The sequence below is a fragment of the Salmo salar genome, chromosome 11, assembly GCF_965601325.2.
Source record: "Salmo salar chromosome 11, fSalSal1, whole genome shotgun sequence".
NCBI classification, from domain to species: domain Eukaryota; kingdom Metazoa; phylum Chordata; class Actinopteri; order Salmoniformes; family Salmonidae; genus Salmo; species Salmo salar.
Genome location: NC_138301.1, coordinates 22,388,031 through 22,676,388, shown reverse-complemented (window position 1 = coordinate 22,676,388; position 288,358 = coordinate 22,388,031). Strand labels below are relative to the sequence as shown.

Here is a 288,358-nt window from a genome sequence, read left to right as displayed (position 1 = left end):
GGCCCTGATCGAGCTTGTCATGTCTTTTTATTTTCCATAGGGAGATGACACTGCATCGTGACTCAGAGGGCTAACATCCAAGCCGACCTTACAGAACGCTACAACAGAAATGGAGCCACAGCTCAAGGTGAAGAGTTCTGACTTTTGTGGTCCTGGACGCTATGGAAGACTAGTGATTTTGTTGTTGTAAATTCAGCACCCAGACAACAAGTCATAGTCTACCTCAGTGTCCAGAACTCATGCATCAATGACACCTCAAGCTTTTAGTAGAGACATAATCGTAGAACGCTTAGGAAGAGTGGACTCTTATTTTGAAATTGTGGGATGCACTGTAACCTATTGTAATTTCCGATGGCTTATGTGTGCTTTGACGTTTCATCATAAATTCACTTAATGTATGTCTATTACCATTAAAGAAAACTCATCTTGATTGAGAGGTGTCTTTTATTCTTCTTTTAACATAGAATGGCTTTTGTCAGTTCTGTGTTTAGGCTACATCTGATGTTAAAATGGACACGTTTCGGCCATAGAGGCTTCAATCATCAGATGCTGGGTCCATTGTGAGTGTTGATGAGTGTTGATATGGAATAAATACTCATACTTAATCCTCTTCATTCCTATGTGGAACACAAGTTTTCCATGAGAGAGCACCACTGCTGCTGATCTCCAGTCTTTTTGGGAATGTTATTCCATGACAGGCCACAGTCCTTCTCCTTCACCACGGTTCTTCTCCAGGTTTCTTGTCTAAATGAATAAATACTCAGTATGAATATATACTCAAAGATTAATACTAGTGAACCTGGTTAGAGTTGAGCACATCTTAATGAACATATATATATATATATACACACACACACATATACATATATATACATATATATATATATATATATATGAACTACCATCAATGATCAGTAATGGGATTGATATATTTTGAACAGAAAATGCAAAATGTGTTGAAATATGTTATAAAACAATGGATTATGTGTTGTGATTTCTTATTCGATCAAGTCTTATGAAATCTTAGCGTAGGTCCTTTAACTTTTTCTTTAGTGTTACCAATCAGAAGGTTATTAACACTGTAATAACACAATGCACACACTCTGCTTACAGATATCATTCCATAGACCTTGAGTGGCAAATAGTAAGTAGTAAGCCTTGGACAGGTAAGCCTTGTCCATGCCAGACAACCCATAGTGCCAAATGACTATGATGTATAATTTCCCAGCAGTATAGCCTTGACAATTCAGTGAAATTCTAGACCTCTATAGAATTTTAAATTCATTCGCCGCAAGGAAAGAATAATGTATTGGAAGAAATTAGTTGTATTTATTGCATTTACAGTAGTTACTAGATGAAAAGAGAGATGGACAGATGCAATGGAAGCCTAATGACAGCCATTTGTAATAGCTTTTTTTGAATATGCATCACAGAGAGTAACAATGAGAGTGGGCGTTACCTTCAACTCTGAGATCAGTGTAGGATGTTTCCATGGTTACTACCATGGCAACCTTCACTAAAAAACAGACATCGGCCTAGAACAAATCAGTATGGAATAGTCTGATTTCCATGGCCTCGAGGGTCATTGTTGGTGAAACTCAACAACCCTTTCAATGTGCTGTAGAAATACATCTCTATGGAAAAGGGGCATGCTGTAGAAAGCAGGATAATTGAATGGTGCCTCAACTGAAATGGACAGACAACCAAAAGATAAAGATATAACTGCTACAATAATATCAGGCTATACTGCAGGAAGAATAATCTCCAAGGTCTTTTTGCAAAATTGAGAATTCAAATGGCTGGAAGTACAGTGAAAAGATTGTTTTATACAGTGAATTTTGAAATTAATCCATAATAGATGATACCAAGCTGAACTCAATGTTGGAGAAATACCTTTGGGATCATTTTAGCAGTAGACCTCCTCTGTCTACATTTTTCTTAGGTCATTAATTGTGCCATAGGGTTACGTTGAGTGGGTTTGAGACGGGCTCATCAGCAATAGAATACCGAAATGGCCCTCCAAGCATTGATTCCAATAGTCTCAAAATCAATTTCTTAAAGATCTAATGCAGCCTCTTCTCTCTCAATATCAACTAATTTATGGTTAACAATTTAGTACCTTACCGTGATTGTTTTCATTTAAAATGGTCAAAAATAAAAAAATACTTCTAATATCAAAGAAATTTCTCAAGCAATAATTTTAGACAGAAAACTAGCTGTTCACGGGGCCTTTAACGAGCAAGGATATGATACTTCACCCAAAACATCACATTTACATAAATTGATAGTGTTATTATTGGTTTATTTGCATTCTTTTATTTGGGAAAGGTCATTTTTAATGTGACTCCAGCTGGCTTTCTGCAGAAACATGACAAAACATGATCCATACATACAGTGCATTTGGAAAGTATTCAGACCCCTTGACTTTTTCCACATTTTGTTATGTTACAGCCTTATTCTAAAAATGATTGATGAGGAAAAAAATATCTGCGCACAATACCCCATAATGACAAGGCAAAAACAGGTTTTTAGAAAAAAAAATTTTTTTTTAATGAAATATACATTTACAGAAATATTCAGACACTTTACTCAGTACTTTGTTGAAGCACCACTGGCAGCGATTACAGCCTCGAGTCGTCTTGGGTATGACGCTACAAGCTTGGCACACCTATATTTGGGGAGTTTCTCCCATTCTTCTCTACAGATCCTCTCAAGCACTGCCAGGTTGGATTGGGAGCGTAACTGCACAGCGTTTTTCAGGTCTCTCCAGAGATGTTCGATCAGGTTCAAGTCAGGGCTCTGGCTGGGCCATCAAGGACATTCAGAGTCATTGTCCTGTTGGAAGGTGAACCGTCGCCCCAGTCTGAGGCCCTGAGCACTCCGGAGTAGGTTTTCATCAAGGATCTCTCTGTACTTTTCTCCATTCAGCTTTCCCTCGATCCTGACTAGTCTCCCAGTCCCTGCTGCTGAAAAACATCCCTATAGCATGATGCTGCCACCACCATGCTTCACAGTAGGGATGGTGCCAGGTTTCCTCGAGACGTGACACTTGGCATTCAGGCCAAAGAGTTCAATCTTGGTTTCATCAGACCAGAGAATCTTGTTTCTCATGGCATGAGAGTCCTTTAGGTGCAATTTGGCAAAGTTCAAGCGGGCTTTCATGTGCCTTTTACTGAGGAATGGCTTCCATCTGGCCACTCTACCATAAAGGCCTGATTGGTGGAGTGCTGCAGAGATGGTTGTCCTTCTGGAAGGTTCTCCCATCTCCACAGAGGAACTCTGGAGCTTTGTCAGAGTGACCATCACCTCCCTGACCAAGGCCCTTCTTCCTCGATTGCTCAGTTTGGCCGGGCCGCAAGCTCAAGGAAGAGTCTTGGTGGTTCCAAACTTCTTTCATTTAAGAATGATGGAGGCCACTGTGTTCTTGGGGACCTTCAATGCTGCATAAAACAGCATGACATCACCAACAAAGTAAGAACAAGTGATAATTTGTCTCATAGAATCTTCAAAACGAAGTATGAATGAATTCAAAGACTGTGGCGTTTGCTGTGTAGTAGCAATCATTTATGAAACTCAACAGAAAAACTATAGTGCACTAATAGTGCCTTTCCAAATCATGTCCAATCAATTGACTTTACCACAGGTTGACTCCAATTAAGTTGTAGAAACATCTCAAGGATGATCAATGGAAACAGGATGCACCTGAGCAAAATGTTGAGTCTCATAGCAAAGGGTCTGAATACTTATGTAAAGAAGATATTTCAGTTTTTTATATACATTTGCAAACATTTCTAATCACCTGTTTTTGCTTTGTCATTATGGGGTATTGTGTGTAGATTAAGGAAAAAAATGTATTTAATCAATTTTAGAATAAGGCTGTAACGTAACAAAATGTGGAAAAAGGGAAGGGGTTTGAATACTTAACGAATGCACTGTATATTCAATCACATAGACAACATAATATAACCATATGTGGATATTGCAATATTAATAATGAGACTATGATTAACCATGTTTTAATATTGAAGAATAAACTGCCAAATAACCTACTGCATATTTGCTAGAGTACTCTTATTTCTCCTGTCTTATTCAAATGTAAAACAACAGGAGAAGATTCAGAATCATAGTTTATTTGATTACAGTCATTGGACCAGAGCGGTTTCAATTGAACACGCTCAGCACATTACTTTGGACGGGTTGTGAATAGATACAGTACAGCTACGACCGGAAGTGACTTTTCATAGTACGCTAGTAAAGGATTTTAGTCAACCATTTTCCTAACCTTAACCTAATTCTCCCAACCTGCTACGAAAAAGTAACTTACGGTCATGGATGTATACCCAAAGATTTGTTCTATTTGTGCTACCACATAGTCGAAACCCTTTGGACGGGCATCTGCTAGTGTCTACTGAATGACATCACTTCATCCAAACATTCCCACACGGTTCCTGCAGCTCTCAAGTCTCTCTGCTGGAGGTTTAATGGATTGGAAGCTGAAAAGTTTAAGTTTTCTGTAAGTGAATACATTGCAATATGTTATTTACGTATTCATTTTACACATTTGTTTGTGGATGCTTTATGAATGCATAAGAGGTACGGAATAACTAATTTGTGTGTAACACCAACAAAAAACGTTGTAGCTAACGTTAGCTAACCAACGTTAGCTAGATAACTTTTTGGGCCAAATTATGCTAGCTAACGTTGGCGTTCTGTTAAGATGCTCAACCAAACTAGCTATTTTGGCAACTAACGTTACGGTATACGTGTATGTATTTTGTTGTTCTCGTAAAACAATGTTAGCCAGCTAACTTTAGTTAGCAACAAAAAGTTATTTTCCTCGCTAGATAGCAATCTAGCTACCTAGGCTATCATTAGATCTGGTCCATCGCGCGATGACAACGAATTGGCTGGTCATTTATTTATTTAACCTTTATTTCACTAGGCAAGTCAGTTAAGAACAATTTCTTACCAAAAGGCAAAATGCCTCCTGCGGGGACGGAGGCCTGGGATTAAAAATAAAAACAATGTAAATATAGGACAAAACGCATCACAAGAGAGACAACACTACATAAAGAGAAATGAGACAACAACATAGCAAGGCAGCAACATATGACAACACAGCATGGTAGCAACACAAAACATGGTACAAACATTACTGGGCACAGACAACAGCACAAAGGGCAAGAAGGTAGAGACAACAATACATCACACAAAGCACCCACAACTGTCATATGCTAACAACATCTTCAGTCTGAGTGTTATTTTTGGCTGTAAATTACTTTTGTTTAGTGACTGGCATCAATATACCACTGCTGTAACTCACCAAAGTAAAGATGTTGCCAGAGTGATGGATAACGTTTTCTTATGCGCGCACAGGGTGGCATACCTTTAAGCACTTTGGTCCACGCTCATACGACGGATCGCCACTAGTGCAAGCGCACCCGACGCCAGTGGTCGAAAGTATTTTATTTAGGATAAATTGTACCCTGCACACGCAGAGAAGGGTCAGAGAGGAAGATGCGAAGCGTTAGTATGTATGGGCTATTTTTTTACATAAACGCCTTCCCACCTTTGGGACAATGACTCCCTTATTAGGGCGGAGACATTAACATCTCGTCATTGTATACAGATCTCTGGCAACATGTATACTTTTGGGTCTACTCTACAAATCATTGATTGGAATGGACACGCAATGGACCAGAGCTATGCAATCATGTGTATAGCTAAGCTAAAGCTAGCTAGCAGGCTGTGCGAGTTCCAAATCAAAGTTTTTGTTTACTTGGCGGTCAGACATCTTTTCCATGCTAATTAAAGTAATTAATGTATAAAAATCCCCAAAACAAATTCAGACTGGACGTGCTGTTTAGCAGATAACTAGCCAGTTACAGAAATCCACATATTGTTTTGCTAGATGCTTATTTTATTATGACCAGATAACAATGCCATCTAAAAAGTTCCCATCATAGCATGGACTCATTGGCATTGTCTATATAACTAGATAGAGCTAGGCCTATATTTAAGCAATAAGGCCCGAGGGGGTGTGGTATATGGCCAATATACCACAGCAAAGGGCTGTTCTTATGCACGACGCAACGCAGAGTGCCTGGATACAGCCCCTAACCGTGGTGTATTGGCCATATACCACAATCCCCAGAGGTGCCTTACTGCTATTATAAACTGGTTACCAATGTAATTAGAGCAGTAAAAAATAAACGTTTTGTCATACCCGTGGTATACGGTCTGATATACCACAGCTTTCAGCCAATCAGCCTTCAGGGCTCAAACCACCCAGTTTATAATATATTATTTACACAATATATTTGTTTAGCCTCTTTCTACTGGCATTTTCTTTCTTTGATACATTTTATTGCTTATTTCTATTGAATGTTACATTTTTCCGGTATGAGGATTATTAATGAGGTTTTTCTGTATGGGTGTATGAGTTGATTGTGGTTATTTTGGCCAGTGTAGGATGTCCTGTCTAAGATGATTGAACTCACAAACCAGAGACCCTGAAGGGAGTCCTGGACCCCTGACTACTAGCCCAGCCTGCCAGCGATGTCTCCCAAAGTGCCTGGCCATGGCAGGGCGGAGGACACGGCGGTACAGGTTGCTGTTCGAGTGCGCCCCCTGCTGCCCAAGGAGCTGCTGCACAGCCACGAGAGCTGCATGACGGCTGACCCTGAGCAGCGCAGGGTCACTCTGGGTCATGACCGACACTTCCACTGTGACTTCCTGTTTGAGGAGACCAGCTGCCAGGAGGAGGTGTACGCTGTGTGTGTCCAGCCCCTCATAGAGGCCTTCTTTCAGGGCTTCAACGCCACTGTCTTCGCCTATGGGCAGACAGGCTCTGGCAAGACATACACTATCGGAGAAGCCAACCTTTGTGAGTTTATGGTTTCTTCCCCGCTACCTGCAATGTTTGGTCATTTAATAATTTTTGTTCTATGCCTTTTGAGTTCCATCAGAGGAGATGTACTAGCCTGTAGTGTAGAGGAGCGGAGAAAGATGCACATCTTCTGGTGTGTGATATAGAAATGCTGATATGCAGAGAGTTCACACCCATCCTGGAAGCCAACTGCACTTCCTACAATTCAGCTGCTACAGCCTGCGGGAACAGTCCATACCAGACAGGCTTGCCATCTGAGCTACTGGTGTGTGAGATGGCAAATCTGTGTGGGTGGGTTATGGTTATAACACAGAGCGTGTGTGTTTGTGTGAGATGAAGTATGTGTTATATTAGATCAGTTCTGTGGTTCATGTGTGTGTCAGAGGTACGTGTTCCTTCAATGAAAACAGTGCAAAGCTGCAGGCAATGGTTTTATATACGTACATACTTAATTATCCTCAGAGAGGTTACTAGGCTATACCATACAGGGTATATGAACCCAGTGTCTGTGTGTAGCTTCCTTTAGGGATGAGGAGCAGGGCATCATCCCCAGGGCTGTGGCTGAGGTCTTCAAGCTGCTGGATGAGAATGACCTCAGTGACTTCTCTGTCCGAGTGTCTTACCTGGAGGTATACAAGGAGGACTTCAGGGACCTGCTGGAGGTGGAGACAGCCAGCAAGGACATCCACATCAGAGAGGATGACAAGGGCAACATTGGTATGGATGTTTCTTGGTTTGTTTTTCCAACAAATATTTATCGCAAACAAGCATATCTTTGTGTTGTCAGGGATCTTAAAGTTCAACATGAGGGTAGGGAGTAGCCAAAGTCATGTGTGTTAGTTATTCATGTCTCTGTCTGTGCTCGTGTGTGCGCTTCCCTGCAGTGCTGTGCGGGGTGAAGGAGTGTGAGGTGGAGGGGCTGGACGAGGTGCTGAGCCTGCTGGAGTCTGGCAACACGGCCAGACACACAGGCGCCACCCAGATGAACCCCCACTCTAGTCGCTCACACACCATCTTCAGCGTGCACATGGACCAGCGCCGCGGCGGCTCCCGGGCCCATGGTAACCCCACCACAGGCACCGGGCCTCACGTCCTCTCCTCTAAGTTTCACTTTGTGGACCTAGCGGGGTCGGAGAGAATCCTCCGCACAGGGAACACAGGGGAGAGGCTGAAGGAGAGCATCCAGATCAACAGTGGCCTGCTGGCCCTGGGGAATGTCATAGGAGCCCTGGGAGACCCCAAGAGGAGAGGCACCCATATACCATACAGGGACTCCAAAATCACCAGGTATGCAGTCATCTAACATTTGGGGACTCATAAAATGATGTGCAGGATATATTGTTTTCCTCCTTTTTTTTGTTGCAAGTAATTTAAGTCTGACATTTAAATTCTGTATTCAGGATCTTGAAAGATTCTCTGGGAGGAAACGCCAAGACGCTGATGATTGCATGCATCAGCCCCTCCTCTGCGGACTTTGACGAGAGCCTGAACACACTGAACTACGCCAAGCGAGCCCGCAACATCCAGAACCGGGCCACGGTGAACTGCCGAGGAGAGCCGGACCGTGTGGAGGGGCTGGAGCAGCAGATCCGGGCGCTTCGCAGGGCCCTTGAGAACCGTCAACGCTCAGAGACCCGTATCATTGCCCGCTCGGACCCAGACAGGCGGTTGCGCCCCGGAGAGGGAGAGATCATCAGACTGCAAACCCAGAGTGCCCACTACAGGACCTGCACTGACACTGCATACAGGTGAGGTGAAATGCACACAAACTGCTTTAATTTTCTTAATAATCACTGGCAATAAGTTCAGTAGTTGACTAGAAGTAATATTATCAGTTTCATAAAAGAGCACTTTATTGTGAGGATAGATGTGTGTGGGTATTGTTTGGCTAATGAGCTCAGGAGTAGTTGTCTGAATATGGAAGTCTGTGTACCCATCCCCAGGTTGCTGTGTGAGCTGCAGGGTGAGGGGGCGCTGACTGTGGAGCAAGGCCTGAGGGTGAAGGACTGGCTGTGTTCTGTGGAGGAAGAACGCAGCGGCCTGACCACTGCCTCAGGACCTGACAGCGGCATCGAGAGCAGCTCCACCGAGGACACCGCCGCTCTGAGGAAGGGAAGGGTTGCCGTCAAGAACCAGGTCATACACACATTAACAATCACTACATCGCTCACTACATATTCATAAAGCTCCTATTTATTCAAAGAAAAGGCTTAGCAAAATATTTTATCTTATCAACAAGAGGTTCATCCTAGGGCTGGGTAATATATTGTATTTTAAGGTATACCGGTATGGACCCACATACTGCTATGGGTTTTTACAATGCTGTTTATAGTGATATGTTGATACAGTGCTAAGTAAGTTAACAGTTCCAAAACGTAGACTAATTCACGGTCAGTTTTTTTCCTAGTTTGATTTGAGTTTAAAGCAGTCAGAATGGCGGACGCCCAATAAAACCACTTAAAATGAATTTGTTGTTGTAACTCACCAAACTAGAGTTGTTGCCAGAGTGATGGATAACGTTTTCATATGTATGCACATGGTGGCATACTTTTAAGCACTTTGGTCCATGCTCATTTGTCCGATCTCTAGTGCATGCGCACCCAACACTAGTGGTTGAAAGTATTTCCTTGTGGATAAATGATACCCGGCACACATAGATAAAGTTCCGAGAGGAAGAGGTGAAGAGAGAGGTTTCACTGCTCATAAAACATATTTAGAATGTTTATTTTTCAGAAACATAAAATACTGTCAAATACCGCCATACTGTAAAAAAAATGAAAAAGATGTGATATTTTGGCCATATCGCCCAGCCCTAGTTCATCCTATCCTAAAAGCATTCAAACAACCTGACGGAGTTATGATGGTAAGGCATCAATCATCTCACCGAACAATCCAGGTAGTGTTGTTGTGCTCTGTGACTCATAATGTATCTGTCATTGAACCCCACAGGAGGCAGAGAGTGGTAGGGAGGAGTTGGGCCGTGAGAGGGAGGAGAGTGTGGCTCAGCTCCAGGGCCAGGTCCAGCAGCTGGAGAGAGAGAACACAGACTTCCTGGCTGCTCTGGAGGACGCCATGGAGCAGTACAAACAGCAGGTCAGAACTACACAGCATTTTGACTTCTTACTGGCATTTTGGTGTTCAATATGACAGCACTGTAATCATCAAAGAATAAAAGCAAATACATTTTGTCTCATTTCTTAGTCTGTCCTCACTTGCCTCCTATATTTCAGTACTAGTCTCCGTAGATAATAATTTCCATCTTGAGAGATGATCAACATTGTTCATTGTTTCAATGTTTCAATTATTCTCTTCCCATCCCCTAGAGTGATAAGCTGCAGGAGCAGCAGGACGTGATAGTGGAGCTGCAGTGTCTGCTCTCGGGGCCAGGTGTACCGGGGCTGGGATTACACCTGACACCACGCCCCCACACCGCCCCCCAGGGCTCCACGCGCCACTCCCACAACGGACTCGCCAACAGACAGGTAACTGACTGATCAGCACCTCTTAGTAGTGGAATGAAAACTGGTATGAAGTTCCACAGTCTCAACGTTAATCAGTAGTGTGCTCCACAGTGTATGTCGCTATGAGTGTGACTGTGTTGGCTGTAGGTTAGTCCAGTGGACTGTGTGGAGAGCAGCTCATTTGTTGACCAGATCCAGTGTGGTTATGGTCAATCTTCTCATGACCACGAGGACCTGGGAGGGGGAGAGGTGAAGGACTCTGAGGAGGAGGACACTTACGTCAACATGAGCCACGACAGACGGAAGTATGGAGAGAATATCACATCTTTATTTAAAACTGAGTGAGATCAGGCAGATTATAAAATGCCCAAGCATCATTGACTGTCTGGGTTATTGATGGCTACTGTATGTATCTCTTAGACACGTGAATCTGACTTGGACTAAGAGAGATATTATGGGTGGATCAGCAGTTGGAGGGAGAGGTCTCCTGTCTCAGCTGCCTGGGCTGCCTGCCTCTGAACAATTCTCCACCAGGCGACCATGTGAGTCCCACAGCAGGACGGGGCCTAATGAAAATCTAAATGAACTAATTCAAAGTTAAGTTGACTGTGGAAGCACTAACATGTGTTTGCGTCCCCTTCTCTCTGTGCAGCCAACTCCAGTGTAGGGGAGAGCTCAGTGGGTCTGGGGTCAGAGTGGGGCCTGCTACAAGCCCAGCAGAAGATCAGAGAGCTGTCTGTCACCATCCGCATGAAGGAGGAGCTCATCAGAGAACTGGTCAAGACAGGTACATACCTAAGACCATTCCTTCCTGGATTTCTATATGATGGCAATCACATGCCTGTTTTCTCCCTATAAACAATACGTAATGTACCATGGAGTGGTGGGACAGATGTTATCGTGTATTACCGTAGGTAAGGATGCCCAGGCTCTGAACAGGCAGTACACCCGTAAGATCTCTGCCCTGGAGGGGGAAGCTGAGCAGGCCAGGCAGGAAGTCCAGGAGGCCCAGAGACAGCTTCAGGACCTGGAGAAACAGGAGAAGGAGACCAGCGATGTCACTGACAGGACCAGGGCCCAGGAGTGTCGCAGGAAGATAGCTGCAGCACAGAGCAAAGTACAGGTCTGTCTGTCTGAGTCGGACTCTTACACTAATGCATACTGTACACTCGTAACATCAGTTAGTGTGTCTGCTCATAGTGGATGTTTGTACTAGAGGTCGGCATGGCCGATTTAATTAGGGCCTATTTCAAGTTTTCATAGCGATCGGTAATCAGCCTTTTTGGACGCTGATTATGGCCGATTACATTGCAATCCACGAGGAGACTGTGTGGCAGGCTGACCACCTGTTACGCAGCAACGAAAGGACCTTGTGGTTGCAAGGAGCCAAGGTAAGTTGCTAGCTAGCATTAAACTTATCTTATAAAAAAACAATCAATCTTCACATCATCACTAGTTAACTACACATGGTTGATGATATTACCAGGTTAACTAGCTTGTTCTGCATATAATCAAAGCGGTGCCTGTTAATTTGTCATCGAATCACAGCCTACTTCAACTTCACCAAACGGGGGATGATTTAACAAAAGCACATTTGCTAAAAAAGCACAATTGTTGCACAAATGTACCTAACCATAAACATCAATGACTTCCTTAAAATCAATACACAGAAGTATATTTTTTTAAACCTGCATATTTAGTTAAAATAAATGCATGTTAGCAGGCAATATTAACTAGGGAAATTGTGTCACTTCTCTTGCGTTCAGTGTAAGCAGAGTCAGGGTATATGCAGCAGTTTGGGCCGCCTGGCTCGTTGTGAACTGTGTGAAGACCATTTCTTCCTAACAAAGACCATCATTAATTTGCCAGAATTTTACATAATTATGACATAACATTGAAGGTTGTGCAATGTAACAGCAATATTTAGACTTAGGGATGCCACCCGTTCGACAAAATACGGAACGGTTCCGTATTTCACTGACAGAATAAACTTTTTGTTTTCAAAATTATATTTTCCGGATTTTACGATATTAATGACCAAAGGCTCGTATTTCTGTGTGTTTATTATATTAAGTCTATGATTTGATAGAGCAGTCTGACTGAGCGGTGGTAGGCAGCAGCAGGCTCGTAAGCATTCATTCAAACAGCACTTTCCTGCGTTTGCCAGCAGCTCTTCGCTGTGCTTGATGCACAGCTTTGTTTACGACTTCAAGTCTTATCAATTCCTGAGATTAGGCTGGCAATACTATAGTGCGTATAAGAACATCCAATAGTCAAAGGTACACATTCCACTTTTACTTTCTTCTCCAACACTGTGTTTTTGCATTATTTAAACCAAATTGAACGTTTCATAATTTATTTGAGACTAAATTGATTTTATTTATGTATTATATTAAGTTAAAATAAGTGTTCATTGTTCATTCAGTTTTGTTGTAATTGTCTTTATTACAAATAATATATATATATTAATCGGTAGTGGCTTTTTTTGGTAGTCCAATAATCGGTATCGGCATTAAAAAATCACAATCGGTCGACTCCTAGTTTGTACTTGCCTGTGTCGGTTTATTCATATTTGTGTGTGTGTGGGCGTGTGTGCGCGTTAGGTCCTGAGCCAGCGTCAGAGGGACACGGCGCAGCTGGCCTCACTGTCTGCACAGAGCGAGCGGCGTGTTTCGGAGCTGGAGCGCAGCGTGCAGGGCATGAGGCAGCAGCAGGAGCAGCTGCAGAGACGTCTGCGACACGAGAGCCAACAGAAACGACGCCTGGAGACAGAGATGCAGCGACGCACGCACAGAGTCAAGGTGCAGCCCTGGAGAATGTAGAATACCTGCTAAGAAACAGAGTGGAGCAGGACAATGCTGTGGTTTTTACAGATTGGCATTTGTACATCAAACGTTTTCAGTGATCACATGACATCAACACATTACTAATTTGCATTCATAGCGTATTACAAACACTCCACTGTGGCCTAAATTCTGTGGACAGAATTCCAACATGTAACTAACACCTGAATTATGCATAGCAGCTATTTCTAAGCAGCTATTTCCCCACATCAGTTTTCTCAATTGAGAGAAGGACTAAGCAGTTGGATGGCAATTATATTGTTGCTATTAGAATATGATGCCTGCCTACCTTGGTATCCCTCTGTTTTTACTGAATACTCCTTCTTTCCCTTCATCCCTCTTTCCCTCCCTCTTTCCATCCCCCCCCCCCCCAGGAGCTGGAGATAAAGAATGAACAGCAGCAGAAGATCCTGAGGATAAAGACGGAGGAGATTGCTGCCTTCCAGAGACAGAGACGCAGCGGCAGCAACGGCTCTGTCATATCACTGGAGGAGCAGCTGGTGGGACATGGGGCTTCTACAATGCTTATGAAGCATTTATATAGCACATATAAACAGTTGATTAAGTATTTATACACCAGTTATAGAATCTCAAAAGCATTTATACAGATGTTACATACAAACCATGTTCATTCACCTCTATGCAGTAGTTCTACACCATTTTTATAAAGTAATTCTACGGCCTTTTAAAGTATTTTATGTGGTTTAACTCATAGTTTCCTCTATATATGAGCCAAGGACATAAAACAACAAAACACTAGCCTGGCCAGGAGATCAGCTGGCTACATATCTATCCAAAAGGCATGTTTCAACATCCAAAGGCTTTGTTTCCATTGTTAAAAGTGAAAGATGAAAAATGCCTCATATCCCCCAGCAACTAAATGCAGCTTAGTTTCCCCTGTGTGTTTCCTTATATCTCACACTCATAGTACACATTGAGTGGAGAGAGTCTCAAGTCATTAACTGATGTGCCTGGACAGGCCCAGAGCTCACACTCACACTGGACCAGCGTGATACACAGCCACCATACTGAACTCTGTGAGAAAGCCTGTTTTAGTTGGTCTCTTAGCATGATCTTTTTAACGAAGAGAGTAAGAGACCTGGCAGTCTGTGTGATGGAGATAGGTGTGATATAGATCAATACACTGAATGATGGGCAATCAACAACAAAAACTCTCAGCTGCCTGTCAGTTATAAATGTACAATGTTGTGAGGCACAAGTGTTTAATTATTTCTTGTCTGGGCTTCCAATGAGCAAAATGGCTCGTTTTGTTATTGAACGTTCTTCAGATGTGGGATGTGTCTACATTTGCTGTGTGCCCCTTTGTGTGCAATGTGAGTTACGTCTGAAATATTGAGTTCCTTTGTACGGTACTACCGTGTTTCATTGTGGATCCAAATGAAGTGTGTCTGCATGTGTTCCCGTGCGAGCAGAAGATTGAGGAGCAGAAGCGCTGGCTGGATGAGGAGATGGAAAGTGTTCTGGAGCAGAGGAAAGGACTGGAGGACCTGGAGGGAGAGCTGACCAAGAGGGAACAGATCCTAGCCAAGAAGGAGGCCCTGCTGCAGGAGCGCAGTGGCCTGGAGACCAAGAGACTCCGCTCCAGTCAGGTACACACACATTAAACAGGCCCCACACACTCAGTGCCCCTTCAGATATAGTGGTTTGCCAAGTTAATTTCACTGTCAATTTAAGGATTTACTGTACTCATTGATAAATCATTGATAAATCTAGTACGGCCGAGTAGTGTCTCCTTCAACTGTAGTATATCTCTTCTCTCCCCGTAGGCCCTCAGTGAGGACCTGGTGACGCTGTCTGGCCGTATCGAGTCTCTGGAGCGGGAGCTGAGTGACAGGAACGGCCTGCTCCGCAGCAGCAGTGCCCAGGACTCCCAGCAGATCCGCCAGGAGATCAACAACCTGCGCCAGGAGAAGGACACACTGCTCAAACAGAGAGTTGAGCTGGACGACAAATTACGGCAGGGTAGTCTGCTCTCACCAGAGGTCAGAGACCCTACAGGCTTACAGAAGCTTCTAACATCGCCCCAACACTTCTCTGTGGATTATTTCCATACGTAGTATTTGTATAGTTTCTGTAGTTTGCTGTGTTAGGCTCTGAGTGTCAATGCTGGCGGTGCCCCTGTAGTTTGCTATATTGTGTGTGTGCCTGTATTTCCTCCCATATTTAAACCCCTGTGGCTCTCTTTGTTCTGTCCCAAGGAGGAGCGGTCTGTGTTCCAGCTGGACGAGGCCATCGAGGCTCTGGACGCGGCTATAGAGTATAAGAACGAGGCCATCACCCAGAGACAGAGGCAGCTGAGGGCCTCTGCCAGCATGCTCTCCCAGTGGGAGATGAACCTCATGGCCAAACTCAGCTACCTGTCTGCCTCAGAGACCCGTGCGCTGCTCTGCAAGTACTTTGACAAGGTCTGTCTGTGTGGCCCTCTTCCCTGCTGTTGTGGTTTTCACTGTCGTCTCAAATACATGGCCGCATAGCCAATGTGTACACAGCAAGTCTCCATTCTGATTCAAAGCAGCATGGAAAGGGAGTGAGAGAGAAAGATAGGGGATGTAAGTTGTTTGTGTGTGTAGGTGGTGTCGCTGCGGGAGGAGGAGCGTAAGCTGCAGCTGGCCCTGGCAGATCTGGAGATGCGTGGTGAGGAGCAGCTGCAGCTGGTGCAGTGGCTGGAGAACGCTCTGGACCGCACGCAGCTCGACACGGACCGCAGGCTCACACAGCAGCAGAAGGAGCACGAGAGGAGTGTACAGCTACTGCTGCAGCAGTGCCGAGGTGGGCCTCATACAAATAAATACACACACCTGTAGGATTTAGGCAGAACATGTCAGAATATAACCAACATTTTTTGTTTTCAACAAAGATCTAGGCACATTTGCCTTTGTTGCTCCACCTCAAGACAACAAAATGAGACACGGGCACAACTACCCCTTTCTTTTTTAAAGATAAATATTGTTGATATTTTATCTCCATTCAGTTTGCCATGTCTATACCTCCCATTCAATCCTCCCACACCCAGTGTGATAACAGGACCTGGTCCATTATCTGCAGTGCAGTGTTCCTCAGGTATTGTTGTGGTCCCCCTGATGTTTACTTCCCTACAGAGCAAATGGACGAGGGCCTGGCGGGAAGGCAGAGGCAGTACGAAGGCTGGATCCATAACCTCAGTAAAGAGCTCAACCACTACAAGGCTGCCAACCTGGAACTGAGCAACAGGTTCAGGGAGCTGTGTGGCAACGCCAGCCAACCCATGGAGCAGGGAAAGGGTAATGTATGGCTCATTTTGGATAGGGACATACTATTGTCATTTTTTTACAAAGCGCCCTAGTCAGTAGGTAAAGTACATTCATGTAACATAATGTAGGTAAGATAAGATAACAGAAGGCATCGGCATAAAAAACATAATCCAATCTCTGGTCAAATACTCAGACATCTGCTCTCTCAGATAAAAAAAAGTACATATGTAAAATGCACATCTGTCAGGGAATAATAAGTATTCAACATTCAGTGTTTGTGAGTATTCTGTCCTAGTCTGTCCTGTTCAGTGCTGGGCTGTGAGGCATGTGAATATTCATTATTTTATATGTTGCATTGCAGTTCCGGTCTTTGAGGGCAGAACAGCAGGCAGTGGCAGTGTGGAGAGGCTGAGCCAAAGCCCAGACGACAGCCGTAGGAGAGGGCCAGGGGAGCCAGAGAGACCAACCAGGTCCCGGGAGGAAATAAGGGAGCTGGTCAACACCCCTCTCCCTGCCACATGGAGGCGCTCCTCCCTCCCCACCGAGGACCCCTGCGGCATGGAGGAGCTACAGCAGCGGGTGGCCGTGGAGACGCCTGTAAACCGGGTGGTTCAGACAGGCACTGGGCCTTGGAGTGGGACGACATCTCTGCCATTTGCCAAATCACGCAGAGAGTCCCGCCGATCCAGCCTCAACACCGGACCACTGATCTCAAACAATTCCATAATTGATGTGAGGAAAAATCCTGTTTAAAAGCACAAGGACCTCATGGTAGAATCAAGTTGAAATGCAAAAGGACCTTACGGCAGAATTCAGTTTAAATGCCAAAGGACTTAATGGCAGGATCCTGTTTAAAATGCAACAGAATCAAGTTCAATTCAACATGTCAAAATTGACTCTTTTTTTTCTCCTGTTTTTGTACTGTTAAAATGATGCATTTGTTTTATAACCTGTATGTATCATTTGTATTCATCCGTTCTCATTTTTCTATATTTGTGGTTTTATAAATAAATGTTGAATGCTCTTCATTTTCTATATTAAGCACTTTTCTTTTCCTCCATGTAATTCATCCGCTTGTACAATAATAGACGTTGTCATCATAAACAGGTAATACTGTTCACTGTTGCTATATTGTCATCACTACCCATTTCTGTATGTGAAGTGAAATAAAATATGTGAAATAAAATATGATTCGTGCTTCTGTAATCTCTGACTGACTAATATATTGTAAAGGTGTAATATAAAAAATATTGAAAGTCGTGGTTTGGTGACTAAATAATTATAAAAATTGCTATCTTAAATGCATAAAGCCATACATTTGGACATCAATCAAATGTATTTTATGAAGCCCTTTTAACATCAGCAGTAGTCACAAAGTGCTATACAGATACCCAGCCTAAAACCCCAAACAGCAAGCAATGCAGATGTAGAAGCACGGTGGCTAGGAAAAACTCCCTAGAAGGGCGGAACCAGGCTCAGAGGGGTGGCCAGTCAGAATTAGAATACTAGAATGGAAATGAAATGTAAGTATGATGGGATAAAGATCAACCATTTTGGTTAGGGAGTTGGTCAACCATGGTACGACAGTGCTGTGATAAAATATTGTGTAAAATATTGAATTTGAAGAATGTAACTGCACTGTATGATTGTTAGTGAGCTAGCCAGACAGTTTTAGAGGAATGATTCCATAAATGTTTACATTAACTGCCAATATGACATTACATTCAAACAATGCAGTCACTCCACAGCCATACACTGGCTGAAATCAGTTGATAACAAGTACTGATATCACTCACAGCTTTAAAATAAAATGAAAATGTAGACATTTATGGTCTGTTTACATATACATATTCAATCAATCAAATGTATTTATAATGCCCTTTTTACATCAGCCAATGACACAAAGTGCTGTACAGAAACCCAGCCTAAAACCCCAAACAGCAAGCAATGCAGATGAAGAAGCACATTACATGACCAAAAGTATATGGACACCTGCTCGCCGAACAACTCATTCTAAAACCATGGGCATTAGTACGGAGTTGCTCCCTCCTTTGCTGCTATAACAGCCTCCACCTCTTCTGGGAAGGCTTTCCACTAGGGGACTTGCTTACATTCAGGCACAAGAGCATTAATGAGGTTGAGCACTGATGTTGGACAATTAGGCCTGGCTTACAGTCAGCGCTACAATTCATCCCAAAGGTGTTCGATGGGGTTGAGGTCAGGGCTCTGTGCAGGCCAGTCAAGTTCTTCCACACCAATCTCGACAAACCATTTGTGTATGGACCTTGCTTTGTACACAGGGGCATTGTCATGCTGAAACAGGAAAGGGCCTTCCCCAAACTGTTGCCACAAAGTTGGATGCACAGAATCGTCTAGAATGTCATTATATGCTGTAGCGTTAAGATTTTCTTTCACTTGAACTAAGGGGCCGAGCCCGAAAAATGAAAAACAGCCCCAGACCATTATTTCTCCTCCACTAAACTTCTCAGCTGGCACTATGCATTGGGGCAGGTAGCGTTCTCCTGGCATCCGCCAAATCCAGATTCGTCTGTCGGATTGCCAGACGGTGAAGCATGATTCATCACTCCAGAGAACGAGTCCAATGGCGACGAGCTTTACACCACTCCAACTGATGCTTGGCATTGCGCACGGTGATCTTAGGCTTGTGTGCGTCTGCTCGGCCATGGAAACCCATGTCATGAAGCTCCGGACAAACAGTTCTTGTGCTGGCGTTGCTTCCAGAGGCAGTTTGGAACTCGGCAGTGAGTTGCAACAGAGGACAGATGATTTTTACACACAATGCGCTTCAGCACTCGGCAGTCCCGTTCTGAGCTTGTATGGCCTACCCCTTCGCGGCTGAGTTGTTGTTGCTCTTAGACGTTTCCACTTCACAATAACAGCACTTATAGTTGACCAAGGCAGCTCAAGCAGGGCAGAAATTTGACGAACTGACTTGTTGGAAAGGTGGCATCCTATGACGGTGCCACGTTGAAAGTCACTGAGCTCTTCAGTAAGGCCATTCTACTGCCAATGATTGTCTATGGAGATTGCATGACTGTGTGCTCGATTATATACACCTGTCAGCAACGAGTGAGGCTGAAATATCCGAATCCACAAATTTGAAGGGGTGTCCACATACTTTTGTAGATATAGTGTATTTTAGAGACTATTTATACAGAAGATTGGTATATAAACTGTATTTCTAATTATGACTATCTTAGGTTGACAATAATTATATTATTTCTGATGTATCACATGCTTTTTATTTTCCTGCATAAGTACAATCAGGATTATGCCTCTACTGCCATTCATTCCAATTAGACTGGTTTCACCGCATTCTGGAACTAGTAATTAAATCGTATCTCTATGTGGTCAGTTCTCTTATGGCTGTGACGGGTGTAGATTATAAGAAGAATACATGGCCATTAAGGCCAGCTCATTCCCATAGGGCGGCACACAATTGGCCCAGCGTCTTCCGGGTTAGGGGAGGGTTTGGCCGGGGTAGGCCGTCATTGTAAAATAAGAATTTGTTCTTAACTCACTTACCTAGTTAAATAAAGGTTAAATAAAATTCTTCCAAGACGTTCAAATGTTCATAGATGACCAGCAGGGTCAAATAATAACAACAGTGGATATAAAGGGTGCACCTTAGAAATAAATGTTAGTCAGCTTTTCATAGTAGAGGATTCAAAGGTAGAGAGAGAGAGGGTTGAATCAGCAGGTCCAGGACAGGGTAGCACATCTGGTGAAAATGGTCAGGGTTCCATAGTCGCAGGCAGGTCAGCAGAACTAGATTACCAGCAAGACCGGGAGGACTGTGGTATGGTTTTAGGGTGCAGGTCCTCTGGAAGAGGAGACAGAGAGATAAGAGGAGAATTTCAGGCAACATGCATATGAGCACACAGTACACCAGATAGGACAAGAGAATTTGACATCACAGTACACAAATAGGACAGACTGACCCTATGCCCCCGCACATAGTCTGTAAATTAGGTCTGCTGCTACAGATGGCAAATATTGCACACAATGATTTATAATACTGAAGGGGCAAAAAACTGTACGAGCATGCCAGGAGTCGAACCTAGAATCTTCTGATCCGTAGTCAGACGCGTTATCCATTGCGCCACAAGCCCAGAACTATTAAATGTTACCAAAATATCTATTTTGTAATTCTTCAATTCCTGGTAGATTTTGGTAGTGAAATTGTACAATGTTTCGAATATGCAAAATGTATGATATGTTACAAATTCTAGCTAGGTGGCTAACGTTAGCTAGCTGGCTAACGTTAGCTAGACTAGGGGCTAGAGTTAAGGTTATAGAGTTAAGTTCAGGAGTTAGGTTAAAGGGTTAGGTTATGGTCTGTGCTGATAACCGGACACCCCCATAACAATACACCCCCCTCCTAATGAAATATGGGCAATGTTCTGAACGTTTAATCTCACTCAGTACAGCAGCCTAGGCCCCGATTTTGGGTTGGCAACTGTGTTATGAATAGACCGCGTGATGATAACAAAGACTGTCGAATTATGCTAACGAAAGCTACTTAGCATTACATATGCCTCTCTTGGTGATAATGCATAGTTTCCGCAGAGCCTTTTTATTTGGATGAACTGAAAAGACATCACGTGAGAATCTCGTTTTGTGATTTGGATGGATGGAGCAAAAATAAAAATTAACGAGCTTGCCAGGAGTCGAACCTAGAATCTTCTGATCCGTAGTCAGACGCGTTATCCATTGCGCCACAAGCCCGCTGATGACAGGAATTGCAGTAACAGCAATTTTTTAATTGGTCAACATCAGGTAAAGTATTTGTAGTGAAATTGTATGCGATTGGTTAGCATAAAGCTAGCGGCATGGTCAAGCCAGCGTCTATAATAGCCATACAGTGTTTACTGAGATGCAGCCTCTGCAGAAATCAGGGAATTCACAAGACCCACTGGTTGATGCTTATTTATAAAACCCTCTTAGGCCTCACTCCCCCCTATCTGAGATACCTACTGCAGCCCTCATCCTCCACGTACAACACCCGTTCTGCCTGTCAAATTATATTAAAGGTCCCCAAAGCACACACATCCCTGGGTCGCTCGTCTTTTTTGTTCGCTGCAGCTAGCAACTGGAACGAGCTGCAACAAACACTCAAACTGGACAGTTTTATCTCAATCTCTTCATTCAAAGACTCAATCATTGACACTCTTACTGTTAGTTGTGGCTGCTTTGTGTGATGTATTGTTGTCTCTACCTTCTTGCCCTTTGTGCTTTTGTCTGTGCCCAATAATGTGTGTACCATATTTTGTGCTGCTCCCATGTTGTGTTGCTACCATGCTGTGTTGTCATGTGTTGCTGGCTTGCTATGTTGTTGCCTTAGGTCTCTCTTTATGTAGTTTTGTGTTGTCTCTCTTGTCGTGATGTGTGTTTTGTCCTATAATTTATATTTTATTTTTAATTCCAGCCCCCATCCCCGCAGGAGGCCTTTTGCCTTTTGGTAGGCCATCATTGTAAATAAGAATTTGTTGTTAACTGACTTGCCTAGTTAATTAAATAAAGGTTAAATAAAATAAAAAGAAGTCAGGGCATTCCTACTTCTTGTGCTTCATGGAGCAGAGCTGTTACGAAGAATTTGTCAAAGTGAGTTTGTATTTCAACAGGACCTCCCGTCTCCACCTACTGTCAACCAATCATGTAAATACAGAGCAATATGGAGCCCTCCATTTGGGGTCGGTATCTGTGTTATGTAGTTAAATGTTGTGAATATCCTGCGTAATGATAACAAAGAGCTAACGTTACTTAGCTTTACATATGCCTCTCTGGCGATAACAACGGATCTTTTCTGCAGATACTTTTTATTTGAATGCAATGAATAGACATAACATCATGTGAGAATCTCGTTTTGTGATTTGGATGGATGGTGCAAAAAGGGAGTAACCGAGCTTGCCAGGAGTCGAACCTAGAATCTTCTGATCCGTAGTCAGACGCGTTATCCATTGCGCCACAAGCCCGCTTCGGAAACATGATCCCGCCATTGCTTTTTTATCATTGGTTAATTCCTGGTAACGTCGTGCAATGAAATCGTCTGTGATTGGCTTGTGCGTAATTTCTTCGGAGGCGGACAACTATATGATTGGGTCTCACCCTGCTGTTAATATTCGAGGTCGTCATAGATTTTCCTAGCTGCATTTCTTTTGGTGTTTTTTCTTATTTAATCACACGTCGAGCATTTTGTCCAGTAGACCTATTGTTGACACTGTATGTATTCATTATAACATACATATAGTTATATTCTTGTGTATTGTATTTTATTACTCGTGTTACTATATTATTTTCAAACTCTGCATTGTTGAGGGCTCGTAAGCAAACATTTCACGGTAAAGTCTAAACCAGTTGTATTCGTCGAATGTGACAAATACAATTTGATTTGCATGTATTTTTTACCCGTAAAAATAATAGAAATATAACTAAATGCCTCATGAGCTTAACTGTCGATACTCCAATGTTGGTCAACACTGTAAATGTAAGTACATGTACACACTATAGCTTCAAAACAAGATTAAAACTATAATGTTGATATCATGGATGGTCAGTCCTCTGTCTATGAATTTGAGAGCGGTTACAGATGAAAGGAGTCAGGAGGGGGTAATAGTTTAATGGACAAGTCTAAAGGTGAAATGAACAGCCCAGAGATACAGGAGCATCCACTCTATCAGTGCAGTTGGAGACTGACATTAGAATCAGCCTAAACTGGTCAAAACCAGGTAACTGCCTGCAGCTGATTGGCTAGATAAGTCTGGCACTCAGAATTACAGTTGCCGTGCTACATGGCAACCAATCAGAGGTCAGGTGGCCAAGGTCAGGGAGGTGAGAGAGTTCAACAGCCAGATGCATCTGTCATCATAATCATGAGCAGTGTCAGAGGGAAAAGTCTATTGCTATGGGTTAGGGTTAGGGTTTAGGGTATGGACTTCACAAGGATCCCATATAGCACTAACCAAAAGGCTATACGGACACTGCTGACCTGCAAATTAGGTTTAAATTAGGTTATGGTTGGGGTTAAGGGTTTAGGATAGGAGGATAGGGTGAACTTTAATGTCTCAAGGGGAAAATTGTCTTAGACACTGTACATTACACACTCAACATAATACATACATTGAACATTAACCTTATCATCATACACTTCTCATATAGCCACATACATAATACTTTGAATATTCCCTTTTTCTATCAGCAGCGTACTAACACAGTTCAGCCATACTTATTGTTGTTTAGGTATTAGATGGATATGGGAATGAAGCAGTGCTTATACCTGTTCAGCTTACATGTGGGTACCCTACAGCAGGGGTACTGAAGTACTATTTCAGAAGCTCCGGTCACACAAATGTCCTAGGTGGCAAATGTCCGGATGGATAATGTAATTTATCGGCGTAGTAACAAACCCCTACCTCGCAACCCATGGTACCCCAAACTGTTCACACCCTTCTTGATGGCGGAGAGAACATGTTGCAGTTTTAAAGCTAATTTCCCGTAATTCTACACATTTTGCATGTGGCAGAGAATTTTTGTTGCTGTTTTAAAGATAATTTTCTGCAAATCTATGCACTATTCAATGTCTTATGTGTGTTTTTATGATACCAGGGGTCGAAGACCGACCAAGGAAGCCTGGTTTGTATTGTTTCCCTTGATCTGCAAGGGCTGTGACTTTCGTGGAGCGATAGGTAATGATGCTTCGAGGGTGAGTGTTGTCGAAGTGTGCAGAGGGTCCCTGGTTCAAGCCCAGGTAGGGGCGAGGAGAGGGACGGAAGCAACACTTACATATGGATGCCCTAGTGTCTGCATGAGGGGAACTACTGATACTCAGAGTAAAGTAGATGGCAGGGATCTGAAACACCTTTCAGTGCTAGTCTGATAAAGGTCTGTTTAAATATAATCTGCAGGGAGGGATGTTGCCTCACATCCATGACCATGGCAATTTGTATCAGGCAGGCAATTTGGGATTTCAGTTGGACTGATAAATTGCTGTGATGCCATATGTCAGGATACTCTCAATGACCACATTGTAGAACAACGTCGACTGAAGGTAGCGCCTCTCCTCATTCGGGCGGCACTCGGCGGTTGTCGCTGCCACCGATCCTCTTTTCATTTTCTTTTGGTGAGGTCTGGTTTATGTGTTATTTAGTCTCTCTGTTTAGATTTGGGGATTGTGCGGGATTGTTTTTGTCTGGTTTGGTTAGGTTAGGGTTTTAGGCATTCCCTCTGCATTTTGTGTATTAAGGCTACAACTTTTTCTGGGCTGCGCCCCTACTCGGTTTTCAGGCTCTTACTGTATTGGTATTTTTGCCCTGCCTTACATGTTGTTGGCAGTTTGGACTGTTGCCTATTAACGTGTGTTCGCGGACCATGGTCTCCTGCGCCTGACTTCACCCCTCCTGCTGCTTTGAGTTCCCTGACAACAGGAGCATTATTTTCCGGTCAACTCCAAAAACCCTGAGTCTACTTAGGAAATAGAGGTGTTGTTGGACTCTGCAGCAGACTCTCTACCTGGACCTCCCAACTCAGCACATTGCCCATGTGTACACCCAGGTACTTATACGAACTAACCTGTGCTATGTTGACATTGTGGACAACCACAGGCACGTGATCGTCGACAGATTTGGGGTCAAACACCATCTCCTCCGTTTTCTTTACATTAAAGATGAGATGGTGCTCATCACACTACTTGACAAACCTTTGAATCTCTGACCTGTACACAGTAGTATCAGCATCTTTATACATCAGACCAAGAATAGCGGTATCATTAGAAAACTTGACAACAGTTATCAGGATTACTGATAGTCCTTTCATTTGTGTACAGTGTGAATAAGATGAGTGAACTCACCTTTGGTTAAGGTAAGGGTCGGTTCTATATTTTGATTAGTCGTATTACAGGTCAAGAGTGTCCTTTAAGCCTCTTCTATGTCAGACTGGGCTGCAGAAACTTCTACGTTTTAGGGGAGCCACAGGGGGTTTTCCACAAGTGGCCTTGTCAGTGACCCAGGGTTTATACTTTTGTATAATATTGGGTAAACAAGTAGGCTTTTACTGGTGTAGTCATCTTTGAATGGCTGCAATTAATAGGCTCACCAGTCTTCCTGCTGCTCCAGAGCCTCCCGTACACAGCGCAGAGTTTGGACAAGCCTTTGGTTCTGCAGGAGCAGAACCTGGTGCTCTGTGTCTACACCTTGAGGTCCCGCTGTCTCTTCATCAACATCAGCTCACACCCCAGAGCCTGCAGTCTGAACCCAGAACCACCAATAGAGAAAAATACCCAGAGCAAGTGGATTTATTGAAGTCTTCATTAAAAATGTGTTTTCTGTCTCTCAGGACTTTATGCCTGATTGTACACAGAATGTACAAAACTTTAGGAACACATTCCTAATATTGAGTTGCACCCCCTTTTGCCATCAGAACAGCCTCAATTTGTCAGGGCATTGAAGGGTTCCATAGTGATGCTGGCCCATGTTGACTCCAATGCTTCCCACAATTATGTCAAGTTGGCTGGATGTCCTTTGGGTGGTGGACCATTCTTGATACACATGGGAAACTGTTGAGCGTGAAAAACCCAGCAGTGTTGCAGTTCTTCACACAAACCGGTGCGCCTGGCACCTACTACTGTACCATACCCTATTCAAAGACACTTCACCCTCTGAATGGCACACATACACAATCCATGTCTCAATTGTCTCAAGGCTTAAAAATCATTCTATAACCTGTCTCTTCCCCTTCATCTACACTGATTGAAGTGGACTTTACAAGTGACATCAATAAGGGATCATAGCTTTTCCTACTAGCACTGACTTAGCTGATAAATACTTTGTTGAGGGAAAATGTACTTGATACAATTGTGATGTGTTGTTGTCTCACCTACAGTAGCTATTTTAAGATGAATGCACTAATTGTAAGTCACTCTGGATAAGAGTGTCTGATAAGTTACTAAAATGTAAATGTAAAATGGATTCACCCGGTCAGTCTATTTCAAGGAAAGAACAATGTTTCCTAATGTTTTGTACACTCAGTGTAGATTAAACTAAGCTTCATAAACTAGGTTTTTACACATTTGTGCACCTGCAAAATTCATATTGTTGTCTTGTAGGCTTACCGACTGACATGCTATCTTTTAGCATTCTCCAGACAAGCCTGAAGAGCACCTCTTCCTGGTAGCTGAGCTGTAATTACAGGTTGACAGACGAGTCACCTCCATGGCCCTCTGCTACGTCCTGAGACAGGAGTGAACAGGTGGATTCTAAGCTTTTCAGTAGATCTGAGTTTTAATAATATCCATCACACTACTTTGAAATATCTGCAAGAAAATAATTTGATATAAAAACTGATCAGTGCAGACGGCCGTCGTGCAATCTGATGTAAGACAATGGTGCTCGCCCCACATTGTTGCATGTAGCCGAGCAGTTCTCTGAGAGTCGCAGTGTGGAAAGTGTTGCAATTCAGACAGCGACAAAAGGACATGGATTTGTTAACCATGTCTGCTATAGGAGCCATGTTGACCTACTTATATAGTTGTTGTGTTGTGCTGTCTATAGTTTGTCTGTCTTTGTATATTCCAATTCATTTCTAGGCTAGGCCTACAGTAGAGGGCACTATGTTGGGTCAAGGGTCATGGTCACATGTAGGCCTACATTGACACACAGGTGACCAGTAATTAGGGATGCATAGGTAAGGAGAGCATACTATTCTTTCTCACTGTTAACCCTTTGGAACTATGACATGGCAGATGGTAATTACATCTGCCAGTATCTAATTCGTGTTATTTTAATATTTGCTGCTAATAAATGGACAAAAGACCCAACTAAAAGGTTCAGGTCTGGAAAGCAGATATGTTTTGCAAGCATTTACGAACATTTGCAATCCAGCCTGTGCTGGCTAGGCTGCATCTGCCCTTTTCCTAATTTGATGATGGTCATCAAATGTTGTATGCATATTATGGAACATACGTTTGTAGAAACCATTTGTTGATAAATTGTTTTTTCCCCCCACTTGTTTAATCGAAGTGTGTTTGTTATTCATTGTTGACTGTTAGTGTCAAATAGCCTACCATTTTAAATGTTTGACTTTATGGATTCATACACTAGATGGCGGCAAATGACTGGAACATTTTTACTCATATCCTTCCAGGAGGAAGGAGCGACTTCACCTAAATTCCAAACGGAAAAGTTTGTAGCCTTTCTTTCCCTGCCCTTGATGACAAGTCCTAGCGGAACTAAAGGACTCGAGGACTCGAGGGGGGTAAGTAAATGGTGATCGTTTCGTTTAACTTTCTAATAGGATTTCCGTCGTATTTCCATCATAAACCCACCCACTGCAGTCATTTCAGATGTGTAATGAATGGTCCATCGCCTCCTCCCAACATTATTCCATACGGAGGGTCAACTAATAAAATATATGTTCTTTTTTGACACATAATAATGGTGTATGCATTTTGTACTCTACTTATGGAAATTAAGCTTGATCGGTCATATACTGTGTCATATAGGCCTAATCAATACTGATTTTAAAGAACAACTTTGCTCTATACACTTCAAATGGGGATCTGCCCGCAGGCGGCCAGTTGCCCATCCCTTGCTTAGGCTATGTGTTTGACACCCGTCCAAGACACCTTATTTCGGACATTTGGGGCGCGCGTCAACTTACTGAAAATTGCAACGAAATCAATTGTAAGATAATATTTTATTTTTGCTTTAAACTGATGAGCCATTTTTTTCCTAAAAAAATCTCTCTCACACACAACCACACAGACACGCACACACACACACACACACATATACATATACACACACACACGCACACACACACACACGCACATGTTGCCAGGTTACCTTGTTGTTGTTGGCCCAACTTACCTAACTGACTCACACACATGCATCGAAATGGCGTGTCTCAATGATATGTCAACATGTTATTGTTTATTATAAGGTGGAGTGTACTAATGCAAACAAATTAAAACACATGAAACATGTTATTATCATTTAATAATCATGTAAAAAAAATATCTATAATTATAGATCTCTGAAACTGTGCACTGCCATTTGTTAGAACACAACTTTAGTTCTAAAGTTACAGATTGAACACTTTCATTCATTTGTTAACCAACTGCAATAACAAAGCTAATTTAGGACTATACAACTCATTTTACAGTCTTGTCTGCACCAAACATGGAAAAGATTGCATTTGACTTCTTCAAACAAAACAAGGACTCTTTGTGCAGTGAATCTAATTCCTAGGTTTAGTGTGTATTATATTTGCGTATTAGAAAAAATATCTTATAGAATATTGATTGTAGTTTGTAAACTTTTTTAGAAGATGAGAATATGCATTGGGGGAGAAATATAAAATATAAACTATCTATCTGTAGGATGTTTGTGTCTCGACTATAACTTTGGTGATTTACTACCATCATTTCTGATATATTACAAAACATCAGACACAAACAATTAGCAATCCTATATTACAATTTTGAAACAAATTGAAATAGACCTAATATTTACGAAATTCTCCTTAATTGCCCAATTAAGATTATATATTGCATTTTCGATTACAAGCGTTACAGAGGTTATGACGAGAGAACATTCCATTGACTTTACAGTATGATAACACGAGGAATGAAAAAACGTTAATCGAGCGCTAGATGTCGGTATAACCCAAGTAAGTGGACCATTATTCAAGCCTATTCATGGATTTCTTATAGGCCCTATCCTCTCTTTTCAGATGACGGTCAAGCCACGGGTCAGTGACTTAAAATAAGTTTAAAAAGTCTATACGCACTTCAGCATTATTCGATGTATTCGATTTACGGATTGAAAAACCTACTATTTGGGATATATTTCAACAATTTGATCTGGAGATTCAGCAGGTTAATATGTGTGAATATAGGCTATGGAAAGAGATCATTTTTAGGCTGACCTGGGTAACATCACTGCATGCTTTTTATTTTGATAAACGATTTTACAATGCATTATCTGACAATGGCTCGCACAATTGGTTAACAAGATAGTAATCCGTCCGTCTATAGAGACACAAGCTCTTAATCTAACCTTAAATGACCCTCTCTACATGGAGAGACCGGACTCAGTGAAAGCACCACTTTGTTATAACAAAACCCGGGGTTTAGAGGTCAAGAACTGACCCGCTCTCTTCGTGACGTGTCCTGTCACTGCCTGAGCTATCAACCCCACAAAGTCCCTCGTGACATTAGTCCATGACATGAGTCTATGATCGATTAATGAATATGATACACACATGGGCTAATATCCATGCATTTTTATCCATTCGAAATTCCATATGTGTGTGAGATAAAGATTGTGTGTGTATTTCAAGTTTATTTTTCACATGTACAAGTACAGTGAAATGCTTCACTTGAAAACCCTACACAACAGTGCAGTATTCAATATAAAAAAAGTATAACTAATAAGAAAACTTAAAAATAATAAAAACACGAGAAATAAGAAATAATAGAGGAAGATATATAGTGTGTGTGCGTGCGTCTGTGCGTGCGTGCGTGCGTTCGTGTGTGTGATCTAATTGAGTAAATAGTCAAGTAAAGACAATCTGCTTCACACAAGTATAACCATATGATTTTACCAAAAATAAAAACTAGAATGCCTTCAGTAACATGTTTAGTTGTTGTTGTTGCATTAGACAAAATGCACAGTCGAGCCTGTCCAGTTATTATACCTACTCCAAAAAGCCTTTCAAAAATAACCTGCCGTTTTGCCGTTGTCTCGCAAATAAATGTATTTCTATTCAAAACATATTAAGATCAATTTTATTACAAGGTGCTCCATCACTGAGAGCTCGTATATTCATGCATTACCTTTGCTTGGTCCACCATCCAAAATGGTACCTAAATGGTACCTAAATGGTACATAAATGGTACATAACAAAAGTACACTTTTTACAGTATCTCTGCATATTATTTTCTCTACTTCCCTGTCCGACGGGCCAAACGGAGAAAAGAGATCAGAAAAAAGTTCAAGAATTTCGTCTTCCAAGCCTGGGGAAAATTGTATACCCACAAAACATAGTCCAAATAGCTTTTTGAGTTAATTTAAAATTGATTTGTTGGTTGTGATATTGGAAACTTAATTGAAACTTCAATCGGTTTGATAGTTTAGAGAAATTAGATCACGACATTTTATGAACTATACAAATCGTTTACCCTCCATAAAGTATTTGCACATTCTCTATTCTCATTGCCTATTGGATTAAAGTAGCCTACATACACTGCTGGACCGGAACGTTTTGGTGTAGAATATCTGCTTTCAAACATGAAACATGGAGAGTGCCAAGCATTGAAGGTTAAAAGGGGGATTAGCGAGAAGGAAATGCTCACGCTAAAAGTGTAGACAGCAGGCCTAAATAGCTCAGCTGTTATATGAAAATATAGCAAGCTGCATTGATTACGTCTCATCACATAGCACGCACTAACCCATAGCCCACCTGGACAGTTTGCCAAAACGGTTGGAGAAAAAAAATGTCATACTAAAAAACTAGGATAATATTGCCTAATAAATATGATAAAGACATAGAAATGACATTAACAGATGTATAGTTAATTTATTATGAATAGCTACACAGCATCTTTACTAAGCACATCTACCACAGAGCACATCTTAGACTGAGCACGTATAGTATCAAAGCACAGAACTACAAGGCAAAATCCAGTTTCAATAGATTCCCTCTCTCTTCTTCAATGATAGGCCTATTCTAGCACCCTATTTCATCCGAATTAGCTTCATTTAAATCTGCCACACCAAAACCCGAAGGTGGATTGTGCAATACTAGGCCTAGCTCAGTATGTCGTCATCCAACAACATTCATACAGAGTTAATGGGGGGGGGGGGGGGGGGAGTACATCTAATAAACACAAATACTACTGTAGTAATAACACTGTCATAATGCTTGCCTCTATAAGGTGCTTTTAAGGGCTACATTTTTAGGGTATTAAAGAGATGTTTAGCTATTTCTGTTACCTAATTTTGCATAAAGCACACACACACACACACACACACACAGGTATAAACCTGCGTAAAAGTCACCAAACGTGCGTAAAACCCGTGCAATCAAATTGTAAACAGGCGGTATTATTATCTCAAGTAGCCTATAGCCTAAAGATTAATAGAAAAAGCGCTCTCTCATAAAATGGCATACGCGCAAAGCATGATTAACTCACACGTGTATGCTCACTCTTGTACCCGACACACACACACACACACACACACACACACACACACACACACACACACACACACACACACACACACACACACACACACACACACACACACACACACACACACACACACACACACACACACACACACACACACACACACACACACACAGGTATAAACCTACGTGAAAGTCACCGAACGTGCGTAAAACCCGTGCAATCAAATTCTAGCCTACCCCTTGCCCTAAGAAGCCAAGTTTGGGGTAATCTTTCGATATTTTTCTTATATAGTGTAATAAACAGGCGGTAATATTATCTCAAGTAGCCTATAGCCTAAAAATGAATAGAAAAAGCGCTCTCTCATAAAATGGCATACGCGTAAAGCATGATTAACTCACACGTGTATGCTCACTCTTGTACCCGACACACACACACACACACACACACACACACACACACACACACACACACACACACACACACACACACACACACACACACACACACACACACACACACACACACACACACACACACACACACACACACACACACACACACACTTTCCCTCTATGTAGCCTGTCTGTGATTGGTCACTCGGCCGTTTGCTGCTGGAGTGACGTCACTGCAGGAGAGAACTGTCAGAGGAAGAAGCATTTAGAGAAAAAACTCTATGCTCTCAGGGTAGTGAGAGCAACGGAGGCACGGAGGAGAGCCACAATGGATAAACTAACGGGCTACGGTAGGACCGCGCTTTGATTTATAATCCGTAGAGAGATACCATCTCGTTTGCCATCCACGAGAGACAAGTGAAATAACGGTTAAGGGATCTCACAACCTCGGAAATAGACCACCAATTCGACATGGATCCGTTGAGCATCGACAGCGCCTTTTAGAAACCGGCTGCCTCCGCCTGCTTCAAAGGCGGATTTGGGATGAGAAGCGTTTATCGTTTTCTGTACTGTCCTCTCTTCATAGGTAAATAATCTGATTTCATTTCCTCGGTAAAAAGCTATTCTATAGGCTAGCCATATGCTTCTCATCCTATATCGGAACCCTTACTGCTGCCTTCCACGCGGGTGCGCAGCCCTCCATTGGATGGCAAAAGAACCAGGACAAATTTCCTCGCATTGAAAAGTAAGCACTCCTTATTCAATAGACGTCGATATGAGTTTATTTTAGGCTATATAGCCTACCGCTAGCTGCAGACACTCATCTTTGTTTACCATATCGCAGCCATCAATTCTGACCATCAATGATATATTTATATACAGTGTTAAAGAGTCTAAATTGATCTAGTCTACATAAAGTTGTCTAATTATGGGACAAATGAACCTGTGTCTGATCTGATCAACTGAAGCCTAGGTTTATATAGTCGAAAGAGCGGATAGATCTACATCGCCCTGTGTAGCCTCTATGACATGTATAGGCCTATTTGTGAAATAAACGCAGTCCTTTTGGTCATGTAGATACTGCTAAGGGTTTTATCTCTATGGGCTATTGGTTATATTATCTTCTACATTCATTTAGTAAGATAGTCGGTGTGATGAAATTGAGCAGTTTCAAATGTAGCCTATAGCCTGGTAACCTAACTGCTTTGTAGGAATATCCTCATCCATACATTAGGATGTGTAATGTCACCCTCATACAAAGACATGTACATAAAATATGCAATTATTTAGGCTATTCTGTAACATAGCAATAAAGTTGTGTCCATTTCTGCAAATATTTTAATTGTTGCATTATATTAATAACAAACAACATTGCGTTGTGTTAAATTATTGATGTGTTAAATCGAAATTATTTGGAAATTGCTTACAAGATCACTATTTTTCGTGACTTTTTCAATTAAAAGCTATGACGTAAGACGCACTGATAAAGGGAAACGTGGGTTCATCACAAGGTTAGTCTTTATTAAAACATGTGCAGGAGGCTCATTATAGATAGACTAGCCACAATACTAAACCCGGTAAAATAATGATGGTCTAAAGGACTTCACGCGTTCTACATGATGACATGATTTAGCTTGTTTTTTTTACACTCTCTTGTGAGAAATGAATGAATTAGTGAATGAATAGCCCAATTGTGTGTTAGTGTTGGTGTCCTCTATGATCTTTTGAAATAGATACATTTTTCCAGGAGTGGTAAGAAACTAAATGATATCCAGATATATAAATAGCCTATAGACTAAGGATTCCAATAATAATATGACAGTAATAATAATAATAATAATAATCATATAATTTCATTATAATGATCATAGGTGACGTATGCAGTCCTTACCATAATAGACACAGGCTATTTTTCTGGAAAAGTCACTAGGCCTATAATAACGTACCTACTGCGTGCAAATACGATGCCAGTCGATGCAATTAAATCGCCTGTGATATGTTTTTACATGAATTGACCATCATTATTGTCATAAGATATGTAGTGGGATTGGAATGTTAAGGGTTGAAGATGGTGATGGTGTATGGGAGCAGAGCTATAGGCCTATAAATAGAACATTTCAATGTTAGCCAAGTCCTCCACTGGTTGAGAGTCTATTGATCGATTTACTCTAAAGTGACTCAGGATTTAATATGGCGATGATTTAAGTTCTGCAGAATTTAAGGATCTTTCACAAAAGGCGGGAAGCTGGTTGCACGTCCAGGCCAGGCTTGTAGGCCTATAGGCTAACATGCTAGTGATGTCACCATGCACGGGTCTATATCGGTGAGAATAGTTAGAGATGGAGAGATTAAAACCTTTCCCAGGGTCTTATTCATCGACCCCATGGCCTGCACATCAACTAATAATCAGAGATATTTCTATTGATGTCTATTGATGTAGGCCTATTTATTATTATTATCTTTTTGGGGGGAAGGGGGCACATTTATGGATACCAATTGGTGGTAGCAATATCGTTATTAGGCTAATTATTGCATTAACAAAATGTTTATTTTCCATGTTAGGTGGAACCCATACGATACTCTGGCAGTATGTACGAGAAGGAGTCGGTTGCTATCTTTGGTTATCTAGCTGTATGAGTGTTACTCGGCCGTCATAAAGCTAGCTAACCGAAAGTAGGAATGTCCTCCAAACCTGCGACTCGGACAGGAATAAATGGTGTCTGGGAGTAAAGACACATAACATAATTGATATGCAATTACAGGCCAATACCTCAGTGCCTTTCCGGTAAGTTATAACAATTTCCCCTAATCACTTATTATAAACATCTGTTGAAACACTTCTGAATTCCTCAAAACCTGCTACAACCCGAAATTATTTTTAATACGTTTTCATATTTAATTTAGAGAAGATATTCTCAAAATATAAGTAGGATCATCTTTATAGCATGCCTTTAAATGAAAAGTCAAAATTTTCTACAATCATGCTGTGAATTGAAGTGTATATTTGTCCCAGTTTTGTTTAGTATGCTTGGAGCTTGAATGATCTTTATATATTTATTTATTCCATCACGCAAAGCATATGGAGTGTTTTTGCCTAAAACATCTTCTAAAACGAAAAATACTTCATAAAAAGGCTTTTTTTCCAGTCAGAGGAATACATAACTTTATCCAGTCACATGAGTGAACTGTAACAATTGGTATTCAGGCCTGAATATGAATAAAGCTTTGTTGCATCAAAGTATCCATAGTTGATGCTGTATTCCTTATAGTTCTCACTGCATAAATCAGGTTTACGTACACGCAAACACATATGGAATTATGGTTTAATGAAATGGATTAAGATTTGTAGCTCATATTGATTTCATTCTTAAAAATGTGGAAACGTTTTAATTTTCCAGAAAATGGCCGATATTAGCCTTTATGACGTATTTAGGCCTACTGTAGACCAACGCCTATGAAAAAGACGGTCCTGATTAAGATGAGCTATGTAGGCTTTACCTAGCCCTTGCACTGAAATTCTGAAAAAGCGTAGGCTAATGATATCTTTCAGTCGATATTAAGTCAAGCGATCCATGTCATTACATAAACACATCATTTCAAAAATAGAAAAATGTAGTTGTGTTCTCACATTGAGTCGTGTTACCTAGAAAGGAAGAACACTTAAGATATTCATGGTTTTTGTAGATTTGAAATGCGTTATACCTCCCATGTGAGTCACACAATACTTTGACGCATTGTGTGCACACCTAATCGGCCCAAATTATTCAAGTGTCTCAATTTGGACTTTCTGCCTGGCCCTTCACGGTGCTATAGCTGTCCCTCAAAAGGCAACTTCTATAGCTTCTCTTGGAGAACCAAATCCGGGGATGGATTTTCATTCAACCAACAACTCCTCTCAGAGCCTACAGTGGCGCTCAATGGCTGGAGCGCGCTCCTGGCTAATTGGTTTGATTCAGTAAAGGAGGCTATACGGTGGATTTGTGAAACGTCCAAGCGAGCTTTTCCCACGACCGGACGGATCTCTCCATTCTAGTGTGTCACCAGACAATTTAGAATTTCCACTGGTCAACACAGTGACGTAGGGCCTACAAGTCGCTACTCTGATAATCTCGTCCTTAACCAAAACCGCATCCTCTTGACGTCTATTGTGAGCTTTACATTACCCAAGTGTAGGCCTTTACATTACCCAAGTGTAGCCCGATATCTACATTCCTCCTCAGGTCTTTTAATACTGAAAGTAGGCTAGTTGTTGATGATGGAAATGAACAACTACTATTAACTCACTTGATTTGAACACTTCATATTCTAATCAATCTCAATATATGTTTAAAATATCCATCTATTATTATTTATTGTACCCTTCACCTTTCTTCACTAACTGCATTCTGATTGTACCTCTACTATACTCAAAACAAAAGCCTTGTGTCCACCACCTCCAGCCTGCCTATCTGAATCTCCTCATCATTAACTGTAATGCAGGCTCTGGTCCATACAAGTCCCAACAAAGAAGAATGGAGACATTATCTAATTCAACCACACCTATCTCACCACTCAATTCTTCTCTAGGCCTAATCCATATAAACGTGTCCTTTGAATGTTGTAGAAGAACCCTTGGCATGACTATTCTATAACCCGACAATGATCAAATTAATTGTCGCTGAATGTTAGTGATGAGAATTCAAGCGTATTGTTTTAATGGATGTGTTTTTGCTTTTTTTTCACTATTGCATTGTATTGTATTTGGAAATGTCTTTGTTATTGTCAAAGGTTGATCCAGTGCCCTTGTCACTGCAGTGGCTGCCTGAGATACACACAGAAACTCTGCAGTGTGAACAGCACACGCTGTCTACTATATGGTAAGAAAGGTATACAGTACATGTGCATATTATATGGTAGAGTAACACCCAATGGCAGATCTAGAGAGGCATGATGAGAGGAGAGAATATGAGAGAGAGGTTGAAAACAGAACATGAACATGAACCAATGGGGGTGTGAATGACAGGTGCTCGGATGCAGCTCTGTGCCTCTTGGCTTCATGTTTCTCTATGCCTCCATGGGAGCCTTGGTGGAGATGAAGATGGGTAAAAGCTCCAGTATGTTCCTGGTTTGTGCTGGTGGCAGTGTGACCCAGATCTGAGCCTGCTCCCTGTAGTCGTCAGGTTCTGACGCTGCTGCCTTCAGCTTTGTACTACAGAAAGAAGGAAAGAGCAGAGGAGTAAAGGAGGGAAAACGCTGAAACTTCAGCATCTGCTTCATCCACTTCTTTCCTCTGAATCCATTCTGTTTACAAAGAGGCTGTCTGCCTGTTTCATCTCATCTGGGTTTTGTTTTCCCGACCAGGCACCCACCCACCACCCACGTTCCTCACTGATCTTCAAAAATGCATTCTCCCTGAAGATGGAGGAACTACAGTCTCCATCTCCCACTCCCTCTCATTCTCTGCTTTTATAGGCTAATCATAGAATAACCTCCTTTATGGACGCTAAATTCATTTGACTTGCCACAGTACCAATCAGATTGCTCTTCTGAGTACATCTTACAGCCTGAAACTATATTTCCTCCTTTTATTCACGAAGGCATAGATTAGAACGCTAAAATAGAAATTAGTATTACGAGTGTCTTTTACATCAATTTACTCATGAATCTTTTTTTGTGAAATAAATAAGTACTGATGAACTAGTGCGCTCTTTGCATCAGACCATATGCTAAACGGGACAACGCACCACAACAAAGCATTTTTTGCTGGCAAGATCTAGGGTGGCTGGCGGGTAATGTTTTTTCTCCCCGGCATCTAACCACTCTCTGACGAGCTGGCAACCCCTTTAATTAATTAATGATGTTGAGAGCGGCTCGTTCTCTATTGTCTCTAATACACTGATCCTCTCCCACGGTCTGAAACGACAGCCGGCTCACATACACACTAAAGCAACATTGCAGCCACTATGGGTAGCACAAAGCCAGTGCAATATATGCCATACAGCCTACTGTACACCATTGCTTGAGTCAAATAACCAGACTGTACTCTATTAGGATTACTATCAAAAGCTTCACCCAGAGTCTAGTACCTTGTAGTGGTGTGACTGTGTCGGATACAAAGGAATTACAGTTTCTGTCCTTTTATTTCCCTAAAGACAGATTATGTGGTAGTTGCCATGGCAGTGATAAAAGGGGGTCTGTTTTGTGCTTTATTTCCTCCACAGTGACTGCCAGCCATTCACACCAGGTCTGGATTGAGCGAGGGGAAAGTGGCACAGTCGTCACAAAAAAAGGAAAAAGCAGGAGGGGAAGAAAAAGGCCAACCCCCTTGTCCCTCTTCCCTTAAATCTCCATCACCGGAAGCCTTTGGTGCCATCTGTGCCCCCGGAGAAAAGGACGGGCGAGATGCCTCCACCCTGTGCCAACGGGGACAAAGGAGCTGCCAGTTAGAGCGGCCCCCCTCGCAGGCAGCCAGAGGACTCTGTGTGACTGACTGGGGCTGAGCTACGGAAGCCATCTTGATGGAGAGTCTTGCTGCTGCTCCTAAAATGGCTGTGTTGGCATGAGGTAGGGCTGGCTGCACCATTGGTTCTATCAGGCTTTTATCCATCAGTCCCCTCATCAGTAGGCTAGCCTCTGTCAGCCCTCATCTTACCCTCTCCAGTCTGAACTGGCTAACGAGTGTGGCAGGGCTTAGGAGATATTAAATAAATGAACGCTTGTAGGCTAGAGAAAAAGCAGCCCCATCCATTACTGTTTAGATGTTAACGAGGCATTGCATTAACGAACTGACAATAGCCTTGTATGAATGTTTGATTGTCATGTGCGTTCAGCACACATGGCAACAAACAAGCAGTTATCTTTTTTTTTTACAATACACCACATTAAATAGACGTATTTCCATATGAATAAATATTTATCTCTTAAATAATCCTAATTTTGAACATATATCTTTCTCTCTCTCTCTCTCTCTCACACACACACACACACACACACACACACACACACACACACACACACACACACACACACACACACACACACACACACACACACACACACACACACACACAATCCTTGCACTCTCAGGTTACATAAATCTGGTCATGTGAGATGATGATGACGTCCTTGTGGCCTTCAGCCACAGAGCAGAGCTAGCTCACTCTTTCTTTAGTCATTACACCTTCAATCTGTCTCAAACCTACAATCAACCCTCACATCTCAAACCGCTGTTTGTCTCATACATACATCTTACATATGTGTCTCACATCTAAACCCACTGCTTTCTCATACTTAGCTTACAACTTCTGTCTCACTCGCGATACGTCTATGGTGTATGCATTCATACCTCATACTATAATGTGTCTAATACCTACGTACATCTTCTGTGTTTCACGACTATTGTACATCATTTGCACATTCATATGCACCCTACCAGATGTCTTCGAGCTACAATTGTTCCTGTATATACTGTAATCTCAAAGATCTGGATATTGCTTACGTTGCACATGGAATTACATAATACAAAGTGATAGGCCTTTTCATTTTCCATCATTGCACCTCATTGTTTACTTCCACTCTTGGTCACTTTGTCTACTTGATATTAAGCTAAAAACTATTCAAAAAAAGAACAAATGTGCACAGGGGGTGACTCATTTAGCCCAAATTAGTTTCAGTCATTTCAGATGTTGTCTTTATGTATAACAGAGATTAACTACAGTTTATATATCCTTATTATCAGCACTTTTTTATTTATTTACATCTGTCATAAAAAATGTGCATATTCACAAAATAAGACAACAGCAACTATGATTGTATCTGTGTGTTTATCATAGAGAGGGAAACACGATTGACAGTACTGTAGGCTAGGCCTACCAGTCATGTTGGATGGTGTACTGTACGACATGTTCTGTTTATATTATCATCTGGGTTATGGTGAAGACTATAATTGCAGTAGGATTTTTTCATAGCTTTAAATTATCAGTCAATATAACAGGGCAAATGTATTTCTATACAATATATTTTTATACACTATAGATGTTTCTATAGTAGTTTGAGAGGACATAGGTATTGAAGTTTACCGTATAGGCACCTCACCTTGAACTGAAAATATGTCTCTTGGTCACAGTACTGGATGAAATGATTCTAATGATCAGAGCAGGTCATTGCTTTCATTGCACAGACTGCTGTTGCTATGCAACTTAGAAATTACACGTTGAGACAATTAGCTGGACAATTATGTTAACAAGCTAGGAATATGAATATGGCATGATAAATGAAAAAAGGGTAGGCTACCTAATGTAGGTTATGTGGTTGATATAACGTTAAACTGCATTTCACAAAGTCTAATATTACACAGACTGCAATGCAATATTAAATGTATGTAATCTCACAATGTACTGAAAATATTTGATATCGAAAATAAATAATCATATTCTTCTGAACAAGGAATTATTCGCATACTCACTGAAGGTAGGACCTTGTCTGCCTATTTAGAAACCGATGTCCAACACAAACCCGATGCAAAGCACGACCTTGAGATAGGATCATTTGCAATAGAAAACCACAAATAAACGCTAATATTTATAAAAAATACTTTACATACGGCCTACTTCATCCATCACTATTAAAGACCACATATTTGTAAGGAAGAAAACACCAAAATATAGCCTGTTGCTGAATCATTGGCTTTACAGAGATAACAAATAAAGGAAACAATGATGCAACTGCAGCGGTTAATGAAGAGCACCAGACAAGCTCTGTATATTAACATAATTGCATAGAAACGAGGAGAGAGCCCTCTTTAAAGGCACAGCAGCACATTAGAGGCGCGGGCTGCAGCCTTGTATGCGCGTGGGGTTTAGCTGCACGAGACACGCGACAGCAAAGTGGAAGATGTGGGATACATTTTTGCCAAATGTAAAAATATCCAGTTTAACCGAATATCCCTTAAATCCTGAAGTCCCTTTACTGTAACTAATGAAATGTAAAAGCCAGTGTAGATCATCCCTTACAGTGGGGTATCTTTTTATGAAGCCTTTATGGCAGCCATACAAAACCACACCAGATACAAAGAGAGAGTGACTTATAATACATATAGACTAATGCCTCATATATGTTAAATATAATGTCAATTGTTAAACTATGATTTCATTTAATTACAAAAAAAATAGGTCTATAGACACGTACCACCTAATATGTTATATTATGTTTCTATGAGATTTTGATTTAGGGATAATACCCCACTAAATCATGTAGGGAAATAGCATTCATTTGGAGCAACATTAATTCATATCCCCAAAAATGTATGCTTAATTGTTTGTACACAAAAAATAAGATCACAATGCTTGTTGAGTGATTATACATCTTACATGCATTGGATGAAAGATCTACAGTAGCCTAGCCTACCCATACTCGCATGTATTCATCATGGGATGATAAATGATTAACCACTATGTATTTTACTACAATCAAAGATTACTGTAGCTTTAACATAACAAAGAAAAAAATGTGCCTTTATTATGATGAAGGAAATCCACTATGCCTTTAATACAACAAAGGACAACTGTGCCTTTAATGCCCAAGCAAGCTTTAATTAGACTAGCAGTCTCTCCACGGGGGGGAGGGGCCTCCTCATACCTGATTTGCATATTCTCAAGGCCTCCATCGCAGATGTGTCACTGTGTAGAATACAGGGATGGGCAGATATAAAGAAGCTTACTGGAAGAAGCAAAGGACTAGCTCTACACACAATGTGTAAATTAAACCTACGATCAGTTGTAGGGAATCTCATAATGAATAGCATTTGATGTAAATATGATGATAAGTGTGTGTGTGTGTGTGTGTGTGTGTGTGTGTGTGTGTGTGTGTGTGTGTGTGTGTGTGTGTGTGTGTGTGTGTGCCTATGACATTGAATATAATTTGTTAAGTCTATTCCTGTGTTTGAATACTATCACATCTGGCTTGTATCAATTAATTAATAATTTCCACTATGTGGATTAGGTGCCATAGCAACTATTCTCACAGAGCACGGATGTGAGTCATTTTGCATTCATGTGAGAGAAAGTTCTTACAGTGATAATTTTCCACCATATATCTGTCATAAAATTCTCATATACTGAATATTCTACTTTCAACACATGAATGCATATAAAAAGACTGTTCCGTTTCAGACTGACTGTGGGACTAAAATAGACGTATTTTGATCCTGATGCTTCATGTCCCATTTACTCAGAGACAGTGGACTTGTATATGGATGATTCTTACTACTAATTGGGGGGTGATATAGAGAATGCTCTGTCTATAATCCTCCTGGTTGACAGGTTTAAAGGTTATGAAATCTGTAAACATGACTGATCTCTTTGTTTTCATTGGGTGGATTGATTTCATATGGCCTAGTTCCCCGTTAATGAAGAAGACTATTGCTGTTACAGTAGTCTACATGCATATCTCCCCATTCTCTTTAACCCTGATTGTTAACGCTGGACACAGTGAATTATTTGGTGGTGATGTGGTGGGAGCCAGTGGTACAGTATGTAATCAGTGGTTTGTCAGTGAATGCAGTAGCATTGGAATCTAATTCAGGACCTAGGACAGCACCAGGTTAAGGCAGATGTTTTTACTGTAATGACTGCTGATGTTGCATTCTGCATGCACATGTGCCGAGTAGATGCACGTTTTCATTAGACATTGGCTGTGTGAACCAAAATACGTTGATTTGAACAACTAGCTCTCACAGTCTCACGTCAGAATTAGACGTTCATCCATGTTTCTCAAACCTCACATTTCCAAGTGTTTAAGGTTAAGTTTAGGCATTAGCTCCACATTTTTAAGGTTAGGGTTAAGTTTAGGCACTACTGTAACTCCAAAATCTTAAGGTTAGGCGTTAACTCCGAATTATTAAGTTAAGGTTTAAGGTTTGGGATAGGTTTAAAACAAAAATCTCAAAAACATCTTTCTATCGCTGAATTAGAACATGCAACGTTAAGCCCATCCTCCATCCTGTCCACAACACCCTAGCAAAACCCAAACCTATTTGACTGTAAAAGCACTCACTGTTGCCTCTGGTGGCCGGTTTCCACATCATCTCCCGATGTCCTCAGACATGGATGGAAGTCTAATATTAACTTGTATCACGAGTGACCTGGCTGGATTTAAATGTGTTCTATAAGAGCATGGGACAATGCTATCTTTCCGCAATGTGACTAATTCCACATTGTAGGGTGCCCATAGACATGGAAGTCTGAAATGCACACGTGAACAGAAAGACACACATGCATGCAGGCACACACATGCGCACACACACACACACACACACACACACACACACACACACACACACACACACACACACACACACACACACACACACACACACACACACACACGTACAAAACAACCATACAGATTCCTGTTAAATGTTTCTTTTAGCCCCTGGCACTGGGGAACAGAGCAGAGAGCAACAGAGAGCTGTGATCTTTGAGCCTGGGCTGCAGGGCTGCAGGGCTGCAGGTCGGTGTAGTGTACTGTGTACTGCAGCTGTCTGTCTGTAGCTAGTCTGCCTGTTGGTAAACAGTAGATGGAGTCCACATTATCATTCTGCTCCTGGCTCCCCTCCACAATGACTGCTTTGTGAGGAGAGCTCTTGACGGAGGTCCACCACCCCTCTTTCCCACCATTGTGTGGGTGGGTGCTGCAGGAGACACAGGGGGTAATGGGGTGGGAAAGACGCTCCAGACCAGACACTGCCAGATGCCTGCATTAGCGCCAAAACCATGAGAGTGCCCCCTAGAAAAGCAGCCCCTCTCCCCCCGTTTTTCTATGTATTTATGTCTGTGTGTGTTAGTAAATGTGTCTCAGTGTGTCTCAGTGTGTGTGTGTGTGTGTGTGTGTGTGTGTGTGTGTGTGTGTTTGCACAAATTATCAAATTAGTTTAAAGCCCTAAATTAGCTATTTTTTAAATGATGTTGCACTGTTAAAATAATAACTTAAAGGATAATCAGAGGCATGTGTTTAAAATATAATTCATAGTTACAATGTTGGAAAACCTAAACGTATCTTAACTCACTGAGTACGCTGGGGGTTACTGTCCCCCTGCTTCAACTACCTTGTGTCTATAACAGCCAGCATATTAATGGTTGTTTATGGGAGAACAATTCTCAATAATTCACAGATGTAAAATCTTTACAGAATCTTAGGATTTAAAAAAGCATAAATTTGTTAGTATGGATGAACAAATTGGCATTGAGAATGTTCTGTTACATTTGAGCTGGGTGGAAGACTGTGTTCCCGATTCCCCTTCTGCCACAGACAGGCTATTAATTAAACGACAATCACAATATATTACCCTGTAAAAGGAGGCAGCCAGAGGGAAAATGAGAGAGAAAGGAGGGAGAGAAGTTTTTTTTTACCAAGGGGCAGACAACAGTATTTCACAGCACGGCATTCAGACAATGATAATAGGTGATAATGTATGCAGGAACAATGGAATGAGAGGTAAACAAAAGTAATGACAGAGAATGTGAGAGGGATAGCACAGAAGAGCTCACTTAAATATCACGTTTGAAACAGTTGTAATGAGAGAGAAATGATGTTTGAGCGTTAACAGGCTTATCCATTCAGAATGTAACGTGGTGGGGAGGATGTGTGTGTGTGTGTGTGTGTGTGTGTGTGTGTGTGTGTGTGTGTGGTGTGTGTGTGTGTGTGTGTGTGTGTGTGTGTGTGTGTGTGTGTGTGTGTGTGTGTGTGTGTGTGTGTGTGTGTGCATAGTATCTGTGTGTTTTTATGCACTTATTAACACTTTTGTGTGTTTATATGTGTGTGTGGACAGTCAGTGTGTGTGTTGGGGGAGGGACTGTACTGTCTGCCTCTGTGTGTCTGTCTGTGTTTCCATGTGGCAGAGGCTGCAGCTGGCATATTAATAGACAGGGTGAACAGGGGTCTGAGAGCTGTCTGGAACCACCTTGTATTATCCCACTAAGGAGCTCAATCTGAATCAAATGCAAGATACCGATCATACTTGGGTTATGACTAGAAAATGAGTTCTTTCTTTTCAGAGTGTTACCGTAGCTCTATTCTACCATTTCTCATGAGGTCAAGTGGGCTGTTAGAGGATGGGTTAACAATAAGAATAGAATGATGGCTGTGAATGCTTCTGTAACACTTCCACTGAACACCTAAAGCTGTGGTTCCCAAATCCCACATTGTACTGTGACTGACTGTAGCTGAAGCCTTGTGGATTTTATCAAGACCCCCCCTGCTAAACACAACCAATGAATCTAGACCGTTTTTTTCATCATGATCCAGGCAGAATTAGCAACTGACTGGTGGGTTCAGACCCATGTAGACAAACACATTTAAGTAATCTTCCATCACATTCAATGTTATAACCTGTCCATAAAAGGGACTAAATCACACACCCTGCTCTGAGCTTTGTCTAAAGATTGTATGTTTTACACTCCCTCTCCTCTCCCCCTGTGAGGATACCTCAGCTGCGATCTCGTCTTAATCTGGGGATAAACGCGATTATCCCACCAAGGGTTGTTCTCAGCTTTGTAACGGCAACAGGGGACCTTTCACATCTCTTTTCTTCCCATGGCCCAGTGGCCATAAACAGCCTGGACCCCAGACATGGGCCTGCCTCAGCTTACAGGCATTAGTATGGAGACAGCGGCCATAACAGCCCTAGCTAAAGGCTATGGTGTATTCACCAAATGCGGGCAACCAATTGGTCAACCAAACAAGTTTTAATGACCACTTCATCATAAATGTTAGCAAGGCATTTTGTATCAATTTATTGTGGGATCATTTAGAAAAAGGTTAAGGAAATGTATCACTAGATAGTCTGCACCTCCATTGTACTGCTTGTATCTCTCTATCTGCCCATCACTCACACGGCCTGTGAACATTTCAGGCTGTCTGTCAAGTTCAAGTTCACAGCGGTGGGAATGTCTAGACTCTGATTCACATTCAGTACTTCTTCATCTACTTTTGTCAACACCCCCTCCCATCCTCTCCCCTGATGGTCGTGTCCAAGGCAGGCTGGAGGAGCCCAGTGTTCCGTGGTGTTTCCGTGGCGTTGCTATGACAGAGGGGCTGCAGCGTTGTTATGGTAGCAGGCCTGGCGGGCCCAGCTATGTGCTGGTGAAAGGGACAGCCTGTCAGAAAGTGTGTGAGTAGTCCCTTAGGTCCCCCTTACAGCTGGGCAAAGGCACCCTGTCCCCCCACTCTGGTCCCCTCTTGTCCCCCTCCCGTCCCCCTCCTGTCCCCTAGCACACAGCCCAGAGCCTGGGAACACAGCGACACAGAGAACATTTTATATTCATCAGTCTCCCCTCTCTCCCTCCCTCCATCACTCACTCCTTACCTCCCTGTCTCTTTCACTCTCCCTCCATCTTTCTCCCATCCCATCTTTCTCTCCTATGCATCCCTCCCTCCCTCTCTGGGACAGTAGAAGCAGGACCCTGTCATCTGTCTGCCTCTACCTACCCTACTAACTGGGAGCTCATCCAGTCAGGTTGGGGCTTTCGAATACAAATGGCCTGGAATGGCGCTAAAGACTTTGAGTGGGAACACTGGGGGCTATGTGTATTTGGACATTTTAAATGAACCTGAGTGTGTGTGTGTGTGTTTTGTTGAGGTCTCATTCAGGACTGAGGACGAGTATTGAGCATAAAAGGCTGATGATTTGCATAAGCTGCATGCTGTCTGAGGGTTTGGAGGGGGGGGGGGAGAGCCACAGAGAAAAAAATATATGAGAGAACATAAAAAAGAAAGAGGGAGAGATCCTGCATTGTGGAGGAAGAGAAAAAAGAGGGGGCTTGAATAAGGGAGAGGGTGAAAAATGGACAGAGAAAGGGTCTGGCCAAGTCCCCCAGTGGGATTAAATTGTCCAGAAACCTCTCTATATATAATTTGGTGAAATTGGTAATGGTGCGGGTAGACTGCCCCTGTGTATATTCAAAACTTGATGAGAGGCTGCTAGATTTGTCTTAGTTGTTAAGCTGATGACAGTTAAGGATGAAGCAATAAACACAGTTATCAGAAAACTTCAATATCCCACATGAATTCACAATGATTCTTTGTATTGGTAAAATCTGTCCTTTCCTGTTTCTGTCCACTCTGGAATTGCTTTGCACATACTGTAACACAATTATCCTTATTTCATAACATTTCTATTGGCGTACTCCAAGTACCGAAACTGGTGTTAATGTGTTTTGAATAATCTAATGTAGAAATAGATGGAAGACTGTACATCCACATTTATTTTTTAACCAATCAGTCACTGACTGACATATTCCCTGCTCCCAGACTAGATTCCATCAAGCATCAAGCATCAAGCATCAAGGCCAAGATCATTGTCATCCCTCCATCTTACTGTGACCTAAAACAATACTGGTCACTGTTTACAGTTAGCCAATGCGCTGTGTTCTGGGTTCCTGTGTTAAGCAATGTGACATGGGTGACTTACATGTTGTTTTTGATCTCTGTGCCTCCAGGTCCTGCTGGTGTTGACAACCTCCAGAGGAAGCCTCTTCCACCAGCCCTGAGCCCTTGGCCCTGAGTCCTGGGCCCTGAGTCCTGGGCCCTGAGTCCTGGGCCCTGGGCCCTGGCAGTCGGTCTAGAAGCACCAATGGGAATAGCATATCAGATCCCAGGATGTCATGCAAGGCCTTCCTCATTGGCATCCTCTCCAGTCAAACACTGAGAAATGAGGGCACTGAAGAATCCCCCCTAAAGTTAATGTTTGGATAGATTTACTGTAAGGACAATGTTTGGAGTTATTTGAAGACATTGCTTGCAGGAGTTGCACATGGATTATCTGCAGATATATTGCACTTGGGTAATCAATGTTCCCCAGCTGAGAGTGAGTGTATAGTTTCAACATCATTTTTAACATTACAGCAAAATGTAAAACAATGTGTGTATGATGTTAAATCAAAAGGGATGTGATCAACTTGTGTTCATTCCTTAATTTAAGGACGTGTGTGTGTGTGTGTGTGTGTGTGTGTGTGTGTGTGTGTGTGTGTGTGTGTGTGTGTGTGTGTGTGTGTGTGTGTGTGTGTGTGTGTGTGTGTGTGGTTTGGTCCCTATTGTACTCTGTAGAGTACTCTGGAGTGTACTGGGCTTCAGAGAAGCACTACAGTGCCCTAATGTGTGGGCTGTTTACAAGAGAAGCTCTCTGGATGTCTATCCTCTGTCATGTGCAATTAGTTACTTTATGAATAGAACTGACTACTCTATGCAAATAAATGTGAATGACTCACCCTCTGGCTGTATTGCAAATGTTGTTTAATGTTTGACTGTCACAGTGAAAAGAAAGACATTGTTTGGTGAAGATTCCATCCATTTACTGTATATCCATCAAATGCTGCATTTTTCCTATTACAAATATTATCTGCATGTGTTCATAGTGATCAGGGAATGTTCAACATGAAATGTGTTGGATACATTATTGAAGCAGTCAGATTAATAGCCGTCTCATTGCCTGATTATTACTATTATCCTTATTCAGAGAGATAGACAGTACATACCTGCAGTAAAGAAAGGGACACATACTTGTACACTAACATCATGCAAAGCATGTTTTTGTAATTGAGTTCTGACTTGTCATGACTTCTGTGCTGTTGAATTGAATGTGTATACAGAATAAATAATTCAACAGATGTCTAAAAGATTCAAGTGTTTTTTATTGGAAATACAGAAATGATTGATATTGAAGTTTATATGTCTGCATTTAGACAGGCAGCCCAATTCTGATTTTTTTTAACCAATCACATCGGATCATTTCACATCAGATCTTTTTCAGAGATTATCTGATTGGTTAAAAGACTAATATGTGAAAAACAGATCAGAATTGGGCTGCCTGTCTAAACGCAGCCTAGAGACACAGACTGAGAACTACAGTGTGTTGCTCTTAAAGACAGTATGTGTATCAGCACCTTGGAAAGCACACAACAATAGAAAGCTGATGGTGGATCTTCTATTTACCAGATGAGTGTGAATATTATGCAACTAATCACCTTATTTTGAAATGTGAATACAGGCCTACAACCGTTTAGACACAAACAGATCGTCCTCATTAAGTCTTCTGAAGTAGCCTAAAATAAATGAAAAGTAGCCTACCAAGTAGCCTTCTAAGCTCTCAGGTTTGTTGGTCTTTGATCGGTAACTGCTTCATATACATTTTTTGCATATGCATTATGAGTGACAGATGACACGTAATTGTTGAGAAACATTGAACATATCCTAAAATGATTCTGCAGAAACCTAATAAGGCACGCGCTGAGAGAAATGAAGTCATGCTAATGGATTGGACGAAATCTAAAGTGCAAAGGCATAATAACATGCAAAGAAAATAGACGTGAATCAAAAAAGAGAAACAGTGAGTTTAGAAGTTGAGAGAGCCGATTGAGACACAGCGATGCAGAAGTAGCGATACAGACATGCCCCTGCAGAAGTTTCTCTCCTTGAGCTAACTCCCTCTCCCTCAGAAGGCGTTGTTGTTTTGAACATTTAATTGCTCTTTAAATTCGATAGAGTATCGCCAATCACTCGCCATTTGACTTCAGACTGGATAGCACAGACTCGTCGACTCAAAACCAGCAACTCGTCTTTCCCCTCAAAGATGCTTCATCGTGGATTGACCGCAGAAAAAAGAATCCGAAAATCAAATACATTTTACCCGAATTAATAGGCTAGGCCTACATCTGAATTTTAGATTTTAAAAACATCACGAATTATTGCTTTCATAATGCCTGTGATTAAGGTAAGCAGATAATTATTACATTTTGTGTACTGCTTAACCAGTCTGTAAAGCAGATCATGTATCTGACAACTAATTTACTGCTATGTCTTCTCTGCATTATTAGTCGGGTCCACGTTGGGAATCATTTGCATAGGTCACTGACATTTGGAAATAGATTGACCAGAAACACACTCCAATCGAACGTTTAGTTGATGCCAAAATACCTCAAGGGATTTCTGATTCAAAATAGGTCCAATACGGTTATCAAAAGTTATATTTTCTTTCCGACCATTCCAACTGAAGTCGTTTTAGTTTGCCCATAGATAGGCTGGCAACTTAGCTTGATGTCATGGGCCACCTATCTCTGACACCTTTTTAATGAAACATTCAAATCTAGCCTATACAAATTAACGGTATAAGAATAGAATGTCGATACATCTTTATTAATCGTTAATTAGCTTAGATTTCTAGAGTGCCTACAGTAGAACATCTCAAAAGAATACGTACTTGTAACATTTTGCCTCCATGTATTAGTGCTTCAGATACCCTATACGTGAACACTATACTAGCTTTACATTCTAGTCAGTTGAGTTAACTTCTTTAATTGCAGATACAATAGCCTACAATAAAAAGCTTATGTATTGCTTTACATACGGTCAAACAAAGGTTATGGTTCAAATAGAATATTGTTTATTGCACGTTCTTTTGTCGGTAAATCTGTATTACTTTCTGCCAAAATGCAAACATTTTGCTATCCCAAATAGCCACAGCATTCAGGAGACACTTTGAATGTAATTTGGTGAAATGTAAACACAATGACAGAAATGATCATAAAAGTGCACTTTATTGTGTTTTAGTATCAGGAGGGGATCAAGCAGTAAGCTGAGTGTGAGTCTATATTGCTGACAATCCCATGTCCAAGTCGCCAGCCAGAGAGGGTTATGACCTGTCCTTTTAAAGGGACAGCTTGACCCGGAAAAGACCAATAACGTGACACGTGCTTATCAACATGTTAATTAATGTCCTGTTCACAACAAACCTGGGGTGTTTTAAGACATTGTAATTCCCTAAACTTGGAATAGATAATAGGCAAGTAAGAAAACAAAGAACTGTTTTAAAAGGTTTATAAATACTTTTATATTTATGAAGTGTTTACGTAGTTTAGACAATTAACAAAGTTTGCAGATAGTTTATCAAATTAACATTGTTATTCCTTGTACTTCTCTATTTCTTCCCATACAATTTATCCAGTGAATCTATAACTACCCATCTATTATAAATCAATTCAACCTTTCATAATATGTATTTTTATGTAAAGAGTTTTATCCTAAATTCTACATTTCCTTCTATGATACCGGACAGTTCATGGGGCACTAATGGGCAATGCTATGTTGAAATGCAGGTACTTAAAAAAATGGTTGCACTTCATATTCAGGAATGATGTCAAATGTAGCTTTCATCAATGCAATATAACAATACAGTGTATAGAAAATAGGAGTTTGATGATGGGATGATGGGATGATGGGGTTTCGATGCTTGGAATGTGATTCAGAGAGGGACCTGTTAGAATCCTAGATGTCAGTGCTATTAAGTGTCTCCCCAGGGCCCTCTAGAGCAGGCAGGGGTCAGAGGGCATGACCGCAGTTTAAGTGGCTTGTCCGTCTATTCCCCAATGGCCAATGGAATGAACTCCATTGACAGGAGCTGACATGAATTTCTTTCACAGTGACACTGAAAGTGTGATCGTTTGATTACAGACACTGAAATATGCTTATAACCATATCCCCTATTAGGTAATAAAGGATTACATATACGTTTTTTTATTACAGTATATTCAAAACCATACTCGGTAACCTTGACCTTGCAGTTTTTCAATGCACAATAGACTTAGAATTCCTATAATATACACCATTTTCCTTGCATTTTAAGGGTTTTTAACTATCAAAAGAAACCATTTATCCCTGACTAAAAGTACAATTCATTTCACAGGACTTTAGATATCCCATCTCTTACAGAATCCTCACTACTCTTGCTTGGGGTGAAACGTGTATGATAATGTAAATACATTCTGTATGTGTACAGTGTAAACTGAAGCCACTCCCATGATGCTCCCAGCCCAGCCTAAACTCGACTAGTTGTGTGAATGTGAAAAATGCTTGTGAAACAGCCCTGGCTCCCAGACGAGCCGACTAGACTCTGTCTCAGCCACAGGAACTTGACTGCAGGTGTTCTGTCACATGGCACTCCACGATCATTTGTATTCATTAATTTATTCTTCTCAGATTTTCTGCTTGTCATAAGGAGATAGATAGGGCCTATTGTAGCGGGAGGCATTGAGGGTCCTCATACTTACCATCACTGAGAAATGAATCTTCAGGCTTTCCGTAGGAGAACAAAACAACCTTTTATGTTCCGTGTAACGATATGTAAATAAACAAAATACTCTTCATCATAATTTCATCTATTTACATTGCTACACTCCAAGAGGCGTTCTTGGATGGAGGAACAACTAAACTGTCCTGGGGAGTAGGGAGGTGACTAAACTAGGCAAAAATGTATTATCCTTAAAACGCTTTATGGGACTGTAAAATAGACACATTTTCTGTGGCTATCATTATGAGATGTGGAGGGAAAAACATCTAGCCAACTTCAGAATGGACTGTAAGCAGTCATTGTCAACAGAACACAGCATCTCACTGTATGCAGCCATACACTCAATTCAACCAAGAGCCTCCTGTACAAGACTAGCACTCAGAAACGCCTGAGCCCCCGTGCACTGATATCAAAACACAATCGTGTACCTCTCTAACTGTAAGTGGGAAAAGAGGAGAGCAGAGAAAACGGCCAGTCTTTCAGAGACATCATTATGGCCGTCTCCTGAATGGAGAGCAGGCAGAGCGCAATTAGCTATAGACCAGCTCCCCCTGCAACGGAGGGCCGTGGATTATTGCCCAATCATTTATATCTTCCAAGCCAGTGAGCATTATGGCCTGTATTCTGTGTTAGCATAAGAATAGAAACAGGTCCTGTGAACTTCACCGACCTATTGACCCTGCTCCCCAGACATGAATAGCACCACTTTCAGGCTCCCCAGCCTCTCAAACAGGCTTGAACCATGCCTAAAGTCCTAATCATGGTAATTTAATATATCTTAAGCCCCTGGCTGCTTTAGTGGAGCTTCTCTATAGTTTGTTTTAGGCATTCACTCCTTCTCACCTCATCATTACCGCTCCTTATTTGGCAAATTTAAGGGGCTGCTATGACACTACAAGTCCCTTTTCATCACCTAAATAAGCTGTGCTTCCATATAATTAGAACGGTTTTCTGAACTATTCAGTCTTTTCAGATCAAGACAACAAAAAGAGGAAACCTCACTGAGGCAAGATACTGTACTCTGGCATGAAGAACCATGTCAGAGAATGACCTTGTCTTGGATATAAATCTACACTATTTACATATGTTGCAAATTATGGCCCACTGGCACACACACACACACTCATGCCTATCTCTCTCCGAAAGTACACACACATACACACACACACACCTCATTGAGTTGTGCACTGAGGATGCATAATAATACGATGTGAGAGGAAGAGGAAGAGGAGGAAGGGCAGGGTCATTTAATGCTGGAGATAGGCCTAATAGATAGTAGATGAAGAGGCATTTAAATGTCTTTCTCAATGATGATCCTCCTCGTTGTCAGTATTATTGGTTACTAAACCTGCTGAACAGTCCCAAACTGTACAAATGTAATTGAATAACTGAGAGATTGTATAACTAGACTTTTACACATACGATTGTTTTATATCAGTGTTCATGTTAATGCAAATGAAAAGATGACAAAATGCCTGAAAATCTCAAGCATAATGAACAACTGGGGAGTGACTGAGCAATACACGTCTCTCCCTCTCTCCCGCCCTCCCTCCTTCCTCCGTTCGTGTGTGTGTATGTGTGTGTGTGTGTGTGTGTGTGTGTGTGTGTGTGTGTGTGTGTGTGTGTGTGTGTGCGCGGGAGTGAGAGAGAAAGAGACATTTTTGACAATTTCATCTATATTTTTATTCACTCTTTGAAAACAGTATTACAATCCCATTCAGTAGGAACAATATCTCTGTCTCAACATGAAAGTACAAACAGCATCTTTATGACAGAAGTAACGACGCAAGCATCCTAAACCCACATGAGCATTTCAGTGGAGAGGAGCAAAAGCGACCTCCTCAGGAGAGAGGATGCATTTCTACAGTCTGCAGCTGTTTGTAGTCCAATTAAACACAGGGTTTTGTGGTAGTGGACCGAGAATCTGAACGAAGGCACGCATCTCGGCAATGACTTTTGATGCACGTAGCTCTGTGTAGTATAGAGCTGAAAGGAGAGCGCCTTGTTTGAAGTTGCTGAAGGACTGGCCCTATTTGAACTTTGGCAATGACCTTTGGCAAAGTAGCAAATGATGCACGTGTAGCCTATAAAATACTTTTAAAAGATAACCTTTTCATTTTCTATTAAATCATATTCTCGAGAAATATCTCAAAAAATCATTATTGATAGGGTGCTCGTGTGTATTATAGCCAATAGTGTCAGCCAGTCATATATCAGTCACGAACATGAAGTGCTCATGGGAAGCATAGCAAAAATGTGCCCCATATCAGAATGTCTTAAAACAATAAACTAAATCAGCCTAAATAGAGTTGGACATGTGTTCATACTTCATTGGGAATTGAGTTCAACTTTGGCCACATCCTGTAGGTTAATGTTATGACAGAGTACGTGTCGCTGAGATGGAATAGGCCTACATTAGATATGAAACATGATTTCATCCGGATATGACACTGCCCTGTTTCCGCCCAAAATCAATTCATCTTTAAATAGCTTTATTAAAATACAAGTTATTTTATGTAATTTCATTTTATAAATGCGCTCACTGCCGCTGCTACAGCGTTAACTACATAGTGTTAAACATAATTAAACATAATTACTCCTTCACCACTGCCAGCTATACTGTTAATGCACCCTGGGCAGGCGGGAAGGTGTGACGTTTGGCAAGTGTCCAGGTTTAAAAGCCTTCTCTTTGTCAAGAGGGATAGACACATGGCCATTATGCTCCCAACTAGCATTTTGATCAGTACAACAGCATAAAGTCATTTATAAAATAGCTGCCATTAACACCTCCACAAAGTATTTTATTCTGTTGTTTTATGACGCATGCTCGTCCATTTAGTATTCCCTTCTTATTACTAGTATAGGCCACTGTTTCTGTTCTCAAGATGCTGAGAAAAATACAACTGTATTTTTATCAGCAATAACATCTCACTTGTCTAACTAGATCATTTGCTACATATTGTACTTGCATGATATATGTGTGATAAGCTATATAAAATAACGTTCAGTATAATTTTGAACAGAGAGAGAGAAAGCGACCTGCTATGCAGAGCAAATCTAGTTGGGCGCTGTCCAGGGTACAAGGTGCTGAACAATGTGACTACACGCATGTATGAGCATGTCGTGGCATGTCGTGGCTAAGTAATTACCACTGTTTTCTAACAACCACCATTTCTCTAACTATAGACCTAGTTACAGCGAAAGCAGAAACATATTTAACTCCTTAAAGCACGATGTTGGCCCGATTAGACTCAAGACATGAAACACTTTTCAACAAAAACTGAAAAGTTTAAAGACCAAGGAGAGCGACCCATATATTGCACGCGAGAAACAACGACGAATTCGATCACTCCATAGATGATACATAGCTTGTAAGTGTTTTCTGAATGTGCCCTTCGTCGTGGTGGTAGTAACATGCAATCGGCCTCATACATGGTGCCAAGCAGTCCTACTCTGACAAACGAGCGCAGAGTGGCACTAATGTACGGTGTAGACCTAAAGTGGAAGAGCAGTACTAGTGCTCTCTAATTTCATGTTTGAATGATGTTTGAATTCTTCGTGGGCACAGCCCTGTTAACAATAGATGTTATCGTGTTGTAAAATAAGTGCTTCTCATCAATGTAGTTAAATAGATTTTTGAGTCCAGGTATGGGATGAATAACGTCCCATACCCTTAACTTATTCCCAGGTGCTCCAGTAGGCCTACTGAAGGCTACATTCGATAAGATATCTAATGTATTTGGAACTTTTTTGTTGGGCAATTAATAACCAGCACATTAATGCACACTGCTGTATTAGGTCTATAGCTTTATGCATGCATTAGAAAACCTTGGTATGCTCGATAATAAATAGCCTACAGATCAGGTGAAAATATATCCGCTTATAGAGGCCACATATTGTAGGCTTAATGAATAGTGTTTAGAAAACAGAGCAAATCGGTAGGCTAAGCAGGGCATGTTGAGCGGACTAACTCACAGAGCCCGTGGCGGACAGAGAAATACTCTAATCTCCAAATTAAATTAACTCAACTGTGTCAATATGATAAACTCAACTGTTTCCAATACAATGCTATGAAGACCAACGATATCTGATAAAGAGCTTTAAAGTTTGAGCTATTATAGAAAATCATGATTTAAACGTCTGAATAGATGGCGTCGAAATTGTGTCTCTATTCTTGGCTCGTTTTAATTAGGCTCCGGTCCAGAGAGGGTTGCTTATTGTTTCAGCATTGACACATTTCGATACGTTTCAGAGCTTCATAGTTTGTGTTTCTAGTTGTGGGATCAGAAATGTCATGGTATAAACTCTATCTTATTTATCATTTTATGCATGTGTTATTGTAGCAGTTGTAGTTGCAGAACTTCTTAAAACACTAAAATAAAGTTACTAAATTGAAATACCTTTTGAATACGTTTCCAATATAATGTGCTGACCATACTTCAGGGGTGTGGTTGCCAGCTACAGTAGTCTCTAGCCTACCTGATCTGGTCCATGGAAAAATTAAGCCATTATTTTAACTGTGTGATGCATTTGATATGCGACTACGATGCTTACAGCTTTTCAATGGTATAGTTTTAAGTCCTCTTGTACAAAGTCCTCGGCAAACGAACTGGCAATAAAATATTTTGATCAAGCACATTTCTTGCAAATTATGCTGCGGATAAAAGTGACTTCAACTGTTCATGTCAGCCCCTTTGAAACAAAAGGGATTGACATAGCATCATAGCAGGAAATATGGTTTTATAGGTCAATCATTATGTATTTCTCTGTTATATCTCAGTTACAGCTTTGATCTCATCAGAACGTAATTTATAATATTTTATAGGCCAATTTTCTATTTGAGATTTATAGGGATAGTTCTTCAAAAATATTTAAAATTATATTTTAGACGAGTGTAAATTATATTCAACTTTCCTCTTCAGAGTTGTATAATTATTTTTAATCGTCTAATTGTCATCCAGGCGTGCCTCTTAGGAGAGGCAGTGTTATAAACCACACTATCATAATATCATAATTACTGTAACAATTGTTTCTCTATTTTTCAAAATGTTCTATGAATGGATTTTTTTCTAGGCATATTTGCATGCCACTGTAGCCTAATAGGCTATATTACAACTTATATGGTGTTTGTAAGCATTTATAAATGTGTGCTGATTGCCTTCGTATTAATAGTAGCCTATACGTTTTAAAGGCTATATTGTACTTATGGTAAATAATATTTGACTTCTCCTCGTGATTTTTTATTGTAAGCATCCTTTCAGATGTTTTCAATAAATAGACTATTGAGATTATTTTCATAATGTGTTTGTATTAAATATACCTAGTTCAACTAAATCTCCACTATTATTTCGATCTATTAAGTGGCATATATCCATTTCTAGAAAACGTGTGGTCCTTATAAAAGCAACATTTTATGTATTTTATTTATATAATCTTTTTTTCCTCAAAGGGTATTTTTTAAGACACTGAAATACATCCAAATAAATGTAGCTTTTCTTCTATACCATTTTCTAAAACAACAGGGACTATGTTTTAGGCTATTTTATCATGACTGTCCTAAGTGGAATTACTGTATTACATCCCATAAGGGAAAAGGAGCTGCTAAGAGTGCGGCATCTAGTGGCATCCTGTAATCAATGCTCATTAGTAAGTAGGCCCGGAAGGGGATGGAAATTCCGTTTGAACCTCAGTTGAGGTTTTGTCCTGCGTTTTGACTTCTCCATGAAAGTGTATTTAGATGATCGACTTATGTGTATTATGTCATCTGAACGCGAGACTCTGCTCTAGAATGGACATTGAACACGTCACATTCATTAAGCCCAATAAATGATCAAAAATAACAGAGGCCTATATTTAATCATGGCCACTCATTGTAGGGTTAGTTAACAGTGGGGTCCATTCATGGTGGTGGAGCAGTGTGTATATTTGTAGGGGGGAGTTTGAATATATAGAAAGTAGGAAGTCACACAGTAGAGTTATTGTCCTAGCTGTCTCCTAGTATGAGAGAGAGAGAGTCTAAGCGCTCTCTTTCAGAGCCTGGTGCTCCGAGTGGCACAGTCTCAGAATGTTAATGGAGACAGAACAGACCATGGGGGAACTAGCCAAGACCAACACCACCATTACTGCCGGCCCTACTACAGACCTGGATCTGTGCACTGGTTCTGGTTCTATCCCCCTTTTGTTTATTGTGAAAAGCAGAAAAGAAAGAGGGAGAAATGTGCTAAGCTCTTCCGTTTGGGTCTCTCTGAGTGATTGATACAGTTCCTGTGCAGTGGGAAGGACTCAATAATGTTGCCCACTCACTGCCATCTTGGTGACTGGCCAGTTAAGCCTATGTGTGGGTTATGTCCAAGTGAAGTGATGCATTTTTTTTTTATTCATCACATCTCAGTCAAACATACATGATTCCACATGTCAACCACAACTCAAACAAGACATTGCCATTTCTCTTGAGAAAAAAAAATATTCTGTATGTTACCTGTTTATGTCATGTCTTTCACTCTATTGTAATGGCATTGTTATGTTGAAATCTCTCTGGAGCTCCAATGTGGTATCAATTTTCTGTAAACTCTTGCCCTTTTCAAATGATTGCAACAATATACAAACATATTCATTATAGCAGCTTGTAATGCCTCAGCATCAACTTGTGCAAAGTGCCATTCCAAATCCATTTCATGTCTGCTGCTCAAAACAACTTACAAATATTGTGATCATTTCCAAATGAACATGAATTCAATAATGTATGTACAATCTATATGTGCCTGTACACTGTTAACTATATGGGCCATTAAACACTAGAGCACATTACAAACCTGATTTTTCCAGGCCTACCCCCCACATACACACCCGTGCCTACAGAAAGTCAATGTAAGTGTAATGTACTTGTAATGTAAGTGTAATATAGATGACTATATAAGGTATTGTGTTTCACACAGAGAACAGAGGCTGCATGGTAAACCCAGTGGGTGAAGATCAGATGCCCCTATCGCCGCCAGGCTTCACTGTGCCAGTCTATGCCACGTTGGCACCATCTGCTGGTAATGCGGGCCTCTGTCTCAGCCTTGCACTGTGGAACTAAGCATGTCAACTGTACTGTAACTATACCTCTTGTATGGAGAACTATCACATATCCAGTCTATTCTAGGTATAAAAAAGGCTCCTTAACAACCCCACACACACCTCATTATTGTTATTTTTAAAATTTTATTTAGTAAATACTTTCTTAACTCTATTTTCTTAAAACTGCATTGTTGATTAAGGGCTTGTAAGTAAGCATTTCACGGTAAGTATTTGTATTTGGCGCATGTGACAAATAAAATTTGATTTGATTTGATATTAAATCTATTCATATATCTCAATTGGACTATGAGGTAACAACATGCTATGTTTCCCTTTGAACTGTACAACACCACCATGTCGTTATTGTAAATAGTAATTTTACTGTCAGTGACCTACAGTACCTTGCTAAATGAAGGATGAATAAATACCACACACTATCCATATTTTCCCAACAAATTCTGTTCCTCATTTGTTTTAACCAAATCAAATCTCTCACAGTGATATCACTAGTGTGCTAGAGAAAAGTTGCTTTGCTGACAAAACAAACAAAGTATATATAGTACCATTCAAAAATTTGGACACACCTACTCATTCAAGGTTTTTTCTTTATTTTTACTATTTTCTACATTGCAGAATAATAGTGAAGACACCAAAACTATGAAATTACACATATGGAATCATGTAGTAACCAAAAAAGTGTTAAACAAATAAAAATACATGTTTCTTCTTCTAAGTAGCCACCCTTTGCCTTGATGACAGCTTTTGCACTCTTGGCATTCTCTCAACCAGCTTCATGAGGTAGTCACCTGGAATGCATTTCAATTAACAGGTGTGCCTTGTTAAATTTCCTTTCCTTCTTAAAGCGTTTGAGCCAATCAGTTTTCACAAGGTAGGGGTGGTATACAGAAAATAGCCCTATTTGGTAAAAGACCAAGTCAATATTATGGCAAGAACAGCTCAAATAAGCAAAGAGAAATGACAGTCCATCATTACTTTAAGACATGAAGGTCTATCAATCTAGAACTGTGAAATTTTCTTTAAGTGCAGTCGCAAAAACCATCAAGCGCTATGATGAAACTGGCTCTCATGAGGATCGCCACAGGAAAGGAATAAGAGGATAAGGTCATTAGAGTTACCAGCCTCAGAAATTGCAACCCAAATAAATGCTTCACAGCTCAAGTAACAGACACATCTCAGCATCAACTGATCAGAGGAGTCTGTGTGATTCAGGCTTTCATGGTCGAATTGCTGCAAAGAAACCACTACTAAAGGATACCAATAAGAAGAAGAGACTTGCTTGGGCCAAGAAAGATGAGCAATAGACATTTGACCAGCGGAAATCTTTCCTTTGGTCTGATGAGTCCAAATTAGAAAGGTTTGGTGCCAACCGCTATGTCTTATTGAGACGCAGGATAGGTGAACGGATGATCTCTGCATGTGTAGTTCCCACTGTGAAGCATGGAGGAGGTGTGATGGTGTGGGGGTGCTTTGCTAGTGACACTGTCAGTGATTTATTTAGAATTCAAGCCACACTTAACCAGCATGGCTACCACAGCATTCTGCAACGATAAGCCATCCCATCTGGTTTGCGCTTAGTGGGACTACCATTTGTTTTTCAACAGGACAATGACCTAACACACCTCCAGGCTGTGTAAGGGTAGTTTGACCAAGGAGAGTGGTGGAGTGCTGCATCAGATGACCTGGCCTCCACAATCACCCAATCTCAACACAATTGAGATGGTTTGGGATGAGTTGGACCGCAGAGTGACGGAAAAGCAGCCAACACGTGCTCAGCATATGTGGGAACTCCTTCAAGTTGGAATAGCATTCCAGGTAAAGCTGGTTGAGAGAATGCCAAGAGTATGCAAATCTGTCATCATGGCAAATGGTGGCTACTTTGAAGATTCTAAAACATAAACTATATTTTGATTTGTTTAACACTTTTTTGGTTACTACAGTACATGACTCCATATGTGGTATTTCATAGTTTTGATGTCTTCCCTATTATTCTACAATGTAGAAAATAGTAAAAATAAAGAAAAACCCTGAAATAAGTAGGTGTGTCCAAACTTTTGACTGGTACAGTATATAACTGTAATCGCAAGACGTTTAACATTAGTTGAAACAGTGCCTTGAGATTTATTTTCACACTATGAAAAGTAAGATCTTGGTCCATATCTACAAAGCGTCTCAGAGTATAAGTGCTGATCTAGGATCTGTCCATATAATATTATTCATTTTGATCTAAAAAGCAAAACCGACTCCAGATCAGCACTCCTACTCTGAGATGCTTTGTGGATACTGGCCCTGGTGTAGGAAAGAGAATTCAACTCAGCATTCTGATCTCCATGAAATGTTCTGATTAATTGGCAAACCTCGATTTTGTAAGTGGTAAAATTTTCCACAAATTGGATGCTTTTCCATTGACTCAGTCCCATGCCAATACATTACGTATGTACTGTATCTTGAACTTAAAAGTGATATTAATGTTCGATTTTTTTGGTGTGTTGATTATTACACATACTTTAATGCAAGTCGGCATGCACATACACATGCTAATTTATGCTCCTTATCTTTGGTGCACGCACACACACACACACACACACACACACACACACACACACACACACACACACACACACACACACACACACACACACACACACACCACACACACACACACACACACACACCACAGTCTCCAGCACGTACACACAAGCAGACACGCACAAACACACACACACACACACACACACACACACACACACACACACACACACACACACACACAAAAGCATATAAAACCCAATTAAAATATCCGGATCCCATCCAAAGGATCCAAAGGTAGCATGCCTGGCTGCCATGATGAGTTTAACAACAAGGGGCCTGTGAAGATGTTTCCTGTGGCCCCAACACTAGCAATCAGAGGAAAGGGCCTTCATTTGTCCATCTCTTCCCCTCAATGCAGCTTATTGTTTCAGCTTATTGGGATGCCTTGATGAGCTTGGAGGATGAGGGGCAGATGAGCAGCATTCTCCCAGAAACAGAGATGGGCCTGGTCCTGGAAACAAGGAGCCACTCAGGGTCTAGGACCTCTGTCCACCTCAGCCCAGCAGAGCAGGGTAAACCCAGAGAAGAGAGCTTTGTGCTGGACAACAAAGCACAAACATTCCCCTCATTTCTCGCCTCATTCTGCCCCAATCAGAGCTCCTAATTAACACTGAAAGTCTTTAGAGAGAGTGGAGATCAAATGGTAGCAATTATCTGCGCGGACTTTGATGAGGTGGACTCCCATGCGTTCATGTGGCTGCAAATTTGATCAACAATAATCTGGTTCCCCTGCTCATGGCACAAAAAGGGAGGGCAGGCTGTTTAGTGTGGCCTCCTCGGCTAAACAACACAATGTGATTAAAAGAACTCGCAAAGGTTTGGGTTACGTGACGTCGCACACATTCTAGAACACTGCCGCATTTAAGCCACCAGAGATGTCCAATATAGGTTAGGTTTTTTCTGAAGGAAGGGAAACAGGACATATACTCCATCCATTTTCACAAAGCATTTCTCTCCTACTTTGTATACTGTATATATGGTAATGAGTAGAGATCATAGCACAGAGAAAGAGGCTAATGGCAAGGCAGCTGTATTATTACTGTATGTTCAGACCGTGTTCATACACCTGCCAATATTCACATTATGAAGAAACAAATGCGTACAAGCACACACACAAATACAGTGTCTCTGTCACACACACACACTCACACGCACAAACACACACACACGGCCGTTCATAAAAAAATAAGATCACTCCCTCTCTTTCGAGACATTGGAGGGAAAACTCTGAGTTACATCAGGAGTACACACAGTCTCCCACAGTCACGGGGCACAGTGTCTCTCAGTGGTCAGGCAGGGCAGTGTGTGGAGATCAGGTTTTGTGAGGCTCTGACATGATGTGACAGGCCAGCTCTCACTCACATAACTCTATATTTTGGTCCATTTTTCTGCCTTGCTTGTTAACAATGGTTCAGTGGAGATTTCTTTATTTGAGCAGACAATGGTCTATTTTTTCTCATCCCCCCCCCACACACACACACACACACACACACACACACACACACAGGCAGTCGCATGCACACTCGGTTGCTGTCACACTCATTTTGATGGTAATTAATGACATCACCTCAGAGTGCGAGGGTTGGACAGGGGGAAGATGGGGAGGGGGGTGGGATGCGTTTGTTTGCCGAGCGGACCGTGGGAACAGGGGGCTCTCCAGGGTGGCGAGTCAGGGGCTCCAACAATACACACGCTGTCGCCTTTCACCCAAACACACAGCCGTCCCCAGAGAATACACCCCTCCCTCCCTGTCCCATGCTCTCTCACTCCCTCCCTCCCTCTCTGTGAGTCTGTCCTTCCTTCCCTCTCCATCTCTTCCTCCACTGCACTTGTCCTGTGCTGTATGAGTCGGCTGCCCCCTGTCTGCCTCTCTGTGCATCAGCAGCAGCAGCCTCCTCTCACCACAGCCACACAGGACAGTGTGATGCATCATAACGCATCAAAGTAGTAAGGGTAAAGTGTGCCCAGTATTGCCTTCATGTTATAAAAGTAATGTGATGGACCTGACTCCCAATGGGCAAGATTTACTATAGGTTTTCTCCTGAAGTTTGTTTCTATTATTTTCTACTTTGAAAACATATACAGTACAAGTCAAAAGTTTGGACACACTAACTCATTCAAGGGTTTTTCTTTATTTTGTATTTTTTCTACATTGTAGAATAAAAGTGAAGACATCAAAACGATGAAATAACACATATGGAATCATGTAGTAACCAAAAAAGTGTTAAACAAATATTATATTTGAGATCTTTTTGCCTTGATGACAGCACACTCTTGGAATTCTCTCAGCCAGCTTCATGAGGTAGTCACCTGGAATGCATTTCAATTAACAGGTGTGCCTTCATAAAAGTTTATTTGTGGAATTTCTTTCCTTCTTAATGCGTTTCAGCCAATCGATTGTGTTGTGATAAGGTAGGGTTGGTATACAGAAGATAGCCCTATTTGGTAAAAGACCAAGTCCATATTATGGCAAGAACAGATCAAATAAACAAAGAGAAACGGTAGTCCATCATTACTTTAAGACATGAAGGTCAGTCAATACGGAACATTTCTCAAACTTTTAAAGTTTCTTCAAGTGCAGGCGCAAAAAACATCAAGCACTATAATGAAACTGGCTCTCATGAGGACCGCCACATGAAAGGAAGACCCAGAGTTACCTCTGCTGCAGAGGATCAGTTCATTAGAGTTACCAGCCTCAGAGATCAAGTAACAGACACATCTCAACATCAACTGTTTAGAGGAGACTGTGTGAATCAGGCCTTCATGGTCGAATTGTTGCAAGGAAACCACTACTAAAGGACACCAGTAAGATGAAGAGGCTTGATTGGGCCAAGAAACACGAGCAGTGGACTTTAAACTGATGTAAATCTTTCCTTTGGTCTGATGAGATTTTTGGTTCCAACCACCGTGTCTTTGTGAGACGCAGAGTAGGTGAATGGATGATCTCCGCATGTGTGGTTTCCACCGTGAAGGCTGGAGGAGGAGGTGTGATGTGTGGGGGATGGCTACCACAGCATTCTGCAGCAATACGCCATCCCATCTGCATTGCACTTAGTGGGACTATCATTTGTTTTTCAACAGGACAATGACCCAACACACCTCCAGGCTGTGTAAGGGTTATTTGACCAAGAAGGAGAGTGATGGAGTGCTGCATCAGATGACCTGGCCTCCACAATCAACCAACCTCAATCCAATTCAGATGGTTTGGGATGAGTTGGACAGCAGAGTGAAGGAAAAGCAGCCAACAAGTGCTCAGCATATGTTGGAACTCTTTCAAGACATGTTGAAAAAGCATTCCAGGTGTAGGTGGTTGAGAGAATGCCAAGAGTGTGCAAAGCTGTCATCAAGGCAAAGGGTGGCTACTTTGAAGAATCTCAAATATAAAATAGATTTTTATTTGTTTAACACTTTTTTGGTTACTATATGATTCCATATGTGTTATTTCATCGTTTTGATGTCTTCACTATTATTCTACAATGTAAAAAATAGTAAAAATAAGGAAAACCCCTGAATGAGTAGGTGTGTCCAAACCTTTGACTGGTACTGTAAGTACAACAGGAATGTAAAATATTAATAACATTTCAGTTGGTTTACAGCATTTCCATCGCCAGTCTGACAGTATGCATGGTGACACCTTCGAAGAAGCTCTGTCATTCACCTAAGATCAAAACAACACTGCAAGAGGCCATAGCGGAAGGGCTTAGTTAAGGACAATTCACACAGAAGGTCCTAAACCAATCAGAATTGGACAATAAAACAACAACTCAGGATTTCCCAAAACAAGAGGAAAAAAGCTCATGTGACATAACTTGGAGGTGTTGATTTGTACATTTCCCCATGTTTAACACCAAGACCAACAGCCAAACAGGAGCTATGTTTACGTTCCATTTGTGTCTTTTCTCATGTGATGCGATGTGATGTGCTGTGCTCTGTAGCTGGGGCTGGGGCTTAGGCTGGGGCAATGCCTGGGGTGGTCTCACCCAGACAGGGCTAGAGAGAGGGGTAGTCAGCCCCCCATCCTCAGTTGAAGCCCTGTGACAGCAAGGTCAGTCCCCTGCTTTCTCCCTTGTCTCTCTCACTGCAGAGCCAGACACAGACACATCTACAGCCTCCCACAGCCCTCAATCTGCATACATCTGCATGTGGGCATAAATATGCATGTGTGGCAAATGGGGCCACTTGGGGCCACTTCTGGGCTGCCAAACCCTACAGGGACACAATGGGCAGCCACTCGGCCTCTCTGTTTCATCTCCCCACCAGTCACCATGGGACAGTCTGACCACACATAGACATGTCACTCTCAGCTCCTTGATTTACTTGCATGGGAATGTCTGTGTGAGGGCATACCAGTGCTGTATTGGACAAAGTGTGTTCTGAGAACCAGGATAATAGTTTTGGAAATAGGATTGGAAATAGCACTGACTGCAATCAGTTTACTTAAATTTAGCTTTATCACACATCCTTCATAGAAAACCAAACACACTTGCAAAAAGATGACTCAAATTCAACTGCAGTAACGAAACGAGTCCAGAGCCTGAATGGATGACCATCGGGGCCAGCGACAATTACTGTGTCCCTCCCCTGGGTGTGGAGGAATGTGTGCAGTGCTTTCACTGCCGTGAGGAGTCAGACCTGCCTTCAATCAGACCGACTCATTCACAAGACTGTGTGAGTGTGTGTGTGATTATGTGTGTGTGTGTGCGCGCGTGTGCCACCCAGCAGGCACAGGGTCCATCAGAGGGACAAGGCCAACGTGAGGCAGGCAGGGACGTGTCAATCACGGCTTCCGTTGGACAGAGATGTCTCGCCAGGCAGAACAATACCGCCAGACTGGGCCGCGTGCACTCTCTAGCTCTCTGCCTTGCCTAGCAACCAGCCTCAAGTGAGAGAGAGGCGCCATCCCTAGCAACAGGAGCTGAGCAATGAAAAGGCTTTGCACCTTAGCAACGGGGCCCTGCAGTAGAGAGAGGGAATTCTCTGTGACCGACTGAAAACGCCTCTTTATTTATCCAGTGTGAAGTTCATCTGATGGTTCAGAGAGGAGACCCCTCCCTCTCTCTGTCACTTGCCACACAGAGAATGGAGAGAGGTAGAAACTTGGAAAGGAAGAAAAGAAAGGGGCAGATACTTGGAGGATAAGATCATGACTAATGGTTGTTCTTTGCGGTGGAGGTCTGACAGAGACTCTAAAACAACTGCAGTGAGCGGCAGGCCACTGGTACAGAAGGATGATGACGGGCTGGGGTGTTGGAGCACAGGCTCTCCTTTGCATATGAAGGAAAAGAGCGGGAATGTAGAACGAGGAAGGAACAGGAATATAGGAAAAGTTACTCGAGAGCCACTTGCTCGAATGCTAAAGGCACAGATTTGTCCTACCGGAGAGAGATTAATTTGAGAGCTCGCCGATGTGACTGGCGTTTAGGCAAATAAACCAAAAAGTCAATCCCTTCTCAAAGGTGTAGATGGTGGAACAGAAGGGCCGTGGAGAGGTGTAGATGGTGGAACAGAAGGGCCGTGGAGAGGTGTAGATGGAACAGAAGGGCCGTGGAGAGGTGTAGATGGAACAGAAGGGCCGTGGAGAGGTGTAGATGGTGGAACAGAAGGGCCGTGGAGAGGTGTAGATGGAACAGAAGGGCCGTGGAGAGGTGTAGATGGAACAGAAGGGCCGTGGAGAGGTGTAGATGGAACAGAATGGCCGTGGAGAGGTGTAGATGGAACAGAAGGGCCGTGGAGAGGTGTAGATGGTGGAACAGAAGGGCCGTGGAGAGGTGTAGATGGTGGAACAGAAGGGCCGTGGAGAGGTGTAGATGGTGGAACAGAAGGGCCGTGGAGAGGTGTAGATGGTGGAACAGAAGGCCGTGGAGAGGTGTAGATGGTGGAACAGAAGGCCGTGGAGAGGTGTAGATGGTGGAACAGAAGGCCGTGGAGAGGTGTAGATGGAACAGAAGGGCCGTGGAGAGGTGTAGATGGAACAGAAGGGCCGTGGAGAGGTGTAGATGGAACAGAATGGCCGTGGAGAGGTGTAGATGGAACAGAAGGGCCGTGGAGAGGTGTAGATGGTGGAACAGAAGGGCCGTGGAGAGGTGTAGATGGTGGAACAGAAGGGCCGTGGAGAGGTGTAGATGGTGGAACAGAAGGCCGTGGAGAGGTGTAGATGGTGGAACAGAAGGCCGTGGAGAGGTGTAGATGGTGGAACAGAAGGCCGTGGAGAGGTGTAGATGGTGGAACAGAAGGCCGTGGAGAGGTGTAGATGGTGGAACAGAAGGCCGTGGAGAGGTGTAGATGGTGGAACAGAAGGGCCGTGGAGAGGTGTAGATGGTGGAACAGAAGGGCTGTGGAGAGGTGTAGATGGAACAGAAGGGCTGTGGAGAGGTGTAGATGGTGGAACAGAAGGCCGTGGAGAGGTGTAGATGGTGGAACAGAAGGGCCGTGGAGAGGTGTAGATGGTGGAACAGAAGGGCTGTGGAGAGGTGTAGATGGTGGAACAGAAGGCCGTGGATTGATTTGATTTGATTTGGATCTCTTTTAGTCCCCATTTGGACGAATCTTCCAAGAGTCCTTAAATATTAAAATACAATTTATATACACGAACACAATTTCACATATAACACACTATTACAAACATACATAATATACTAACGTAATAAACCAATAAGTAATCAATCTAAAAAATATGAATTCTTCATCTACTGTAATCCCACAACATTTCTGTGTATTATATTTAAATTGTTTTAAAATAATGTTTAAATTTATATATTGAAAGGTTTCTGATTTGCTCAGTTAATTTATTCCATTTCTTTATTGCTCTAAATCGAAATGTTCTTTTGCCTATTTCTCTTTTCTGTCTGGGTAACGCATAGATGGTGGACAATCTATTCCTAGTATTTACGGAATGTCTGTCTCTTACCAACTGATTACCGTTGTGAATAGAACTTGGCCGTTTTAAATGATGTATATTATGAAATAAAATAAGCATGTTTTTTTCAATTATCTTGTCGATTGATGACCAACCAAGAACATTGCGTATGACTGCAACAGAAAAACCATATCTCCACCGTAAAACAATCCTTGCTGCTTTGTTCTGTGCAATCTGCAGCCTCCTAACTTCACTTGATGATGCATTTCCCCAGACCACAGAACAGTAGTTCACTTGACTCTCAATTAAAGCTTGTGTTATTTGCTTAAGAATTTTTCCTGGTAAATATTTAGCTATCCTTCTGATTATGCATGCTGTTTTAATATTTTTTTTACATAGATTAGTTATTTGAGATGACCATGATAAGCAGTTGTCTAGCTGCACTCCTAATAGTTTGGTTTCTGCCACTTCTTCAATTTGTACTCAACCCATACTTAATTGTATCCCATGCTGTTTTGGCCTTTTCCTAATGGAACAGACCAACATAACTTTGGTTTTCTTGGTGTTTAAAACAAGTTTATTCTGGCAAACCCACTCCCTAATATTCTCCAAATCTCCTTGTAAAGCTTGCTGTACCTGTTGGACCGATTGTCCTGCTGCATAAATTGTAGTATCATCTGCAAATATAGTAGCTTGAGTTTCAGCTAGGGCATAGGAAAGGTCGTTGGTATATATTAAATAAAGAAGTGGCCCAAGGCAGCTGCCCTGCGGTATTCCACAGTTTAAAGCATGAGGGGAAGAAAATGAACCATTGATATAAGTGGACTGTTTCCTGTCAGTTAGATATGACTGTACCCAATTCAATGCTACCTCCTTAAAACCATAATGCATTAATTTTGTCAAAATTATCTCATGATCCACTAAATCAAATGCTGCACTGAAATCTAAAAATAGTACCCCCACAAACTTGCCATTATCCATAGCATTGAGCCACTGGTCAGTCATGTCAACCAGTGCAGTGGTAGTGGAATGATTTTTGCGATAAGCATGCCGATTGGCTGTAATCAAATCATTATTTTCCATGTACTCCCATATTTGTCTACTCACAATACCCTCCAATATCTTACTGAGTGTAGGGAGTAGACTAATTGGTCGACTATTGGCAGGAGTAGCGGGTTGTTTGCAGTCTTTTGGAATAGGACAAAGTTTAGCATGCTTCCATACATTTGCAAACATCCCCTTTTCCAGTGACCAATTAAATATGTATCTCAGTGGAACTGCAATCTGGGGAGCAGCACAGCGAAGCAAAAAATTGTCCATAAGATCATAACCTGTAGATTTCCCATCAGGTAATGACTTCAATAGGTTTAACACCTCCTCCACTGACACCGTTTGCAGACTAAAAGAGCAGATCTTGTTGCTCATAATATGATCATCAATCCATTGGACAATAGCTTGTTTGGTAGAATGTATGTTTACATTGTTGCTCAGTAAATTAACTTTCTTTGTGAAAAAATCTGCAAAATGATTGGCAATATCAACTGGTTTTGTTATTATTCTCCCGTCAACCTCCACACTAGATGGGCATGTGTCACGTCCTGGCCAGTATATAAGGTTAATTGTTTTGTAGTTTGGTCAGGGCGTGGCAGGGGGTATTTGTTTTATGTGGTTCGGGGTGGTGTGTTTGTGTAAAGGGTGTTTGATTTAGTATTTTCGGGTTTTGGTTTATGTCTAGGTAGTTCTATGTGGAGTCTAGTGAGTGTATGTCTATGTTTGGTTAATTGGGGTTGGGACTCTCAGTTGAAGGCAGGTGTTGTCTATCTGCCTTTGATTGAGAGTCCCATATATTAGGGTGTGTTTGTGTGTGTGATTTGTGGGTGATTATTCTGTGTATAGCCTTGTGCCTTACCAGACTGTTTATTTGTCGAGTGTTCGTTTTTCGTGTTTTGTTATTTTGTATGTTCATTTTTGAGAGTAATTAAAAATCAAGATGAGCATTCACGTACCTGCTGCGTTTTGGTCCTCATTCACCGACAACAACCGTGACAGCATGATGAGATAGATGTACCAAGTAAACCCTTAACTGTATTCCATACCTTTTTAGAATCATTTTTACAATCAATAAAAGCATTGTTGAAAAATAACTTTTTTTTTTGGGAGAGGTGTAGATGGTGGAACAGAAGGGCTGTGGAGAGGTGTAGATGGTGGAACAGAAGGGCGTGGAGAGGTGTAGATGGTGGAACAGAAGGGCCGTGGAGAGGTGTAGATGGTGGAACAGAAGGCCGTGGATAGGTGTAGATGGTGGAACAGAAGGGCTGTGGAGAGGTGTAGATGGTGGAACAGAAGGCCGTGGAGAGGTGTAGATTGTGGAACAGAAGGCCGTGGAGAGGTGTAGATGGTGGAACAGAAGGGCCGTGGAGAGGTGTAGATGGAACAGAAGGGCCGTGGAGAGGTGTAGATGGAACAGAAGGGCCGTGGAGAGGTGTAGATGGAACAGAAGGGCCGTGGAGAGGTGTAGATGGTGGAACAGAAGGGCTGTGGAGAGGTGTAGATGGAACAGAAGGGCCGTGGAGAGGTGTAGATGGAACAAAAGGGCCGTGGAGAGGTGTAGATGGAACAGAAGGACTGTGGAGAGGTGTAGATGGTGGAACATGGAACAGAAGGGCTGTGGAGAGGTGTAGATGGTGGAACAGAAGGGCTGTGGAGAGGTGTAGATGGAACAGAAGGGCCGTGGAGAGGTGTAGATGGTGGAACAGAAGGGCTGTGGAGAGGTGTAGATGGAACAGAAGGGCCGTGGAGAGGTGTAGATGGAACAGAAGGGCCGTGGAGAGGTGTAGATGGAACAGAAGGGCCGTGGAGAGGTGTAGATGGTGGAACAGAAGGACTGTGGAGAGGTGTAGATGGTGGAACAGAAGGGCTGTGGAGAGGTGTAGATGGTGGAACAGAAGGGCTGTGGAGAGGTGTAGATGGTGGAACAGAAGGGCTGTGGAGAGGTGTAGATGGTGGAACAGAAGGGCTGTGGAGAGGTGTAGATGGTGGAACAGAAGGGCTGTGGAGAGGTGTAGATGGTGGAACAGAAGGGCTGTGGAGAGGTGTAGATGGTGGAACAGAAGGGCCGTGGAGAGGTGTAGATGGTGGAACAGAAGGGCCGTGGAGAGGTGTAGATGGTGGAACAGAAGGACTGTGGAGAGGTGTAGATGGAACAGAAGGGCCGTGGAGAGGTGTAGATGGTGGAACAGAAGGGCAGTGGAGAGGTGTAGATGGTGGAGCAGAAGGACTGTGGAGAGGTGTAGTTGTCCTATGTACTTCCTTTGTGCTTCCTTTTTTATGATGTTGGGTTAAATTTAGGTGCCTGTTGTATTTCCCTCTTTCTTTCTCTTTCTTTCTCTTTTCCTTCACTCTGTCAGGTAGCCATCCTTTTTTCGCGGGTCAGCGAAGGAGGATCCTGTTCTCCTGTCTGTTAACAGAGGGATTGATTAAAGGTCCAATGTAGCCGTTTTAATCTCAATATCAAATAATTTATGGGTAGCAATTAAGTACTTTACTGTGATTGTTTACAATTAAAATTGTCAAAAAGAAACAAAAATAGCTTCTTGGCAAAGAGCAATTTCTCAAGCAAGAATTTTGCTAGGACTGTCTGGGAGAGGTTTGAGTGAGGGGATTAATTGGATGAGCCTAATGGGAGGGATATTTAACCTGAAAACTTGCTGTTATTGGCAGAGAGGTTTGAAACTCTCTTTGTTTTTGGTCTATTAACTTATACCGCCTGGTGATATTGCCTGGCAGGCCAAAACTCCATCCCACCAAAACAGGTTGAAATTTCATGTGATCTTTTTAAACAGCTCTTACACTAAAAGGGCATTATAATAGTTTTGCAATTTCACAGTATAATTCCAACCTCATAGTGTGTAAATATATATAAAACACAGGAAAAATCACATATTTGACTGCACTGGGCCTTTATAGAAGGCTGTCAATCAGTTTATTCTGATCCATTAGACCCTATCAGGGCTGGGGCAGGTCAGTAGGCCTGTATTAAGGGCCTAAACCCTGTCATATCAGTAACTCTATTCTTCCAGCAGCACCCTGACGCAAGAAAGGACATGGGCCCCACTCAGAGACCGCTCTGGGCGTGGCGATGAGCACCCAGGCTGCTCTAACAACTGCTTTACGGAAGTTTTATTTTCATCTCTGTTTTAGAATACCATTTTGCAATCACTATCACATCTTAACTTATTCTCAGGACCAGAAATATAATAACTTTATTTAATAGTCAATGGTCTGCCATTAGTATACTGTCTAACAATATTTAAAAGAAAATTGTCTGCCTGTTTTACCCTTTGACTTAATGTCCTCCAGCTATTTCTCCACCTCCAATTCCAGAAAATGATTAGCAACTAAGAAAACTAAATAAACAAAGGAATGTCTGTAATGTTCTGCTTGCATTTTGAATGAACCTTTAAGTCCTGAATGGCCACATATCTAGTTTATGCTCCGAGGGCATTGGTGTGCAATAAAACAACTGAGTGACAGTAAGAAAATACAGCCTAGCGGGGTGAGTCATCCTACCGATGTGAGAACATACCAACTAACGAGTGAACCCAGCTACAAAACTTGGTTTACACTGTCTAGACCAGGGGTGTTCCTGGAGAGACAGGTACTGCAGGATTCTGTCCCAACTAGGCACCATACCAGACCAACAGAGCTAATTGATCAGTTCAGTGATTGACTAAATTCAACACACCTGGTCTTCCAGGTTGGTTAAATCAAAAACAGGACCAGGATTGCCTACCCCTGGTCGAGACTTACAGTCCTGACTTGTAGTTAATTATCCAGCAGCATCGCCAAGGGAGGGATTTCAGATACCAGAGATGCTGCCAGCAATAATCACAACATATTATATGCATTTCAACTTACTGTTGGGTTCATGATGAGCACAACAATGAGCATTGTAGCAGCTACACAGAACTTCCACTCACATTATACCCTTTCCATCTCCTATTCGCTCTCTGATTCGACCTGCCAATCAAACCAAGCTATTGATTTATAAAAGGCTAATGATCACCTCTTGATTAGACGGCACTATGAGACGTTTCCCCACCAGCCTACTCTCACTCTAATTGGTGGCCTGATGCAGGTGGAGCAACTAATTGGATCCTTTTAATCCAGCCCCGCTCGCCACCCCTTTCACACCATCACTGATCCTGCTGCTTTTGTGTCCTAATCAAAGCCCAGTCCATCTATGAATTGATGTTTCTCTGGTTCTCCCTCCTCAGTGACTCCTCTACAGAGTCATCCCCTCCCAAGAACACCCCCTTTGACCCCAACAGATGGACTAATGTCAGATGGCAAAACAAATGTTTTACAGTGTTCTATCTGTGAGGAGGTGACGATTGGTGATGGAAACGTGGAGGTATTGTAGGGCACTTCTCCATCGACATAAGCGTCCACCTCTGTCAAAAAAAAACATGGTCTCTAGAATCTACCTCTCTCACAGAGTAGGAAAGAACCAGTCTTCGACTACAACAGTCTCAGGTAGCAGTATCCTTTTCTCAGTGACCTGAAAGAACTTGATAGATAAAATCAACACACATCCAGTTATGTCACCTGACATAGAAAAGTGATATATGACTATATTACATGACACTCCCTCACCAGGTTCTCCTTCTCATCTTTCTCTGTCTCAGAGGTAATTACAGCCCTGAAAGCAATTGATGCCAAAAAATCCCCTGACCTTGATGATCTAGACCCCCACATACTACAATTAGCTGCAGACATAACTGCTCCTCTTTTAACATACATCTTTAGTCTCACCCTAGAATGTAATGAAATCCGCAAGTTGTGGAAATCAGCATTTGTCCCACCTCTTTAGAAAGGAGGTGATCCCACTCTATTGAATAAGTATCAGCCCATATCTAAATTGTCTGTTCTGGCAAATGTATTGGAATCCCTAGTCATTAAGCAGTTTAAGGCCTACCTCGGGGAAAACAATGTTTTCAGTGATATGCAATTAGGTTTCAGGTCTAGCCACAGCACTGTCACAGCAACTTTGAAGGTTCTGAATGATGTTCACTGTGCCCTGGATAAGAAGCTGCATTGTGTATCTGCATTCATAGACTTGTCAAAGGCATTTGACACTGTGGACCATACTGTCTTGGTTCAGAGCTTAATGTGTATTGGGATTTCTCAGGCTCTGGAGTAATTTGTGAACTACCTGTCAAATAGAACCCAGTGTGTTAAGGCAGATGGTTGTAAGTCGGACACCGTAGAGCTGTGCTCAAGTATGCCTAAAGGATCAATTTTAGGTCCGCTGTTGTTTATTATCTAGATCAACAACATTTGGAGACATATTGAGACAGCTGATGTACATTTTTATGCAGATGACACTGTTCTCTATTCAAATGGCAGCCGTTTGACTTTGGCTTTTGAAAAAGCTCAAACAGCTTTTAACATCATTCAAATCAAATCAAATCAAATAGTATTTGTCACATTCACATGGTTAGCAGATGTTAATGCGAGTGTAGTGAAATGCTTGCGCTTCTAGTTCCGACCATGCAGTATTATCTAACAAGTAATCTAACCTAACAATTTCACAACAACTACCTTATACACACAAGTGTAAAGGAATGAATAAGAATATGTACATAAAAATATATGAATGAGCGATGGCCGAACAGCATAGGCAAGATGCAGTAGATGGTATCTATACAGTATAGTACAGTATATACATATTGTCACGCCCTGACCGTAGAGATCCTTATTATTCTCTATGTTTGGTTAGGTCAGGGTGTGACTAGGGTGGGGATATCTATGTTTTCTGTTTCTTTGGGCCAAGTGTGGTTCCCAATCAGAGGCAGCTGTCTATCGTTGTCTCTGATTGGGAATCATACTTAGGCAGCCTGTTTTCCACCTGTGTTTGTGGGAGGTTGTTTTCTGTTTAGCATTCTGAGCCTAACAGAACTGTGCGCTTTTGTTTTTTCGCCGTTTGTAATTTTGTTTGAGTGTGTCTTGAAATAAATTATCATGAACACTTACCACGCTGCGCTTTGGTCCACTTCTCCTTCTTACGACGAGCGTTACACATATAGGATGAGTAATGTAGGGTATGTAAACATTATATAAAGTGGCATTATTTAAAGTGGCTAGTGATACATTTATTACATCAATTTTTTCATTATTAAAGTGGCTAGAGATGAGTCAGTATGTTGGCAGCAGCCACTCAATGTTAGTGATGGCTGTTTAACAGTCTGATGGCCTTGAGATAGAAGCTGTTTTTCAGTCTCTCGGTCCCCGCATTGATGCACCTATACTGACCTCGCCTTCTGGATGGTAGCGGGGTGAACAGGCAGTGGCTCGGGTGGTTGTTGTCCTTGATCTTTTTGGCCTCCTGTGACATCGGGTGGTGTAGGTGTCCTGGAGGGCAGGTAGTTTGCCCCCGGTGATGCGTTGTGCAGACCTCACTACCCTCTGGAGAGCCTTACGGTTGTGATACAGCCCGACAGGATGCTCTCGATTGTGCATCTGTAAAAGTTTGTGAGTGTTTTTGGTGACAAGCTGATATTTATTAAAGTCCAAGGGGCAGGCAAGAGAATGGTCATGGACAGGCAAAAGATCATAAACAAGGTCAGAGTCCAGGAGGTACAGAGTGGCAGGCAGGCTCGAGGTCAGGGCAGGCAGTATGGTCAGGCAGGTGGGTTCAGAGTCAAGGCAGGCAAGTGTCAAAACTGTGAGGACTAGCAATAGAGAGATAAGAAAAGGCAGGAGCACGGAGAAACAAGCTGGTTGACTTGACAAAACAAGACGAACTGGCAACAGACCAACAGAGAACACCGGAATAAGTACCCAGGGACTAATGGGGAAAACGGGTGACAGTTGGAGGTGGGTGGAGACAATCACAAAGACAGGTGAAACAGATCAGGGCGTGACAACTATGGTATGAATACTATGGTATTCACTGAGTGTTTTTGCAGACTTTATTGAAATATTTGCTGTAGTGTTGCAGACATGACTGTAGTATATTGTACTATTCACAGTTTACTATAGTATAAATACTGTAGCAAAAAAAACTGTAATATACTATAGTAATTACTGTAGTGTTTTGCGGACTGTAGTATTTACGATATATTTTTTTTATCTTTGTGATATAAGTGGGGGCTTTGTCCTTGAGTAAATCTGTGGGACAAAATTCTCAAAGAGCAAATTTTCCATGACCTGTAGTGTTGGTTGGTTGGTTGGTCAGAGGTCTGAGCAGATAATTCAGAGCTTCTGCTCTTTTCTTTAATCAAAACCTCTTAAGGATCCGCTCCTTTTTTTCAATTTTCGCCTAAAATGACATACCCAAATCTAACTGCCTGTAGCTCAGGACCTGAAGCAAGGATATGCATATTCTTGATACCATTTGAAAGGAAACACTTTGAAGCTTATGGAAATGTGATATTAATGTAGGAGAATATAACACATTAGATCTGGTAAAAGTTAATACAAAGATTCTTTTTTTGTGCCATCATCTTTGAAATGAAAGATAAAGGCCATAATGAATTATTTTAGCCCAGGCGCAATTTAAACTTTAGCCACTAGATGGCAGCAGAGTATGTGAAAACCTTTAGACTGATCCAACGAACTATTGCATATCTATTCAAAATGATGTATCAAGACTGCCTAATTGGTTTATTCATACATTTTTCATGTTCATAACTGTACACTCTCCTCAAACAATGGCATGGTATTCTTTCACTGTAATAGGTACTGTAAATTGGAAGTGCAGTTAGATGAACAAGAATTTAAGCTTTCTGCCCATGTCAGATAAATCTATGTCCTGGGATGTTTTTTTTGTTTCTTACAACCTCATGCTAATCACATTAGCCTACTTTAGCTCAACCGTCCTGAGGTCAGGACATCAATCCTGTAGAGGATAACCTCTAGGGAACACAATATATGGTCTATACTTGGCATGTAGTTTTCTCACTTATGGGTGGCACAAATTGGGATATGGGGAGGGGAATGGGCAGTGTATATGCAAATAATAAATACTGCAGTATATAAACTCAGCAAAAAAAGAAAAGTCCCTTTTTCAGGACCCTGTCTTTCAAAGATAATTCGTAAAAATCCCAATAACGTCACAGATCTTCATTGTAAAGGGTTTAAAAACTGTTTCCCATGCTTGTTCAATGAACGGGGCGGCAGGGTAGCCTAGTGGTTAGAGCGTTGAACTAGTTGCAAGTTCAAATCCCCGAGCTGACAAGGTACAAATCTGTCATTCTGCCCCTGAACAGGCAGTTAAGCCACTGTTCCTAGACTAGTCAATAAATATCTTGGTCACAATTTGTTTTGCGCAATATTAATGTTTATGCAAGGAGTTGTTTGATACTCTTAAGGTCATTCCTTTAGATAATTAATGAAAACTTAGTACAAATGAGATTGAATCCTCGAGCTGACAAGGTAAAAATCTGTCATTCTGCTGCTGAACATGGCAGTTAACCCACTGTTCCTAGGCCGTCATTGAAAATAAGAATTTGTTCTTAACTGACTTGCCTAGTTAAATAAAGGTAAAAAACCCCATAAACAATTCATGAACATGCACCTGTGGAATGGTCATTAAGACACTAACAGCTTACAGACAGTAGGCAATTAAGGTCACAGTTATGAAAACTTAGGACACTAAAGAGGCCTTTCTACTCACCCTGAAAAACACCAAAAGAAAGATGCACATAGTCCCTGCTCATCTGTGTGAGTGTGCCTTAGGTATGCTGCAAGGAGGCATGAGGACTGCAGATGTGGCCAGGACAATAAATTGCAATGTCCGTACTGTGAGATGCCTAAGACAGAGCTACAGGGAGACAAAACAGACAGCTGATCGTCCTCGCAGTGGCAGACCACGTGAAACAACACCTGCACAAGTTCGGTACATCCGAACATCACACCTGCGGGACAGATACAGGATGGCAACAACAACTGCCCGAGTTACACCACAATCCCTCCATCAGTGCTCAGACTGTCCGCAATAGGGAGAGAGAGGCTGGACTGAGGGCTTGTAGGCCTGTTTTAAGGCAGGTCCTCACCAGACATCACCGGCAACAACGTCGCCTATGGGCACAAACCCACCGTCACTGGACCAGACAGCACTGGCAAAAAGTGCTCTTCACTGACGAGTCACGGTTTTGTCTCACCAGGGGTGATGGTCGGATTCGCGTTTATCGTCAAAGGAATAAGCGTTACACCGAGGCCTGTACTCTGGAGCGGGATCGATTTGGAGGTGGAGGGTCCGTCATGGTCTCGGGTGGTGTGTCACAGCATCATCAGACTGAGCTTGTTGTCATTGCAGGCAATCTCAACGCTGTGTGTTACAGGGAAGACATCCTCCTCCCTCATGTGGTAGCCTTCCTGCAGGCTCATCCTGACATGACCCTCCAGCATGACAATGCCACCAGCCGTACTGCTCGTTTTGTGCGTGATTTCCTGCAAGACAGGAATGTCAGTGTTCTGCCATGGCCAGCGAAGAGCCCGGATCACGTCTGGGACCTGTTGGATCAGAGGGTGAGAGCTAGGGCCATTCCTCCCAGAAATGTCCGGGAACTTGCAGGTGCCTTGGTGGAAGAGTGGGGTAATATCTCACAGTAAGAACTGGCAAATCTGGTGCAGTCCATGAGGAGGAGATACGCTGCAGTACTTAATGCAGCTGGTGGCCACACCAGATACTGGGTGTTACTTTTGATTTTGACCCCCCCCCCCCCTTTGTTCAGGGACACATTATTCAATTTCTGTTAGTCACATGTCTGTGGAACTTATTCAGTTTATGTCTCAGTTGTTGAATCTTGTTATGTTCATACAAATATTTACACATGTTAAGTTTGCTGAAAGTAAACACATTTGACAGTGAGAGGACGTTTCTTTTTTTGCTGAGTTTACTATAGTAATTACTGTTGTGTTTTTGCAGACATTACTGTATAATTTAATGTAGTGTTTTTGTGGTCTGTTGTTTAATGCAGTATTTACTATTATACTATTTATTCTATAGTATACTCCAACATTCTATAGTAAGTATACACATGATGTTACGCTCGTCGTTGTAAGAATGGTCGGACCAAGGTGCAGCGTGGTAGGCGTACATCTTACTTTATTAAATGAACACCGAAAAAAAAAAATACAAACGAAACGTAACGTTTAGCAGGGCTAAACAGCACAGTACCAAAACAAGATCCCACAAACTACAGGTGGGAAAAAGCTGCCTAAGTATGATCCCCAATCAGAGACAACAATAGACAGCTGCCTCTGATTGGGAACCATACCTGGCCAACAAAGAAATAGAAAACATAGATTACCCACCCTAGTCACACCCTGACCTAACCAATTAGAGAATTAAAAGGATCTCTAAGGTCAGGGCGTGACAGTACCCCCCCGCAAAGGTACGGACTCCGGCCGCAAACCTGAACCTATAGGGGAGGGTCCGGGTGGGCATCTACCCTCGGTGGTGGCTCCGGTGCGGGACGCAGACTCCGCTCCGCTCGTGGCTCCGCCAACTTCAGTGGTGCGGGGATCGTCGCCGGAAGCTCCGGACCGTGAATCATCGCTGGAGGAATCGAACCGTGGATCATCGCCGGGGACTCCGGACCGTAGATCGCTGCAGAAGGCTCTCGACTGGGAACCGTCGCTGGAGGCTCCGGGCTGCCGACCGTTGCTGGATGCTCCGGACTGCCGACTGTCGCTGGATGCTCCGGACTGCCGACCGTTGGTGGAGGCTCCGGACAGTAGACTGTCACTGGAGGCTCCGGGCCACGGATCGTCACTGGAGGCTCCGGGCCACGGATCGTCACTGGAGGCTCCGGACCATGGATCGTCACTGGAGGCTCCGGGCCATGGATCGTCACAGGAGGCTCCGGGCCATGGATCGTCACAGGAGGCTCCGGGCCATGGATCGTCACAGGAGGCTCCGGGCCATGGATCGTCACAGGAGGCTCCGGGCCATGGATCATCACTGGAGGCTCCGGGCCATGGATCATCACTGGAGGCTCCGGGCCATGGCTCATCACTGGAGGCCTGGAGCGTAGAGCTGGCACAACGCGTCCTGGACAAAGGACCACCTTTGTCCAGGAGTGCGAGGTGCGAGGTGCTGGCACAGGACGCACTGGGCTGTGAAGGCGCACCGGAGATACAGCGCGTAGAGCTGGTGCAGGATGTACTGGACCGAGGAGGCGCACTGGAGACCAGGCGCGCTGAGCCGGCACCACCCGTCCTGGACAGATGCCCACTTTCGCACGGCAAGTGAGGGGAGCTGGAACAGAATGCACCGGGCTGTGGATGCGCACTGGAGACACCGTGCATATCACGGGAGTTGGCTCTGGTTCAAACCCTGGCTCTGCCAACCACCCCGTGTGCAAAAAATATTTTTGGGGTGGACTGCCTCTCGGGCTTCCCTCGTGGTTGCGAACCCCGGTGTCGTCGTTGTTCCTCCCTCACTGCGTCCGTCTGCTCCCATGGAAGGCGATCCTTTCCGGCATGGATCTCCTCCCACGTCCAGGATCCCTTACCGTCCAAGTTATCCTCCCATGTCCAGGATGTCTGCTCCTCCTGGCCACGCTGCTTGGTCTGTTTGTGGCGGGATCTTCTGTTACGCTCGTTGTTTGAGAATGGTCGGACCAAGGTGCAGCGTGGTAGGCGTACATCTTACTTTATTAAATGAACACCGGAAAAAAAATCTAACGAAACGTAACGTTTAGTAGGGCTAAACAGCACAGTACCAAAACAAGATCTGCCTAAGCTGCCTAAGTATGATCCCCAATCAGAGACAACAATAGACAGCTGCCTCTGATTGGGAACCATACCCAGCCAACAAAGAAATAGAAAACATAGATTGCCCACCCTTGTCACACCTTGACCTAACCAAATAGAGAATTAAAAGGATCTCTAAGTTCAGGGCGTGACACATGATTGAGGAATACTACATTGCGTAGTATAGTATTCTACAGATTACTACAGTTTACTACAGAATTCTATAGTAAGTACTGTAGTATTCTATAGTAAACTGTATTCTTTCATGTGGTGCCCTTCGTTTGTCACCAATGATGTGATCTCTATTGTGTTGTGGGGTGGACATCACTAGCAACACTCAGGTTCAAACACTGGTACATTCTTATTTAGAAGGCCATTTTAGGAAAAGTTCTATTTTATCTATCCTCTCTCCTAGCTTGAAATGAAAAGAAGCTCAAATTGTGTTGTTTTATGCTAACAGTCCTGAAAATTAGAACCGAGCATGGAAAAAGTCCTTTAAATTACTCCCCTGGTCTTGGAATTCCCTCCAAGCCAACCTAAAGCTCCAGGATCTGGTAGCAGTTGTTTCTAATTGTCACCTGATGTCATTAGTTTGCGTTTCATTATGTAAGGAAGCATGTTGTTTTACTTAACAAACACCACACACACATCCACTGTTTGTTTGCTGGTGTATTTGTGCTGTTGCCAGTGTCTTCTGTCTGTGTTGTCCATTTTGTCCTACTTCCTTTTTTTTATCCCCTGTCCCCACAGGAGGCCTTTGCCTCTTGCCAGGCCATCATTGTAAACAAGAATTTGTTCTTAATTGACTTACCTGGTTAAATAAAGGTTAAATAAAAAAAATATTACAATAGGCGTAGTTCTGTGTGTGAAAATGAGAATGAGATGAGAAGTTTCCTTTATGTAATATTCCATCCCTGATGCTTCTCACTTTCCCGAATGTTTCAAGAGGGTGTCCTTCCCAACCAGAAACCTCTTTCACATTCATTCCTTCCACATCACATCCATTCAAGCACCTAAGCACAAAAGACCATCCACAGCCTCAGTGTTCAAATGAAATGGTGCAACTAGTTGAAGTTCTTTCTTCATTAATGCTCCACCTGGGACCTGGAGGGAAGCAGAGAGGAGCCTATTGTCTGTCATTAGTGAGCTGGGGTGTTGTGTGATGGCTGACTGACAGGGACAGACCTCTCAGGAAGCCTGATGATGATGAGTCCTGTTAAGAGCAGAGGAGCCCCTGATAGTTCATTGAGTGGTGGGTTGGTGAGACCAGTGTGAGTCTGAGAATAGAGATCTATCAGCCCAGATGGACCCTGCAGCCTGCTCCAATCAGCTCACAAAAGTGATATAATTACCAGGGCGGGAGGGGAGAGGGCCGCCACCTTTTGAGTTCTCCCGGTCCCCCCTTTCCCACCCACCCATTCTACCACACTCCAAGTTTACTGATTGTGCCACTCCTCCCAGCCCAGCTGTTATCCCCCCTCCAACAACAGGCCAATTTGTCCCCGCGGCCCAGTACCCCACGCCCACCCGGTGCGTTATTTAGCCCCTCTCCTGCACTTCAATGGCAGGTATTGATTAGAGCGCGACCACCCCTCCTTCACGTTCCACGAAAATCTGGCCCCCCTCTTCCTAGCAACCTTTAATCTGATTACAGGCTTTCTGCAGCCTTTCACATGGGGCTGGCCCCAGGGGGGACAATGGTGGGTAGAGTGGTTTCACACACACTCCCAGGGTCATGTGATCCAGGAGAGGAGCTCCCTCCACTCTCCTCCAGCACCCCGGGTCCTTTCAGGGGGCACTATAGGAGGGTCTGCCCACCTGCTTGTCCGCCTGCACTCTTCAAACACAGGATTAACAGGGACATCTCTGTTACAGTCCCACTGCCTCCTCCTCCTCCTGCCTTCTGCATCCCGCCTCCATCCCCCTCTGTCGGCCCCTCAAACTCCCACAGCCTTGTTTGATTAGCCAGAAGAAGATATTTGAAGCCATTTCCCTCTCACTTTCTCCCCCCCATTCTCATTCTTTACCTCTTCTGTCTAGCGTTCTCTCTCACTCAGTTTGAAGCTCCAATCCCTCCTCCCTCCTTCCTCTTCCCTCCTCCGGCCTCCTCATGGGAAAGCTATGTGAATCAGGGAAATCGCTGCTCCACCCTCCCTGCTCTCCCCTGCTGTCCATCTAATTTATCCCATGTAATCCCTTAAACCTGGGCTGGAGTTGCTGCACACTGCCTTAGTGTCAGGGTTCCCCTGGTTGACTTTCCTCGCATCAGGATTAGAAGTGAGGAATTCCTCATAAAGCCACTTCAGGAATCAGGGGCCAAACCTAGGGACATGCGCTCACTGAACTTACTCCAGAGTAGATTCATTATGAGGAAACTGTCCAATTCTTTCCAAATGCAGATATATACAGTATATTTTGCCACTCATTCCTGTAGAAGACCATTTCTATTGTGAAGAAAGTGTCCCTTGTAAAATATTCAGAAAACTATTGTGTTCAAACTGATACTTCTCTTAACTAACCTCATAATTAAGCTTAAATAAATAAATCATAATTTATTGTGACCTCTTCACTCATGAAACCAGCTGGTTTGTCAGGCAGGCACAAAGCTAGGGTCCACACTGAGTGTTTAGAGTTCATTAAACGCCATGGTGATGGATCAGGAAATAACCCTATTGACTGGTCTGTCCAGTGACCGGGATCTCTGTTAGGCCTCATTACCATGAGAATACTGGGATTGGAAAGGTTGGCCCTGAGGGTGACCAGTCTGGTATGACCAAAATGGACAGGCAACAGACCTCTATCAGGCCAGCTCAGACCCTCTCCTTAACCCACCACGCCCTCACATATGCTCAGCGAGCAATAACATGGTTTGCTTTTTGTCTGTGTTTATGGTCATACTAATAACCCCCCTCTTTGACCTGATGCAGATACTCTTGAAGTAGAAATGCGTATGGGTATGGGAGAGTGAAAGTAAGAGTTATTCAGGGGTACTTGGTACAATGATGGTGATAATCAAGTCTGTCAGACCTGTAATGAACATACCATAGAGAGTCTCAGACAGAAGACACAGGACATATTCCACATCAGTGGCGTATTTAACCTTTATTTTGACAGGGAGTCAATGCTGAGACCAAGGTCTCTTTTCCAGATGTGCCCTGTTTAGCACAACAATACACATCAAAATACAATATACACATTAAACTACACATCCATATACACATTAAAATATACAACAATACATTAAAATAATACCTGTTCACAGAAAACACAGGGTGAGAGATGAGGGGAGGGACTTGACTGAGAGTAACAGATGGTGGGGCCAACACCAGGCCCCTGACAGTTAGTCAGAGGGGTGCTCTTCACGTCACAGAGTGTGACAGAGATTGATCTAACCTTTAACCTCTAACATGTTGCCCTATAAGGCTAAACAAGTGTCTCTGGGTATGTGGGCCCCTGGATTGATCTCTCTAAGCCCTCCAACTCCCAACTTTGACCGGAGGAAGTGGCCAGGCTAGGTCACAATGACATCGGGTTGTGCTTCGTGAGACAGGACAGAGAACCCTGCTACGTACCTCTGATTGGCTGTGGCTCAAGGCACAAGAGCAGGTTCTTTTTTTTTTACTAGCTCAGATTTGAACACATGGTGAGGTCAAAGGTGCTGGTCTAAGATCTCACTTACTGTAGACAGGACAGAGGACCCTACATACATTGCAAAAGCTTTATGATAACTATGGGAGCAATAGCATCACACAATAAAGGTCCAAAGCTGTTTCCTGGTAGGTATGCTCTGTCACACCAGCCTTCGCTTTGGCTTCCCCTCCTGTCCAGCTCAGGCGATCGGCGTCGCCAGTCTTCTAGCTGCTGCTGAACCCGCTGATGGCAAGCGCCCTTCACTCATCAACCTGTCTCGTCATCATCAACTTGTCTCATCATTACACACACCTGGGTCCAATCCCCACTCTATCACTGTATATATACTCCCTCTGTTATTTGTCTTTGTTGGTCATTGTAAATGTTGCTTGTTTTCCTGAGAGACATCTCTCCTACTATTTCCTGAGTACTTTATTATTATTTAGCATTTTGGGTTTCGTCCCGCTTTTATTTATATGTATGTGTGTATAAATAAACTCAGCAAAAAAAGAAACGTCCTCTCACTGTCAACTGCGTTTATGTGTAAATATTTGTATGAACATGACAAGATTCAACAACTGAGACATAAACTGAACAAGTTCCACAGACATGTGACTAACAGAAATTGAATAATGTGTCCCTGAAAAAAGGGGGGTCAAAATCAAAAGTAACAATCAGTATCTGGTGTGGCCACCAGCTGCATTAAGTACTGCAGTGCATCTCCTCCTCATTGACTACACCAGATTTGCCAGTTCTTGCTGTGAGATATTACCCCATTCCCCGCTCATTCTTTCGACGATAAACGCGAACCATCACTCCTGGTGAGACAAAACCGTGACTCGTCAGTGAAGAGCACTTTTTGCCAGTCCTGTCTGGTCCAGCGACGGTGGGTTTGTGCCCATAGGCAACATTGTTGCCAATGATGTCTTGTGAGGACCTGCCTTACAACAGGCATACAAGCCCTCAGTCCAGCTCCTCTCTGCCTATTGCGGACAGTCTGAGCACTGATGGAGGGATTTGCGTTCCTGGTGTAACTCGGGCAGTTGTTGTTCCTGTACCTGTCCCACAGGTGTGATGTTCGGATGTACCGATCCTGTGCAGGTGTTGTTACACGTGGTCTGCCACTGTGAGGACGATCAGCTGTCCATCCTGTCTCCCTGTAGCGCTGTCTTAGGCGTCTCACAGTACGGACATTATTGACCTGGCAACATAGGCAGTCCTCATGCCTCCTTGCAGCATGCCTAAGGCACGTTCACGCAGATGTCCAGGGACCCTGCATCTTTCTTTTGGTGTTTTTCAGAGTCAGTAGAAAGGCCTCTTTAGTGTCCTAAGTTTTCATAACTGTGACCTTAATTGCCTACCATCTGTAAGCTGTTAATGTCTTAACGACCGTTCCACAGGTGCATGTTCATAAATTTTTTTATGGTTCCCTGAATAAGCATGGGAAACAGCATTTAAACCCTTTACAATGAAGATCTGTGAAGTTATTTGGATTTTTACGAATTATCTTTGAAAGACAGGGTGCTGAAAAAGGGACTTTTCTTTTTTTGCTATACGCACTACCGTTCAAAAAATTTGGGGTCACTTAGAAATGTCCTTGTTTTTTAAAGAAAAGCAAAAAAAAATTGTCCATTAAAATAACATCAAACTGATCAGAAAGACAGTGTAGACATTGTTAATGTTGTAAACTACTATTGTAGCTGGAAAAGGCTGATTTTTAGTGGAATATCTACATAGGCGTACAAAGGCCCATTGTCAGCAACCATCACTCCTGTGTTCCAATGGCACGTTGTGTTAGCTAATCAAAGTTTATCATTTTAAAAGGCTAATTGATCATCAGAAAACCATTTTGCAATTATGTTAGCACAGCTGACAACTGTTAAAAAAGCAATAAAACTGGCCGAGTAGTGGAGCATCAGAATTTGTGGGTTCAATTACAGGCTCAAAATGGCCAGAAACAAAGACTTTCTTCTGAAACTCGTCAGTCTATTCTTGTTCTGAGAAATGAAGGCTATTCCATGCGAGAAATTGCCAAGAAAATGAAGATCTCGTACAACACTGTGTACTACTCCCTTCACAGAACAGCACAAACTGGCTCTAACCAGAATAGAAAGAGGAGTGGGAGGCCCCTGTGCACAACTGAGCAAGAGGACAAGTGCATTAGAGTGTCTAGTTTGAGAAACAGACACCTCACAAGTCCTAAACTGGCAACATCATTAAATAGTACCCACAAAACACCAGTCTCAACATCAACAGTGAGAGGTGACTCCGGATGCTGGCTTTCTAGGCAGAGTTGCAAAGAAAAAGCCATATCTCAGACTGGCCAATAAAAAGAAAAGATTAAGATGGACAAAAGAACACAGACATTGGACCGAGGAACTCTGCTTAGAAGGCCAGAATCCCGGAGTCGCCACTTCACTGTTGATGTCGAGACTGGTGTTTTGCGTGTGTTTTTTCTCTAAAAGCTGGGATATTTTAATGTAGACTGTACTATACTGACTCTGTTTTACAAATCTTTCATTGGAGAGTATTTTAACTTTTTGTATTGTTTGTTGGTTTGGCAATGCCACTGTCAGCCAGAGAAATATGCTGAGAAGGATTATCACCACAGCAAGCAAGGTACTTGGAGTCAAACAGACAGGCCTGGATGAGATCTTTCAGGTCAAGACCCTCCGCAAGGCTCACTAAATCATTTTAGACCCAAGCCACCCTGTCGTAGGGTAGAGACCAAGACGCAGCGGGAAAATGTACACTCATCTTCTTTTTTATTTGGTGAAGAAGGAAAACACAATAAACGTAAACAAAACGAACTTGACAGTCTTGTCATGCAAACAGCTAAACAAGAACAATCTCCCACAAAAACCCATGAAAAACAAACTCCTAATTATAGGACCCTCAATCAGAGGCAACAATAACCAGCTGCCTCCAATTGAAGGTCCAACCCCAACAAACTAAACATAGAAATACAAAAGACTAGATAGAACATAGAAATATACTAACATAGAACAATGACTAACAAACCCCGGACTAATAAATCAAATACCCCTCTACCTAAACACATACACAAAACACACCCTGAACCACATAAAACAAACACCCCCTGCCACATCCTGATCAAACTACAATAACAAATAACCCCTATACTGGTCAGGACGTAACACACCCCCTGTACCTCGGACTTTGAACTACTCTCCTCTGGGCGCAGGTATAGGGCACCCCTCAGCAGGAAAACCAGAACTAGACAATCATTTGTGCCAGGTGTGATATCCCTCTTAAATACTGTTAATGTTCCTATCGACTCAGTAAGGCCAGCAGGCTAATCTTTTTTTTAAAAATGTATTGGTATGTAACTGTTATGAAAGTTGTATTGTCAATTTTGTTTTGTATTTAAACGCCACTTTAAACGTGTACATGACACCGCAACAAAATGTCCACATGGGGACAATAAAGTCAGTGAGTAAGTAATAGATGCTGATAATTGGCCTCTGTACGCCTATGTAGATATCCCATGAAAAATCATCAGTTTCCAGCTACAATAGTAATTTACAACATAAAAAATGTCTACAGTCGTGGGCAAAAGTTTCGAGAATGACACAAATATTAATTTTCACAAAGTCTGCTGCCTCAGTTTGTATGATGGCAATTTGCATATACTCCAGAATGTTATGAAAAGTGATCAGATGAATTACAATTAATTGCAAACTCCCTCTTTGCCATGCAAATGAACTGAATCCCCAAAAAACATTTCCACTGCATTTCAGCCCAGCCACAAAAGGACCAGCTGACATCATGTCAGTGATTCTCTCGTTAACACAGGTGTGAGTGTTGACGAGGACAAGGCTGGAGATCAGTCTGTCATGCTGATTGAGTTCGAATAACAGACTGGAAGCTTCAAAAGGAGGGTGGTGCTTGGAATCATTGTTCTTCCTCTGTCAACCATGGTTACCTGCAAGGAAACACATGCCGTCATCATTGCTTTGCACAAAAAGGGCTTCACAGGCAAGGATATTGCTGCCAGTATGATTGCACCTAAATCAACCATTAATCGGATCATCAAGAACTTCAAGGAGAGTGGTTCAAATGTTGTGAAGAAGGCTTCAGAGCGCCCAAGAAAGTCCAACAAGAGCCAGGACGTCTCCTAAAGTTGGTTCCGCTGTGGGATCGGGGCACCACCAGTACAGAGCTTGCTCAGGAAAAGCAGCAGGCAGGTGTGAGTGCATCTGCACGCACAGTGAGGCAAAGACTTTTGGAGGATGGCCTGGGGTCAAGAAGGGCAGCAAAGAAGCCACTTCTCTCCAGGAAAAACATCAGGGACAGACTGATATTCTGCAAAAGGTACAGGGATTGGACTGCTGAGGACTGGGGTAAAGTCATTTTCTCTGATGAATCCCCTTTCCGACTGTTTGGGAAAAAAGCTTGTCCAGAGAAGACAAGGTGAGCGCTACCATCAGTCCTGTGCCATGCCAACAGTAAAGCATCCTGAGACCATTCATGTGTGGGGTTGCTTCTCAGCCAAGGGAGTGGGCTCACTCACAATTTTACCTAAGAACACAGCCATGAATAAAGAATGGTACCAACACATCCTCCGAGAGCAACTTCTCCCAACCATCCAGGAACAGTTTGGTGATGAACAATGCCTTTTCCAACATGATGGAGCACCTTGCCATAAGGCAAAAGTGATAACTAAGTGGCTCGGGGAACAAAACATTGATATTTTGGGTCCAGGGCCAGGAAACTCCCCAGACCTTAATCCCATTGAGAACTTGTGGTTAACCCTCAAGAGGCGGGTGGACAAACAGAAACCCACAAATTATGACAAACTCTAAACATTGATTATGCAAGAATGGGCTGCCATCAGTCAGGATGTGGCCCAGAAGTTAATTGACAGCAAGCCAGGGCGGATTGCAGAGGTCTTGAAAAAGAAGGGTCAACACTGCAAATATAGACTCTTCGCATCAACGTCATGTAATTGTCAATAAAAGCCATTGACACTTATGAAATGCTTGTAATTATACTTCAGTATTCCATAGTAACATCTGACAAAGATATATAAAGACAGTGAGGCAGCAGACTTTGTGGAAATTAATATTTGTGTCATTCTCAAAACTTTTGGACACGACTGTACACTGTATTTCTGATCAATTCAATGTTATTTTAATGGACAAAAATTTTTGCTTTTCTTTCAAAAACAAGGAATATATACTGCTCAAAAAAATAAAGGGAACACTTAAACAACACAATGTAACTCCAAGTCAATCACACTTCTGTGAAATCAAACTGTCCACTTAGGAAGCAACACTGATTGACAATAAATTTCACATGCTGTTGTGCAAATGGAATAGACAACAGGTGGAAATTATAGGCAATAAGCAAGACACCCCCAATAAAGGAGTGGTTCTGCAGGTGGAGACCACAGACCACTTCTCAGTTCCTATGCTTCCTGGCTGATGTTTTGGTCACTTTTGAATGCTGGCGGTGCTTTCACTCTAGTGGTAGCATGAGACGGAGTCTACAACCCACACAAGTGGCTCAGGTAGTGCAGCTCATCCAGGATGGCACATCAATGCAAGCTGTGGCAAGAAGGTTTTCTGTGTCTGTCAGCATAGTGTCCAGAGCATGGAGGCGCTACCAGGAGACAGGCCAGTATATCAGGAGACGTGGAAGAGGCCATAGGAGGGCAACAACCCAGCAGCAGGACCGCTACCTCCGCCTTTCTGCAAGGAGGAGCAGGAGGAGCACTGCCAGAGCCCTGCAAAATGACCTCCAGCAGGCCACAAATGTGCATGTGTCTGCTCAAACGGTCAGAAACAGACTCCATGAGGGTGGTATGAGGGCCCGACATCCACAGGTGGGGGTGGCTTACAGCCCAACACCGTGCAGGACGTTTGGCAATTGCCAGAGAACACCAAGATTGGCAAATTCGCCACTGGCACCCTGTGCTCTTCACAGATGAAAGCAGGTTCACACTGAGCACGTGACAGATGTGACAGAGTCTGGAGACGCCGTGGAGAACGTTCTGCTGCCTGCAACATCCTCCAGCATGACCAGTTTGGCGGTGGGTCAGTCATGGTGTGGGGTGGCATTTCTTTGGGGGGCCGCACAGCCCTCCATGTGCTCGCCAGAGGTAGCCTGACTGCCATTAGGTACCAAGATGACATCCTCAGACCCTTTGTGAGACCATATGCTGGTGCGGTTGGCCCTGGGTTCCTCCTAATGCAAGACAATGCTAGACCTCATGTGGCTGGAGTGTGTCAGCAGTTCCTGCAAGAGGAAGGCATGGATGCTATGGACTGGCCCGCCCGTTCCCCAGACCTGAATCCAATTGAGCACATCTGGGACATCATGTCTCGCTCCATCCACCAACGCCACGTTGCACCACAGACTGTCCAGGAGTTGGCGGATGCTTTAGTCCAGGTCTGGGAGGAGATCCCTCAGGAGACCATCCGCCACCTCATCAGGAGCATGCCCAGGTGTTGTAGGGAGGTCATACAGGCACGTGGAGGCCACACACACTACTGAGCCTCATTTTGACCTGTTTTAAGGACATTACATCAAAGTTGGATCAGCCTGTAGTGTGGTTTTCCACTTTAATTTTGAGTGTGACTCCAAATCCAGACCTCCATGGGTTGATAAATTGGATTTCCATTGATTATTTTTGTGTGATTTTGTTGTCAGCACATTCAACTATGTAAAGAAATAAGTATTTAATAAGATTATTTCTTTCATTCAGATCTAGGATGTGTTGTTTAAGTGTTCCCTTTATTTTTTTGAGCAGTGTATATATATATATATATATATATATATGTGCTTTAATAAACTCAGTAGTTCTAAACCTGAGACTGCCTCCTGCCTACCCCTCCCTACCTTGTGACATGCTCAGAGTAATTGGACTTGAAAATAGTGATTCACAGCACTTCTATGAGGAAAACACTTGAGCACAACACACTTTTCAAACACACCTTTAAGTTATCACTGAAGCACTAGCCTAACCAATATAGTGATAGCCCAAGAAAAACATCCCAAAAATGACCAATTCCTGTTAAACAAGTTGGAGCACTCAAAACAGGCAGAGAAGAATGTACTCAATACAATTAAATAGTAAAACTTTTGGGTTAGTGGCTTTAGACTAAAAAACTGTTTTATCAAGGTTAAAATACAGCTGCTGTATTAAGCCTGTAGAAGATACATGAAAATGCCAGTTAGTCACATTTAAACTTGCAAATATACAGACATTAGATCAATTTCAGAGGCAACTTACATAAAACTCCTTTCAAAGTCTCCTTAGCTGTAGTCTGTCCCAAACCATCGTGTTACACCTAGTCAATATTTACAGGATTCATAATATCAATTTCAATGATATTACTGATTTGAAATAGACTTACCATGACTTTCAAACAATTCATCATCCTCAAACAGACATGGTCACATGGTGTAGGCCCCGTAGTAGTAGTCTCTCCAAAAGGGGGACACTTTTCACGGCACTTCCATAGAAAGTGATTTTCGTAGCAGGTTAGTTTTTGCTAACTCTGACCCCAATCCTTTTTCTTAACCTTAACCTCAGTCTCCTAACGTGCTACGCTAATTTTCCTAACCTGCTGCGAAAACGTAACAGTGAAAAGCGTTTCCCCTCTCCAAAATTGCTGACTTGATTTTAGCCCTTCATTACCTCACCATAGTGGTGGACGTTCAAAAGGTCCCAGCTGTTACAGTACATGTTGATCATGCTGGTCTGTATGTACATCTTATGTACAGTATCTTCTCATTCACACTGAGCATGACATCAGATACACACATCCTGACATCCATCTTACATGACTGTGGAGCTATCAAGGAGAAGAGGCAAACAGTATATCTAACATCACATTTTATTTGTTAAGTTACATGAGTAGCAACATTTAAATAAACATGATTTTGAGTATAGAATAAGATTTACATAAAAACATCTAAATAACTTCTGTCACTCAGACAACAGTACAGTAAAAACATAATGAAGAGGTGGAAGACAGAGAGCATCTCAGAAGGCAGGGGATACATTCAATCAATAGAGATGAAAATGTGTTTGCATAAACGTAGCTTTAAAAGCTGTTTAAATGCATTATGTTACCAAAAACGTTCAAGTAAAGTTTAAATGTACTTCTACAACTCATCACTGACTCTTTGTTTGGGATAACGATTTAAAGTATTTAACCAAAGAAAATGATTACATTGGGGACTCAAAGGGTACTCCTGCATTGTGAAAATAGAGCAAAACCATTTTGGGGTTTTTCAGAGCACAATAGACAAAATATTCACTTTTAACTAAAAGTAAACTACCGTCCTCTTCACATATACACCAGCTGTATTAAAATAAAAAATTCTCTGAAAAGAAAATGGGAAGAAAATGTACAACATACAAGGCCACAGAATGAGGATTGTCCAAAGTGATTTCATAAAAAATCCTTTCCTCAACCTCATTCAATTCAGTGGTGGTGGTCAAAGATTTCACAGTGTGTGATTGTTTAATATATATAATAATTATATATATATATATATATAAATAAAAACACAGTATACCAATGCTCAGGAAAAGCTCTATTGGCCATTTTGTGTAGTAGGTTATAGTTGGACATACATAATGTGGATTAAGTGCAGATCTTTGAAGTCCTTTCAATAGATTCGTATTTGACCAGAATTCAGGACAGAGTGTTCCGTGCCAGTGCATAACCATCTAGGAAGTGTATGTGATCTAATGGTGTGGGGGGAGGGGGGAGGCACCTACAGTATCTAATGGCTTCAAATGTATGTAATGACCTTAACATAAGACGCAAGAAAGCATGTTTTAAATGTGCCTTGTATTGGTGTCTTCATTTAGGGGGAGTGCAGTTGTCTGTTGGATTTCCGTTGTAATTCCGTGGTCCATCAGCACATGTTTGGGTAGTGGTGTCCTCACACCTCTGTATTTAGCTTTCACAGTGTTCCACAGAGAAGTTGGACTCAGATCTATTAGGATAAGAGCAAAACATCACAGACTTAGAAAGAAAAACACACATTTTTCCCTACACTGCTCTCTCTTGTGGAATGATTAGTCATTACAATAAACAGAGAACATAATGGTTTGAGAAAAGATTGGATTATCTATAAACAAGTACTGTATTTAAAACTAATCCTTGATTATATCTTCAACAAATCACTAACGATTTTTGTGATATGGTCAAACAGAGCATGCTGAATGGACTTACAGGTCTTGCTGCTTGTGGATCATGTGGTTGTTGTACTCCAGAATGGGAGGGATGCTCTCCTGATGCTCCTCCTCTTCATCAGGGAGCTGTGAAGAATCATAGGTGATTTAGGTTTTATTGTCCTACTTGTGTGAAATGTCTTCAGTGTGGTCAGTGTAATGCAATAGTTGTATTTACTACTATAGTTGATCTTTTTTTCTCCATTTAGTCATAAAAATTCAGATGTAGATCTCAAAGGTGGTCTGTAGGTCGTCACGTGACACTAAATCAAAGACATTGGCACCACCCAGTGGTTGTATTGTGAACAGCAGGTGATGAGTGGCTGGTTCCCTTACCTCCCAGTACACCTCATCATCGAAGCAATTCTCATCAGCAGGATCACCCCAAATGGGTAACTTCAGGATGGAACCTGTGAACAGAGGAGATAGCGTTTAACTTCAGTCCCTTTCCTTCAAGTACGTCACCCCCTACACCGCCCATGTCACCTCTAGGTCACCCTTTATATGCCCATGGCTCCTCTCTATCTCTGATGCTAGGCTGTCGCGGCCAAACTCACCGACTATAGCTCCGCCTACAACCCCGAAGACGATGGACACACACATGCCAGCGGCCTGGTATCCACCCTGAGTTAACACGGTTCTGTCCTTAAAGTCTCCAGTGAAGTCAAACGTGTTGATCAACCTGGACGGAAAAGAACAATGTACAGAATCAGATTGTGTCCCATATTTAGGCTTTATGTTGAGTCTTCTAATGACTCTGTATATTTCCAGCTAACTGTCAGACTACAGCCTAAACTGTAACTGACATAAATTGTTTGGTGTAAAATAACATTAATCATTTAAGATATGTCCTGTGACATACAGTAACTGTTATATGATTGGTTGATGAGAGGTTGTGGGGGAATATGTGTTCTGATTGTCTGGTAACAAGGATACATGTTCAGGTTCATGTGGTTTGGCTGTGTAGCCTTAGGCCCTCGGGTCTCCTGGCTCACCCCTGCTTTCCGTAGACTGACTCGCTGGCAGCTGCAGCAGTGATGGCTCCAACTATCCCGCCAATCACCCCAGGCATGGCGTGCAGGTTGTGTATTCCACACGTGTCCTGAATCTTCAGTGTCTTCTCCAAGAAGGGCTGGGAGGGGACGGGGAAAAGTTTAACACCCGTAAACAGTCCCAAATAGTGTACTACCGTTTATGGCAAAGGAATCTGCCCAATAAAGATTCGGCAGCCATTTAGAGTGCTATACCTTTTTTTTTTTGTGTGGCTCAACATCATTCATAAGAAGTAAATAAGAGTTGTAAGAGTTGTCATGACTTTCTTTGGACAGAACCTACTAAGCCTACAAAACAAGACATTGTAGCTTCAAGCTGTGAGTGGCCAGGGGTGAGACTCACAGAAATGAAGATGTAGCCCATGGTAGAGATGATGCCGCAGAAGAAGCCCACGATCAGAGCGCCGTAGGGAGAGATCATAAACTCAGCCGCTGTCCCCAAGGCAACACCCCCAGCCAGGGTGGAATTCTGGATATGCACCTGTTAAGCAAGAGAGAGCACCAGTCATGACACTCAAACTTGTCAGTCGACAAGATGAGCGCAGAGGAGGATTATGCAGACTGAGAGGTCATCAGTTAGTGTCACAAATACACAGTTACAGAGAATGTCACACATACAAACACACATAGCGATGGTTCCTTACCATGTCGAGCTTGCCAGTCTTCTGAGAGAGGCTGGAGATGGCCACTGTGGTGAGGACAGTGGAGGCCAGGCCCAGGTATGTGTTGATGACTGCCCTGTGCTGACCGTCTCCATGGTCAGTAATGGCCGAGTTGAAACTGGGCCAGAACATCCACAGGAACAGTGTGCCTGAGGAGAGAGAAGGGACAACACAGTTAAAACACACCGATCATCACACACACTTCAGAACAGGAACAGTTCCATGACAGAAAACTTCTACAAACCTAAGATAGGTCACCATCACCAGAGCGAGTGAAACCCACACAGAGCAAATCAGAACCAATCGTATGTTTATGCAATGGACAACTAACTCACCGATCATGGCGAAGGTATCGGAGTGGTACACAGAGCCCTGCATACGCTTGCTCTGGTGTAAATTAGGTCGGTAAAGGACCCAAGAGATGGCCAGACCATAATAACCTCCAAAGGTGTGAATAACCATGGAGCCCCCGGCATCCCTAGCCTGTGGGGACAGAAACAGTCATTTGTTACCAGGTGTACCAAACCATGTGATTACATGGCTGCAGGCCATTGAGGTTAGATAAATAAGTTACTATATCCGGGTTATAGGGTGAATTAAATGAATCCAGCCATGGCTAATGCAGTGTGTTTAATTTAATAGTTGTACGCCCAGAGAGTGCTTGATGGGACTCACATGAAGTAAGTTCAGAATGATGTACTCTTCCACAGCGAACAGAGTGACACCAAACAGGGTCATAACCAACAGCTGGACCGGGCTGACTTTGCCCAGCACTGCCCCGTAGGCTATGAGACAGCCCGCCACACAGAAGTCAGCATTGATCAGACTGCAGATAGAAGACACAGGTGGGTGGGTGGAGACAGATTATTACTGGAGAGTCGTGTGAGAGAGTCAGTCATGTATACAGTAGTAAAACCTGAATGACAAGATCAGTAAGTAATCCTCCTTCATGTAATCCTCCTTCATGTCTTTCTCTCAGCTATAGTCTGCCCTTCAAGATGAATACCACAGGAGATAAGTCTCAAACATAATGATATTTGTGATGAAGTCAACCTAAATGGTTACAACCTCCCCACCTCTTGTTATTGAGATTCTCAGAACAAGAACCCATCCATCAGTTGAACCCAGGGAGGGGCAACTTTGACAGCGAAGAGAAAACATTTACAGTTTAAAATACATTTCCTGCAATACAGCACATTTTGGCATGGGACATAGAGAAAATGTTGCAGTTCTTAAGCAAGTTAGCAGCAATTCTACACATTTTGCCATGGGGTGGAGGCAAATAGTTGCATCGATGGGCCACACACCGGTCGGTAATACGATCATGCTAGATAGCTGGCCGCTAGACTAACTCACCAACCTAAAAAATGTAGCTGACATGGGCTAATCGAGTGACTGCTGATGCACAACCACATTTTGAAATTGCACTAGTTTATTCTATTATTCTAACTCTCAATAGTAAGTTGGGACCCCGACTGAGTCCCCCCCAGTTTAAAAAAGAATAATATGATGGCCATGGGCTGCCAGTTGCCCGTACCTGGTTTAACCCATCACTGCTTAACCCATGGTGACAGCTTGCTTAACCCTAAGAGAGTCTATGGTATAACCATTCTGCCATTGTCTCAGTAGCAACTCACTGATTAAGCCGCCTCCCCTCTCCTATGCGTGTGCATACCTCATCAGTTCTCACTCTAATTACTGAACAAATTGCAGCCTCATAGATGCATATCAGTGCGGTTGCATACCTTTCAACACCGATGAAGATCTTTCCTGTCTGGGGATCTAGAGAGTGGAACCAGCCTTGCATGAGCAGAGCCCACTGCAGGCCGAAGGAGGCAATGAGGAAGTTGAAGCCGACCGCACCGAAGCTGTACCTCTTCAAGAAAGTCATGAGGAACCCGAAACCCACAAAGATCATCACATGGACATCCTGGAAGCCTGGAGAGAGGAGGGTTAGAAGGAGAAAGAGTGAGATAGAGAGAGATGGATAAAGAGAAAGGGGGAGAGCGACATAATTATTCAAAGTGTGAAATAAATCCTAATAGTTAATGCAACATGTTATTGCATCCAATGCAAGGGGAACTCAGTAGTTGCATAGTTTTGATACAAATGAGTCCTGATGTTCTGTACCATTTGGTCGAAGTTTTAAAGCTGTTAACTCGACATGTTCAACTGGATATGTCATCATCAGATTAGCACATTTAGGATACACACCCTATCAGTTTACATGCCAGAGCTACAGGTAGGATATAATCCCTGACAAATCAAAACACATCATATTACAAGAGGAAACAGATGCCACATAACATCACGAGCAAACTTAACTTGTCACTCATTCAGCCTGGCTATAAGAAAAGATGCATTATCACAAGCTGGTATAAACCAAGATAGAATCAGACAAATTGGAAATAAGCACTGACCAACATGTGGTAAAGAGGATACGTAGTTTTTACCCAAGTTAGAGAGGCAAATTTGGACTGCTACTGCATTAGTCCATTAATGAATAGATGCTTTAAAAATAACTGAGACTGAGATCGTTGTCCAGGGGATTTCACAGGGGAAATTGTCAAACATCCTAGAGATCAAAGGTTGTCATCTGATCAAACAGCAAGCATGCATCTTATTAATAACCTGATTCTTTATCATTTCAATTAAGATGAAACCATGAATCATATATTTACTGTATATTGTCAACCTAAAGGATGCACCAGGCAGTCCAGTGATTAGGAATCTACTTACTGGGGTATCTGAAGTAGAAGTCATTCTCTATGTCGCTGGTGATGTTGTCATGGGCCTTGGTCTCTACCCAGTGTGTGTCCGACTCCTCGTCGTAGCGGATGAAGACTCCGAAGAGGATGATCATGGCGATCTGCCAGACGAAGCAGACTACCGGCAGTGTAAGACGGATGTTGGTGTTCTTTGGCCGACAGAAACAGTCTTTGCATCCCTGGCTGCAATTCCCCATGGTGGTGGCTGAGTAAGAACTGAGACAGTGATGCTCTTTAACCTGCTCTGAGTGTGTCTGTGACCCTGAAACTACAGGCTGTATCACTACAGGTATATATAGGACAAAACAGAGGTGTGTCCTCAGTGTGAGCCAGCTGTTGCCCTACCCAGCGCCAAACCCTCCCTCCCCCCTCCTGCCCTCTGGCACCTTGATAGACGACATCTGGCACGAGGCAGCAGAGAGTCCCGTGCATTTGATTGTTTGTCCCAAACAACATGTTTCATTGGAGGGGTTAGAGGAAAACCCGAAAAAAGAAATTTGGTTGCCATTTTATGTTTTTAGAGGAGATCTCCTTTGTTGTTACTGGGCAACGAGCAACCTGGTCTCAGAGAAAGAAGTATAATACTATACATCCTCCAAGATGTATGATAAGTTAAGTCATCCAATTTGTATGCTATTGTACTGTACAACCGGGTAAGACATATGATGATACACAGTACCAGTCAAAAGTTTGGACACAGATACTCATTCCAGGGTTTTTCTTTATTTTTACTATTTCTCCATTGTAGTATAATAGCGAAGACATCAAAACTATGAAATAACACATATGGAACATATGTAAATTCTAGTAGCCAAAAAAGTGTTAAACAAATCAAAATATATTTTATATTTGAGATTCTTCAAAGTAGCCATCCTTTGCCTTTGACAGCTCTGCACACTCCCCTGGAATGCATTTCAATTAACAGGTGTGCCTTGTTAAAATGTAATTTGTGGAATTTCTTTCCATCTTAATGTGTTTGAGCCAATCAGTTGTGTTGTGACAAGGTAGGGGTGGTATACAGAAGATAGCCCTATTTGGTAAAAGACCAAGTCCATATTATGGTGTTAGGTTCTAAATGAACCGAGTAAAACTCAAGGACGATTAGTAAAGCTTACATTTTAGTCATTTAGCAGACACTCTTATCCAGAGCGACTTACAGTAGTGAATGCATACATTTCATTTTCATTTCATACATTTTTTTAAACATTTTTTTTTTGTACTGGCCCCCCGTGGGAGTCGAACCCACAACCCTGGCATTGCAAACACCATGCGTTGCAAACACCATGCTCTACCAACTGAGCTACAGGGAAGGCCAAGTTTGTGTAAACCAAGTTTATTCACCCGTTGGGTCATACAGCTGCATAAGACAAAAACATATTTCCACCAGTGGTAGTATATATACCCCAATTTGGGAGGAGTCTCCTTCCCTCTTTATTACTAGGCAGGACGTTAAGTGATGTGGGCAATAAACTGTTCCTTCTCCCTTAATGTGACCTGACCTGACCTCGACCCCCTTCCTCACTAATCCACAGCTGTCCACCATTATCAGTGACCGCAATCATGTGATTGACTCTCCTCTACTCAGCACCTCCCAAAGCCCCCTGGCTCCTCCTGAACCAACCATATACAGCTGAAGTCAGAAGTTTACATACACCTTAGCCAAATACATTTAAACTCAGTTTTCACAATTCCTGACATTTAATCCTAGTGAACATTCCCTGTCTTAGGTCAGTTAGAATCACCACTTTATTTTAAGAATGTGAAATGTCAGAATAATAGTAGAGAGAGAGATGATTTATTTCAGCATTTATTTCTTTCATCACATTCTCAGTGGGTCAGAAGTTTACATACACTCAATTAGTATTTGGTAGCATTGCCTTTAAATTGTTTAACTTGGGTCAAACGTTTCAGGTAGCCTTCCACAAGCTTCCCACAATAAGTTGGGTGAATTTTGGCCCATTCCTCCTGACAGAACTGGTGTAACTGAGTCAGGTTTGAAGGCCTCCTTGCTCACACACGCTTTTAGAGTTCTGCCCACACATTTTCTATAGGATTGAAGTCAAGGCTTTGTGATGGCCACTCCAATACCTTGACTTTGTTGACCTTAAGCCATTTTGCCACAACTTTGGAAGTATGCTTGATGTCATTGTTTATTTGGAAGACCATTTGCGACCAAGTTTTAACTTCCTGACTGATGTCTTGAGATGTTGCTTCAATATGTCCACATAATTTACTTTCCTCATGATGCCATCTATTTTGTGAAGTGCACCAGTCCCTCCTTCAGTGTTTGAGGTGACAGACGGACAGTGCTTTAAATATCTAATGGTGCAGCCATTGTTCATCTCTTGCCAGGTCATGTTACTTAGCATTTCTTTCAAGGGGCTTGAGTGATTGTTAACATAAGATAATTGGGCTTTGTGACTGTGTTTACTCATGTTTGGTCAATCACTCCGTGGTGTATGTCTGTATGTCACCCAACTTGTCTTCACGGTTGGGATGGTGTTCTTCGGCTTGCAAGCCTCCCCCTTTTTCCTCCAAACATAACGATGGTCATTATAGCCAAACAGTTCTATATTTGTTTCATCAGACCAGAGGACATATCTCCAAAAAGTACGATCTTTGTCCCCATGTGCAGTTGCAAACCGTAGTCTGGCTTTTTTATGGCGGTTTTGGAGCAGTGGCTTCTTCCTTGCTGAGTGGCCTTTCAGGTTATGTCGACATAGGACTCGTTTAACTGTGGATATAGATACTTTTGTACCTGTTTCCTCCAGCATCTTCACAAGGTCCTTTGCTGTTGTTCTGGGATTGATTTGCACTTTTCGCACCAAAGTACGTTCATCTCTAGGAGACAGAACGCATCTCCTTCCTGAGTGGTATGACGGCTGCGTGGTCTCATGGTGTTTATACTTGCATACTATTGTTTGTACAGATGAACGTGGTACCTTCAGGCATTTGGAAATTGCTCCCAAGGATGAACCAGACCTGCAATTCTTTTCTGAGGTCTTGACTGATTTCTTTAGATTTTCCCATGATGTCAAGCAAAGAGGCACTGAGTTTGAAGGTAGGCCTTGAAATACATCCACAGGTACACCTCCAATTGACTCAAATGTTGTCAATTAGCCTATCAGAACCTTCTAAAGCCATAACATAATTTTCTGGAATTTTCCAAGCTCTTTAAAGGCACAGTCAACCTAGTGTATATAAACTTCTGACCCACTGGAATTGTGATACAGTGAATTATAAGTGAAATAATCTGTCTGTAAACAATTGTTGGAAAAATGACTTCCGTCATGCACAAAGTAGATGTCCTAACCGACTTGCCAAAACTTTAGTTTGTTAACAAGAAATTTGTGGAGTGGTTGAAAAACGAGTTTGAATGACTCCATCCTAACTTCCGACTTCAACTGTACATTCGTCCTACAGATACCCATTAACTTCTGGGGTATAAAGTTACCAGCCTCAGAAATTGAGTTCAAGTAACAGACACATCTCAACATCAACTGTTCAGAGGAGACTGCGTGAATCAGGCCTTCATGGTCGAATTGCTGCAAAGAAACCACTACTAAAGGATATCAATAAGAAGAAGAGACTTGCTTGGACTAAGAAACACGAGCAATGGACATTCAACCAGTGGAAATCTGTCCTTTGGTCTGATGAGTCCAAAGTTCCAACCGCCATGTCTTTGTGAGATGCAGAGTAGGTGAACGGAGGATCTCCGCATGTGTGGTTCCCACGGCGAAGCATGGAGGAGGAGGAGGTGTGATGGTGTGGGGGTGCTTTGCTGGTGACACTGTCTGTGATTTATTTAGAATTCAAGGCGCACTTAACCAGCATGGCTACCACAGCATTCTGCAGCGATTCGCCATCCCATCAGTTTTGTGCTCAGTGGAACTATTGTTTGTTTTTCAACAGGACAATGACCCAACATGCCTCCAGGCTGTGTAAGGGCTATTTGACCAAGAAAGAGAGTGATGGAGTACTGCATCAGATGACCTGGCCTCCACAATCACCCGACATCAACCAAATTGAGATGGTTTGGGATGAGTTGGACCGCAGAGTGAAGGAAAAGCAGCCAACAAGTGCTAAGCATATGTGGGAACTCCTTCAAGACTGTTGGAAAAGCATTCCAGGTGGAGATGGTCAAGAGAATGCCAAGAGTGTGCAAAGCTGTCAGCAAGGCAAAGGGTGGCTACTTTGAAGAATCTCAAATATAAAATAGATTTTTATTTGTTTAACACTTTTTGTTACTACATGATTCCATATGTGTTATTTCATAGTTTTCATGTCTCCACTATTATTCTATAATTTAGAAAATAGTACAAATAAAGAAAAACCCTGAAATGAGTAGGTGTGTCCAAACTTTTGACTGGTACTGTACTTCCTATAATTCATATGATATTGTATGACCACTATTATATAACAGTATTCATCACAAACAACATTCTGCATTAGAGAAGGTCAGGGAAACTACAAATACTGTAGGTCATGGTTGACATTTTTTGTAGTCAAAAGACAGATATATACAACATTTAAAGTTGCAATATGTAACTTTTTGGGCGATCCGACCAAATTCTCATAGAAATGTGAGTTATAGATCTGTAAATCGCATTGAAAGCAAGTCTAAGAAGTGATAGATCTGTTCCATGTGCACTATTTATATGCTTCCCGTGCATAAGTTTCGATTTTGCATCTTTTACTTGCGGTTTTGTACACCAGCTTCAAACAGCTGAAAATACAATATTTTTGGTGATGAAAAATATATTTTACAGCGGTTTAGATGGTACATGAGAGTTATTTAAGATATTCTTCAAAGAGGTAGGGTTTCAGAGGTTTTCGGAAGAGGGGCAGGGAACGCTGTCCTATCTTTAGGGGGAAGCTTGTTCCACCATTGGGGTGTCAGGACAGAGAAGAGCTTTGAGTGGGCTGCGGGAGCTGCCCTCCCTTAGAGGTGGGAGGGCTAAGAGACCAGGGGTGGCTGAACGAAGTGCTTGGGTTGGGACGTAGGGTTTGAGCATAGCCTGAAGGTAAGGAGGGGCAGTTCCCCTTGCAGCTCCGTAAGCAAGCACCGGGGTCTTGATGATGATACAAGCTTCGACTGGAAGCCAGTGGACTGTGCGGAGGAGCAGGGTGACATGGGAGAACTTAGGAAGGTTGAACACCAGACATAAACCACACATTTGGTATGTTATCCCACAGCACTGTGTTGTATGCAATAAATTCCCCTTCTACCTGCAGTGTTTATTTAAGAAAGCAGCTGATGGATCAGCAACCTCAGCTTTGGCTGCTTTGAGTGACCATGAACTGTATTTGCATCTTTGGGGGATATTACCCTATCCGCTGTCTGTAATGAATTAATTAACATGTATTTAAATATTTATGTTTGGACAAACAAATGATCATTTTTGTTTAACATGTGTGTACCTATTTAACAATGTCTGTCTTCCTTAATCTATTTGAGCAGACATAATTCATGTAGCCTAATAATGTTGAGATGAGTACCAAGGCTATGCAAATTGCAGTACCAAATCTTCTACCCATAGCTTGCAACTTAGTTGGTGCATTATTGATAGAATTTAAGGTCAGTGCAATAGAAAATATAATCATTTACAGCCTACATAGAGGCTTGTTTGTCCTGGTGATGGTGATGTTTGGGTTGATAGTGTGCTACTAGTTTTGATGGTGATGTGTGGATTGATCTTAAATAAACACTGCATGCAACAGGGGCATTTCTGGCATACAACACAGGCCTGCAGGATAACATACCAAATGTTTTGTTTATGTCTGTATCAATTTAAATAGACACACAGAGTAATATCTGTCCAGTCATCTGCCCAAAGTGGTAATGAGGTGTATCTGAGGCTATAAGGGCATCCGGTAACTCCATGTGCCACACTGACTTCCTTGAACAGCAGGCCTGTATCAGTCTGGATTATATGTACATAGTCAGAGCACTAAGAGGAAACTGGCAGTATAATGTGGGGTAACATAATCTTACTACTAAATATATATTTTGAACAAAGTATATTGAATGAAATGGCTTTTCAATTAAATGGAATCTGGAATCTGAAAGTTTTGTTCAGGGTAGGGAGAGAAGAGAGGAGTGTGAGAATTAGAAATTCAAGTAATCTAATCCTGAAACAAATGTTCAGTAAACAAAATTACTCTCACCTGGACCTTGACATGGATCAATGTTGTTTCGCTTACCTTGGAGACCCCTGATGTGGTTTTCAGTAGAGCCCAAACTTTAGGTATGATTTTGATTTAAAATTTGCCTTGATTGAGCCCCTACCAAACTCTACTTCTAAAGTCACCAGTAGCTAACCACATAGGCCAACTACTGAATATATGATGAAACACAGTATTATTGAACCCTTAGTGAACTCTGTATCAATAAGGACCTGTGCACCTATACTAGAAGAGAAGATCCTCCTAATTGCATGTGTTTTCTAGGTATGCAGGCGACGCGTGCACATGGGGCCTGATAAGAACACGCGTGACGGACACACACAGCATGATGTTGGTTGCTGTCTTAGTTGGTGTCTCGCTGATGACTCTTATCTTAACTATGATCAAGGCCCTGGAGCGTTTCTTTTGCTATTCTAACATCTACTGTAGTTTTTGACAGTTGATAATCAGAGGGAATTTATGGACAAACTCATGGTATTTGTACTGTACAAGATCTTAGTGACATAAGCATAAAAAACTGCTGGGTAAGCATAAATTGATGTTGTACTGTAATCAACAGGAAATGCAATGATAAGAATGCTATAATGATTGTCAATTGTACTGTAGTAGCAACAATAAGAGTGGTATACATTTTTTATTTTGCTTATTGCATTTCAGATTAGGTTTGAGGTGTCTCTTTACAATGGTATCTTCAGTGTTCAACTATGGTAGCCTGGTCCCATCTCTGTTTGTGCTCTTGCCAATGCAAACTTCACTGCTGTCATTATCAAGCCAACATTGGCATTGGCATGATAGCACAACCCGACTGGCACTGAGGCTTCAACTACGGGATATAACTTCAACAAGATATGTTGGATGAGTAGGCCTAAGTTGTCTGTAAACAAAATAAATGAATTGTACGAGGACAAAAGTGCCTTGCATATCTAATAGGTTGTCTAATAAGGAGTTTTCTGATGGTTCGGAATAATACAACAACCTTATTCAAAAAGAAATGTATGACTGGGTCTCACCTCCTCGTTGTTATGAGCCTGAACAGCCTTCAAAGAATGAACCATTAGAGACAGACTAAACCAGGGCAATGCCTTTCAGACAGTTCAGGTTTTTTCAGTGATTGTTTTAATTAAAGGTTTGAGTGAATGTCAGACATAGCCTCCAGTAGCTCCAGAAGACCAACCATTCAGTTGGGCCAAGGTGAGTTATACAAACGTTTCACAAACAAAACTAATCAGTGAAAGAATGTGACCGAGGGATATTATGGAGGCACTCAGATCGTTATCTTCAAAGCTACATTCCTACAAGGCTATCTATTACATGGTGTGGTGTCCTCAACTGTCATTGTCGCAGCGCTGATACATTCCACCAGTGATGTACCATAAGATCTCATGAAGAACTGCCAATCAATAGGCAGGTGAGCCACAGAACAGCGCACCACAGATACTTCAGGCAATTTCTGAGTTTTTCTTTGTTAGACCTCTCTGCCCAAAACAGTGAATGTGGTTTGCCTGCCAATGCTGCAATACATTTACATTACATTTACATCATTTAGCAGACGCTCCTATCCAGAGCGACTATTAACCATCTCTGACACCACTGAAGGGTGTAAAACCACATGAGGTCTGAGGATATGAGAAAATGTACAGTGTAAAGCAACAGGGCCCTCTCTCCTTAAACTTAGCCAGTCTATTTTTGCTCTCTTACCAAATACTTATTGAATTATCATGTCTTTCATTGTTTTCTGTGACAAGGAGTTGGAATGATAGCACCGATCTGGGACCAGGCTATAGATGTGAAGGAGAGAGAGTGAATATGAATGACACAACATCGGAGATGTGAAGGGAAGGGAAAGGGGATACCTAGTCAGTTGTATAACTGAATGCATTCAACTGAAATGTGTCTTCCGCATTTAACCCTCTGAATCAGAGAAGTGCGGAGGGCTGCCTTAATCCACGTCATCGGCATCCGGGAAGCAGTTGTTGTTGGAGGTTAACTGCCTTGCTCAAGGGTAGAATGGCAGATTTTTCCACCTTGCTGGCTTGAAGGAAAATACACTATGTGTTTTGCATCATAATGATGTGGCAAGTGACACCTTGCTTCTTGAATGTCCAATATCTTGAAAACTTGACTGCTAACATGCAAAACATTTGGGGACTGTATCAACAGTAGACTAATGAAAAGAAAACCAAAAGTATAGTTTTGGAGTGGATTTTCCCTTTAAGTCAGGGATTTAAAGCACAAGAAGATGAACAATCCACCCACTCTGCATTATAGCATTGCTATACCACAGTAATAGAAACCAAGCAAAAGAAAACAGGAACAACAGTAGAAGTTCCATGAAGGCCCAAGCCCAGTGATTGTTTACCTTTGTCTTAGAAAGCTCCTCATTACTCATGTCATCTCTACTGTGAAAACAAATCAAATGTGATTTATGTGATACATGGTGATGCAGCAGTCTGAGCGACATACTGGCTCGGAGTGAAGCCTCCCTTGGCTCACATCACAGAGAATACATCCTTCGCCAGGTGATTCATAACTGGATGTTACTAATAACCCATACAGCTCGGAGTTTACCAAGAGTTATCAGAGTATCTCTCACATTTCCAGTTTGCTCCTTTGTTCATGCACCTTGGTTGATGCTTAGAGACGTACAGTATGCATACAGTATGCATTCATGAGATAGGTGATAGCGTAGAGGAATGAGAGACAGGCAGCCATCTCTGGGTGATACCGACCCACGCTCACTCGTAGTAGGGCCTGACACTCTTGATAGCCTGCTGACAGAGAGCACTGATCTACAACAGAGATACACTTCATCATACCACACTGACGTGAAACCCTTTACAATGGCTAGTCATGTGATAACTCACTTTTAAGATGTCACAGACTGACGCAAAACCCCTGGCGGAGTCATAAGGTTTCCTGCATCGTGATATGTGGACCAAAAAAAACTTGGGTAACGCTGAGGGATGGGGAGATAGGCTTCTGAGAAGTTTGGAGATTATTGGAGTTATGACACATAGAAGAAGCATGCTTTTATGAATTGGAATGTTTCCGCAGCAGCGTTTTGGGTTATTTTGTTGACCCCTGGTCATCCTGTGACATTCAGGCCCTGAAGACATTGTGGTTCAAAGCTCAGCCAGTAGGGTAGTAAAGTGGACAGGCTCATAGAGCAGAGAAGCCAACCAAAACTAGCTATAAATCAGGTCCTGAGTCAATTAAATGTTAAGGTACCTTTACAACTAATGTTTAAAAATCGACTATTACCAACACTTTGCTGTACTAGCTGCTTTTGAAATTGCTGTACTAGCTTTGAAAAATCTTTATTTGCAATGAAATGTAATCTGTACTAGATGTACTAGCTCCGTAACTGCAACTGTACAAACTGCACTAGCTTTGAAATTGTATCTGCTCAAAGAACATGCAGTGGTATTAAGCAGGGTTTCCCAAACTCGGTCCTGGGGACCCCCCTACGTGCACGTTTGAATTTTTGTCCTAGCACTACACAGCTGATTGAAATAATCAAAGCTTGATGACGAGTTGGCTGTTTGAATCAGCTTTGTAGTGCTTGGGCAAAACTCACAACGTGCGCCCAGGACCGAGTTTGGAAAACCCTGGTCTAAAGTACTTAAGTAAAAATACTTTAAAGTACTACTTAAGTTGTTTTTTGGGGTATCTGCACTTTACTATTTATATTTTTGACAACTTTTACTTCACTACATTCCTAAAGAGAATAATGTACCTTTTACTGCATATATTTTCCCTGACACCCAAAAGAACTTGAATGCTTAGCAGTACAGGAAAATGGTCCGATTCACACACTTACCAAGACAACATTTCTGGTCATCCCTACTGCATATGATCTGGCTGACTCACTGAACACAAATGCTTCGTTTGTAAATTATGTCTGGGTGTTGGAGTGTGCCCCTGGCTATCTGTAAATTTAAAAAACAAGAAAATGGTGCCGTCTGGTTTTCTTAATGTAAGGAATTTGAAATTATTTATACTTTTACTTTGATACTTAAGTATATTTTAGCAATTACATTTACTTTTGATACTTAAGTATATTTTAAACCAAATACCTTCAGACTTTTACTCAAGTAGTATTTTAATGGGTGATTTTCACTTTTACTTTTTTCTATTCTCTTAATTGTCTATTAAGGTATCTTTACTTTTACTCAAGTCTGACAATTGTGTACTTTTTCCACCACTGTGATCATGCCAGGAATAGTTGATTCACGTTGCTTAACCCGCCCTGTGAATGGAAAGAGGGAGGAAAGCATTTCTGTATTATTGAAGTAAGATTAAACATTTCTCCTGACCCATGTAAAGCTGGGATATATGAGATATGCGGTGTGAGCTTATGTACAAAATCTTCAATGTCATAAATGTAAAAAAAAAATTGCCACGTTTTTGCAAACGGAATATCATTGTTGAAGAGTCTGAGGATGCAAGGTATTCCAATTGTGATGGGAATCAGGTTCCAGAGTTCCCTGACTGCCATGTTAGGGTGAAGGAGGTCAAAGTAGGAAGGATCAGGGCTGTCGAGAAGGTCTCCTATGCAGAGGCAGTGAAAATTGTCAAATCAGCGAGTTGAGATGATGAAGCTATGGCAGTGAATGTCCAACAGTCTGTGGATGTCAATCAGTTGAGAGATGCTGAAAGATTAATCGTTGAAGAAGGTTGATTTTGTTGCGTTTATTGCGCAGGTGATTCATTGTACAGGACAAACTAACAAAGAAATCTGGAAATCACTATGAAAGTGGCTAAAAGGTTCTTGGATCTCCAGGATTTCAAGGCTGAAAACATTGCAGGGAATACTGTCGGAAGATGCTTCCCCCTCTCAGGCCCCCAGAGCCTGTAGCGATCTGAGTACATTTATGAAGTGAAGGAGTACATATACTTTTGTTTAGCTAGTTTTTTGATAATACAACCTAGTTAGTTCATAGCTCATTCAAGTTTATTGTGTATTGTCTAGATACTGCTGGTTATGTAAAGTTATCATTTGATAATGCTAGCGAGGCAGGTTAGCTAGCTATAGGCTAGTTAACGTTAGCTAGTTATCTAGCTAGGTAGCGTTGGCCTACAAGTCGGGTTTGAAAGTTAGTTCGTAGCTCATACAAGTGTGTTCTGTCTTGTCTAGGGCAAAACTAAATAATGGATGCAGCTATGGTGGTAGCTAACACATGTCTCAGTAATACAGTGAACTAGGACTGGAGCAACAAACCATAGCGGCATTACCGGCCTGAATCTAATACAATCTGGTGCTACAGTCATTCTGTACAAAAGTTCACTTCTTGGTCTTAATTTAAGGTTAGGGTTATGCATAAAGTTAGCAGTGTGGTTAGGCTTAGGTTTAAAATCACATTCTAAGAAGTGTAATTGTAGAAATAGGCAGTGTTCATAACTTTATAACTGTGCCTGTGGTAACTAGTGACGACCTAGAATTAGCTTGACCCGAGTTACTGCCCTGGTGACACAGACGGCTTCATCAACAATGGATAATGTGTGTTATGTGAAAATGTGTCAAAAAAAATACTCGGTTTGATAAACTAGTTGATTAATTACCCAGCCAATTACCCAGCAGATACAAGGAGAAGCCATTTTGGTTGTGAAGTGCAAAAAAAGCTTTGTCCTTTCTTTATAACAAAATGCAATTTACCACTTGTGTATCTATTGAACAACCCTGTCACGGGCCCTCCCAGTCAACACCACCTCATGTTTATGAGGATTGCCTGCTGCAGAGATGTCCAGTTTGAAGCCAAACATGCAACATAGAGAAGACCAGCAGGGGGACCCTCAGCATCATGTAGACATGCCCTAGCTGTGAGCATTCCTATGAATGGAACAGGAATGACACTTGAAACAGGTTGGTGACATTTGACCTGGTCAAAGTTCAAAACTGTTTAGAGTTTTTCCCCAATTCCCCTTCATAACTTAGCCTGGTAGAACCAGCCTGATCGCTGTGTTTACCATTACATTTCACTTCACATACCATTATATCTGAAGTGAAATAGAAAGGTGAATGCATCAATCAGGTTGGTTCCACCATGCTAATCATAACCACCATTGATAATGTAATCAGTGCTTTGTGTGTGTGTTTGTGTATGACCAACCAGTATCTTTGATGAGGGGCCAGGAGCTGATCTACGCTGTTATGCCCATCAATGGGGTGCTGGCAAAAACCTTACCTCCAGCCTCACCTCTTGCCTGCTCAAAAATGTTTGTTGATGGGGAGACATTTTTTACATTTACATTTTAGTCATTTAGCAGACGCTCTTATCCAGAGCGACTTACAGTAGTGAATGCATACATTTCATACATTTTTTTTGCTTGCCCCCCATGGGAATCGAACCCACAACCCTGGTGTTGCAAACACCATGCTCTACCAACTGAGCTACAGGGAAGGCTATAATTAGGTAGATTTAGTTTGACCTGTTCAAACTTTAACATAGTATACACTCAGTGGCCAGTATACCTTGTTCACAGAAATGGATTGCTCCTAAAGACAGTGAGTCACGGGGCAGTGGCTTGCTATATAAAGCAGGCCGACAGGCATTGAGGCATTCAGGTACTGTTCGACTGAATGTTACAATGGGCAAAACGAGTGGCCTAAGCGACTTCGAGCATGGTATGATAGTCAGTGCTACGAGCGCCAGATCCAGTATCTCAGAAACTGCCTCCCTCCTGGGCTTTTCACACACAACAGTGTCTAGGGTTTACTGAGAATGGTGTGACAAACAAAAAACATCCAGTCAGTGGCAGTCCTGTGGGTGGCCGAAGGAGATTGGCAATTAAGGTCAAAGGAGAATGGCAAAAATCGTGCAATCTAACAGGCGGCCCACAAATGGACAAATAATGGCACAGTACAACAGTGGTGTGCAGAACGGCATCTTGGAACACACAACTCGTCAATCCTTGTCACGGATGGGCTATTGCAGCAGATGACCACACAGGGTTCCACTCCTTGCTGCTGGTGAGTCTCTGATCCACCTCTACGCAGACAACACCATTCTGTATACTTCTGGCCCTTCTTTGGACACTGTGTTAACAACCCTCCAGACAAGCTTCAATGCCATACAACTCTCCTTCCGTGGCCTCCAACTGCTCTTAAATACAAGTAAAACTAAATGCATGCTCTTCAACCGATCGCTGCCTGCACCTGCCCGCCCGTCCAGCATCACTACTCTGGACGGTTCTGACTTAGAATATGTGGACAACTACAAATACCTAGGTGTCTGGTTAGACTGTAAACTCTCCTTCCAGACTCACATCAAACATCTCCAATCCAAAGTTAAATCTAGAATTGGCTTCCTATTTCGCAACAAAGCATCCTTCACTCATGCTGCCAAACATACCCTCGTAAAACTGACCATCCTACCAATCCTCGACTTCGGCGATGTCATTTACAAAATAGCCTCCAATACCCTACTCGATAAATTGGATGCAGTCTATCACAGTGCCATCCGTTTTGTCAACAAAGCCCCATATATTACCCACCACTGCGACCTGTACGCTCTCGTTGGCTGGCCCTCGCTTCATACTCGTCGCCAAACCCACTGGCTCCAGGTCATCTACAAGACCCTGCTAGGTAAAGTCCCCCCTTATCTCAGCTCGCTGGTCACCATAGCAGCACCCACCTGTAGCACGCGCTCCAGCAGGTATATCTCTCTGGTCACACCCAAAACAATTCCTCCTTCGGCCGCCTCTCCTTTCAGTTCTCTGCTGCCAATGACTGGAACGAATTACAAAAATCTCTGAAACTGGAAACACTTATCTCCCTCACTAGCTTCAAGCACCAGCTGTCAGAGCAGCTCACAGATTACTGCACCTGTACATAGCCCATCTATAATTTAGCCCAAACAACAACCTATTCCCCTACTGTGTTTATTTATTTATTTATTTATTTTGCTCCTTTGGACCCCATTATTTCTATTTCTACTTTGCACTTTCTTCCACTGCAAATCTACCATTCCAGTGTTTTGCTTGCTATATTGTATGTACTTTGCCACCATGGCATTTTTTTGCCTTTACCTCCCTTATCTCACCTCATTTGCTCACATTGTATATAGACTTATTTTTCTACTGTATTATTGACTGTATTTTTTACATTTTAGTCATTTAGCAGACGCTCTTATCCAGAGCGACTTACAGTAGTGAATGCATACATTTCATTTTTTTTTTTTTTCCCGTACTGGTCCCCCGTGGGAATCGAACCCACAACCCTGGCGTTGCAAACACGTTGCAAACACCATGCTCTACCAGCTGAGCCACACCCTCCCCCCTGTATGTTTGTTTTACTCCATGTGTAACTCTGTTGTTGTTGTATGTGTCAAACTGCTTTGCTTTATCTTGGCGAGGTCGCAATTGTAAATGAGAACTTGTTCTCAACTTGCCTACCTGGTTAAATAAAGGTGAAATAAATAAATCTTCTAAAAACAAGAAGAAGCGGCTCCAGTGGGCACGCAATCACCAACATTGGACAATTGAAGAGTGAAAAACATCACCTGGAACATGACAGCGTGTTCAGTTTACTTGAGTGTCCTGCCCCAGACCTCAACCCAATATAGTATCTTTGGGAAGATATAGAACTGGCTGTTCGTAGCATGAACGTATGCCCGTCCAATCTGCAGAAACTGTGTGATGCCATAACGTTAGTTTGGACTAACATCCCTGTGGAACGTTTCCGTCACCTTGTAGAATCCCCCGAAGAATTCAGGCTGTTCTGGAGGCAATGGGGGGTCCGACACAGTACTACATGGATGGGTGTACCTAATAAACTGGTCAATGAGTGTATGTTTGTCAGATATCAAGAGGCTCTATGGAGCCAGCACTTGGAGACTTGCAAGATGATGTGATAGTCCTGACCGACAGACAGGCTTGATACTGACGTCGCTGAATGGACAGAGACCTGTCACTCAGCATTAACATTTTACTAGACAACTTTTATTTGTATTATCTTTTTGTATTATTTAATTGAATGGTATCAGTCATTATGGGGAGGGAGAACCCGTATGTATTCTGCATCAGGATCAGGGAATTCCTGTTGTATACGGACACCACACAGGAAGTTATGACCGCTCTGACATGTTTGCCAAGGTAGCCCTATTACCACCAGACAAAATCCCTGAGAATGACAATGAAAGGTGTACATTGTTATATTAGCAGAACACTGCTTCTATGGTATTATGTAAAGTGTTGTTTATTGTACATGGACCTGTTACTACATTTGAAAGTTATCAAAACACTTAATTTAGAATATCTACATATATTCAGCAATTGCATTCATCTCGTATTACTCTGTAGGCTACTGACCTATTCAACGCTTCATCCGGCATCTCATCATACATCTATCTGCCTGTAGTTATTGAACTCAACCTGCAGGCAGTTTGTTTGTTGTGATTGAGTGGGGGAAACAGCTGCAGGCAAGGTTTTGACAGATGGGTGTGGCAAGGACACACCCAAGAAACACCCACATCAAACCCCACCCCCAAGCCAACTCACATGTGGCTTCTGTCATGGCCTCCAGCATTTCTTGAGGAACAAGAAAACAAAAACGAGGCCAATTCAGCAGGTGTAGTTCCCCTTTAACTACAACAATGAATATAATTAAACACGAAGCTAATTTCAGTCAAAGATGTTGCAACAGCAGCTTCCTATTTAATGTGTATAAAAGTAGGGCCAAATTCACTCTTTGTTTTAAGTGAGATATGAGAAATTGTTGTGGTGATTCCTGGAACAGAGTGCATTTGGTCCTACATTCAAAATCAGTCCCATTCCTTATCTCATATCAAATAGTGAATGTGGCCCTACTTTTGTACACAAATACTGTATGTAGCTGCAGTTGCAACATATTTGACTCAAAGTAACTTTGTGTTTCTGCATATTCTTTTTTGTGTGTGTGTTGATTCCTGGAACAGAGTGAATTTTGTCCTACTTGTCAAACCAGTCTCATTCCTTATATCTCACTTAGAACAACTGCAGCTACATACAGTATTTATGTGTACAAAAGTAGGGCCACATTCACTATTTGATATGAGATAAGGAATGGGACTGATTTTGAATGTAGGACCAAATGCACTCTGTTCCAGGAATCAACACACACAAATTCCTCATATCTCACTTAAAACAAAGTGAATTTGGCCCTACTTTTATACACATGAAATATGTTGCAACAGCAGCTTCCTCTTTGACTCAAACTAACTTTGCATTTATGCATGTTCCTTTTGTAGTTAATATTCAACTACTAAAGACCCAGAGACACACCACTGAGTGTTTGAATGCGGCAATATCAATAATTATCACTACAACTTAACTATAAGTTATATGTTTAGTAGTTAGATATTAACTACAAATATGCATAAACACAAAGTTAGTTTGAGTCAAATATGTTGCAACTGCAGCAAACCATTTCATGTCTACAAAATTCGGGCCAAATTGAGACCGGTATTCAATCCAATCACTAGTTATAGGCATTGCGGCTTTTAAAGGCAACGGTCCAAATTCACACTGTTACAGGAATCGAGGTAAAATCAGAGTGAATTTGGTCCTACTTTTCAAACCAGCCCATTCCTTACATCTCCCTTAGAACAAAGAGTGAATTCTGCCCTACTTTTGTACACATTAAATGGGTAGTTGCAACATCTTTGACTCAAACTAACTCAAAGTTTGTGTTTATGCGCATGCATTTGTGTAGTTAGTAATGACTGCCTGTGACTACCTGCTATTGATCACATATGTGTTTAAGGAAAAATGGGTGTTATAACTGAAAAGAGAAAAAGTCCGTTGTCATACTTTGTTTTCATCCACTTGAGTCAATAAGATAAATATCAGATGGGTTCTCTTTGTTTGTTGTTCTCTATAGAGACCGAACACACTCATCATGAGACAATCACCTGATGCACAAAGTGATTGAACATGCTTAACTGGAGAGGTGCTTTTCACATCAGGCTAGTTGCACAATCACAGAGAATGTGACATCTTTATCACCTGGCTGGCTGCCTGTCATGCTATTTGCTGAAGATGGGGGATGAGTGAATTGCTGCCACTCCTCCAGGACTGTGTAGGTATTGCTCCTGTTAGGTCAGCAGAGGATGAATGGCTATTAAGCACTGCCATATTACACGTCTGCATTCTTCTACAACAGACAGGATCCAAATCACTTGGGCTACTCTCCTGTACGTTTATCTGTCTTTTCCCTGGATCAGTCGGTAGATGGGCTGACCACTGCTTACCAAGATTATAAACCTCTATTTTTTTTGTGTTATCTTCATGTTTTTGATCTTATACACATGTACAATAAAAATACAATCAAATTGCCAATGTTAGACACAATATCCACAGATTTGGTTACTGATATAGTACATTCTCACTCTTGCTTAGACAGGTAGAATAATGCGACATATTTGGCTAACAATGACGTTCGACAATAATTGGCCTCATTCTAAAAGTAATGAATAGTAGCAGTGTTTGTGTAATTCCACAGAAGGGGTTAGCGTGTCACTCCTGTATAATAGGTGGTTGCTCATGAGAAAGTGGCTCACAAGTCACTTAACTTGATTCTCAAGCTATTTGCTGACCTTTCGGAATCAAGAGCTTTAGTGATGAGTCACGAGTGTCATCGTTGTCTTTTAGCTCCTTTTTAGACCTCTGTTTTGCTAGTCTGGTCTCAGATCTTTATGTGCTTTAGCCAACCCTTCTGACACAAACAGATCTAGGAACAGGCTACTGTTTCCCCTCTTGTCATTTAGAATTGTTGTGAAAGGTCTTAATGATATAAGGTCTTGACATGGAAGATTTGAATAAAAACATATTGATGCCTGTAGACAAAGGCCAGTCTAAGAATCTGGTATTAAATGAGGGGCACAATGCACTAGAAATAAAGTTCCAGAATCTGACAATGTGACAGTGCCAGTATCAATGTTTAGACAAGGTCCCATGTGGAGGGTGTGTCACATACAATACTGTACAGTAGTGTGAACATGTGAACTGTCTCATCACTAGCCTTACTGTAAGTGGATCAGTCTGACACACATCGCTGTTCTCTAGTGGCCACCTTTTAAAAAGGAGTAGAAAACACAGGCATCATGATGATCAGAAGATATGAATTCATTTAAATACACTGAACAAAAACAGAAACGCAATATGCAACAATTTCAAAGATTGTACTGAATTACAGTGAGTTACAGATCATATAAATCAGTCCATTTAAATAAATAAATTAGGCCCTAATCTATGGATTTCACCTGACTGGGAGTACAGATATCCATCTGTTGGTCACAGATACCTTAAAAAAAGGTAGGGGATGTGGATCCGAAAGCCAGTCAGCATCTGGTGTGAACATCATTTGCCTCATGCAGCGCGACACATCTCCTTCGTATAGTGTTGGTCAGGCTGTCGATTGTGGCCTGTGGAATGTTGTCCCACTCTTCTTCAATGGCTGTGCGAAGTTGCTTGATTTTGGCGGAAACTTGGAACATGCTGTCGAACACGTCGCTCCAGAGCAACCCAAACGTGCTCAATGGGTGACATATCTGGTGAGTATGCAGGCCAGGGAAGAACTGGGACATTTTCAGCTTCCAGGAATTGTGTACAGATCCTTGCGACATGGGGCCATGCATTATAATGCTGAAACATGAGGTGATGGATGAATGGCATGACAATGGGCCTCAGGATCTTGTCACGGTATCTCTGTGAATTCAAATTGCCATCGATAAAATACAATTGTGCTCATTGTCCATAGCTTATGCATGCCCATACAATAACCTCACTGCCACCATGGGGCAGTGTTCAGAATGTTGATCAGCAAATCGCTCGCCCACATGACACCATACACGCGGTCTGCTGACTGCCCGGTACAGCTGAAACTGGGATTCATCCGTGAAGAGCACACTTCTCCAGGGTGCCAGTAGCTATCGAAGCTGAGCATTTGCCCACTGAAGTCAGTTACAACGTCAAGCTGCAGTAGGTCAAGTCCCTGGTGAGGATGACGAGCATGCAGATGAGCTTCCCTGAGATAGAATTTCTGCACAAACTGTCAGAAACTTAGGTTGTGCAAACCCACAGTTTCATCAGCTGTCTGGATGGCTGGTCTCATACGATCCCGCAAGTGAAGAAGCCAGATTTGGAGGTCCCGGGCTGGCGCGGTTACACGTGGTCTGCAGTCGTGAGGCCGGTTGGATCTCCTGCCTAATTCTCTAAAATGACGTTGGAGAGAGCTTATGGTAGAGAAATGGCAACAGCTCTGGTGGACATTCATGCAGTCAGCCTGCCAATTGTGCACTCCCTCAAAACTTGAGACATCTGTGGCATTGTGTTGTGTGACAGACCTGCACATTTTAGTAACCTTTTATTGTTCCCAGCACAAGGTGCACCTGTGTAATGATCATGCTGTTTATTCAGCTTCTTGATATGCCACACCTGTCAGGTGATTTAATTATCTTGGCAAAGGAGAAAGGCTCATTAATTAATAGGGATGTAATCATATTTCTGCACAACATTTGAGAGAAATACATTTTTTGCATATGGACAAATTCCAGGATCTTTTATTTCAGCTCATGAAAAATGAGACCAACACTTTACATGTTGCGTTCACATTTTTGTTCAGTGTTTAATAAAAAAGACAAGACAACAGAGAAAAAGATCCCATCAACTATTTCAAGCTGATATAATAGGAACATTCAATTTGAACATTTACAGTAGTGTAATACAGTAAACAATAGCAACATTCACCAGATATAGAATATTCTATTTGTAGAATATGGTACTAATGTTTACAATACACACGTCCTGTGTACTTATACTACCTGTGGGCTCACAGCCTTGTGGATTATCACTACTTAAATATGGTCAATTCAAGATCACATAGCATCTGGTTCTCTATAATCAATGTATATTAAATAAAGGCAACATCTACTCCATATGAAAAGGTAAAAGAGAATCAAACAAGTCACTTGAGTAAGGACACTTTGTGGTACAAAGCACTGAGTTCGGTCCTGAGTTTGCTGAAGGACGGCCGGTTCCTGCTGTCGTACTGCCAGCAGCGACACATAATGGCATACACATCTGGAGGACAGGAGTTTGGGGCTAGCATCCGGTATCCTAGGAGGCGGGACAGGAGAACATGATTGGACATCAGGTTGGCTTCACCTGGGGTCAATCTAGAGGGGTGTAATGTTTTGGACTCCTGTATAGAGCTGACCTAACTCCATATTCTACCCAGAGTCATGTCTGTTCTATACACTTCTATAATGTTGCATCTCCACTCTTAAACTAGTTACACAGACTGAGTTAACCTTGTATCCTTATTGACCTTTTTATTTTTGCACTGTCTATGCCCATTCACAGAGTCTTACACACTCACTCCAACTGCTCACTCACACATAATATGCACATACATTTATACTGACTCGACACACACACCAACTCACATACAAGCAGCTGCTACTCTGTTTATTTTATACTGATGCCTTGTCACCTTACCCCTATACATATCTACCTCCATCACTCCAGTATCCCTGCACATTGTAAACATGGTATTGGAATTGACCCTGTATATAATATTCTTACGTACTTATTGTGTTCCTCATATTTCTCGTGGTTTTTTGTCTAGTATTACATTGTTATTGATTATTGCATTGTTGAGATTTGAGTTTGCAAGAAAGTCACTTCACTGCACTTGTTCATGTGACATTAAAACTTGAAACTCCTACAGAGCAAATTCTGACTCATGTGTTAGAAATCTCAATGACTCGCTGTACCTTTCTCCACCTCGTCCCGTGTCTGCTGGTTGGTCATGCTGGTGTAGGGGGTGACTCCCCTGGAGAATATCTCCCATAGGAGAACTCCAAAACTCCACACGTCACTCTCCGTGGTGTACCTCCCTGGAACACAGGCAGGGAGCAGCATTGAGACAGCTATTACATTTGATGTTGATCCTGTTGAGATGCATTACCTATTCAACTGTACTACAGCACACTATTCCACAATCACAGCCTGAGAAAAGTAGTGATAGTTTTGAAAATGAAGCTTCCTCTAAGCCCCAAAAGGTATGTTCTGACTTTTATTCTGACAGAACTCTTCTGTGTTTCGCCAGCACTCCAACCCCAGAGAGCACAGTTCAGCGTGTGTCTGTTATAGATGACATTTCAGAGAAATACAAAAGCAGTACACTGATCAGAGTACGGAATGATGTCTGGGTTGACAGGTTGTTGCCATGTTTAGTGAGTTCTCTAGCCTTGGGATATGCAGATAGAGATTTATGAATAAAGAGAAGAGGGGAGAGAGGGATGGTTGTGAGTGTTGTGGCCGCGGGGCAGAGCCAGGTACCATAGTTGAGGGCTTCGGGGGCTGTCCATTTGATAGGGATCTGTTTGAGGCCCCCCGCGGCAGAGTAGACCCCGTCCTGCTGCTCGCGAGACATCCCAAAGTCACTTATCTTCACCCTGCTCTGTTCTCCCACCAGACAGTTACGGGCTGCCAGGTCCCTGCAGAGAGAGAGAGAGAGGAAAAGAAAGACAGACAGACAGACAGACAGACAGACAGACAGACAGACAGACAGACAGACAGACAGACAGACAGACAGACAGACAGACAGACAGACAGACAGACAGACAGACAGACAGACAGACAGACAGACAGACAGACAGACAGAGCAGAGAGAGAGCCAGAGCCAGAGAGAGAGAGAGCCAGAGAGAGAGAGAGGCCAGAGAGAGAGAGAGAGAGAGCCAGAGAGCCAGAGAGAGAGCCAGAGAGCCAGAGAGAGAGAGAGAGCCAGAGAGAGAGAGAGAGCCAGAGAGAGAGAGAGAGCCAGAGAGAGAGAGAGAGAGCCAGAGAGAGAGAGAGAGCCAGAGAGAGAGAGAGAGAGCCAGCGAGAGAGAGAGCAGAGAGAGAGAGAGCCAGAGAGAGAGAGAGCCAGAGAGAGAGAGAGCCAGAGAGAGAGAGAGAGCCAGAGAGAGAGAGAGTCAGAGAGAGAGAGAGAGCCAGAGAGAGAGCCAGTGAAGGAAGCAAATGACAGCCGATAAATAAGTGAGAGAAAATCAGCCACTCTTGTCATCTGTGGGCTCCCTGATGCAGGGTATAGTAGTGAGCGGAGGCAGTTTGACATGCAGTGTTAGGAGGAGTGTTAGAGGGTAACGGGGGCTGGAGCATCCAGCCTGGATGTGTTCCTTCTGGGTTAATTATCCAGCACTCCTCTGATGAGCCAGGAGCCAGGGCTCTGAGCCCTAAGTCCTCTGCTCCTCTACTACCTCCTCAGAGACACAGCAGCTTAACACTCCTAGGGTCATTCCTACACTACAGGCTCCAGTAGCCCCTACACACTGTGTTAACTTCACTGTCCCAAAAACCTCACTGTTTCATCATCTAGAATAAATTGTGCAATCAAAGGAAATGTAATCTTGTCATATTGTATGGCAGCCTTCATACAGCTCCATATCTGAGAAGACTAGATCCATCTCCCTAGCCTCTCACCGGTGGATGCATTTCTTGCTCTCCAGATACTCCATGCCAGATGCCACATTCTCTGCCATTTTCACCAGCATACTTGACTTCAGGTTGTGACCTTCACAGCGCAGGAAGGACAGGAAGTCTCCCCCTGGCAGAACACACACACTTTATTAGTCGATTGTAATGATAGAATGTACTGTAGCTGTGGTTAGGTGTAAAGGCCCCTGACAGATTGGCTCACCTTGTACCAGCTCCATAATGATATAGATGGGTTGTTTCTGTGTGCAGACACCAATCAGCTTCACTATGTTAGGATGGTCATACTGCTTCAGGATCCTGCGCAGCAGAGAGAAAGAGAGAGAGCAAGGTCAAATGTGAATGAGAGAGAGACAGAAAGAGAACGAGAGAGGAAGAGGGAGAGAAAGAAACAGACTGACCTGGCCTCCATAAGGAACCTGTTCTTGTGTTCTGGGGCCAGGTTCTCTCTGCAGGCTTTCACAGCTACAGGGGTGTTATCAGAAAGCAGACGGCCACTGTACACCTCCCCAAAGTTACCCTGGACAACAGACACACATCAGGTTTCATTCTGGATCTTGGCTAAAACAGAAACAGAATGCCAACCTGACAATTAGAGCCTCTCATAACTCCAAACAGACATTCCACGGGTGGTGAGCTCACCCGGCCAATGCTCTGCCCCAGGATGACATCATCGTGTTCCAGAACCCACTTGTCCTGGAGGGAGGGAGATAGAGAGGAACCAATCAGAGATACCAGTGCTGCTGTTCCTTCTGAATGGTTAGATTGACTTTGCAGTCTGGTAGAAGCATTTCGGACCAACTTCTAAAACTGCATTGTGTAAAATAGTGTATGTGTACAGTGTGTGTGTGTGTGTGTGTGTGTGTAGAATGGAGACCTTGTAGTGTGTGCAAAACACTGGAGCTCTTTTGATGGGCAGTATGGTGGTAGTACAGTATGCATGCAGCTCTAGACTCTATAGAGAACATGTGAGTGTGGTATGTATAGCACTCTGGAGGAGGGTGGAGAGAAGGTATGAGTATGTGGATCTTGGGAGCTCATTAAAATCCGATGGATCCTAACGCTGAGACAGCTGCTACACAGAGTGGTGAGCAGAGCAGGTGTGTTCCGAGCCCATTCACTCCCAACATGCTCAGGAGAGGTGTAATAGAAGCTTGCGCGCATGCAGGCACACACAGTGTTTTGCACACACTACAAAGTCGCTATTCCACACACACACACATAAAACATAGGCCTACATACATACATGCATACAAGAGCACCCCCTGACTCACACATCTCCCTCCTCCCACAGACAAAGTTAAACCCACAGGTCCACCCAACACCAGCACACAGGACCGGAGACACGGGGACCATTAACTACACTCTGCTAGGCCCCAGACTTAATTGATGGCCGCATCGTTATTCTCAACCTGTTGGAAGCATTAACCAACAGCCACATGTCCCACAGCACAGAATGAGAAGGGCAACTGAGGGTTTTTACTGTGGACAGATTTAAAACACCATCTGAGATAAAATTGTATGTAACAAATAAAGGAGTCCATTATGTAATTACAGAACTACTAGAGAAAGATAACTAAACATGTGGGAGTGTAATGTAATCCTTATTTAGATAAGTGAAACTAATAACGTTAATATCTAAGAAATACTTAGACAAATAAAGCATTGGGGAACCTTGAATTAAACACAAAACAAAACAAGGGACTTTTCAACGAAGGTAAAACAGGATCTACAACAGATTACAGTTGACCTGTGTGTGTGTGTGTGTGTGTGTGTGTGTGTGTGTGTGTGTGTGTGTGTGTGTGTGTGTGTGTGTGTGTGTGTGTGTGTGTGTGTGTGTGTGTGTGTAGCAGGTGCGTTACCTTTAGGACAGGTCTCTTCAGGACAATGTCGGACCTCTTGGTGACGTGTTGGTGTGACGAGACCAGGTGGTTCATCAGCATGGGAACGGTGTGGAATCCCTCTCCATCCAGGCGGTACATATTCTAAACACACACTTTATAACTATACAAACTGTACAGACATGATCATACTGTAAATACACACACACACACACACACACACACACACACACACACACACACACACACACACACACACACTCACGTCTGTGCTCTGGATAAGGAAGTGCCTGCAAGAGCCAGCCCAGTGGACAGAGAGGACATACTCCTGTTTGCCCTGACTCTGTCTGACCAGGAAGTCTCCATCACTCCTCAGCAGCTCCTGGACTTCCAGCCTGGGAATGACTCCGTGGTACCAGTTCTGCTGCTCCAGGGGGCGCTCTACCTCTGGGACTGGGGACAGGGCAGGGGGCACCTGGAGGGGGTTCACACAGCAAGGTCAATGAGGGGCCAGGTAAGGAGGGACCTGCGCATGCAGCGCCCACTGTGAGACTCATTCATAAACCATAGATTGATTTCAATGGGAGATTAGTGCGGTTTGAGATGCATGAGTCTCACACGTGTATCTCTAGATGAGATTCAGCACAGGGGAACAAATACTACTAAAGTACATCCAGTGGTGTAGTGGAGGGTAAACAAGTCAACACAGTTACACACCTTTGTTTGCCCAACAGTTTACACACCTTTTGCGGAAAAATGCATTGAAAGAATAGGAAGGGTTACATTTTTCACCACAACCGGCGATCAGAGTTTACCCATCAACTTTGTTACCACTACATCACAGAACAATACATAGACAGTAACAATACACTGCTAAAGAGACTAGATACAAGGAAGATACAGCTACCAACAACATTGATCAGGAGATACATTGTATTGTTTTTGAGCAGTGTATTTTGTATCTCTGAAGACCACACACGGATACCTAGTAATTTTTTTTACTACAGACAACATGGCGCCAATTCAAAAAGATACTACTGTTCAGATGACAAGATAACGCATACTACAACATTGTAAACAAACAACTCTAGAGATAAGATAGATAAAGAGGAAAGCCAGATGAGAAACAAGGCGTTTTACTACTGGAGTCCTACTCTGAACAGTTAGGCTTACAGAGAAAACACGGCCAATCGCTGTTTGACAAGGGAACTGTTTGTCTGACTTGAGTTGTTTGAATAGACAGAGACATCAAAGGCAGCAGGTGGGTGAAAACAGAACAGGTCCATCTGTGACAGGGGTGATCGCAATTGACGCCTCATTGACAATGAATGACCACAGTTGACCGTGGATGAACATAACAGATTGTGTATGCTGCATCAGCGGTATGACCATAACTGTGTACTATGTATGACCATAGCTGACTATTTCTGAACACTGTATGTTACATCACTGACCGTGTATTTGGGTTTGAACAGGCCGCTGAGGTGGCTTATGACGCCGTCCACACTGAGGTTTCTGAGGCCGTCCCTCTCCTGAAACAACACAGAGCACAACCATCCTCAACCTCTCTTTTAGGAAGGCTCATCATCACCAGGAATGCTCATCATCACTGTGTTAATAATAACAACAACATGCAACAGCACTCAGAAACACAACGTAATCCACAGAGGAGAGAATTTCACAAAACATTACAAAAATGATGAGTAGAGAATATCAAAGAAGAAAATACTTGTTTGCTTTAGGGCGGATCTGGATAAAACAGCACTATGAAAATGAGTGAAGGAATGCACTTGAGTCAACACCATGACAGACAGCAAAGTATGCAAATCACCAAGATCCTCAATCATGCCTCTGTTACAATAGAGATGGCTGTGTCTGAACGAGACAGGAGGATAGGTTGTCCTCATTACAGAACAGACTGGTTGTGTCTGAACGAGACAGGAGGATAGGTTGTCCTCAGTACAGAACAGACTGGTTGTGTCTGAACGAGACAGGAGGATAGGTTGTCCTCAGTACAGAACAGACTGGTTGAGTCAGTCTGTAGTTCAGATGCCTTCTAGTTGAACTGGAAGGTTACATAAGGGCAATTCCATGGCAGCAGAATGACGCTGAGATTTTTTACTTTAAAAGTATGCCAAACAAAAACCATTGACTGCAAAGTTAAACAAGTCATACAACTCTATGCACAAGCAGTACTTTTAAACATTTCCACAGAATTTTACAAAAACACATTTACTGGAAGAACAGTGCAGATGTAAAGTTTGTTAACAGAATGACGGTAAAATCCACTTCAGTTTTTTTATGTGACCACGTTTTCCAAAAACTCTTAAATATCTACTAAATACTACAAAAACTCTTAAATACTCTACTAAATATCTACTAAGATGTTTGCAGAAAGATTGGGGTGTCAGCTATAACATGATACCTTGAGTTTGAAAAAAATCTATATTTTGGATATTGAACTACAGTAAGTGAAGTGGATTCCCACCCAGTAACAGAGTGATGGTAACATAATGACATCATGGGTGCCTGAACTGTACTATACAGAAATGCATAATCATGAATGGCATTCTCTTCATGGTGATGTATCCTGAATAGGTACACAAAGGTAGAAACATTTTATATCCTCCTTTGCATGTTTGGGTATTATTCTACATACTGGCTATTATTCTAATGAGCGCCGCCCCAAAACAAGACGACATTTGGTTGGTCCGGACCGCACCAAATCTGTACCAATCATAGACGTCTATGTTTCACAAGTTTGTACATCACAGTTTAGCAGAGTAGAGTTCAGTACAGTGCAGTATAGTACTATACAGTAAATTATACTGTACTCTACTCTAGTGTGCTCTACTGTACTGTACTAAACTCTACTATACTGTAAAGTACAGTACTGACCTATACTCTACTTTTCTTTACTGTACTGTGCTGTACTCAATCAAATCAATTTGTATTTGTCACGTGTAGACTACTGTGAAACTCTATCTCAGGAGCTCTTCCCAACGATGCACAGTTAGAAGAAAATAAGAAAAATACAAATAGTAACACAAGAATGAAGCTGAATAAAGGGAGTACCACTACATTTTTACATTTACATTTTAGTCATTTAGCAGACGCTCTTATCCAGAGCGACTTACAGTAGTGAATGCATACATTTCATACAATTTCATACATTTCACTGAGCAGGGGTACAAGGTATTTGAGGTATTTGAGGTAGATGTGTACATAAAGGCAGGGTAAAGTGACTAGGCATCAGAATAGATAACAATAAGAGTAAAATAAAGAACAGAGTAGCAGCATATGATGATTGTGAAATGATGTGTGTATGGCGTCGGTGTGTATGTGTGTGTGTGTGTATGTATGTAGTGTATGTGAATGGGTTTGTGTGAGCCTGTCAGTGTAATGTTTATGGGTGAGTCTATACATAGTGTGTATATAATATTGTGAGTGTGCATAGAGTCAGTGCAAGATAGAGTCAATGCAGATAGTCCAGGTAACCATTTAGCAGTATTATGGCTATTTAGCCATCTTTAGCAGCCTTTGCTTATTCCTAATATTTAGGATGGAAAATGGTTGAACATGTTATAAATACCTTTATAACAATAGACTCAGCTTTCATTTCACACCAAATTTGATGTGCTCCAATGAACTTCACATTTTAGTGCTTGTGTGGCATTTTACATGGTGGCATTTTACAAATACCCATAACATCAGGGTTACAACACAACCTGCGTGGGAACATTGATGCAATTCACTTTAGTCATCTGGTACTACTGTGTGTGTGTATATATAGGGAACGACAAACCAATTAACCTTTTGTTTAATTTCTTTCGTTTTCAAACAATGGGATTTCAAAAGCTTTTACATATCGCCCAGTGATTTTCATCAGCCCACAGTACATTCATGTTTTAGTGATGATGTATTTGTAGAACTTAGAAAGCAGCAAACTACCAAGCTAACAAACTAAAGTACACAACAATCACATCTGATACAGTGCCATGGGAAAGTATTCACCCCCCTTGGCATTTTTCCTATTTTGTTGCCTTACAACCTGGAATTAAAATAGATTATTGGGGGGTTTGTATCATTTGATTTACACAACATGCCACTTTGAAGATGCAACATCTTTTTTATTGTGAAACAAACAAGAAATAAGACAAAAAAAAAACAGAAAACTTGAGGGTGCATAACTATTCACCCCCCCCAAAGTCAATACTTTGTAGAGCCACCTTTTGCAGCAATTACAGCTGCAAGTCTCTTGGGATGTCTCTATAAGCTTGGCACATCTATCCACTGGGATTTTTGCCCATTCTTCAAGGCAAAACTGCTCCAGCTCCTTCAAGTTGGATGGGTTCCTGCTGGTGTACAGCAATCTTTAAGTCATACCACAGATTCTCAATTGGATTGAGGTCTGGGATTTGACTAGGCCATTCCAAGACATTTCAATGTTTTCCCTTAAACCACTTGAGTGTTGCTTTAGCAGTATGCTTAGGGTCATTGTCCTGCTGGAAGGTGAACCTCCGTCCCAGTCTCAAATCTCTGGAAGACTGAAACAGGTTTCCCTCAAGAATTTCCCTGTATTTAGCGCCATCCATCATTCAATTCTGACCAGTTTCCTAGTCCCTACCGATGAAAAACATCCCCACAGCATGATGCTGCCACCACCATACTTCACTGTGGGGATGGTGTTCTCGGGGTGATGAGAGGTGTTGGGTTTGTGCCAGACATAGCGTTTTCCTTGATGGCCAAAAAGCTAAATTTTAGTCTTATCTGACCAGAGTAACTTCCATATGTTTGGGGAGTCTCCCACATGCCTTTTGGCGAACCCCAAACGTGTTTGCTTATTTTTTTCTTTAAGCAATGGCTTTTTTTTTGGCCACTCTTCCGTAAAGGCCAGCTCTGTGGAGTGTACGGCTTAAAGTGGTCCTATGGACAGATACTCCAATCTCCACTGTGGAGCTTTGCAGCTCCTTCAGGGTTATCTTTGGTCTCTTTGTTGCCTCTCTGATTAATGCCCTCCTTGCCTGGTCTGTGAGTTTTGGTGAGCGGCCCTCTCTTGGCAGGTTTGATGTGGTGCCATGTTCTTTCCATTTTTTAATAATGGATTTAATGGTGCTCCGTGGGATGTTAAAAGTTTCTGATATTTTTTTTATAACCCAACCCTGATCTGTACTTCTCCACAACTTTGTCTCTGACCCATTTGGAGAGCACCTTGATCTTCATGGTGCCCCTTGCTTAGTGGTGTTGCAGACTCTGGGGCCTTTCAGAACAGGTGTACATATGCACTGATATCATGTGACAGATCAGGTGACACACACAGGTGGACTTTATTTAATTAATTATGTGACTTCTGAAGGTAATTGGTTGCACCAGATCTTATTTAGGGGCTTCATAGCACAGGGGGTGAATACATATGCACGCACCACTTTTCTGTTTTTTATTTCTTTGAATTCTTTGAAACAAGTTATTTTTTTCATTTCACTTCACCAATTTGGATTATTTTCTGCATGTCCATTACATGAAATCCAAATAAAAATCCATTTAAATTACAGGTTGTAATGCAACAAAATAGGAAAAACGCCAAGGGGGTGAATACTTTGGAAGGCACTGTAATGAATGAGTAGAACCTGAATTCTGAACACACAATGGAGAACTAGAAACGAACAAGAGCCAATAACAACATGTTTTACAACATCTTACACAATGAGTGCAATCACAGGTCAGGTTCCCATACGAGACAAGACAATGAAACAGACACAAGGGACAGAGATCATCTCAACCACAGGAAGCATGGTATCTCTTTCAGATGAGTGGCAGGGATCAGATATGCAGAGGGTGTGTGTGCGTGTGTTTGAGAGAGAGAGAGAGTGAGAGAGGAGACCTACACTAGAGGTGATGGAGGAGAGGGAGATACGGTCCTCTTCCAGCCCCAGGGCAGGTGGGGGTTCACTGGATCCCAGCCATTCCAGCTTCCCCTTCAGCAGCAACCTCTGGGCCTCCAGCCTGGTTCTAGCTCCCAGGGACAGCATCACCTGCTGTCGGCTCTCCTCCAGCGCATGCCTCTTACTGAACTGGTAAACCCTGCAGAGAGAGAAGCAGCCTGTCAGCTCATCAATTAAAGCATTGTGATGATACTGTGGAACAATGTGTTTCCATTACAACATATAGCAACAATTCTACAAAATACACAAATTCATTTTCAATGAGGTATGGATCAATCAACTTCACAAGTGAAGAAACTGCGGTAATTTAAAAAAGATCTGAAACCCAAATAAGAGCATAATTTGATGCAGGTATATGATCGAGAAACACATGATGCAATGCGGTCCATAGTGATGTTTAGCAACTGTCGCCTCACTGTCAACATATTTACAGCATAACTGACATGCCCGATGTTTTTACACAAGAATGCTGGTTAACTGGCCCATCTCCTACACCTTAGCCATATCACTTCCGCAGGGCAGTCACCAACAGTATAGTTTAAATGAGATATTCTATATGGGAGAAGTAGGATTAAAGATGCAGTAAGTCATGTCAGAAGGTAGCAGATGTATTACTTAACAACAGCTGCAAATTCCAATAAAACTACATCAGGTTTTGAAGTTCACTTTCCTTGCTTTGTCTAACAACACTATCATGAATCTAGTGAAGAGGTTTTCTGGGTCAGAGTGCAGTATTTATTTAGTTCAAAGCACAAATGTTTGTTAGCACGTTTCTCACACTGGCTTTAGCTATGGCGGGAGCAGACCAGCCCTGGCAAGTGCCTTGTAGAGAGACGTCTTCATAGTGTGACAAATTCCCATGATTTGTGAATCTGTTTGAACCAAACAGCTAGCGCGACAGCTAAAATGGCTTAATAAAAATATACATTTTAGCTAATAGGGAGTATCTAACAAAATAAATACATGATGGCATTCACTAATCATAAACATTTTACATATAATAGAAATGTGTGTATATTTGTGGACAAAATTCTTCCTTACTTAGCATTCAAATATTACACTGCTACATTAACTAACATCACCACTTGGGTAAAACAGTTATTTACTAATCCAGGAAGCATTCAGTCTGTATCTGTTGATTTCCAAAGTGTTTCATCAAACCCATGACTCCTTAAGGAGAGGCATGTTTCCCTCAGCACCGGTGAACATTAGGCTAGTGTCAGTCAACACAGCTGCTCCATCTATGCACTAAGAGCTTATTAGTAACTTCTAATACAGTGAGGGAAAAAAGTATTTGATCCCCTGCTGATTTTGTACGTCTGCCCACTGACAAAGAAATGATCAGTCTATAATTTTAATGGTAGGTTTATTTGAACAGTGAGAGACAGAATAACAAAAAAAAATCCAGAAAAACGCATGTCAAAAATGTTATAAAATGATTTGCACTTTAATGAGGGAAATAAGTATTTGACCCCTCTGCAAAACATGACTTAGAACTTGGTGGCAAAACCCTTGTTGGCAATCACAGAGGTCAGACGTTTCTTGTAGTTGGACACCAGGTTTGCACACATCTCAGGAGGGATTTCGTCCCACTCCTCTTTGCAGATCTTCTCCAAGTCATTAAGGTTTTGAGGCTGACGTTTGGCAACTCGAACCTTCAGCTCCCTCCACAGATTTTCTATAGGATTAAGTTCTGGAGACTGGCTAGGCCACTCCAGGACCTTAATGTGCTTCTTCTTAAGCCACTCCTTTGTTGCCTTGACCGTGTGTTTTGGGTCATTGTCATGCTGGAATACCCATCCATGACCCATTTTCAATGCCATGGCTGAGGGAAGGAGGTTCTCACCCAAGATTTGACGGTACATGGCCCCGTCCATCGTCCCTTTGATGCGGTGAAGTTGTCCTGTCCCCTTAGCAGAAAAACCCCCCAAAGCATAATGTTTCCACCTCCATGTTTGATGGTGGGGATGGTGTTCTTGGGGTCATAGGCAGCATTCCTCCTCCTCCAAACATGGCGAGTTGAGTTGATGCCAAAAAGCTCAATTTTGGTCTCATCTGACCACAACACTGTCCTCTGAATCATTCGGATGTTCATTGGCAAACTTCAGACGGGCATGTATATGTGCTTTCTTGAGCAGGGGGACCTTGCGGGCGCTGCAGGATTTCAGTCCTTCACGGCATAGTGTGTTACCAATTGTTTTCTTGGTGACTATAGTCCCAGCTGCCTTGATATCATTGACAAGATCCTCCCGTGTAGTTCTGGGCTGATTCCTCACCGTTCTCATGATCAGTGCAACTCCACGAGGTGAGATCTTGCATGGAGCCCCAGGCCGAGGGAGTTTGACAGTTATTTTGTGTTTCTTCCATTTGCGAATAATCGCACCAACTGTTGTCACCTTCTCACCAAGCACCTTGGCGATGGTCTTGTAGTCCATTCCAGCCTTGTGTAGGTCTACAATCTTGTCCCTGACATCCTTGGAGAGCTCTTTGCTCTTGGCCATGGTGGAGAGTTTGGAATTTGATTGATTGATTGCTTCTGTGGACAGGTGTCTTTTATACAGGTACAAACTGAGATTAAGAGCACTCCCTTTAAGAGTGTGCTCCTAATCTCAGCTCGTTGCCTTTATAAAAGACACCTGGGAGCCAGAAATCTTTCTGATTGAGAGGGGGTCAAATATTTATTTCCCTCATTAAAATGCAAATCATTTTATAACATTTTTTACATGCGTTTTTCTGGATTTTTGTTGTTGTTATTCTGTCTCTCACTGTTCAAATAAACCTACCATTAAAATTATAGACTGATAATTTCTTTGTCAGTGGGCAAACATACAAAATCAGCAGGAGATCAAATACTTTTTTCCCCTCACTGTAACAACGGACAGGCATCTAAACCAAGACAAATGAGAGGAGAACTTGAAAAGTCTCCTCATATCACCCACCATGTTATATATAAGGCATAATGAGTCTGTCCCCAGAGAGCAGCCAGCTTAGCCAGCCACAGCAGAGAGGAGCGGAGAGCAGCCTAAACTACTCTGCAGATGAACACCACCGTTGAGAGATCAACACACTGCAAAAATACCAACACACTGCAAAAAATGATGCAGATCAATGCCAAAATTCATTACTCTTTTTTTTCCCAGTCAGTGGTTTGGTGCAGCCAGAGCCAACTTTATCCTGGTTCAGACCAAAGAAATAGAATTCTATTCTGTTTACCCAGGATAAATTATCATATTATTATGTATAACAGCTGTAAGTACTATCTAATTACACTACATCTGCCTAAGTGCTTACCAAGTACACTTGCCCATGTAAAGTTGGACCTTCCTGTGGATATCACCTCACCTCTGACCCCGTTTGATGCCCTCTTCCTCTGCCTCCAGCTCCAACTCCAGCTGGTTGACTGCGGCCTGTTGGGAAACCACATTACCAGCAAGAGACAGCAGTTCCTCTTCCACTGCAGTCAACCTGGTAGAGGGGGAGAGACATGGGGAGAGAAAGGGGATGAAGGGGTGAAATGTGTTGTTGGTGTTGAGATTGTGTGTGTGTGTGTGTGTGTGTGTGTGTGTGTGTGTGTGTGTGTGTGTGTGTGTGTGTGTGTGTGTGTGTGTGTGTGTGTGTGTGATATATATACACACAGTACCAGTCAAAAGTTTAAACCCACCTACTTATAACAGTTCTTTTTTTAAACTATTTTCTACATGGTAGAATAATAGTGAAGACATCAAAACTATGAAATAACACATATGGAATCATGAAATAATCAAAAAAAAGAGTTAAACAAATCAAAATATATTTTATATTTGAAATTCTTCAAAGTAGCCACCCATTGCCTAGATGACAGCTTTGCACACTCTTGCCATTCTCTCAACCAGCTTCACGAGGTAATCACCTGGAATGCATTTCAATTAACAGGTGTGCCTTGATAAAAGTTAATTTGTGGAATTTCTTTCCATAATGCGTTTGAGCCAAATCAGTTGTGTTGTGACAAAGTAGGGGTGGTATACAGAAGAACAGCTCAAATAAGCAAAGACATTACTTTAATCTGGACAATTTCAAGAACTTTAAAAGTTTCTTCAAGTGCAGTCGTAAAAACCATCAAGCGCTATGATTAAACTGGCTCTCATGAGGACCGCCACAGGAAAGGAAGACCCAGAGTTACCTCTGATACAGAGAATAGTTCATTAGAGTTACCAGCATCAGAAATTGCAGCCCAAATAAGTGCTTCACAGAGTTCAAGTAACAGACATCTCAACATCAACTGTTCAGAGGAGACTGCGTGAATCAGACGAATTGCTGGTCGAATTGCTGCAAAGAAACCACTACTAAAGGACACCAATAAGAAGAAGAGACTTGCTTGGGCCAAGAAACACGAGCAATGGACATTAGACCGGTGGAAATCTGTCCTTTGGTCTGATGAGTCCAAATTTGAGATGCAGAGTAAATTAACGGATGATCTCTGCATGTGTAGTTCCCACCGTGAAGCATGGAGGAGGAAGTGTGATGGTCCTTTGCTGGTGACACTGTCAGTAATTTATTTAGAATTCAAGGCACACTTAACCAGCATGGCTACCACAGTTTCTGCAGAGATACGCCATCCCATCTGGTTTGTGTTTAGTGGGACTACCATTTGTTTTTCAACGGACAATAACCTAACACACCTCCAGGCTGTGTAAGGGCTATTTGACCAAGAAGGAGAATGATGAGTGCTGCATCAGATGACCTGACCTCCACAATCACCCGACCTCAACCCAATTGAAAAAGCATTCCAGGTGAAGCTGATTGAGAGAACGCCAAGAATCTGCAAAGCTGTAATCAAGGCAAAGGGTGGCTACTTTGAAGAAGCTAAAATATTTGTTCATTTACTTAACACTTTTTTGGTTACTACATAATTCTATATGTGCAATTTCATAGCTTTGATGTCTTCATTATTATTATACAATGTAGAAAATAGTAAAAAATAAAGAAAAACCCTTGAATGAGTAGGTGTTCTAAAACTTTTGACCGGTAGAGTGAGTGAGTGTGTGTGTGTGTGTGTGTGTGTGTGTGTGTGTGTTAGTGTGTGTGTGTGTGTGTGTGTGTGTGTGTGTGTGTGTGTGTGTGTGTATGTATGTATATATACTGCTCAAAAAAATAAAGGGAACACTTCAACAACACATCCTAGATCTGAATGAAAGAAATAATCTTATTAAATACTTTTTTCTTTACATAGTTGAATGTGCTGACAACAAAATCACACAAAAATAATCAATGGAAATCCAATTTATCAACCCATGGAGGTCTGGATTTGGAGTCACACTCAAAATTAAAGTGGAAAACCACACTACAGGCTGATCCAACTTTGATGTAATGTCCTTAAAACAAGTCAAAATGAGGCTCAGTAGTGTGTGTGGCCTCCACGTGCCTGTATGACCTCCCTACAACGCCTGGGCATGCTCCTGATGAGGTGGCAGATGGTCTCCTGAGGGATCTCCTCCCAGACCTGGACTAAAGCATCCGCCAACTCCTGGACAGTCTGTGGTGCAACGTGGCGTTGGTGGATGGAGCGAGACATGATGTCCCAGATGTGCTCAATTGGATTCAGGTCTGGGGAACGGGCGGGCCAGTCCATAGCATCAATGCCTTCCTCTTGCAGGAAATGCTGACACACTCCAGCCACATGAGGTCTAGCATTGTCTTGCATTAGGAGGAACCCAGGGCCAACCGCACCAGCATATGGTCTCACAAGGGGTCTGAGGATCTCATCTCGGTACCTAATGGCAGTCAGGCTACCTCTGGCGAGCACATGGAGGGCTGTGCGGCCCCCCAAAGAAATGCCACCTCACACCAGGACTGACCCACCGCCAAACCGGTCATGCTGGAGGATGTTGCAGGCAGCAGAACGTTCTCCACGGCGTCTCCAGACTCTGTCACGTCTGTCACATGTGCTCAGTGTGAACCTGCTTTCATCTGTGAAGAGCACAGGGCGCCAGTGGTGAATTTGCCAATCTTGGTGTTCTCTGGCAAATGCCAAACGTCCTGCACGGTGTTGGGCTGTAAGCACAACCCCCACCTGTGGACGTCGGGCCCTCATACCACCCTCATGGAGTCTGTTTCTGACCGTTTGAGCAGACACATGCACATTTGTGGCCTGCTGGAGGTCATTTTGCAGGGCTCTGGCAGTGCTTCTCCTGCTCCTCCTTGCACAAAGGCGAAGGTAGCGGTCCTGCTGCTGGGTTGTTGCCCTCCTACGGCCTCCTCCACGTCTCCTGATGTACTGGCCTGTCTCCTGGTAGCGCCTCCATGCTCTGGACACTACGCTGACAGACACAGCAAACCTTCTTGCCACAGCTCGCATTGATGTGCCATCCTGGATGAGCTGCACTACCTGAGCCACTTGTGTGGGTTGTAGACGCCGTCTCATGCTACCACTAGAGTGAAAGCACCGCCAGCATTCAAAAGTGACCAAAACATCAGCCAGGAAGCATAGGAACTGAGAAGTGGTCTGTGGTCCCCACCTGCAGAACCACTCCTTTATTGGGGGTGTCTTGCTAATTGACTATAATTTCCACCTGTTGTCTATTCCATTTGCACAACAGCATATGAAATGTATTGTCAATCAGTGTTGCTTCCTAAGTGGACAGTTTGATTTCACAGAAGTGTGATTGACTTGGAGGTACATTGTGTTGTTTAAGTGTTCCCTATATATATATATATTTGTTATATTACAGACTTTTTCAAAAATGGATAAAAAAAAGTATCCTCATCAATCTAAACACAATACCCCATAATGACAAAGCAAAAACTGGTTTTTAGAAATGTTTGCTAATTTATAAAAAAATGTAAACAGAAATATCACAAGTATTCAGACCCTTAAAACCTCTTGCGACAACAATCCCGTAACCGGGACCGAGTTTAGTGAAAAATCAGAGTGCCATATGCAAAACCACAAATCTAATAATTTATTTTTCTCAAACATAGATACACTTCTCCTGAATCGAACCACGTTGTCCGATTTCAAAAAGGCTTTACAGTGAAAGCAAAAACATTAGATTATGTTGGGAGAGTACATCGACACACATAACCACACAGCCATTTTCAAAGCAACTACATGCATCACAAATACCCAAAACACAGCTAAATGCAGCACTAACCTTTGACGATCTTCATCAGATGACACTCCTAGGACATCATGATACACAATACATGCATTTTTTGGCTCGATAAAGTTCATATTTATATATAAAAACAGCATTTTACATTGGCGCGTTCAGAAAATATTTTACCTCATACTGAGGGTGAATCAGCGCCACAATTTACAAAAATACTTGTCATAAACGTTGATAAAATATTAAACTGTCATTCAAAGAATTATAGATGAACATCTCCTTTATGCTAACGCTGTGAAAGATTTCAAAAAAGCTTCACGAGGAAAGCACTGCAATAATCTGAGTACTGAGCTCAGAAAAATATACTAGGCAATACAGATAGCCGCCATTTTGGAGTCATCTAAAATCATAAATTGCATTAGAAATATTCCCTTACCTTTGATGATCTTCATCAGAAGGCACTTCCAGGAATCCCAGGTCCACAATAAATGTTGTTTTGTTCGATAAACTCCATAATTTATGTCCAAATAACTCCTTGTTGTTCGCGCGTTCAGTTCAGCTACTCCAAATGTAGGAAGCGCGCGGACAATGTCACAACGAAAAGTTAAAAAAAAGTTATATTTACGTTCGTTCAAACACGTCAAACGTTGTAAAACATCAATCTTTAGGGCCTTTAGAATGTGAAGATTCAGTAATATTTCAACCGGACAGTTCCTGTGTCTTGAAAAACGTTTTGGAACAGAGCTACCTCTCTCGTGAATGCGCGCCAATGAAGTGATGTCCTTCCCTGGGTGACCAACTTCCCAGCCTTCTCATTCGGTCTCTGTTCATCGTAGACGCCTCAAACAACTTTCTAAAGACTGTTGACATCTAGTGGAAGCCTTAGGAAGTGCACAATTATTACTACGTCACTGTGTGTTCAATAGGAAATGACTTGAAGAGAGCCCATGCATCCATATTTCCACTTCCTGGTAGGATTTCTCTCAGGTTTTTGCTTGCCATATGAGTTCTGTTATACTCACAGACATCATTCAAACAGTTTTAGAAACTTCAGAGTGTTTTCTATCCAAATCTACTAATAATATGCATATCCTAGCTTCCGAGTTTGAGTAGGAGGCAGTTTAATATGGGCACATATTTTTCCCGAAATTGTCAATACTGCCCCCTATCCCTAAAGGGCTGTAATCAGTACTCTGTTGAAGCACCTTTGGCAGCGATGACAGCCTTGAGTCTTCCTTGGTATGATGCTACAAGCTTGGCACACCTGTATTTAGGGAGTTTTTCCCATTCTTCTCAGCAGACCCTCTCAAGCTCTGTCAGGCTGGATGGGGAGAATAGGTCTCTCCAGAGATGTTCGATCGGGTTCAAGTCCGGGCTCTGGCTGGGCCACTGAAAGACATTCAGACGTGTCCCAAAGCCACTGCTGCGTTGTCTTGGCTGTGTGCTTAAGGTAGTTGTCCTGTTGGAAGGTGAACCTTCGCCTCAGTCAGAGGTCCTGAGCAGTCTGGAACAGGTTTTCATCAAGGATCTCTCAGTACTTTGCTCCGTTTATCTTTCCCTCAATCCTAACTAGTCTCCCAGTCCCTGCTGCTGAAAAACATCCCCACAGCTCGATGCTGCCACCATCATGCTTCAGGCCAAAGAGTTCAATCTTGGTTTCATCAGGCCAGACAATCTTGTTTCTCATGATCTGAGAGTCTTTAGGTGCCTTTTGGCAAACTCCAAGCGGGCTGTTATGTGCCTTTTACTGAGGAGTGGCTTCCGTCTGGCCATTCTACCATAAAGGCTTGATTGGTGGAGCGCTGCAGAGACTCCTTCTGGAGGGTTCTCCAATCTCCACAGAGGAACTCTGGAGCTCTGTCAGAGTGACCATCGGGTTCTTGGTCACCTCCCTGACCAAGGCCCTTATTCCCTGATTGCGCAGTTTGGCTGAGTGGCCAGCTTTCGGTCGAGTCTTGGTGGTTCCAAACTTCTTCCATTTAAGAATGATGGAGGCCACTGTTCTTGGGGACCTTCAAAGATGCAGAAATGTTTTTGTACCCTTCCCCAGATCTGTGCCTCGACACAATCCTGTCTCGGAGCTCTATGGACAATTTCTTCGACCTCATGGCTTGGTTTTTCTCTGACACGCACTGTCAACTGTGGGATCTTATACTGTATAGACAGGTGTGTGCCTTTCCAAATAATGTCCACAGGTGGAATCCAATCAAGTTGTAGAAATATCTCAAGCATGATCAATGGAAACAGGATGCACCTGATCTCAATTTCGAGTCTCATAGCAAAGGTTCTGAATACTTATGTAAATAAGGTATTTCTGTTTTTATAAATGTGCAAAAAATGATAAAAACCTGTTTTCACTGTGTCATTATGGGGTATTGTATGTAAATTGATGAGGGGAAAAAATAATGAATACATTTTAAAATAAGGCTGTATCTTAACAAAATGGGGAAAAGGTCAAGGGGTCTGAATACTTTTTGATTGCGCTGTTTCTGTGTGTGCGTATAAACTAACCTGTGTTGGATCCCCTCCACTGTAAGCTCATTTAGTTCCAGCTCTCCAGTCTTTAGTCGATCTGTGTTCTCCAGAAGACCAGAGTCAAACTCCACACACACCGGAACCTCCCCTACAGACCTGAACACACATGGTGAAACTTTTCAGCCTCTTGACTGCACTAAGATCAGAATATTTACATTTTAGTCATTTAGCAGATTCTCTTATCCAGAGCAACTTGCAGCTGAATACCTGTTCTGCTGGATGAAGCTCTCGTACTCTCTGTGTGGCTCTATGGCCTTCAGAGCAGTAGACATCTCCTCGTGGACAGATACTACCTCCTGTTGGAGCATACTCGACATGTCATAGTACTCCTGCAGGATCTCCTTCCTGGGTTACAGGGAAAAAGTTTAAGGTCAGGTAGAGAGGTCAGGGCAGTATAATTCAACCCTGGTCTGGGGACCCACTGGGTGTGCAGGCTTCTTCTAGCTCAGCACTAACGCACCTGCTTCATCTAATCAAAGGCTTGAAGATCCGTTATTAAATAGGTACAGTGCCTTCAGAAAGTATTCAGACCCCTTGACTTTTTCCACATTTGTTAGGTTACAGCCTTATTCTAAAATTGATTACATCATTTTTTCCCCTCATCAATCTACACACAATACCCCATAATGACAAAGCAACAACTGTTTAGACATTTTTTGCTAATTCATCAACAAAAAAAACGGAAATATTACATTTACATAAGTATTCAGACCCTTTACTCAGTACTTTGTTGAAGCACCTTTGGCAGCGGTTACAGGCTCAATCTTCTTGGGTATGACGCTACAAGCTTGGCACACCTGTATTTGGGGAGTTTCTCCCGTTCTTCTCAGCAGATCCTCTCAAGCTCTGTCAGGCTGGATGGGGAGTGTTTCTGCACAGCCATTTTCAGGTCTCTCCAGAGATGCTCGATTGGGTTCAAGGCCGGGCCACTAAAGGACATTCAGAGACTTGTCCCAAAGCCACTCCTGCGTTGTCTTGGCTGTGTGCTTAGGGTCGTTGTCCTGTTGGAAGGTGAACATTCACCCCAGTTTGAGATCCTGAGCTCTCTAGAGCACATTTTCATCAAGGATCTCTCTGTACTTTGATCCGTTCATCTTTTCCTCAATCCTGACTAGTTTCCCAGTCCCTGCTGCTGAAAAACATCCCCACAGCATGATGTTGCCACCACGCTTCACCGTAGGGATGGTGCCAGGTTTCCTCCAGACGTGACACTTGGCATTCAGACCAAAGAGTTCAATCTTGGTTTCATCAGACTAGAGAATCTTGTTTCTCATGGTCTGAGAGTCTTTAGGTGCCTTTTGGCAAATTCCAATCGGGCTGTCATGTGCCTTTTGCTGAGGAGTGGCTTCTGTCTGGCCACTCTACCATAAAGGCCTAATTGATGGAGTGCTGCAGAGTTGGTTGTCCTTCTGGAAGGTTCTCCAATCTCAACAGAGGAACTCTAGAGCTCTGTCAGAGTGACCATCGGGTTCTTGGTCACATTCCCGTTCAAGGCCCTTCTCCCCCGATTGCTCAGTTTGGACAGCACTAGGAAGAGTCTTGGCGGTTCCGAACTTCTTCCAATTAAGAATTATGGAGGCCACTGTGTTCTTGGGGACCTTCAATGCTGCATAAATGTTTTGGTAGCCTTCCCCAGATCTGTGCCAACACAATCCTGTCTCAGAGCTCTACGGACAATTCCTTCGACATCATGGCTTGGTTTTTGCTTTGACATGCACTGTCAACTGTGGAACCTTATATAGACAGGTGTGTGCCTTTCCAAATCATGTCCAATCATTTTAATTTACCACAGGTGGACTCCAATCAAGTTGTAGAAACATCAAGGAAGATCAATGGAAACAGGATGCACCTGAGCTCAATTTCGAGTCTCATAGCAAAGGGTCTGAATATTTATCTAAATAAGATATTTCAGTTTTTATTGTGCAAAAATGTATAAAAAACAGATTGCTGAGGAAATTGTTTTATTTAATCAATTTTAGAATAAGGCTGTAACGTAATAAAATGTAGAAAAAGTTAAGGGGTCTGAATATTTTCCGAAGGCACTGTATGTATAGTACTCGGCTGAAACAAAAGCCTGCACACCCTGTGGGTCTCCAGGGCCAGTATTGACTACATTACGTGGGTTTGGACAACAGCCAAAAACGATTATATCAAACTTCCCATGAGAGTGCTTGAATTCTTATCAAAAGGGAAGGATATTAGGTGAGATACAAAACCATGCAGTGTAACAATGGGATGACCATAGTCACAGTACTTTCCTTCCACGCTGGACACACACGCAATATGATCATCACTGACAGAGTTGTGCTTTCCCCTCACACACACACACTTACAGTACGAGTACCATCTCCTGCTGTAGCCTCTGTAGTGCCATGAGCAGGGCAGGTTGGGCCTGGCTGTAGTGGTGCTGATGGTACACCTGGGCTGCTCTGACTGACAGCACATACTCATTATGAAGCTCATGGAGCCTCAGAGTAGCCTTCACATAGCGCTCCCTCGCACGCTCACGCTCTTTATCTAAACAAACATAAGACACTATATATATATATATCAGTAGAACACACACAAATGTAGCATAGAATGGAAAAACAATACACATGACAAATAGTCACTACTAATATGATCAACTGTGTTAATTTGGTGAATCATTAGGACACCAGTTGTCTAAACAGAACTATCAGGAGGCAGGGTCGGAAATCCCGGGGGGGGTCAGGGGGGACACGACCCCCCCATCCTGGGAAAAATATGATTTGTCCCCCCCAATATATCACTGAAACATAACTATGTAACTTAAATAATATTAATAATACGCAATGAAAGCAATTGTGCTGATTATAGACACTTAATAGCGCGTTTTTAAGTTTCAAAAGATTGCGACCCCCCCACCCTTTGCCTCACAATGGTTTGATCCACTGCCATTTCCTTAGTTGGCAAGATAACAGAGGGGTCGTGTCTACTGTCTGAAAGGCACTCAATGCACGTAACTGACGTGAGGTTCATCCAGTCAATCGTGCACACACACTAGCTGAATATGCAGAGCTAGCGCGCAAATATTAACTATTAAGCTAGCTAGTACCTATTCCATTTATGTGGCATCGTCAAAGATGGAATCTTTGCTATCGTCAATTTATTCCAAGATCAGCATGCAGATGATGTAAGTCAAGATGTAAGTCAGATGAAATTCTAATGGAAATGTTTCACAATGATGTCATTAGGCAGAGCAGGCAACAGATGGCACACAGACAGCAGAGTTGGGGACAGATATGCAGGGACAGACTGGCAGAGACAGGGAGTCTCAGGTAAGTTTGTTGAGTCTTTGTTTGGCAACATTATGAAAGGTTCTCAATTTTTTTGACTTGTAAAATAGGAACATAATTGGAAAATGCCATGGATACCCCCACTCTCAACTTAAACTGGTGACTGAACTAAGATTTGTTAAAGGCAATGGTATTGCTGTTGTGATTAGTTGTGTAGTTTTGGGTACCGGTAGTTAGGAGTACGGCAAACACCTTATTTCTTTGGTTCCTCAATATACATTTACCATATTACAATGTAGGCTATGTGTTACAGCACTACTTTTGGTGTCCCCCTCAGGAATTGCTCTTGAGAAAATTTCATGTAATTGTCCCCTCCAAAGTTGATATCAGATTTTCGCCCCTGTCAGGAGGTAAAGAGCATCTGTTGTCCAGAATGTAATCCTTTCAGCCAGTCAAAGTGAGAGTATCTCTGTGCTGTTTGGAGAAATGAGACAGAGCCAGACAGAGTGAGCTTCCCCACCTTTACTGGCCTCCTGGTACTTCCTTTTTGCCTGCGCTGCATCCCTCACCAGCTGTCTGTAGCTGGCCTTCAGCCTCTCCAGCTCTGTCTGGGTCACCTGACAAATGGAAAGGGTATATTAGTGTTACCTCATCCAAACAAGGTGCATAAATTGAAGAACAAATGGGATGAGTAGAGAGATATTCAGCCACTCTCTGAGGACAATGAGAGTCCTCAAATACATTTCTACTCATCCTGTGATCTAACCACAGAGCACTGTCCTCAGAGAGGGAAAGGAGGGGAGATGGAGTGGAGATGATACTGTACAAACAAGTGATACGGGTGTGGTTTGTTAAAAGCGGGAGTGCCTTCACAATGCAAGGTTTTGTTTGACCCCAGCTTTGCCACCTCTTAGACAACACAGACAGACAAGAGAGAGGAGAAAGACCAGACAGGAAAGACCGGGACCCAGACCCTACAGGCCTGAGTCCCAACACCTCTCAACTCAGAGGTAGAAGCACACAGGAAGTCGGTGACGTCAGAGAGGCCCTGGTAACAGAAACTGGTTTGACTGCATTTTTTTACCCTTAACATTTCTATTAGCCACCATCTAAGGCAGTGGTCACCAACCTTTTCTGAGTCAAGATCACTTTCTGAGTCTAAATGCAAGTTGAGCATGCATGGTAAAAATACTGTTTAAACATGACTTTAAAAAGATAAGCCTACGTAACATTAACCAATTAAAAACAGTTCTGTAGCAATGATGTTTGTGCAGTAGGCTTGGATGGCCCAATACATTGTCACTGCATATTGGCTTTGCTTGAATTGCCCTGCCAATTATGTTCTTCTCAGACAATTTTGAAATTATATTTAAAAAATGTAGGTATATAATCACACTGGTAATAGATCATTTGTTGTAGTACTTGTAGGGCAGTGAGCTGAGTGAACATAATATTATTATATATTTTTTACTGGACTGATGGCCTGCATCTGATGGTCAGTCTGAGGAGAGGGAGGGAGCAGCAGTCCCTCCGCTTAGAAAAGAGGACAGTCTTCTAGCTGATGGCAAAACTCAAGTCACACTGCATTATTTCTGCCTCATGTACCAATTCATGTTGTTCTTCCTATGACCAGAGAAAGAGAAATATTCCTTGATATTAAAAAAGACACAAGCCGCTAATAATAACAACAATGCAAGCTTATCAAAAATTTGCTACACTCATTCATTGCAGCTGCAGTGCTGGTTGTAGCATGAGTGGAAGTAGGGAGAAAGTGTATTTTATGGCTTATAAAAAAGTGTTGAACAAAGTGTTGACAGTGCTGAATAACAACTTAAACAAGAACTTACTCATGAAAACAGCAGCTCTTTGCTGTACTCATTGAGTCTTCATAGTCATCGTTTTAAAAGTTTTACATTTCACGGTATCAACTTTTCTGTGAAGACGCCGGTGCACTTGATTTGCTCTCTAGGCCCGCCGGGTAGGCAGAGTTCTACCTTCAGACATGAAATGGTTCAAAATGGGAACACTTTGCCTTCCCGGGACTGGGTCTGCTAAATGAAGTGCACCTACTGCCAACAAATCTTAAAAAAATAGGAACAAGGCTTTATCGTAGTTTTATTTACAGAAATGTTTGGTGATCGACGAGGAATGCCTTGAGATCGACCGGTTGGTGACCACTGACCTAAGGTTAATTATAACTATTTTTGATTTTTTGATTTTTTAGGGGGTAGATCAGCTTTAATATTGCAGATAGATTGTGGCTTCCATCAATGTAATTGTCTGCATCATTTCCAATTTCTTCCTAAATACCTGCCTTTCTAGGGAGTTTTTCCTAGCCACCGTGCTTCTACATCTGCATTGCTTGCCATTTAGGATTTTTGGCTGGGTTTCTATATAGCACTTTGTGACATCGGCTGATGTAAAAAGGGTTTTATAAATACATTTGATTGATTGATTGATTTACGGACACAGTATATTTTACAATAGTTATCTTGTTTGTTTTTAATCCCATCCTTCAACTCCACTCAACCCCTCCCATCTATCTCTGAACACCATCCAGTTGATTTCTATTTGCCATATATTTTTCAACTGTGCTGTGACGTTTCACAAAAGTTCACAAAAGGTTAATTATACCTTGCACTACAAAAGTGCAGAGGATGTCTGCATTAGGCCTGTGACTTGTTTGTAGTGCACTGTACAAGGTACTAAGGCAAAACCTGACCCAGGAAATGTACAAACTGCAACCCATAAACCAGGAATTCATTAAAGATGAACACATAATTTGCTCGCCGTAATATGGTAATGATAGAAACCACGGAAAGGGCAAAAACTATTGTCATATTAAAGTCCCCGATGGCTTTTGTTCATCAAAATGCATTTGCTATGCAAGAGCAATTCTCAATTAGACAACAATGGCCAAACTCAGTTACAGCCCATTGGCTTTCATTTCAACTGAGTGCTGTCTGTTAATGAAGTTACAATAACTGTGCAGCTCTGCATCTCAAAAAGGAGCGCCTACTGCATATCCACACTGGTGAAAAGGGAATGCATTAAATTCACACATTTGTGATTAATTTAACTATTTCAAGCCCAAAGTTTAAAACAGCTTTCTTTGCAACCTATGCCATGATCTTCGTATTAAGCACATCATGTTACAGAGATTAGTACAAGGTGACCGTCTGTTTTGACTGTTTGTTTCAGGTGATAACAGTATTCCTAAGTAAGGTCTTTCGGCGCAATAAGCCTTAATAATAGTAATATTAATAGTCTTACAGTAATAGCCCTTTGTGCTACAGGATCTTTGATGATTGTTATTTGTACATTTCCTGTTTGACAAGATCAGTGGCAAAAGGCTCTACATAGAGATGTATACGGTCTCTAAAATAGAGTGGTAACCAAAGAAACCATCAGAACTCATAACAAACAAACCAAATACAGTATGAGCTACAGTGGCTTGGGAAAGTATTCACCCCCTTGGCATTTTTGCTATTTTGTTGCCTTACAACCTGGAAATGGGAATAGATTTTTGGGGGGTTTGTATCGTTTCATTTACACAACATACCACTTTGAAGATGCAAAATATGTTTTATTGTGAAACAAACAAGAAATAACACAAAAAAACATAACTTGGTGTACAGTAATCTTTAAGTCATACTACAGATTCTCAATTGGATTGAGGTCTGGGATTTGACTAGGCCATTCCAAGACATTTAAATGTTTTCCCTTAAACCACTCGAGTGTTGCTTTAGCAGTATGCTTAGGGTCATTGTCCTGCTGGAAGGTGAACCTCCATCCCAGTCTCAAATCTCTGGAAGACTGAAGCAGGTTTCCCTCAAGAATTTCCCTGTATTTAGCAGCATCCATCATTCCTCCGACCAGTTCCCCAGTCCCTGCCGATGAAAAACATCCCCACAGCATGATGCTGCCACCACCATACTTCACTGTGGGGATGGTGTTCTCGGGGTGATGAGAGGTGTTGGGTTTGTGCCAGACATAGCGTTTTCCTTGATGGCCAAAAAGCTACATTTTTGTCTCATCTGACCAGAGTACCTTCTTCCATATGTTTGCAGAGTCTCCTACATGCCTTTTGGCGAACACCAAACCTGTTTGCTTACTTTTTTCTTTAAGCAATGGATTTTTTCTGGCCACTCTTCCGTAAAGCCCAGCTCTGTGGATTGTACGGCTTAAAGTGGTACTATGGACAGATACTACAATCTCCGCTGTGGAGCTTTGCAGCTCCTTCAGGGTTATCTTTGGTCTCTTTATTGCCTCTCTGATTAATGCGCTCCTTGCCTGGTCCGTGAGTTTTGGTGGGTGGCCCTCTCTTGGCAGGTTTGTTATGGTGCCATATTCTTTCCATTTTTTATTCATGGATTTAATGGTGCTCCGTGGGATGTTCAAAGTTTCAGATATTTTTATAACCCAACCCTGATCTGTACTTCTCCACAACTGTGTCCCTGACCTGTTTGGAGAGATCCTTGGTCTTCATGGTGCCGCTTGCTTGGTGGTGCCCCTTGTTTAGTGGTGGTGCAGACTCTGAGGCCTTTAAGAACAAGTGTATATATACTGAGATCATGTGACACTTAAATAAAGTCCACCTGTGTACAATCTAACTAATTATGTGACTTCTGAAGGTAATTAGTTGCACCAGCTCTTATTTAGAGGATTCATAGCAAAGGGGGTGAATACATATGCAGACACCACTTTTCAGTTTATTTAGAATTTTTTGAAAGAAGTCATTTTTTTCATTTCACTTCCCCAATTTGGACTATTTTGTGTATGTCCATTACCTGAAATCCCCCCCAAAATCTATTTAAATTTCAGGTTGTAATGCAACACAATAGGAAAAACGCCAAGGGTCATGAATACTTTTGCAAGGCACTGTACAAACAAGACGCAGAAATAGCACCACTCTCAGTAAATTTGTGTGATTTTTTTCAACACTGTAGGCTACTGCATATTTCTCCAGCACAAGCATATAGCTGAAAGCCAGCATGTGAAAGTGGAAGCTACTTCCCATTTTGAAAGCAAACTGACAAGGTGTTTTGGTGGAGGACTACAAAGTGCCTGGTAATATTTATCAGGGCAAATTGAGTTTTACAGAGTGATATGTTCATCTGTTTGTGTGTGTATGTGTGCAGTCGTGTGTGTGTGTGTGTGTGTCGTCGTGTGTGACAGTGCGTGTGTGTGTGTGTGTGTGTGTGTGTGTGTGGGTGTGTGTGTACAGTCGTGTGTGTGTGTGTGTGTGTGGGGCTGACCCTGCTGAGCTCCTGGCTGAGCTGGCTCCACTGCTCTGCGTATGTCTTCCTGAGCTGCTGCTTGTCTCTGATCAGCAGGGTCAGTTTGCTGAGAGGCCCAACCTGCAGGTCCTCAGACTGCCGCCGCATCACACGACTCAAACTCTCCGTCTGAGCCACCAGTACACCCCACGACTGAAAGAGGAAGGAGGCCAGAAAGAGAGAGAGAGAGAGAGAGATAGAATTAATAAAGAGAATACTCTGCGTATCACTATCTACTGATCAAACGTAATGCTAATTCATCAATACTGTTGAAATGTCAAGTCCACTTTGCAGCTGGGGGTGGATGTGGTCGAATGTCTAAACCAGTGAGTTTGCTAAAACCAGTGATATAGTGTAGGGGTCATTCCATTTGATTTCAATCACTGAATGAAAGTTCCCATTCATATTTGCTCACGGTAGAAGTAAGTGGTCAGAAAGGGACTTTTTGGACCGGAATGCCAAAATATTTAGGAGATGTGCTCAAAGTTGACCCATTTTGCCTACCCCACCCTACCATGAGGCATACTGTACATGTCTTAATCACTGGAAAAGATAAACGGTTGAGTTTGACATAATTTAAAAACGTAAACAGGGTTGTCAAACAAAAAATAATGTCCTTTTTTATCCTTTAACATCAATTACCTACAAACAAGGAAATTACGCTGTTTTTTTATTTTGGTTTATGTTGTAGCTTAGACCCTATTTTACATAATCTGAGATGTTTATATTGTGCCCGCCACCGGTTGAGACGCAGTATACTTTTGTATACAGGGTGGGTGTCATTTCAATTATAGAAATAGAATTCATAGAACGGACATATCCCAGACCACTGCAATTTAGATGGTACATCATTGAAATATAATACTTCCTATTACAACCACAAAGATGGCCACTGATCCACCCACCGTGGAATGTCAACTTAAATAGGAATGGCTATTCTATTGTCTATATTCAATAGGTTTCCTATGGAAGATTGACCGTATAATTTAAAAACAACTGTCACTATCAAACCCAACCGTTTATATTTTCCAGTGATTAAGACATGGATGTCTCATGTTGGGGTGGGGTATGCAAAATGGGTCAACACTGAGCACTTCCATCTTCTAAATATTTTGGCATTCAGGTCCAAAAAGTTACTTTCTGACCACTTCTATGATGGGCAAATATGTATAAAAAGTTTCATTCAAAACAAAAGAGGTGTGGTCAACAACAAAATGTCAATCAAATGGAAGGACCCGTAAAGGACCTGGTTGAGCTGGCTGATGTAGTCCAGTCCTCCCCCAGGCTGGGGCCCCTCCAGTTTCTCAACCATGGCAGCCATCTGATGCAGCTGAACAGAGAACTCCCGGTCGCTCTTGGACCGCTGGCTCATCCACTTCTTCATCACTTCCATCAGACGTAGCTCTGAGTCTTGCAGCCGCATCAGGGCCGCGTGGGCCTGGGGACACCACAGGTCCTCCCCAAACCCCATCAGATCTGCACCCAGAGCAGTGGGAGCCCAGTCAAACTGTAGACAGTAGACATTGGAGTGGATGTGAGAGAATGAACCACACACGTGACCTGGCTAATAAGGTGCAGGAAGATGAAAAGAAAAACTGAAAGAGAATGCATGGGATTTATCCTCTCAGTCTAGACTCTGGGTGTACTTTCTTTGAATTAGTTAAACTTAGTGAGGCTAAGGTGTTTAAATAATAATTCCAAAACTACACAACTGATTATTTAAACAAGTTGTATTTGTGTAACTAAGCAAACGTGGCATGTGGAGGTTTTCACTTCTGGGTGATTTATTTCAAAGGGAGAAAACATTTAGGCAACACTTCCTCTTGAAATACAGAAGTGCTGAGAAGTGTGACATGGCTCTAAACTGTTTTTTCGTTTTAGTATAATTTTACTAAGTGAGTTATTATACTATTACAGAGAAGAACGGTAAAATAAGTTGGACTTGAGGCTTAACATAATGCAGCCTACTGTAGAACTCTGGCATCATCCATAACCACTCTCCTTTGCCAAGATAATCCATCCACCTGATGGCCAAGGACAAAAAAGGCCACTCTAAAATGTGCTGTTTTGTCACACAACTCAATGCCACTGATCTCTTGAATTGAGGGAGCGTGCAATTGGAATGCTGACTGCAGGAATGTCCAGCAGAGCTGTAACCAGAGAACTGAACCAGAGAACATTTATCTACCATAAGCCGCCTCCAATGTCATTTTAGAGAACTTGACAGTAAGTCCAACTGGCCTCACAATCGCAGACCACGTGTATGGCGTCGTGTGGGGTAGTGGTTTGCTGATGTCAACGTTGTGAACAGAGTGCCCCATGGTAGCGGTGGGGTTATGGTATGGGCAGGCATAAGCTATGAACAACAAACACAAATGCATTTTATTGATGGAAAATTTGAATGCTCAGAGATATGGTGACGAGATCCTGAGGCCCATTGCCATATGATTCATCCGCTGCCATCACCTCATGTTTCAGCATGATAACGTATGTCACCATGTCGCAAGGATCTGTACACAATTACTGGAAGCTGAAAATGTCCCAGCTCTTCCATGGCCTGCATACTCACCAGACATGTCACCAAATAGAACATGTTTGGCATGCTCTGGAGAAACGTGTATGACAGCATGTTCCAGTTCAAGCCAATATCCAGAAACTTCGCAAAGCTATTGAAGAGGAGTGGGACAACATTCCACAGGCCACAATCAACAGCCTGATCAACTCTATTTGAAGGAGATGTATCCCACTGCATGAGGCAAATTATGGTCACACCAGATAAATATATTAGGCCCTAATCTATGGATTTCACATGACTGGGAGTACAGATATGCATCTCTTGGTCACAGATACCTTAAAAAAAAAGACGCCCCTTCTTTTTTTAAGGTATCTGTGACCAAGAGATGCATATCTGTACTCCCAGTCATGTGAAATCCATAGATTAGGGCCTAATTTATTTATTTCAATTTACTGATTACCTTATATTAACTGTAACTCAGTAAAATCTTTGAAATTGTTGCACGTTGAATTCATACATTTGTTCTGCGTACATACAGCAGGGATGAGTAATATGTTGAAGAAACCTACAACTGAACATGTAAACCCGCCCTGCTGATGAATTTACCTTGATCTAAATTCGATCACACGAAATCCTTTATCTAACTACATAGGGAGATGTGCATGTGTAGCTTGCTGTTGAATCCGATACAAATTGTATCATTATCAATAGCCCATGTAGGCTATCATTAAAATAGTTCAATAAAGTATACTGTAGTGTACTATGAGTTTACGTTGTCCGAAAAAATATTCTCACCTCAGGTTATTGCAAGCAGTCCACTCCTACGTTTCAATGATTTATAGCATATTTAAGGCTATGACGATTCTTATCGAGGAGACATTAATTGTGCCGACAGAAACTGTTACAGTGAGTTAGTACTGATATCACAGGTCTGGCTCCGCGACCATACTCGCATCAGAAACATAAAAGCAGGAAGCTAGCGCTGTCCTACCACAGCGGGACTGACTGGGGAGGTGAGTGACTGCGTCCTCTTCGGGACGGAAGGCTTGGTACAGCACAGTTCAAGAACATAACATCTCATTAACTGGGTGGATAAACGAAGACAATAATTGAGGTAAGCAGGTGGCTAAATTGGACGCATCATTAGCTTGAGCAGCGGTTGGCCTAGAGTTACCTGCCTTAGTGACACGCGTGATCCAAAATTATACTTTCTGAAAATGCTGTAGAACACCTGCAACACATACAGAACACCAGCCTACAGCACAATGAAATGTATTAGTATGAAATGTACATGCATAAGAATGCACCATAAATATAAATGAAAGGACTTGTTAATGACATGAATAGGGCACCACAGTATGAGTCATAATAACCATAAAACCTAGCGGGCAAACAGGGAAATTGTTCCAATCGTTGTCCTCCATTCATTTTCCCGAAGGGAGTTTCATGTAGGTTTACCCTGGCGTGACGTTTTGATAAGTGTAAATCTCTCTAGGAAAAGATGACTTCTTTGTTGTATTTCAGGTGAAGGGACATTGCTGACAGGCCAGGGCCCATATTCACAAAGAGTACTGATTTTATGATAAGTTTACATTGACAAGGGGGAGGTCCTAGATCATTATCCCTACTGTGAGATGCTTTGGGAATATGGGCCCTGGAAGAAAGCTGTTGCCCAATACCTTGCACCACAGGACCCTAGAGCAGGGGTAGGCAACCCTGTTCCTGAAGTGCCGTACACCAGATTTGCGTTCACTTCACTTGAACGTTTGCGAAGTTGTGGACGGTTTGTACTGAACACGTTTTCCCAAAACATTTTTAAACAGACTGAGATACGTTTGTGCCATTCAGTGGGTGTGGCTTGAAGCAATGAGTGACATAATTAAATGGCAGCGGTGCGTTTTGAACCCACAACCCAACCCCTCCCTGTTTTTCAACTGGTCGTTCAGTAGAGCTCCGTTCCGTTTAACGTTCTATTAGGTTTTTAAGTGCTGAACACAGCCCTGAAAGCTTTTTCACTTCTGCCCACAAATTTTCTATAGGTTTGAGGTCAGGGCTTTGTGATGGCCACTCCAATACCTTGACTTTGTTGACCTTAAGCCATTCTGCCACAACTTTGGAAGTATGCTTGGGGTCATTGTCCATTTGGAAGACCCATTTGCGACCAAGATTTAACTTCCTGACTGATGTCTTGAGGTGTTGCTTCAATATATGCACATAAGTTTCCTTCCTCATGAAGCCATCTATTTTGTGAAGTGAACCAGTCCCTCCTGCAGCAAAGCACCCCCACAACATGATGCTGCCACCCCCGTGCTTCACGGTTGGGATGGTGTTCTTCGGCTTGCAAGCGTCTCCCTTTTTCCTCCAAACATAATGGTCATTATGGCCAAACAGTTCTATTTTTGTTTCATCAGACCAGAGGACCTTTCTCCAAAAAGTACGATCTTTGTCCCCATGTGCAGTTGCAAACCGTAGTCAGGCTTTTTTATGGCGGTTTTGGAGCAGTGGCTTCTTCCTTGCTGAACGGCCTTTCAGGTTATGTCAATATAGGACTCGTTTTACTGTGGATATAGATACTTTTGTACCCGTTTCCTCCAGCATCTTCACAAGGTCCTTTGCTGTTGTTCTGGGATTGATTTGCCCTTTTCACACCAAAGTACGTTCATCTCTAGGAGACAGAACGCGTCTCCTTCCTGAACGGTATGACGGCTGTGTGGTCCCATGGTGTTTATACTTGCGTACTATTGTTTGTACAGATGAACATGGTACCTTCAGGTGTTTGGAAATTGCTCCCAAGGATGAACCAAACTTGTGGAGGTCTGCAATTCTTTTCTGAGGTCTTGGCTGATTTCTTTTGATTTTCCCATGATGTCAAGCAGAGGCACTGAGTTTGAAGGTAGGCCTTGAAATACATCCACAGGTACCTCCAATTGACTCAAACGATGTCAACTAGCCTATCAGAAGCTTCTAAAGCCATGACATCATTTTCTGGAATTTTCCAAGCTGTTTAAAGGCACAGTCAACTTAGTGTATATAAACTTCTAACCCACTGGAATTGTGATACAGTGAATTATATATGAAATAATCTGTCTAAACAATTGTTGGAAAAATGACTTCTGTCATGCACAAAGTAGATGTCCTAACCGACGTCCAAAAATATAGTTCGTTAACAAGAAATTTGTGGAGTGGTTGAAAAACGAGTTTTAATGACTCCAACCAGAGTGTATGTAATCTTCCGACTTCAACTGTAAGTCAGTGATTGCGTCCGTAGCTGTTTGTATGAATTTACATACAATACATGTTAACAGCATGGAGAGAGAGACTGTTGCTGTACTCCCACATAAGGCCCCTGCTTCTGGTACCATTGAAGGCCACAGTCTTCAAGCCTGCCTGGCTTGAAGACTGTCACCATCCAGGTCCATGTCACAGCATGCAGTGACCTGATAGGAAGATGACAATAAATGGATTATGTACCTTTCATCACCAAAGCCATGTTAGCATTTACTGCACATGTTGCTGAACAATTTAACCCTAGTGTCACTGATATATGGAAATTCACATACAATATTCAGTTCATAGGCATTGATTAATACCTCTAGGGCAGGGGTAGGCTGCAGGCACTTCATGTTTTCAATTTAACCAATCTGGAAGACCAGGTGTATTGAATTTAGGCAATCACTGAACTGATCAATTAGCCCAGTTGATCAGGGCTGTGACTAACCTAAGTGTACGTAAACTTCCGACTTCAACTGTATAAATTGCACACTGTTTGTGTACTGTAAAATCACATGGAGTAACGTACATTTTTCATAGTTTTAAATTTCAGTAGCTCCTTGGTCATGTCAATTACACACCTAAGAAGCATGCAGTGGATATACACCCATATTGCATATCCTCTAGTCATGTACAGTGAGGGAAAAAAGTATTTGATCCCCTGCTGATTTTGTATGTTTGCCCACTGACAAAGAAATGATCAGTCTATAATTTTAATGGTAGGTTTATTTGAGTAGTGAGAGACAGAATAACAACAAAAAAATCCAGAAAAACGCATGTCAAAAATTTTATAAAACTCCTGGACAGTCTGTGGTGCAACGTGGCGTTGGTGGATGGAGCGAGACATGATGTCCCAGATGTGCTCAATTGGATTCAGGTCTGGGGAACGGGCGGGCCAGTCCATAGCATCAATGCCTTGCTCTTGCAGGAACTGCTGACACACTCCAGCCACATGAGGTCTAGCATTGTCTTCCATTAGGAGGAACCCAGGGCCAACCGCACCAGCATATGGTCTCACAAGGGGTCTGAGGATCTCATCTCGGTACCTAATGGCAGTCAGGCTACCTCTGGCGAGCACATGGAGGGCTGTGCGGCCCCCCCCAAAGAAATGCCACCCCACACCAGGACTGACCCACCGCCAAACCGGTCATGCGGGAGGATGTTGCAGGCAGCAGAACGTTCTCCACGGCGTCTCCAGACTCTGTCACATGTGCTCAGTGTGAACCTGCTTTCATCTGTGAAGAGCACAGGGCGCCAGTGGCGAATTTGCCAATCTTGGTGTTCTCTGGCAAATGCCAAATGTCCTGCACGGTGTTGGGCTGTAAGCACAACCCCCACCTGTGGACGTCAGGCCCTCATACCACCCTCATGGAGTCTGTTTCTGACCGTTTGAGCAGACACATTTGTGGCCTGCTCGAGGTCATTTTGCAAGGCTCTGGCAGTGCTCCTCCTGCTCCTCCTTGCACAAAGGCGGAGGTAGCGGTCCTGCTGCTGGGTTGTTGCCCTCCTACGGCCTCCTCCACGTCTCCTGATGTACTGGCTGATGTACTGTACTCCATGCTCTGGACACTACGCTGACAGACACAGCAAACCTTCTTGCCACAGCTCGCATTGATGTGCCATCTTGGATGAGCTGCACTACCTGAGCCACTTGTGTGGGTTGTAGACGCCGTCTCATGCTACCACTAGAGTGAAAGCACCGCCAGCATTAAAATGTGACCAAAACATCAGCCAGGAAGCATAGGAACTGAGAAGTGGTCTGTGGTCCCCACCTGCAGAACCACTCCTTTATTGGGGGTGTCTTGCTAATTGCCTATAATTTCCACCTGTTGTCTATTCCATTTGCACAACAGCATGTGAAATGTATTGTCAATCAGTGTTGCTTCCTAAGTGGACAGTTTGATTTCACAGAAGTGTGATTGACGGAGTTACATTGTGTTGTTTAAGTGTTCCCTTTATTTTTTTGAGCAGTGTACTTCTATGTTCATCCTTCATACTGTATGAATTTTTTTCCCACGATATGTTTAGAATTGTGATTGAAAAAAATGCTTATTGTCATGTTATGACTAGTATTTACCTCACCCACAAGCCATTTATGGGGCTGCAGAGTTTTAAACTCTGAATGATGGAGAAGGAAAGAGGACTTTTTGTCTGTAGACCTCACAACAGCAACCACCACCTTGCAATTGTTTCTTCGCCACAGAGCTGTGACCTGCAATTTCTAAATGTGTTTCATTTGCATGAGTTATTGTCTGCTTAAACAAGAACTGAAAACAAACTATCACAATCCTTTAACATTTGAAAAAAAAAACATACCTGGCCTGCAGCCTCTGTCTTGGAGTGATGTTGCCTCATCCCTGCTTTCATATTTCTCGTGGTGTGCCTTCCCTGCTGGTTTCTTTTTACCCTTCTTCTTTGGCTCAGGTAATTGTCTGCGAGGCTGGGAATACTTTGACCTGGACTTGTGAGGTGAGTCTTTCCTTTGTCTCATGGCCCACTGCTCCTCTTCCTGGTCCAACGACTTGTTGTGGTAGGAGGATTTGGTGAACAGTGATTCTGGCAGATCATGTTTTATTATGTGCTCCCTATACCTTCCTTGGAGGGTGGCATGCATTTTCAAAATGAATTCAGCTGGACAGAGGAATTTCTTCTTTTGCAAAAGGGAATGCTTCAGGATCCAGAACCACTGTTCCACATAGCAGTTGGTGTCCCGTGACTTCACTGATTGCGATGTTGTGTTGGTCACATTACAATATCTTGTAAGGTCACCCAGCAGTAACCCACTCCATAGGGGCGAAAATGGCCATGTAAGTGTCCTTTAGAACATTGATTATCCCAGGGCAGAAAAACCTATTTTCAGGCCCTGCCTGTGTCTCCTGCAGAAGACTTTGCGAATGTATAAGAACTGACATGAATTCACGTGTGAAGGGAGATTGTCCACATAGTTTTATTTTTTGCTGATATGACAGTTATGAAGAAAGTGCAATCTCTCATCACGTCCTCCACTTTCACCTTGTCTGACTTCAATACTCTCATCTAAATGCTTTTGCGATTCATCCACAAGATGACTTTTATGTTGTGATTTGAAAAGCACACACTTGTCTAAAGGCATTGAGTGCCTTGAAGAAAGAGGTGCTGTTGAGCAACAAGGCAAAGCAAAACGTTTCATACTCTTTGAGCCCTTTGTCATTTGTTTTCTTCCCAAATCCCTGGCCGACAGCCTTAAGGATGTGGGCAGAGCACAGATGGAGCACTGAAGTCTTCGCAATCTTCTTTTTCCTCCAAGCAAACTATGCTGTGGGCTCAGTTTAGATAAGAAGTGAAGCTCTTTGTTAAATGAGAGAAATACACTTCCAATCAGCGCCCAGATGAAATCAGCCTCCACCTGTCTCACCTTGCAGCTTGTCATTTGTGAGACCTTGCGTACTGTCTCCATTAACCAAAAGGTTATTGTTGGGATGGAGTGCTGAACACTAATCATCTCGGATACGGGGAGAGGGGGGTTTATCCTTGCCCATTCTGGGCAGGAACAGAGCATAGTACAGAACTATTTTACTTTGATTGCTAATCTTAGACACAACCTCACCAGTGGCATCAAGATGAAGAGACACTGGACTGCGCTTTCTCAGATGTTCAACTAGGATCTTCAAACCCTCTTCTGTGTACAAGTGAATGCCAAATGGCTCGACTTAGAGGTGCTGCATGTATCCAGATGTAGTAGCTGAAGTTGTGGCACACCCCTTCAAAACCTTTTGTGCAAGCATGAGCTCTAGCATCATGTCATCGTGCAGCCTTGTGCTCTTTCTGATTTCAGCCCCAATCACTGAGAATATCTTTTGAAGGGCTTCTTGTAATGTTGCCTGCCAACATCTCTTCTGTACATGTGTTTTTAAACTCTCTGTAGTGGTAGCTGCGGACACCTTTTTGTGCTGCCTTTGCTACTGCACCTCTGCGATTATATCTTACAGGCCTACATCTTCTCTCACTTCGTTGGTGTCACCTCACCAAATCAGAATACAATGTTGACATATTTGCTAGGTCTTTTTTGTTGTTTAAACATGTATTATGCTTTACACGACTGAAAGGTGCAGGTGGCCGAGGCACAGAAGTAAGGTGAGGCTTTTTTCCGGCTGTGACTAGCTTTGATTTGCTGGTATTTGAATGCCAAGGTGCAGCATGGATTGACCTTACTACATTCAGAATAAAGCACATCTGTCCATGGCTGTTGTAGAGTTGAGGTACCTGTAAGGGCTTTATTTTCTTCCACCTGTCCATCTTAATAGAAATGTAAAATTACTTTGCCCCTGGTCTGGTCATTCTTTTAGCATCACTCACTTGTTCTGTCCCTGTCGCCGGAGTACTCTTCGTCCTTGTATGTCATCTTTCCTGTCCTCTAGAGCCTCTGCCTCACCTTCTGTCCCTCTGTCTCTGGAGTAATGATCTAGTTGGTGTTGACTGAATTTCTGTCCATCATCAATATTTCCTTTCCATTGTCAACTTTATTTGCCAGTTTCATGACATGCTCTGTTTGTAATGTGTTGTTAACTCCTTCATTTTGTTGTATGTTTTCTGTAATGACATTAAAACTTAATTCATCACTATGTCGATACCTTTACGTCACTCAGAAATACAAAAAGATATCAAAATGTAAGTTGATCACTGCACAGGAAAAAAACTGTAGCTATCAACGTGTAGTTGTGTGAATGTTATACATTTTGGTGTTACACAAAAGATGTGGGAATTCATTTTTCCCAGTTAGAAATAGTAGGCCATGCATCAAACAACTATTTTCATCAGAAAAAGGAACCCTCAAATGCACTATTGCATTTTGTAAGTTGTCTGCAGGTGGCTTGTTGTGAATGCACTCAAATATCAAGTCATTATCAGGTTATTTACATTTACGTCATTTAGCAGACACTCACAAATTGGATAAGTTATGTAAACTGAGTGCTAATACTCACAGTAGAAGGATTTGTCTTAATGTACAGTATATGAAAGTGATGCTATGAAAAGGATTATTTCACATTATCAAGCTCACTCTGACAAATCCCTGCCTATTACTGTGATTAAAAAGAGCATATGAAACATTGTTTTTCATGAGGCCTACCTGTGCTCCTTCCTTTAAGCACCTCTGTTCGAACACCAAAGTAATTACAATGTCGTTTTTTCGATAAGGGCCGTGAAAGGCAGACTGGACTCTTGAGGCAAAGAGCTGGGTGATAAATGCAAATATTAAACAAACTTGTAAAAGTATGCTTTAGACTAACAACAACCAGCTTAGTGACAACATGACAACTAACGGCACAGTACCATGCAGCTGAATTTGCCAACGACAAAAGACAGTTACACGTATTTCCAAACAAATGTGGACAAAAACATGACTAATTATTACAAACAACAGCAAGTATTGCATGCAGTGCCTAAGGTTGACCAGTGTACAAGCAAACTAAAATAGTAAATACAGTTATGAGGCCACCCTCAGGCAAATGAGTTTGGTACATCTGGATCAGAACCAGGTTATTCTCCAGTGCTGTGACCCTCATAAAGAAAAGTCCTGAAAATAGTGCTGACTGTCAGTACAACAGCATCCCCCTCTACTGTCCATATCCCACAGCTGACTTAACATTTACCATTGCACTGAGCTGTAGTATTTCTTTATTAACATACATCTGTAGAAGTGTTTTTACAGCTCCCAACAAGATTTTTATGTTGCAAAGTCAAAATAAACAGAACTAGTTAGTAGTATATGTGTATGTATAAAGGCAAACAAGGCTTTGACTTGAAAGGAAAAGCTTAGTCTTTGATATTTCAACATAATATTGACAAAAACGCTTTCAGACCTACAAGCTAAGAAGGCTATGGATATGGGAATCTCCGTTGTCATGGATCTGGGGGCGTCTACAGCTAGAGGGTTCTCATGGTTCTTGGAGTGTAGACAAATGGTAGAAGGTTTGAGGGTGTTATGAAACGGGAGAGGGGTGGCGTGGTGCTTATCACATGACGACACCTAACTGGAGCTAGACTGAAAAGGCATCAATACCGTCCACTCAGCAGGACCTGAGAAAGCAAGAAACTGGAGATAACATTTTATGCCTGACCAGAAGACTTACTAAAAGGATAACATTGACTCTGAATTTCAACAGTTACACAGTCATTGACTATCCTATTGAAGCTTGAGGACTGTTAGAAAGGAGTCTAGGGACCATGGAATATCCTGTGGTGTGAGATTGTAATATCCTGGAAGGGTTTGAGGGTACAAGAGTGTTAGACAGATAATAGTAATCACTGTTAACTACTCTCAGTCAGATACTCTCTTTTTCTCCAAATGACTTCTGAGTGTGGGTGTCCACTGTACAGCAATGTCCACACCCACTGGGTCTCAGGCTTACAGATTTAAGTCTAATAGCATGAGATGAAAGTAGACAAACAATAGTGTGCAATATGAAGGCATAGTCGGTGGACATTCTGAACCTTGTTTGGAGGTCAGTAGGTCACATGACCAAGGAGCTATTGACATTTTAGTTTGAAAAATTCATGTAAAATCGAGTGAGATGAAAATGGACAAACTCAAGGTTGTGCAATATATAAGGGTAGTCAGCGTACATTGAACCTTGTTTAAAGTCAGGTCACATGACCAAGGAGCTATTGAATTTTGAATGTATAAAAAGTTTGTACTTTGTTTATGCTCCCTAACTAATTCAACTAGGAATACAAAATGCTGCTCACATTTCCATATGTTTATTAGCTTTGGAATGCGAATTAATGTCCAAATCGTGAAGATAAGACCTGTGCAAAGTTGTGCGCAAATTTTCCAACATCATGACACTTATTTGGAGTCTGGGGCTCAAATGGTTTGAAAGCGTGAATATCCAACTTGAAACTGTCTTTACCTCAGTTCCATTTTTCACATGCAAAAAAGCGCTTTTCGGGAGTGTTCAAAGCATGCCATTCCAAGAGCAGCATTTATTTTTCAACTCAAAGCAATGAGCCTAATTAATCCTCCATGACAACAAAATAAATCATAGACAACAGAGTAGGCTAATTAGTCCTTAGTTTTGGGTTTATGCTGAGGTAAAACAATTTGGCTAATCTATATTTCCAAATCCTATTCTTGAAGATCAAGGGGTATTAAATTCATTGGAATGACCGGAAATCCGACAGACTGGTGTTTTTTATGTAAAGATATAGCATAATCGTATTATCTGTAGTAGAAAGCAATGGGTTAGAGGAAGCCTACGTAACCAACCCATTAAGTAAAATGCAGCATCCATTTATGGCCAACTCTGTAATTTATCCTGCAATGGATGTTGTTCAATTGGTAATATTCATTTGTTTTTTTCTAATGCATCTTAACAGGTTGACGTTTATTGAGATGAGTCTTGTCCTCGACGCAGAGCTGAGCGATTTCCGCTAAATGGGTCAGCTGCAGTCAATATTGTACAAGTTAATGAAACAAAAAAAATGTTTTAGTTCTTAATTTAAGCTTCGGCATTAACAGTGTGGTTAATGTTAGGTTTAAAATCATATTTTATGACTGTGGCAATTAGTGACCACTCTGCATAGCTGCCTCCAGAACAAGATTCATGACGAAAAACGTTAACCTGTCCCTCTTAAGGGTAAAGTATTCCAGAAGTAACAATGTACGTTACTGAGTTTGGGTAACGTTAGCCAAAAAGTTACGTTACTGATTACAGTTTTGGACAACTAAACTCAGCAAAAAAAAGAAACATCCTCTCACTGACAACTGCGTTTATTTTCAGCAAACTTTACATGTGTAAATATTTGTATGAACATAAGATTCAACAACTGAGACATAAACTGAACAAGTTCCACAGACGTGACTAACAAATGGAACAATGTGTCCCTGAACAAAGAGGGGGTCAAAAGTAACAGTATCTGGCATTGTCATGCTGGAGGGTCATGTCAGAATGAGCCTGCAGGAAGGGTACCACATGAGGGAGGAGGATGTCTTCCCTGTAACGCACAGCGTTGAGATTGACAAGCTCAGTCCAATGATGCTGTTACACACCGCCCCAGACCATGACGTACCCTCCACCTCCAAATCAATCCCGCTCCAGAGTACAGGCCTCGGTGTAACGCTCATTCCTTCAACGATAAACTCGAATCCGACCATCACCCCTGGTGAGACAAAACCGTGACTCGTCAGTGAAGAACACTTTTTGCCAGTGCTGTCTGGTCCAGTGACGGTGGGTTTGTGCCCATAGGCGACGTTGTTGCCGGTGATGTCTGGTGAGGACCTGCCTTAAAACAGGCCTACAAGCCCTCAGTCCAGCCTCTCTCAGCCTATTGCGGACAGATTGAGCACTGATGGAGGGATTGTGCATTCCTGGTGTAACTCAGGCAGTTGTTGTTGCCATCCTGTACCTGTCCCGCAGGTGTGATGTTCAGATATACCGATCCTGTGCAGGTGTTGTTACACGTAGTCTGCCACTGCGAGGACGATCAGCTGTCCGTCCTGTCTCCCTGTAGCACTGTCTTAGGCGTCTCACAGTACGGACATTGCAATTTATTGCTCTGGCCAAATCTGCAGTCCTCATGCCTCCTTGCAGCATGCCTAAGGCACGTTCACGCAGATGAGTAGGGACCCTGGGCATCTTTCTTTGTGTTTTTCCAGAGTCAGTAGAAAGGCCTCTTTAGTGTCCTAAGTTTTCATAACGGTGACCTTAATTGCCTACTGTCTGTAAGCTGTTAGTTTCTTAACGACCGTTCCACAGGTGTATGTTCATTTATGGTTCATTGAACAAGCATGGGAAACTGTCTTTAAACCCTTTACAATGACGATCTGTGAAGTTATTTGGATTTTTACGAATTATCTTTTAAAGACAGGGTCCTGAAAAAGGGATGTTTCTATTTTTGCTGAGTTTAGTAATTTACGGATTCTGTTAAGAAAGTAACCTACCCAACCCTGGGTCGAGGACACTGACTGTAGCTCTTCTGGTGCGATACACAGTACTGCGGATGTAAGAAACAGGTTATACTTTTACTTTCATTTACCACAATTGTCCAACTCCTGTAGAGCTATGCTTTGACTCTATATATGAACTGCCATTGTACCCTCTTGGAGCACAGCACTCAGATGAAATAAAGTACTCTACTCAATTCAATCTAGCTGGACAGAAGATATTGATTCTTGAAATACAGCCAACCATTAATCACATAGAAAAGCACATGACAAATCCTGAAGTTTGCATAGATCTTTATTTTTCATAGAATCTATCAATTAAATAAAAAGGACAAATTTAACAAGAGCAAAAAGAAATCTTTAAATTACAAGAAAATTACACTGCACCATATATATATATATAGTACAAAAATAGGCCTTATTTTAGAGTTATGTCCCATCTAAGGTAGTCATTCTTTGACATTATTCATAGGTCACGGTTTCTGTAAGGTATAATATGTAGTCCCAGGCCAAAGACTTCATAAGGAGAGGTGTGGAGAGGTGGACAGAGCTGGATGGGCGGTGTATCCAGAGCTCTGTTTAACCCCCAAGAGTGTGTTTCTTCTGTAGTTATAACACACACACACACACACAGCCTCATTCAGCCCTTTAGTGTATGGGGATGGGACACATTCTCAATCTGCTCCCTCCACATCCAACGCTGTATCTCAGCATACAGAATGTCTCTGCTCCACCACCGTCACCAAGCAGGGGGTGGAGAGGGAAAGGTCTCGCTGCATTAAAAAGCAGGAATAACAGAAAGAGCTTAAAAAAAGGACATATTCATCTGATTTATGAATCAATGCATATAGAAAACCGCAGATTGCATCATCTCCCTAACTCAGGCTCAGCAATCTGGAGCAGAACTGTACTGAACACAACTCTAAATTGCCCTGTCTTTGGTAATGCCAGAAACTCTGCTGCAGTCAGATGTAGTATTGAGGCTGCACTGCAAGGGACACAACCTCTTTCCCAGCAACTGTCCGTTTCCTTAGACATACTGTTATAATGCAATAGAGATTTCCACATTCAGGCGTGACCAACTTAGAGGAAACAATGTAAATGGGGAAAGTACGTTGGGTCATTCAAATGATTGCCTCAGCAGCGGCTCAAATATAATTCTGGTGGGAAGAAAAATCTCTTAGGATTTCTGTTACTTCTTAATTTGTTCCCTTAAAATTATCATCAATGACAGCATTACAGCACCTTACATCAGCCAGGGCTAAATGGCACACTATTCCATCTTTGTAATAATTACATATTTTGCTCAAAGTTGGCCGTCATTACTTTGCTCTCAGAGGATAGCAACTCCTCAATCTGTGTATTGAAGATTAATTCTTCCTCAGCAATGCTTTTAATTACATAAGATTTAAAGCATAGGGATCACCCCCCCTCCCCCTTAAAAAACAATCCATTCAGAGGGCATAAATCAGGATATATTAAATTACATTTAAGTTGTGCCAGGACAGAGTAGGGGAGGAGAGAGAAAAAGATGAGCGAGACCGCAGCCCTACAGCCCTGGCACTGTAGATAAAGACATTTCAGTCTTATTATTACTGTAGAAGTGTAAATCAGTGAAAGGAAAACTCCTACGGTTCAAAAGAAATATCCTTCTCTTTGACCTATATAATCCTTCATCATAGCTATGGAACACATATACTCTGCTGCCGTTGCTGTGTGATCTGAGTGAGGACGGGATGAGCAGCTGCATCAATCTTATATGCATGTTGTCACTATGACAACCCCTCTCAGCGAAGCCCCCTATTATCTGCTGGAAATGAACAATAACTTCAACAATTTTTTTTTTTTTTAAAGATGGATGGATCCAATATTTGTCCAATGGATGAATTAATGAGGTACAGATTGTAGAAGGAAGATATGCAGCCAAACATTCACTTAAGTTTTTCAATAAAGATAGTTTGAATAGAAAAAAAATCCCTTGGAACACATCTGAGCTGTAGTGTCATTCAGGATATAATTCATTGGCAAGTATATGAAACAGATTATCTCTGGTTTGCATCGACATCCCTGATGACGACTGGAGAGAAGCAGTGATAAGTCTGATGACGACTGGAGAGAAGCAGTGATAAGTCTGATGACGACTGGAGAGAAGCAGTGATAAGTCTGATGACGACTGGAGAGAAGCAGTGATAAGTCTGATGACGACTGGAGAGAAGCAGTGATAAGTCTCAATGACAGATAAAACATTTTAAAAGAAGTTTGCTTATTATAGCCAACCTCAGTTCTTTAAAGAACAGCAGACAGGGACACAACATCGACCAACCAGTATCATAACTCAGCCTACAAACACAACCACATCCTTAGTATTCCTAATGTGCTCATTCCTTCCTTTTGCTCAACTGGACACCTGCTCACACACTTGGCCGTCACACACTCAGACACACAAAAACACACAAGACCAACATAGTGCTAAGTGTGTGTGATGAACAGCATTAAAAGAGCAGCAGAATAGGGAGAGTGGAGTGCCCCGTCTGGTAATCATGGCCAGACTTTGTTATTCTCTCTCTCTCTCCTCTGCAGTGCGTAAAACCCTTCTCTCTATCACAGTCCTCTCACTACCTGTATAGCTACTCAGAGAAGCCCTTGTGTTAAGTCACTTCTACTGTACTGAGCCCCATCCACAATGCATCTCACTAACACTCTCACCCTCAGAAGCTGAGCAATTAAAAGACTAAAGTGGAAAGCCAATTTAATTATTCCTAGGTACTTTTTTCTTGGGAATGGGGTTTTAATCATAGAGGCAATATTATTTTGGTCAAAATTCTGAGTCCCAGTAAAGTGTGGAGGCGTAGCTGGGTGAACTGCTGACCTATCTTTGGGGATCTGGCAACGAGCGAGCACTCGGCCCGAACCCCATCCCCCCATGCTGGGGGTAGAGTGGGCGTTGCTAGTCTCATGGACTCATAGCCTTGTATCCAGCCAGAGCTGAGAGAGAGATACAGTCTCATACTGCAGCATGGACACACTCAGCAGCTCTGGGAGGGCCTGGGGCTGATTCACCAAAACAGTGGGACTTTGAGGACTCTGCTGTGGCTTCTCAGAACCTGACCCTACCCCGATCTCGCTGTCCACTCAACACACACACACACACACAGTGTACCCCCAATTTACAATCTCATCTGGCTACTGCACTGGAACTGGAGATGAAGAAGAAAAAAAGCAGGGAGAGAGCAAACAATAATGGTTTGTTTATTGTGACAGGGAAACCCTGGAGCCGTTCGGGAAATGGGCTGTGTTCAGAAAACACTCTGTCTGATGGTGATTGAGGGCGAAAGGGCACAGAGAGACAGTTTAATAGAAAAGCACCCGAGTGTGAAGCGAGCGCCGAGCGCGCCCAGGCCATCCCTGTTCCGCGTGACTCCAGTCTCCCATCAGGTCACCCACTACAGAGTGGAACACTAAACCTGGAGGATGAAACCCGATGAGAGGAAGAACGAGGGAGCGAAACAGGGAAAGAGAAACCAGAGGGGACCATGAGGAGGACAGGGAGCCCGGAATTAGACGACTCAGAGTGATTGGGGGAAGGCTGTAGAAAGCAGGAATACGAAGACAGGAGGGGGTTAAAGAGCACTTTGTGTTTTGATAAAGGCAGTCTTCTCATTGTGGACGTCAAACTCATCATTGTCGGAGTCAGTGTTCACCCCCTCGTCGCCCCACACTGTAGGGATACCGCGGTACGACACCATTCTGCTGCTGCCCCCCAGGCCGAAGCCCCCCCTCAGGCCTGAGCCGGCCTCCTCCAGTGAGGGCAGTTTGGCCAGGACTCCAGATCTCAGCTGCAGCAGAACGAACACCCCAGCGAAGGTGGCCATGATGATCATGCAGCTGAGCACGGCGATGGTGACGGGCAGGCGCGAGCTGAGCTCTGGGCGGGGACTGGTGTTGCCCTGGCCCACCATGTAGTTGCCGGGGGACTCCCTCTGGATCTGGTTGAGGTGCAGGCAGGTGCTGGACACAGGGTCCAGGTGGCTGTGAGGGGGGCAGGAGAGGCAGGCGCTGGGGCTGAGGCCGCTGCAGGTCAGGCAGGGGGCTTGGCAGGGCAGGCAGGAGGGGACCGAGGCTGGATCCACAGAGTTCCCCATGGTGTAACTGAGGAGCTGGGAGCCTGCGGTGTAGCCGGCTGGACAGTCCCTCACACAGCCCTGCTGGAAGAGGTAGTAGCCACCATTGCACTCTGCATACAAGGAGACAAGAGGAGAAACAGACATATTTTAGTACTGCTGGTGTTCAAATTCTTCATTTAACACGGTTAGTGCACAACCACCGGTAATAAATGGATATAGTTCGCACAAAGCTTCAAATATGTGAACTGTATTTGAATAGTCTGCCATGACAATCATGCAGCACATTACGCATCGCCTCATTCTGGAGCATTAAAATCATGAGCCTGTGAATGTTCCCTCAACTTAAGCTGCATAATGTTCATGTAGCTTCTGCTAGAATTAACAGTTTCCTGCTGCAAACTGTTTAGAGTGTGAATGTGTTGATGAGCTGTGCAGATTGTGTGCTGAGACAAATGCAGCGTGTGTAAATCCCTCATCAGTCTGAGGAGAAATGCACTGTAGCATATCTATGCCCTGAGCAGTGCTTTGCCAACCCAGTTGGAAATAATATCGTAGATATATGGACTTTCTAATAAGCTCTGAAGCATTTATCTGTACTAAGTCTGCACATCCACGTGGACAGTTTGGCAGTGGCATTAGTGTCGGTGTGTTATCACCGCAGTAGTTTCAGTAGCAGCACCCTGTAACTCCTTATCTCCCCCAATGATTTGGAAAGCTAATCTCACACACACAGCTACTGAGGCCCCACCCCCCCCCCTCCGCATCCACCCAAGGCCCATTCCCCCCAGCCTACACGGTCAGACAGACCATTATCCCAATCTAATTACTTGGTTCATAATCAGTTGTCATTCTCTCCCTGTTGAAAGAGTTGAAGTGGGTGGGAGAGAGAGGAAGGATCAAATGAAAGGGGACAGCAGGAAAAAAGGAAGGGAGAGAGAGGAAGAGGGTGGGAATAGTGACAGAGTGTTGAGGGAGAAGGGGTTGATGACAGAGGCAAGAGGGAGGAGTAGGGACTAAATTCCAACAAATGACACAGTATGTCTACAGAGCTGGTCTGGCTGCACTAATAAGAGTTGTCATCGGCTAACTGGCTGAATGTGTTGATCACAGCCAGGCCCGGTCCTGGCCGTTCTGCTGCTCTAGATGAGACCAAAAAAAAAATCCTGCCCACCTCCTATACCCCCACAAAACTAGAATAGTCCCATTAATTAAGTATTTTCCAGACGTTGAAGTGAGGTTCATTTTAGGTTCTGAATGAAAGGTGAAAATACATATTTTCCAGACGTTGAAATCAGGTAAAATTTCAGTTCTTAATGAAAGTTGAAAAAACGTAATTTATAGCCAGCCGTCTATGTTTGGACCAAATGAAGGTCGGTCCAGACCAAACCAAATGTTTAAACTTGTTAGTCTCTTCCCCCCCACCCCCGTTTTTCTCCCCAACTTTGTGGTATCCAATTAATAGTTAGTCTTGTCTCATCGCTGCAACTCCCGTACGGACTCGGGAGAGGCGAATTTCGAGAGCCGTGCGTCCTGCGAAACACATCCCAACCAAGCCGCACTGCTTCTTGACACAATGCCCACTTAACCCGGAAGCCAGCCACACCAATGTGTCAGAGGGCATGGCGACCATGTCAACGTGCACTGCGCCCGGCCCGCCACAGAAGTCGCTAGTGCGCGTTGGGACAAGGACATCCATGCCGACCAAACCCTCCCTTAACCTGGAAGACGCTGGGGCAATTATGGGTCTCCCGGTCACGGCCGGCTGCAACAGAGCCTGGACTCAAACCCAGGATCTCTAGTGGCACAGCTAGCACTGCGATGCCGAGCCTTAGACCACTGCACCACTCGGGAGGCCCAGAGCAAACCAAATATAGACGTCTATAATTAGTTCAGATTTGGTCCCGACCAAAAATCTACATCCGTGGGTGTGAAAAAATAAAAAATAAGACTGGTCTGGACAGGACCAAAAAAAGACACCTAATTGATGTCGCCGTCAGTCGGCGGGGCGTAGCCGTTGGCGTCAGGCGGCGGGGCGTAGCCGTCAGTCGGCGGCGGGGCGTAGCCGTCAGTCGGCGGCGGGGCGTCAGTCGGCGGCGGGGCGTAGCCGTCAGTCGGCGTCAGTCGGCGGGGCGTAGCCGTCAGTCGGCGTCAGTCGGCGGGGCGTAGCCGTCAGTCGGCGGGGCGTAGCCGTCAGTCGGCGGGGCGTAGCCGTCAGTCGGCGGGGCGTAGCCGTCAGTCGGCGGGGCGTAGCCGTCAGTCGGCGGGGCGTAGCCGTCAGTCGGCGGGGCGTAGCCGTCAGTCGGCGGGGCGTAGCCGTCAGTCGGCGGGGCGTAGCCGTCAGTGTCAGCCTGCAATGGAATTTTATGAATGCCCATCCATTTGGTAGGCCTACTGTTCCTAAAACAGGCAGTTGCATTTGCTTTATTAGTCCTGATTCCCATGACTAAGCTACCCAACTTTATCAGGAGTTATCCTGGGCCTATTTGCAATGAGAATCAATGTGTTTACACAACGGCAAACGCAGAAATATTTTCTTTTTCACTATGATCAGCTCGTCAAATATGTACGGATTCAAACTTGAAACCAATGTAACCCATTGGTTGTCCATTCCTTAATGTCATTTTTTTTGTTTTACCTGTCCTGTTTTTAGTATTGTTTTGGGACAGAATTATGTGTTGTTGGAGGTGCGTCTTAGTCAGTTTAGCTGGGAAAATGCAGTCCTCGCTAATCTGCCCCCATGTTTAATTTATCGCAGTAGATGTCTCTGAGGACGAGCTGATCAACAAACTCAACCATCCAGAGTTCTTGCTTCACAACCTACATCTATGCCATTACGCCACTCACTATCTGATACAGTATACCAACAAGTGTTAAATTGTGATACCCAGGGGATCCTGCAGGGGTCAGACTGTTCCTGTCTCTCCCAGTCTTATTCTAGGGCAGTGGTCTCCAACCTCTAGCATGAATGCTACTTTTAAAAACGTAAACATGTCACAAGCTACTCTTTTTTTAGAGCTTTCAAATAGGCACATTATTTTATTCTCCTCTACCATTCCCCAGATCCTTAGTGAACAAGATTTGTGCTTTCTGTCAATATACCCGGGTAATATAATGGTTAATAAACAGGCCCCATAAAATTATGTTTTGTATTTTCTGAATTCATTTCTCGCAGTTTAATTGTATTTTTTACTGTCAATATAACAATTATTCATAAAGAAACAACAAAAATGGAGTCCATGTCAATGCTTACACCACATCAGAAGACAAGTCTTGATATCTATAGAACATGGCAGAGTTTGCAAAGCAATGGCCAACCAATCATGATATGGCCTAGTTCTGTGAGGTTAAATGTTTGTTCACATTTAATTGAGAAGGTTTATGGGGAAAGTCCTGTCTACCCACAAGACGCCGGCTATCATTAGACAAACGGGCGCACCAAACAATATTGCCGGAATAGAATTGCCAGATATTGTGTTACATTTGGATTTTTAAGTCAACAGTGGCTAACCAGGGGTGGGATAATGTCAATGTGCCTTTGATTGGATAGTAGCCGGGAGCTTTATGTTTACGACAGATTGCGATGGAACACATGAAATAAATGCATGTACTTTCAGAATTAATTGGCAAGTTTATCATAGGTGGACTGCGAGCTGCTGGTAGCTCACAATCTACCTGTTGGAGCCTCCTGCTCTAGGGTTTAACCTATACAAGCCATACACTTTCCATAGGAGTTTCATCTCTCCGGTCTTACCTGTACAGTGTGCAGTGTAAATGTACCTGTTCATTAAATGGTTAGGTTTAGGCTAGGGGTAGGCAACTGAGGCCTGCAGAGCCACAGTGGGGCAGACTTTGATCCATTAGACCATGATGGATTGAATTAGGTGCATTTGTGCTGTGCAGAAACAAAAGCCTGGGCAGACCACAGCTCTACGAGACCCTAGGTACAGAATCTGCATTCTCTTACAGTAACCAACAGTAATATTCTTACCAATGCAAATCTGCTGTAGGTCAAAAGTCTTACAGCTGCCGTTACTGGACTGAGAGAGGTCCTTGGCTGTGGAGCTGGGAGAGTCTGAGCCTGTACCATACAGCACCAGGGTGAACTGAGTCAGAGTGCCTAGACAGAGGGAGGGAGAGAGAGTGTTACACATAAGCAACAACAGCACAGATCTCCAAGCCACCGTCTACGCCAGCAAGGCTTTGGCACTCTTCAGGGAGGGTTCTGTAACTGCAGCTTCTATCCTGCTCCTTCTATATTCTTGGATTTCCTGGATGGAATGACAGGAAAAGATTCCTCGAAGTAAAGCATTACATGTATAAGCATACATTCAGGTGTTTCTCTATAGACCCGTTAGTTAAGAACAACCCTTCCCGGGAGAGCCATTTATATGACAAGCCCTTTGAGAGGGTCCAACTTCCTAAATCCCAGAAAGGGGGGGAGGGGCTGAGAGATCTACAGCCAGAGGGAGGGAGGGAACGCGAGAAAGAGAGAAGTGAGAGAGAGAAAACAAAATGAAAGCAAGAGAGAGAACTACAAATAAACCCCAAAAAGATTGTCTGAGAGGGCCTGGATGGGCCTTAGGTCATAGTTATTCTGGATCAGCCTGGTTCAGCCTAGGTCAGCATGGGTCAGACAGCAGGGCCCTCCACTCCCCTGCTTGATTTACCCTCCCTGGTTTAATGAAGCTGATTTAGAAGTGGGTGTGTGGAGCTAGAGCGAGACTGCCTGACAGCTTGTATAAAAGGGATCAAAAGGAAAGCTCTGCAGGCACAGACACTGCTGCCCCGCGTATAAAACACTCCCTGTTAGCGGTCTGGAAGCATCTCACACACACACAAAATCATCAACACATGAATGCTGTACATGCACTGACGCACACTATGAAATACACAAATCCATTAACACATAAATCAAGCACTTACTGCGCATGCACACACTCTTTCACAAGCAGTACATCAATGAATCAAACACATATGATGCACAGATAAATGCAATCACAAGCATACATCCGTCACACACACACATTCTTTCAGTGACACTGCTAGTCAGACACGGCTGCACTAACAGAAGCCCTGTCACTCTCTCTTTCTCTCTCTGAGCTCCCAGACAATGTTCCAGACATAACAATAGCATATGTTAAGGTAGTAAATGAGAGGTGTCTTACCATAGTCGCTGGCCCCTGCCACGTTTACCATCTCCAGGATCCACTCCCCCCGGGGGTCCTCGCCCCAGGAGTGCGTGGTCATGAAAGCCCAGTCATTAAAGCCCTCTGATGAGTAGTCATGAGGCCTGGAGAGGAGAGACAGGAAGTATGTAATACACTGTCTGTCTGTCTGTCTGTCTGTCTGTCTGTCTGTCTGTCTGTCTGTCTGTCTGTCTGTCTGTCTGTCTGTCTGTACGTACCTGGGAGCGAGCAGTGTGGAGCGGGTGCCCTGTGGGCTGGTCAGGTAGATGCCCAGGTTGCCCCTGCGGTTGTAGGAGAGGGTGAGCTGGGCCTGGGCATGTTCTAGGGAGCTCACATGGTTGGCTGTCCCAACACAGCCGTCCACTGTCTTGGTGATCAGCAGGTGGCTCCCAATGTTCCTGACACAGATAAACAGCACATCAGCATATATGGACCAAATACATACATTTACACAAAGATAGCATAGTGATTGAAGATGACAATTGGCTTGGGGTGGCTTGTGTTTTCATGTTGCTGGCTTCTGGTGTCTGTGAGAAAGATGTCACAGCTGGGAGTGAGCATGTGACAGCATCTGTGTGCGTGACTATAATGGTCCTCCGAGTGTGAGTGATGCTGCATGAGTGTGTGACTGTCACTCTGGACTAGTGTGTGAGAGAGACACTAGTGTGTGAGAGAGAGAGAGACTCGTGTGTGTGTGAGAGAGAGAAAGAAAGAGAGACTCGTGTGTGTGTGAGAGAGAGAAAGAAAGAGAGACTCGTGTGTGTGTGAGCGAGAGAGAGAAACTAGTGTGTGTGTGAGCGAGAGAGAGAAACTAGTGTGTGTGAGCGAGCGAGAGAAACTAGTGTGTGTGTGCGAGCGAGAGAAACTAGTGTGTGTGTGCGAGCGAGAGAAAGAGAGACTAGTGTGTGCGAGCGAGAGAAAGAGAGACTAGTGTGTGCGAGCGAGAGAAAGAGAGACTAGTGTGTGCGAGCGAGAGAAAGAGAGACTAGTGTGTGCGAGCGAGAGAAAGAGAGACTAGTGTGTGCGAGCGAGAGAAAGAGAGACTAGTGTGTGCGAGCGAGAGAAAGAGAGACTAGTGTGTGCGAGCGAGAGAAAGAGAGACTAGTGTGTGCGAGCGAGAGAAAGAGAGACTAGTGTGTGCGAGCGAGAGAAAGAGAGACTAGTGTGTGCGAGCGAGAGAAAGAGAGACTAGTGTGTGCGAGCGAGAGAAAGAGAGACTAGTGTGTGCGAGCGAGAGAAAGAGAGACTAGTGTGTGCGAGCGAGAGAAGAGAGACTAGTGTGTGCGAGCGAGAGAAAGAGAGACTAGTGTGTGCGAGCGAGAGAAAGAGAGACTAGTGTGTGCGAGCGAGAGAAAGAGAGACTAGTGTGTGCGAGCGAGAGAAGAGAGACTAGTGTGTGCGAGCGAGAGAGAGACTAGTGTGTGCGAGCGAGAGAGAGACTAGTGTGTGCGAGCGAGAGAGAGACTAGTGTGTGTGAGCGAGAGAGAGACTAGTGTGTCGAGCGAGAGAAAGAGAGACTAGTGTGTGCGAGCGAGAGAAAGAGAGACTAGTGTGTGCGAGCGAGAGAGAGACTAGTGTGTGCGAGCGAGAGAGAGACTAGTGTGTGCGAGCGAGAGAGAGACTAGTGTGTGTGAGCGAGAGAGAGAGACTAGTGTGTGTGAGCGAGAGAGAGACTAGTGTGTGTGAGCGAGAGAGAGACTAGTGTGTGTGAGCGAGAGAGAGACTAGTGTGTGTGAGCGAGAGAGAGACTAGTGTGTGTGAGCGAGAGAGAGACTAGTGTGTGTGAGCGAGAGAGAGACTAGTGTGTGTGAGCGAGAGAGAGACTAGTGTGTGTGAGCGAGAGAGTGACTAGTGTGTGTGAGCGAGAGAGTGACTAGTGTGTGTGAGCGAGGGAGTGACTAGTGTGTGTGAGCGAGAGAGTGACTAGTGTGTGTGAGCGAAAGAGACTAGTGTGTGAGAGCGAGAGAGAGACTAGTGTGTGAGAGAGAGAGAGAGACTAGTGTGTGAGAGAGAGAGAGACTAGTGTGTGAGAGAGAGAGAGACTAGTGTGTGAGAGAGAGAGAGACTAGTGTGTGTGAGAGAGAGAGACTAGTGTGTGAGAGAGAGAGAGACTAGTGTGTGAGAGAGAGAGAGACTAGTGTGTGAGTGAGAGAGAGACTAGTGTGTGAGAGAGAGAGAGACTAGTGTGTGAGAGAGAGAGAGACTAGTGTGTGAGTGAGAGAGAGACTAGTGTGTGAGAGAGAGAGAGACTAGTGTGTGTGTGAGAGAGAGAGAGAGAGAGAGAGAGACTAGTGTGTGTGTGAGAGAGAGAGAGAGAGAGAGAGACTAGTGTGTGTGTGTGAGAGAGAGAGAGAGAGAGAGAGAGACTAGTGTGTGTGTGAGAGAGAGAGAGAGACTAGTGTGTGTGAGAGACAGAGAGAGAGACTAGTGTGTGAGAGAGAGAGAGAGAGACTAGTGTGTGTGAGAGAGAGACAGACTAGTGTGTGTGTGAGAGAGAGAGAGAGAGAGAGAGACTAGTGTGTGTGTGTGAGAGAGAGAGAGAGAGAGAGAGAGACTAGTGTGTGTGTGAGAGAGAGAGAGAGACTAGTGTGTGTGTGGGAGAGAGAGACTAGTGTGTGTGAGAGAGAGACTAGTGTGTGTGAGAGAGAGACTAGTGTGTGAGAGAGAGAGACTAGTGTGAGAGAGAGAGACTAGTGTGTGTGGAGAGAGAGACTAGTGTGTGGAGAGAGAGACTAGTGTGTGAGAGAGAGAGACTAGTGTGAGAGAGAGAGGACTAGTGTGTGAGAGAGAGAGAGAGAGAGAGAGAGAACTAGTGTGTGAGAGAGAGAGAGACTAGTGTGTGTGGAGAGAGAGAGAGAGAGAGACTAGTGTGAGAGAGAGAGAGAGAGACTAGTGTGAGAGAGAGAGAGAGAGACTAGTGTGAGAGAGAGAGAGAGAGACTAGTGTGGGGAGAGAGAGAGAGAGACTAGTGTGTGTGAGAGAGAGAGAGACTAGTGTGTGAGAGAGAGAGAGACTAGTGTGTGAGAGAGAGAGAGACTAGTGTGTGAGAGAGAGAGAGAGACTAGTGTGGAGAGAGAGAGAGGACTAGTGTGAGAGAGAGAGAGACTAGTGTGAGAGAGAGAGAGACTAGTGTGAGAGAGAGAGAGACTAGTGTGAGAGAGAGAGAGACTAGTGTGAGAGAGAGAGAGAGACTAGTGTGAGAGAGAGAGAGAGACTAGTGTGAGAGAGAGACTAGTGTGAGAGAGAGAGCTAGTGTGAGAGAGAGACTAGTGTGAGAGAGAGAGACTAGTGTGAGAGAGAGAGACTAGTGTGAGAGAGAGAGACTAGTGTGAGAGAGAGAGACTAGTGTGAGAGAGAGAGAGACTAGTGTGAGAGAGAGAGAGAGACTAGTGTGAGAGAGAGAGACTAGTGTGAGAGAGAGAGAGACTAGTGTGAGAGAGAGAGAGACTAGTGTGAGAGAGAGACTAGTGTGAGAGAGAGAGAGAGACTAGTGTGAGAGAGAGAGAGAGACTAGTGTGAGAGAGAGACTAGTGTGAGAGAGAGAGAGAGACTAGTGTGAGAGAGAGACTAGTGAGAGAGAGAGAGACTAGTGTGAGAGAGAGAGAGAGAGAGACTAGTGTGAGAGAGAGAGAGAGACTAGTGTGAGAGAGAGAGAGACTAGTGTGAGAGAGAGAGACTAGTGTGTGAGAGAGACTAGTGTGTGAGAGAGACTAGTGTGTGAGAGAGACTAGTGTGTGAGAGAGACTAGTGTGTGAGAGAGAGAGAGACTAGTGTGTGAGAGAGAGAGAGACTAGTGTGTGAGAGAGAGAGAGACTAGTGTGTGAGAGAGAGAGAGACTAGTGTGTGAGAGAGAGAGAGACTAGTGTGTGAGAGAGAGAGAGACTAGTGTGTGAGAGAGAGAGAGACTAGTGTGTGAGAGAGAGACTGCTGAGGGCACAGGGTTTGCGGCCTTGAAACAGGATTAGCAGCCCTGTCCTCTACAGGAGAAAAGTACCAGGCTCCCTAGACTCCCCTCAATCCGCTTAGCAGCTTACACACATCCACAACAACTGAACCCAGAGGAGGAGAGGAGGGCTGGGGAGAGAGAGGAGGGCATGAGGCTTTACAAAAGCCGTGGCGCCCAGCTAATAGAAAATACGGGCCATAATCGGTGAACTGGGTGTAAAAACACACCGCGTCCTCCTAATTAAAGCCCTTAAAATGTTAGGATCCAATCCGCAGCAGTCAGAGAGTGTGAAGGAGAAGCAACACCTCTTGTACTGTACAATGCACACAGGCTCCAGTGGTAGGCTGTGATCTGGGGACCAGTACATAGAGAATACAACAGGGCTGGGATCCTGTCAGCTACTGTATGTAGCAGAGGCAGGGTTAAAGACAGGAGAGAGTGGAAGAGAGAAAGAGAGATATTGAGAAAGTGTGAGAGGAAGAGATAGGAGCACAAGACAGGGAAAGAGAATGAGAGAGAGGGACTGAGAGCAAGAGCAAAGGAGTGAGAGAGTGAAAGAGTAAAATATCGACAGAGGTTTAGAGACAGTCAGGGAAGCGTGGAGAACATGGAAGCAGAGAGAGACTCATCTGTAAGTGATTATTTCCCTTAAACATGTTCCCCCAGGCTCAAAAGATCATCACCCTACCACACACACACACACAAGAACCCAGCAGAGCATATCAAATGGGCCCCCGGTGCCAGGCTCAGAATGGAAACATGACATGCAGTCACACTGGGGTATGACAGCTTGGTCCCACATGAGCACCTGTCACACCTACAGCCCATCACAAACCAGCCCACACACAGCAGCGCTCATCACCTCTACAGCCAACACCCCCCCAGATGAGACACACTCTCACACACAATCTGAAGCATCCTATTCTAATAAGGATCACAAAGGTTTATTATATGTTAATCACCTGGTAGGTGAACTGTACTATACTCAAAACCAGTGGAATCCCTAAGAGCTAGTACTGGTGCTCCTGCCAGCCAAACAGTGAGTGGTATTACAGGTAGAGCTGGTGTGTGTGTGTGTGTGTGTGTGTGTGTGTGTGTGTGTGTGTGTGTGTGTGTGTGCAGCTCACCTGGGCTCTGCCACCATGGACAGCACACATTTTTTCTGGGGCCCAACGTTGGTCCAGTTCTCAGCCAGAGCCACGATCGCACTGGCATCAAGCAGACCATACCCATATGAGTGGCTCACTGAGAGAGATCGAGCGATAGAGAGAGAGAGAAGGAAAAAGAGAGAGAGATCGATAGACTGCTGAAAGGCTACTTCATCACGATTCCAGTTTCAACTCAATAAGGGCCTCTTCACTATTAGATTATTGCATGTGCCCTGCTGTGTGCCCAGTAAAACCTCTCCTTGAACTTTGGAGCCTTGGCTTTCTGTAATTGCTTAATGTAGGCAACTTTAAATCAATTGATGTAAATACAATATAGATCAGTCTCCATTGTGCAACTGGCAGGGCACGGGAGTGATGGTCAGCCGAGCTCAGCTAATGGGACGCCTCGCTGTACCTTTTCGGCCGACCCCATTGGTATTCCAGTCGTTGGTGAGGAGGTGGGCAGGATGAGAGGTCCTCACGACCAAATGCTGCATGTCCCTCCATGTCAGGTTTTTACTGCGCGCACACACACACACACACACACACAAACCATATCTTTCATCAATATAGAAGATTCCAGATCTGAAATACACTTAACATGATTATGAAGACATTACAACATATCCTACTGTACCACAAAGCATAGCGACAAATTGCAAAGGAATTGGCATTAGGTGCCCAAGTGCGCTAGAAGAGTTGAACATCAGGCTTAATGTTACTGCATTGAAAAGATTGAGACCAGAGATCCCTCTGTCAGTCACATCTCTGCTCTCCCACACTCTCCTCTGTTCTCCGTATAAAACCCTGTGTTACTGCAGTTCCACCCAGCAGAGCAACAGTAAAAGCCTACAGTAAAACAGTCAAATAGTGTACAGTACCCCAGCGAAACAGTGAGTTTTAACCTCATCAGCTCTGCATAAAGCCCTGCAGTACAGTCAGACACTTTTAATGGACAGGGAACTAGAGGTTTTTACTGGTCACAAGTGGCCCGTTCCCCAACCAGACTACAGTACTGAGCTGATGACACGTTCATAGCAGAATGATAGGAGATAACGGACTAATCTATTCTGATCCACAATGCATTATTACAAGACAGTTGTAATAATTCCCCCAAGAGTTTGTCGAACTTCTGAGACATCTCGCTGTGTGTGTGTGTGTGTGTGTGCTCAGATGGCAAATATTTGTGAACAGACAAAAAAAAACACAAAGGAGGGAGAGAAACAGACAGCGCAAGATCAGAGAGAAAAAAATAGGAACAAGCAAGGGGACATTGAGACAAACGGAGACAACCAAAGGAAGACAGACAGAGAGAAATAGACAGACAGGTGGTAAGAGTCACTCACTTGGCTTCCAGTGCGAGGGCGATGATCCCAGCAGCCAGTGGAGCCGAGGCGGAGGTGCCCGTGTGGGTGTCAGTACACTTCTGTCTGAGATCCGTTGTCACCTGACAGGAAGAGAGTTTACAGTTAGATATGGTGCTGCCCATACCGGGCTGAAATGTTAACACCTAATATATGGGCAAATAAAGAACTTTCTATTGACGCAATCAGTAAGAGTAAGTTATACACTATAAAAATCATATTCTACTCAGCCCCATCTACTTTGATAGATGTTTATGTATCAACACATGCTTAACATGATTAATCATGAATGTGGAAACATACACCAATTCATTAATCATGTGTGCACAGCATGCCTCATGGCAAGAGGTTGGGATGAACATCCATTATACAGTATTGTACTGTAATCTCTCCTAGTGAGAGGCTCTCCTTCCTCCCGTGTGTGTGTGTGTGTGGTGTGTGTGTGTGTGTGTGTGTGGAGACAGTGGAGATGGGATTTTAACGTTTTATAGTTCTTCATTCAAATGGGCCTCAGAGGGCGGGTGGGAAAGAGTGCGAAGAGAAAGAGTTTATGAAGAGAGAGAAAAGGAGGAAGGCAGGAAAGAGAGAGTGTCACTGCTCAATGTGAGAAGACTGCAGCCCCTGGCTGTGAGGCAGGCCAGTGAGAACTGACTCAGTCATCCCTCTAGACTGAACACACACACAAAACCTGCCTTGAAGCACTAAACAGTCCAGTAAGCATTTGGCTTAGAATCGATCTGACTGGAAGGAGGAGCACTAAAACCAATAGGAACACCGACAAAGAAGTGCAACAGGATACAGGCTAACTAGGACATCTAGAAACGCTCAAACCTCTAGAGTACAGCTAGAGAGTCTGGACTAGTGCTTTGGCTCCGGATTCAACCACCTGAGATACTCTAAGGATCCCAGGAGCCAAGTCAACCTGGTTCTATACATCCACACCCTGGCTATACATCAAAAGTTTCCATGCATCCATTCTTACATCTCACTGAAGCGCACACACATCATTCCCCTGACTAATATGCTGTAAAATAGACTTCCTCCTCTTCAAAGCTCAGTGGAAGCTGTGTGATCTCCCATTGTAGTTAGCAACATAATACCACTGAGGCCCTGGAACCACAGAGCACAAGACTCTCACAGGACAGGAGCCCCGACTCACACTCTCCTCCACCCTGCATGCACACCACCACTCAGTTTAATGTTCTGCTTTCTGACATGCCCATTTTCAGACTGTACAGACGAATGCTTCCCGCTCTCCTCATGACGCTCACACTGGGAGTGAATGAGAGTGTTCAGCATGTTTATTCATCAAAATCCATGTTTCCCGCTACGTTTGCCACTGTAAGTGTTTATGTGTGTATGTGTGTGCGCGAGCACGTGTCTACTGAACTCACTATCTGTTTCTCGTTGAGGTTGCCAGAGCTGTAGGTTGTGGCGAGGGTGGAGGAGCAGGCCTCGCTGTACCAGGGCACGTTACCGTTCTGGGTGGAGCTGCTGATGGACAGGGTGTAGATGCTGTTGGTGTAGCCGTCACAGTTACAGCTGTCCTTCTCACGCCCGCCGTTCCCTGACGCCCACACAAAGATGGAGCCCAGGCCCCCACGACCCTAGAGGAGGGAGAGGGACCGACAGAAGAGTCAATAACAAACCTAGACAACCACTTCTAGACAGGCCTTTCTGACGTACATGACCACATGCATCTTGGTGTGGTGCAGCTAATGAAAGAAGGGAGAACAGTGTCATTCAATCTAAATTAGATTCCCATTGATACTACAGCACAACTATTTCCAGGGTCCATCTCTGAAAGGCCTGCCTCAGCTCATCCATACATCACAGGACCGTGTGATCACTCAGACGCTTTCAATCCAAAGAGCTTTAATGTACCACGGCAGCAATACAACACAACAGGGACCGTATGTCAACAAACCCGGAGCAATAAATCATCTGTGCTATTCAGCATTCACAGTGAATAAATATCAAAGTCCCACAGAATGCTCCATTGTGCTGGGTGGTGCAGCCTCTGCACATTGACCATCACACACAACCATCATGAACAGTGTAAACAACAGACTGGAGCTACTGATGACGCCATGGCTCCCTATAGAATAGTATGTGTTTACATGCCATATGCTTTTTATTTGACAGGCCTGTAATAAAGGGAGGCAGACAGAGCACCAGTAACGGCCCTCAGATGGGGTTTGCCCCATAAGGTCTGATGGTTCTTTGTCTGAATGGCCCGTTGGCCCTGGCTTGGCTCTATGCTTTATTACATTACATTTAATTACATTACTTTATGACTGGCTCTCTCACACCCTCTTACCTTCAGATCTGGGATCAGATGGATGCAGGCTCCCATGTGTACACTACAGAGAGCCTGGCATATGGTCCCTATACGTCTGCAGTCTGGATGCTTACTGTTCCCTCCACTCACACATACAAAGACCAAACACACCCCCTCGTGCCTTATTGCTTAACTATAGTATAAGCGTTTGTAATCCCATTTTTTTGGTGGAGGCTGTATACAGTAAGAAGCCCATTAAAGACAGAGCCTTCAGCAAACCAGCTACTGTTTCATATTGACACTAAAGACCAGGACCAGTAAGCATCCTGTTCTTTAAGTAGTTATCAAAATGCCTAAAAGCGGTTGTCTCTCTCACACACAGGTAACGTCTCAGGGTTGGCAGTATGTCACTGTCTCAGGGTTGGCAGTATGCCAATGCTCTGCCCGGATGCCCATGTGAGATGGAGGAGCTGTAGCTAAGACTTCGGTCTCTCTGAATCGTGCCACACTAACGTTAAAGCCCCATCAACTATTTACATCTGTTATTACACATTCAAATTAAAAATTGTGCACGTGACCTGAGCTCATTGGCGTTTTATTGAGATATTCTCATAACACAAATATCCTCCCACTCAGATTCTGAAATCACTTCTACAATTGTGGTACAGTAGTGATGTGAAGGGAAATTATTGTGTAAAGTGCACTTTAGGTGGTTATGAATGTACAATATTTTCAGTGCTTTGTATTGAGGATTATTTTTCCTACAGTATTTGTTCAGGCCATTTATTATTTTATCCTTAGTGGAGTTTAGAAAGCTTGATACGTCCACTGTGACCAAATCAAATTTCCCCATTCATAATCGACTGGGTCATGAAGTGCGCTTGCGTTGTTCAAGCCACCTTTGTCCTTCAAAATGGTTGAATAGTTTACTACATAATTACTGGCTGTGTGTAGAGGAAGTCACACACAAACTATTGATGGTGAGGCAGGCATTGAAATGGGGGAACGCAGCACACAACTGAGGCCCAGAACACACAGATATTTACACACACACACACCTCGGTCACTCCACGCAGGAAGGCCTCCTTGGCGAGCTTGGCGGGCCCATCCACCGTCTTCCCATCATCCTCGGGGCCCCAGCTGGCACTGTAGATGTGGATGTGCTGTGGGTTCAGACTGAGAGACTGGGCCTCCACCACGTCGGTCACCTCGCCGTCCAGCATACGCACTCCTACACACACACACACACAAATAACCATCTACTCCTTTTCTTTGAAGAGAAATGCAGGTGAGGTTAAACTCAAATACCAAAGCCACTGGTAGGAAGTGTTCCACAGAAAAACAAACAGTCAGCAGCAGAGTTGGTGATAAATAAGCCTTAGATCTGAAGAAGCGCTGATACTGAAGGTTCGTTTACAGGTGATAAATGAGAACATTCTGTTTCCCTCCCAAGAAAACAGATGAAAAGTTTGAATCCGGGTGGACTTTGCTTTGCACAAATCCCCTCTGCAGAAGAGGGACACTTGAATTGGGATATGCCAGCGCTTTTTGTATATTAAAGCCATCGATTCTGAATTTAATTTAGAACGTTTTCTAGCGCCAGCCTCTAGGGCAGTTTTCGGAGCCTCCTCATCCTCTTTCTCTCCGCACCCCCATCCCAGCAGACAGAAAGCTGAGATATCGAAGGCAGACATCTTCAAAACAAACGTGTTGGCTGCTTTGATGCATGGAGGGTCAAGCTATCCATACTGCTCTCATACCGGTTAAAGTAAACAAAGTTCGGCCCTTTGAAGTTCTCCAAAGGCATCCAGCGGCGAGGGCACTGACTCAGGGTTCCCGTAGAGCTCAGAACGAAACAAGCAAATAGTTTTATAGGAGGAGATAGACCTGCGCCCATCTCTGCTACCCCTTAGCTCCACCAACACACAGGGATTCTTCTATTGGTGGGATGAAGCCAACACAGCTTTCTAAATCTTAAGGTCAAAGCTTGAGCTTACAGTTTGTGCTCTGGAATAGTGGTAGGATTTCTGGTGGGATGACAAAGACCTGCCTTTCATTGGTAGTCACTGCCATAGAGTGATAGGATATTAGATTAATCTCTCCCTGTGTGTGTACATGTTTTACTATACTTGTGAGTACCAGAATGCCACACAAGAATAATAAACCAATCAAATTCAGAGAAGTGAGGACATTTCTCTGTCTCTCACTTGTTAAAAAAAAAAAAAAAGGATCTTAGGGGTTAGGTTAAGAATTAGGGTTAGGTTTAGGGTAAGGCGTAAAATAGGATTTTGAATGGGAATCAATTGTTGGTCCACAAAAAGTCCTCACGTGTGTAGTAAGACATAGTTGTGTTTGTGTAAGTGTGTATGGTATGAGAGCTGGTGGAGGGGCAGTGCAATAAGCCCTCTACCGTATGGCCTTTCTAGAATTCTCCTTCAACCAAATTCAGTTAGCTGATGTTCTGAAAGAGCTGCAAAATCTGGACCCCTACAAATCAGCTGGGCTAGACAATCTGGACCTTCTCTTTCTAAAATTATACGCCGAAATTGTTGCAACCCCTATTACTAGCCTGATCAACCTCCTTCGTATCGTCTGAGATCCCCAAAGATTGGAAAGTTGCCGTGGTCATCCCCCTCTTCAAAGGGGGAGACACTCTAGAACCAAACTGCTACAGACCTATATCTATCCTACCCTGCCTTTCTAAGGTCTTCAAAAGCCAAGTTAACAAACAGATCACCGACCATTTAGAATCCCACCGTACCTTCTCCGCTATGCAATCTGGTTTCCGGGCTGGTCATGGGTGCACCTCAGCCACGCTCAAGGTCCTAAACGATATCATAACCGCCATCGATAAGAGACAATACTGTGCAGCCGTATTCATCGACCTGGCCAAGGCTTTCGATTTTGTCAATCACCACATTCTTATCGGCAGACTCAACAGCCTTGGTTTCTCAAATGACTGCCTCGCCTGGTTCACCAACTACTTCTCTGATAGAGTTCAGTGTGTCAAATCGGAGGGCCTGTTGTCCGGACCTCTGGCAGTCTCTATGGGGGTGCCACAGGGTTCAATTCTCGGGCCGACTCTCTTCTCTGTATACATCAATGATGACGCTCTTGCTGGTGATTCTCTGATCCACCTCTACGCAGACGACACCATTCTCTATACTTGTGGCCCTTCTTTGGACACTATTACCTAATCTACAGGCGAGCTTCAATGCCATACAACTCTCCTTCTGTGGCCTCCAACTGCTCTTAAATGCAAGTAAAACTAAATGCATGCTCTTCAACCGATCACTGCCCACACCTGCCCGCCCGCCCAGCATCACTACTCTGGACGGTTCTTAATTAGAATATGTGGACAACTACAAATACCTAGGTGTCTGGCTAGACTGTAAACTCTCCTTCCAGACTCATATTAAGCATCTCCAATCCAAAATTAAATCTAGAATCAGCTTCCTATTTCGCAACAAAGCATCCTTCACTCATACTGCCAAACATACCCTCCTAAAACTGACTATCCTACTGATCCTTGACTTCGGCGATGTCACTTACAAAATAGCCTCCAACACTCTACTCAACAAACAGGATGCAGTCTATCACAGTGCCATCCATTTTGTCACCAAAGCCCCATATACTACCCACTACTGCAACCTGTATGCTCTCGTTGGCTGGCCCTCGCTTCATATTCGTCACCAAACCCACTGGCTCCAGGTCATCTATATGTCTTTGCTATGTAATGCCCCGCCTTATCTCAGCTTGCTGGTCACCATAGCAGCACCCACACGTAGCACGTGCTCCAGCAAGTATATTTCATTGGTCACCCCCAAAGCCAATTCCTCCTTCGGCCACCTTTCCTTCCAGTTCTCTGCTGCCAATGACTGGAACGAATTGCAAAAACCACTGAAGCTGGAGACTCATATCTCCCTCACTAAATTTAAACATCAGCTGTCAGAGCAGCTCACAGATCACATAAGCAATCTGTAAAATAGCCCATCCAACTACCTCATCACCATATTGTTATTTATTTTGCTCCTTTGCACCCCAGTATCTCCACTTGTACACTCATCTATCTATCCAGTGTTTAAATGCTGTATTGTAATTATTTCGCCACTATGGTCTATTTATTGCCTTACCTCCGTTATCCTACCTCATTTGCACACACTGTAAATATACTTTTTCCTACTGTATGTTTGTTTATTCCATGTGTAACTGTGTTGTTGTTTGTGTTACACTGCTATGCTTTATCTTGGCCAGGTTGCAGTTGTAAATGAGAACTTGTTCTCAACTAGCCTAGCTGGTGAAATAAAGGTGAAATAAAAAAATAAAACAAATATTTATTTCTAGCAGTGGGTATTTCTACTCACTTATTAACAGGCAGCTGCCAGACTGGGCCAAGCCTGCGGGTAGGTCACACACACACACACACACACCCTGCTGTTCCTCTGCTTCACTCTCCTTTACGCCTGACAGGGCACCCTTGCTGCAGTCTTGGAAGGACTGTGGTTGGTCAGAAAGTTTCTGTCCTCTGAGTAGGGAAGGTGAGCAGAAGTTGCTGCTCATTAACCATCTCATTAACACGCAGGTTCCAAGGCAGACACTGTTAATCACTGCCCAGTGTGGAGTCTACCTTTATAAAGGAAGTAGCCGTGCTGAAGAGGCTGAATGCAGGAGGCATACACTGTTGTTAAACTTCTGTTGTTAGACTTTCTTTTTCGACTAACCGAATAAGACTTGTATGTATGTTCATGGTTTAAATGAGGCGGTACTACTCCTGACAGTAGAGAAGAGGCGGCAGGCAGATATTGGATGTGACCAATAAGGACTAAAACTATGAGTTGGATTTTGCCGGGCTGTGACAGCTGGAAACTTGCAGCGGCATGGAGAGATAAAACATGCAGAGGGGTAATGAGATGAGCATGAACTGACTGGATAAAAGAGATGGCTCTAATTAAAGGGATTACACACGCTTACACTGAGGCATGGGCTCAGAGGAGCCACGCTGCACACCGATTATCACACACACCTAATGTGAGCCTCACTGTCATCTCGGGCGAGAAGTGGAGGAGGAAGAGTTACCCTTGAGCAACTCCTGCTCAAACTGAGCTCAGAATAGTACGGAGGCAGCACACATGCGTATTTCAGCTGTCATAGCAGTCAGAAAACATGAATAATTGAAAGATAAAATGGAGGAGAAACAGAGAGAGATGACAATCAATCACCCTCTGTTCTACGGTACTGTACCTCCAATCTTGGCATTGTAGGCCACCCCGACTCCACAGATCCCATTGTTGGCCATCGCTGCCACCTCGCCAGCACAACGAGTCCCATGCCTGGAGGGAGAAGGAGGCGGAGAGAGGGAGGGAGGGAGGGAGGGAAAGAGACAGACACCGAGAAAGAAAGACAAAGAACGAGAGAGAGCGAATGAACGAGAGAGAGAGAACATGGGGATGGAGAGAACGGGGGGGAAGGAGAGAATATAAGTCCTCATCTTGATGTGATTTATCCATATAAACACAGTGTACATTAGCTACAAACTACATAATTGTCTCCAGGCAGTGTGCATTATCTATGAATGGAGCTCTTGGAGAGAGTAAATTAACAGATTCAGGAGGTTGTGTAGGAATGCACTCCCTGCGATACTGTGGTCTGAGATGGCCATCGACAAAAAACAAACTCATGTAGACAAGTCCTTGGCTCTGGCTGCCTCTCAGCTGTAGCCAAGAGGAAAACAGTCAGTCAGTCAGTCAGTCAGTCAGTCAGTCAGTCAGTCAGTCAGTGAGCAAGGGTCATGAAACACTAGACTGTTCCCTTCCAGCAGGCCTGACCTTGAGTCTGGGGCCGCGGGGCCTGCCGGCAACAAGGAAAGGCAAAATGAGCTGACATGCTACCATCTTACGGTGGGGGAAACAAATTAGATTTGCCATTTCCACAAAAGGGCTTTTCATTGGGTCTGTGCCTCTCCGGTTTGATCTCTCCCTCTCAGCGCTGCAGGGGATCGGTGGAGAATGTGGACCACCACATTCCAGTCAGGTTCATTCCTCCGCTTGCTCTGCTCCACCGGATGGACACGGACACTAAACGTCCTCCAAACCACCAGCTCCCCAGGACAATCAGTGGGAGCGGATAATGCCAGGGGTAGGATACGCAAGATCAGCAGAGAGCAGCTCCACTGCCCAGGAACACAGCCCAGCCAGCAGGCTCCCATTCAGGGTGAGTAAATAAACCAGTACTATGGTGTTCTATCATAGCCCAGGGGAAATACCCCAGTGGGCTGAAAGAGACTGACATCCTCCATTGATAACTTGCATGTGGTCTCAGCATGTGGCTCTATGGAGCACTGAGACTGAGCCACCAGAGCTCTATGAAAGCAGCAGCATATGCAAGCTGTTAGCCATGGCCCTCGATGAGCAATTAAAGAATATGAAAGGGACTTAATGCCTCCAGTACCTGTGGGACGTCTAGTAACTGCCATTTAATTCTGGGGGGTCAGCTGTACTCAAACAACCTCCGCAACACTTTAACCTCATTTATCCAGGCCTGACTGATGGGCGATAGGCTAGGCTAATGTATTCCCTTCATTAAACCCACAGGGAGGAGACCAGGCCCCGTTAAACAAGAGGATCAGAGAACGCTGCACTGTGGCAGTGGATCAACCAATCCATCTGAGATCTCTTTAGACACAGCTATGAGCTGCGAGTCAAAGATTAATGTCAGAGTTACCCCTGAGTGCTAACAAGTGTCATGGAACCTGGATTAACTGCAGGACCAGAGGGCCTTTTAACGACATGCTTGAATAGTGAAGGGTAGAATGTGTAGAAGTAATTTAAAGAAAATTTGAAGATTACACCTAAAGAATGACTCTCTCACTCACACACACACACAAACACACATGTAGGCTGGCAGCTAGTACACCGCTATCAGTGTGAACTGACAATGGAAGATTGGCAATGAACTTAATCTCCACTTTCATACCAGGGCAGGTATGTTAGTCTGTCCAGGCAATGTTTGTAAGTGATCCATCCCTTTGTAGTGGTAGGAAAGCAGGCCAGCGATGCAGCAGATAAGGCACAGCTCAGATGTCTGAAAGGATGTAGGGCAAGCCCAAGCTTATAACACCAGTCTGTCTTGAGCCCAGTCATATCTGCCTCTGACAAATACATATCCACCTAGACCTGACACGTTCTTCTGGCATGTGATGTTGCTAGTGTAAAATCAAAGGACACGGAAAATATCCCAATCTGAGCACCTTCCAGAATCTAAGACATGCTATCCTTTTGATGCAAAATGTTCTCTCCACGAGACAAGTGCATTTTGATCCATTTGCACCACTAAAGGCGTATGAACATATCTAAAAAGGTTGAAAATGATCCAGGCGAGACCATTTGGTGTCACTCGTGTTGCAAGACATCTTAGGGCCAGGAATCACACAATGGTGGCGTGTCGACTGGCCAGCAACGCAGCACAGCAGCAGTCCATCTCAGAGCCACACAATGTGCTTATCTGGCCTCCTCATTCAGAGAATGTGAAAGACATAACTGGTTGGGTCAGCAGCCCAGTCAATCACATCCTCCGAGTGAGTGGGCCTTTACAGACTGTGGGTTGCTGCGCCAATGGAGAGGGAACAAAGCAAACATGCTGCGGTCATCCAGTCTGGTCTAGGGTGAAAGTGGGCTTTTGGAGGTGCTGGAACTGCTGAAGAAATGGTTTGTGAAGTCTTCTTTAATGGAGGAATGAACACTGACAGACTGACCAGGTGAATTCAGCTGAAAGCTATGATGCCTTATTAATGAAACATGTTAAATCCACTTCAATCAGTGTAGATGAAGTGGAGACAGGTTAATTCAGGCTAAGGTACATTTTTCCCCATTTCCGCCTGACTGACGTGCCCAAAGTAAACTGCCTGTTGCTCAGGCCCTGAAGCCAGGATATGCATATAATTAGTACCATTGGAAAGAAAACTCTGAAGTTTGTAGAAATGTTAAAATAATGTAGGAGACGATAACACAATAGATATGGTAGGAGAGAATACAAAGAAAAACCAAGCAGATATTTTGGGGGGGGGGGGGGGGGGAGAGCCCATGCTCTTCCAATAGAACGTATAGGGAAAAAATGTAATCTAGCTCCCAGTACGCAATTCCTATGGCTTCCACTGGATGTCAGTAGTCTTTGTTCAAGGTTTCAGGCTTGTTTCTTCCTAAACGAGGAAGAATTATGAGTTTCAGTACTGGGATACAGACTTGGAAATCAGACTATGCGCGCGACGAAGAGGACGCGCACCTGCTAATATCGTTTTCCTATTGAACATACTTCTTTCCTTATGAAATATTACAGTTTAATTACATTTTAGGGTATATGAGGATTAAATAGAAATGTATTTTCACTCGTTTTAACAAAGTTTAGCAGTAGCTTCTTGGATTCCTTTCTCTGCATGTTGAACGAGTGGATTACTCAAATCAATGGCGCCAACTAAACAGACTTTTTGGGATATAAAGAAGGATTTTATCTAACAAAACAACACTACATGTTGTAGCTGGGACCCATTGGATGACAAATCAGAGAGATTTTTAAAAAGTAGGTGAATATTTAAATCGCCATTTGTGAATTTATGAAACCTGTGCTGGTGGAAAAATATTTTGATGTGGGGCGCCGTCCTCAAACAATCGCATGGCATGCTTTCGCTGTAAAGTCTATTGTAAAACGGACAGTGCAGTTAGATTAACAAGAATTTAAGCTTTTAACCGATATAAGACACTCATGTTCCTAAATGTTTACTATCCATAATTTTTATGATTATTTATTTGAATTGCGCGCCCTCCAGTTTCACCGAAAGTTGTCCCGCTGGCGGGACGCCTATCCTTGGGAGGTTTTAAAGAAAGATTGTTAAGCCATGAGACAATTGAGACATGGATTGTGTATGTGTGCCATTCAGAGGGTGAATGGGCAAGACAAAATATTTAAGTGCCTTTGAATGGGTTATGGCAGTAGGTGCCAGGCATACCGGTTTGTGTCAAGAACTGCAAAACTGCTGGGTTTTTCACACAACAGTTTCCTGTGTGTATCAAGAATGGTCCACCACCCAAAGGACATCCAGCCAACTTGACACAATTGTGGGAAGCAGTGTCAACATGGGGCAGCATTGCTGTAGAAAGCTTTCGATACCTTGTCGAGTCCATGCTCCGATGTAATTGCCCCCTTACACTCTAACTGGTTGTGCCACCGCTGCAACCAAATGCTTCCTGTAGTCGTTGATCAGTCTCTCACGTCGCTGTAGAGGAATTTAGGCATACACTTGCATGCAGAACTACTTTAACTCAGCGTCATCTATGGGTTTTCAAGCATGACCTGCTTGTTTCAAGTCCTGTCACATCTCAATTGGGATTAGGTCTGTACTTTGACTAGGCCATTACAAAACTTCAAATTTGATTGTGTGTTTTGGATGATTGTCTTGACATAATATTATGTTTCAGGCTTACAGCCAAATAACCACTGGGGGTTCAACCAGTTGGCCAGAGTCAAGGTCACTTCCAACTAATTTCCTGATGCAATGGAAGCACACAAACAAACAGAACATTCCCAAGATTTTCTATGACAATGATCAGTTTACATTTGACATTTTAGTCATTTAGCAGATACTCTTATCCAGAGCGATTTACAGGAGCAAGTAGGGTTAAGGGCCTTGCTCAAGGACACATTGACAGATGTTTCACCTAGCCAGCTCGGGATTCAAACCAGTGACCTTTCGGTTACTAGCCCAATGCTCATAACCACTAGGCTACCTGCCGCAAAATTGAATTTCAATTGATTCGATTTCCTGCATTTCCTCAGCCTGGCATTGACATGGGATTGAACCCAACCTTGTGGTGTGGTTACAAAGGTTGTTACTGAGCAAAGTTCTGGTGTAGGCTATATGAGGGGGCTCAGATGAATTGGCCTATCAAAACACACTGAGCTCCACTCTGGCAGAACAAAGTGACGTCTCTCACTCACACAGGGGAGGAGGGCATCATTCATCATCAAGTCACAGTGAGATAAATTAACATCACAGAGCCTTAATATACCCCTGACACACAGTCTGGACTGATCTGACACACTGGCAGACTCACTTACCATCAGTCACAGACCAGAGGACAGAAAGTTTAACTACTTTATATTACTGCTGTAAAGTGTGCAGTTAAAAACACCTTCCATAAAACAACCATCAATGCTATATAATATAGATGAACTAAATGTACTTGCCTGGGATCAGACACTGACTCATGTGAGTGGGTCGGCCTCCATCTTATATTTCATGAAAGAATACACTGACACTCACGTTCAACACAAAGACTCTGAATCACACCGTGCTGGGATGATAAACTACAGTATGTAGAGAGGAGGTGTATCATCAGTAACAGATTATAGTTCCCTTCAGTTTTACGGTTACTGTTTGTAATGAGATCAGCTCTGATCCAATCCCTGGACCATCTGTTACAGGCATGTTGAATAACAATGTTTATAATCTCTGTCTGAGTCACACACACACACGAGATGGTCTCATATTTGAGGTTAAAAATAGTGGCAGCGGTTCTGGATTTTCTGGAAACCCGATTTTCTGTGGCTAAAGATCTCTGCTTATGTGCTGGATTTTTTTAAAAGGTAGCTGCCGCCCACTCCGCTGCCTTCCTAGCTGCCGCCCACTCCGCTGCCGCCCACTCCGCTGCCTTCCTAGCTGCCGCCCACTCCGCTGCCTTCCTAGCTGCCGCCCACTCCGCTGCCTTCCTAGCTGCCGCCCACTCCGCTGCCTTCCTAGCTGCCGCCCACTCCGCTGCCTTCCTAGCTGCCGCCCACTCCGCTGCCTTCCTAGCTGCTGCTCAGTGCTCTACTGCCGCTTCCATCTCCTTGATCAGCGGTGAACGCCTTTGTCTGGTGTAGCCAACAAACTTCATGTGGTACACAAAGGACATGTTCCAACTACTGCATTCCATGCCTCAGTAGGTTATTAAGCATAAGAGTGATTTCATGCTCTGTTTTCAGTCGGGGAGTTAGGCTACATGTAGCTATTTGCATTGTACAAAAAAAGAAATGATCAACATGTTCGTACAAACTTGAGTTTTGCATTGGGGCAAAAAGCAATCAACAAGTGGGGAGTTACATGTCGCCATTTAGGCAGCATATCAAACACAAGACAGACACGCAGTCGAATTAGCGATTTTAATGTTCCTGTTTCGTCATCATTGCAAACATCGGCTAAGCAGGAGGCGGACAGGCAGTCAAAGAAGTAGTGTTCTTTTTCAGCAACTCTGGCTTGTGGCTACAATATGGCAGCAACTACAAAGATTAGCCTACATCACACAAAATGCTAATTGTTTTTGCTCCAATGCAATGTGTAGGGACTGCGTCCTGCTTGTGGAACTGTAATATTCGTTACAACAGACAGAAGGTTGTAGCCTTCCTAATGGCCTTGAATGTTCGTTCAAATCGCTGCAGGGCTTTTATTTCAGCTGTTCAGAACTATGAGGCAGAGGCTATCACCATGGTTCAGAAGAGGATGAGTAAAAGAGAGAAATGTGAAGGGAGTGTGAGCAGCAGCAACATAGAAAACTGCGCGCGTAAAATAACAAATGCGCAGAACGGGATTCCGATCCTTAGGGTTTCAAGGAGGGGCGGGAGCCAAAACTCTATTCACAGCATTAATAATATCCTCTGAATCTTTGACTAATTGTGTAACAATGCTCTGCAGTCTCTACACAACGGTGATATTTATCTAGAGGGATAAGAGCAACAAAAAGCCATGTCAATGAGTTGAACACAACAGGCAATATCTGATTACAGACACACATGTCTGGAGAGAAGACTCAGACTTACACACAGCTACAGCTGGCTGCCAGCCCAAAGCTAACCATTAGATTAGCATTCATTCAAAGAACAGACAGCCCTACTTGCATCACATCACTGTGTGGAGGAAACACCTTCTACTCAAAGATTCTTAAACACTGACTCAACTGAAAGCAGACAGGCAGTGTCCAGGCACTCCGGTACACCCATAGGGTAATACCTCACAAAAGTCACGTTGAAACATTAGACTAACTCTGAGTAATTGCTCTACTGTAGTCTGGAAGATAGGCACAAATCTTGGATCAGCTCCCCCAATCCTAGGCTAGAACTCAAAACTGACAATGAATTAGACCAAGTGCTAATTCTACTCTTATGTAATGACGTTGGGTCAATTGTCTTTGTCCTTGCTTTAATTGACAACTGCAGTAGGTCAAATAATCCATCTCCGTCAGACCACTAGCTGGCCGTTCCTCCTGGCAGAGTTTACCATTAGGCACGGATCTAGGATGAGCTTACCATGCCCAAAACCTCACCCGTAGGGGGAAAATGAAGCTTAAGCTCAGTATGAATGGGCAACTCCATCCTTCCTTCATCTGGGCTGCAGTTGAGCAGGAAATGAGGCTGGTACCTGAGGAGCTGCAAGTCAGCCTGACCAGAACTACTGGAGCAGAGACACGTCCATCTCCATCGCTAGTCTTAACACCACTGACAAAGCCAGTTTTCAACTGAACTGGCCAGAAAGTAATACATAAAGGTAAACTGAGGATAGGATACTGTAGACGGTGTTGGAATGATAAACTAGGAGAGGAACGAGACAAACCTCCCAGAAGTTTGGACTAACTTAACCGAAGGGCATATTAAAATAAAACAAGAAAGCTGATTTCCATGGTAAGCTAAAACAACATCATTGTGCTGTGAGAATGCTGATTTGTCTTTCTCCTTAGCTGGAACTCATATTTCATAGTTATCAGTTTTGAAAGAACATGGCTCCCATACTGTTGTGCTGAAACCATAAGGCTACAGTTTGATGAACTTTCGGGATGATGCAGCCAATTTGGTGCTCACATCCCCATGGCAACCAGCTGCCTCCTGAAAGGTCTTAACATTAGCACAATAAATGTTTATACGAGGGGAAACCACAGGTGGAACTTCCATAAAGACACAATATTTCAAACGGAACCATAAGAAAAGAGATTAGCGAGACAAATATTTTTATGTGGGAAAAACTACAGGTGGAACTTAAAGTTTCCTACAGAGCAGAAGCACAGTGCTAACAGCCATTACGTCCTTTCAGGTCATACATGAAGTTAGACCTATTATGATGAAACTTCCTAAGGCAGGTCCAATTGGAAGCTGTAAAATACCATCCAGTCCACAGAAGTCCTGGTTCAAAATCCAAAATGACACCCTATTACCCATAGTGCACTAGTTTTTAATGGTGCCAAAAGCAGTGCACTACATAGAGAATAGGGTTCCATTTGAGCCTGGGCCGTAGACTGTCTTTGTGTGAGAGCTCTTCTCTCTCAGATGCCATATTGGGCTATTGATAGCTTGACAAGGTGCTCCTTCCACTCGCTGTTTTTCCTAACATGAATTAATTACTGAGAAGAAAATCATTTGTGTTCTCTGAGGCTGGGCCAGTGGCCCCAGCTGATCATTAGCCTGCCTGCCTGCCCCGAGGTAAATCTGGACAACTGCTCTGGCCCCGCTCCTACTTAATCAGCTGACTAATGAGTTGACCTACAGGACAAAAGGTCTCTCAGTGTTTATGGAACAGAGGCAGAGGGGGAATACAAAGCAAACATCTTGTGTAACTAATCTGAGACGCTGTAAAATGAATCAACCTGGGTTGTTCTGTGGAGTGCTCCTGATAAAGAGCCTTCCTCCCAACACTGACGACCGGTCACATTAGGAAGAGGGATTTAACGTTCCAAAGGAAGGATGGGCTGTAATGAAGAACAAGCATTCTCCTCCTCTAACTGATAGCAATATTTGATAAGTCAGAATGCAACCTTATATAACATCAATTGAACTATTTTCCTTGGCCCCTGCAGCCTTGGCACAGACACAAACATGTGTGTGTACTAGACAGTTCAAGCCGTGAGCACACAACCTGACATGTGACAGTGATACAGCGGAAACTGAAAGCAAAGACTACACACAAACACACATGCCTCCTGTTACAAAGCAAGAGGTCTTTCAGTCTTGCACTAACAGACACAGAGCGCTGGCACCCTGGAGGCCTGAGAAAAGGTGATCAGATGATGATCACCTGCACTTACTGCTACCAGCAATATCCCCACAATGTTCACCCAATATACAGCTACATTACTATGTGTGTACAACTACAGTACAGTTAATCTAAGTTTCTTGTCCTTGATGGTATCTTGCAGCAAGCCAATTTAATGTAATGCACGAGTCAAACTCCCTGGCTCTTTTTAATTAAAAATATGAATAACGTGATATCAGCCATAGTACAGCAGTTACAGCACCGCGTGATAAAATCAACTTCCTCCAGGATGTAAAAAAAATAATCTCAAGTCTACTTCCCACTGCTTTACCAAAATACCTCAAATAACAGAAAAGCCTCCATTGGCAAAATCAATAACAAGAGAACCTCAGTTCAAATCTTATAGAAATTATCCTGCGCTAGACCTAGCTTTAAAGCCTGCCACTCCCAGCTGAGGATGGGCATTTTGGGAAACATTCAATACATAAAAAGAAAACCCCCTCAATTCCAATTTTAGCTCGCAGCAGAGTCCCCTAGAGAGACTGAGCATCCTGGTCTAAGACAGTATGGCTGCAGAGCCACAGGGCCAGATCACATGTTGACTTGGACAAACACGGGACTGAATGGCCACATTGCTGCAGAGGAGTGTTCCTCACGCAGGGGAAGAAAGGGAGCTTTATGGAGGTGAACAGAGCTGGGCTTTCTGCAGGGAACAGACCCTTACACAGCCTTACAGAGCTCCAGCCTGCCCACAGGGTGTTTACACACGCCTACACCAACCCCACGCAGTTACACACACCTCAGTCCTGCCACGGGGAAGCGAGGCAGAGCTGGGCGGCTGGAGATAAGGGATGGGGTGAGCTAGGCAGGGAGGAGAGTACAAGCCAGGAGGATTCTCAGTCCAAAGGCATTTACTGCACTGTGTGTGGGGGACAGGGGAATCAACTGTCTGTTGGCTGTGTGTATGCTGGGGGGAATCATAATGTATGGCTCTGTGTGTATGCTGGGGGGAATCATAATGTATGGCTCTGTGTGTATGCTGGGGGGAATCATAATGTATGGCTCTGTGTGTATGCTGGGGGGAATCATAATGTATGGCTCTGTGTGTATGCTGGGGGGAATCATAATGTATGGCTCTGTGTGTATGCTGGGGGGAATCATAATGTATGGCTCTGTGTGTATGCTGGGGGGAATCATAATGTATGGCTCTGTGTGTATGCTGGGGGGAATCATAATGTATGGCTCTGTGTGTATGCTGGGGGGAATCATAATGTATGGCTCTGTGTGTATGCTGGGGGGAATCATAATGGATGGCTGTGTGTATGCTGGGGGAATCATAATGGATGGCTCTGTGTATGCTGGGGGAATCATAATGGATGGCTCTGTGTGCATGCTGGGGGAATCATAACGTATGGCTCTGTGTTTATGCTGGGGGAATCATAACGTATGGCTCTGTGTGTATGCTGGGGGGAATCATAATGTATGGCTCTGTGTGTATGCTGGGGGAATCATAATGTATGGCTCTGTGTGTATGCTGGGGGGAATCATAATGGATGGCTCTGTGTGCATGCTGGGGGAATCATAACGTATGGCTCTGTGTGTATGCTGGGGGAATCATAACGTATGGCTCTGTGTATGCTGGGGGAATCATAACGTATGGCTCTGTGTGTATGCTGGGGGAATCATAACGTATGGCTCTGTGTGTATGCTGGGGGAATTATAATGGATGGCTCTGTGTGTATGTGTGTGTGTGTGTGTGGTAAGTGGCAGAGCTCCATTGGCGTTAGCTCTTACTCCACCGTTTCACTTTCTCGCCTTGACAGCAGGAGGCTCAAGATCCATGGCTATACACACTAGTGTAGGAAGTAATATATGCACTGTCGTTTTACTTAAGGCCATCTCCATCTCTCCTTACACCAGTCTGGCCTCCATGTGGACAGTGCCTGCTCCAGACCCATGCAGTCTCAGTTGGAGACCTTTGATTTCCACCAGCGTCTAACTATAACCCTCTTTGCCTGTCATCACCAAGCATGGTTAGCTTCAAGATAAAAAAAAGGGGATTTGGCTAGCAGCCCGAAAACAGCAGATTACGGAAAATCACAAATTTAAGTCAGAAAGGGGAAGCATGCAGGGGAGTTGAATGAGAGGAGCAGGCCTTTCCAGAGCCAGGAGATTTGATGTGTTCGTTAACACTGATGAAATTAATTCAATCAATTCAGGGCAGCAGAGAAGACATCGGGGGCAGCAGAGAAGACATCGGGGGCAGTAGTAAACAAGTCTTAATGCCATCTGCTCAGGCCACTGCAGTAAAGCTGCTTTCTTCAAATTCACTTAATCCCAGGAGATTGACTCCACTTAACTAGGCCACAGAAATGCCCTGGTAGCAGCTGGGTGATTTAAGACTCTAAAGCACATGCGTTTGCTCTCAATTGGGGGGGAGACCCAAAACCCATTGAGATGTTCTCCGACCCTCTAAGAGTCTACTACTTCAATCTGTCTCCCGGTTTATTAAAATATCTCAACTGTCACATTCAACACATTCATTGAGTGCATTTCCCTTTCTCTTTTCACTCAGAGAAGCTCTGCTCTAACAGCTGACAGACCTGGACCCAAGCCAGAGTGACGGTGCCCATAACTCACTCCATTACCCCCCAGCTATTCCAGCTCCCTTCCTCTCTCCAATAGAACCACACACCCAGCTGACTGCATGAGAAATGACAGTATTTTTATGGAGGACACCACAATGAAACAACCTATTCATGTCGAGGCATGACGTTTCCTGTGTGTTGCGTTAAGTATTGCCTAATATAAGAACCATCCTACACATCTCTTCTCTCAGAACTGAATCATAATGTGGCATGGGCACACGACGTGACTCGTATTTCCATGTTAAATCATGCATTGACGTCAATGGTAGATCTGTATAAAGAATCCAGTTAGGCACGGGGAGATGAAATTCTGCTGTCACTGAAACAGTGTCTTTTTAAAATCAGGGTCTTACCGGTTGTCGTTGAGTTGTGTGTATCGTGGCTGAGGGTCTGGATCTCCGTCATTCACATCATAGCTGGCGTCTGGGTCCTACAGGCAGACAGAGACAATCAGAATCACTCATCTATGATAAGAGGAGTAAAAGTCTAGGGGTGAATACCAATAGTCCAAAATGGCCTCCTCTCCTCATCAACATGGATCATGGAAAGGAAGCCACCTTAAACTATTGAGATGCAGCAGCCCCAGCCTTGAAGCTAGGAGTAATATGACGGTGATACTCACATAGTTTGATATAAGGTCTGGGTGGTTCTTCTCTATACCATCGTCCAGGATGGACACCACCACTCCCTTCCCAGTGTAGCCCAGCTCCCATGCACCTTTAGCATTCAGGTCACGATGATTAGCATTGTACTGTGGAGTAGAAAACACCAAGAACAGTCAATGGAGTCTAAAGATCCATTACAAGACACATGTTAGATGACAAAAATGATCAAACATATCTTCGCATCATCAAATTAAGCAATATATTACAAATCTCTGAGGTAGCTTATTGCTATTATAAACTTGTTACTAACGTAATTAGAGCAGTAAAAATACATGTTTTGATACCACGGCTGTTAGCCAATCATTCAGGGCTCGAACCACCCAGTTTATAATTGTTTATATGAAATGAAAAAAATATACCGCGATCGTCTCCAAACAGAAATATATAGATGAGTGTTTGGGTGGTGTGTCCCATGAGAAATGTGTCAGACTGCATTAGACATCAATCATAACAGAATATGACTAAATCCCCACGGGAGGCAGACGGCATCCTGTGGCACTAGACAGGCTTACAACATCCTGTGGTGCTAGGCAGACAAAGACAGACAGACAGACAGGCAGACAGACTCGTCACTCAGCATGTAGCATCAGTCCCAGACCAGACCCAGCATACATCTCTCATCAGAGCCACCCCGAGGGTCTCTGTTAGTGGACAACCAGCTAGCAGGGTAATGGTACAGAGACTTCTACACAAGCCTTTTGGTATTCTCTCCACATCATACTTGACCTTTGGTCAAATACCATGTTTGATGCCTTGCAGTTCACAGCCATTTCTCTAGAATGCTGCCGCAATTTAATGTAATTTGTCTGAAAACTGTCCTACTATTTTCCTCTCATCCAAGGCCTTCAGTGTCGGATACCAAACCCCCTCAGTGTCGGATACCAAACCCCCTCAGTGTCGGATACCAAACCCCCTCAGTGTCGGATACCAAACCCCCTCAGTGTCGGATACCAAACCCCCTCAGTGTCGGATACCAAACCCCCTCAGTGTCGGATACCAAACCCCCTCAGTGTCGGATACCAAACCCCCTCAGTGTCGGATACCAAACCCCCTCAGTGTCGGATACCAAACCCCCTCAGTGTCGGATACCAAACCCCCTCAGTGTCGGATACCAAACCCCCTCAGTGTCGGATACCAAACCCCCTCAGTGTCGTCTCACTCAGAAAATCCTGCTCAAATCTGGAAATTACCCTGAAAATTCTCCAGGTTCTTGTAATGGTCTTGGACATTGGTATTTCTGTATTTTTCCTATACCTAAATTGACCATTCTTACTGCATTAAATATTGGCACATGAACAAACTTTCCTGCCTTCGAAATCTCACACTGTGCCTTGAGCATTTTTTTTATCCATGAGGGACAGACCAGTGATATGAGCTGAGGTCATACATAAGAATAAGCAGAGGAAGTAGCAGCAGAGTCTATCCAAGTCCTTATCATAGAGAGACAGTGTAAACTGATGACATAGATCCTATCTGCCACCGAGAACCACCTGGGCTGAGACTCGGCTCCCAGACTCGGCTCCCAGACTCGGCTCCCAGACTCGGCTCTCAGATGCTCATACAACAGCACCCCATCTAGAACACTGCTTTGCCTGACTGCACCCTTGTTACATGCACACTACACCCTTATAAACACCACAACATTATACCTTTGCTACAGCTACATGCTCCCACTAAAACTAAATACCCTTTTTACACTCCTTACACCCTCACAACCATCTCATTGCATACTCTCTACTCCTCATACCTCACTCCACAGTAGCCTTACTAAACCCACTAACCACAAGCAGCACCAGCTGTACCTCTCCATACTTCTCCATCGCAGGGCCCCGGGTTCCCTGCCTCCCTCTGTAGTGTGATAGTAAACTGCTTAAGTCAAATCAGTGTGCCTGGAGAGTTCGCTAGCGAGCTGTGTGCGACAGAGCTGTGTGCGACAGAGCTGTGAACACCGGAGGGGAATTAAATGTAGCTAGTCACACTGGTGAAGTCAGCCGCCCCCCCCCCCAACAACAGCTCGGGGACATGGGGCGAAATTGGATTTGCTTCAGCTCCAGCGTGAGCGTGTTGTAGAATAAGCGAGGAATGTTTGTTTGTTGAGAATTACAATCAACTCTTTTATATTGCCTTGAACCTTCTTCGAGACTAATTAAAGGTGGAGCAAAGTGAAGAGAAATCACAACTTGTTTATCTCACCGTTTCGTTCACGGACCACTGGATCAGACTGTGTAACCTTCTCTAAGTCAAAGTGCATCACTTTGCATTTAAGATGATGCATACAGTCAATAACTGAGACTGGTTTACTTTCAGTCCTTTATTTGTATTCACTGCCTCGTTCGGGGACTGTGCCATTGTCTGGGGAATAAAATAAATAGATGAATTCAATTTAAGACTGGAAACCCAAATGTGTATGTCGTTCTGATAATGGACTCCTAAAAGACCATGGTCATTAAGCAGTCCATTCTGCATCAACCAAGACGCTTAATCGCATCCACTCCTTCAGACAAAGAGCCGCCATGTATTAATACAGTCTATTGAATAGAGCAAAGTTTATTTTTTTACTCAGCCAACAGGGAACTATCCACTGAGTTATTGAGAACGGGCAGAGCGATCAAACAGAGCGCTGGGCACTGCTGTGCCACTGTATGGGCTCTTATGTCATTTCCCTTTTAATAAAGAGACTGGCTCTATAGAGCAGGAGGAATTACTGATCAACTGAGAAGAGGTTTGAACTGTGTCTCCTGACAACACCGTGGCTTCAGTGATGGGCAGTAGTCTGAAGTTGTCCGAGAGGATGTTTCTGAAATGTCAGTCCATACACTGAGGAAGCCATTGTGGCTTATTTATGACAGCAATGAAGCGCTGAGAGTGGGTATTGATTTCTCTCCCTACGCATTTGAGACACATTCTTCCTCATATTTTTCCTATTGAGAGATAATAAAGCGATAAAGACTGTTAAACGTCAGCCAGACTTGGTCTACTCACCAGGTACCACTGCTGGGTAAACTTGGGGTCTGAGGGCTCTGTGTAGATGTCTCTCTTCTTCCTACTCTTCACCACCTGCTGTTCTGCCCATGTCACCTGAGGAACACACACACACACGGAGAGAGAGGCATCAGTCATGGCATCAAACAGAGAGACGTGATTACATTCAGCTTGGGTACTCCATTAAAGTGACATCAAACAGAGAGACGTGATTACATTCAGCTTGGGTACTCCATTAAAGCTGGAATCCTTAATGGTGAAACGACCACATTCGTTCGCAAAACTACAACAAGTTATTGCAAACTGTTATTTTTTTCTTCATTAGACATTGTACTAGTGAGAAGCAGCAATGTGTACTGCAATTTTTGGACCACATTGGGCGACACTCCTCACATCCACTTCGTCATCAAAACAAAAACAATAACAATAACGTGGGGCAGACAGAGACGCCGTTTCCCCTACTGCGGATTCCATCTTTAAGTAGACTCGCTCACCATGCTAATATGCGGATGGGAATGCCACTACTCCACTAGTAACAGGGATTTCAACCAGGAGGGCCATTACTGAAGTAACCGTGCTAATACGGCACTCAATATACCAGAGGAAGACCATTAGTACAGGGTATAAGGAATAACGATGAGCAGGAGGGAACATGAGGGTCACCGTTTGCCCCGAATGAAAGAGAAATCTAGTTTCAGCAAGCAGAGCAGGATGACAGCAGAGAGAGATAAAGGCAACAGCAGTTCTAACATGTGTTTCAGGAGCTCCTCATTAGAGACCGAGCCTAACGACGGCCTAGGCTGAGACTAATTACAACTGCTAGATGAGGTCAGATAGGGGGCCACACACACACAAAAAAATCACATTAACGCAGACAGACACACAAACCAAAAAAACACAACATAGAAAGGAGGATATACACACACACACACACACACACAACGACACCCAGTCTTTGTCCTCAGTCTCCCTCCTCGCTGTGCTCTGCCTCCCCACACAAAGCCTTGGTAATAACAGTAAGCAGGGAGGGATTTTTCTGGATTACGTGTTCATTGTGTTTTATTTATTATTTTTGCCAGGTATTACTGCGCTGTTGGAGCTAGAAACTGTAAACGACCAATAAAATGTGATTTGATTTGAGCGATTCTTCTCTGGGAGTTCCATCCGGCGTGCGGCAGAAAGTGTGGACAGAGGCAGATTGCACACAACGACACCCCCTCTACGGGCTGCTGTCTCCCCGTACAGTGGAGTGGCTGAAAGGGACGCAGGCAGAGGGGGAAGTGGAGAGAAGGGTGTGGAAGAGAAGCTGCAGCAGGGAGACGAGACTGCTGCAAGGACAGAGAGGCAGGCATGAAGGTCAACCAGGAACCACAGTAGCCCCCTCTCTGCCAACAGCTCAAACCACAAGTGTCAATAACACCAAGGTTACTACCGACACAACACACACCTTTATGCGCTGCCCTCCAACCAATAATTGGTGTACAGAAGTAGAAAATAAAAATTGGGGGGAGAAATCGGATGTGTTTACATGAATCAGTGTTGAAAGGCCCTTGCTGGTTGGCAGTTGTACAGAATCACACTGGACCAGATGCTTCCACAGTGGGTGGCCCCTTCACAAGGTCAACACATTAAGAAGAATGGGGGACTGGGGGTGGGGCGCTACTGTACTCACAGCAGCAATATGAAAACATAGATAACAAGGCGGGATTTGTCTGTGTCCTACAGCAGGGGATATCAGATGAAATAGTGGGGCATGGATAGGAGAAGAGGTTTAGGGAGGCTGAACCACTCTCCCAGGTCAGTCTATGGGGGCATCACAATACAAGAGGCTTCTCCTCCATGTCTCCTCGTCTCTGCACTGACGCTAAGGTAGGTGAAAGCCAAATGACAGGATGCCTACCAGGAATTTGCTGTCCGAGTTTAATGTCAGTGCAGGTAATGGAAAGGAGATGAGGAAGCTACGTTAGACTACTGAGATGTACCATCCGACTTCACTCCATTACCCATGAGTCCATGTGGCTTCCTATCAGGAAGCAACACTTTCCACTCACCAGCTCCCCACTCACCAGTCACCAGCTCTCCACTCACCAGTCACCAGCTCCCCACTCACCAGCTCCCCACTCACCAGTCACCAGCTCCCCACTCACCAGTCACCAGCTCCCCACTCACCAGTCACCAGCTTTCCACTCACCAGTCATCAGCTTTCCACTCACCAGTCATCAGCTTTCCACTCACCAGTCACCAGCTTTCCACTCACCAGTCACCAGCTTTCCACTCACCAGTCACCAGCTTTCCACTCACCAGTCATCAGCTTTCCACTCACCAGTCACCAGCTTTCCACTCACCAGTCATCAGCTTTCCACTCACCAGTCATCAGCTTTCCACTCACCAGTCATCAGCTTTCCACTCACCAGTCATCAGCTTTCCACTCACCAGTCACCAGCTTTCCACTCACCAGTCATCAGCTTTCCACTCACCAGTCAGCTTTCCACTCACCAGTCATCAGCTTTCCACTCACCAGTCATCAGCTTTCCACTCACCAGTCAGCTTTCCACTCACCAGCTCCCCACAGAATAATGACGACTGAGGCGACATCAAAAATAACGTTCAAAAAGGAAACAGTGATATTGCATGGCCAGAAGGAACATGGTTTTCCCCTTACTGTTAGTCTCTTACTCCGCGATTTACTGGCGGCCACAGAATGAGGCTAGGTCAACCATGCGGAGAGTGAGAGGGCCAAACGAGGGAGGGAGAGGACCCCTGTAATTGTGCCATGCCACAGTCTGGACTCGTTCTCCTGCAAACAAGGCATTAACAAGGCCTGCTACAAGACCTCTTAATCACAGCTCTAGCACACTCAGTCAGGCATGCAGATTAGCTGCTGGTACTGGGCTCACTATGTGGTGTGTGTACTGAGAACACACAAAGCACATTAGAGAGAAACTCACTTTCCATGAAATCAACAGTCTAAATGGTAACTCAGGGCAACACTGTTTACAGTCTGCATTTGACCAATGGAGCCTGTCACTGCTTTCATGAACTCTGCCAACCACAGTACCACCAGAAATAACTGTTGATAGTTTGTTACCTTGATGCTCCAGATGGAAAACCTCCATCCAGTTCAACCAGGGGAGGTTCTAGACTGTTAATGAAGCGTCTGCTAAGCTCAGACAGCGGCAGCGGGGGGGGGTGGGGGGGGGGGGTGTCAGTATCTCTTAGGTTATTGATCAAAACAGGTCAGTCATGAAAGAGAGCATCCCAGAGTAGCTAAATCCTCGCTCTTAAGATGCACAGGGTTATCAGTAGCACCTGACTGCATAGAGGATGCACAAGCATTTCGCTACACTCGCATTAACATCTGCTAACTATGTCTATGTGACCAATAACATTTGATTTGAGGATGGGAAGGCTAAAACTCACATGGCGCAACCAATCCTTTCCATAGCACTGCTCTTTTGAAATTAGCCTAATGGATCACCCCCAGAAGACAGCATTAATGAGGCTTGTGTTTTTCATTTGAGACAGGGAGTGAATAAACATTTTGAATGGATGGATTTAAAATCAACACAATAAGACAAGAGAAGTTAACTTTGTCTCTGAGTTTATAGTTTACAACAGATTACCATCCGATCCTCAGTCAAGACAGACAGACGTTTCCAATGTTCATTACGCTTAAAGGCCTTTGCCAGAGTTTCCCTATCGCAAACAGAGATAATTAAGCAAATGTTTGAAAAGGGAAAAATTGGAGCGAGTCAGAGAGGGAGTCTCCGGGAATTCTTAAACAGACCGAGTGAGGTGGAACAGAACAGAGAGAACCAGCTAGCAGTTAACAGATAAGATCTCCATTATAAATGGGTCCGGATGCCAGCTATCTGAGACGGCTTTTCTCCTCGCTCCAGACCATTCACATACAGGACCCCGGCTGCTTGGTTAAACACTGCTGTCCAGCAGATACTGAGCACACAGGTCTCTGTGCCTTCCTTCCTGCCCTCTTCCCCTCCATATACAAACATGAACACAACCAAACAAAATACAACCTTTGGCCCACACCAAAGCAACAACCACAGCTAGAGTACTATTACCATGGCAGAGCATGGCTGTAGTGTTACATTGCTGTAGTAAAGGTAGCTGTATGGATTGTAAAATGATTAGGTCCAGGGGTTTTCCCTGACCAGGAATAACTTGTGGTAATACTGATGGCTGGATTGATGGCATTTCTATGGGTATATCGTTTAGGCTTAACTAACACAATTTCACTACAGCAATAGTCTTACAACAGCAGCACAATATTAGAGCAATGCATCACCATTAGATGTGAATGAGCAGCCGGGCCAAGCCCAGGCATTAGCTCCCCGATCAGCGGGGTCTGTCAGCCAGACTGAGTTTTGGCAGAGTCCCTGGCCGTTTAGTCCACAGTAATGTGAGGGTCTTTGAGCAGGGTTTATTGCTGCTTTTGTTTGGGATCCATCTCCCCAGTGTGACTGCTGTGGGCCACAGGGCTGACCTGACCTGAGCAGAGGAGGCTCCCCTTTCTCTGAGGTGCTCTGGGAGAAAAGGAATTCAACAACAGGAAATGGAGCGGCGGCGAGAGAGGAAATCCCGTCAGTTGAGTGGTGAGGGGAGGAGTGGGGTTGGGGCGGGAGCAGTGTTGTTTTGGTGCTGTGCTGCTAAGGGTAAGAGGAGATAGTGGGAAAAGCATTGTGTGGCCTGTACGCCTGCTCAAGACAAAACAGCAGTGAGACTTGGCCACACAGTTCGCTGGCTGAATGACCTCCCATAACGCTGGGAAACCAAAACATGGGTTCTCTGCAGTCGGCAGGAACGGGACTGGGTAGGGGAGGTGTCCACTGGCAGACTGCAGTAGCACTTAGTCCTTCCCTTAACACACAATGGACTTCCCATGACACTCCATAGTTACAGGGGATTTTCAATTGTGGGTTCCCAGGGGATGTCAGTACCACCGGTCCTGTTCATTCACACCAAGTCACCCCCATACTCAATCACACACATCTCTGTTCTTTGTACATGGGAGGGGAAGAGTACCTCTGAATCAGCAGGTCCTGCATACCTTTAAAGCTGTGTTTTGTACAGCATGTGAACTGCCAGCCGCCCCCATTAGCAGAACAAGCCCACAGCAGCACCAACATTAGTTAGTCAGGGGAGGAACTAGCGGTGAGTGTGACTGTGTGTGCATATCTGCACGTGCATGTTAGCTTTTCCTGGACATGAGTCTGGGTTTGCATTACAAGCCCTCTCTCTCTGATCTTCCCATCTAGACCTGAGCTGCGCTGAGTGACAAACAGCGGAGCGGTTCTGAGCGGCTGCTGCAGATGGCAGAACATTCATTGTGCCGCAGTTCAAACGCTCGCCTTTCACAGCTATGGAAACACAGCCAGAGCATAAAGAGCTACAGAGGGAAACACGAGACCAGGAGACCACAGAGGAGTGAACTACACACAGCCCCAGCGACACTTAAATCCCAGACCTTTTAAACAGGGCCCCATCACTCAAACAGCCACAGTACACACTACATACACACAATAGGAGTGGAAGAGAAATCAGACATGACAGGCATTAGAAATCTAATCTAAACCTAATCTATTCAGAGGTGGCTTGAGAATGAGCTCATTAGACACCACAGTATAGCCAAGCACTGTATACGTGTGTGTATGTGAGTAGCATGTTTAGCATGCTCTCACCTCCCAGCCCTAACGTAAAGCAGGGAAAGGAAACGAACCAGGCAGATGTAGGGTGTCAGAGACATCCATTAAAAGCGGGTGATAAATGAGAGCTCAGGTCTCTGGCACTCTGCCCTGCGGATGTTAGCTCACCGCGGTCCCCTCTGCGTCGACCCTCACCCCCGCTGCCTGCCTAATGGCCGCTCCACAGGTGGTGATGTAGTACCAACGGCTCCTCCAGTCATGTTATGGAATGTAAGTTAACAAATCCAACCTAGCTACAGTACAGTGACTCTCAACCTCTTTCACATACTGCCCTCCATCACCTCTCACCTCTCTCACACTGCCTGTGTTGTTAATGGGAGGTGCATTACAGTATGACTCTAGATTAATGAATCCTCTTTCAACAAGCCCAATCCAACCCCCACCCTCTGTTGCGGCTGGTGAAGTCATGTTATTGATATAACCCATCCTCCGCTACACTCACATCCCTCCACCCTCTCTTGCTGCACACTCACTCTCAACCTCCTCATCCGCTTTGATACACTCACCCACCCACCCACCATCATCTACACACAGTCACACCTCCTCCCAAGGTGTCTTACCTGGGGCTCTTTTTGTAGACGGACGTGTCCCCCTCGGTGATCCGACAGAGACCTCTTCTCCACAGAACGGTGCCGGAAGTGATAGATGTCACCAAATACCTGCAGACAGACACATACATATAGGATTATTAATCCTATCACCCAATACTTGCAGACACACACAAACACAGTCATTAATCCCAGCATCACTTAGGGAGATGTTAGGGAGATAAGGCATTCCATTTGCAAGAGGCCTCTTTACACTACTTCTATGACACAAACTAGGTCCAGGATAGATACTTGTGTAGTTAAAAATTGTCAAGAGAATCTCTTTAAGGGATGTCTCTCACACTACCTCCGGGACAAGTTTTCCATTACCCGGTAATAGCTGGCTTTCGTCCTATCAAAAAATAGAAAAGCCAATAAATAAAATTGGCGCAGGTAGGAGAAAAAAATCCATGTAAAATAATGCTTTTCAGCCTATTCATTGACGGAATTACCAGTTCATGTAAATACATTAGACTGGTCATGCTTAAAAATTGGTCTATAGGTTACTTTGCATAATTGAGTGGAATTGAATTGGTGTGTGTACATTAAATTCATTATGTATCTTATTTATCACACCCGTACAGCATACAGATACAGAGCCTTTGAGTGGAAAATCTGTCATACAGCACAAGCACTGCTGCTGAGGTCTTGTGCTTTCAAGACAACTGGGAAGGAGGTCAAATCATGATTTCAGGGATCTTCGAATTCCGAGTTGGATGACCGTTAGAATTTTTACTTTTTTTCCCCCAGTCGGAGCTTGTTTTTTTTTCAAGTTGTCTTGAATGTGGCTTCAAACTGCAACGGAAGGCAGGCTTCATCGGCGTGCCACACACTACTTTGCAATAAGCTGGAGGCAGTATGCATTTCGAAAACATATACTTAATCGTTTGAAACCTGAAATGTTTTAATACACGAGGCATGTCTTACCTTGCTTCAAAGTAGCCTCTATTAGGTCGCCTCACTTTGTACATTTCTAATGGATATTTTCACATGAAACTGCTTGCATGTTCAGTGCCCTTTTGACAATGGTGTTTTCCCACTAATTGCATTATGGAACAAACATTATTGCGTAGCCTACTGCCTTGTGCGCATTGCTGCGCTTATAATAGGTTATTAACATTAAGCTAAACATTTTGATCTGATCTCATTGCTTTTTAACGTTGTCTGCAAACAAGCAAACAATGGGTTTACAATGGCGGAACCATATTTCGGTAATCCAACCAGTTGAAAATATGCGTTGGTACTTAATGAATATGATCTCAGATCAGTTGTTGTCTGAGACATTACTACTAATGACAAGATGACAAACTGTATCTTGGAAAGTCGACATTCTAGTTATCAGATTCACATGGAATTGTTGTGCAATTTAAATGTTTAAATATGAAACTATTTGTGAAAAGATTAAATGTAATTTTAGCTTCTTAAATGAGTGAACGCTTTGTCATAGAAACTCTGCTCACTCAGAGGCCCCGCCCAAGTGAACAGACATTGGTTGTAAACTATGAAACACGCCCTTCTTTCACCACTATATAAACCCGTTGACGAATATTCAACTTCCTGTTCCAAGGACATGAGGACTTGCGGTCCCTGCGTTAAAAGGACAAGATCACCAACAGAACTACGCCAACCTCAGCGTGAGCTCTGGTTGAACGACAAGAACCTAACAAAATTAGCATCTAATTTCAACGTGAAGTTGACGATCAACACGCCGAAAGGATGAATTTCGACTATACCAGCCAGAATATAGCATGAGCTTAAAGTATGGCAACTTGGTATGAACTTTGAACTCTTATTCACTAAAGAAGTGATACCTACTAACCGTTGCGTTAGTAACAGCAGCTGTAAACGTGGGCTAGTAGAGGACGGACAGAGTATCCATTCTACCACACTCCAGTTCACTACTATACATTCTTCAGAGGACAAGAAATCCATGCTGGACAATCCAGCCTTCAATCTATGACCAATCTACCGAAGCGCAGCTCAGAGTAAACATTTATTGCATTTTCCTTTTTCAAATGGGCGGTTATTTAGAATGCTTAAGATACTGTATTTACGATAGCATAGCTGCCTACGGCCCGATAGAGACAAAATCTTTTTGTTCCTCAGTCTTCCCGCTCTTTCATTCAAAACCCAACCCCCTTTCTTTGTGTAACCAGCCGTCATATCTGTTCCGTCCGCTAGGGACGTTTTCCTTTATGACATCATTTGTAATCAATGTATGATCCATTCTGTGTAGAAGTAATTCTGTGTGATTATTTAGGCATTTAGTAAATAAATAATTAAACCAAATTTTGTATTGCTGATTCAACTTGTTAGCCAGGGTTCGTGAAGATAACCAAGAAATTACAACTTTCAGATGAGACTGAATAAGGCGACGATTAAATATTGACTGTTATTGAGGTAAAAGATGACCAGGTCTTTAAGAGTTTATTCGGAAGATAACAGCTCTATAAAACATTATTTTGTGGTGCCCCGACTTTCTAGTTAATTACATCTACATGATTAGCTTAACCTGTTGGGTCTAGGGGGCAGCATTTGCACGTCTGGATAAAAAAAATGTACCCGATTTAATCTGGTTACTAATCCTACCCAGTAACTAGAATATGCATATACTTATTATATATGGATAGAAAACACTCCAAAGTTTCCAAAACTGTTTGAATGGTGTCTGTGAGTATAACAGAACTCATTTGGCAGGCAAAACCCTTAGACATTTTCTGACAGGAAGTGGATACCTGATGTGTTGTATTGACTTTAAACCTATCCCATTGAAAAACACAGGGGCTTAGGAATATTTTGGCACTTCCTATTGCTTCCACTAGATGTCACCAGCCTTTACAAAGTGTTTTGAGTCTTCTGGAGGGAGATCTGACCGAACAAGAGCCATGGAACGATGATGTCCCATTAGACACCTGGCGCGCGAGTTCATGTTGGGTACCCTCGTTCCAATACGTTATAAAAGAGTATGCATTCGTCCACCTTGAATATTATTCATGTTCTGGTTAAAAAAGGCCCTAATGATTTATGCTATACAACGTTTGACATGTTTGAACGAACGGAAATATATTTTTTCCCCTCGTTCATGACGAGAAGTCCGGCTGGCTTACATCATGTGCTAACGAGACGGAGATTTTTGGACATAAATGATGAGCTTTTTTGAACAAAACTACATTCGTTATGGACCTGTGATACCTGGAAGTGACATCTGATGAAGAGAATCAAAGGTAATGGATTATTTACATAGTATTTTCGATTTTAGATCTCCCCAACATGACGTCTAGTCTGTATCGCAACGCGTATTTTTCTGGGCGCAGTGCTCAGATTATTGCAAAGTGTGATTTCCCAGTAAGGTTATTTTTAAATCTGGCAAGTTGATTGAGTTCAAGAGATGTAAATCTATAATTCTTTAAATGACAATATAATATTTTACCAATGTTTTCTAATTTTAATTATTTAATTTGTGACGCTGACTTGACTGCCGGTTATTGGAGGGAAACGATTTCCTCAACATCAATGCCATAGTAAAACGCTGTTTTTGGATATAAATATGAACTTGATAGAACTAAAAATGCATGCATTGTCTAACATAATGTCCTAGGAGTGTCATCTGATGGAGATTGTAAAAGGTTAGTGCATCATTTTAGCTGGTTTTATGGTTTTGGTGACCCTGTCTTTGACTTGACAAAACATTACACACAACTCTTGTAAATGTACTGTCCTAACATACTCTAAATTTATGCTTTCGCCGTAAAACCTTTTTGAAATCGTAAAACGTGGTTAGATTAAGGAGATGTTTATCTTTCAAATGGTGTAAAATAGTTGTATTTTTGAAAAATTTGAATTTTGACATTTATTTGGATTCAAATTTGCCGCTCTTGAAATGCACCTGCTGTTGATGGAGTGCACCACGGGTGGCACGCTAGCGTCCCACCTAGCCCCAAGAGGTTAATCAGGTAATATTAATTACAGAGAAATGATTTTATAGAATAGCATGTCATATCACTTAATCCGGTATAGCCAAAGACACGACAGTAGGAAACATCTCCACTCCGCTGATCCTCAACACTTGGGCCCCACAAAGGTGCGTTCTCAGCCCTCTCCTGCACTCCCTGTTCACCCACAACTGCGTGGCCATGCACGCCTCAAAGTCAATCATCAAGTTTGCAGACGACACCACAGTGGTAGGCTTGATTACCAACAACGACGAGACAGCCTACGGAGAGGTGGTGAGGGCCCTTGGAATGTGGTGTCCGGAAAATAACCTCACTCAATGTCAACAAAACAAAAGAGATGATCGTGGACTTCAGGAAATAGCAAAGGGAGCACCCCCGATCCACATCGACGGGAGAGCAGTGGATAAGGTGGAAAGTTAAGTTCCTCGGTGTACATGAATACTGTCGCTGTACATTTCAAAAGTGCTGAACAAAGTTATATTGACTAAGTCCATCTGCTGTTGGGACAGTTATGTAGGCCCTAACAGTTTGTGGGCACTGTTTGTCACCGTTATAGTGCAATGAATGTATTGTTTAGTGTTGTGTAGTGGCTTTGCTGGCATGGATCCAAATTATTATTTTTTTTGTCCCCACCAAGATCTACATTCTAAAATCGCCACTGAGCCTAGGCTTACTGGTTGTATGAATTTGGGATCTATCGTCCCACAACTGTCCCAGAGTCCGTTTGAAATAGGTTATTTCTTTCTCGACAAGCTGACCAATAGAATATGTAGCCTAAACTTATTTACTATAGTATGACATATGCCAGTGATTTTGCTGTTTGTTACTCGTCTTGTTGGCTGAGGAAAAGTAAACGTGAACAGTTATTCTAACATGTTCAAAGTGAACATCAGAATTCGGTAAGAACAGCACATCGTTGAATCCTCAACTTACATGTTCCGTTAATATCAATTACCATATTCTAAATGTGATTTCTGTCATTCTGCGCACTGTGGGTGGACGCCTTAATCAGGTTACATATGGGTCCAGAGAATTTCTCAAATGTCCGGTATATTCAAAATGTTTCCGGTCAAATGTTCGGCACCACATTTTCCTAAAGGGGAACCCTGAGGGGAATCCTGCTCCGGGGGTAGTGTTGGAGACTTAGCCCCCTCTGAGTGGTACAGTGCAAAGAGAACGGCTCTCCCACACCACACGAACCTGCAAGAATTACATTTATACCAGTAGGAAGCATTTTTGCTTTTAAAAGTATCCACACATTTGTGAATCATTGCATTAAAACAAGTGTGCAACACAGTTTAGTTGAGAAGCACCTGTATAGTTTGAATTGCAATTTTTGTTTTGTTTGTTTATATACTATGATATTTACGGTATGCTAATAGCTGCACTCACAAGATGCAGGAATGTGGTGTGGCTAGTGTAAACAGAAAAATTGCAAATCTGATGTTGAAGAGGGATAGATCACTAGATACTTTACAAATGTAAATCCACCCGTATTATACATGAGGGGGTGTGAAGCCAGACAATATGCCCTGTTAAAGTAGATTGATTCCATGGAGGTCCTAGTGTCTTCAGGTTTTTCAATTAAGACCTAGACAACCAGGTGAGTTCTTTACTAATTAGTAGACCTTAATTCATCAATCAATTACAAGGGAGGAGCGAAAACCCACAGACACTCGGCACTCCGTGGAATAAGTTTGACACGTGTGTTAAAGTTTGGAGGATGAAACATCCAATTCATTCTGACTTATGGATTCATGAAAATATACATAGGAATCCATTCATCTCATTGTGATTCCATTAAGTCAAGGAATTTGATCACCAGTATTCATCAAACAGTATATATAAAATCCCTCTAGCACTGTTTATACAGCTATTTTCATGAGTTACAGCTAAGTTCCTGGAGATTCTGAGGGGGTGACAGCGCTGCAGTAAACATACCCTGTCTGAGTTACTGTACCACAAAACACCCACACACTTCAGCAGCTCTCAGAGCTCAGTAGGAAACTACCTACCCCACATTGACACCTTTTCTAGAAAGCTCAGACAAAGTTGAAAAAAAGGAAGTGCCGCAATGTAGAGAAGTTTCTTGCCACAAGTGCATGGACTGGTTCAGAACAGAAGTCATGGACTGGTTCAGAACAGAAGTCATGGACTGGTTCAGAACAGAAGTCATGGACTGGTTCAGAACAGAAGTCATGGACTGGTTCAGAACAGAAGTCAAGGAAAGCACACAGTTGGAAAATAGCATAGAGAAATGATATCAGGCTGATCCTGTACAGTAGCCAGTGAGGGAGGGAGGCAGATGTGGAACAGTCTAACCTGGTGTACTCCAGCAGGGCCTAACAACGCTGCATTACAGCTCAGCATTACAGCTCAGCATTACAGCTCAGCATTACAGCTCAGCATTACAGCTCAGCATTACAGCTCAGCATTACAGCTCAGCATTACAGCTCAGCATTACAGCTCAGCATTACAGCTCAGCATTACAGCTCAGCATTACAGCTCAGCATTACAGCTCAGCATTACAGCTCAGCATTACAGCTCAGCATTACAGCTCAGCATTACAGCGACACTAATTGAGAACGAGCTGCACTAACGACCAGACGCAGGGTAGTGGAGCGCTACGGGCCCTGGTTAAAACAATGTCAACGACAGGATCACAGCTGCTGCCCTGGCCTCGACCTCACTGAGTACGATGGTTTGGTACACAGTGTGTGTACAGTCCATGTATGTTTAATAGAAATTGTCTGACACACAGAGACCTGGTTAAACAGGGCACAGGCCATGTCTGTCCCATAATCCTCTGCTCTAAGTCCAGTCATTGCGGGCGCAGATATTATTAGAACCACACAGTAACACCTCTAGTCCTGCGCTAAATATGTGAAAACACACAGTGTTGATGAGTCAACCTTCCGTATGCCCTCTGCACCTTTCCTAATGACAGAGCAGCATGTGATGGTAGACGGTAGGCTGGTGGTGTGGCTGGGCATCAATCCCTCCCCCGCTAAGAATGACAGAGCCAGGAAGTGTGAAGTTGGAGCACTGTCAGACCAGAAAGACCAAACGAGGCCCTCAGCAATCAAAAATGAAAAAAGGCTTAATGTTCAGAGAGAGAGAGAGCGAGAGAGAGAGAGAGAGAGCGAGAGAGTGCTGAACAGCCCACCCAGACCTTGTGAAGGAGCAGAGCTCAACCTAATGGCAGCCTGATGGGTTCTGAATGGCCAATTAATGATTTCATTAGAAAGAATGGAAGTGTATAAATCACTGTAGCTAACTAAAGCCTGCCAGTTAGACGTGTCATGTCTACAGCATTAACACACTACTGTAGGTGGATCATAACATGTCTACAGCATTAACACACTACTGTAGGTGGATCATAACATGTCTACAGCATTAACACACTACTGTAGGTGGATCATAACATGTCTACAGCATTAACACACTACTGTAGGTGGATCATAACATGTCTACAGCATTAACACACTACTGTAGGTGGATCATAACAGGTCTACAGCATTAACACACTACTGTAGGTGGATCATAACATGTCTACAGCATTAACACACTACTGTAGGTGGCTCATAACATGTCTACAGCATTAACCTGTTGGGGATAGGGGGCAGTATTTGCACGGCTGGATAAAAAACGTACCCGATTTAATCTGGTTACTACTCCTGCCCAGTAACTAGAATATGCATATAATTATTGGCTTTGGATAGAAAACACCCTAAAGTTTCTAAAACTGTTTGAATGGTGTCTGTGAGTATAACAGAACTCCTATGGCAGGCCAAAACCTGAGAAGATTCCTTACAGGAAGTGGCCTGTCTGACAAGTTCTTGTTCTTCTTGGCTCTGTTTATTGAAAACTGAGGATCTTTGCTGTAACGTGACACTTCCTACGGCTCCCATAGGCTCTCAGAACCCGGGAAAAAGCTGAATGATGTAATTCCAGCCTCTGGCTGAAAAACATTAGCGCGTTTGGATAGTGGCCGGTCAGAGTACCATCAGACTGAGGCTCGTGCACGAGGGAATCCCATGTTTTTACTTTCTCTCTCTTTGAACGTAAACATGCTTTCCCGGTCGGATCATAACACGTCTACAGCATTAACACATTACTGTAGGTGGATCATAACATGTCTACAGCATTAACACATTACTGTAGGTGGATCATAACAGGTCTACACCAAATGAGGGTACTGCTTTAGAAAACCAGAGATTGACTTCAGACTGAATCTTGGCAGACTATGTAATAATAAATAGTACAGTATGTCCATCCTGGCTGTGACAAAGCCTAGGGCTGGGACATGGCTAGGAAGGACTATTCTGAATAAATAGGCCTAGCATGACCCAGCTACAGTATGGCCCTTATATAACCAAGTTACCCATTTAGGCTGGGGTATTTCAGGCCACATAGTGACTGTGCCGTTTTGTCTTGGCTGGCAGTGTCAGTACAGTACCGTTTAGACGCTGCAGTGGAGGGGAAATAGAACACCATTCCTCCACTCCGGGGGGGGGGGTTCAGCCTCTTGCTCCCATTTAAATCCCAGAAAACAGGCTGGCTCCAAGCAGGTCAACACAAATATCCCCCCTCTCAGAACACAGCCAGCGGAAAATAGAGGCAATAACCCAGAAAGAGCATATGACATGATTCACAATGAGATGCCTCCCAGAGCCCGACCCACCACCACAAACACCAACAAAGAGATGGGGAGAGGGGGCGTGTGTGTGTGTGTGTGTGTGTGTGTGTGTGTGTGTGTGTGTGTGTGTGTGTGTGTGTGTGTGTGAGAATAAGAACAGAATGTAGACCCATGAGAGAGCAGGTTGAAAATGGAATAAAATGCTGACATCAGCGGCTCCACAGAGCCCATTGTCCCGTCCAGAGATGAAGAGGGAAGAGATGGGGAGAGAGAGGGAAGAGAGAGGGAGAGAGAGGGAAGAGAGAGGGAAGAGATGGGGAGAGAGAGGGAAGAGATGGGGAGAGAGAGGGAAGAGATGGGGAAGAGAGAGGGAGAGAGAGGGAAGAGATGGGGAGAGAGAGGGAAGAGATGGGGAGAGAGAGGGAAGAGATGGGGAGAGAGAGGGAAGAGATGGGGAGAGAGAGGGAAGAGATGGGGAGAGAGAGGGAAGAGATGGGGAGAGAGAGGGAAGAGATGGGGAGAGAGAGGGAAGAGATGGGGAGAGAGAGGGAAGAGATGGGGAGAGAGAGGGAAGAGATGGGGAGAGAGAGGGAAGAGATGGGGAGAGAGAGGGAAGAGAGAGGGAAGAGAGAGGGAGAGAGAGGGAAGAGATGGGGAGAGAGGAAGCTAAAGAAAGAAGGGAAGAAGACCTGGAGCGCTGAGGGCCCCATTGTGTGTGAGCCTAGATAACAGCCTGAGAGGGTGGGCTTCGATCAAAGACTTGAGGGAGGTGGAGGGAGATATGTAGATATGGCTTCAACAGAGAGCCGCAGGGTCCATTAAGGCAGCTCTTAAATCACATCAACGCCAAGTAAAAGGGACACGTGAAACAAAGCAGCTCGGATTGATTCAGCTAAAGTGATTGCCCATCCGCTTTACCGTGCTTCATTAGCCTGGAAATTACGGTTAAGAATTATCTAACGCTGCGGCCTTATAATTCAATAGAGGTCTGAGAAATGGTTTAAGCCTGAGAGTTTGACACTGATAAAATCAGATAATGGGTAGTGGTTGAAGTCTTGACGGTTCGTGCCAAACCTCACTGCTGCTAGGCGACAGTTGAAAGAGTGTGGAATGTTTCGGAAGACAAGCGCACAGCAGCACGCCATAAAGTAAACGTCAACTCAAAAACATGACCATGGAATCAATTAGGGGTTTCAGGTTTCTGCCAGGCGTAGTCTCTGACTAACTGCTGCCGTACACTATGGCCGGTCTGTGATTACCTTCAAACACCCTTTATCACGCCACACTGTCCTACATCACAGAGCTACTGACGCAGCGGAATGTTACAGCCCTTTCTAGATCATCCACCATTCACAAAGACCCCAGCCATCTCCTCCGCTACATCAGAAGTGAGTTCACTGAAGAGCCTTTACAATACAACTTCTTAACTACAGAGCTTAAAAACTGCAATAACAATGTCCTAACACTAACACTCACCGCTGACTTTAGTTGGGATGTGAGAAATGTACGGTCATTGTATACAAAAGGTGAATTCATGAATGGTTCTCAAAAGAATGTGCGGGTGGACGGTCCTTGGCAAGGTTTACGGCAGAGATGGTTGAAAGGGTAGAGAGGCTGTGGCATTGATGCTCTGTTGCTCTCAGGACTGGCTGGCATGGAACACGGCTGGAGGCTGACATTTGAAAGCAGTGTGACCCCAGAATGTCATGACCAGAGCGAGGCGAACCCAATTAGTTCAAAGACGACCCCTGACCCTTCAGTAGAAGTCAGAGGACTCCACTCTCGGAGAGGGAGCACACACACATACATCAAGAATACACCACACTCTTGGAAAGACGCGTAAACTTACGAACGGATGGACTCACAAACCCATTCCACCACAACTAAAAGCCCCCTGGGTTATTTTAGCTCTGTGTAAGCATGTGAACCAAACATAACATCCTTATTGTCATCCATCTAATCTGGCATCCACGTTCGGGCAGTAAACTTTAACTAGTTGGTTGTGGGGGAAACAGGCCATTTACTGCAATTACACACCAAAGAAGTTTAGATAAGGAAGGAAAATGTGGAAAACAGCCAGCTCAGACACCATTACAAATGTGAGAAGCAGCGAGCCACTGATGAAAGCAGAATGGGACTTCTGGCACTCCTCCTCTCAGCCCATTACTGAAGCGGAGCGCTAATCCATCAGCCTCATTGGGATGCAGAGCAACAGGCTCCGAAATAACTGCATGTTTGTTGGGTTGTTTGTTTGTTCGTTCTACTCGAGCCCTGCCAAGTTTACCTTGTGGGAATGCACTTATCATTAGGTGTGGCGTCTTCAGACTGTAGACACAATTAGGCGTTACAAAAAGCCCAATGTCTGGAGACAAATTGGAGGGGCAGGCATAATGGGAACAAAGTGAAGTAAAAGTTTCTCTATTCCAGGAGGAGTTATGAGCTCAGGAAGGGAATACCTCTGGTGATTAGAGTGGCTCCAATGGCTATAGAGCTGCGCATGTGGAAAGAGTAAAGACAGGTATGGATCTGGAACAATGTGTTTGACTCAACACATCTAAAATGATTCACAGCCTCCATTTTCTACATTCATTTCCCAAGTGAAGCGCAATAGAATCACTTGATTAGTACAGAGGTCAGCCAACGGCCAATATTTCTAGAAACAACCTCTTAAGATTAAGTTTATTATAAAATCAACAAACTTTGAAATACATATACTTGCCAGTAGAGGAACAAGTTAAAAACACATCTCCCAGAAATGATTTCCCACCTTATTTACATTCTGCGCTACAACATTAACGCCTCCTCCAGGTTTAGAGAATGTCTTGGGAGCCACACCCTGTCTCAGCTGCTGCTCTGAGAGCAGGGGCTAAGGGAGGTAGCGGAGGGGGCAGAGAGAGAGATCCAGGCCACGCTGCAGTTGGTGCTAACAGGCAGTTTCCCTTAATAATGGGCAGGCGGGCTGGGCCAAGCCGGGCCCATATGCCCACACACGGCAGATGGGTCTGTTCTGCCATTCAGTCTGCCAGAATAATACGCCTTCTCCTCATCCTCCTCCTTGTTGGTTCCTCTTTTCAATCATCTCTTTCCGGAGTCATTTCTCTCTCTCATCCACCATCCACCGGTCTTTCCTTCTTACGCTCTCCTTCCAGTCTGCTCAAGTGGGTTGTTAATGTGGGTCTGTCTTTGGTTCCAGATTAGAGCACCCCAAACTTCAGATTATACGCCTCTCAGATTAGCACAATCAACCAAATCTAACCAGATTATACAAATAAATACCAACCTTCCTCCCTCCATTCACCATGGCCCAGACATGCAAACTTCCATTTAGATGAGCATGCCAGTCAAAACATGAATGTATTACCTGAGATAAATGGTTTGGGAGCCATACACAGTGAGGGGACATGCATTTTGTTCTTCTTACAGCTAATCAAAGGGCTACCCAGAGCCCTCTCTTACGCTGCTGCCCCCACATATTGACTCTGTACCTGTACCCCCTGTATATAGCCGCTGCTGCCGTTTAATTACTTGTTACTTTTATTTTCTACTTAACTTGTTTTTTTCCTTCACTTCTTAAAGCATTGTTGGTTAAGGGCTTGTAAGTAAGCGTTTCACTGTAAGGTCTACACCTGTTGTATTCGACGCATGTGACAAATAAAACTTTATTTGATTTTCTTACAACTTTGACAGAACTTCTCCTTCACTCCGGCAGCACCCGGAGATGCCAGGCAGTACCATACTACTGCATCCGTCCGCCTGCCAGATAAACTGTGTGTTTATGAAACCTTATATGGCCCTCTACAGCACACTGATTTATCCACATACCAGCCCATTCCGGACAAGATACCAAATTCCTCTCTGCACTGTCTGACAGGGCTTATCACTCTCAGAACAGTAAACTGCCTGCCTGTGTTGTTCTGAAAACAGCTTACAGTAATGGATTTAATAGCGCTGACAAGAACAACTGGTTTAGATATGACTTGGGTGATAAAATGTTGCCATTTTAATGACAATAACCACAGCAACCAAATAATAACTCAACTCTGGCCAAAGTATTTAGTAACTGTTGTGTGTATAGTTGCGGGTAAAAGATAAGTGTTCCGATTCGTGGTGGTCAATGGTTTGGGGGTGAGGGTGGGAGCCCACTGTCAGCTACACCACACACAATCTGTTAGCATGTCGTGTGGCCAAACCCACTGGGTTTATTTAAGTTCATGCGGAGGACAGCAGGAGCACCAGTGTACTTTATGGAGTGGATCGGTGTGTAAAAAGTTCACAGTGTTGTAGCACAACTGCTGCAGGGGCTGTCGGTCTCTGGTGTTGATGAGGAGTGTCCTTGGAGGTATAACTCGCCGTGTTGCCGAGGTCTTTAAGCTGACCGAGCTGTATGGTGCTGGGAGAAAGCAGGGCGATAAGCACAGGGACAGCGTGCATATGCAATTACGGGGCCCTGCAAAAGCCCAGCCACGGTTTAACAGAAGCCTTTATCTTCAGACTCCATCATAATCAATTACAGCCAGATCAATACGGCTGAGCACCTGAGAACTCAGCAGATGGGACACTTCTACATCACCAGTGTTGTGCTTTGGAACACTGTGGCCAGTCAAGTGATAAGGGGAAACGATACATAAAGGCAACTTGACTCAACACACGTTTTAAATAACTGACACTGACCCAATACATCGTCCTCCAATGTTGAAGTGCATAGTGTTTTCAGGAGCATTACAGTTAGGGGGTGAGTAAAGGTCAAAGGTTAAAGTTGACTGGTCCTTTGAGGGCTCAAACAGCTGGCCTCGCACAAACACTGACCATTAACAACTACGGGAGATTACTCTAAATTGTACAGAGGTGACAGCTGTAATCTAAGGGAAATTCACAAAAGGCCCAGAGTGTTAAATACTTCTTTAATGAGCATACTGACTTTGTGACAACTCAAACGTTATTTACCCATTTTGGATTGTAAATTAAAAGTTTATACAAGACCGTGTTTAGAATATTCCATGACCAAGCAACGTATCAGACTAATGTGACCATCTGTACTCCCACAAAGGTTCTATCATCTCGACCAGATTTGACCAGTTGACTGCTGTATCGAGCGTTAACATCCCATACAAGTCTGAAATTGAACAGTATTGAGAATAATAGCTGGTCTATTGAGATGTTTGGCCAATTCCTCCTTTGGCCGCCTCTCATTCCAGTTCTCTGCTGCCAATGACTGGAACGAACTACAAAAATCTCTGAAGCTGGAGACTCATATCTCCCTCACTAGCTTTAAGTACCAGCTGTCAGAGCAGCTCATAGATCACTGCACCTGTACATAGCCCATCTATAATTTAACCTAAACAACTACCCCTTCCCCTACTGTATTTATTTAGGTCCTTTGCACCCCATTATCTCTATTTGTACCCCATTATTTCTACTTTGCACTTTCTTCCACTACATATCTACCATTCCAGTGTTTTACTTGCTATATTGTATTTACTTTGCCACCATGGCCTTTTTTTGCCTTTACCTCCCTTATCTCACCTCATTTGCTCACATTGTATATAGACTTATTTTTCTACTGTATGTTTGTTTTACTCCATGTGTAACTGTGTTGTTGTATGTGTCAAACTGCTTTGCTTTATCTTGCCTACCTAAGACAGACAGAGACAGACAGAGACAGACAGACAGAGACAGACAGACAGAGACAGACAGACAGAGACAGACAGACAGAGACAGACAGAGACAGACAGAGACAGACAGAGACAGACAGAGACAGACAGAGACAGACAGAGACAGACAGACAACTTTTTTTTTTTTTTTTACATTTTCTAAATACAAATGAAGAACTGTCCTTGGAGGTTCAGGCTACATTCACTGGATAAATATCCAGATGAGTGAAAGTTTGATTTTAAAGATGAATCAGAGAAAATGTAAGACAGTTTTATAAAGCCACACATCAATGGCCTCAATCAAAAACGTAATTAAATCTAAAAAGCCTTTTAAAAAGGAGCACGTCCTCTTTCTGTCTTTTTGACAGTTGAAATGGTTAGACGGAGGTCACAATTCAATGGAGCTTGCACAAAACGTGCTGAAGTCTCTGTTGAACACTTCAAATCACCAAGGAGAAAACAGACTTTCTATGAACAGAGGAGAGCTGGTGGAGTGTAGCTCAGTAGCCACAGGAAAAACTAATCCTAGTGCTCACTAGGAGGGAATATCATTTAAGCTTTTAATTAAGTCACACTCCCCAGGACCCATTTAAGCAAGACAAACGTTCTAGAAATGCTGGACCGTCGTTCGCCTTGGGAACAGAGGCAGCGTGCAGCACAGATATGAGATTGGAAAGTTATTGCTGTTCAAAATTAACATGCAATTTCAGCCATTGAGTCCTGAGGTGCAATGTTTAAATAATAGACCGCAAATGCACGTATGTGTGTGCACATGTGTGAAGGGGTTGAGAGTGGAAATAATTAAATGTAAAAAAAAAATGAAATGGCATCGGTTCCACCACACTTTTTCAGCGTAAGATCCAGACGGACAGAAAAGACAGACATATGGCTTCATGCTGCTACTATAAATTCAATGTTTCCTCCAAGTAAATAACTAAGAAACATGGCTTGGTTTCCCTTCCTTTGTTTTTAATCTGCTTGTTGATAAGAATGGAATCACCATTTCTAGAGCTCCATAAAATCAAATCATGACTTTCATGTCACAGTTTGACGGCGAACCATCTTAGCCGTATCTGAAAAATAAACATTCAGTGCCCTGGATTTTCAAGCATGAAAACAAATGATACTCCTCTTGCAACTGGAGCTTGCATCGGAGGTTCTGTTATCTAGGCTGAACTTTTTAATGTCCATGCAGTACTGAGAAGCTCTAAGAAGAATACACACTAAAAATACTTTCTCCAAATAGGGAACATAAAATAAGTTTCTCAAGATGGGAGAGTATGTGTGTGGTGCATTATAATAACAATCAAACAGGACAGATGTTGTACTTTCTCTCCGCTTGTGAACCCAGTGAGGATGAAGTGCTTCAGACAGGAGAAGAGACATGAGGATAGAGCATGTGGCCAGAGGAAAGCTAATATTTACTCTAGACAGTAGGAAAAGATACAGGGCCACTTCTGCCGAGACGCCCCATTAACTGGGCCTGTGCATCAGCGAGTTAACAAGCTGCAGTAAAGGGGGCGTGCACACACACACACACACACACACACAATCCAAAACACTACCACCCAACAAACATTACCACCCACGCAAACACCTACACACAGGTCCAAAGGAGACATGACACCAACTAAACCAGTTCCATTGAGAAGTGCCGGACCACTACACACACACAACCACCTCGCCACAACTAATCTTGGTTACCCAGAAGTAAAATTATATTGCGAAAGTTTGTCATTTCTTGTTTTACTTCTGGGGGGAATTCCATTAACAATTGTGATTAGGCAGCGAAATCTCCCTCGCAAACGGAAATTCTCGTCCAAACCTCTCCCTTCCACTAATTCCATGTGTTGATAAAATGGCCAAAAAGCACATTTTTTCAAATGAATCTGACTTTGTGGCTGTGGAATCTAGTGGAAACCGCTTATCATCTGAACACAAGCTTGAAAATCAATGCATCAGTTTAAGCACCACCTTCACCCAATCCTGATTCATCCAAATAATCAATGATGAAAACCCTCTGTCCACGAGAATCTGTCCACGAGAGATTACACCAGCACGCCTGGCAGACAGAACCCAGCACACAGCCCCTTCAATGGGGATCAGCTCTACCCAGCCCAGTGGTGGTGACTGATATTAAATGGGCAGGTAATATAATAAGAGCCTATCTGGAATGCTAGACTTAGTCAATAACAACCCCTTCTGAGAATCGGGGGGGTTCATTTCATGTAGCCTCACAGCTCTACTTTGCCCAGCGCAACCTGAGTGACTACAGTTTATAAAATGTATACAAAATTATCTAAATAGAATCTTCATCCTACACAGACTAGCTATCCCCCCCTGGCCTACAGTACAAATATACCATAATCTTACCCTACAAAGACTACCACTCCCCCACTACACAAACACTCCCCACCACGCCATTGGCCTACTTTACGAGACTGGAGCTTCAAAACAGCAGTATCTGAAGAGGAAGAGACTTTTTTCTTCTCTTGCTGTGCCATTCTGTCTGAGATTTGCATGTTTTTCATTCAAATCAAAAAATAAGGAAAGGAATGCCTGAAGTAAGGACTCAAAGAACCTTCGATATAACAAGCATGGTGCATGAAATCTAAAAGGAGTCTGTCCGAAGAGTCCTTTATATAAATCACAGCCACACGTCTAACGCAAAAAACAAAAAAACTCCCTCGCTCGCAGTCGCAACCATATCAAGTCAAAAATCCATACAGTTACATATTGCAATATTATATCGATACTTCAACTCGGTAGGTAGGTAGCATTAGCTAGCGCTGGTCAGCAGTACCTGCGTCAGAATTACAGTATTTTTCATCCAATAGCTTGTTCTCCATCTTTTTAAATAGTGAGCCAACTGTTAATAGCAGTTTTAATCGCAACAAAAATTTACCGCAATACAGTGCATTCGGAAAGTTCAGACCCCTAGACTTTTTCCACATTTTGTTACGGTACAGCCTTATTCTGGGGCGGCAAGTAGCCTAGCGGTTAGAGCGTTGGACTAGTAACCGAAAGGTTGCAAGATAGAATCCCCGAGCTGACAAGGTAAAAATCTGTCATTCTGCCCCTGAACAAGGCAGTTAACCCACTGTTCCTAGGCTGTCATCGTAAATAAGAATTTGTTAACTGACTTGCCTAGTTAAATAATGGTCGAAAATATTTTTTTATTATAAAATGAATATTTTTCCTCATCAATCTACATACAATACCCCATAATGACAAAGTGAACAGGTTTTTTGAAATTTTTGAAAATTTCATAAAATTAAAAACAGAAATACCATATTTACATAATTATTCAGACCCTTTGCTATGAGACTCCAAATTGAGCTCAGGTGCATCCTGTTTCCATTGATCATCCTTGAAATGTTTCTACAACTTGATTGGATTCCACTTGTGGTAAATTCAATTGACTGGACATGATTTGGAAAGGCACACACCTGTCTATATAAAAAGGTCCCACAGTTGACAATGTATGTCAGAGCAAAAACCAAGACACAAGGTCAAAGGAATTGTCCGTAGAGCTCCGAGACAGGATTGTGTCGAGGCACAGATCTGGGGAAGGGTACCAAAACATTTCTGCAGCAATGAATGTCCCCAAGAACACAGTGGCCTCCATCATTCTTAAATGGAAGAAGTTTGGAACCACCAAGACTCTTCCTAGAGCTGGCCGCCCAGCCAAATTGAACAATCCGGTGAGAAGGGCCTTGGTCACGGAGGTGACAAAGACCCAATGGTCACTGACAGACCTCCAGACAGTGGTGGAAAGTACTTAAGTAAAAAAATACTTGAAAGTACTACTTAATATGTTTTTGGGGTATCTGTAGTTTACTATTTATATTTTTGACAACTTTTATTTCACCACATTCCTATTTATTATTTTAATTTTTTTACAATTTCCATGACACCCAAAAGCACTTGTTACATTTTGAATGCTTAGGAGGACAGGAAAATGGTCTACACACTTATCAACAGAATATCCCTGGTCATCCCTACTGCCTCTGATCTGCCACACTTACTAAACACAAATGCTTTATCTGTAAATGATGTCTGAGTGTTGTAGTGTGCCCCTGAAAATGTGTAAATAAAAACCAAGAAAATTGTGCCGTCTGGTTTGCTTAACATAAGGAATTTCAAATGATTTATACTTTTACGTTTGATACTTAAGGACATTTAAAACCAAATACTTTTACTCAAGTAATATTGTACTGGGTGACTTTCACTTGAGTCATTTTCTTTTAAAAGGTATCTTTACTTTTACTCAAGTATGAAAATGTGGCACCTAAAGACTCTCAGACCATGAGAAACAAGATTCTTTGGTCTGATGAAACCAAGATTGAACTCTTTTGCCTGAACGCCAAGTGTCACTTCTGGAGGAAACCTGGCACCATCCCTACAGTGAAGCATGGTGGTGGCAGCATCATGCTGTGGGGATGTTTTTCAGCTACAGGGACTGGGAGACTAGTCAGGATCAAGGCAAAGATGAACGGAGCAAAGTACAGAGAGATCCTTGATGAAAACCTGCTCCAGAGAGCTCAGGACCTCAGACTGGGGAAAAGGTTCCACTTCCAACAGGACAACACTCCTAAGCACACAGCCAAGACAACGCAGGAGTGGCTTTGGGACAAGTCTCTGAATGTCCTTGAGTGGCCCAGCCAGAGCCCGGACTTGAACCCGATAGAACATCTCTGGAGAGACCTGAAAGTAGCTGTGCAGCAACGCTCCCCATCCCACCTGACAGAGCTTGAGATGATCTGCAGAAAATAATGAGAGACACTCCCCAAATACAGGTGTGCTAAGCTTGTAGCGTCATACACAAGACTCGAGGGTGTAATCACTGCCAAAGGTGCTTCAAAGTACTGAGTAAAGGGTCTGAATACTTAGGTAAATGTGATATTTCAGTGTTTTATTTTTAATACATTTGCAAACATTTCTAAAACCCTGTTTTTGCTTTGGCATTTTTGATTATTGTGTTAGGATTGATGAGGGAAAAAATACAATTTAATCAATTTTAGAATAAGTGGAAAAGGTCAAGGGGTCTGCACATTTTAATCGTGAAAATCGCAATACATAATCGGCACCTACAGGAAGTATTGTGATAATATTGTATCGTGAGGCAATTCCCAGACTGCCTTACAAATCTGTCTTTTGCAAGTCAGTCAAGCTGCTCTGCATCCCTTGTTCATTCTTGTGGACATGAAAGGTCACCCTCATTGCCATCATATCCACCCTGTGCAGAGATAATCTATTCAAATGTGTATGTTCTCATGCAGCCTGGTGGGCAAGCTCCAACTTTGACATGTCTGGAATTCTATTTCATTAAACCTGAGCCAGTAACACGTTACTGCTCAGAGAGAGAGATAGAGAGAGGACATCAGGCTCTGACACCAGGGAACTGGCCCCATCAGCAGCAGGGCAGGCTGGATGATTGCTCAGGTCTCTGTGAGGGAGCACTAAATCTAATCTGAGATGAGGCCGATGCTCCTCTCTGAATTACCATGGAGCAGCCCGCCACGTCCCACAGCAACAGGGAAATTATAGCGCTGGCACAAATGGCATTGTGTGTGTAGACATGCATGGAGAGAGTACCTCCCGGGACTGCGCACATACACAGCGTAACGCTATAGATGCTTCTGGGTTCAACAGAATGAATGTGTGTTGATGAATAAACATGAGGGATAATATGAATGCAGGAGTGAGTCACAGCAATGCCAGTGGAACCAGAGTGTTTTAAAATACACTAACAGTGTCACAGTTTGATCACTTGTCATTGTGGCCTGGAGTGTTCAACATTCCAAAAACATTTTAAAAGGTTACCATTACTGCACACAAGATGGCAACAATGCTGACAGAGGTACCAGCAAGTAAGGGCACTACAGTGAGTTCTGCACTGTGTGTGTGGATAGGAGTAGAAGGGTTCTGGTCACTATATCCATGGCGACTATACTGTTCCTCTTAGACCAGAAGCCATTAAAGCCATCCTGATGAACTCGTTCATTATTCATGGCTCCCATTCCTTCTCCAGGGTTGCACTTAATTTCCCCTCCTATCACCCAACACAGAGCCGAGTGGGTCAACTCTCAGGTGGGTTCAGTCATAATGATAGGCCGGGGAGACCAGAGCCTAATGAGATCAACTCCTGGATCTATTTATAGCTCTCCGCTCTCCCTTCTCCACTCCTCGGCACTTTCTAAGAGTAGAGCAGGAGGATATACAGAACAGGATTAGAACAGCAACATGGAAGCAGCACTGGGCCCTCTGAGGGAAGAGACTTAACAGCCTCTAACAGTTCTCTAAAGTAGTAGTCCGTCCCCATCTCCTCAGAGGGGTAGGTTACCTCTGTTACTGCTCCTACTCTGGGGAGCTAAAACTGGTCCCCCTGTCTGGACCAGCTATAATAGACTTTCCAGATGGCTCTCCAGAAGTGTCACCGTCACCCTGGGAATTAAAAGCAGTTGAAAAGCAGCTTGCCCTGAGTGAGAAACAGTTAGAATGGGCCTAGTCTCACAGGCTCTCCACTGCTCTCCTCCAGCGAGTCGCTAATGAGCTCAAACTAAGTGATGGATGCCAATGCAGACCCAGACTAAATGTGACTGAACTAAACTCAGAAAAAAAAAAAGAAACGTCCTCTCACTGTCAACTGCAAATATTTTCAGCAAACTTAACATGTGTAAATATTTGTATGGACATACCAAGATTCAACTGAGACATAAACTGAACATGTTCCACAGACATGTGACTAACGGAAATTGAATAATGTGTCCCTGAACAAAGGGGGATCAAAATCAAAAGCAACTGTCAGTCTCTGGTGTGGCCACCAGCTGCATTAAGTACTGCAGTGCATCTCCTCCTGGCAAATCTAGTGCAGTCCATGAGTTCTTGCTGTGAGATGTTATCCCACTCTTCCACCAAGGCACCTGCAAGTTCCCGGACATTTCTGGGGGGAATGGCCCTAGCCCTCACCCTACGATCCAACAACAATTGCATATACAGGTATGCAGTGTCTTAAAAGTCTGTCCTTTCCTCAGTCTCTTTCATCAGCACTCTTCCTTTTCTCCATCTCTCCACATGACCCATCTTCATTAGTCTTTCCACCATCTCAATCACAGGAGGCCCTCTGACTGCAGGTGAACAGAGTCAACATGAAATGGAGCAACACCCACCAACCCCCCGTCAGTCCGTCCGTCCACTCCACTGCTGCCAAGGCACGCAGCTACGCCCACATTACAATGTGTGCTCCTCCCTCTCCAAGAGCCGCTCACATTGTGTTCCCTCTGACTGCACTGCAAGTAAAAAATGGGCAGAAGGAAGGAAAAGTTGGACAAAAGAAAGTTGCCCACACTGCCCCAGTACGCAACAGATGGGAGATGGGCTTTCCAAGACTGTTTGTTACTCCCGTTCCCATGGAGACAAAGCTGCAACGATAAAATCAGTTTATGATCAAATCTTGAACGGTGTGGTCTTTGTTAAGCGGGGCGGGGGTAGAATAGCTGCTAGACTTAAAACATTATTATGATTGTTTATGTACAACAATATTGGATGTTTGGGGGTGTCAAAATCTAAAGTAAAACACTTCAAAAACTGAACTTCCTGCCACAGACAGTGAGGAAATTGAAAAGGCTTAACATTACTCACATCAGATGTGTTGGTCCTACAAGTTCCAGTCACCAGATGGATTGTAGAAGACGTCTCTACATGTACAAAACATGTAGTAGCTTATTCATCTGCCACACTGCATGTGATCTCATGTTTGTGTCTGGTCTTCAAAACAAGTTATGTCAAAACTAATCCAACTCATAATCCTACTCAGCATTAAAACCACCCGTACGCGATCTCTGAGTGAGCCAAAACACACTAACAAACGGAGACGCTGACAGAAACCCATTGCTCTATTTGGATGATTCAGTGTATTACCCCTCCATCTACAGAGAGACGGTGACATACAACATTACAGTGATAGTACAGTGAGAGCGGATGGGCCTTGGGGTAATTTGATGACCCCCCTGGCGGAGACAGAAGCAGAAGATGATCGACTGGAGGTGGAAGTGACAGGGTATTATGTTTAGGCTGTTCTCTCACACCGGATGGCATTGTTGGCCCAGCGTTCGCCAGTCCCTCCCCAAAGTCAAAACTGTAATAGATATCAAACAGGGTGGCATTAAATCACACGTTGTTGGCAAAGGAAAAGCTCCAGGAAATAGTGTTTCTATAGATAAGCGAGGGTCATTTTCAAGAAGCACTTTGTGGAGATTTATCTGTCGGAGGAAATAAAAGCACATCTTGTAAGTACAGGATAATTTCCCTGGATACCAGAGGGTGTGGTGGGAACTCCAGCTCTTAGCCCGGGCACAATGAGGGCTGGATCCGAAGGACACTGCATGGGGAAGCTCTTTGTGGTACACCTGCCTGACATCCACAGTAGGATTAACACAATCAATCCCACAATGTAAGATAACTGATTGAGAGAGAGCTGGGCGCGTGCAAACACACACACACACACACACACACACACACACACACACGGCCTGCAGGTAAAACATATGCTCCGGTTGCCTCACGGTTCATGAAACATTTGGAGGCCAACTGTCAAAGAGGTCTGATTGGTTAATACAACCTTTGACAGAGACCAGAGAGGGCAGGAGGGCCAAGTGATGGGGAGGTGTTGGTTGGGAGTGTAGGCCTATAGACTGAGCTGCAGGGGAAACTAGACCAAACTGACAGACTGGTCTGCTCCTCTTGTGCACTGGGCAACCACAATGCATAGCAGTGTCCATATCGGTTGATCATTAGCCAAACAGTTCTGTACTGGGTAAACATCAAGGATGTTTTTTAGAGCCATGCAATGTTTAGGAAGCGCCTATAATGGGTTGCTTGCTGGTTCACAAGCCAGGTAGGAGGAGTGGAATGGCTGTTCATCAAACTAAAATGAAAGAGGCTTCATCCAACCGGTAGAGTGATGGGCGATAATGGTACAGGACTTGACCTCGCTATTGCTATTTCCGAGAGAATCAACACATTTCTCATCTCGGTGTGAAAAAACATTTGCATTTCCAGCATATTTGGGTCAATTTTGTTTTGATTTCCACAGAGTTTTTCTCTCAGCAGCCGGAATGAATAAATAAATTCATCCAACCAAATAATTCAGGCAACGGGAGCTGTGTGGGGAGGAGAGGGACACAAAATTATTAATACAGAGAGCGGTGCACAGCAGAGGACAACCCCAGTCTCATCATCTACACTGAGTGTCTGGTGTCTGAGGAGCCCACTGAACACTAATAACATGGGTGTACTTCAGATCGATGTCACCGACTTCGGAATTGGGCCCAACGTCAAATAAACCAATCAGACACACTGTTTCCGGGATGCATGGCAGACACAGGCGCGAACCAGGACATGAGCACGCATAAATGAGATGCACAGCCCAGCTAAAGCAAGCAGGCACTGAATCACTAAAACAACACAGGAGTTGAGCTCATGTTGCTTTTGTCCCTGTAAAATCACAGAGGTGTGGGGATTGGATAGGGCTGTGTGTGCATACTGTTAACTCAGTCAAGCCAAACGCTCTGCTGTCTCTCAGTAGAACTGGAATCAGGTGTCTTCCCAGCAGTAGTCTAAAGCCTGCCGCTCTGCCAAACACCATGGCAGCGGGGTATGGAGCCTGGAGCAGGGTGGCAGGGCAGAGCCTTCCCTAGTGGTGACAGGATGTGTTCAATGTCCTCTTGAGCACACAGAGCCACCTGGCAGCCTCTCCTCTTCTCCTCCAGACAGCTGCCAAACAGCCTCCTCACCTGACACCCCTCATCAGCAGACAAAGTCCAAGAACAGAAAACAAGACACACAGTCAAAGCAGCAGTCCATAGACAAACTCCAGTACTCACTTCAAAAAAAAAGAGATGTCAATATCGATTTCCTGGTTAAATCAAGGTGTATTTATTTATTTAAAACGGTGACATGATGTTCTTGTCCAGGGTACTAGACCATTGTGAACAAAGTTCTTGGCAGTGATTGTAGTGTGTGTTCTGTGAGGTTGTGGCGTTCAGACTTGGAGTGTGCTGTACAGGCATGCCAGGTCAGTCACCCCACGGGGGGAACATTCCATTCTGTCCCCAAGGGTGCACCCCCACTCTGAGCCCTGCGGCCAGCCAGCCGGTCACCATGGCAACTGCTTCAGGGTCACAGGTCACTGTTGGCCCCCAGCCACCCTCCTGCTCAGCAGTGAGAGATGTCAGGAGGGCCAACCAAAACTTAAGGGTTTAACACCACTCAGAGACTATTGTAGTCAGTAGTATAATAAAGCAGAACTTGTACATTCAAAAGCTCCAACACCTACCGTAACTGACACATTTGGATCAAAACACTAACCAATTAAGTGATGGTGTTGGAGCATTTGAATGTGCAGGCCCAGCACCCCCATTAAAAGACAGCATTGATTGCACATTTACACCATTTTCTCAGTCATCAGAGTTCACACTCATCCTCCGACATCAAACCTTCATGAAATATACTTCACCATCCTCCTCTGAGGCTGAGCTTGAACATGCAAACAGAAAAATGCTGCTTATGTAACTGGTGTGAAATAATAATAATCATAATTTGGTGGGTGCTTATATTTGTCCTATTTCACACATGTACAAGTGTGCATTAATATGCGTGTGTGATGGCTAGCTAGTTAGCAGTGCACACTCGTAGCGTTTCAAATCGGTGTCGTCACAGACTTTTAAGAAGTTGTTTCCTTTGCTCTGCGAGGGCAGCGGCATTTGTGGAGCGATAGGTGGGTGACTGTTGTCGATGTGTTCAGAGGGACTCTGGTTAGGCCCAGGTTGGGGCAAGGAGAGGGATGGAAGCAGGACTGTTACACTTACTGTAGCCTGATGACTCATCAGCCTCTTTACTGTAAGCTAACTTATTGCTCAACTTACAGACGAAGTTTGACTTCCAAAGAAGCAGTGGTTATAAAATAGGCAAACAAGCCAACCTGATACAGACAATGAGAGGTTTCTCTGGTCTCAGCTGAGCCACTCACAGTCTCAGTGTGTTTGTCGAGGGCAGGTTTTGCGTCTGAGGGGACAGTGTTATGGGCCTGCAGAGCAGCGGGAGGTCGACTGACTTGGCTGTGTGAAGTGAGGACTGAACCGACTGGTTGGGAAAGCTCCCTCGCAGGCGGCCGCATTGCTCAGCTATTTCACATGCACCGTAATTGCAGGCCTTGTGGTCTACTTCGTGTACAAGCAAGTCGAGGAATGGAAGGGAGCTGGACTTCCAGAGAAAGGCTGCAGTCTGAATCTCTCAGAGAGCAGAGAGAGAGAGAGAGAGAACTGAGGCCTACCAATTATAACCTTGCTAGCTTTCTGTCCTAGTCTGTGGTGTTGCCTCTCAGCCAAACCAGCTTCAGACCCTGATAGGGCTGGCACAATTACCGTTTAACCGATGGTTATGGATGAAGACCGTCATGAAAATAATATAACCGTCATAACAACCAAAATATATTTATGACGTCATGATACCAGAATTTTGACTTCAATACTGATACCAGGTTTGTATTCCAATAGTTGATACCGAAACGATAATCGATACTGAAGACATACCACGGCAAAAAACAGCATTAGCTAAAGTCACAAAATAACCATAGGGCTTTATTATTTATAACATTGAACAAAATGTTGATAACGGGTAGAAAAACTAATTTATCTTCTATTATAACTTTTCAAAAATCTAACACCATATTAACAGAAGAATTTTCCTTATGAAAAATCATATCTGAGAGTCATACAAAAAAAATAAGAAATAAAAAAGAAGGTACAATTACATCCGTTTTAAATTGTAATTTGATACTTATCAGGGTTAGTTCTCATGGCCATAATATTTGGTCAAATGACATTCATTAGACCTAAGATTCATTATTCATTACAGCTAAATCATTTATTGTATTAAATTAATAGTTTAGTTCCAAAACAACAAAAACTCTGAAGCTCATTTCTGAAGCTTCTTTATTGCAATAGTCTACACGCCATAAAAATGTAATGGATTTTACACAGCATACTACGATTCCCAGAGTGCATTTTAACTCCCAGGGTGCAACTCTCCACCCAGGGCTGCTGGCTGGCTATAGGCTACTGATAGCAAGCCCAGACAAACACAAAGTAATCTAAATATATTGCTGTCATAGCTAAGTTGAGTGGAATTCACAAATAAAATCAAAACAGGGAATATGAGAACAGTCTTCAAAGCAATTTGCTCATGTGGAGTGGAGAGTCAACTTTCATTAACAACTGATGAAACAAAGGGCGGTGGGGGGGGGTGCTTGGCTGTGGTCCCTTCATGGAAAACCTGCATCTCTGATAATAACATATTCACAAGCAGTCAAATGCATCACTGCAACGGATACTGTAAAAAGACCAAGGCAGACAAACACCCACCCACAAGAACAGACACACAGCCTCCTAGATCATACAAGCAGTTTTTACTGGTATGTTTAGTGACTGGGTTCATGTCTTTCTTTGTTCGTCACTGTGCTGTCAAGATCAAAATAATTTCAACGCTTTCTAGTGAAATGTAATGAGAATTCAGAGGAACAGAATCAAGTCGCATCCTGACTAAGTTGCCAGCTTTAATACAGCAGTCTGATGACTGTACGACAAGGCACTAAGACTAAAACACTTTCAAAAAGAAACGCTGAATAAAATAAACTACTGTACAGTTGGTGTACTCAGGAGCAAATGTCCTCTAAAATAATGATTTCTGTGGAGTTGGCATAATACCAAGACATTACTGGAACCATAGAAAAACAAATCAAAGTTTAGTGAGTGTACGGTGGCGTGTGGAGGTAATGGCGTGATGTGTGTGATGTGAAATGATCAACAGAGAGGGAAGGTGATAGGGGACAAGAGGGGGAAGAGTAAGGAAAGGGGAGAAGAGTAAAGTTCAGAATATAGAGAACAGTACTGTAGATAGAGAAGAGAAGGGGAGAGCGGAGTAGAGAACAGTACTGTAGATAGGGAAGAGAAGGGGAGAGCGGAGTAGAGAACAGTACTGTAGATAGAGGAAGGGGAGAGCGGAGTAGAGAACAGTACTGTAGATAGGGAAGAGAAGGGGAGAGCGGAGTAGAGAACAGTACTGTAGATAGGGAAGAGAAGGGGAGAGCGGAGTAGAGAACAGTACTGTAGATAGGGAAGAGAAGGGGAGAGCGGAGTAGAGAACAGTACTGTAGATAGGGAAGAGAAGGGGAGAGCGGAGTAGAGAACAGTACTGTAGATAGGGAAGAGAAGGGGAGAGCGGAGTAGAGAACAGTACTGTAGATAGGGAAGAGAAGGGGAGAGCGGAGTAGAGAACAGTACTGTAGATAGGGAAGAGAAGGGGAGAGCGGAGTAGAGAACAGTACTGTAGATAGGGAAGAGAAGGGGAGAGCGGAGTAGAGAACAGTACTGTAGATAGGGAAGAGAAGGGGAGAGCGGAGTAGAGAACAGTACTGTAGATAGGGAAGAGAAGGGGAGAGTGGAGTAAAGGACAGTGTCACACAGAAGGCCAGTAGAGGTGGAGAGCGGGAGAGAGAGGTAAGAGGAGAGAGGTGGAGAGTGGGGGAAGAGATAGGGAGACAGTGTAACAAGTAGGGAGGATGCCAGTATCAGTGTGGCTACAGCAGCCTTCTCTGGGGTGTAGGCAGTGGGCAGGATGAGACCAGAGACACACAGCATGGCATGACTAATGCAGCAGCCCTCCTCACAACACAGGCCTGTGTGTGCATGTGTGGTGTAAGAGCATTTAATGCAATGTATGACCTGTTGATTCATTCATGATGTTACAATAAAGCAGCAGCACGTCCATAACACAATAAGCCCAGCAGAAAGTGATACCCAGGTTACATCTCTCTGTGGAAATGATGACAGGAGAGCTGAAATGTGAGCCCAGCTACTCTGCTACAGTGTTACAGAGCGGTGCTGTGCAGACAGCTCAAATCTACACTAAGATCTGACACCCACACACGCACCACCATGACTCCTATTACAATAAAACACCATCAAAACCCCACCCAAACCCTGCATTCATCCTACACCACCACAACACTGGTTAAAAGGCTTTTAAGGCAGACGTCATTGTAAAAGTCTTATCTGATCTAAGCGTTAACCTTTTGAAAACACACCAAGCGGTCGCTCCACCTCCGACAGTCAAAGTGTGTGTGGTGTGTGTGTGTGTGTGTGTGTGTGCGCTTGGCTGTGAGAGACTGGGTCATCCAGGGGATGGCTGGCAGGCAGGGTTTCAAGCGGACCTGGTTGAGGGCAGCGGTTCCTGTCCCGGGTAGACGGTCCGTGACATTAGATCCAGCCACATGCACCAGCATCAGCGACCTACAGGAGTTATTCAATCTGCTGAACGCCAGCCAACACCATTTCCCTGAGCGCTTGCACAACAGTGAACAATGAACCCAGCTCCAGCTGCCAGAAACAAAAAAGACACTAAGTTTCCCTTCCCACACGCTGTATCCTTTACAACCAAATATTTGAGGAATATCCTTTTAAAACTGTATCAGCGTGATTGATAGTTTTCATTTCAACAGCTCAGAGTATTAAAAACAAGCTTCAGCAGAAGTCTCAAGTCTCCTTGGCCCTCCAGCATGGGAACTTTTCTGAAAGTCTGGACACCCCTTCAAATTAGTGGATTCGGCAATTTCAGCTTCATGAAATGAGTTTCCATGGCCGAGCAGCCACACACAAGCATTAGATCACCATGCGCAATGCCAAACTTCGGCTGGAGTGGAGTAAAGCTCGCCGCCATTGGACTGTAAAGTTTGGTGGGGGAGGAATAATGGTCTGGGGCTGTTTCTCTTGGTCCAGGCTAGGCCCCTTTGTTCCAGTGAAGGGAAATCTTAACGCTACATCATACAATGACATTGTAGACAATTCTGTGCTTCCAACCTTGTGGCTACAGTTTGGGGAAGCCCCTTCCTGTTTCCGCATGACAATGTCCCCGTGCGCAAAGTGAGGTCCATACAGAAATGATTTGTTGAGATCGGTGTGGCAGAACTTGATTGGGCCTAAACGCCAAACATCAGTGCCCGACCTCATTAATGGTCTTGTGGCTGAATGGAAGCAAGACCCGCAACAATGTTCCAAAATCTAGTTGAAAGCCTTCACAGACGAGCAGAAGCTGTTGTAGCAGCAAAGGGGGGACCAACTCCATATTCATGCCCATGATTTTTTTTTTAAGAGATGTGTATGTGGACACCTGCTCGTGTAACAAGTATGTACTAAGAGGTTTGGGTGATTAGTTTCAGCTTCATTGTAACCTTGACTCCATCTAATATCTTTAGAAGGTAGTAGTAGACCTATGGGTGTAGTACACACCCATAGGGCTGAGGTCCGATGGGTTTTCTTCCTCTTTTCCCGAAATATTTGCGTCACAAACCCTGCTGCTGCGGTCATTTGATTGCAGTGGCATTAGCATATGTTCTTCAAAGAGGACACCGAAATTACAGAAATAATGTAGCCTAAGCTACTGAAAATAGGCTTTTTACAAGATGAAATCATGACAGGAGCGTTCTTATTAAAGAGATGGGAGTCCAGACAGGCTATTTCAGGAAACTTTCTGAATGGGCATACAGAGTATACCAAACATTAGGAACACCTTCCTAATATTACATTACATTACATTACTAATATTGAGTTGCACCACCCACCCCAACATCGTAACAGCCTCAATTCATTGTGGCATGGACTCTTCAAGGTGTCAAAAGCGTTCCACAGAGATGCTGGCCCATGTTGACTCCAATGCTTCCCACAGTTATGTAAAGTTGGCTGGATGTCCTTGAGTGGTGGACCAGTTTTGATACACACAGGAAACTATTCAGCAGCATACCACCCTGCATCCCACTGCTGGCTTGCCTCTGAAGCTAAGCAGGGTGGGTCCTGGTCGGAAGAGCAGATGCTGCTGAAAGTGGTGTTGGAGGGCCAGTAGGGGGCACTCTTTCCTCTGGCCTAAAAAGTTATCCCAATGCCCTAGGGCAGTGAATGGAATCATTGCCCTGTATAGGGTGCCATCTTTTGGACACCCCTTCAAATCTTGCCCATTCATTCTTTGAATGGCACACAAATTACATTCATAAGGGATCATAGCTGCCTTCCCGCCTTTGGGACAACGACTCCCATTGTTAGAGCGGAGACATGAGCATCTCATTATTATAGATGATCTCTGGTTTCAGCCTCTTGCGAATTGGAAATGAAAGTTAGCGGGTGCACAGCGCACTGTTAGGGTGCTGGCTTCCCCTAAAGTAAATTGATGTTTTGCCCAAATTATATAATTACTCCAGTCTAAATAAAAACTTCACCAGAGCCACAGAGGATCATTGGCTTATTATTTAAAAAAAAACAGCTGTGGATTGTTTGAAGTCACAAGTGTGTAGAACCTATGCCCACTTCGGAAGCCTGCAATTTGCGCAGCACGTGTTGCAATATGTCTAGCTGATTGAGTTGCGGCTGTCAGTAAAAAGCATCTAAAATGTGAAGATAAATGTGTCTTCAGTACAATTTAAGATGTTGCAACAAGAAGAATGGGGGGGTGGCAAAGAATGGCATCGCTCTCCAGAATGCATGCGCTCAGCCGTCTTCTGCCAATTGTTGCGTATTCATTGTGTGAATTGTTTGCCCTTTGATGGTTTATTTTTTTTTAATCAATTCCCCATTACATGACACCAGTAGGCCTAGTAAATGTACCGTTAATCCCTCTTCATTTGGTTACATTAATTACTGTTAATGCATGCATTAACTACAGTTATTTACCATTATCATTCTCGTTGAGGAGACATCGTTTGCTACAATTGTGAGAAACACATTATGGTTTATTTCATACCATCATTTAAGCGCTCCATGTGAGCAATGAGCATGTCTGGTTTCTCTGTCTCGTTAATGTCGATGGGGCGTGCGCGCCTGAGCATGCATAGAAGTACCTGGCCTGCTTCATGCAAATGTCAAATGTAGGAAAGTGCCCATTTAGGGGATGTCTGATTGTCTAAACTCACCACCACTAATAAGCTGGCCTTCTCAGCCATTTTGTCTTCACCTCACACAGTAAGTCAACATCCAGATTATTATACACTGCTCAAAAAAATAAAGGGAACACTTAAACAACACAATGTAACTCCAAGTCAATCACACTTCTGTGAAATCAAACTGTCCACTTAGGAAGAAACACTGATTGACAATAAATGTCACATGCTGTTGTGCAAATGGAATAGACAACAGGTGGAAATTATAGGCAATTAGCAAGACACCCCCAATAAAGGAGTGGTTCTGCAGGTGGGGACCACAGACCACTTCTCAGTTCCTATGCTTCCTGGCTGATGTTTTGGTCACTTTTGAATGCTGGCGGTGCTTTCACTCTAGTGGTAGCATGAGACGGAGTCTACAACCCACACAAGTGGCTCAGGTAGTGCAGCTCATCCAGGATGGCACATCAATGCGAGCTGTGGCAAGAAGGTTTGCTGTGTCTGTCAGCGTAGTGTCCAGAGCATGGAGGCGCTACCAGGAGACAGGCCAGTACATCAGGAGACGTGGATGAGGCCGTAGGAGGGCAACAACCCAACAGCAGGACCGCTACCTCCGCCTTTGTGCGAGGAGGAGCAGGAGAAGCACTGCCAGAGCCCTGCAAAATGACCTCCAGCAGGCCACAAATGTGCATGCGTCTGCTCAAACGGTAAGAAACAGACTCCATGAGGGTGGTATGAGGGCCCGACGTCCACAGGTGGGGGTTGTGCTTACAGCCCAACACCGTGCAGGACGTTTGGCATTTGCCAGAGAACACCAAGATTGGCAAATTCGCCGCTGGCGCCCTGTGCTCTTCGAAAAGATGAAAGCAGGTTGAATACTGAGCACATGTAACAGACGTGACAGAGTCTGGAGACGCCGTGGAGAACGTTCTGCTGCCCGCAACATCCTCCAGCATGACCGGTTTGGCGGTGGGTCAGTCATGGTGTGGGGTGGCATTTCTTTGGGGGGCCGCACAGCCCTCCATGTGCTCGCCAGATGTAGCCTGACTGCCATTAGGTACCGAGATGAGATCCTCAGACCCCTTGTGAGACCATATGCTGGTGCTGTTGGCCCTGGGTTCCTCCTAATGCAAGACAATGCTAGACCTCATGTGGCTGGAGTGTGTCAGCAGTTCCTGCAAGAGGAAGGCATTGATGCTATGGACTGGCCCGCCCGTTCCCCAGACCTGAATCCTTTTGAGCACATCTGGGACATCATGTCTCGCTCCATCCACCAACGCCACGTTGCACCACAGACTGTCCAGGAGTTGGCGGATGCTTTAGTCCAGGTCTGGGAGGAGATCCCTCAGGAGACCATCCGCCACCTCATCAGGAGCATGCCTAGGCGTTGTAGGGAGGTCATACAGGCACGTGGAGGCCACACACACACACTACTCATTTTGACTTGTTTTAAGGACATTACATCAAAAGTTGGATCAGCCTGTAGTGTGGTTTTCCACTTTAATTTTGAGTGTGACTCCAAATCCAGACCTCCATGGGTTGATAAATTGGATTTCCATTGATTATTTTTGTGTGATTTTGTTGTAAGCACATTCAACTATGTAAAGAAAAAAGTATTTAATAAGATGATTTATTTCATTCAGATCTAGGATGTGTTGTTTAAGTGTTCCCTTTATTTTTTTGAGCAGTATATTTCCTTACAGTATTTAAAACATCTTTCCAACATACTCCCCCTCAATAATCAGCATCGCTGATAAATAGGCTATGGACATGTTGCGTGTATTTGTTTCCATTTTAATTGTCGTCAACTTCATCTTCATACTACAACATAGCTGTTGCCTTCATACTTTCCTTGTCGATTCATTATCTTATAGCCTATCCGGAAAGCCCAAGGTAGGCCTAGGTTTTTTCATACGTTTTAAGGAAAGGATAAATATTTGCTCGTGTCTGACATATGCTGGTGGCTTTGATTGACGCGGGTTCTTTTCAGGGGAAGTTTGGAGAAGATTACAATGTATCCTACCATTTCTACCGATCTGCATGACAGTTATTATTTATTATGTACATTATTGTGAAACAGTTTCATTTCAATAACATTTTTATTTCTAAAATCATTGTCACGTGGTTAATCATAAAATTATGAAGTAAAATGTAAAAAGAATCTCAAATGTTCAAATTCAACTAAGGCGAGAGCACCAGCCTCTGCCATTTGGACACATTGATACACTGTGGTCCATTGGTGGCTAAAGAAATGAACGCATAGAACTCAGAGATGGCATATTAGGCCAGTGCAGCAGTAGGCCTATAACTTCCACTGTGAACTAAGTAAAATACATAGGCCTAAAGCAGACAAAGAAAAACAGAAGAAAAACTATTTTTCTGGTTATCACATTCATCTCTCTACTCCACTTCCCTGCCTCACTTTGACTTGAGCTATTGCTAGTGAAGTGCAACATTGTATCAAATCATCAACTGGGTCCGGCCAGAAGCTGGTGCTAACAAACTTGAAACATTGTATCAACTACCTTATTCTGGGCCTTCAGAGTTTTCCGCACCAGTGAGCTCGAGACAGATTACATTTTTTAATGACATTTCCACTGGATATGGAATTTTCAGATCATGATATTTTGCTCTTTCACACTGAGGCTTGGTGATTAGAGAGGCCCAGGAGTGTTGGAAAGATTTTTCAAATACTAAGGAACTATCTTTTGCAATAGATGTGAGAAATAGACTTCGTTAACATTGTGTGAGGTGAAGAAAAAATGACTGGGAAGCTCAGCTTATTAGTGGTGGAGGTGGTGAATTATGAAAGAAATCAGACATTGCCAAATGGGCACTTTCCTACATTTTGCACGCAGCAGGCATGAGAACGGTAAATAATACATGCATTCACAGAAATGAATATAACCAAATGACAGGGATTAACATTAAATTGCCTGTTTTTCAAACGTGAGGCTACCACATGGGCATTCGTAAAAATGCATTGCAGGCCGACACAGGCCTAGGATACTACTCTACTTGGCAGGGATAGGAGGGCGGCAATTTTTCTTTCTCGCCTAAGGCGACATATCGGCCAGAACCGGGCCTGATCAGCATTGATTAGTCTATAAATTAACCTCTTTGGGCTAGGTGGCACCAAATCGTCCCACCTACGCAACAGCCAGTGTAATCCCGTGGCGCGTTATTCAAATTCCTCAAAAATGCTAAAACTTCAATTTTTCAAACATATGACTATTTTACACCATTTTAAAGACAAGACTCTCTCGTTAATCTAACCACACTGTCCGATTTCAAAAAGGCTTTACAACGAAAGAAAAACATTAGATTATGTCAGCAGAGTACCCAGCCAGAAATAATCACACACCCATTTTTCAAGCTAGCATATAATGTCACATAAACCCAAACCACAGCTAAATGTAGCACTAACCTTTGATGATCTTCATCAGATGACAACCCTAGGACATTATGTTATACAATAATGCATGTTTTGTTCAATCAAGTTCATATTTATATCAAAAACCAGCTTTTTACATTAGCATGTGACTAGCATGTGACTAGCATTCCCACCGAATACTGCCGGTGAATTTACTAAATTACTCACGATAAACGTTCACAAAAAGCATAACAATTATTTTAAGAATTATAGATACAGAACTCCTCTATGCACTCGATATGTCCGATTTTAAAATAGCTTTTCGGTGAAAGCACATTTTGCAATATTCTCAGTAGATAGCCCGGCATCACAGGGCTAGCTATTTAGACACCCAGCAAGTTTAGCACTCACCAAAGTCAGATTTTCTATAAGAAAAATGTTATTACCTTTGCTGTCTTCGTCAGAATGCACTCCCAGGACTTCTACTTCAATAACAAATGTTGGTTTGGTCCAAAATAATCCATCGTTATATCCAAATAGCGGCGTTTTGTTCGTGCGTTCAAGACACTATCCGAAAGGGTAAATAAGGGTGATGAGCATGGCGCAATTCGTAACAAAAAAAATTCTAAATATTCCATTACCGTACTTCGAAGCATGTCAACCGCTGTTTAAAATAAATGTTTATGCCATTTTTCTCATAAAAAAGCGATAATATTCCGACCAGGAATCTGCGTTTAGGTAAACAGACAAAAGAAAATAAAGCATTTGGTCGACTCGTGCACGCGCCTAAGCCCATAGTACTCTGATCGGCCACTTGCCAAAAGCGATAAAGTGTTTCAGCCTGCCTCGATATCGTTCATCTTTTTCCCGGACTCTGAGAGCCTATGGGAGCCGTAGGAAGTGTCACGTTATTGCAAAGATCCTCAGTCTTCAATAAAAAGAGCCAAGATGAAACACAATTTGTCAGACAGGCCACTTCCTGCATGGAATCTTCTCAGGTTTTGGCCTGCCATATGAGTTCTGTTATACTCACAGACACCATTCAAACAGTTTTAGAAACTTTAGGGTGTTTTCTATCCAAAGCCAATAATTATATGCATATTCTAGTTACTGGGCAGGAGTAGTAACCAGATTAAATCGGGTACGTTTTTTATCCGGCCGTGTCAATACTGCCCCCTAGCCCTAACAGGTTAAGAAACCATTCATTATCAAATTATATCATGCCAGGTTGGAGAGGATTGGCGCATTGTCCACGACACAACATTAGTTCATTATATGCCTCAGAGCTAGAACAACCTTGTCGACTGCTGTTGAATAATTATTTTATTTTTTTGACCGATTTATTTTCTAGCAAGCAATGAAAAAGTGCATTGTATAAAAGAATGTTCACATAAAAGTTAGCAAAATAATTGCTTAAATCATTAGCACACTCCTGCTATTAGGACAACTTTATCTACATGAAAATAAAATACATATTAAAATGGATGTAAGCCTATTTAAACCGTTTTGACGGTTATTTTAAATGGTCATGAAGGTCTTTATCCATAACCTTTAGTTACACGATTATTCACTTACTGTCACAGCCTTCTACACACATCCCTGTCAGATGTGAGGAGAGGTGGCCCAGCCTGTTTCGTGTGTTTGTAAGTGTGTGCGGTCATTTGTGTCCCCTCAGCACATCTGGCTCTAGTTACAGCCCTTGTGACCTGTGAGTGGTTCACCTCAGTCCTTCAGCCCTGACCCATCCCTGTCCTGAGGGAGAACAGGGGAATAACAGACACTGGAGTTCCCCTGGCTCGTCTCTGGCGATCTGGATGTCCACTCCTCTGATGTAGGCTGACCAGCTGACCAGCTGGCTTTTCTTGTTTGGGAGTCGGGTGCGGCCATCCCAGCCCGGCTCGGTCCAGAGGTTTACTTCATACCTCAGGTCATGTCTCTTTAAGCAGCACCAAACAAGAGCAGCTATTGCAATGCGTTTCCCTCGACTACTGACTGTTTTCACGGGCCAAGTTGAGGATGGTTTTGCAGATGATGAAATGTCATTTACCTTTTAAATAATGCTCCGTCTTCAGGCTCATCACCAAAAAGGTTACGAAAAGTTATACGCGTTCCAAAACCATCAAAATGTCTCATGCCTCAACTCCGGAGCAAAACAAAGTTGATCCCACCATTCGCAAGATGCCAGAGACACTTTGATGAATATCTTTACAGTGTAATATGCATGTCAGGGGGCGCAGCAGAGAGGGGGATGGGACGGGGGGGGACGGGGACGGGGGGCACTCGTCTATAGGGAGCAACAAAGGCCAAAGACAATGCAGAGGTAAACTTTTAACCACCTCAGAGGTGGGAGGAGAAAGTCTCATTTCTCTACACTACGAGACCGCCCATCTCAAAAGGGCCAACTCCCATGGTTAGGTCTAAGAGCCACGGTCGCGGTGATATCATTACAGCAATACAAAGCTGCAGAGTGTCTAAGAGGCATCCTGCTCTGGCTGTATAGAAGCCGCACGCTCCCTTAGACCCGTCAGCTCTCATTGGCTAAAGTAGGCCACAGCCGAGTCCACAGCACAGGCACAGGCCTGTTAAAGATTGACACAGCAATTGCACAAGTTTGCCATGTTACAAAACACTGCAAAGCCATAATGCAATACTTACCACAGCAGATCTATAGCCAAAGTGTTTGCAATACAGTCTCCCCAACCAAGGGAGTGGTAACTCGTAAGTCAACAAAGCCACCACACCACACCGGGCGCTAACAGTTTCTCCAAGAAACCATATCATGAGAGAGTCCTTGTGTTCAGGCCGTGAGAGGCAAGGGGTTGAAGTGGAGTTGGTGTTTGAGAGAGATTGTATGAAGAGGGGTGAGGGAGCATGATAGGGGTGAGTTCAGTTATGTTTAGGACCTGAACTGGTGCTGTGCACAGGAGAAAGCACCTTTGTGGAATAGAGCTGCATTCTGCCTAGTGGCGCCTCAAAGCCCATCAGCACGCCATTTTCTCCCTGTCGCCCTCTCCCAATAACTTCCTCATTCCTCACTCTCCAGCAAATCACTTCAAACCCCTGTTGCCTCCCAGTCAATAGCCTGGACTCCCCAGGGACCAATTATGGCCTATGTGAGTCCAGCCTCTTGTATTTGAGCCTGAGGTTCTGTTCCACATTACCCATAGCTACATTTTAGGGGCTAGAGAAAGCATCAAGAGTAAAACAAAAAGGGTCACAGATGATTTATGGCTGGTGGAGTGGCCCAGGTCCAGCAGCTAGTAGAAAGACTTGAAGAGTTGGAAATACACAGTTCCCATGAACACTGGATTATATTTATATCGTTCAAGATTGCCCTCTGTCCGATTTGAGACATGGAAAAGCTATTTATCAAAACCAACTTCGGTCAACATAGCAGAGCATGCGTGTGTGTGTGTGTGTGTGTGTGCTTACATAGTGTTTTTCTGCAGCGGCAAGCGTTCATCTGTCCTCACTGGCACCAGGCCTGGTGATTTACAGTAGGTGCAGGGAGTTCTGGCACTGCACTACAATATGCCCATGGACATTTGGAACCAACAGTAATTTGGCACCGCTGCAATGCGCACTTACAATCTTCTAGTCCTCATTGTCCATCTCTATGCCAGAGATCAACTGCTAAAGAGATGAGCATCCGGATGTGTTCTGCATTACCTTGCATGAAAATGATCTTGTCATTTCGCACAACCACAAGATCAAAACAAATGTAAAAGCACTGGGAAGGAGACAGAGCTGAGAGACTTCTGACAACAGAACAGAGAAGTCTACAGCGAAAACAAGAACTATACAGATGGGGAATCTAACAGATAAACACTCTGGATGCCTGTTGTGCACAGATAGGCCTCCAGTCTTGCTACATGTAGTGTATAGGCCTTAGCCTGCCATAGTTAGCCATGCCTTTAGGAAATTGATGTCAAATCTTTCCCAGGGCAATTACACAATAACAGAATTATGCTTTGACTCAGATTTTTCACTTTAAAATGTATGCCAAAGAAAAACCAATTTCAATGTTTAACAAACCATAACTCTAAAACAAAGGACTACTTTGAACAATTTACACAGAAAATGTCACAAAAACACAATTACTGGAAGAAATGCGCAGATGCAAAGTTTGGTAACAGAATTACAGAAAAATAACTTCTTCCAAAAACTAAAATATATTTGCTACGAATTAATATTAAGTCCGCAGAAAGAATGGGTTGTCAGCTATGACATGACACCTTGTAACAAAATGTATTTTGGTTACTGAACTACAGTAGCTGAAGTGGATTCACATCCGGTGAAAGAATTACATCATTGGTCCATGAGTTGTACTATACAGAAATTCATAATTATGGATATGAATATGATTATCTTCATGGTGATGTAGCCTGAATTGGTACACAAAGGTAGACATTTGGGAGAAATATTTCAAATATTTGGGTATTAATCTACACACTGGCTATTATTATAAAGAGCTCCGCCCCCAAACAAGAGCACATTTGGTTGGCCCGGACCAGACCAAATCTGAACCAATCATATACATCTGTTTTTCACAAGTTTGGACATCATAGTAGAGCAGAGTAGAGTACAGTAGATATGTTCAGTATAGTACATTAGACTGTACTCCACTCCCGTGTGCACTGCTGTACTGTCCAAACAGACGTCTATGACTGGTTCAGATCTGGTCAGCCAGGTTGGATTAACCAAATTTCAACTAACTACTTTTCAACGTCCATGGACATCCAGTGTCTGTCGGTGAAGATGCTTGTTTCAGTAAATGGAAACAGTGTAGGTAGCAGGTGCATACAGTTCAGACGCTGATTGCATGGCACGTCATTGACTGTCACCAACTGACAGATTGTTATAACATATGTGGCTAGCTGATAAAATACCTATCTAGGTGTTGTAAGATGCGGCAGGCATCAGCAATGCGGAGGCAGAGGAATGCACCCTTTAACTGGAGAGAGAGAGAGAAGAGGGAGAGGGACAGGGAGGGGTTGTCCAGAGTTTTCAGTCTTGCTTTGACCACCAGACAAAATTTTTAAAAAATAAAGAAAATAAAAAGTTATGAGCTGAACATAACAGTCCGCCAGTGGAAGGAAGGACAGTAGCAGGTGACCCAACTGTGGTTTGTGACTGTCATTTCCCATTGTAGCCAGTTCAAGTGCAGTCATTCTGTTACTGATAAGCATTTGCTCATTCCTAATTTGTAGGATGGAAAATGGTTGAAAAATGTATATGCCTTAATTTCTCAAAAAGGATAGGCCCGTGTCAAATGAAGGCGAAGAGTCTATGAACTTCACATGTTGATGCTCATGGGTCCTTTTAGATGGAAACGCCCCCCAGTAACACTAGTCATGCCCAGTCATGGTGCTGGTCTGTACCAGCACTGATTAGAATCAGCCTGTCTCATGATGGCAGCGATAGACCATCCTTCCCCATTAGATCATGTATGGGTTTAATGTTGGCCTTGTGCGCTGTGGTTCCACGTAGTACAGAAGGGATAGAGTACTTTTAACACAATACAGGCACAGAGTTGGAGGTTGAATCAGTGGAATGAACTGGAGGCTCCTGTACTTCCTATCATAAAGATGAAGAGATCTGACCTTCTCTAATAAGAGTACCCCACCTTGCACTTCCTCATCCTAGCTTACACCCTGAACACAGGAAGCGTTCACATCAGTCATTAGTGACAGAAACCACAGCGCTCTTTGAGAAAAAAGGAAACGGCAGGGTTCTGAGAAACGCTGGATTCTACTTTGATGTGCGTGTGCAGGAAACGATGAGGCATTTATTTATTAATCAGCTTCCTTCCCACATCTGTCTATTAATAATCAAATGACGTTGTCATTAAAGAAAATAGGACAGAAAAGGCAGTTTTTGTTAAAGATCTGTACACCAGCAGCAAGGCATTTGCATCACTCCTCGAAAAGGAAAACAGCACAAACCTGTTCTAAATTCCTGGGAACTATGAAAGTTGGTGGAGAAAAGACACATCCATCATGCAAACACTGCTTTTCAAACAGCTCTCAACTTCATATACAAGTGTGTGTAACTTCTGCTAGTCGACTTACCCCAACCCAATGACAGTGCCAAAAGGTCACCCATGTTATAAAAGCCAGGGTGAATCACTCTATAATGACAGTAATTGACTGTGGATAGATGTCTAATCAGGAGTAGATAGAAAGAGGACCAGAGAGATGAGACCATTAAGCCAGGCAGGGGCAGTAAACCACACGAGACAAGGTAAGCCCCAGAAATAGCAGACTATTCCAGCAGAGGGACAGGTTTAACACCAGGACTCAAGTCTCAGGCATGAGGGGGTAGAGGCGTCTCAGGCATGAGGGGGTAGAGGCGTCTCAGGCATGAGGGGGTAGAGGCGTCTCAGGCATGAGGGGGTAGAGGCGTCTCAGGCATGAGGGGGTAGAGGCGTCTCAGGCATGAGGGGGTAGAGGCGTCTCAGGCAGGCCAGACAGAGCTTAGGCAACACCTAAGGTTGAGAAACGCCAACTACTGCAGTACACCTGCATTCTCGGAGAGCTCTAGCACGCAACGAGAAAAATATTCTCGGGCCATTTGGCCACCTATCAAATCCACTTTTAACAGTGAAATTAGAAAAAGGTGCTTGTGTTTTTAACAGAGACATCAGTGGCCCATTGCTGTAAAAAAACAGCCAGGGGCCAGAGCTGCTGAGTCCCAGGGGTGGAGTGGAGGGGAACTCTACAGGGACAATCAGGGGGGGGGGGGGGGGGGGGGGGGGGGGGTCATAAAACCCCCTCAGCTGCAGCCTGTGATCCCCCTGCCCTCCCTCCACTTCAATACAACACCTGCACACAACAGCCCCACACCACAGCTGGGGCAGGCCATTCCTCACCAGGTCCTGCTCACGCAACCCTCATTTCCTTCACCATCAGTCCAGGGAAGCCAGAATAACTGCTTTGAGCAGAGATCGACAGGGCTGTAGTAGAGCAGGTTGAGAGCTTCAAATTCCTGGGTGTCCACATCAACAACAAATTAGAATGGTTCAAACACCCCAAGACAGTTGTGAAGAGGGCAAGACAAAGCCTATTCCCCCTCAGGAAACTAAAAAGCTTTGGCATGGGTCCTGAGATCCTCAAAAGGCTCTACAGCTGCAACAGCATCCTCACTGGTTGCATCACTGCCTGGTACGGCAATTGCTAGGCCTCCGACCGCAAGGCACTACAGAGGGTAGTGTGTACGGCCTAGTACATCACTGGGGCAAAGCTGCCTGCCATCCAGGACCTCTACACCAGGCGGTGTCAGAGGAAGGTCTTGAAAATTGTCAAAGACTCCAGCCACCCCAGTAATAGACTATTGTCTCTACTACCACATGGCAAGCGTTACCAGAGTGCCAAGTCTAGGACAAAAAGCTTCTCAACAGTTTTTACCCCCAAGCCATAAGACTCCTGAACAGGTAACCAAATGATTGCCCGGACTATTTGCATTGGGTGCCCTCCCCCTGCTACTCTCTGTTCATCATTTTTGCATAGTCACTTTAACCATAACCACAAGTACAAACTACCTCAATAAGCCTGACTAACCAGTGTCTGTATATAGCCTTCCTACTCTTCTTTTCAAATGTCTTTTTCTTTACTTACACACACACACCTTTTTTTTCTTATTTTTTTCGCACTGTTGGTTAGAGCCTGTAAGTGAGCATTTCACTGTAAGGTCTACACCTGTTGTATTCGGCGCACGTGACAAATAAACTTTGATTTGAGATCTACTACAATTGCTTTTGCACAATGACTGGCGATGGATGCCTCACTGCATCAGGAAGATCATTAAGTATGACTATTTCAATAGAGAATCTCTGCAAGATGGTATTATCTCCTTTCAGATACCGCACATAAATGTACTGTTGGCTGAACAGATGGGACTGTTCCATGTAGTAAGGTGTAGTCATGGTTCTGTAGGCCCTCTGTCCATGCAGCTGTGGGCTCTAGCCATGGCCTTCTATACAGATAGATAAAGCAGATGAACACATTCTCACACTGATCCACATGGTAATGAGATGAGTCCAGAAGGCCTTCAAAATACAGAGGGACGGAACACCCCCAGCATGACCTTACCACACACATAACCACCTAGGGCGAGTTCAGCACCCGCCCTTCGACTCGCTGCTCTACACCACAGCACCCCCCCCAAATTTAAAAACACTGCTCCCCTCATTACCATACTCCAATCATCTCACACTTCATTCAGCCAAGCAGGTCATACAGAGCTCCTCGCTCCCGCTCACTTTTAGTGCCCAGTTGGCCCCCTCTCCTTTGCCTGATGGTCTACTTTAATGAGGGGGAGGGGGCTGCACACGCTGCATCAACAGCCCATCAAGTCATCAACCTTGCCTGATGCCGTGGCCTTGCCTTGTCCACAAAACAAAACACAGCTGTAGTCAGTGCTGCTCTAGGTGCGATGGTCAATCTTCCAGGGACACATTGGCTGGGAATTTCTACGTTTGCAGGTTTCATGCCACGTCACCCTGTGAAAGGCCTTTTCCTCCCGGCAGGTTTTTGATTTGGGTCTGAGAGAGTTAAGGTCACGCAGTGCGTAACCAAGCTGATAAGAGACAGAGGATGAGGCATGTAGAAACTACCAGTGAGGTGGCTGATCTGAATGTCAAGATAATGTGTTTACATCAGCCTATGCTGATGTCAAAACACTGTGGTTTTCCTGTAGCCACATTGGAGAAGGTAGCGTTATAATATCACACACAGTGACTGAGTACTCACTTGCAGTGTGAAAGCTAACAGCATGACAGGGTCAACCTTGTCCTCTAACTGGAGCACACTGCAATTGAGTAAACATGAAGGCCAAATATATACCATAAGAGGGGGTGCAAACACCACAGAAGTGCCATGCTTGTATTGAGGAAGTTGGCTGCCTTATTCCTCAAGAAGAGTCCCGAGGGCAACGGAAGAGCAATCTAAATGTCTGAGAAGACTCCAATACCACACTGCTGCGGAGAGAAAAATGTAACTACATTTCAGACTCCATTTCCAGACTCTGACAACTCTAAAGTGGAGGACAAGAGCTTATAAAAGCTGAAGTGTTGTCATTACAGCATGTCCCTTCCCGCTGTAAGTCTGGGGCTGGGCCAGGTATAACCATGTACAGAAAATAGTGTTGTTTTTGCCAGAGTAAAAGGTCAGAGTAAAGCACATTAGCTGAGTTAGTGATCTGACCAATGAGGCTTGGCTAAACTTGGCTTTGGTCAACCGAACAGAGGCCCAAAACTTTTCACCATTTTGGCTCAAAACAGCTTTTTAAGTCTCCAACATGTTCAGATCCCTTTATGGTGATGGGACAAATTTACTCAGCAGTCATACAGACAGACGCCCACACACAGCTCGCAGTTTCCTGGACACAGTCTGAGTAAGTGTCTCTAATGGTCATGTCTGGATTCCTTACTCCCTTATGGCCAGCACATAGTTAATGGCTTACCAGTAATCATAGTAAAAACAAAGCCATTGGACATTTCACAGTGAGATTGCTGATTAGTCAACAACATTCCTGATGATCGGTAAGAAATGCTGTCGGAATACAGGGCCATAATCAAAAATGGATGCCCTGTGAAGAGTGGTGGGGTCTTTAAAATTGAGAGGCCTAACATCTGTCAACAGAGAGACCCACAGGCCAAGCCTGCCCCAGGTCAGGAAGCCTGGCTTCATGTCTGACCAAGCTCTTCAATTACTGTCAATATCACACAGGGGAAAGAGGGGTCAGTTGGTGTGGAAGAAGGAGCTACACTCTTACCGGGCCCCCCAGATATCCACTACTGTCCCTGGTTGGCTGACTGCTACAGAGGTAACCTACCTACCACATGTTAGGGCCAGTCACCGGTCACACTGGCAGGGCAGGCTGATTAAACTCTCCTTCGATTCCCTCAGAAGGAAGAATTACTGGATCCCCTTTCCGTTAGAACCAATCAGTAACCCACACGTCAGCCTACAATTCCACACCACTACCAATTACTGACATTATACACCCACTAAACACAAACTAGGAGTCAGTGGGAGGGAAGGTTTATCATCTGACCTTCCCATAGCCCAAAATATAATCTGTTCATGGATGCAATGTAAACATATTATAAAGAAATCAACTAAAAAGGATCCGATTTTCTTGAAACCATTTTGTGTTCGCTCACTAGCTAGTGAATTCACAATCCTCCCCAGTTATTTTCCCAACATATTTTCCCCAAAGGGATTAATCTCTCTCCGGTGAGTTTTCAGAAACCATTGAATGATTCTCTCCCCCCCCCCCCCCCCCCCCATTTGCAACCTTTATTGAGTCCGTCTGAGCTCTAAAAAGGGCTACGCTGATGTTTACTATGTGGTTCAGATCATTATTTGATAAATCAACATTATTGCCCATGGCATTAGTATAAAAATAGACCTTTAAGCAAAAGGGCATTTTAAAGGAAATTGACTGACAGCCACTACATTTCCACAGTAGGCAGCATACAAAACAAATCTGTATGGAAACTATTACAGAGAGACATGTCAGAATGATAAAACACCCAACTAAAAAGGTATCACCTTATGTCACCGGAATAATATTATCTTACACTCAGATCTATTCCATGACCAGATGCATCATGAATGATCTCTAACTGGAAGACGTGAGATCTAGTTGCCTAGCAGGATACAGCATAACCAGGAAGGAAGCTATAACATTACATTTGAAATGGATGCAAAAAGACCAGAGGCAACAAAAACAAAGTAATTCTACTCATCATGCCCACATTGAAGTCTTCTGATGGAGCAACCAGAGAATATAATGGCCCACTTACAAACAGGAAATGTTTCATTCTCTCTCTCTTCTCCCGCCCCCCCACTGGGGCACCAACAACAAACTATCCCAAGGAGAGCTTAATTATTCATAGATTGTCCTCAAAACGGAAGGAAGGAGAGGAAAAGTGAAAACCTAAACCCTGGTGGTGCTGCTCATAGGATTGGAGTCTCATTCCTGTCACTGCCTGTTAGACTTCCCTCAGCCACACTGTGCAATTCATAGTTCAAAGTCCCATCTCACCCACGCTCTGATTGGGCGTTCCGGTCAGGAAGCTCCTGTAGGATCATCTGTTCCTGACAAACACACAGCTCCGCTATGCAAACAATGCCACAACACAGCGCATTGAGGAGACGCGAGGGAAGAAGTTCTGGTAACGCCACATGAAATGTACCATGACTTGACTCATCTGCGACAAAGGAAGACCACCACAGAAAAAAGTTTGTGGGATGTTTCATTGAGCAGAAACTAAAAAGCATGGAAGACTGTGTTAGTGTTGAGAATGCTAACGTGTCAGAGAGAGGCGGGAGGCCATTTTTCTGATGAACTCATTTACCACAAACAAAACAGCAGGCTGAGCATATGGGACACTTTGAAGGCCTCCTCCCCTTAAGCAATGAGATCAAAAGCTGTGTGAAAAGCAGAGTGATGAGTGACGCTTTCAGGACAATGCAGAAATCTCCACAGACACACACAGGTGTATGATTGAAGCATTTCACTACACCCGCAATAACATCTGCTAAACACGTGTATGTGACCAATAAAATGTGATTTGATTGGTATGGAGGTTGTGGTCAGCCACTCTCTGTAAGAGTAACAGAAGAGACATCTTACCCAGAAAGGCAATGCTGCAGTCGTTCAGGTAACTGTGTTTAGTCTTTTCTCTGGAATGGATGAACTGAAACTAAACAGTCAAAGGGTTTCTAAAAGGACCGCTGCCTCTGGTAAACTAATATTTAGCCTAAATCTCCAGAGGAAGCACTGCATTTTACAAGTTATATGGGACATAAATACCAAACACTGTCGATATTACTCCGATATATAATATTTTTTTAAAGATGAGTATATTTTCTGCTCTAGAAAAGTGAAATAATTAAATTGGTTCCAGGTGCCTCAGAGGCTGGCAACTTCCAAGTCTAATAAATACTTAAGCCAATTTGAGGTCAGGTATTTTGGCACTAACAGGCAATGTGGGAAAAGCGGTATAGAGCAGCACTTTCTGCAGTAGGTGTTCCCTAATTATTCACTTAGACAAAACACACAGAGACAAACAAAAAAAGAGGGTGAAGAATCCCCAACAACTCACATTGCCATGGTTGACGAAGCCATGTTTACTGGCAATGCGGTCAGCCTCGTCTGGTCCTCCAGCGATGTGGACGGCCCATGTGTTGGTGTAAACCCTCTGACCAAGGGCCATGCCCAGCCCAGACACCAGCAAGACCAGCAGGGGCCCCAACAGCAGCCGCTCAGCAAGCCGGGACCAGGGGCCCATGGAGGAGGATGGAAGGCCCAGAGCCATGGGGTCCTACAGCAGCGCAGTCCCTGAGCTTAGCGTCTTTATGATAGGCCGGGGGTGGCCGGGGGACATACAGGGGCGCAGAGAGACAGCACAGGACAGTCACTGCACCGGGATCACCTAAGAAGAAAGAGAGAGTTAAACATGTAGCAGCGCTCAGCACAATGAGAAAAACAACTCTTACAACTTCTATTCAGAGTGCTGTAATAGTGAGCTGAAGCAGCATGTAATGTCAGAGGGAAGTCAATCCTGCCAACGTTTGCTGACTTGTTACATTGCAACCATGACAACAGCATTACCAAAGGAGAGCAGAGTGATGTGAAGATATCAACATTTACAGGGGAACAATACCAGATTAACAACAGACTTGAATTACTTTTGAGTTAAAGGAGTCCAAGGTCTTTCAGTGAAGCTACGACAATTAAATACGGATTGTATTTGGAATTACAAAAGGCACTTTGAAAGAAAACAACAATCATTAGTTGAAGGAAACAGAGTCCATACCAATTTATATAGCATGAAAATGTTGATTGCAAATGCAGATGGTTTGTGTGTGGCAGACTTTTCAACAGCCTGTTCACCTGACAAACTAATAACAAATCCGGTATTACTTTCCTCCTAACTTTGCTTCTTGGCTTTTCTCAGCACTGGAGGTGGTGGAGAAGTGGATGTCTCTTACCATGTATAATGCAAAGCTTATGATCACACATGTACAACTCTACTTCCCCTCTCACTCTCCTTCTGTAAGCCAAGGTAGAAGACTTTTGTACAGCAATGACTAGAAGTCACCCAGCAATGACTAGTCTAGGTTTTCACTCATGAGAAAACTTGGCACTCCAATTTCAGACAAACTTCTCCAAGTAAAGAGCATTCTGAACTGGAATCATGAAAAAAAAGTAACTGTCCAACCCCATAGATATCCCTAGCCACTAGTATGAGAGGTGTTCAGAGTGAAACCAATTAAGCAATGTAGCCTGCTGACTTCAGAGAATGTGGTTGAGGCTGCTTTGAGATCTCCGTTCTTCCATTACCTCCCCAAAAAGCTACAAAGAACACTGTCCCTACCTGTTCCTCAACCTTCCAAGAAGATATTTCATCAAACATAACATTTAATTTCCAGCTCTGTCTTTCAAAAGGAAATTGGATGATGATGAGTCACGGAGCGAGTCCGAGAGAGAGAGAGAGTGATGGGATGACCAGCTGAAATCTCTCCTATGAGGATGAGTGTTAGCCATTGGCAGTCAGTCAGTTATGAGACCTCAGCTGGGATAGGGCTCTGGCTGAGGAACCTTGGAGGCTCAAGTTCCACACAGGAAATTTGAAAGAAGAAAATATGAAAAAACATGCAAGGCTCAGCTCCCCTTTGAAGCACTTTTGGCAATTGAAACCCAATAAATGCAAATTACAGATCGGCTGGAAAAAAGACAATGTCTTGAAATGCAGAAACAAAGCAGAGAGATAGTGTTGCATGGCATGAATATGCTGAATGAGAAGCTGGGTGAAAATCCTGGAGGATTCAACCCATTAAAGATAAAAAAAATATCAGGCAGAAGTACAAAGTAGCATGGCACAGTTAAAATCTCTTCAATACTGATCTAGCTATAAAACTACTTCTGACTGCACCTTTCAGAAAATGTATAGATATGAGGAAAAATCCCTCCTGACTCATACACTTACTCATGACAAAAATGTTTAAATTTGTACTATAGTATCCTAATTCCATCACAAATAATATTACATAAAATAAACATTTATTCGGGCACACCAAAACTTCTTCATGCCCAAAGATTTATGATCCACTTACAGAATTATATGCAATACTAAAGACACAATGCAGAGTAGAGGTCGACAGAATGCAGAGTAGAGGTCGACCGATTAATCGGCATGGCCGATTAATTATGGCCCATTTCAAGTTTTCATAACAAATCGGTATTACGCCGATTACATTGCAATCCACGAGGAGACTGCGTAACAGGCTGACCACATGTTATGCGAGTGCAGCAAGGAGCCAAGGTAAGTTGCTAGCTAGCACTAAACTTCTCATAAAAAACAATCAATATTAACATAATCACTAGTTAACTATAAATGGTTGTCCTGCGTTGCATATAATCAATGCGGTGCCTGTTAATTTATCATCGAATCACTGCCTACTTCACCAAACGTGTGATGATTTAACAAAAGCGCATTCGCGTCAGGGTATATGCAGTAGTTTGTGCCGCCTGGCTTGTTGCGAACTGTGTGAAAACCATTTCTTCCTAACAAAGACTGTAATTAATTGGCCAGAATTGTACATAATTATGACATAACATTGAAGGTTGTGCAATGTAACAGCAATATTTAGACTTAGGGATACAACCCGTTAGATAAAATACGGAACGGTTCCGTATTTCACTGAAAGAAAAAACATTTTGTTTTTGAAATGATAGTTTGCGGATTTGACCATATTAATGACCTAAGGCTTGTATTTCTGTGTGTTTATTATATTAAGTCTATGATTTGATAGAGCAGTCTGACTGAGCGGTGGTAGGCAGCAGCAGGCTCTTTCCTGCGTTTGCCAGCAGCTCTTCCCGATGCTTGTAGCACAGCACTGTTTATGACTTCAAGCCTATCAACTCACGAGATTGGGCTGGCAATACTATAGTGCCTATAAGAACATCCAATAGTCAAAGGTATATGAAATACAAATGGTTTAGAAATAGTCAACGCTCCATAATTCCTATAATGACTACAACCTAAAACTTCTTAACTGGGAATATTGCAGACTCATGTTAAAAGGAACCACCAGCTTTCATATGTTCTCATGTTCTGAGCAAGGAACTTAAATGTTAGCTTTCTTACATGGCACATATTGCACTTTTACTTTCTTCTCCAACACTGTTTTTGCATTATTTAAACCAAATTGAACATATTTCATTATTTAATTGAGACTAAATTGATTTTATTTATGTATTAAGTTAAAATAAGTGTTCATTCAGTATTGTTGTAATTGTCATTATTACAAAAATACATATTTGTAAAAATTATTTAAAAATAAAAAATACAACAAAAAATAATTATAAAAAAATTAACATTTGGCCGATTAATCGGTATCAGCGTTGAAAAATCATAATCGGTCAACCTCTAATGCAGAGGTCCAGATAAGCATCGTCTTAAATCCTGCTCAACCACATGGTCAGAGTGATTATTAGATTATGGCAAAACAACTTGTTTATTGAGTTCAACAGCGACCATAACATTACAGTTTAAGAGGCCACAAACAAGACAAAATAATTATCTGATTAAACATTTGATGCATTCCAGGTTATTTCATTCAATGAGAACTTTTCAAAGACCGAGTTGAAATACTACTAGTCACTAGGGTTTGTGAATCCATTGGCAGAGTGGCCGTCAAATCCCTGTCCAGTGCTCCAGACAGTGTGTTCTGTTACAGCTGTTACAATAGGCCCGACAAAACATACCCACCTAACAAGCAGCAACATTTCCACTTTATGTAATGCCTTGTTTTGCTGTCATACTGGCCGGCAACATCATTATATTTTAGAGGGGGTGATGAATCTTTTCATCACTAAACAATTAAAAAACAACTCTACAAAATGTACCAGTATGAAAACTCAGATGGAACAACTTCAGCTTTCAGAACGGATGTATTATTCTGACAGAACGCTTGGCCAAAGCCACCAAATACAATGCAATTTTAACTTTAACTATAAATGGCAGAAAGAACCACAACGTTACAATAGCAGGAATGTGCCCGGATTGACAGCTCAAGAAACAAGAAACTGACATTCCAATTATTCCACAATGACGACTGACATTACTAGTGTCACAGAAAAGGTTGAGAAAAAAATTGCCTGGCAAAAAAATGAAAAAGCCTTAGCTCAGAAATGAGAAACATTTAAGCCACACGAAAGCCATTATATCACACCCAGATACACTAGTTGTCCCATTGTTCCCTAAACCTCAGTGCATGTGGAACCCTGCAGGTAAGAAGAGCTGTGGTGCTGCCACAACTATGAGAGGAGTTCTCTGCCAACTGCAGCCAGTGCTATCAGAGCAGCAATCAAAGTTAGACAGTCTGTAAAGTCAGACCATTCCTCTGAGATGGGCACGAATCAGTCTGATTCTCTACGGTTAGTTAAGTTATTTATTCGAGCACACCAAAGCTTCTTTGTGCCCAAAGATTTAGGATACACTCAGAATTATTTGCAATGCTAAAGACACAATGCAGAGGTCCAGATCAAGCATTGGTTTAAAACCTGCTACACCAGTGGTAATTAGCTTCTGGCAACAACAACAACAAAAAACTTGTTTTTGTTGAGCCCAGAGACCAAAACATTCCAATTTAAGAGGCTGCAAACAAGACAAAATACTTATCTGAATGAAATGTTGATTAAACTCACTGGGTTTTCTCTGAATGCCCTAAAGAAAACTACAGTTTTAACAGCATAACACTTTCAAGGGGGAAAAAAGCTGTAAGATATGCAGCTCACCTTTGAGCTTCAGACTAATGTTGTTGTTGTGATTCTGATGCAGTCCGATCTGATGCGGAGGCAGCACACACGCAGACAGAGGTGTGCACCTTCCCCAAGCCTCCCTTTAACGTTCACAGACATGCATGGCTCAAAGTACACCCACCCCTAGTGACCTCATCTGGGCACTCAACCGTTCAGCCGGAGTTTAATGTCAGTATAAAAACCATACACCGTGGAATAACAAAAGCTCAACTACTTTACTGTTCGCAGCAGAAAGTGGGAAACCAGCCATTTTGCTGCCAGTTCTCATAAGTGTTAGCAGCGTAAATGATATCATACGTCAAAAGGTTTGGCAGCAAATATTATAAAGCTGCACAAGTGTTAACAGATAGATGTGAATCAAAATCAGCAAGTAGTCATACATTTCATAACTGCTTGAAATTATCTATAAGGGTTACCAAAGGCCAAATGGAAAACACATCACATTCTAGGGTGATAATTTCACAAAGTGTAAGTCAAACTGCAGATGGGGGTGGTGATGCTGCTATTGCCCTTGACAGGAGATAACATTGGCAAACCACAGAGCAGTGCCCAAGGTTAGAATCCTTCAGCATTTTCCCTGCCAGAGGTGTCAGATCTCCCTACTAGCAATCAAAACATGGCCACTGGCTCTGGAGTTGAGGAATGGCTAGAAAGTCAAGTAATCTTAAACAGGAACAAACTTTCACAGAGCCCAGTGGTTATTTGCACAATTTGCATTTTTCCGATAGGAAAAATGGAACTCCAAGGGGACTGCTGTGCTCTGACACACACTAACACGGAGACATGATAGGGACACTTAGAGGTGATAATCACTTGAATACCTGATGAAAACAATACATTTGTATCACAGAGTATCCAGGTCCTAAGGTTAACATTTACAGCATACTACAATATCCTGTCTTGTCTTGAGCTCCTTTAACACTCCACTGTATGTTGCTTGCAGATAATGAATATTCTCTGCCATAAGTGTTAAATTACCATGAAAAATGATTAATCATATACATTAGCAAAGCTACAGTAATAGCGTTTACTCCACCGAATAGATCCTTCTTCAAATCCTAAGGAGCCGAGCTACAATTCAAATGAAAAAGTATTTCAAGAGGTCTTTCTTAAAGTTGGTCGCAAAACAGTGAATATCTCCTCTTTTGGCCGTTATACCAGTGAGTCAACATGCCCAGTTAGGCTATAAAATAAAACTTCTGCTCGTGGCCCAAAAAGTTCCCACGTTTCACTAAACCATTCAAGTTTCATATTTTATGACAACAATTGTGGATCATAGCAGAAATGGCTTATTATTGCTAAAAAAAAAACGAGAACTTACCACAAATGTCCTTGACAACTGCATACAGCTGGGCGATAAACTTCGAATACAAGACGTTCCTTGAATCGTCTCCCGCTGGTATTTCAGTAAAGTAACACTGTATCGCGTTATCAGCTACATCTACTTGATACAATGTAGCCTCCTGCGATTCTGCGGCGCTCAGAGCACGCGCTCTTTCACACAATATTTCCCGTGTCTAATCCCAGCCTTCTGTTTCTCTGATCTTTCCGATTTGGACGGTAATCGGAATATAATTTCAAACAAACCCACTCCACAGAACAACAACAACCGGGATCAAAATCGACGGCGTCATGTTTCAGCTAACGTTACAGCCAGGCTCGTAATGCCATTTTGGCGGACACAGTTACAGCCCGAGTGTCTCCGTTGATAGGGACAAGGCAATACCGATGACAGGCAAAGCACACTCCTCGCACTAAGCAACTAGTCTGGCCTCTTCCAGGAACGAAGGCACACCAGTACAAAACTCCCCATGAGCGCCTCAATTATCAGGAAACTTTCCAATGCCTTAAGAGGGTTTATTCTGTAGGCTTACCAGTTCCTGTTAACATTACGCATGATCCCCTGTCTTCTTCGATATACTAATTAATCGAATATAGTCTTACAACTACCATACTACATTGTTAATGGTTACAAAAAAAACTAAAAAAAATGATTGTATGAACCCTCTCAAAACAGCTGAGGGGTCCACATCACATAGCCCCTCAGGAAATACGTCATGGCGAACGAGGGCAAGGAGAAAATGCACATGATTTGGACACACCTACTGCTCAAGAGTAATATACACAGTAGTATAGCGCCATCTGCTGGAATAACCTATAAAAAAATATTGTCTGCACAGTGTTAGTAATTGTTTTTTAGGGGGGGTGCAAAGACCAGATGTTTTCATTTTGATGAGCATCAGATATGCATCATAATATAGCCTATATGCATAACATTATGGTTTAGGTTTTAAATAATAGCGCCCTCACTCACAACCCTAAAACAAACAGTAATGTGCACCACTACAAATTCGTTTTCAAAAGCTCTGAGCTGAGGAGCCTTTCAAGAACTCAAACGAAGCAAACCCTTCCACCCCAGCCTTTTAAATTGCCTTTGCCCAGACAAGTGAGGATGGAAAACCCACCTGGCTCTGTTGAAGTATATTGATGCTCACTGCCATTTAATGGCTGCAAAAGGATGGAGCGTGTAATCATGCACACGCTGTTGAATAGCCTACCGCGTGACATGCAGGCCGCACCATTGGTGCAAACTGTAGCCTAATTACGCCTGCCTACTCAGCCAATCAACGACATTATTATACTTTTCAATCTGGTCACTTTCCTTGGCTTGTCTGATCCAAGGCTAAATGCAATTGCAACCCTGTTAGTAAATAGATTGAAAATTAATTTTGAAAAGTGTTTTAATCTTCCACCGAACATTGGTCAGTGGTCGACTCAAATAAAAGTTTAGCTAAAACCTTTAGGAATAATACCTCCATCTTGCGGCTGGTTGGACTACTGGCAGTGGTTACGTTCAGCGCGCCCCGTGATCAGTTGTGTTCTAGAATGTTAAATGAAATATCCCATTTCTTTAGTGTTAAACTTATCAAACATTTACATTTACATTTTACATTTACATTTTAGTCATTTAGCAGACGCTCTTATCCAGAGCGACTTACAGTAGTGAATGCATACATTTCATAGATAGTTTTTTTTCCCGTACTGGGAAAAAAATGACACACAGTTCCTCAGCACTGGAACATTTTGGAATCACAGTCATGAAACCCCCCTTAAACATATGACACAATGTTCTCACTACAACTGAGGACTCTTACAGTGGTGGACTTTATGTTAATAAATAGGTCTCAAATCAAAGTATATTTGTCACGTGCGCCGAATGCAACAGACCTTAGAGTGAAATGCTTCCTTACAGGCTCTAACCAATAGTGCGAAAAGAAGGTATGTGTGTGTGTGTGTGTGTGTGTGTGTGTGTAGGTAAGTAAAGAAATAAAACAACAGTAAAAATACATTTGAAAATAAGAGTAGCAAGGCTATATAAAGACATCGGTTAGTCAGGCTTAAGAGTTGTGAACTACAAATATGGCGCCATTTTGTAGTTTTCTTCCTAACTTTATCCCTAGCTCAGTTGATCTGCTTTATCAATGGTGCAACATTCAACCCCTCCAAAATGCCTTAATTCATCTGATGCATCCCTCACGCAGATCCACTGACGTCCGAATCACTATTTCAATTTGTCTACAGACTCAATAGTATTTGCATTTCAAAATGCAATATTCTCATAATTCTTTCTCATTAAGGGACATTCACTAAGAGGATTTGTTCAGACCAATATGCTGCTCTAACATTTTAACACTGAGCCATGTGACTATACAGTAGCCTACATCTATAGTCTACTGTAAAATCATATGCTGCTTTAGGCTAAATACTATAGTTTTCTGTGTGTTTCAATAGGACAAATGGAAAGAGGTCCTACTGTATTCTAGATGGTGGTGTAGTGTATCTACAATGTGACCTCCCTAAATAATGGTGGTGTAGAGTATCTACAATGTGACCTCCCTAAATAATGGTGGTGTAGAGTATCTACAATGTGACCTCCTTAAATAATGGTGGTGTAGTGTATCTACAATGTGACCTCCCTAAATAATGGTGGTGTAGAGTATCTACAATGTGACCTCCCTAAATAATGCACAAGTTACATTTTAACTTCATTCAAGAGGAGAGAATGTAGGAGACTAATAAAGCAGGTAGAGGACCATTTTATGGTACTGAAACCTAAAGCGGCAACTGCAGCGCAATCAATAGGAGGTGAACAGCACCTGGTGCTGAAAATATAGCAGCACAATCAATAGGAGGTGAACAGCACCTGGTGCTGAAAATATAGCAGCACAATCAATAGGAGGTGAACAGCACCTGGTGCTGAAAATATAGCAGCACAATCAATAGGAGGTGAACAGCACCTGGTGCTGAAAATATAGCAGCACAATCAATAGGAGGTGAACAGCACCTGGTGCTGAAAATATAGCAGCACAATCAATAGGAGGTGAACAGCACCTGGTGCTGATAATATAGCAGCACAATCAATAGGAGGTGAACAGCGCCTGGTGCTGAAAATATAGCAGCACAATCAATAGGTGAACAGCGCCTGGTGCTGATAATATAGCAGCACAATCAATAGGAGGTGAACAGCGCCTGCTGCTGATAATATAGCAGCACAATCAATAGGAGGTGAACAGCGCCTGCTGCTGATAATATAGCAGCACAATCAATAGGAGGTGAACAGCGCCTGGTGCTGATAATATAGCAGCACAATCAATAGGAGGTGAACAGCGCCTGGTGCTGAAAATATAGCAGCACAATCAATAGGAGGTGAACAGCGCCTGGTGCTGAAAATATAGCAGCACAATCAATAGGAGGTGAACAGCGCCTGGTGCTGAAAATATAGCAGCACAATCAATAGGAGGTGAACAGCGCCTGGTGCTGATAATATAGCTAACTTGTTATGCAAGTGGCGCCAATCAACAGGTGGAGAAAATTACATCAGTCGAGTAATGCCTATTTAAAAACACTTTTTCAACATTTCAAGATAGCAGTTAGTTCAGTTTGATCTTATTAAAGACAGCTGTATCATTTTTTTATTCATTTTGACATATTGTTTGGGACCACTTTTTTTGCTCTGTTTGAAGGCTGTCAGCTTCTTCTCAGGAAGAGAATCCCTTAGCCTTTCGACTAATTTTGGGTTAGTTGGACTAATTTTGGGTTAGTTCTCTCAAGAAGAACTAACCCATCTCAACATGACAGAAAGTAAGACAGGGAAACCCATCTCAACATGACAGAAAGTAAGACAGGAGAACCTATTTCAACATGACAGAGAGTAAGACAGGAGTCCCTGACCTTATCTTCTCTCAAGAAGATGTCTGGTAGGCCCATTTAAATACCTTTTTTGGACATTTCAAGATAGCAGATGTTTGAGTTGGGTCTATTAACACAGCTGTGAGTTGTTATTTTTTTAATTTTTTTAATTTTTGACAAAATGAGCACTCCTGGAAGTGACAGATTTTGACTCATATTGAGTGATAAGACTGAGCTATTTAAAAACACTTTTTCAACATTTCAAGATAGCAGTTAGTTCAGTTTGATCTTATTAAAGACAGCTGTATATTATTTTTTTTGACCCAAAAATATTCTATGTTCATGCCCACTTTTTTTGCACTATGTTTGAAGGCTGTAAACTTCTTGTCAGGAGGAGAATCACTTAGCCTTTCAACTAATTTTGGGTTAGTTCTTTTATCGTTAGTTCTTTTATTCTTTTACGTTTTTTATCCGGCCGTGTAAATACTGCCCCCCAGCCCCAACAGGTCAACCCGTGCCGCCCCACTTGCATGGTTTCAGGATCTGGAGGTAGGACCCCTCCACTAATCCCGTGTGGTAAATAATGATCGACTCGTTCTGGTCCACTTCCTGACCCGAATGGTAACCGAGTAGCTGATTGATAGGACGTGCCCCATTGCTTCTCCCTCCTCTCTCGGACTCTGTTATCCTGTTTAGGATAGGGGGCACTATTTTCACTGCCGGACAAAAAAACTTACCCGATTTAATCGGGTTATTACTCCTGCCCAGACACTAGAATATGCACATAACTGTTTGATTTGGATAGAAAACACCCCAAAGTCTCCAAAAGTGTTTGAATGGTGTCCGCGAGCACAACAGAACTCATACGGCAGGCCAAAACCCGAGAAGATTCTAAACAGGAAGTGCCCTCTCTGACCATTTCTTGGCCTTCTATAACCTCTTTATCAAAAACAGAGGATCTCTGCTGTAACGTGACATTTTCTAAGGCTCCCATAGGCTCTCAGAAGGCGCCAGAACGTTGAATGATGACTCTGCAGTCCCTGGCTGAAAAACAGTAGCGCATTTGGATAGTGGTCGATCTGAGAACAATGAAACGGGTGCGCGTGTGCACGTGAAGAGTCCATTTTACATTACAAACCAATGTGAAGGTGTCATTTCCGGTCACAACTTGCAGACTTGTTTACGTGCTGCTATGCGTTTTGTTGCTAACCTTACGGTTTTTACTTTTTAATTACCGTTTATATTTTTCCCTCACTCAACTTTTTTTTTTTTTTACTCCGGACGCTTTATCTGGACATGGTTCGTCAGGACCTCCAACAGATGAAGCTAAGTAACATTAACATGATGCCTTATAATTGCAGTCGCTGTACTCATAATATACAGGAGAACGATCGTATTACGGTGAGGATAGTTGTGCTGCAAGCCCAGCTTCAGACGCAATCGTTAGGCAAGGGTCATTTCAGTGTAGGAAAGGATGAAACAGCGTCTGTGCCACCAGTAAGTACAGATAGTAGTATACATCCCCTCGCACGGTCCCCGCAGCCGGACAACTTTATCATGGCTTCTGGAGGGAAATGCTGTAGGAATGGTCAACCGGTGTCGCTTATTCAGCCGACAAACTTTCAACCGGTTCTCCCCATTAAGCGAGTCGGAGGCCGAAACTTCTCTGGTCTCTACTCCTCCCGTTGTGGGGTCTGAGACGCCGAAGGCTCCCACCATTAGCTCTGACAAATTGAAAACCCTAGTCATTCGCGACTCCATTACCCGCAGTATTAGACTTAAAACGAATCATCCAGCGATCATACACTGTTTACCAGGGGGCAGGGCTACCGACGTTAATGCTAATCTGAAGATGGTGCTGGCCAAAGCTAAAACTGGCGAGTGTAGAGAGTATAGAGATATTGTTATCCACGTCGGCACCAACGATGTTAGGATGAAACAGTCAGAGGTCACCAAGCGCAACATAGCTTCAGCGTGTAAATCAGCTAGAAAGATGTGTCGGCATCGAGTTATTGTCTCTGGCCCCCTCCCAGTTAGTGGGAGTGATGAGCTCTACAGCAGAGTCTCACAACTCAATCGCTGGTTGAAAACTGTTTTCTGCCCCTCCCAAAAGATAGAATTTGTGGATAATTGGCCCTCTTTCTGGGACTCACCTACAAACAGGACCAAGCCTGGCCTGTTGAGGAGTGACGGACTCCATCCTAGCTGGAGGGGTGATCTCATCTTATCTAGAACATAGACAGGGCTCTAACTCCCCTAGCTCCACAATGAGATAGGGTGCAGGCCAGGCAGCAGGCTGTTAGCCAGCCTGCCAGCTTAGTGGAGTCTGCCACTAGCACAGTCAGTGTAGTCAGCTCAGCTATCCCTATTGAGATAGTGTCTGTGCCTCGACCTAGGTTGGGCAAAACTAAACATGGTGGTGTTCGCCTTAGCAATATCACTAGAATAAAGACCTCCATTCCTGACATTATTGAAAGAGACCATGATACTTCACATCTCGAAATAGGGCTACTTAATGTTAGATCCCTCACTTCAAAGGCAGTTATAGTCAATGAACTAATCACTGATCATAATCTTCATGTGATTGGCCTGACTGAAATATGGCTTAAGCCTGATGAATTTACTGTGTTAAATGAGGCCTCACCTCCTGGTTACACTAGTGCCAATATCCCCCGCGCATCCCTCAAAGGCAGAGGTGTTGCTAACATTTACGATAGCAAATTTCAATTTACAAATAAAAAAATATCTGTGCAGCCTCACTTTTTATAGCTACTGTTTACAGGCCTCCTGGGCCATATACAGCGTTCCTCACTGAGTTCCCAGAATTCCTATCGGACCTTGTAGTCATAGCATATAATATTCTAATTTTTGGTGACTTCACATGGAAAAGTCCACAGACCCACTCCAAAAGGCTTTCGGAGCCATCATCGACTCAGTGGGTTTTGTCCAACGTCTCCGGACCTACTCAATGCCACAGTCCTACTCTGGACCTAGTTTTGTCCCATGGAATAAATGTTGTGGATCTTAATGTTTTTCCTCATAATCCTGGACTATCGGACCACCATTTTATTATGTTTGCAATCGCAACAAATAATCTGCTCAGACCCCAACCAAGGAGCATCAAAAGTTGTGCTATAAATTCTCAGACAACCCAAAGATTCCTTGATGCCCTTCCAGACTCCCTCTGCCTACCCAAGGACGTCAGAGGACAAAAATCAGTTAACCACCTAACTGAGGAACTCAATTTAACCTTGCGCAATACCCTAGATGCAGTTGCACCCCTAAAAACTAAAAACATTTGTCATAAGAAACTAGCTCCCTGGTATACAGAAAATACCTGAGCTCTGAAGAAAGCTTCCAGAAAATTGGAACGGAAATGGCGCCACACCAAACTGGAAGTCTTCCGACTAGCTTGGAAAGACAGTACCGTGCAGTATCGAAGAGCCCTCACTGCTGCTCGATCATCCTATTTTTCCAAATTAATTGAGGAAAATAAGAACAATCCGAAATTTATTTTTGATACTGTCGCAAAGCTAACTAAAAAGCAGCATTCCCCAAGAGAGGATGGCTTTCACTTCAGCAGTAATACATTTATGAACTTCTTTGAGGAAAAGATCATGATCATTAGAAAGCAAATTACGGACTCCTCTTTAAATCTGCGTATTCCTCCAAAGCTCAGTTGTCCTGAGTCTGCACAACTCTGCCAGGACCTAGGATCAAGGGAGATACTAAAGTGTTTTAGTACTATATCTCTTGACACAATGATGAAAATAATCATGGCCTCTAAGCCTTCAAGCTGTATACTGGACCCTATTCCAACTAAACTATTGAAAGAGCTGCTTCCTGTGCTTAGCCCTCCTATGTTGAACATAATAAACGGCTCTCTATCCACCGGATGTGTACCAAATTCACTAAAAGTGGCAGTAATAAAGCCTCTCTTGAAAAAGCCAAACCTTGACCCAGAAAATATAAAAAACTATCGGCCTATATCGAATCTCCCATTCCTCTCAACATTTTTAGAATAAGCTGTTGCGCAGCAACTCACTGCCTTCCTGAAGACAAACAATGTATATGAAATACTTCAGTCTGGTTTTAGACCCCATCATAGCACTGAGACTGCACTTGTGAAGGTGGTAAAGGACCTTTTAATGGCGTCAGACCGAGGCTCTACATCTGTCCTCGTGCTCCTAGACCTTAGTGCTGCTTTTGATACCATCGCTCACCACATTCTTTTGGAGAGATTGGAAACCCAAATTGGTCTACACGGACAAGTTCTGGCCTGGTTTAGATCTTATCTGTCGGAAAGATATCAGTTTGTCTCTGTGAATGGTTTGTCCTCTGACAAATCAACTGTACATTTCGGTGTTCCTCAAGGTTCCGTTTTAGGACCGCTATTGTTTTCACTATATATTTTACCTCTTGGGGATGTCATTCGAAAACATATTGTTAACTTTCACTGCTATGCAGATGACACACAGCTGTACATTTCAATGAAACATGGTGAAGCCCCAAAATTGCCCTCGCTGGAAGCCTGTGTTTCAGACATAAGGAAGTGGATGGCTGCAAACTTTCTACTTTTAAACTCGGACAAAACAGAGATGCTTGTTATAGGTCCCAAGAAACAAAGAGATCTTCTGTTAAATCTGACAATTAATCTTGATGGTTGTACAGTCGTCTCAAATAAAACTGTAAAGGACCTCGGCGTTACTCTGGACCCTGATCTCTCTTTTGACGAACATATCAAGACTGTTTAATTAATCCATGCTTTTGTTACTTCTATGTTAGACTACTGCAATGCTCTACTTTCTGGCTACAAGGATAAAGCACAAAATAAACTTCAGTTAGTGCTAAATATGGCTGCTAGAATCCTGACAAGAACCAAAAAATGTGTGCTAGCCTCCCTACACTGGCTTCCTGTTAAGGCAAGGGCTGATTTCAAGGTTTTACTGCTAACCTACAAAGCATTACATGGGCTTGCTCCTACCTATCTTTCCGATTTGGTCCTGCCGTACATACCTACACGTACGCTACGGTCACAAGACGCAGGCCTCCTAATTGTCCCTAGAATTTCTAAGCAAACAGCTGGAGGCAGGGCTTTCTCCTATAGAGCTCCATTCTTATGGAATGGTCTGCCTACCCATGTGAGAGATGCAGACTCGGTCTCAACCTTTTAAGTCTTTACTGAAGACTCATCTCTTCAGTGGGTCCTATGATTGAGTGTAGTCTGGCCCAGGAGTGTGAAGGTGAACGGAAAGGCTCTGGAGCAACGAACTGCCCTTGCTGTCTCTGCCTGGCCGGTTCCCCTCTCTCCACTGGGATTCTCTGCCTCTAACCCTATTACAGGGGCTGAGTCACTGGCTTATTGGTGTTCTTCCTTGCCATCCCTAGGAGGGGTGCGTCACTTGAGTGGGTTGAGTCACTGACGTGGTCTTCCTGTCTGGGTTGGCTCCCCCTTGGGTTGTGCCGTGGCGGAGATCTTTGTGGGCTATACTCGGCCTTGTCTCAGGATGTTAAGTTGGTGTTTGAAGATATCCCTCTAGTGGTGTGGGGGCTGTACTTTGGCAAAGTGGGTGGGGCTATATCCTGCCTGTTTGGCCCTGTCTGGGGGGTATCATCGGATGGGGTCACAGTGTCTCCTGACCCCTCCTGTCTCAGCCTCCAGTATTTATGCTGCAGTAGTTTGTCGGGGGGCTAGGGTCAGTCTGTTCTATCTGGAGTATTTCTCCTGTCTTATCCGGTGTCCTGTGTCAATTTAAGTATACTCTCTCTAATTCTTTCTTTCTTTCTCTCTCTCAGAGGACCTGAGCCCTAGGACCATGCCTCAGGACTACCTGGCATGATGACTCCTTGTTGTCCCCAGTCCACCTGGCCGTGCTGCTGCTCCAGTTTCAACTGTTCTGCCTGCGGCTATGGAACACTGACCCGTTCACTGTGATTACTATTATTTGACCATGCTGGTCATTTATGAACATTTGAACATCTTGGCCATGTTCTCTTATAATCTCCACCCGGCACAGCCAGAAGAGGCCACCCCTCATAGCCTGGTTCCTCTCAAGGTTTCTTCCTAGGTTTTGGCCTTTCTAGGGAGTTTTTCCTAGCCACTGTGCTTCTACACATGCATTGCTTGCTGTTTGGGGTTTTAGGCTGGGTTTCTGTACAGCACTTTGATATATCAATAAGAAGGGCTATATAAATACATTTGATTTGATCAAACAACCCAACATTTGCTATCCGATGCCAACCAGTCTTGCTAGCTATCTAGGTTAGCAAACCAGCCTGCGTTATTGGATTAATACGTATAGCCATAGTCCTCCTGTCAAGAGGCTAGTTAGGTAATTTAAGGTATGTTGGCCTACCTACCATATGAATCTACTGATGGCGGGACAGTTGGCCTAATATATGACCTAAACACTCATCATAATGTGAAAAGGAAGCTTGCTAACATTACTGTAGACTTTCTGATATGTTATGGTGTTTGAGACAGTTGAATCCCTCATGCGAATGTACTACGGAATTACTATACAAAACCTATGCTTGTTGTAGAAGGTACTATGTAGGGATTGTGTAGTGAATATGTAGGTCATGCACTAATCAAGATACACAAGTAGAGTTCAGTAGGAAAACCATAGTGTTTCAAGTAGTAATCATGTAGAGTTTTACTACTTGATGTTGTTAGTATAAATAAGTAGTCAAAACACTACAGCTTTACTACACAGGCTTTTCATTAGTAATCAGGTAGAGCTTTTACAACTTGATGTTGGTAGTAAATAAGTATCACAACACTACAGCCAGACTACACTGGCTTTTCGCGATCGCAGAAGAAGACATAACAGGAAGTATTTGGTTGTTGTTAGATAGCTACTGTTTTTGACAATCCCTAATGTAATCATCTTCCATCCTTCGTCATCCTGGCTTTTATAACCCTTATGCTGGTACCATCTGTATATTATCTTTCCATCTTGATTTATGAATACGTTCATGTCGTTGTTTAGCCGTGTATTTAACTTTTATCCACATCAAAAAGATTGCTAGCCAAAACGGTTTTAGCCGTTGTCATAGAGATGTAATAGCTTTTAGCCTAGCTCTATGCTAGCACCATTGAAATGTAGCTACAGTATATAGCCTCATGATACCTAATAAGTGCATTTGTATGCAAATGTACAGTATTTTCATATTGGTATACTTACCCATTCGTCTTACCTCTTTTGACATGTTGCCAAGGAGGCCCTCGACATAAAAAGACTGGAGGCCATTGTTGGTAAGATTAACATTGTTTATCAAATGTTTTTCTTTGTTGTCTTATGTGACCTATGTTAGCAGATTATTAATAATGGCATTAATTGGATTACCACACAATGCCTACATACTACTGCTGCATATCTTTATTTTCTAAAAGTTACGTGGTGCAGAAATGTGACTGCAACAAAAAAGAGGATCTGAAGATAGTTAAGTCAAAGACCTCAAAGGGTTTAACAAAAAAGTGTAAATATGTAATTAATGTAATAATAATAAAAAGTGCAATAACGTGCACTAGTCTAGTAGTGACAGTAGTGATTTTGAATAGATTTCAATAGTAATTCAAAAGGGTTTATGTAGTAAATGAAAAAGGATCAGGAGTAATTCAGTAGTGACACAACACACTCGGATGGCACTGGCAGTAGTAATTAAATAGGAATGAATAGGCATACAGTAGTAATGTGTAGGCGTTGTGTAGTAATCCAATAGTGAACATGTAGGAATTGTGTGGGTATGCGTAGATTTTAAGTAGTAGATACCCAAAAGCTCAGTAGCTGCACAGTAGTCATTAAGGGAGATTTATGTAGTGATTTGAGTAGGAAATATGTAGTGTTCACCAGTAGTGAAACATCCCAATGTATCACTCATTCCTACCGGTACTTAAATAACTACATAAATCACTACTGGTTTACTACACATCTCAATAGCAATCAAGTAGTAAAACCAGTAGGTTTAGTGTAGATCTTGAGTAGTAGGGATGAGTAGTAATTCAGTAGTACTTTTCATGAGGGATCAAGGGGACAGCAGCTAGTATCAGTAACACACTCTCATGTTTCACAGGGAAAATGGCAAGCAGTTTCTTCAAGCTGTTGTCCTCTCGGAAGTGCAACATAGGAGTCCTGTCTCTTAGTGGAGTATGGTCATTTGCTACAGCAGGATTTTTTTCTGAACAGAGAGCATGTCACCACAGGAGCTCAAATCAGGAGGCTGTACCCTGCCAGGTAATCCAGTTATCCCAGACAGACAGTGACAGAGCCCAGTGTCTACATTCTCCAACACTTATTCATTCGTTAAGGGTGTGCTATCATTGCACCCCCTTTTTGTCTGTACTTATTTCAATAGTGTTACCAACCTTCAATTTCTCGAGTTCTCTGATTTACGCAAACACATCCGCTGCAAGGCCAGTCACATCATAACTTCCCTCTATGCCAAGCTGTGTGCCTATGGACAATGTTATCCAGACAGGATTGGACAACCCTGGGCACCCCTTCATAAAGACTGTTGGCATGGTAGCCAGAGACGAGGAGTCCTATCGGGATGGATCACAACGGCCTGTGTGGTCTGCGTCTTTTCACAGTGAATTGGTATGCCTACTACCTATCTTGCTGGAACTTCAGTGTATTTTTTAAATCTAATGGCAGTCACTGTGAAATAGATTTTCTAAAGCTACTACACATATTGGAGCGTCACCCATTCCTTATAAATGTGTTATACAGATAAAACCTAGATGAAAGGGGATCAACTGCAGCTTTTAATTCTGCCTTGAAGTGAGGGAAAGTGCTCTGCAGACTCTTAATAGCAGAGTCTCCCAATATTCCACCTTTTTGTGTGTAGAGAGGAGAAGTATTGAAAGGAAAGAATAACAGAAGCCCTTGCTTTGTGATCGCTGTTGGTTACGAAAGTTTCATTTATTTAAGGCCATACATTTATACACAATCTCTCCCCACAGACCTGGATGCCAGCAAGGTACAGAATGATGGGAATGTCCATGGATATAAGTATAGAAATGTCATTGCTTCAACCACCCTGGTACCAGACCTACATATCTACATTCTAAACTGTTCAAGTGAGCCAGTACTTACCATAGTCCGGGCAGGTCAGTTTGATGAGCGCTACATGTCAACGTCACATGGACGTGTCTGAGCATCTGAGCCTGCCCTCTGCCTGTTGCTGGGCGGAGTGCCGGGAGGTGGAGCTGGGGGTGGACACCCTCAACAGCCTGCAAGGGGAACTCAAGGGACAGTACAGATGACTGACCAGGAGCAGCAGCTGCTCATTGATGTGAGAAAAACACAGTCTGCACCACACACTGCGTTGGAAAATTGTTTTTATTTGTTTCATTTCCTTATTCTATCACAGATGCATAACACTTGTTTTTGGAGTTCACAGGATCACTTCCTGTTTGATATACCAGTGTCCCCGATCTTGACCTGTGCAGGAATGGCCAGGGATTGGCCAGATGCACAGGGCATTTGGTAAGTATAATGGTTGGATAAAAGCAGAACTCTAAAATCAAATCAAATGTATTTATATAGCCCTTCTTACATCAGCTGATATCTCAAAGTGCTGTACAGAAACTCAGCCTAAAACCCCAAACGGCAAGCAATGCAGGTGTAGAAGCACGGTGGCTAGGAAAAACTCCCTAAAACCAAACGATAGAAAGCATTTTAGAAGCGCTGAAACCTATGGAGATAACCCGTTGGTCTTGAAAGGCACAACAACCAGGAGAACTTCCTGTTGTGAATCAACAAGGAGGACCACACCCGGGTCATCTAGATGGAGAGGGCAGCGACATGAAGAGGATGTTTGAGAGGTTCTACAGGGGACTCGAGGTGAGCCCAGCAGAATCAGTGATTGGATTCATTGCCTACACCCACACGTTAACTGTGTCTTAAATGACAAACCTTTCATACTTTGTGTCTTTTTATGAGCTGTTGTTGTCATCACCACCAGGTGGAGAGGTTGATCATGGAGAATGGGAGGGAGTTCATGTGGAGCGAGAGGCTGGGTTACATCCTCACCTGCCACTCCAACCTGGGCACAGGACTCAGGGCAACCTGCCTCGTCTCAGCAAGGTCTGGCCCTTACCACCTCACTCACCTATGGGTTGACACATGAACAGTCGTATGAAGAAACTGTGCTCAGGGGATCCCTGTGCTGAGCTGTCCTTCTCAAATTCCAGGATCCTAAGTTCTCTGTTTTTCTGTTGTTTTTTTACTGGGATGCTCGTTTTCAGAAGATACTGGACAACCTGCTTCTGCAGAAGCGAGGTACGGGCGGCGTGGACGCCGCAGCTGTGAGAACAACCTTTGACATCTCTAACCTGGCCAGACTGGGTGAGTCAGAGGTAAGACACTGCATCACTACACCACAGAATAGAATGCACAAGTGACAATCATAATATTCAGCTTTAATAGGCAGTTGTAGAGTGTTGAAAGAGAATGCTATGTGGGTTTGTGTGTTGTATGTAGGTCCAGCTGGTTCAGAATGTGATTGATGGGGTTAAATACCTGATTGCGTGCGACAAGAGACTGGAGCGAGATCAGGATATCCAAATCCCTGCACCCATCTCACAGTTCAGGTAGAGAGAGACTGGCCTTGCAGATGCCCCGACTTGCGATTTTACATTGACAAACAATATACTTCAATAAAGCTATATAAATCCAAATCATTAACTGTGGTCCTCCAAATACTTTACCTGAATAGCAGCTATAAACTCTTCAGCTATATATCAATACATTCAAATTAAACTTGGGGATCGACCGGTATTTGTCGTGTACTATATAAAATTAGGTGCTTGCCGTCACCATATTGCATCTAATCCTCTGAATTGTGTCCTACTGCCCTATTTTCCAAGAGGTGCTTTTATATCGAATTTAATGAGTGCCCTCCTCACTGTAACCACAGTAACAGAGTAGCATACTCCCAAACATACAGACACATCAGAATTGTGCATACAGAGTATGTCAGGCATTAGAATAGCATGAGGTGAAGGGTTCATTCCAGGATACAAATGGAACACAGTTCAAAATGTTTGGTTTATTTTTAAGTACAAATGTTACAATTTGATAAAAGGTCAAAGAACAAATAAATACAAATGGGTTACTGTGTGTTTTACGGTAGTTGCCATAACATACAGCATAGAGACAATAAGCACACAGTGAGGCTGTCAGCTGACCGTGTTGCCGGGGCCACATTCCTCCCTGTGGACGCAAACAAAACACATACCACAGTGATATCACTACCACATAGTTACTATTAAACATGACATTATGATGATGATATTGGTATGCTATTACAGACAAATAACATAAATCATTGAACAACCCCCATCAATAAGACCAACAAGTTCTTTCTCTCTTTCTCATAAGATGATCTTTATCCATGTCCCTGAGTCCTGAACCTTTGAATCCTTACACCCCCCTGTGAATCCTACCCCGTGAATCCTTACCCCTGTGCTCTAGCAGGACATCCCCCCTCGTACTGCGCCAGGCCCAAGGCATGTCTCTGCCCACTGCTTCTCTGTGACCACCCAAGCCTGCTCCACATTCAGCCATGACAACTGGACCGCACTGAATACCACCTGACAGACACACACACATCGTGCATCAACTAACAAAATGGGATGTGGTTTGGAGAGCATTATGTAAACAGCATTATCCAAATCAGCTCTTAAGTATCCTGAGGTGAACCAGAGAGAGACTCACAGCCATCTTTGTGGGGGGAATCAGGGCGATAGCGTCGGGGATGAGCCCCTCCACCTGCTCCTGTACCAGAGCAGACAGAACCATGTCCTCCAGACCCGCTGGACAGAGGGAGGGAGGGAGAGAGGACTCATGTAATGAGTGTGCGTGCGAGAGGGGTGGATTCACCGGTCACTACTAACTAACTATTCCTTAGATTTAAGGATCAAATATACTGAATATACAACAATAAAGCTTTCTGAGTTTAAACCCCTGCCCAATTTGAACAGCTGTACCTGCTAGTGTGCCGATCTCAGTGAAGACCTCTGGGCCCCAGGTACTGACGGGGCCAAAGGCCTGAGGACTGGAGAGACGGGCGGTCAGAGCCTCCATTTGCTGCTCTGAACACGGCAGGGCCAGCTCCCTCAGGAACAGAGCAGCCATGCTGTCAAACAGCAGGAGGACTCATTAGGACTGGGTTGATGGAAGCATTATCACCAAGTGGAATCAGACAGCAAAAAATGATATTTTTGCCTTTTGCACTATAGGCTGAGCTTTATTCACAAGGTATGTGATCTAATATTTATGTGGTTAAAATAAAGTGTGTATTTCTAATACATGACTGACCTGAGGTTGTAGGGGTCCAGTCTGTTGATCTCTGACAGTGTGAAACCACAGAGCAAGTGTCCTAGAGAAGCCACTTTTACAGCTCCGAGCTGCTCCACCTTCAACTTCCGCTTCCGCATCACACCAACAACTGCTGCTCTCATCTGAAACGAGACACAGGGTTGGAGAGTCAAACAACCTACACCAGGAGTGGGCAACCCTCCACACTACAAATATCACACCTGAGATTGGAATATGAGAGCCTCGTCACCATTTTGGGGCTCCAGTCGGTCAGAGCCCCCAGGTAGGCCAGGACACCCAGGTCAGTCAGGTTAGTGCCCTGGAGCTCTCTCTCCCCCAGCTCAGTGACCAGACAGCCGAGCCCCAGGACCTGCTCTGGCCTCAGGCCTCTAACTGGACTGTAGGCCTGGAGGAGGGTGAAGGATAGTGCACAAGATACACAACACATTTCCACTGTCAATCTTTAGCAGGCAGTGATGAAAACCAAAACGTCTCCGATGTTCTGAAACTAACCTGCCTGAGCTTTACCCACAGTGCTCTGCGCCGCTCAGGGCTCAGTGAAGCGTCCAGACCTATGACCTCCACGCACTGCCTCAACTCCTCCTCCGCCATCCGGCTCAGCTGATTGGCTGTCCATGCTGAGGGGAAGGTGCCTCATGTCGCCACAGCTTGGGACTGGCACTGGATAGATGACATGAGACCGCAATGAGTTTAGAACCACAATGCATTATCATCAAGCTTTCCCTTCAGAGCTAGTGGGTATGATACATTTGTGATATAGAGAGTGGATCAATGATGACCTTTTCTCCTCCTGCTCTGTGCTCTGACGACCCCTCGTATGAGGCTGTGGATCCTCTCTCTCTGGCCCTGCTGGTCCACACACTGGGACACACAGGCCTGACCGACATCACTGTTCTCCCAGCGCCACTGACCTGCCAGAACCTCCTCCACCGTGTCTGCACTCAGCACCACCTGATATATGGTAGTAAAACACACACTTAGCACATCCTGCTAAAAGTACACGCATACAGTACTGCAGGGCTTTATTTGTCATCACCCAATGATAAAGTGATAGTCATTATAAAGGCACTTGATGTTTCGCCCATTGGAGCCCTCACCAGTGGGATGGAGTTGATCTGTTTTGGAGAGAGAGTAAATAACAGTCTGCCAACAAGCTCCACATCCCCAACCGTCCAGGCCGATGCCTCTCTACAACACACACACACACACACACCCAGCTTTCTGTTATAAATGCATACATGACAGATACCCACAAGCCCTGAGCTGCCATAACCAGCTCACAACCACCCCAGGCCTCCCACTCTGCCATCTTCTAAAAGAGACCCAGCTGTCTCTCACCCCAGCAGGTCTCTCCCAGTAAGCAGAGCAGCCATTTCCTTCAGGGTGTCCCAGGGCAGGAAGTACCCCCTCAGCTCATCCAGCCGCAGCCCCAGGGCCCCTCTGTCCACCAGCCCCAGGGTGTCCCTGTCCAGGAAGGGCAACAGGGGCCCCAGGAGGTCCAAAGAGGCTCCCCCTCAGCCAGGCCCTGAGAGGTGCCCTGGGTGGACACACCAAAACACAGTTACTACGGTATAATTACTGCAGGTACTACAGTATGACGACTCTACAGCTGACAACAAAGCACAATCCGTTTAGCTGATTATTAAGTATTGTAATGCCATGCATTCCAACCCTGAATCATTTGGATGAATTGATCAATGTGTATGTTTTATTAATAAGGAGGATTTCGTGCTAATAATATAATAGTCTCTCCTCACCAGCACAGTGATGGCCTTTTCTGCTAAGGCCATCTGCTTATGACGGGGCAGCTTGAGGAAGTCCACAAAGTGCTGCTGAATGTGAGCCAGGATGGCTGTCAGTGAAGTATTAGACAGGCTCTCAATCAGGTTCACCCTGGGACAGCAGAAATAACCAGATTCATCTTGTATAGAGAAAGATTAAATGTTGGGCCATTTATACAATATATTTTGGAGTGAATGATTTCGTACGGTAATTCTGCAGCAAACCAGGGACTTATACCATCCAGGTCTTCCTCTGGTCTTTGCCGCAGCTCCTCTACAACGCATTTCCTCTGGTAACAAAGCACAAAACATCTGAACAAACAAGTATGAAATAGGAAGCTCTGAATAATTCCAGGAATACTTTTCTTGACAGAAAGATGTATCTAAATATAGATAAAAGGAAGGAGTGAGAGGGAAAGAGAAGGGGAGGAGGACACGAGGGATACCATGTGGGTAGCTTGTGGTTCCTCACCAGAGCTGGTCTCACCCCTCCTGGCAACTCACTGACAAACTGAAGCAACTCTGAAAAATCAGTTTCATTGGTCCAAAGCTTTAGCCAATCACAGCTCATTCCACCAGCAATATGACCCAAGTCCCTAAAGACCAAATAGATGATTGGATGAATAATTTGTCTCTGGAAGATTGCATTTGTAATCCAGGTGAGGGAAACCGAATAAAACTGGGTACTGACTGAGTCTCTAGTTTTGTCATGAAATGATTTGCATGAATATCACATGATATTCAATAACACAGCACATACCCATGACACCTAATAACATTTGACTTACTCTACAGTTTCTCTGGTAATGATTTCAGATTGATGGGTCCTCTTGAAAAGGAGTTGAGCCTATATTATTCAGAAAGACAGTGTGTGTGAGAGAAAACAGGTGGTGAAAGGAATGTAATCTATTTAAGGTAGGCATTACTAATTTATATTCCCCCTCCTGACTATTGTACTACATCCAAACCAATTTGCTTGATGACGGCTGAGGCGTATGGAGCATTAATATCCTGAATGGCTCATCTGAAGCAATACCAATGATTTGCAGATTAATGGGAGCCCAGGCCCACACTGGCTGCATGGCTTTCCCTCTAGAGCAACAACAGTAATGATGCTATACCATAGCCAAAGGAGTGGGTGTTTATGTAGTGTTGTATGTTCAGACGGAGCATAGTGGAGATGGATGTGCACCTGTTGGGGGGACCAGGGCAGGTCTCTGTACAGGCTCATATCTCTCAGGAATGTCTCTCCATCCAGAACCTCTATCAGCTCCATCAGGGGCACAAACGGCAGGAGACATTGGAGCTGCACTGTGAAGTTCCTTGAGTTGCTGGCTAAAGCCTTTAACTGTTGGGGCTACAGGTTAGCAATGAACCCCGAGACGGGATTGCTAACAAGGCTGGAAATTCAAAACATCAAAAATCTAATAATTTCAATTTCTCAAACAATCAACTATTTTACACAATTTAAAAGATAAACATCTCCTTAATCTAACCACATTGTTCGATTTTCAAAGAGGCTTTACGGCAAAAGCATAAAGTTAGATTATGTTAGGACAGTACATAGCCACAAAAGTACAAACATCCAGTTTCAATTCAAGGTCAGGCGTCACCAAAAGCAGAAACCAGCTAAAATTATGCACCAACCTTTGACAATCTCCATCAGATGACACTCCTAGGACATTATGTTATACAATACATGCATTTTTTGTTCCATCAAGTTCATATTTATATCCAAAAACAGAATTTTACAGTAGCGTGAAATTCAGATTTTTTTCTTCTCTGAAATGCTTCCGGTGAACATAACAAAATTACTATTCGAAAACATTGGTAAATTATAATATTGTCATTCAAAGAATAATATATTATCATCTCGTAATTGCTACCGAATGGCCAGATCTCAAAATAACTTTACTGGGAAAATCACATTTTGCAATAAACGGGGTGCTATGCTAAGAACAATAAGCTATGCTATACAGTTAGCATCATCTAATATCGATAATAACATTGTAAATATCCCCTTACCTTTGATTATCTCCATCAGAAGGCACTGCCAGGAATCCCAGGTCCAGAACAAATGTGGTTTCTTTTGACAAAGTTCATAATTTATGTCCAAATAACACCAAGTAGTTAGCGTTCATTATGCTCCCACAAAACGTGGTGGGGGGGGTGTAAAATCACGCCGAAAAGCTAAATAATCTATTTACGTTCGTTCAAACATGTCAAACGTTGTTTAGCATTAATCTTTTGGTCCATTTTTAACGTTAAACATCAGTAATATTTTCACACAACCTATCCTATGTCTAGATAAACAATTATAACAAACTCACGCTTCTCAGATTTATGATTTATGCGCAGGCGCAAAAAAATGAAGGGACGACATGTAAACTTCCCTGCATTCTAATTTGCTCTCTGTTTATCATAGACGCTTCAAACAACTTTATAAAGATCGTTGACATCTAGTGGAAGCCGTAGGTGTTGCGAAATGAATCCTTTCTCACTATGGTATCTATAAAACAATGACACTAAATAGTACAGTCACAAAATTCACATTTTTTTAAATCTATTTTTCACAGGTTTTTGCCTGCAATATGAGTTTTGTTATACTTACAGACACCATTCAAACTGTTTTAGAAAATTCAGAGTATTTTCTATCCGAATGTGTTAATAATATGCATATCCTAGCTTCTGAGTTGGTGTAGGAGGCAGTTAAAAATGGGCACATATTTTTTTCAAAATGTCTCAATACTGCCCCCTAGCCCCAACAGGTAAAAAAAAAAAAAAAAGCAATGGAATAAACAATTGAATATGTGCCTGAGTAATGGTAATAGGTTAAGTACTGTACTTATGGAATTACTTCCAGGTAAATTCACAATTGACTAGTGGTTTAGGCGTATAAGGTAGTTCATGATTGACAGCATAATTGGTTGGTTGGCATTTAAATTCCACCATCTCTTTACTGTGTCATCATCTGCTCTCAGTGTGGTAAGAAAGACAATGTAGAGCCACTGGAAATGATGAATAAAGAACAGTTTGGCAGAGAGGAGAAAGTAATCTCCCCACCGAGAAACAAGAGCACCATACCTCCTGCAGTGCCCTGTGGAGCATGGCTCTATGGGCAGGCTTCAGGTCAGCCAGTAGAGTGCTCCAGCACTGGCAGTGAGTGGTTCCACTGATCTCGGACCAGTGTATGCCTCTGAGCACAGCAGGGGACAGGCCATGCAGTAAGGGCTTCAGCCTGCACAGTGTATCCATGGTGAGCTGACAAGGAGAGGATCACCATGGAAATATGGCCTCGTAAGAATGCACAACAAGCTGTGTAGATTAAAACATAACTGAAGAGATCACTAATAAGCCTTTCTTACATTTGTGTCTTGTGAAATTTTGGATAATATCTGGAACGCCTGGGGGAAGTTAAAAACAACATGTAATGTTCGCTCAGCAGAAAACAACATACCGGTAGATTCAGTGTGTAGGCATAGTCCATGCAGTGCTGACCTGTGCTGGGGAGAAGCTGGGCAGGCCTGGTTGTTTTAGCAGGTCCAAGAGCTGTAGTGAGGGCAGTGACTGCAGGAAGGAAGCCCCTAGCTGGGGCAGTAGGCCCCTGAGGGTGGCCAGTGCTGGAGGAGGTAGAGTGCTGGCGTTCAGAGGCTGTACTGCCTGGACCAGCCAGAGGGACAGCTGAACATGGCAAGAGCAGGATCAAGTGTCAGAGCCCCTCACATATGATATGGACTGTATACATATACAATGGCAATACTGATATTTTTACTGATATCCTAACAGGTGTGTTGGAGGAAAAAATTGTCATACAGCCACAAAATGAACTTGGAACTTTTGGAGTGCATCCCAATTTTTTACATGCAATTCTCTCTCACCCTGCCTGAAGCACTGATGAGTCCCTCAGACACACAGAGAGCTAGCTGCTGCCAAAGAGCAGAGGACACAGGGGAAGCCAGCAGAAACGGACGCAGCTCCTCTGGTTTCAGGTAACAAACCAGAACTCCCAGCCTGTTAAGAAATAATGCCCTCGTCTCTCTGGTATAATACTCTGGTAACTGCACAAAGGGACACTGTGGCTCTGGTCAGAACTAGAGCACTATATGCGGAATAGGTTACAACTTGAGACAAAAGACCCTACCTCGATACGTTATCACTGGTGAAGTTCCTTTTTTTAATGAATAGAGTCCGTAGAACATGGCGACCCCTTGTTCCATCCAGACTGGAGTTTCCCAGAAACTCCACCAGGGGACTCAGCTTAAGGAGGGACATGATGACAGAGTAATGCCAATACAGTACACATTACTTCATGAAAATATCTGTAGAGTAGATAAGGAATGAGATGTCTAACCTGGTCTGATGTCAGCTGCTGAAATTGGCTGACTGGGAGGTGTGGGAGTAGTGGGAGTAGTGGGAGGATGGAGCTGAGGAAGTACGGTGGCCAGGAAGGGACATCTCCCACCACACTGGACTGCAGGAGCCTCTTCACAAACGCCTGTTTCTGTGGAGACTTCATCTCTGTGCTGTGGTCACGGATCGCCATCGACCTATGATACAACACAGAACCAGTCAACCTTTGACCTTTGGCTTAAAATGGCAGCTCAGGCCTAGTAACTCACAGGCTGGTGTTGACCATCAGGGAGGTGGGGAAGCTCATGATGTCAGAGACGGACATGAAAGGTATAAACTGTGATAGGTCGACGAAGAGGTCAGGGGTCACACGAGGGAACTTGTGGATGAAGGCGGACGTCATGGTCTCCATGGCCTGCAGTTCTCTCTGCGAGGACTGGGGGAGACAGTGGTCTTTATTGACAGTAGTAGTAACTTAGTAACATCCCTACTTTCCAGCATCCATTGCTAAACTGAGAGTGTTTGAGGACAAACCTGAGTGGTCTCTACGTGCAGCTGGTCCCAGCTCTGGTGCATGTGAGACAGAAACCTCTTCACCGCATCTTTCTCTGCTGACATCACCAGTGTGCGGATACTCTCCCTGGGCATTTGGAGGTACTCCTGGAGAGAAAACAATGTTCACCTTAATACAGGTAACCAGTCAATCTGCATCTAAGATCTCAACTAACCGTTTTATAAAGGTGTACAGTACCTGCATTAGGACTCTGAGGGCAGAGGAGTTGTCCTCTCTCTCAATGAGGTCCCATAATACAGGCTGTCAGGACAGAGGAGGCATTCACATTACCTTCATGTGTCTATGTTTGTGTGTATGTGTTCTGTGTATAAGGTATGCGGCTTACACTGAAGCAGCTGAGCAGGTCCTCTTTGAGAGCTGCGCTCTGCTCCCTGCGCAGGAACAAGCCCACGGTTTGGAGCACGCTCAGTGAGGCGTTGGGATGCAGAGTTGCCCAGAATGAGGCGTTGTCAAGGAGACTGGAGAGGAGGATGGCCTGACCCAGGCCCTGCCTCACCTCCCCCTCCCCCTCATCCAGCCCCGCCGAGAGCCCCACCACAAAGTCCAGTACCCTCAGCACATACCCCACAGCCCCCACCCAGCCTCCTCGCTCACCCCCATCCACCTCACACACACTCAGCCTGTGCAGTGCCTCCACCAGCAGCGGAGCAGGACTCTCACACAGCTGTGATTTGTCAAAGTCGTACGGCGCCGGGAGCATGTCAAAGAACCACTGGAGGAAGCACTTCCTGTCCTCCTGCTCTACATCCAAGTCAACGCAAAGGTCAGAGAGCTGAGGATAGGCTGGGAGTAGCAGGCGGTAGAGGGTGGCATTGCTACAAACGTACTCCCTCAGCCCCTCTGTACTGCCACAGAGCTCCAGTAGGGTGGCGTTGGTGAAATACTGCAGGCTCCACTTCCTGTAGTTACATATGTCTTCTATGGATTCAGGGTGGGAGGAGTTGTGGAGTCTGGAGCAGTACTCTGCAGCCCAGCTGCCCTCCGGAAGGGATGTGTGGGAGGGATGGGCCTCAGGGGACTCGCTGCCACACAGGGCTGAGACCAGAGCAGAAATGTTGGGCAGGAAGCAGCGTCTGAAGTCATTGGGCGCTGAGGGACCTGGTGCCCAGCTGGGCTAGGCAGGCTTCGTCAGGCCCTAGGCTGTCCCCGCACTCATTTTACATTTTTTTTTTTTTACATTTTAGTCATTTAGCAGACGCTCTTATCCAGAGCGACTTACAGTAGTGAATGCATACATTTCATACATGGCCCCCCGTGGGAATCGAACCCACAACCCTGGCGTTGCAAACACCATGCTCTACCAACTGAGCTACAGGGAAGGCACTCCACCACCTCCCCTGACAGCTGCACACACAGGTCACCTATACTGGACTGGTTGAAGTAGTGATAGTCCATCTCTGCAGCCTGCAAACATCATGGGCAGAATGTAGTTAGACATTGTGGAGAAGTTAAAAAAGTGAGTTGGGAACGCAACTCTTTTGCATTCAGTAGTGGACTTTGATCATGGACTGTACCTGGTGTGCTCGCTGCAGCCAAAAGGAGGAGTTGGCACACACAGTATTGTTGAACTGGTGGGTGAAGAACTCGCTGCAGACGTGGACCCACAAGAAGTCATCCTCGGCTGCAGACAGGTACCAGGCGGCGTCAGAACACGTGGCGTGCAGGTCGGGTCCCACCTGACCAACCTCCGGGTTCACAGACCCATCGTCCCCGTCAAATAGGTTACAGTAAAGGAACACAGTGAAGTTGGACACCCCAGTAAGGCCTGGGATAGAGGCGTTGCATGCTGCTTCCAGGATCTCTGCTGAGGCAAAGTACCCCATTTCTCTCAGGTGGCTGTGGCCAACTTCTACTGCCTCAGACTGGGGCTTGAGGAGACGGGAACGGCGGGGTACTGGGGTTGAGCTGTGTGGTTGTTTCTGTTTGGGCGCCCTGCGGGGTGACAGGGCTGGTCTAGGGCGAGAGGGGTGTGGTGGGGTTCTGGGGTCCCCTGTCTCACCCTCTATTGAGGGGCAAGAGAGGAAGGGAGGGGTGCTGGGAGGGCCCTGCGAGTTGAAGCCCAGAGCCTGAGCATTCCACGTGATATTATGTCTGATCCCCCTACAAATCACGGACAAGGGGAGAGAGTATGGTAAACTATGATACGACAAACAACATATATTTTCTATTAACCTCATATTCTTTGTGAGGGAAAATGATCAAATGAAACCATCATGATGTATGATATGTTTGTCCATACTGTAGATTATATTATAATCTTAGTTTTTTTCTCGATTACTTACCATAAGATTAGCTGTCTCAGGTCACCTTTGCAAAGATGGATAAAAGGGACTTTAATGGAAAATCACAGACAGTGTAAGAGAGCTACTGAATATTATGGTAGATCAATGGTGGAAAAAGCGACTTGCACCATACAATCGGGCCTGATGTAACAGCATAGCTGGGCTCACAATGCCCAGGAGATAGTGTTACTGGCATCAATGAGAGGGCAAAGAGATTAGCCAGGGCATGGGATGCAGGGTAACACCGATCCTCTCAATGACTAACATGGCCATTATGATTTTAAAGCAGTGTCAGTCCAAACACTCATGTGTCATGTGTTTCACTCTAAATCATCCATGACTAATGAGTAAGAGCTGTTTGAGACATTATCAGCTTAGTATGAATGGAAATGAAATTCAAGAGACTTTGAACAACATGTATGACCCATCTCTGACATGTGTTTTATAAGAACAGTAAAAGTAAGAGCATGTATACTTAAAACAAAGATATAAACGCAACATGTAAAGTGTTGGACCCATTTTTCATGAGCTGAAAGAAAAGATCCCAGAAATGTTCCATACGCACAAAAAGCTTATTTCTCTCAAATGTTGTGCACAAATTTCTTTACATCCCTGTTAGTGAGCATTTCTCCTTTGCCAAAATAATCCATCCACCTGGACAGATGTGTCATATCAAGAAGCTTATTAAACAGCATGATCATTAATTACACAGGCGCACCTTGTGCTGGGAACAATAAAATGTGCAGTTTTGTCACACAGCACAATGCCACAGATTGCCACTGAGCTGCCTCTCAATGCCACTTTTGAGGGAGTGTGCAATTGGCATGCTGACTGCAGGAATATCAACAGAGCTGTTGCCAGATAATTGAATGTTAATTTCTCTACCATAAGCCGACCTCCAACATCGTTTTAGAGAATTTGGTAGAACATCCTGAGTGGCGCAGCGGTCTAAAGCACTGCATCTCAGTGCAAGAGGTGTCACTACAGTCCCTGGTTCAAATCCAGGCTGTATCACATCTGGCTGTGATTGGGAGTCCCATAGGGTGGTGCACAATTGGCCCAGCGTCGTCTGGGGTAGGCTGTCATTGTAAATAAGTATTTGTTCTTAACTGACTTGCCTAGTTAAATAAAGGTTCAATTAAATCCAACCACAGCCCACGTGTGACCACGCTATCCCAGGACTGCCACATCTGAGATTATTTCTGTCTGTAAAAAGCCCTTTTGTGGGGAAGAACTAATTCTGATTGGCTGGGCCTGGCTCCCAGTACGGAATGAAATGTATGCATTCACTACTGTAAGTCGCTCTGGATAAGAGCGTCTGCTAAATGACTAAAATGTAAAAAAATGTGTGTGGGCCTATGCCCGCCCATGGCTGTGCCCCTGCCCAGTAATGTGAAATCCATAGATTATGGCCTAATGAATTTATTTCAATTGACTGATTGCATTCAATGAACTGTAACTCAGTAAAATCTTTGAAATTGTTGCATGTTGAGTTTATATTTTTGTTTAGTATAGCTAGCCACCAGGGTTGAGGCACAATTCCAGTTGAATTCAGTGAAATAACAAAATCCTCAAGGAAAGAAATAGGAACATTGAATTTAATTGAATTTCAGCTCATCCACTGAATTGACTAAATTGAAATGGAACTGACCCCAACCTTTTGGTGATGGGGAGCATCATGGACTCACCTACGGAGCATCTGCCCTTATGTTTGGGCTGTGGCACGTCCACCACGCTGCTGACATCATCAAGCAGTGCCATGGTAACACGGGACACCTTTCTCCTCAGGTTGCCGTACATGTCCCTTCTGTCCCCAATGTCCCCTTGAGTGGCATTCCCAGACAACCCCTCCTCTCTCAGGGCCTTGGGGGGCATGCTGAAGGGTTTCAGGCGCCCAAAAGCAGCCGAGCCCCCTCTCTGGTCGGCCCCCATCCCTGCAAGGTGCAGGTTCACCACGGGCTTCCAGTTGCGTGTCTCCATGAAGCGGAGGAACTGTGTTAGCCAGCTGACACTGAAGGCACATTCACTGCGGCCCCTCAGGGCACAGATGAAGCCCTGCAGCCCGGCGCTGGCCTGGCCATAGGTCCCGCTGACCAGCGCCTGCAGGGCCACCTCCAGCAGGGCACTCACTGTCCTCCAGTTCTGGGACAGGAAGTCAAGCAGGGGCTTGTGGGGTTGCCGCTCAGACAGGGACATAAGGCTCTGCAGAAGCCCCAGCAGGCCGTCCCAGTGAGAGCTGCCTCTCAGGGACAGGAACCAGTCCTGGAGTCTGACGCTGGGCCTGGGGGGCTCCCGGCTGTCCCACTGGCTCAGCGCAGCACCCTCTTCTGACTGGATGAAGGACTATAATACCTTCCCCCACAGTTGTTCCTCGTCAGAGACAAGCTGTCGCTCCTCCAGCTCAGCACCCATCTCCTGGAGGTACATGGAGATATTGTAGAGGAAGCCTGACAGACGGTGCCTGTCCACAGGCTTCTGGAGGGAGGGGACGCCCATGCTCTTACTGGGCAGGAGGCCCAGGGTCTTCAGACTTCCCATGATGCTCCTCACCACGCTGTGGACCTGCTGGTCTTGGGTTCTCTCCGGGGAGGCAGGCTCTTTGCTAGGATACCACCCCCCTCCTTTACGCAATATTGATTCTAACTCCTTGAAAATGGGCTCTCTTTGGTCCTCTTTTTTACTTGCTGGAAGTGATGTTGAAAAGCCATATTTTGAGCATGATACAGCAAACATGATTAATATCAAGGCACCATCACACCATTACACTACATCATAACAAGAAATTGTAAGATACAGTCTCCTCACCTGAACTCTTGGTGGATGTATTTCTCAGTAAAACAACCAACAATGTGATGCGCATGACCCTAAACACTGCCATCTTCTCTACCACCTCCAAGCCAGTGCTGATGATGTCACAGTGATGTCACGTCTGTGGCCTAAGTCTGAGTGATGTCATATCCCTGAGTTTGGACTACATCCCCTGTTACAGCCTTCCTCTGGTAATGGGTTGGGGTCAGTGGGGTGGACACAGGGAGTAGAGTGTTTCATTGTAGAGTGGACATTAAACCTTAATGACAGGCCACCATCACCTGAGCACCTTCCCTCTAACAATAGAGGTGTATTACCATGGATTTAAATCAACTGAGGTATATTCTTTATCCTTTCTATGAACTTGAAGCAGTTTTGAGTGAGACTTTGAAATATGAAATGCACAGAAGGATTTCAAATACTGGTACTAAATAAGTTGTTTATCTATCCAGAAATATTATCTTTTCAAATGGGTCTTAGACATTATGAGAGTATGAAGATAGGTTAACATTTGCCACCTATGCATCTCTATCCATACACTTGGGAGTTGTTTAATGTCCCAAAAATACTAAACAGCAGTCATCTGCAATAGGAGTTCAAAAGGAGTATAAAGAGAATTATAATTGTTTGTACTCACCGATGATGCTCCATTCAGTTCTTCAAATCCTTGAAAATGTGTTTATAAGGCTTTGTGAATATAATCTAAGTTCCAGGTATAAATGTGCACTAAAACAAGGTTATATTACCTCTTTTCTCTCTGTCTGTCCCTCTCACTTTCAACTTCTCTCCCTCTCTCTGTTTCCCTGTCAGCCCCTCCCA

General features: G+C 43.5%; 6 protein-coding genes, 2 long non-coding RNA genes, 3 other non-coding genes and 1 pseudogene across 18 annotated transcripts; 3 read left to right on the top strand and 9 right to left on the bottom strand.

Moving 5' to 3' along the window:
- The first annotated feature begins 4,225 nt into the window (after nt 1–4,225).
- On the top strand, nt 4,226–17,635 carry LOC106562252 (kinesin-like protein kif7). Of its 4 annotated transcripts, none has more exons than XM_014127017.3 (20): nt 4,226–4,513; nt 6,508–6,886; nt 7,406–7,606; nt 7,774–8,176; nt 8,290–8,637; nt 8,833–9,025; nt 9,839–9,982; nt 10,213–10,371; nt 10,498–10,655; nt 10,771–10,892; nt 11,003–11,137; nt 11,265–11,473; nt 12,954–13,151; nt 13,568–13,693; nt 14,627–14,803; nt 14,981–15,196; nt 15,413–15,619; nt 15,785–15,983; nt 16,313–16,474; nt 16,806–17,635. In XM_014127017.3, exons 2-20 carry the CDS (start codon nt 6,559–6,561, stop codon nt 17,195–17,197), a joined length of 4,077 nt encoding a protein of 1,358 aa, XP_013982492.1. In that variant the 5' UTR covers nt 4,226–4,513; nt 6,508–6,558; the 3' UTR covers nt 17,198–17,635. The 4 variants fall into 4 exon arrangements, with proteins under 4 accessions (XP_013982492.1, XP_013982490.1, XP_013982491.1 ...); XM_014127015.3 differs by having other exon boundaries at nt 6,472–6,886; XM_014127016.3 differs by having other exon boundaries at nt 6,467–6,886.
- A 2,869-nt stretch (nt 17,636–20,504) lies between these two features.
- On the bottom strand, nt 20,505–20,577 carry trnar-acg (transfer RNA arginine (anticodon ACG)). Its single transcript has one exon. It is a non-coding gene; the product is annotated as a tRNA-Arg (tRNA).
- Nucleotides 20,578–21,120: 543 nt separating this feature from the next.
- trnar-acg (transfer RNA arginine (anticodon ACG)) lies at nt 21,121–21,193 on the bottom strand. The gene has a single exon. It is a non-coding gene; the product is annotated as a tRNA-Arg (tRNA).
- A 1,174-nt stretch (nt 21,194–22,367) lies between these two features.
- Nucleotides 22,368–22,440, bottom strand: trnar-acg (transfer RNA arginine (anticodon ACG)). Its single transcript has one exon. It is a non-coding gene; the product is annotated as a tRNA-Arg (tRNA).
- Nucleotides 22,441–36,711: 14,271 nt separating this feature from the next.
- Nucleotides 36,712–44,705, bottom strand: LOC123725139 (uncharacterized). The gene is made up of 2 exons (XR_006757526.2): nt 40,491–44,705; nt 36,712–37,235 (listed from the first exon to the last, which is right to left on the bottom strand). It is a non-coding gene; the product is annotated as an uncharacterized LOC123725139 (long non-coding RNA).
- Nucleotides 36,815–48,696, top strand: LOC106562251 (uncharacterized). Its single transcript, XR_006757524.2, has 3 exons — nt 36,815–36,903; nt 38,248–38,590; nt 47,521–48,696. It is a non-coding gene; the product is annotated as an uncharacterized LOC106562251 (long non-coding RNA).
- A 44,217-nt stretch (nt 48,697–92,913) lies between these two features.
- Nucleotides 92,914–99,039, bottom strand: LOC106562250 (ammonium transporter Rh type C). The gene is made up of 11 exons (XM_014127014.3): nt 98,733–99,039; nt 97,739–97,931; nt 96,669–96,819; nt 96,329–96,476; nt 95,976–96,142; nt 95,675–95,812; nt 95,275–95,411; nt 94,837–94,961; nt 94,616–94,689; nt 94,281–94,366; nt 92,914–94,041 (listed from the first exon to the last, which is right to left on the bottom strand). The coding sequence occupies exons 1-11, from the start codon at nt 98,956–98,958 to the stop codon at nt 94,002–94,004; spliced, it is 1,485 nt and encodes a 494-aa protein (XP_013982489.1). The 5' UTR covers nt 98,959–99,039; the 3' UTR covers nt 92,914–94,001.
- A 19,486-nt stretch (nt 99,040–118,525) lies between these two features.
- LOC106562249 (tyrosine-protein kinase Fes/Fps) lies at nt 118,526–150,894 on the bottom strand. The gene is made up of 19 exons (XM_014127013.3): nt 150,673–150,894; nt 148,609–148,869; nt 147,342–147,515; nt 142,604–142,700; nt 141,160–141,343; nt 139,034–139,171; nt 138,803–138,922; nt 132,549–132,671; nt 129,150–129,345; nt 124,719–124,796; nt 123,530–123,739; nt 123,286–123,408; nt 122,066–122,119; nt 121,825–121,943; nt 121,629–121,723; nt 121,412–121,535; nt 120,269–120,426; nt 119,701–119,823; nt 118,526–119,041 (listed from the first exon to the last, which is right to left on the bottom strand). The coding sequence occupies exons 2-19, from the start codon at nt 148,831–148,833 to the stop codon at nt 118,890–118,892; spliced, it is 2,493 nt and encodes an 830-aa protein (XP_013982488.1). The 5' UTR covers nt 148,834–148,869; nt 150,673–150,894; the 3' UTR covers nt 118,526–118,889.
- Nucleotides 150,895–156,218: 5,324 nt separating this feature from the next.
- On the bottom strand, nt 156,219–156,926 carry LOC145858961 (120.7 kDa protein in NOF-FB transposable element). Its single transcript, XM_082957622.1, is given in 3 exon segments — nt 156,219–156,421; nt 156,424–156,653; nt 156,655–156,926. Coding segments are annotated over 3 exon segments (705 nt in total).
- A 5,421-nt stretch (nt 156,927–162,347) lies between these two features.
- Nucleotides 162,348–260,691, bottom strand: LOC106562248 (furin-1). Of its 4 annotated transcripts, none has more exons than XM_014127011.3 (16): nt 260,673–260,691; nt 253,484–253,813; nt 206,742–206,840; nt 200,459–200,554; nt 197,434–197,562; nt 197,165–197,241; nt 185,361–185,449; nt 181,178–181,350; nt 179,233–179,445; nt 177,821–177,921; nt 176,890–176,993; nt 176,454–176,571; nt 171,599–171,778; nt 171,360–171,484; nt 170,183–170,311; nt 162,348–166,304 (listed from the first exon to the last, which is right to left on the bottom strand). In XM_014127011.3, the coding sequence occupies exons 2-16, from the start codon at nt 253,694–253,696 to the stop codon at nt 165,691–165,693; spliced, it is 2,460 nt and encodes an 819-aa protein (XP_013982486.2). In that variant the 5' UTR covers nt 253,697–253,813; nt 260,673–260,691; the 3' UTR covers nt 162,348–165,690. The 4 variants fall into 4 exon arrangements, with proteins under 4 accessions (XP_013982486.2, XP_013982483.2, XP_013982487.2 ...); XM_014127008.3 differs by lacking the exon at nt 260,673–260,691 and adding an exon at nt 259,529–260,256; XM_014127012.3 differs by lacking the exon at nt 260,673–260,691 and adding an exon at nt 260,082–260,254.
- Nucleotides 260,692–264,444: 3,753 nt separating this feature from the next.
- On the top strand, nt 264,445–274,084 carry LOC106562247 (creatine kinase U-type, mitochondrial-like; annotated as a pseudogene). The gene is made up of 8 exons (XR_014379356.1): nt 264,445–270,655; nt 271,474–271,997; nt 272,363–272,694; nt 272,803–272,888; nt 273,126–273,245; nt 273,367–273,488; nt 273,650–273,749; nt 273,885–274,084. The product of XR_014379356.1 is annotated as a creatine kinase U-type, mitochondrial-like (transcript).
- A 348-nt stretch (nt 274,085–274,432) lies between these two features.
- On the bottom strand, nt 274,433–283,640 carry LOC106562259 (stereocilin). Its single transcript, XM_082957621.1, has 14 exons — nt 282,775–283,640; nt 282,627–282,689; nt 282,389–282,535; nt 282,145–282,311; nt 281,962–282,072; nt 277,502–277,637; nt 276,524–276,695; nt 276,237–276,376; nt 275,974–276,129; nt 275,724–275,866; nt 275,393–275,541; nt 275,121–275,218; nt 274,865–274,996; nt 274,433–274,616 (listed from the first exon to the last, which is right to left on the bottom strand). Exons 1-13 carry the CDS (start codon nt 283,147–283,149, stop codon nt 274,874–274,876), a joined length of 1,980 nt encoding a protein of 659 aa, XP_082813747.1. The 5' UTR covers nt 283,150–283,640; the 3' UTR covers nt 274,433–274,616; nt 274,865–274,873.
- Between the last annotated feature and the right edge of the window lie 4,718 nt (nt 283,641–288,358).

What these genes read in the sequence shown, in the direction of transcription:
- LOC106562252 (XM_014127017.3), top strand. Translation starts at nt 6,559, where the DNA reads ATGTCTCCCAAAGTGCCTGGCCATGGCAGGGCGGAGGACACGGCGGTA. An exon ending in ATGAGCCACGACAGACGGAA is followed by an intron (nt 10,656 to 10,770) that starts GTATGGAGAGAA and finishes TGTATCTCTTAG; the next exon opens with ACACGTGAATCTGACTTGGA. An exon ending in ACTGCTGCAGCAGTGCCGAG is followed by an intron (nt 15,984 to 16,312) that starts GTGGGCCTCATA and finishes ACTTCCCTACAG; the next exon opens with AGCAAATGGACGAGGGCCTG.
- LOC106562250 (XM_014127014.3), bottom strand. Translation starts at nt 98,958, where the DNA reads ATGGGGAATTGCAGCCAGGGATGCAAAGACTGTTTCTGTCGGCCAAAG. An exon ending in ATCTTCATCGGTGTTGAAAG is followed by an intron (nt 96,820 to 97,738) that starts GTATGCAACCGC and finishes TTCTATCTGCAG; the next exon opens with TCTGATCAATGCTGACTTCT. An exon ending in TCAGTCTACGGAAAGCAGGG is followed by an intron (nt 94,962 to 95,274) that starts GTGAGCCAGGAG and finishes TTTTCCGTCCAG; the next exon opens with GTTGATCAACACGTTTGACT.
- LOC106562249 (XM_014127013.3), bottom strand. Translation starts at nt 148,833, where the DNA reads ATGGGGTTTGGGGAGGACCTGTGGTGTCCCCAGGCCCACGCGGCCCTG. An exon ending in ACATCAGCCAGCTCAACCAG is followed by an intron (nt 147,516 to 148,608) that starts GTCCTTTACGGG and finishes TTCCTCTTTCAG; the next exon opens with TCGTGGGGTGTACTGGTGGC. An exon ending in CATTATGGAGCTGGTACAAG is followed by an intron (nt 121,536 to 121,628) that starts GTGAGCCAATCT and finishes GTGTTCTGCCAG; the next exon opens with GGGGAGACTTCCTGTCCTTC.
- LOC106562248 (XM_014127011.3), bottom strand. Translation starts at nt 253,696, where the DNA reads ATGGCTCTGGGCCTTCCATCCTCCTCCATGGGCCCCTGGTCCCGGCTT. An exon ending in TCCTGCGTGGAGTGACCGAG is followed by an intron (nt 179,446 to 181,177) that starts GTGTGTGTGTGT and finishes TCCCTCCTCTAG; the next exon opens with GGTCGTGGGGGCCTGGGCTC. An exon ending in GGCAGGGGCCAGCGACTATG is followed by an intron (nt 170,312 to 171,359) that starts GTAAGACACCTC and finishes CCCTCTGTCTAG; the next exon opens with GCACTCTGACTCAGTTCACC.
- LOC106562259 (XM_082957621.1), bottom strand. Translation starts at nt 283,149, where the DNA reads ATGCTCCCGGCGCCGTACGACTTTGACAAATCACAGCTGTGTGAGAGT. An exon ending in CCCTCAGAGTCCTAATGCAG is followed by an intron (nt 282,536 to 282,626) that starts GTACTGTACACC and finishes TTTTCTCTCCAG; the next exon opens with GAGTACCTCCAAATGCCCAG. An exon ending in AAAAGGCCATCACTGTGCTG is followed by an intron (nt 276,696 to 277,501) that starts GTGAGGAGAGAC and finishes ACCATATATCAG; the next exon opens with GTGGTGCTGAGTGCAGACAC.